This window comes from Aythya fuligula, chromosome 8, assembly GCF_009819795.1.
Source record: "Aythya fuligula isolate bAytFul2 chromosome 8, bAytFul2.pri, whole genome shotgun sequence".
Classification (NCBI taxonomy): Eukaryota; Metazoa; Chordata; class Aves; order Anseriformes; family Anatidae; genus Aythya; species Aythya fuligula.
The window spans coordinates 31,360,558-31,569,390 of record NC_045566.1 but is presented as its reverse complement, the minus strand read 5'-3'; the positions used below and the strand labels follow the sequence as shown (position 1 = coordinate 31,569,390).

Sequence of the window (208,833 nt, the reverse complement as noted above, 5' to 3'; positions counted from 1 at the left end):
GCCCCTCACGGCCTGTCACAGTGGTGCTAACGCCTGGCACCGCTGGCGCTTCGCCAGCCTTAACTCCCCTCACAGAAATGAGCCCTGATCACGTTATTACCCGAACAAGCAAACGTTCTTGTATTTCTACGGAGAACACGCAGGAATAGACTAATTTAAATCGTTTTGTGTTTGTTGGTTTTTTGTTGTTGTTGGTTGTTTTGTTGTTTTGTTTTTTTGTTTTTATTATTATTATTATAGTGCTATATGAGTTCAAGAAGTGCACTAAGAGTTCCAACAATGCCCCACTCTTGAAAATGCCAATTTGCAAACCCACAAAGATACATTGCCACCTACACTTAATTGTGATTTCTCCCCCATTTGGATGGGGTCGCACACAGCTCTGCATGTAGCTCAGTAAACAGCTTAGTCTTGGGAAGCGCCGGGCACCTCACAAAGACTGGGCCTCAAAACTTTTACATTATCTGTGCATAAGACCTTTAGCGAGTAAATCAATGGTTGCTATAACAAGCATTCAGTTTGCAATAAATATTTCAGTGAACAGGCTTATAAAACTTGCAGAAACAAGTACAATACAAGTTCAGGCTGCCCATTGGCAGCCTAAACCCACTTACACATTTTTTGATTTATTTTTAAGCATTTGAAAAGTTGGCATGTTGGAAACATATAATCCTCTCTTATCATTCTAAGTCTATATGTAGGATGCAAAATTTTTGCAAGGAGACTGTCAAGGTGGGGGAAGTCCCTTCAACAAAGAAGAAAATTAATATTCTACAGCACCAAAAGCAACACTTTTCAAGGCATATTGTGTCTGCTTTGCCTCTGCTACCTGCAAATTCCAGAGTGCTGATTAAAAATGGGACTGAAAACTTTTAAGTAGACCAGTGGTTTTTGTTATTTTAAAAACTCACTTGGGTCCCAATTCTGCAAAGATTAAATTAAACAGGTTACACTCATTCAAATGAGCAGCCATCAGAGCTGTTAAAGTGTATGAAATGCATGCACAAGTCTTGGAAAAATCAAGTTCTTTGTACACAGACAAATTTTTTTTCACCATTATCAGTGATGATGGTTAAGAACTGCTGATTAAGAAGCACTATCAATACACTGAAGTGACAACCAATCTAACTAACCAATCCTTTTTCAGGGACAGGCTTTATTAAAGTGGATACAATTCCATATTATTTTGTTTTGAATCTTTACAGTTCTAAGCTGCGTAGATACCCCCAGCCTTGGTCAGCCCAAACCCAAAGATCACAGTTATAATGTATAGATGCATCCCACATTACTCTGGATTTGCAGAAGCTAACAGCCTTGCCATCAGCCACATTCTTGAGTGCTTGACACATTGGCTACCCAGCAAGGAGCTCAGCTGTGCAAGACGCTTAGCACATTTGCCACTGATTCAGCAAATAATTTGAAGCACATAATTTTAAGCAGAAAACTATTGACAATCATAGTGTTATCTATAGTAAGCCAATGCTTATTTTTTTTGAACTAAAGCCACGCTGTTCAACTTCCTGTGAAATCAAATTTCACATAAACTAACATTTTTTATTACACTGGAGTTAACAACAGAATTAGAACTAGTTTTGTTCTCAAAATGTTGCCATACAAAATCGTTATTGCCTGGGTAATCTCCACAACTCTATGGAACTCAGAATCATATCTGGCTTCAGTAATGATGCTAGACTGGGGCTTTGGAACTAAACATAGAGCTAGAGACTACATGCTGTAGTTAGTACAACAATGAATATGGTTCCTGCTAATGAACATATTCTCATGATGAACCCATTGCCACAAGCAGAAGTATACTCGGAATAGTTACTGCAGTATGTAGGCATTTGATGATCTCTTGACACTATTTAACACAATCTTAGCACTATTTAAAAGTGCTTAACCCACCAAAAGAAATAAGAGGGTATACAGCCTTACAAAATGTTAATTTCCATATTGACTGGGATATTCTAATTCTGAAAGCAGAATTAATTCCATAAATGAGCAGCTTAGTATGAAAATATTTTCCTACCAAAGTATTTCAAGATCACAGAAATGATTCTTAGACATTAGTAAGGACTAACTCTTACTTACAGGTAGTTTTATGACTTTGTCTATACAACGTTTAATTTGAAGGTTCAATTACCAAAATTAAGCCATCAAAAGCCTCTTAGGAAATAACTCATTAATACAAATGAATGAGGTAAAATTCTGCATTCCTTACTGAATGATTCTGCATTCCTTGAACACCTGGAACTTTTGCCAAAGTTAAGTAAATGTTAGTGCTGAACTGTTAGGCCTGTCTACACTTGAAAGTTACTTTGGATTAAGACAGGGAAATAATTTCAAGTGCTGCAGCAAATCTGGAAAAATTCCAAGTATAATCAAGTCATATACAACCCTATTCTGGAAGGTACCATGGGTTTTGAGCTCAAAATTCATGCTACATATCTACATTTAATAACACAGTCCAAAGATTCCAGAATAAAAAAGGGAGAAAAAAAAAATCACAAACTCCAGCGTGACCTAACCATCCCCTTTGTGCCTCCTTCTCTTACCTGCATGCCTTGCACAAACTCCCCTATACCCAGCACTCCACTTTGACTGGATCTGATATGCCCCTTACGTTTTTCTGATAAGGTATTTATAGGCCCTCAACCTAACAAGTGCAAACACAACCGACCAGAAGAGGGAGGAAAGAAAGAGAATGTATGAGAGAAGGGAAAAAAAAAAAAAAAAAATCAACAAAAGATTCAAACAAGAAAAAATATGAAACTAGCATACCTTCACTGTTCAATCATTCTTCTGGCTGGATCCCACACAGCACGTTGTCTGTTTAGAGCCAAATCCAAAACCTAGTCAAATAGGCAGAAGTCAATAGGGACTTTAAACTTTTTAGTTCTGGACAATTCTCTTCAGATTTGATCATAAAACACCTAGAATTTAATAGAGGTTGTAAAAAAATATTAAATGACATACACAAACTTTCACATTAAAGCCCACATATTAAATAACTCATATTCACCTCTGTGAATACTTAAACTATGAAAGTATACATACGACTAAAATTGCACATGTGGTCTGCAGTATCAGGTCCCAAATTGCTGTATTCTGTTTTCAACTTTAAAAGCATACTGCATGTTTGTGGTTTTGGGACCGTATTATGGATGGAATTTTTTGCAGCCAAGATGTAAATACCACAAGCTAAGATCTTCTAATGTATACAAACGTCTAATTACTTTATTATTTTTTATTTATATAATATCCACATGGTGCCAAAGGTTATACTGAAAAACATCAAGACAAAGCTGTTGCCTAAAGAGCTAATAACTTATGTTAGCTAAGGTAAGAGAAAGAAAAAAATACACAAAATAATTGAACACTGAAGCTTGACACATTGTATTGGTTTTGTGGCCTGGATATTTTCTTTTAGCTCTTTCGATCTTTTGTTGATTTGTTTCAATTTTTTTTCTTGTCTTCCAAAACTGACTTGACTGCAAGTCACAGTCCACTGGGTCACAACACAGAAATGGAAGGAGATTCAAGTACAGACAGCCTCCCAAATGAAGCAGAGATAAATCAAGCAGGTACATATGCAGTCATGATCTTTTCTAAATTAAATTTCATCCAGCACAGTAAAGTACCTGAATAAGACTGCTTAAGCTGCAGCTCTGTTCTGAAATAAAACTGGCTAGATGTTCAGAATCTACCTATAAATCCCAATGAATTTAGAAAATATTTCATCTGAATTTAAAAATAAAACAAGTCCTTGTTTTATTAAATAAAGCTAACACTTCGTTATCAGTCTGTTTGCAAAGGGGCTTGAGGGCAAGGAGGTCATGAGATTGTTCGTTTAATGTATAACCTTATAAACGTCTTAAGATATTTTGGGGACCAAAATTGACATTTTTAAGTGGAACAAGCTAAGTATCTTTTCAGTATATGCTCTGCTTCCAAAACTGCTGCCCCATAAAGAAAAGTCACCTAATTAAACACGTTAGATAGGAACTTAAATACCAACCCATGGCAAGTTTTCTGGATTTGGGAATCAGAATAGTTTCTTATTTTTTGTTTGATCTCCAAAACTTCAAGGAAGGAATTCTGTGCTGCTGATTCCTGGTTAGTTTTAGAATTGCTCCTACAGAATACTACAAAATAAATGTGTAAAAATGCTTAATTTTACACTTTCCTATGTAGCTTTCAGCTTAAATCTAGCTAGAATTACGAATTAATGTAAAAGTTATTCTTTCACATATACTATACTTTTTTTTTTTTTTGAATATACTATTTCAGAGGACATATTCTTTTGTCTTTTTGTGTGCATATAAGAATTAGAGTCTTTTTCATAAGTATTGGGTCTCAATTTCTTCTCTCCAAGTGACCTGTAGTACGTTACATTCATTATTTTGCCTTAGACTGTTACTGATTAATGCCTTATGCTGGATATTTGTTTATTTTTTCCCATGTGCGAGTTCATCATCCTTGGGATAAGAATAACAAATGTGCCAGGGAATGTGACTTATCAATCTTAGCAGTCCTTCATAGAGTCTGAGAGGAGATGTAAGACAAGTACGTACATATAATATCCGAAGGATTTATACTTAGATTTGACACATGATTTTCTGCTGAAGACTTTCATGTCATACATTGATTCATAAAGTATCAATTATTTAGAGCAGATGCATGCAAGCTGCTATCAAAATCCACTCTTTGTTCCTATTCACACATTTAAAAAAGCCAAACACAAGCTTCTTTTTCCTTCTCAACACACAAAAGATCAAGAGATCTCAAGAAAGAAAGAGACAAAAAACAACCCAGCCCCCTTCCTATCTACATCTTTACTTTCCTCAAGAAGAAAAGAATGGTCTTACCAGAGCATTTAGATGCTTAGCAAAGCCAGACTAAGCAGACAGCAGGACAGGTTTCTGCACCTGCGATAAAGGCTGAGTTCTGGAGAAGAGAACCCTTGTGAGAAATTGGTGATCCAGGGCAATTGCGTGGGAATAAGCATCACTTCAAGCACATCTCTTGACGCACTAGTGACAGTGGTGCTTGTGGAGAAAGACAATCTTGCAACACAGAAGTCTGCAGAGATAAATTGAAAGCAACTGAAAACAAATTAGCCAATAACACCAATCACGGAACAGATCTGAAGACAAAGACATGAAGTATCAGTTCACAAACAGTCCCAAGTATTCTCAACTAGCTGTAGTTTCATTAGTATTCCTCACTAAGGGCCCAAACACAAGCCTTGGTAATTCTCACAGCTGCTTCCCGTAACCCACCAACATCCCCTGCCTTGCGCAAATTAACATTGACAACCGTGTGGTATATTTCTGAATTATCTGTTCCACTGAACTGGCAATGTCAAATATGAAGATAACAAGCTGAAGGAAGCTAAATACGTCAGAGCCAGAAGCCCCTCAGGAATCTTCCCAATGTTACCACATGGACATCGCTTAAAAGCGGGGAGAATCCAGGCCCAGCTCTATCACAGAGAGAACCTTTTGTACAAACAGGTTGCTTAGGGTCAGCATGTCTGAGCTGTGCATCTGTTGAATCATCTGAAGTTTATCTGAGAGAAAAAAAAAAAAAAAGAAAAAAAGAAAAAAAAAAAACACACATTGCTGTTGAAAGCCATGGTCAAAAAGAAAAAAATGGCAATCAAGGACAAGTTATACTTTTAGCAGAGATCATGAATTTATATATCTAGTAATTTTTCTATTCAAGCCTTTTGATTTTGCTGTTGCTTAAGGATTAGTTTCATTCTGAGAACTGGGAGCTCCATCTGCACCAAAATCTTTTTTCTGAGGTGGAATGGTAGGTGTCCGCCACTGCAGTATAGACCTGCAAGAGGCTTCTAAGTTCATACTGAAAAAATGTCTGCTTTTTTGAACTAATCAAAATGTATCTGAAATATTCAGCTTGAACAAGGTTTAAGATACCAAGATTGCTAAGCAACAACAAGTGCTTGCATTTTCTTTTCAATACTTCATTTCTTTCACTTGCTATTTGTAAAAAAAAATAAATAAATAAACAAAAAATAATTATATGCAATATACTTTTTTAAAGCATGGAAGGACAACATTTACCTACCCTAGAAAATATACTGATGTAGCCAAATACAGGAAATTCTATAAACTGATGAGGTCCTTGTTACACTGTCAGCAAAGAGAACACACTTTCACATGATGTTTAGATACCAGTATACCCAGATATCTATGTATATAACATCAAGAGTCAAAAGAAACAGAATAGTTAACTACACTGAAAGTTGTTCCTAATGAATGAGCCACAGAACTATTACTATGAGGGTGAGAAAGGCCTCATGCTAAAGAATATTGGCTGGCCTCCATCTGTCTCATCCTGTTTCTCACATGAAATAGACCAACCGCTTTGTTAATGAGCAGTAATTAATTCCAGAAGGAACATGAGATACAAGAACAAATTCCCATAATCATGTTTTTGTTTGTTATTTTTAAAGCAAGATGTGTTAATGAACAGACTACGGGTGTATCTTTATTAAAAACTAGTGCAATACAATAGAAAGGGCTCAACAGAACAAAATCTGTGTGTTGGGATCTGATATCTACACTATACACAGTTCAGGGAGACTTATTTCCATTCATTTCGAGTATGAACTGCACACCTGCTAGTTGCTGGAGCATGTTGCGTGCTCCTGGGTCACAGTTTAATTTCACACAGGAGTCATCCCATTTGTGTACTAAGACTTGCTCCATCGCATAAACCAAACCCCACGGGTGGGAACGACCAGAAAGTTCAATTCCAAAGCCTGCTCCTGGTCCTATCTGAAAATGCTTAAGTAGACATACCCCACATACCTCGTAGGACACAATTTCAGTCTAACTGTTCTACAGTCATCCAAATGCACCAGAGAAAATTTAGGACAAGATACTGCAGGACACTGGCAGCACTAATGTTTTCTGCCTGTCAGAAAGATGCTTCTAATACTGTTCCAAAATGTTCAAGTTCAGAGTGAATTCAAACTCACAAAACATTTTAACATCTCTGCTTCATAGGGGTGAAACAACATCCACGTACCGCTCTGCCTCTCTCTGTTCCTATTTTGACTCAACATGGTGTCTAGGCTTTGTACTGTCCTTCTGCAAGGGAGAACTGACTGTCCACCAAGAAACTGTAGGATCCCGTCTCTGCAGTCCTTTTTCTTCTCTTGAAAAAAAAAAAAACACTCTTTCAGTACACCTAGAGCCTTACATCTATACGCTTGTGTGTGATACAGGTATACCAGAGGAGACGACATCTTCCGTTTACATTTATTGCTAAAATGGTTTTAGTTCTTCAAGGTAAAAATATTCAACAGCACTCAGATTTTATTGTATGGAATGGAATTCTGATCCCTGAAAACAACTGAATTCTTTGTGTCCAAAACTTCAAAGGTAGAAATATAAAAGGTACCAAATTCTCTTTAATGTAGAAGGGATTACTAAGGTCATTTCTGAACAGTTGCATGATAAATACCACATACATTCATGATAAAACAGACTTATTCAGCATAGCTATTAGAACACTTAAGTCAAAACCAAGAGTGGTTTCTATGATACAATATATTTTGTTTTATAAAAAAGTGTGATGGCAACAAACTAAACCATCCTTACAGCAGAAAGGCTAACATAGTATCTGTTATTCCAAGTTAACAAAAGACAGACAAAAAATATGATTGGGCTGCTCTCTTTTCTAATTACAAGAAAAACAGTTAATGTTTAAGAGCAATTCCCATCCTGAGTAGTAAAACTAAAGCCTCTGTTGGTTTTTGTGTGTTTGTTCTATTCTGTGGCTAAAAAAGAAAAAAAAAAAAAAAAAAAAAAAAAAAAAAAAAAAAAGTCCCAACCAACATATTCAGCAGTTTAGTAGAATTACCTCTTCCAATTGTAGTTTTTGAAATACAGGTTTGTTGCACTATTCAAAACTCTGTCCTTGGTAACTATTAGCATTTTATTAACTACATCTATATGTAGATTTTTTACTATAACTATATACATTTCTCATAGAGGCATAAGTTGGGGAGCATTCTTAGCTCATACTTGTTTTCCCTGTGCAGCCACACATGTGGTGAACAGCTGTAGAAGCTGTAAAATTGTCTTTACACATTGCACATACTATTGAATATAACATGCATATACATGTAAAAGTCCTGAAGCAAAATAATGCACTGAATATTTAATTTTGCTTTTTTTTTTTTAATATCTTTAAATAAAGACAAATGCCTTCTGCTTAACTTCTGACAATAAAATAATAGCAGTTAATTATTCAGAATTGTAGGTTTACCAGTTCTTAACATGAGCAAGCCTTTCAGCCACCTCCACTATGGCAAAGAATCAAATGCTGTCAAAACTGAATCTGCAGAGTAACTGTTACTATGACATTGTGACCAGCCCCATTGCAATAAAATGTAGAAATGAAAATGTAAATTGCTACATGTATATACATTTTTCTCCAGGGTGCTATAAGCAAAAATTGAAAACAGCTGAAATTGAGTCACCCTTCTAGAAAGTAAATATTTTTAATATGAATCTGATGTGTTAAAGGGTGGGGGAAGCTCCAGAGACTAACACTTCCCTCGTTGATATTCTACCACCAAATTGAAAGAACGGTGGGGTGATTTCCCCATCTCTGGTGAAAGCTTAGTTGTCTGAATGCAGCTAGATCAATCCCCACAGAGATATCTTATCTGCAAGGCTCATGAAAAATATCTGAAGAGTAAATTGTTAGCATTTGGAATGGACCACACTGCATGAAGTAACAGTTATTTTGTAAGAGATTTCCCGTGGTAGATATTCCCAAACCCAACTATGAGGTCTTCACTCCCACGCCCACCACAAATGATATTAGTTGAAGGCTTGCTATACTATTAATACAGTCAGGGAAATTTTAAACAACAAAGTATATATAGCTAAGTACAGTAAAAGGATACCTTATTTCTTAGTTATTAAAAAAATGTCCATTTAAATGAGAAATACCTCTATCTGCTCCGATCTTTCATCTGCCAACAAATGCAGATACTGCACATGCAGAACTGCACATTTAATCATATTTTCATGAACTATGTGATGTAGAAATGTGTTATCACTTGGATTTTAATGTTAGTAGGTACAAAGAAAGACACAATCAATCGCACATAGAAATTGTCTGCAAGTCTTTCGCAGTCATCTACCACACATTTTCTGCATACACTAAAACTGGTCAGATTAAACTTTTCCATTCAATTTAATAAAATTAGCAAAAATCATTTTCATCTAATTTATGGGTCCGACAAGAGAGCTTGCAAAAAACTATCAGCTAATTTGAGAAATTTCACAAAATATTTTCATCGCAATATATTATGATTGCATTCTTCTCTCTCTTTTCTGTATGCACATCCAAAAAAATTACAAAGTGGCTTTACTTTCCTACTTTTAGTATTAACATGTTTGTTCTACATGCTAGAACAGTGCATGGATTATTCTGATGCTCTGGTTTAGGGTACCAACTTACCCATCTTTGCCTGTCAAGTTTTTAGGGAACTTAATCTACAGTGCATATCTTTGTCAAGACTCAATTCAACAAATTACTGATGTGTTTACCAGTATGTCTGTAAATTGTTCCACTCTGAGTTAATGAAATTGTTTGTATCGTGACTTTATTTGTGTTGACTAAAGCCCTAATGAGGTCATCTACCTGGAGAGATGCAAGTTGGAACCACTCACGATTTCAGTTTACACGAGCTCAGATCTCCTGTTGGTACTAGTAAACACATACTAGCCAAAGATCAACACTCAAAGATAAGAATCAAGCCAAAATCAGCAAAGACAAGAAGTACATACTTTGTTGTAGGATGCTGCCTTTTGTTTCTTGTAGGACTCCACATTACTCAGCTGAACACTCAGCCCTGTTAGCTCTACTCATTGGGACGATTTGTACATTATTTGACTTGAGTAAGAGTGGCTGAATCAGGTCACACCAGATTTAAAAGCCTGCAAACTTCAGCATTTAAACATATGTTCACTAAATAATTTTCTCTCACAAAAGTTGTTTTTATTTATTTATTTATTTTTCTCTCCCCTATTATTGCAGCAGTTGTCATGTAGATAAGCCACTGTTGATAGGAGAGAGATAAGACTTCTACCACCTGAGGATTATCCCTCTTAACTACTATAAGAGATATAGGAACATACAGGGGCTGGCTTTTTTTTCCAGCAGAGATATGGGAGGAGGGGAAAGCTGGAGAGATCCTCAGACCAGGAATGTAACTTCTAATAATGACTTACAGATGTCAGGGTAACATTCTAGGATCTTCCTATTAGTCCAAAGCTATTATTTGTAACATATGCAGAATAAAAGTCCCATGCATATGGCTGTGAACAAACTTCTCAACTAAACTAGTTGTGGCTCAGCCAACTTCAGCCCTGGAGGCAGGGAGGGGTGAAGGGTGTAAAAGGGGCCAAATTTTGCAGTACCACACTCCATTTTTCTTCTGATTTTACCATTATACTTTAGAGATGTCTTTATTTAGGTTCCAAATCACCACCACGCAACTATTGGAAATGCCAATGATAGAGCAAGTAAAAACACACCCAATATTATAAGAGATACTTGAATTCAGATATACAACAGTAATGTGAAAAGACAGGAATTTTTGTTTAGAATATATAAAATCACTGCCAAAAACAGAGAATGAAAATGCATCCAAGTTGGTCAGCTCATATACATCTAGGAGAGTTTAAGTGCATCCAGCTTTCACAGTAAATAGCATAATATATAATTAGTCATACTTCAGCAGTAAATACTAAGATGCTGAATGTCTTATTTACTGTAAAACACTTTCAAGGCTTCAGCTGCAGATAGTTTCATTCATAGAAGCTGTTAAATATAAATTATTTGTATAAATTAAAGTTATCATTTGATCTTCATGCTTGTTCTTAATTACCAGATAACTCTTAATAGTATCTTTGATGCAAGGGTACACTAGAGGTGACATATTTCCTATACAAATGAAAATAAATTGTTCACAGTGTGTGTCAACACAGAAAAGATCTGTCACCACATGTCACCAACAGGAGATAATTTGATTGCATCAGTTAGATTTTCATTAGGATGCCAGTCAGCATTTTTACCAGCAGAAAGACAGTAGACTGTGCCCAGAAACACCAATTTTGTCTTGTCATCAAGGTTTGCTGTAAGGGAGCAGATAAGCAAAAAAAAGACACACCTGGAGTCTCCCAGACACCCACAGAGGAGGCTAACAGAAGATGGTCCACTACTCCCTTTCTCCAGTCCCAAGCAACTATGCCAAGATCTACCTAGTAGTGCTCTCCTGGTTCCTTTACAAGCTAGGGCACTGTAGACAGTTGAACTGGACTTCTGTTACCTGGTACAAACTAGGAAAACGCCTTCTTCACACATGTCCATCCACAGATTCCTGGTGTCAAGGCACCCTAAGGACCATGGTCAACACCATGAGGGAATCATTGCCACGGGAATGGAGGAATAATAACTTGTACTGGACCAGACCTGTGGTTCAGCTGGTGCAGAGCTCTGTCCTTGGCCATAGCTGTTGCATAAAAAGTTCAAGGACCTTTGCAAGCAGTAGTTGGGTAACATCTACCCCAGATAAAGATTTTTCTAGTCTCCAAGAGTCTGAAGCAAAAGAATTTCTATCTTTTCTAAAATGCTTGATTATTTACTTAACAGTATGACAAATTTGATCGTTTGGTTTTGTTTCTTTTCATCACTGTTAACTCTTCTCTAGATCCCACTAAACTCTAGACAAACAGTATCCTGAAATAATGATTTGCCCAAGGAAAATATTCATATTATCAAAAAAAAAAAAAAAAAAAAAAAAAGCTTCCTTTCAATTTTGAATGCAAAACATTTCAGTTTCATGATTATCTTCACCATATTCTGCAAGAAAAAGCAAATAGCAAATGTGGATGAGTCAGAGCAGGAAGAGCTATTATTTTGTAAAAGAATAGTTGCATCATGGCTCAGCTTATTTAGCTAAGGTATGTAATTATCTCAATGAGAAATTTTCATCTCTCTCAATTTGAAAGCTTTCCTGTGCTTTTTCACTTTTCTGACTAAACTGATTATTCTGTAGCCTGCTGTAATTTTGGGTAAGAAAGATGTTGCAGCAGATCTTACTACCCTACGTGATAGTTACTCTGTCTTTTCCATTCCAGTTACTTTTACAGTACAGTGATGTGATGCAAGGAAAGCCACTTGCATGGATGGACATACAGGGAATTCAGGATGTCTAGCAAGTAACAGCTCTTGGGCTTTCTGTGTTTGGAGATGTCAAATAGACAAGTTAGCAATATCTCTATAACTCTACTTCAGGGCAAAACATTTTGCCAAACAGTTAGAGCGCCACTTCCTTCTGTAATAACGAGAAACAGCAATGCAGAGAATTGAAATGTTTCCAGCACAGTTAATAATTTCAGGACAAGTGCAATTGCCCTTCTTGAAAACTTTGCACATAAGAGGACTGGCGTTTGACAAAATTTTCAATCATAAGGGAACACTGAGAGAATTGAAAACTATTTTAAACTAACGCAAAGGGACGTGGCATGTTAAAAATTTAAAAGGATGTTTCTTCAAAAGAGCTTCAGCAGCACCATTCAATTTAGGTTTCCCATGAGTCTCCACAAAAAGAAAGTATTGAATAGGCCTTTATTCATATTTCATGAAATATTAGAATTATTTATGTTCCTACCTAATTTTTGCTGAAAACTACAGCTGAGTACCACCTGTGAAATTTACATATTCTGTGTAAAGTCATACAGACAAGACAGGATTTCTTCAGGCTGTAAAATCTGCTCAAGTCCTTAGACCATCATTACAGGACAATGTTACCTGAAGACAAGCAGATTTTGCATAAGAAACCAATCTGAGACTTCTCTCAGTGTTTCATTTTTCTTGATAGCACGGCTGATAAGCAGGTGCTTATTCTGCAATATTTCCTTGGTTTCAGCTTCTGTACACTGTCATAACCCTCATACCTACAAACTGCTGTGGCAACCCTAATTAAGTCCATCCCTGTTCACTGCTTCCATCAACACCTAAGACTTCTCAAAATTTATAATTAATGCAGGTAGTTCTGTCACAGAATATCTTTCGTATTCTGTGAGATTCCACTTCAACTCCTCAATCTATTCAACTGTCTATAAATTTGTTCACAATTATTACCACATTTTAATAGAATTTACAGCTACACTTTAAAATTAATGAGATGCAATATGAAAAATTAAATAAGATTTTCATTTATTCATTTTTCCTAGATAATAATTTCTAGTAAATAGTATCACAGAGGACAAGATAGGGACATAAGTTACAGTTTACAATACAAATACTTCTATCAAGATCAGCAATTACATGAACATTATACTTATAAATCAGTACATGCATAATACTTTTTCTTCATTCTAAACAGTGCAATGTCTCAGTTATGTTAGGAATATGCAAACACAAAGCAAGAATACTTGCCATACTACGGAAATAACTGCTGTCTCTGTTCTGTGGACATACAGGAAGAAAAATCTCTGAAAATGCAAAAGATTTATTTATTTCTAAGTTGTGCTGCAAAAGTTAGCAAAATATTATTCTAAAAGAGTAGTAGATTATTTATTATACTACTGTAAGTCTATTTACACTGTCAGCCTGAGATTTTAGCCCAATAATGATTGTTGCCTTCATCTCTGATTAGCTCTGTTTTCATTTTAGATGAAATTTTAAAACAGGTTTATATTCCTAAAACAACCTTTGACTCCACTTCATTACTTCTGTAAGAAGAAAAAGTATAGAGGACCTGCAATAATGTAAGGTATTTGGTTGATTAAAAAAGATCTAATAAGGCAAGTTTTACCACATTGAATCTACCCATAAGTTATTTTTTTATTTTTTTTAGTGAGTAGATATGGCTCATAATTATTCAATTTTAATTCTTGATTAGTGAAGTCAAGAGCTGTGGTGTCTCATAAGTAATGCAAGAAATCTTAGGTTTGATCCAAGTCTTATTAAGTGTAGTTGAAGTGGGCTCTATTTTCCTCTTGATATCTCCACTGTACTACAAGCAGACAATCATTTTTAATTTCTGTTCTTTTACCCTTTTCACAAGTAATGCAATTGTTTATAATGAAGTAAAAAATAAAATATTTTTTCCTGCTTAATACAGGGACATAATATCAAGGAGTGCTTGATAATATTATTTTCAACAATTTTTGAACAGTTGATTAACTGGATAAATCAAATACTTGAAGAAATACTGAGCAGTCAGACCTTCCATTGAATTATGGAGTTTTACATGTATATTAGGACTAAACTGTCCACACATAACATTATTCTACAATATGGCTGTCATTTACCTACCAGTCACGCAGCACAAGTACCTCCACAAACCACTGAAAAATATACAGAGTACCTGAATGTATATTTTTCCTCTGATACTGACATTGTACACATTGTGCTCTATGGAGGTATCACTGAATACAACAGAGCTTGTCACACTGCGTGCAGCAATTCTTGCCAATAGAGAAAGCCAAAAAGTCACCCTGTTAATGAGTCGCATCATTGTTCCACATTTAGAATATTCCAGTGCTAGATGGATACTACTGTGGATTTATGTTTACAGGAATCACCTGAGAAAGATATAGGAAGAAATGAAAATAAGTTACAGTTTTTGTTACTCAGAGGCAGAAAAGCTGTCCAGAACAATTTGTTCTTAATGGCTGTTTTAGCTCAAAAGAGGCCCTGAAGTAAAGAATAAACAAACTGTCACAGGAACAGAGAGTAAGTCTCTTACAATCAGGGTTAAGGTTCATTGGTACAATTGCTCTAAGGCAAAACATTACCACATCTTGGATTAATCTTGGCATTTAGATAAATATAAAGGTACAGCAGTAATGCACATATAGTGCCTTTTCTGTAACCATTACATATATACAGTACATCAAAATGCATAATACAAAATATAATGTCTTGTAAATGTGAAATATTTATATTTAAGTGAAATATAATTCTAAATATATTGAAACAGAGGTTTAGAAATTCAGAAGAATAGATAGGAATAAACAAAAACTAAATAAATACGCTCTGCTGTCCCAGTCTTGCACAAATAGTATTACCCTTTTTTAAGCCAAACACAGGCTCCAGCCAGCAATCCGTCTCAGAAAAACTGACAGTTTTTCCATCTACAACTGGCCTTCAGCTTCCTTCTCCCCCACAAAGCCTCAACATTTTATTTTTTTTTTTGTTTTAAAAGATTATTTTAACATATCTTGACCCCCCTCATGAAGAAAAACAGACATGCACAGTGCAATTCCATGCTGGAAGACCAACTGCAAGTTTCAGAGGACAATACAGAAGCCACTGCACACTCTCTGTGGAGGAGTTAGTCCATCCATATTTGTCTAAATGTTATTATATCACATTACTGAGCAAACATCTAACTTAACATCAGTTAAAAATTGTACCGAAGCCCTCTTCCCTTTTCTCTGCTTGGAATTCATTGTCCAAGCACCCTGAAGTCCAGGATTTAGCCACAACTCCCCCGCTCACAACCAGAAATATGCCTCTCCATGCATCCCCTGCCATTTCCAGCTACAGAAATTCCCTCTCAGAGCTGGATCAGAAATATCAGTACACAGGCTGCAGTCCCAGCCCAAGTACTCTGACCCCCTTTGCCACCTTTGAAGTTGGCACTGCCTTAGCTTCGGAGAGCAGCCAAGGACACACAGGAGTTTGGACAGTGTAGGGGCAGGAACAGGACTCACAGCAAGGACCTTTCTTCTCCTGCATGAGGTTCCACACACCCTCGCTTAGGTCTGTGGTTTCAGTTTACAGGGCACCTCACCCCATGCAGAAATCACATATCACCACACTGATACAGTGAAAAACATTTCTGGTCAGCCAAGGAATGTTACGAAGCAGCACGGATTATGAGAATAGGGCTGTGTACAGCTATACATCCATGCTGCTTATCCTTCCTCATTTATTTGCAGAGTGCAGCTAAGAGGGTGAAGTGGAACAACACATTCTGCTAGTAAGCATCTGCATCCCAGGTCAGCACTGTGTTATCATTTCTCCTCTAATAAATACTCTATAAAGCAAGAGCAGTAACAGTCTATCTGATTTCTGGAGAGGGCAATCTCACAAGGACTGCGCTGCTCACTTCACAGGCTCCTTGGCACAGGGAGGTGGAACATTCCCTCTGGCCTCAGATATTAGTTCCTGTTTTCCATTATGGTATTTTAGAAACAGTTATACTGTCCAGGCCTTCTCTGGCCTGAAGCAAAGTTAGAACCAGCACTGGTAACAGGCTCTCCTAGGCCAAATTCTAACGTTATTAAACTGCTGTTAATATAACGTGCCTGTAGACACCACTAGCAAGGGCTGCTGTTGAAATGCACAGAGGAAGGAATGTTCAATGAAGGAGGAAGTTCTGCCAAGCAAAAGGAAGAGCTCTGCAGATAGCCATTACTGATTTTAGATATTTTGAGCACATAAACATATAGATCATTTTAATTCATGCTGCACGGGAGTTATTTTACCTTTATATGTACATGCAGCTAGTGACTTTAAAAGGGCTTGGCTCTAACTGGTTAGTTAATAATTTGGTTTGCTTTTAAAATACATTGCTACCTGGATTCTGCACATGCAGAAAAGCCAATGAGCAGATTACTAAGCTTTATTAAAGGTGCACATATTGTGATCACATAAGACCTAAAGCCATAATAAGCTTACAAGACATATGGTCACTTAACACCTGAAAAATCTCACTAAGCTTATAATCCCATCAAGTCTGTAATAAATTAATTTATGGCTGTAAATTCTAATTTTAAAATGATCACATTTTTTCAAACCACAATAGCCTCCCTCAGAAATTCTAATCCTCTGTCACTAGTGTATGCAGGGCATCTCTTAGTTCTCCCACCTGCCTTGATCAAAGTCCCAGTAATGAAGGGAGAGTTTTTGGTTACCCACATCAGCTCTGTAAAAAAGCTGACTCCTTACCATACCCTGCAGGAAAACACCTCTGTACCTACAGGTGCAGATTTCTGTCAAGTCTCAATCTAATTCGTGATCCTGACCACACTGGTATCCAAATTGAATTGTTTAATTTTTTTTTTTCCAGCAAATAGGCACTTGGTCTCCTAAAAACATTGGTGCTGTGTGACTTTCCTCAATATAGTATACTGGTATTCACAAATGGACATTGAGCTAGGCCATAGTCTACAAAAATAAGGAACTCCCTTGGAAAAAATATAATAAAGCTCTCTTGGACCTGATATACTTTTCTTTTTAGAGGACCAAGTGGGAGCAGGTATACCATCTGTACGGTACTTACCAATTCAAAAGGTCTAATCTCTGAAAACAATCTATTATTTCTTATCTTCATGTCCCACTGTTGGTTCTGTGAAGCATATACAACAACATGGCTTCCGTCCGTCCACAAACTGCACACTAACTGCAGAACTCATCGCACCTGCTAAGTCTGTGACCTCATCCTCCATGTTCTGTACCTTCCACATAGCAGGAAAAAAAACTATTCTGAATGCCACTGATTTCACCAAACATCTGCTCCACAGCATAAGCAACTTGCCTGCAAGCAGGAGCAATCAATCCACTCATCAAACACAGATTTGAACAGACAAAGCTCAGGAAAACACAGAATAGGAAGAGCCTTAGTTAAATGTGACAACGGACTAAAATCACTGCCTCAAAGGGCACAGCAAGCTCTCTCCCAGTGTATGACAGATCAACTCTCAGCATAGCTCCGGTTGCTGAGGCACTAAGATCTCTGGGGTATGCTTTCAGAAATCCTCAGGAGAAATAGCTATAGCAGCATTAAAAGTGTGGGAATATACCATTGGTATGCCTCTATCCCCAAAGAAGGAGTTTCTGAATTTTAAGACTGACTGTCTTGTACATGCTGGTTCGCAAAACACAGGAACACACTGAACTTGTCCCAGAAGCACGGGAGTAAGTCTTTATGCATGGGAGGGCAAATGCTATAAGGCAAGCAGAGACAGCACTACAGCACCTGTCTCCACAATACAAAGAGAAATATAATTCTGCCTGTTCCAGCTTGTAGATGCACATACAGTGCCACACTACACCAAAGGTCAATTTTTTCCCCTCTCAGATGATATTCCAGAGACATATACAAGCTGCAAGTAGCCCTATAATTCCAAGGGGGAAAATACCAACAGAGTGGCATAGAACAAGCATATCACCCTTTCACATTTTCTCACATAAGTGCCCAGTTTCCTGGGGCAGAGACTACTAATGCCATGGTAAGTCTGTGTCTGGCAGCACAGAGGCTGTCACTAATTTCTCCCTCACTCTGCATCTCAGTGGTTCCTACTGTCCTGGCTATTAACTTCATCTAGAAGTCTGGTGATTTGGAACTAGAATCTGATTTTGAAAATCTTTCCTTAAAGTTCATTAACACACAGAGTAACTGATTTTCTTTTTTTAATCACACATTGTCTGAACTCTCTCTCTGTTGTTACAGATGTTACAAAGCATTCAAACATCACATTGGTCATATGCTGAATTTCTGAATACTGACATCTTGCCTTGCATGCTGAACAAGCAATGTGATGTAAAAAAAGTCAAGGTCCAAGCCAGTGAACCAGTACTTTTAATTACCTTGAAACAAATGGAATAAACTTTCACCAGTTCCGAGCTGACATCTACTGGTAGAATATAGCAACAGCGCAGGATACTGGGCACAATCGCGAAACGCACAGTTAGCAATTTGCTAGGGGTTTCTAAGGGGTACCTGGTGAAATGAGCTAGGACTGGAAAGGATAAGAGCTCAAAGACGTAAATATTTATCTTCCTCCCCACCTGTACAAACCAGTGTCTCAGCTATTGGGACATCCTACTGTGCAAGGAGGACAATAGAGAGGGTATACACCCCGTGCCACCCTATGTTTTTACCTACACAACCATGGAGAGGACATGAGAAAATGGAAAAATGGAAATGGTCAATAGAAAATCGACCTTGACACTAGAGGCACGGGTATGTGAGTTGAAAGAAGAAGAAGAAAAAAAAAAAAAAAAAAAAAAAAAAAAAAAAAAAAGGTGGAAAAAAGGGTTCTCTGAGAAAGTTGCTGCTCCAGCTTCCAACTTCTAGTGGGCAGTCCTCTGTCCCAGCACAGGATAGCCCCCAGATCCACATACAGATACACCCTCTGTGCAGCTTTCTGACACTATTGACAGAACAGAACCAAGACGGCCATTGGAAGTGAGGACCTGACCATGCAGAAATGATTGAGAATGTAAGTGTAACCAGTGAGGGGAACAAGGGAAAAGGCAGAACTAGGAAGATATAAGGAGCAAGCAGATATCCGTTACCAACCCAATGAACAGTAAAGCCAAATGAACAGCAAAACAAAGCAGCTGGATGACACAATTGTTTTGGGTGAGAAGATAAAATGCCAAAAGAAATCTCAAGGCAAAAGAGATTGCTCATCTGCAGGCTGGTAGAGAGAGACCAGCAGCAGGAGTACAAGGAGCATCTCACTGGCTGAGTGTCAGAAGCAATTGACTCACCTGTAATGAAAGAGTTTAGAAATTAATTTTCAGGGAGAGAAACAGAGAGTTGCCATCTCCATCAGCTCATAATAGATGATATGGTCCAAGTCAAGATCATTCTGCAATAACTCCTTGGTCAGACACTTGTTGAAGGCTGAGTTAATGAAGCGTGAGATGCCTGTAGCAAGTGAGACAACTCTAAATGGCAGGAAAGCAGTAAGTGGGAACAGGGTTGCTTTCTAGAATGGATGAATTCTTTTTTTACTGTAGTACAACTTTCATGGTATTGGGGTTTTGGCTAGGATAGAGTTAATTTTCTTCCTAGTGGCTCACACAATGCTGTGTTTTGGATTTTTGAAGAAAACAGTGGTGATAACACACCAGTGTTTTAGCTGTTGCAGAGCAGGTCTTGTACAGAGCCCAGGACTTTTCTGCTCTTCTTGCTGCCCTGCCAGCGAGGAGGCTGGAGGTGCACAAGAAGCCACAAGGGGACACAGCCAGAACAGCTGACCCCAAAGGACCAAAGAGGTATTCCCTACCACATGCATCATGCTCAGCAATAACAGCTGGGGTAAAGGAAGAGGAAAGAGGGATGTTTGGGGTGATGGCCTTTGTCTTCCCAAGAAAATGTTACACGTGATGAGCCCTGAATTCCTGGGAGTGGCTGCCTGCCGATGGAATATAGTGAAGGAGTTCCTGGTTTTGCTTGGCTAAGACATGTGGCTTTTGCTTTACCTAGTGAACTCTTTTAATCTCAACCCATGAGTTGTTTCACTTTTACCTTTCTGCTTCTCTCCCCCATCCCACCTGGGAAGAGCAAGCAGTGGCTGAGTGGTGCTGAGCTGCCTGCTGGGGTTAAACCACCCAACATGGGCATGCTGGCATAGACTCTTGGATGTATGCAGTTTTATAAATAAATGGCAAAAGTGATTCAATGAGAGAAATGAAGAGCATAGGGAAATGATCATTAGAGAAACCTCACCTTAGATATTGTGTGCAGTTCTGGGCTCCACAATATGAAAAGGATATTAAGATAAACACATCCAAATGAGGGCAACAAAGCTGGTGAAAGGGCTGGGGGACACAGTCTATGAGGGGAGGCTGAGGACATTTGGCTTGCCTCGTCTGAAGAGGAGGCTGAGAGGAAACCTCATTGCCCTCTATAGCTCCTGAGGAAGGGAAGTCCAGGGGGAGGTGCTGGCCTCTGCTCCCTGGGAACCAGTGACAGGACATGTGGGAACAGCACAAAGCTGCGCCAGGGGAGGTTCAGACTGGATATTAGGGAAAAATTCTTTTCCATGAGAGTGGTCAGACACTGGAAAAAGTTTCCTAGAGAGGTGGTAGATGCTCCCTGCCTCTCAGCGTTCAAGGGGCATTTGGACAGTGTCCTCAGTAGCATGCGTTACCTTTTGGTTAGCCCTGAAGCAGTCAGGCAGTCGAACTTTGATGTTTGCATGTCCCTTCCAACTGAACTATTCTATTCTAAATCTAAGACAGTTCTGTTGAAGTTAGCAGAGTTATTCCAAATTTACAGTAGTATCTGAGAGCCAAATTTGACCTATAAATTAAAGCACTAGTCATCAACTTCAGTGTTTATATCTTGCTATGATCCAGAGTTTACTATAATTACATTTAGACTGTAGGGAGCTTCAGTCCCCCTTTCTCCATTTCCCATGGTTTCTGAAATATTTGTTACTTGCATAATTATGTGTGTTGTCACAGCATTCACACTGTGGAGCACAGTGCTTTAAATATTCACTAAGACAACAAAATTAACATGCTCTAAGTGAGTACTTTGGGGAAATACCATTCAATTTTAATAAATTAAAATAAAGTGTTCATTCACAAGGTTTCAATTTTGCAGGTTACAAAGCTGATTCAACAGTCTCAGCGTAACAGCCAGAAACACAAAGCAAGCATATATCAATGCAGGTGGAGAGGAAGGGGGAGAGAGAGAAGGAATTAACAGTTAGGAATCTGATTTATAAGAGATCTTGTCTTAGTTATTCCCACAGCCCATGTAATTATGCAAAACACTTGCCCTTGTTCAACACTGTTCCAGAGACAATATTACTGAAATGCATTAAAATACAGCTTTTTTTTTTTTTTTTTTTTTTTTTGGGGGGGGGGTATTTTAATTCTACTGTAAAGAATAAGATCAAATTCTAAGAACTTAATTCTGACCAAGCGTATTACTTTCTTTATCAAAGGTTTCAGTGTTTTAAATTGTTGCATCACATTTTCACAGACTGCATAAAAACAAGATAAACTCCATGACTCAAAATAAGACTAGTTCTTAAACAAAAAACTTCATCCACATGCCATTACAATTGCTACCCTACATCCACAAAGGCTGATTTCTTGACACCTTCTTCCTATTAAACTCTTCTTCAGCCAGTGACCTTTCCTTTCTCAGTCTCAGGTTGGTTGCGGATTCAGTATCAAAACCATATAATGCATACACTCAATAAATGTTTTGCTTAGCCTTTTGCTGCTGGGTCTAGAAATAAGGAGCTGCGGCTATTTCCAAAGACAAGATTGCATTTATCTCTTCCAAGTGAAATATAGTAAAGGTGTATCAGTTACAGGTAAAGGTTTTCATAAAGGAGAGTTTCTACAAGAGGACATATACCATTGCAACTTCAGAAACGATACTTGAAGTATGATTTCACATGAAAGATATGGGTTAATCAATGAAATAATTGTGTGGTTACAGATGCTAAGGAGTAGGGGCTGAAAATCCATCTATTCTTAACACACACATTAAACTTTTTACAAGGAATATAGGACATAGTTCCTGGTGGCAAGAGGAGATTCAAGTCAGTGAGCCAAGATGTCCTTTCCAGTCACAGTTAATTTAAAAAATAAAAATTAAAATTAAAAAATTCCTTGTTAGCTCAAGCTGGGTGCATAAGTTTCTTTTTGGTCACACTCCATCCCCTCATTTCTGAACCTTGGTTGTCAAAACATAATGACCTATTATGCAATGAGTATTGCTTATCGCCGCTAAACAATTTTTACATAGATATTTAAAATTTGGAAGAGTTCATCTTGATTAAGGGATAAACGGCTATCCGTAATAGAAATTTCCACCAGAAGATACAGAATTTGTAAGATATCAACTAACATGATAAACAGAAATTGAAAAACATTCCCTTTAGTAAGATGCCATGTTTGATTTAAAGATTAGAAGAAATAATAGCTCCCTATTGCACTAGGTTAATTATCTCCAACAATGTTGTATCTCATCCCCTTAGCAAGGATTTAAAACTCCCTGTTCTACTCATTAGAACTTCAGATGTCCTTGATCAGATGAGTGGTCAGATCCCACTTATAACAGATATTCTGCATGTTTGTAGAAGTTTATGAATAATCAGTGAGACTTGATTTGATACTCTGATTAACTGAATCACTTCACATACAATACCCAATTTACAGTCACCAATCTGTTTCCCCCATGATACACACCAGGTCTACAGAGTCTCAGGCCACTAACTTAGACATTGTCTTGCAGTCTTCCAGACAGAAACAATTCGAAGTCTTTGCTGAATAACATATCTTCACAAAGATGCAGTCTAACCCACTGCAGAAAAGGAAAACTGTCAAGAAGCCTGCCATTGAAATACCACTCCATCTCAGCCATTCCATCAGCCCTATAAAAATTAATTGCCTGGAACAAGTTCAGGAATGTTATTCTAATCTCCCACCTGAACGGATAACACTGACTGTTTCAGAAATAATACATACTGAGGAAGGACAAAGGCAAGAAGGTGACCACCTCTTTCCACTCTTTTGTTGTCCTCTTCTCTCTACTTTTGGATGAATTGCTGAAAGCACTGTCAGCAGCCACCTACCAAACAGTTGCAAAAAGCCAGAATCAGAGCTTGTAGCAAGCACTAATACTAAAGAGCCAGCAAGGGATACTACAAGATTTTTGCACGTGGCTTTTTTTCCCCCCAAATATCATACTGAAACAAAAGTTATTATAATTCACTTTTTTTTTCAGCTTATTTTAACTTCAGATACACTTCAAAGACAGGAAGCTGAGTTTAAAAAAAAAAAACAACACTGAGATGATAACAAACCAAACCAACTTGGTTTTCAAGCAGTGTTTCCCCATTCACAGCACAGACTAACAAAGCCAACAGCCTACAATCTCTTATAGAACAGAGTCAAAGAAGATTAAGCAATGACAAGCTAAAAATTAAAGGGAAAAATTTAAGTAAGACAGCAAATAAGAACATTTAATGGGCAACAGATTCTCTTCTTTTACCACAACTGTGATTTTTGTCAGTATCCTCCCTGCCCAGCTCCATCAATAGTAAGAAAGCCTCACACTCCCCATAAAAGAATAAAGTCTTCCATTCAAATAAAAACATTGCTCAGTTCAACAAACCTAGAACATTACCTATACAGGACACCTCTTATTCCTTAGTTCCATTCATTGAGAAAGATTTCTACCAAACCTGCATAAAAGAAGTCTGCTTTGCTTTAAATACAGGATCATTTCCATCCCGGTAAAAATATCCCTTTCCTGTCACCTGTAAAGAATAAACTTCACATCACCTACTCCCAGCTCAGCAGAGGTGCCAGAAGCAGCAGCTGTTTTCTGCTTCCCCGACAACTTCATCCATCTGCTCCTAACAGATCGGGCTGCCTGAGTCAGAACTCTTAGCACTTGCTGGATCTACCTAGATATTTTAGATCCAACAGCAACACTTCAGACTTTTGCCAGAAACAAAAAGAAGTCTACCAAAGTTTATCCCAGTCACCAGGACATCTTGCTAGGGGAAAAAAAAATAATAATAATAATTAAAAAAAATAAAAAATAAATAAAAACATTTGCAGTTGACAAACACAACTGCATAAAGCAACATAGCCAATACAAATCTGGTTTTGCAGTGCAACTTTGTACTACAGCATGTCAGTGCTGAAGTTTTTAGGTGTATTGAGAGCAACAAAAGTTTAACAAATAACCAAAATTCAAGGTGGCTAAATTGCAGGTCTTTGTAGCTTTAAAGACAACAAGCTGAGTGTATTAGGGAACACCCTGATCCTTATTTCTATCCTACAGCAGCATTTACTAAATATATTTGTTTTCTAAATTAAGTAATGGAACTGAATAGCCAAAGAAGGAGTGAACGCTGTAGAATGTTTAACAAGATACAGTATTTATGCATCGCTTATACCATAACCCAGTATAATTCAGAATAACTGACATAAAACATTAGTGTTATGCATTATCTTTAAGCTTTAAACTTTAAAGCTAAGATTAGAAAATCAAACCAAAACCAGCCTAAGTAGAATCACTCATATTTTTACATCCTTCCACCTTGTTTTATTAATTAACTAGCAAGTGAGTAGGTCTGGCATAAATAGCCATCTGGTGTGTCTTAGGCCTTAACAGCTGTTCCCACCTTCTACTGACAGCCTCCCAATTATAACTGCTCATAGGGCAAATCTTAGGTAGAGTTGTAGGTATGCAGCTGTGTTAATGCTGAGGAGCAAAACAAGGTGAATAGATTATAAAGGCTTCTCTGTTCCTTCTTCTGAAGCTGCGTTCTTTCTTTTCCCCTTAGATGGAAAGGAAGTGAAGTTTGGTGTTCCTTAAAACCAAGGTAAAAAGGATGTCTGATCTCTTTTGAGGGTAGTTACTTAATTTTGAGTTATTTGAAGCTGGTAAAAATGGACTTGTTATGGTAGGAGCTGTGAATCAATGGTTTTTGTGGATCTAATATTTAAATGGCTTGTCTCTACAGTTAATGTTCCTTTGAAGTTTCCCAGGAGAGGTTCTAAAGGTAATGAAATAGTGCTTTATGGGCAGTTGTAAGAGGATAACTGTTTCTCTGAAAGAAGGTGTTATGGTACTTAAAGTAGGCTAGACTTGTCTCTGGGTGGCCTCAGTAAGTCAATATAGGAGGGTTTTTCCAATATTTGTTTTTTAAAAATGCAATGACTAATTATCAATTTAACAAAAAGCTGTTAAAAAAGCTCTCAAGGATGAAATGTTCCTAGCATATAGAACCTGATAATATCCTTTATAAAGAACGTAGACACAGTCTAGTGCTTCTTTGAGTTGCTATTCTTGATTATGTTGAGATATATAGGTTGAACTTGAGTAAATATAAGGCTGAACTTTAACAAAAGGGAGTAGTCTTTTTCAACAAGTTAGCTAATACTCAGAAAGCTATCAGAAAACAAATATCTTCTTCTTAAAAAGCATAGCATAGAAGTCTATTTAAAAAAAAAAAAATTCAAATTGCAGTATTTCCTTTTCTATCTCCAATTTCTAGCCTCTGTGCTTCAGGTGGGAGGGTGAACAACTTGCACTTTATATCATAAAATGTGCTTTTAGCAGAAAGTATCTGGAGAAAATGATAGTGTGGCCTAACAGATGAATATAGGGGACAACTGACTTGGCTGGGTTGTGGGGCTCTCAAAGCTGCCTCAGAACTTTTCCTAATTCTTCCAATAGACTGGTTAAATCTAGACCCTGTGTGCCTGGATTTTTATAAGCTGAGATATATAGATTGATGGAAAGGATAGTTATTTAGTATAATGCATGGGAGTACAAACTACATGTACGCTTATCTGGAGTTCAACTCAAGCCCTTCAGCTTGTTTTAAATTGTAAGCTCTTCCTTGTGGGAGAGGTGACATGGCAGTATAAATAGTTTATATTCAAAGCAGCTTTTTGGGGGTGGGATGCAGCCATACGTTTGGGGGAGTGTGTATATGTGCTTTACATGTGAAGTGTATATTGGGTTGTGAGGGGAGGACACCGCTTAGTTCTTTGTGCATGTTGGTGTAAAACCTCTCTATGTCTATAGTGCTGGAGTGGATGAGGATGTTACTGCTTCTGCAACTCTTATTCCCTTATTTTTTGTTCTTTCCCTCTTGCTAGAGTAAGAAAGACCTTGATTAGATGAAAGAACTTGGTATTTGGAATTTAATTGGCCTTCCAGACTAATTTGGAAGTTCTTCATAAAAACTGCCTATTAAGTTCTAACCCTCTCTTGTTTTGGATACTGTTACCTATTTTTATGTCTCCATCTGAAGAAGACATACAAGTTCCAAGACTGGGTAGTTGGTAATAAAAATGCCAATGTCACTTTTATCTATTCTGTGGATGTTGCTATTTTCTGAGGCACATGAACACTCAGTGTGTGTGCAGCAAATTCCAGAGAATGAATGAGTGTTGCTTGTGCAGAGTGAGAGTAGGATTGATGCCTTAAACTTGGAGCTGCATCTTTAGAAGGTATCATAGTGACCTTGCTACTGGTTTGTGCTGGGAGGGAGGGCTTAGCCCTAACTACAGGGACAATGCCAGTAAAGCTGTTCTTGATGCCTCACCTAGCTGGGTTCTCTCTGGGTAGCTAAGGGCATCTCCATTTGAAAGCATGCAATTAGTGGTCAGACCAGGTTAGTCTATCAGCCTCTCCTAAGAGAAAATAAGACTCTGCAGAACTGACAACTATAAAAGATGCTATGCTTTTGTGCTATATTGTCAGTGCCTCAGCACCAGTAGTTAGCAGATGAAAACTGAACTTCTATAAGGTAACTGGGACCTCAGTATTTAAAGGTAAGGTGTTGCAAGTTATGGTGTTTCTAAGTCTTTCAGGAAGAAATGAATGAGAACGGGGGGAAAAAAAGCAGGCTGTAAATCACACCTGAATTCAAAAGGAGACTTTCCCTAGTCCATCACACTCTAATATGTACTACTGTATCAACTAGACTTGCACAACCAAGCAGCATTGAAAAGCTTAACTTCGGAGTTAACATACTCTTAAGCACAAGGCGGGCAATCTTCATCTGTAGACTACAAACTCTTTTGCGTATACTTCAATATCTTATTCCATAAAAATAGGTTCCCCTTGGCTCTGTTGAAATCTGCTTTAGAGTTCTAGGTTTAGTCTCATCAGAACAGGCAGACTATGCAATGTGACTACTTTCAAACTTGAAATTAACATCATTTGTGATTTATGACTTGAAACTAAAACTTTAAGCCCAAACTAGTAAAGCTCTCTCAAGTGAAATTGTGTTCTGAAAAGTAACAGTCTTGAAACCTTCTGCATTGTGAACCTCAAAAAGAGGTGATCTTGTAGTAAATTTATTACTGTTGTCTACACAAGTGTATCTCACAGCCCAGAACTGTTCCTAGCTTTAAAGACTGGTTGTATATGCTCTCTTTATTTAAGGAAATCCTTTTACTTTGATAGCAGTACTGTTTGATGAAAGACATCTGTGTTAATGACTAGACTGAACATGTGTGTTGCGGGGGGGGGGGAACAAAGCTCTTTAGCTTTTAGGGCTTTGAAATAAGCTTGCTTTTGAATGCAGGAATAAGAACAAAAATGAAAATGTGTGATATGTAATGTCTCATGGGATCTTACAATTGTCAGAGTGGGACAAATACTGTTCTTGTAGCATGGTAGTTACAGTAACTATCCAGCTACTTATGACCTTTTCTAAAATTGTCATGAAATACTATGTATACTAACCAAAAGCAGGCTACTAGACTTTTTTTAAGGAAAAAGCAGGACAACTAGAGAATAAAGTTTGATCTGATGAATGCATAAAAAGCAACTGTTATGTGGGTAAAATGAGGAACTTATCATAGAATGGTTTGGGTTGGAAGAGGCCTTAAGGATTATCTTAATTCCAAACCCCCTTGCTGTGGGCAGGGACACCTCCTGCTAGACCAGGTTGCTCAAAGCCCCATCCAACCTGGTCTTAAAAAGTTCTAGGGATGGGGAAAATGTGAAAATGAGGAATGTGGCTTTTTCTCTCTTAATGGAGTGAAGGAAGTAGAACCATCATCTGAGTGTTTAGAACTCAATAATGACCTAAGAAGGTGGGTCAAGACAGGATATTCTGTAATTGTGCTTGGTGAAGGTCTTGCCTAGCTTAGTGCTGATGTTATACATTCCAAACCACAGTCTCTCTGCCATGCCAAAGTACCTATGTGTTCTACTCCAGTGCAGCAATATATGCTAGACAAATGCAAATTACCACAGCTTTTCCTTGAAGTACTCTTTAATTGATTCAAAATGGGATGGGGGAAAATGAACATTTCATGATTGTATGTAACAAAGCTGATGCACACTGGCAGAAAATGCAGTTGTGTGTTTGTGCAAACCTGAAAACCACTGTTAGAAAATGCACTTCTAAGCTAAAACATAGTGTTGGTGGCTGCATGACTTCTGTGAGGTGACTTTGTGGAGACACATGAGTAAGGAAGTACATAGCTGTAGCTGCTTTTTGCTAGGTGAGACAGTGCAGTGTAATGCTGTTTATTTTTAGGTCAAATGTCTTCCTATAAGACTATCTGTGGAGGTGGGGGAGGTAGAGAATATCTTTCTGGACTTCAGTAGATGAACCTGAATGAGGAAGTGTGTTTCTAGGGAGACCTTACGTGTCTCGTGTTTCTTCAAGCCTCTTCAAATATAGCTGTTTATAACCTAAAGAACTGAACTTAGTAGTTCAGCGCATCTAACTAAGCAATGTGAAAAAAAAAAGTGCCTTGGTTAAACTGAGGACATGCCTGTGACTACAGTACTGATACTTTGCTAAGAGAATTAGGTCTAGATATCTTTACTGAATAGTATTCTTTTTTTTCCACCCACAGGTTAGATGTATAATGAAGATCTTGAAACAAGTGGATATACATCCTTGCTGAAGATGTCTCTTCCAAGCCAGCAATGTTCCAAAATTGTTAACCCTCCTCCACCAGAATATATAAACAATAAAAATGGTGGTTGTCAAACAAATCAATTGCAGTACTTACAGAGAGTGGTCATGAAAGCCATGTGGAGACACAACTTTTCCTGGGCCATTTCATCAGCCCTGTAGATGCAGCAGCACTGAATCTTCCTGTAAGAACCAATTTGGAAATGTAATATTTCACATACTAATACTCCAAGACTTGTGAATTAGCTTAACTTTTTTCATGATACACCAGATTATGGAAGACTACTGTAACATGTGAACTGTTTTAATTACTCCAAGAACTTCCAGTAGAAAACTACTTTCTCTCTGATTCATACCAGATGCTGCATCTTTGCTCCTTTTCCCTTCTGAGACTGTTGCAAATCGGTATTTCTGTAAGAAACATGAACAGCACTTAAATGGATCTTTTGGAGCTTCTTAATAAAGTACTGGTTTAGTCATATTTCTTAATGCTGTTTATAATGAGTATTTTTCTTTCACTCTTTATTCTTAATGGAAGTGGCCAACCTCTTTACATGGTAAATACTTTTATGATGGAACAGCAGATCTGATTGATCCTAAGATAAACAGGCAAATTTAGATTCAGTTTGATGTGTAGAAGTAATTACAGTTCAAAGTGACTTGGAGATCTTGCCCTAAAGCTTCTAAAGGAATTAAATGACTGCAAAAATGGGGAAGAAAAAGGAGATATGGTATAATCATACTACAGTGGTAGAACATTCTTCTTGGAAATGTAAGGTCATGTTTAAATTCCTGTCCCTGTTCTGTATTGCCCTGTGACTTTGCCAGGTACAAAAGCAGGACTTAACACATTCCTGGACAGCACAGAATGTCTTGTGACAAGCTAGATATACTTAGACTCCATTTTTGGATCACCCCCATCTTTTTCTGTCAAATGAAGACAGTGAAATGCTACTGTGTCAATTATCAAATAGCCTGGAAGGTACTGCTTTTGCTAAATGAGTAGAAATTTATGAAATAAAACCATGGCATGGTTACTTCAATTCTTTATTTTCCAGCTTAATGAAATGTATTTACATCTCTCAAATCTCCAAGACTAATTCTACTAAATTATTGGTTCTGTTTAGGCAAACAAAAGCCTTTACCTGCAACTGTTTCTTATGAGAAACTAATTTGGTCAGTTTGTCTGAAAGCAAGGTGACTTTGTTATCTTACCTTTTTTCCTTCTTGGAAGGAACTGCCACTTATGGTTAGAGGTAATTCAATCAGAATTGTGGCAACAAATGCAGCTGGCCTCAGGCCTGTTCTGCCTCTCTGGATTTCTAAGCCAGAAGTTTGTGTTCTGAAAGTATGAATTAGTTCACTTGATACAACAAGCAAAACTCTGGCTTCATGGCAAGGATGGTGAAGGCATTTGACTCATTTGCCTTTATTCTTGTTAGAAAATGCAGAATTGATGATGGTTATTAGTTGCATTATTTAAGTTTTCCTGTCATTGCTTTGGTAAACTCCAAGTCTGTGCCACGATGTATTTAGCTTTCTAATTTCACTGAAACAAATTGTTAGAATACCTTCAGAAGCCTTGTTTAATAGTTGCTTTACACAACTGCCATATGTATGCATGTTTAGTGGTGATATTCCTATCCTGATTTCTTAAATACAGTGTTAAGAATTGGCTTCATAATCTTAACTACAGGCTTGTAGCAGTGCTGCTGACACAAACACATAGTTCACGTCCTATTGCATTTCAGTCTTCTTGCATCCTTGCAAGACTATACCTGAGAGCAGAAGAGGCAATATGACCCAGTAGATAGCATTTGATAAGCGACAGTGAAAACTTGGCTGCTTTTCCATTTTTGTCAGCAACCTAAGTCATTGTATGTCTTTTAGATTATTTTTTTTTCCCTACTCTGTAAGTTGGAGTGCTACTTCAAGTAAATGGCCTTAAGATATTGCGTATATACTTTTCATAAGTACTACTACTAAGGTATAGCTCTGGACCCTGTGGAAACCAATTCTTTGGAGTTTTGAACCTCTTGATCGTACATGAAAGAGTGAGGAGAAAATAGAAAGTGAAGAGTTCCTGAACACTTCTATGGTACCTATGACTACAGTGCAAAATTTCCATTCAATAAAATATTCCATCCAACACAATGAAGTTCTTCTCTTGTAATTTACCTTTCATAACTGTCAGATTCTTCATGTCCTAATACTTAAAAGATTTGATATGTGACTATCTCTTTCAAAAACTACAGGATTACTACAATATTATAAAGAAACCTATGGACCTGAGCACAATTAAAAAGCGTCTGGAACATAATTACTATGCAAAAGCAGCAGAATGCATTGAAGACTTCAAAACTATGTTCTTGAACTGCCATATATATAACAAGGTATGTGAAACATGACCATCTCTTACTAGTAACCAATGAGATTGAATACCAGCCAGTACTTACAACCTGCATGCTCCTTGTCAGTGTCTTTTTTTTTTTGATGCTAGTTGCTTTGAAAAGGGGGAGGGCTTTGCTCCTAGGTTTAACTGAAAGCATAAGTGAAGCCTAACCTGCTGTGACAACAACTGAATGCATAGTCTTTACTGCACAAGTATTCTGGCAAAATTTCTAGGCATTGTTTACACAGATCCTGAATGGCCCAATGTAAGAGCTAAACAAGTTCAAGGCCAGCTATACTGAGCTATGCTCCACTACTCCATTAAGTTTATCTAAACTAACCTACCTTGAAGTATGAGCATCTGCCTGAGCTTGGATATTTGTTGGCTGTGCCTTAGTATCATCTTTGAGCTTCAACATCTTCCTTCAGAACACAGGAATAAAAAGAGAGTTGCAGCTCTACCCCCTTTTCCCTTTGCTAAGGGAAGTATATGGACATATGGTAAGGAGCACCGTGCCCAGGGACAGTGAGGGAAAGGGTCTATTATTTCATCATGAAAGCAACTTCTATTAGTGCTAGAGGGCAGGGATGATAAGTACCTCTCTGGTACTGGTGGCTTGCTTCAGTCTGGTCAATACAGACTATGGTTAGTTGAAGAGGTAGCACTTTATTGCAACTTCTGCACTCAGAATGTTACCAACTGTATTTTGCAGCCAGGTGATGACGTTGTGTTTATGGCCCAAGAACTAGAGAAAGTGTTTATGCAGAAAATAGCACAAATGCCACCAGAAGAAAGACTACTGATTCCCAACAAAAGAAAGAGAAAAGGAAAGTCATCAGAAGGTAAGGGCTATATATTGAATTGTTAACATATTAAAAAAGCAAAGCTGGGAACAGGGATCCTCTAACTCCACATCTCAGCCCTGGAAGTAGTCATGATGCTTTCTACTCTCTCCCAGAAACATATCAGATGGAGAAACAGTGCTATGAAGCTTAGCAGATTCAGTGAAGGCATAATATTTTCATAGGTTCTTTTTTCTACTAATTAAATATATTTGAAAAGGGGAGAGAGAAGTCAGAATTGGCAACTTCACTGGTAGTGTAATAGCACAGTTTCACAGGTGAAATCTTCTTGCCCACAAGAAGAAAGATTCAGTCAAGGCATCTCAAACTTAGGAGAAAATTATGTAGTAGGTACTTCAAGCTATATTGGGAAGCTTAGTTAAGAGTCCAGGAGATCAGCTGCAACTACTCATCACTGACTGTCTTTAATTGCTCTTGTAATTTCCTTCACTACCCTGAAAAATATTTCACTTCTACAAAGTGATTGCTTCAACATCTAATTTTTAACACTGCTAGAAAAATATTACTAGAAGTAGGATGTCTCTACGATGTCTCTTTAATCTCTATTCTGAAGTTAATCCATGGTTTTCTTGAAGCCAAGTATCCATAACCTGGCACAATAATCTAGCTGATGGGGCAAGTAGAGAAGGACAACAATGTTGCTATACATAATGCCTTTGTATAGCTTGGGTGTAGTTCTATTGAAAACTGTCCACTATGATCATGAAAGAAATTAACTGTTGTATTTAAAGCATAACTTAAAACTTTGTTTTAAAATAACCAGAAATTCAGCAGCCCAACTCTAGAACCTCAACTAAAGAGAGCACAATGCAGAAACAAGCTGACAGTGGTGAGCAGCCTCCAGTGATGACTCAAGAGCTACAGCAGGTTACACTAACTCCTTTGTCTGCAGCTCAGCTGACTTCTTCAATGCCAGCTGCAGTCCCTATAACAAAAGTAAGTTGTCTCAAATAACCTTCAGAAAGGTATTGAAATTACTGCTCCAGGTAATAACAGCAAAACCAAAGTAGCCATGCTTATAGCATTGTCTTTTCAAAACTTCTACTGTGATAGAAGATATCTAGAGGACTTAAATTGCTTATTCCCTGATAAATAACAGGGCTAATACTAATTTTCAGAAATATGCAGAAACTGGGATAACTGCTTGCTAAGTCTTTTAAATATGGTTTAAAGACTGTTTCTTTCTTAGAAACAAAGTAAATTAAGATGTTCATTCTTGAAGTTCTTTCGTCCTTCTGCAGGTTTCATCTTGATTTAAAATTGTTCTTGTGGTCTAAATAAAGGCTTTAGTAATAAAATAAAGCTTTTTTCTAAGTTTTATTAACTTCCTTTTTTTTTTTTTTTTTTTTTCCAATTTAAACCAAATACTTGATTCCCCCAAATAGCATGTTTAACTAGCTGGGAGAGGTGTTTGTAGTCCACAAAAGCAAATTTTTATATGAATTGTATGTGAACAGCGACAATTTCAATCAAATAGGCTTGTAATGGATTAGCTTTATCCTCCTCCAATGAGGAACAGGCATGTGCACCAGGCTTTCCAAGAGGGTTTTTACACACTTACACTGAACAGTTTGACCATAATGGCAAAGTACATGCATTTCTTCTAAACCCAATACAACCCAGGGTACAAATAAATGACAATCTTGTACATAAATCCCTCTGCTAGGTTTAAAATAAAGTCACTTTCTCTTCCCATGGTATTCATCTTGTGGGTATCTTATAACTTACTGTCTTCTTGATAGGTTGTGGGTAGCTTTTAACCAACCTACTTTTCTTTCCCATACATTTCAGATTAAGCTTGGCATTGGCTTGTAATGCCTTGTAGACTCCATGTAAACTTGTGGATATACCAAGTTCTTCTAGTTTCATTACCTGTAGAAGTTTTGACAGTCTAGATTTTCTCGTGTAGTCTCAAAGCTGACCATTACTCTCACTGTTCTGGATGCAATGTATTTTAAACTACAAAATCTTACCTTTTTCTAGACAAAAAAAGGTCGTGAAGAGATAAGGCTTGATACCACAACTCCTATGACTTCAATATTCAAAGCAAGCAGTGAATCTTTGGCAACGTTTAATGAAAGTAAAGCTATTAAAGCATGTAGAGGTGATGAATGCATGATACCAAATAAGCTTCTGAAGAGGGACTTGCCAGATTCTCAACAGTCACATGGGTTTCTTAAAAAAAATCTGTTATCAGAACAGGTAAAACATTGTAATGAAATCCTTAAAGAAATGTTTTCAGAGAAACATTTGGCATATGCATGGCCCTTCTTAAAACCTGTAGATGTTGCATCCTTCTCACTTGATGAGGAGCAAGAGATCACCAAATGTCCTACAAACCTAGGAACAATTAAGGTAAGGGAACTGGGCAATTTGTCTGCTTAAATCCAGTGCCATTACTGTAGTTATTTTAAGTCTTAGTTGAAGAGGTGTCATGAAAGCAACTTCTGGTTTGAAAGAAATAATGGGCATAAAACCTATGTACAGTTCGTTCTTCCAGGAAGCCACAACTTACTACAGAAAGTCTGTCTCATTGTGACTATGTGCATGCTGACTAATCTACCTTGAAAAAGCTAATTAAAGATGTGGTGGGAATTACCCTTCTCCATGAAGTGTTTCCAAGCAGGCTGCTAACAAAACATATTAAATAGCCTTCAGTCTGTCTGCACAATGCTGTTGCTCTCGCTCTATAAAACTGCAGTTTCATAATGTTTGCACCTCAAAGTCCTTGGAGTGCCCTGGAGCCTCAAACACTGGATATCTGTGACACCTTCTTACTTTTTCTGTGAAAAGGATCCCTTCTAGAAGGAGATATTAGCGGCAGTAGCTTAAAAATACTGGGTAGATCCATTGGGGTTGAATTATTTACTACAGATCCACTGTTGCACAAAGGTACTTCTGAAGTTAACCTCTAAATGTGTTTAATTTCCTTTCCTTCAGAAAAAAATGGATAACTTTAAATATAGAGATATACAAGAATTTGCCACAGATGTTAGGTTAATGTTCATGGACTACTACAAACGTAATTCTCCAGACCATGAAGCAGTTGCTATGGCAAGAAAACTTCAGGTGAGTTATTGTTTAAGTCAGATTTGAAACAAAATAGGAGTAAAGATTCCCTTGGTCATCTTAAGTCCTGAAGTAGCATCTACTAATGTTACTAATTACTATGTTGTGTAGTTCTAGAAAACAAGCAGCAGCTTCACAATGCTTTGAGAAATGAGCTGTTTGTTTCTAAACTTAACTCTTTAGGATGTTTTTGAGATGCACTTTGCCAAAATTCCTGATGAACTTGCTGCAAGTGTTTCTTTCCCACTACACACAAGAGAAATGAGAAAAGTTTATTCTAGTGACAGCAGTAGTGATGACTCCTTGGAAGAGAAATCATCTGAAGACTCTGAAAAGGAGAGAAGAGCGCATCTTGCAAAGCTTCAGAAGCAAGTAAGCATTAGAACTCAGTGTGTGGTTGCTGAGTGTAATCTCTCTGATAGTGCTCTTACAATTGTCCATCCGAAGGCTTAGCATTATGAATCAGTATTTACAAAATTCTACGGTCATCTTGATTTCTTAATACTAAACTTTACCTGTGTTTGAAAACACTTGCAAAGATTTTTAATCTGGAAGTGAATAGTGCCTCAGCAAATACAAACTATTTTTACTAAAGCATGAGTCTAGTGTTCTTGCCTAGTGTCTTTTCAGATGAGATTTCTTTTGAACAAAAATAAGACTGTTGCCATGATACCATGGATGAGAGCATCCAGATACTCTGTATGCAGCTTAGTGGCATGTGATTCTAAATGTCATTTGCTTTGTGGTTGAAGAGCTCTGGTATTATGTTTAGTGTTTCAAGGTGTACTAGTTCCTTTAGGTAGTCATGAATATGCTTTTAAACCTCTTAAAAGCAAGTCATTAAATTCTACTTGAGAAAGCTCACTATGAAATAAAACAAAGGAATTTCATGCTGATGCCAATACCATAGCTTTGTTTCACTGGCTAATAGCGGTCTTGTTTTTGCATGAGCATATCACTCTAAACTACTGCTGTATCTACAATCCAGGGAGAAAATTAGCATTTGTCCTGCTAGTTAAGTTTTCATTATTTACCAGAGTAGTGCATATCCTATGAATTTGTGAAATGTAGGCCTGAAGGTAAATACTATTGAGAAGGCTCTCTTTTAGAATTTTATTTGAGTGGGATTAAATTCTAGTTCTCATTCTTTATTCATCTTTCTAATCCCTATAAGACTTAAACAAACTTGCTAGGTTTAGGTCTTTCTCTAAAGCTTAGTTATTTTGTGACATGATATGGCTAGCTGGAGCAATAGCTGATGTTTACAGATTGAAGAAGCCCAAGCCCAACTCAAGTTAGCAAATACAGGTATTTGGGAAACACATGAATGCTTAAATTAAAGAGAAGCTGCTGCATTACTCCTGCAGTGTTTCTTTTTTTTTCTTTTTTTTTTTTGCTCTTCTTCATAGTATACTGGAAGACATGCTCTTAGAAATGCGTCCATAAAATAAGTAGCTTCTTCTAAATACTTAGTCTGTGACTTTGTTTAAAGAGTAAGATGTTTGTGGGGGGGAAAAAACATTAGAAAGTAAATACAATTAATATCCATTTGGATGCCACAAGCCTCCTGTGATTTATAGGAACAGATAATAGTTTTCTACTATGTTACTTAAGACTCAACTTTTTATTTTGGTTTCGGTAGCTTAAAGCTATTCACCAGCAGCTACGGGCTTTGACCAGAGCATCCTTACCTGGACTGAAAAGGAAAAAAGGGAAAGCTAAAAGGGAAAAAAGGAAGAACAAGGCAAAATCTGAAATAAAAAGCCGCATTCAAAAGAAGAAAGACCTAAAACACAAGTGGAAGAAAAAGCAGTCTTTAAACATGTAAGTGTGGGGGACTTGTGTGGGTGTTAAATTATTTTAAACTGCTGTTACTGTGGTATACTTCTTGTTACAGACAACCAAAGAAAACCACGCAGCAGATCTTGTTGGCACATAAGTCAGAAGATGATGGTGCCAAGCCTATGAATTATGATGAAAAAAGGCAGCTGAGTTTGGACATAAATAAACTCCCTGGAGACAGACTGGGGAAAGTAGTCCATATAATACAGTCAAGAGAACCTTCTCTGAGGAACTCTAACCCTGATGAGATAGAAATAGACTTTGAAACTTTAAAAGCTTCAACACTCAGAGAACTAGAGAAATATGTGGCAACCTGTTTGAAGAAGAGACCAAGAAAGCAGCATGGTATGTAGCATAAATAATGCTTTAAAAATGTCTTATTAGACCAGTTCTCTGTTTTGCTGCAATGTTAACTTCTGTTTCATGTACAGCTAAAAAATCAGAGAAGTCAAAAGAACAATGTAATTCTGAGAGGAAACGAGAGCTGGAGAAGAGACTACTGGATGTCAATGGTCAGCTGAACCTGAAGAAAGGAAACTGCAAATGTAATGTGACTTTCATTCACAACAAATAGCTTAAAGTGTTGTGCCTGTGTACTCTTATGCTGTTGGGGATTTTCTCTTCAGAATATTTGGGTCTTAAGCTTCCCTTCGTCAGTCTGAAGATTGTTCCTAGGGTGTCACAGCAGCAAATTAGACAGGACAAGTAACTCATTGGAAATATCTGCCTTATTTCTTGTACCTAATCCTTTATTAAGGTAAAGATGGTAGATCTTGCTTCTGCAGTAGAAGACAAGATACAACAATGGGGCTGGTGAAGTTGATGTCAGGCATGCTATAGCTGATGGCCAATGGTAAACTGAGAAATCCAACTAAAGACTGTTATCTCTACCCCTAATCCTATTCTTCTGGATTAGATGGCCAAAGCCTAGCCCAGTGCATTCACGTGCCTTAAAAGGCTAGTATGGGTTGAATAAATTTAGTACCAGAGCTGTTTCTTTAAAGAAATAAGCAATACCTGTCACTCCAGTGCTTTGACATGAATCTTACAGTGGTCTGGTTTTGATCCCTTCACAGTGTAAGGAACACTGAACAAATCCTTTACCCTGACATATGAAAACAAAGAGGAGGAAAAAAGCCCTGCAATTTTACTTGTTTATAATTCACTTTGTCTTGCAGAGATCCAAGAATAACAAACTTATACTGGTTTGCCTGCAGACTCACTATTGCCATTGTGCTAGCAGAACTTCTGTATCGACAGCTGTCTTTAGGCCTACAGAATTGCCTTAGGAGACTCAATTCAGTTTTTCAGGCAATAATGCATTTCAATATCAAAAGCCAGACATTCAGTACATCCTTGACCATATTGACAGTAACTGATGGATCTCATGCAAGGAATGAGAACAAATCAATGTGGCCATTACTATTATAGATCAAGTTGCTCCTCATTAAACTAGTGAGTACTACTATTGCCCTTTATTGGATAGCTATTAAGCTCCTATGTGAAAACACTTTTCTGAAGTGATAGAAGCAGTCTTGCAAGGCATAGGCTTGTGTTCAACATAAGCTCAGGCAACGATTTTCCTGTCTGGTAATACACAATGGCTTGAAAACATCCTAGAAAGAACAACTGTAAGAAGCAGCTAAAATCAGTTGCTAAGACCCTTGGGAAAAGGGTGGAAACAGGCTAGATGATCTTTAAAAGTGACACTTGGCTTCTTTAAAAGGAAGAGCTTAAGCAGGCATTTAGCAAAGACATGTGTCCAAGGAAACAGGTATGTGGCTTCTTTTTGTTAAAACTTCTGTTGGAGCAACACACTTCTATAGTCAGAAATCTTTTTTTTTTTTTTTTTTTTTAAATATAAACTAAGTTAAATCAACCCTGCAGATGCAAAACAATTAGATGGTGGTGAGGTGGCAAAAGATACAATATGATGATTTGGGGGTACATATGGCTTGGGAAAGAAGAGTTATCTATTGATAAAGGCCTCAGTGTGCAAGTTTGGCAGTGGCAACAAACAGAAACAGACTTTCCAGCAGGAAAACTTCTGGGGAAAATTCTACTTGAACTGGCTTAGCAGAGGCTATAACCTAGGATTACAAGTTGTGTGGTTACAGCTCCTCAACTTAATCTCGTTGATATAACTAGCTTGCTGCTGGTAAATATCCCTCTTCTATAAAGATTTAAAATCTACTGCTAAGCTGACAGGGAAATGGTAGAAGACCAGTGGGAGCACAGACCTGCTAAGGTGGTTCCTAGTCTTGTATGTGAAGACTGATTGCAGGGTTCTGAATTCTTCCTTTTTGTCCTTCAGTTGAAAGCAATGCTGAGTCTGGTATTGGACCAAGCCGACTGAGTGACAGCAGCAACAGTAGCAGCTCCTTGGACTCTGGCAGCAGTACCAGCAGTGATACCAGCAGTGATTCTAGCTCCTCAGATAGCAGCAACTCTGAATTAGGTCAGAAAGATTCCTTTTGTTTCTGTTCAGGCAGAATATCTGCCTCTGGACTTAGTACCTACTGTTCCAAATGCTTACCAAGAATCTGTCATTCTTGTTTACTTGTTCCATGTTGAAGGCTTAATTCTAGTGCTATTAAATGAATGTCTTTAAACTGAGTTTAAAAAAAAAAATGAAACTTATCAATGAAGAATTCTAGATTAAAAATCAATGAAGAATTTTAGATTCTTTTGCTAGTAAGAGGTCTGTATATCTAACTCGGGCATCTGGCTATCAGGCTATAACTTGATTGTTATTTTACTCATTTTTGAAAGTGTGATTTATGTTCATTGTTCAGTATGCCACACAAAGAGAGCCTTACCTTGTTGGTGAAGTTTAGTCCTTAAGCCTAGGGACAAAAGTACTAATACTACCAACTGTAGAGCCAAACTCTACCCTGCTGCTTAAGTTGTCTCAAGCTTGTTCAAGGGATGCTAGCATTGCAGCATCAAAGCATTGCAGTGATGCTTCTAGGATGCTTTGTCTGTTTGGGACAGAATAGACTTCCTGAATGTGAGGTGTAGATACCTGTACGTGGTAACAGTCTAAGGCTGGATGAATCCCGTGCAGGCTTCTTCAGCATGGAGAAGCAAATGCAGTGTAACTGTTGTAGCAAAGATCTTGCTTAACTTTATCAAGTTCAAGTATTCAAGATAATGTTTCTTTCCATGTGAGGTTTGGCTCTCTGGGTACGATTGCAACTTATATCTTGTATGTGTGAATAATGCAATGTATGTGGATGACTGACTTTCTTTTCCTTCCCACTCTTTCTGCCCTCACTGTGTTTACTGTTACAGAAACATGCTCAAAACAGATTAAAACCAGGCAGAACTGTCCAATTTCTATGGAGCAACCTCAGGTAAACTGACTGAAATGTATATAATGTTTTTTCTCTAAGCAGTTACTTGTTACATACAATGTTATTGGAAATCACATTTCCCAAGCTCTACTCTTTATTTCCTGTTAAATTTATGAGTATAGCTTGAATACTACTTGTTACATAGGACTGACTGAAGTAGATTAAAAACTTGTTTGTTAAAAGTAGTTTATTTAGCTGTACAGAAGCTGAGGTACTGGGAGAACTTTTGTTTTACTCCTTACAAACACAAACATTGTGGTAGCTCACTGTTGGATGAAGGAGAAGGGAAAACATAAGGAGAAAATGCTTTGCCCCTACTTTCCCACCTACCAAAAAAAGCCTTTCCAGCTTAGTCTTTGAGTATAAAATTGACTACTGTGCAAACCTTGCTTATTTTTCCCTGCTTATTTTTTATATATGAATAACCTCACTTCTACACACCTTAATTGCATGAGTATCCTAGGTATTTTCTGCTATATTTCTGTGGTATCATTTTGAGCAACAGCAAAGTTGTATGAAGAAACACTTGATGCCTCTAAGATTGAATTGCTCTATTCCTGTATATGCAGTGGGTGTTAATTCCTGTCAGGGTTGTCTCTGCCTTTCACAGCTTCCTTTAAAACTTCCAGAGATGGAGACCTCAAATTTCAAAGCAAGAAGGATGAAGGCTTTGCAATGATCTTATGACAGACTTGCTTTCGTATAAAGTACTTAGTTTGATATAGGAATCCAGCCTGTGAATTTGCAAGGATGAAGAAGCATCAGCTGAATAATAGTCAAAGACTTGAGGGGAGGAATTATGCAACGCTTTTTTGTGCTATAAAGCTCAGTCTCTGCAAAAGCAAAATGACGACAAAAAAATGGAGAAAACAGGATACAGGAATTAAGTTGCAGTTTGGTCAGTTACAACAATGCCAAACTGACTTAGAATAACAGCAGACATAATACTTCACAACAAAACGCAGTGTGATCATTTGGTGATTTTCTGTATCTATCAAACAAAGGTAGGGCAGTTTATTTCATAGGGCTTTGTCACCTAAACTCCTTAGTAACACCGAACTACAAATACAAGGGCTATTAGATCCTATAAATAGTTGAAATGAGGAAAGGGGTCAAATAGTTACTAAAAATTAAGATTTGACTTAGTAATTACTTCAATCTCCTTCCAGAAAATACCACTGGGCTTACAGAAGATGCCCTGTGATGCTGTTCTGCAAGTACAGCCCTCATCTTCTACCAGTAGCTTGCAAACTTCTGGATCATCTGAATTGCACCAGCCATCTCCAAGTGTGCTACAGAGGCTTCAGACCTTACAGACTAGATCTCTTAAACCACCAGAACAAAATGCCCAGTCTCCCTCAGGTAATATCTTTATGCAAGAACCATGCTATTTGATTAAACCCTGAAGAAGCAAGGGGTGGCAGAACTGATGTTCTTACTGGCCAATAGGCTTATCTTAAAGTTTTGGAGGCATCAAGTGAGTAATAACACAAGTTCTTGCAGAGTGTAGATTATAAGGAGCATGATGTAAATAAAAGTATGATCAGATAGAATTTGACATTACTCTGGCACTTATGCTGGGGCAGAAGAGCATTAAAGCAGGGAGATGTGTTCCCTCCCTCAATAAAGAGAAGCAGCAATTGGAGACAAAATGGCAAATAATGCCTTAATGAATCTAAGGTTACAAAAAGTATTCAACTTCCTAGGGCAGGAATTAAATGCTTAAACCCACCACCACTGAAGTTAACGTCAAATTCAATATTAACCGAATTTGAGAGCCTCAGGTACTCTGAACTGGTTATTGCTTGCTATCCAGATATATCAAATGGAAGTTGCTTAAACTTGATTAAGTAGCTGTTCTTTTTCCCTCCATCACATCGAAAGGTCTACTAACTTTGACAGTTCTGAGGGTTTGAGTAAAAGACAGTTTGAGCTAGTTGCTGATAATTTGAAAAATGAATTTAAAAACTAAAAAAAAATAAATAAATAATAGAAATAACTGTCTTACAGTACAACTAGGATACACAGCTTCACAGCTAGTTAATCCATGACTGTAAACAGTGACCTAATTTTGAGATGTAGGATTATACTTTGCAAGATATGGGGAATCAGTCACCTTTATTTTCTTGGGTATTATCACAACTATGTGCTCTGCACGATGTTCCAGGCACCCAAATGTCCGAGTGCTCCTAGGACAAACTAGCCTTTTGTCACTCAATATACATCCTCTTCCAGAGGTGAATGTATCTCTCCATCACATTCACTTCAAATAGCTTTTTTTAAAGCACATACTTACTCCTTTAAATAAGATGTGATGTAACACTCTAGGCTTGAGCATGATGCAATGAGGTTGCTTTAGATCTATAACAAAGCCCTTACCTCTAAAAGACTACTAAATAAGTAGTTCTCATCCTGTAATAAGAACCTGAATTCATGGGCTGCAACATAAAGGGAAAGTTGGCACTATCAACTTCAAAATGTATCAACTTCAAAATATAAGGCTTCCTTTATTTCTCTTCAGTGCTACAGGCTAAACTCAAGTAGCCCTGGTAGACATAGTCAAAAACCTACCCTGTAAACCTGCAGTTGTGCAAAAGAAATGAGCAATTAATACTGTGTTCTCGCTCTCTAGAAATATCAATCCCTGTAAGTTCAACAAAACTCTGACTTAGGAGGATAGCTCCTGTGTAAATGTTGCTTTTCTTCCTGCTCCTAAAGGCATAGGAATTGGGGCTTTCAGGATTATAGATCAGATGGTGAAAAATTCAGTCGATGTCTGTCTCAATACATACTTGGAGAATATTCTGGTTAGAAGGCCTCTGCATGTGTTGGACTCTACATAAGGAAGCTATTGTTATTGTAGCAACATGATCTCTTCAATCTTTGGGTATTAAATTATTTCTCAATATGGTCTCAAACAAAGCTGCTTTAGCCAGGTTTTAATACCTTTATTTTTATTCCATGGGTTGAAATTAACTCTTCTCTTGGAGCTATGAGTACAAGAATGTTTTGTCCCTTCTTGCAAGAAACAACTACCCATTATAATTTGCATCCACTATCTAAGGTCTCAGTAATATTGCAGTTTCAATATCTTCTATTGTTCAATGGCTACTCTCCTATGCACTCCTGCACAGAGAAAAGGTACCACTGAACTAAAGTAATAGAGCTGTTCTCTATCCTGATTTGTAGAGGAGGGGCAAACAGCTTTACAAATGTAAGAGCTGCCTTCTGTCACCTCCTATCACATCATACCATGTTAAGGGTTAGGAGCTTATATCAGTTTATATTTTACTTTGTATGTTGCTTAGAATCTGAGCAGTTCATGTTATAAATCCAAAGTGTTAATTTAAGAACACACTTTGACTCCCATAACATGAATTAAATCTACTTCTACCCTAGTGTTTACAGAAGCTAGAGGGGCAACAGCTTACTGCTCTGATTCCCTATCCTTCATATTGTTACTGTATAATAACCCATATATTAAGCAATCCAGGGTATATTTTGAAGTCTAATTTCCTCTTCCAGGTATGCAATATAACTTCCCAGGTTGCCAATGCTGATTGAGTAAAGCTGAGAAAACAGCTACTATACACAAATCAAATAAACTTCAAAAAAAGGACAGTGAGAGAACCACTGATCTGCTATCCTTAAGTCAAGAGCAAAGTATGTACTATAATAACTAATTGATAACCAAGGCTATCACCTTAAATGTACAGAACCTGGCTTAAAGAAATAAAACTTCAAATGTCTGTACACCACTCTCTTTACAAAATAATGGGATGCTGTGCAGTTCTCACTTCTGTTGACTTGCTCCTTTTTAAAAGGAAGTTAAAGAGATGCTATGTTCTTGTTCTGTATTTGAAATATATAAAGCACTTGACTTTGATTAAAGGACTTAACTTTCTGACTTCAGTACAAGGGATAAGTAACTCAGTATTCCAGGAACTTTGAGAGCACTGATCCTCCTCTTGCTGCAGAAATCCGGCCTTTGAATTGTGTTCTGCAGAAGCTCTTTAGAGCTCTTTGCCCTGTGCCTTTGGATTGAGAGTAATGTGCTTAACTCTTCACCCTGGGACAAACTTGCACTTCTTACAAGAGAAGGGGTTCACTAAAAACTGCAAAAGACTGCATTGGGCTTTGTGCATATTTCATACTGAAGACTGAGCTGGACACTGAATCTCAAAGCTGAGAACCAACTGTTACAGACATTATTTTTGTTCCTTCTTCAGTCTTCCCTCTCCTAACAACTTGTATACCCTTGAACAGGGCAGGGAACAAGCTTCTGAAAACCTGATGAAAGTAAAAGGCACAGCCTTATCACTGAGCTCTTTAACCCTGGCCAAAGAATAGTTCTTGAGTTACATTTAACAAAAAAAATAAAAAAAATAAAAAACTTGATAGTCCCTGATCTACACATCATCCATATACATACTAATCCATTTTTTTAAACACTTGTAACAGCTCAAGCAAATAATCATTCCTTAAGTTTCTAGGCCTTCTAAGACTTGAATTCTACCATGAGACTATCAAGATCCTGCTTTTCTATTTTGTATGTAAAAGGACTGGGAAAACAAGCAGGAATAAAGCTTGTGGGAAGGGTAGGGGAACGTAAACATAGCCCAAAATTGACCTTTGCATACTTAACTGTTTATTGCTTAGTCTTTATTCCTCTTAATTTTTATTCCTAACCTTCACATAATTTCTCCTGCACCACTCTCTCTTTTTCCATTCCTTGCTATTTCAATTTTGCATGTGTATAGCTGTAGAGGGACTCCTGTGTTTAATATATAAGTACTCAATGAGGAGACTTTGCCTTTGAGTACATATGAAGTTCAGCATTTTGTTGCACAGCAGACCTTTTAACAGTGTTGAGTGAGTGGTTACGTGCTATCTACCCCTTCCATAACAGTGGTGCCTTCTATAATAGTGTTGGTTTGACTGTTCCTGCAATTATACATGCCCCAGATGTTCTCAGCTTTATCTAAGAAAAACCTTTCCATTATTAACACCTCGTAACAAAGACCAGAAGCACTGGGCGGGGAGGGGATGACACATTGAATTTTGGCTGGTATTTGTTTTTTAAACAACAAAAGCTTTGTCAATCTGGAACTGCGAATCTAATCTATTTTTCTATCTATTGATGCAAAGTGTAGAGTGCGCATAGGTCAAATAGATTTTTAGGATGGGTTACTTAAAACACTTACTGAATTTTGTAGATGATCCTACTGTCAAGCATTTCTGTAAGGCTACCTGCCTATGAAATGATCTCTTGAATTTAGACTTGTTATGATTCTGGTGCTGTGTATCACTGAATTCAGTGGTGGTTTATTAAAAAGATTTACTTGTGAAACTGTTATCTATAATCTTTCCTTAGATTAAGGGTTTGTCAGTGAGAGGTTCTGTAAAGGCTGGTATGGCTGTAAGCAGCTTCACAATGCTTCAAAATCCACGGTTGTAGATGCTTTGATGCAAAGCTTCAGATTCCTGCATTATTTCTAGAGCTTTAACAGACATGACTGTGAATTAAAATGCATTTTAAGTTTGCTTCAGGTAGGTCTTCGTGGTAGGTATAACAGCTCAACTGAAATTTGTTAGAACCAAGAGTTAATTTCATATCTGTAGTTGAACTGAATCGGTTGGACTCGATGATCTTGAGGTCTCTTCCAACCTAGAAAATTCTGTGAAATTCTGTGAAATTCTGTTCTTTTCTCTAATCCAAACTGGAGCAAAGTGGTCCAAGCCAACTTAAAGGCGAAGAAACATACCTGGATCTGGGAGCGTTTCTGTAATTTTGAACCAAATGGGAAGAAAAACCTACACTATGAATCAAGTCACTTTATAGAATGACTTAATGTATTATCTTTTAAATTTGAGGTAGCATAGTCTGTAAAATCAACATAAGTGAAAGCCCTTTTTTATTTTTTTCATCAGGTTATTGTAACACACATAATGGTCAAAATGTTCTAGAGACAAAATTCCAATTTTCTCCAGGAAAGGTAGGTGAAGTCTTGTGAATTCATGTTTTCTGGAATTAAAAAATGGAGAGGTGGGCTTAAGAGATTGGATAAGAATAGCTATAAATGCTTTAAATGATAAATGACTTTTGAAGTATTTTGCTACAAAATCTCAAAAATTGATGTGTAAATGTTTAGACTACTGTATTTACATAAACATTCTAGACAAGCAAGGATGTTTTGTTGCAGATGGTCCCAAATAAGTCCTTCAAAACAATATTGTGCTAATGTAAGATCTAAGCAGATAATGAACGACAGAGTAAAAATAAAAACACCCTAGTATCTGTATTATTGCTTCTTCTATATCTTCCTTTTCTGTTTATCTTGGTTTTCCTTTTAAATAACTTCAGGATACAGGAATTAGGAATATAGATTCCTGGGTAAGCTTATGTAAAACGAAGATGCTTCCAGCTCCAATAAAAACACCCGCTGAGAGTTTCAAACAATTCAGGAAAGTGGCATTAGAGAAAAAGGATGGGCAAGACCAGGAATTAAAAAGGCCTCTGGTGCAAGCTGAGAGGGAACTGCAAAACCTTCCTCAAGAAAAAGAGAGGTTTGTAACCACATGTTTAAAAGTTATTTTTTGCTTATGTGTTACCTATGCACAGGTTCTACCATCTGGATAGCTGAATAATTTTGTGGACTCTCTAAGAAACATAAATCCAGCCTCAGGCTGCTTAGTTGATGCAATATGTGTCTCGCATCATGAATAAAGATACAAAAGTGTTGAAGAACCAAAGCTTTATAAACGGTACCGTTATTTAAAATTCTATAATAAATACTGTTAGAGTGGGCGCTGTTACAGTTAAATAAACTGGCTAGTGACACTAACTAGTGGAGCATTGGCCTGATGCTCCACAATTGCACTTAGAATATAAGAAAATAAGTGTACTAATGCAGTTCAGCAATTCACTAATGACTGGTTAGAACCTTTATGGAATCCATTAGGTATTTATGTATTACTCGATTAGTCAGAGGAGAGAAAATTAGCAGCTTTTGAGTTAATAAAGGCCATAGGCATGTGTATCTTGCTGTCCAAAACTTTGATCCTGGGTGGCTTGGCTATTCAGGAGTAAGTGGTTCAGATTAGGCAGCTGCCAAGTGTCAGATAACCACCCAGTACTTCAGGTAGTTGTACCACTCTGAGCACAATGGCATGTCCAAAATGCACAAAGTTGTTTGTTTTTATTTTTCTCAAAACGTAGTCAAGAAGCTACTGTTGTAGTATTCAACACTAATTATTGGCAGCCACTGTTTTAGTGAGTGCCACGTAAGTATCCCAGCCTGTGGTCTATTATTAGGTCTATTATTAAGTTCAGGGGGATAAGTGACTGCCTACTAACTACGACATTGCAGTAATACTGTAAATAGCGATGTGCTATGTTATTGAAACTTGCTGTAGAACTTTCCTCTTTGGTACTCTTTTTTTTTTTCCTTGTCTGTTTTTCCCTGTTCTAGAGTCAGTGCCTCATGCTACTGTCCATCACTGGCTGTCTTAGGATCATTTGTTTAGAGTGTGTTGGATCTCGCTTGAAGTCCTCCTTCTCCTTACATTAGCACTACTGCTTTAGCAGGACTTGTTAGAGATAATAGTACAGCCTATACCTAACAGCTACAAGAGCAACTGTTTTAGTTGGCAGTGACGGTTCTTTCCCTCCTCACTGACATGTAGCATAACCATTGTCAGTTCCAGGTAGTTGCCAGAGCTACTGAATCTTTTCTTTTTCAATTTTTTTTTTTCCAAAGACCTGACAGTTCCTCTTTGCACTTTTTTGTACCTTCTATAAATAATTCTTTGCAAGTCTTTAGGATGATAAAGATTCCCTGGTGTATGATACTGCTTTTTGTCCAACTACACCATTTTTAATGCAAGAGAAGTATCTATGGAATGACATCAGAGATGCTTGCCTGAAGTTAGTGAAATCAAACTCAAATAGCTAGTTGAAAAGGAAGAAGTTGGAAGAATAACATCGCTGGCCAAGAAAGCAACAGAAAATTAAGTTTGTATGTTTTTCAAAGAATGTGACTTAAACTAAAGTTTTGTGTAGCATATATATTTAAATCCTGTGCACATATAGATGGGAAATGTACCATGGGCAGCCTTATCACACAGCATAAAAATTGTGTGTGCTGTGTATCTTGGGAAGAGAAATTATGAATTAACATGTAAAATGGAACCACACCAAATGCCATTCACTGATTTATGTGCAGATTCTGTTCAGTTGCACAGGCTTGTTATGACGAAAATAAGTGACTTCTAGCATATGTTTGTCCCTTCTCCTTTCTCTAAAGGAGCCATGAAGGCACAGGATTGAATGTCATAGCAATAAAAGACTGCGAGTCCCCAAAAGAAGAGGATAAGACCAAACAGCTGCCAGAAGCTCAACCATACACTCTCAGTCAAGACCGTAACTTGGCTAGAAAAATGGAACAAGAACGCAGAAGGAGAGAAGCAGTAAGTTGCTGACTCTTAAAAAATAAAATAAAATAAAATAAAGATAGATCAGGCCTTATTTTAAAGGACCTGGGCAATTGAAACTAACAGAACTATGCTACCTGAAGAGTTAGTCCAGAAAATGAAACTGAAGACTCAAATAAATCTTCAAGTGGCATTACGTGAAAAGCTTGGTCTTGTTACTCCTATAAGTTTACAATAATTAATTGCACAGTAACATCAAAATGCAAAGGGAAATCCCTGCCCTGTTAATAACTTCAAACCTCAGGTCTTGCAGGTTGTCAGTCCTTGTCAACATCAAACATACAACATGTCAACAAAAGCGCTAGCCGTTCTGTTCTCTGAAATATCAAAACTGAGCCTTTATTTAAACTGACTGCATTTACTGGTATAGGTAATGAATGGTTTTTATTTGCTATGTTTAATTTTTTTCATAGTGTTGTACCACTGAATTTAAGAACTACAGTGTGATGAAGATCATACTAGTTTCAGAAAAGGTCTTCTGAAGCTTTCATCCTGTTCAATGCTTTTCAGAGAGGACTTCAGCAATGTGCTTATGCAAACTTGTAGTAACAGGAAGCATACGCTTTTTTGGAAACAAGTTTTGTGGGTTGTTTTTAGATCTTTATATTTGGCCTGCATAGTATTCGTTACTAACTGGTCTGAAAAATACACCACTTTGCTTTCTTGCAGATGGCTTGCACAATTGATATGAACTTGCAGAGTGACGTTATGGCAAGTTTTGAAGAAAGTCTTGAATGAAAGCTGTAGTTAACGTAGAACTTAACTTTGACAATACTACCAACCACACAGCTTTGAAAATGTACTAGTCATGAGTTTAAACATTGTCTATTTTAAAGCGCTTTTAAGCTCTTGTAAAATGCTTAATATTAAAAGCTTGTTCATCGGCACAAGCATCATAAGATTTTTTTTTCTTGTTTACAATATACAGCAATCTAGCCCACTGTGTAATGGAATGTAGTTGTTTTTTTGATTAATGTTACATGTTTTGAGTGCATACATGAGAAAATATCAGCTTCTTGATTTTTTTCTCTTTTGCTTGAATCAATTTTTCAGAAACAATTGAGAATGTTACACTATGCATGGCCAAATTCTCATGTTTGTATTAAGTCAGTGTACTCAATATGCACCTACAGAAACTACTGTAAATCAGTCTTGTCAATTATGTGATTTCCATTAGAAGAATCACTTACTATGATGTATTTGCACAGAATCTGGGCTGTGACAAAAGACATAATGAAAATTTCTGCAGGGTGTGCAATGCTACTCATAATCATAAAACAATATTTCCTGGAAATCTGTAATTTCAGCAGCAAATCTAACTCACAAATCCTGTATATTCGCAGGATATGTATATGTATTCGCATGTATATGTATTGAGGCACAGACATGCTGATCTTTTGTTGAATGTATTTTATGCTAACATAACGTTTGGATAAGTGTGCAAGCATGTTTGCCAGGTGGTTCTGATTCTTCATGGGAAGAAATTAAAATACTCTACTTCTCTCTCCAGTTTGAAAGGCTTTCTGATTAATGCAAGATTCTAATAATGTTGGGATACTTATCTGAAGTGGGAACTAGTCTAAAAGACCTATTTTCTTCTTGGTTACGTATAGCTTTATCAGTAAACCAAGTATAGGGCTGACTTGAAGAATTAATACCAAAATATAATGTGTACTGTAGAAAAGCTGGGGAAGAAGAGCCCCCATCAAGATACTCTAGTTCAACAGTTTGCAAACTTTTTTGTTCATCAATAAAATAAATGAAAAAATAAAGCATGCATCAACCAGTATATGTATACTTTATTTATAAATTATATACATGCACTATTCTACAACTATATTACATACATTATAACACACAAATGATGTAAAGTAAATGATTAAATAGACACTACTTTTTTTGTTGTTTAATAACAATACAAAATATTATCTTCTTGTACCCCAGTGGATTGTCTTGTGCTCCACACATTCACATATGAGCTGTGTTGACATTGAGGCCTGGCTGAATCTCCACCTCAAATCTCCTGGGGAGAGCCCCAGGGAGACCTCTGGTCTATCACATTCCTGGATCAAAGCTGGAAGTGAAGGTAACGCTGGCAATGGTGTAATGTGGATCTGTCACAGACCACCCAAACAAATAACTGGATAAGAGTTTCTACAGACAGCTGAAAGCTGAATTTTCAGATACAGGAAATAAACTGCATTTAAATACATAAATGACAGTGAAGGTATGCATAAAAATGATAGCCTTATATTTCAGGCAGCTCGGTGAAAAGGTAGTGCTAGCTCCAAAATACATACATGTATTTCATCCTAAAAAGCTGCTTTGTATCTTCCGTTGCTATTGGTTGCACACTGGAACAGGCTCCCCAGGGACGTAGTCACTGCACAAAGCCTGTCTGAATTTAAGAAGCAGTTGGACTGTGCACTTGGTCATGTGGTCTAAACTTTTGGGTAGACCTGTGCAGTGCCAGGAGTTGGACTTGATGATCCTTATGGGTCCCTTCCAACTTGGGATATTCTATGATTCTATGATTGGAATAGTAGTAGTTGATTAATTTGTAGAAAGACTGTATATTGACAAATGCTCAGATTAGGGTATTGCTCCTTGAAGTATCTGAGGATGTCCTCATACATGAGCTCCATGTGGATGTACGCTCATGTCCGCTGTTTGGGAGATTTGAGCACTTGGCTAGGAAAGGGACTCTGGGTGACAAGATGGGTTATGACAGAGTGGTGCTCTTAAGATGTCTTGTTTGCTATTCGCATTAAAAGTGATTTACCCCTACCTTCATTTCTTAATACATTGTTAATAACTATTTGTCCTACTATAAAATATTACAGTTCGCATTCAGGACTCCCTGCCTTGCCGCTGTCTGGGTTAATGCAAGTTCAAACCATCCTGCTTTGGAAATAGGAAGTGATGGAAGGGGAGGTGAGAATTTATTCTTTGCATTTCATCCATTCTATATAGCCACATGTGTAATAGAAATGGTATGAGCTGGTACTTTTGCCTATTCAAAAAATAATTCTAGCTTCTATGACAGTTTCTCTGGTCACAGCATCACCTGCTCACCAAGAGCTATAAATGAAATTAGCCTTCTCTTATTGTGATGTACGGGGGGAAAAACACACTATTATTTTGTACTGCTTTAGATTGTCATGATGACTTGAAGTCATAACATCAGTGGTGCTATTAGTAATCTGATAAACCTTTTATCTGCATCCTACAAGTCACTTGAAAGATAATGGGTTCCTACCTACAGACAGGCTGAGTTCAGCAGAAAGGGAGATGGCCTCCAAATGTAAGCAGCAGACCTATAATGGCTGCATTTTCCCAGAGCTCTCACCACTCTTGATGCCAGCAAGTATCCCATTTGTGCAGATATAGCCTGTATCCAAATACTGCTTAAGCAGACATTGCTTAAAGTATACAAATTACCTAACTATTAAAATGTGAACAAAGTCCTGTTATTCCATTAAGTTACCTTGAACATTTGTGAAAATACCTGCACAAACACACCATTTTTATATTAGCCTCTACCCTAGTAGATAGTATCTACGCTTAAGTGAAAAGTAAGTTAAAAGCTTTGATGTTCTGTTGCTTTTCAATGGAACAAGTTAATTTTTTGTACTATCAGCTGGAGGGGAGGATGAGATTAGTTGAACTGACAGCAGATAAGTAGGTAGATGGCACATCATGGAGGGCAAAGCACACTGACAGAGCTTGTAAAACAATCTGCCCTTGGGTTTGTTTGGCTTGGAACCTGTTAGAAAAACAATTTAGAGCAGAAAACAGAAAACTCAAAATACAAGGACTCCAGAGAAATAATTGTGTTTCTCAATTTTGCTTATTCATCTTCGCCATTAGTTGGCATGAGATATACAGATGATTCTGCTATTCTGGAGAATGTGTGGAAGAGATTTGATGTGCAAACAGGCCTGCCACAGGTGTGTAGGCACCATGGTCTTGGAATACAAAGGAAGCATTCCTCAGTGGAAGAGGAATTCTACTGCTTTTTGGCAGAGGACAGCTAAAGCAGCTCAGCTGGAGGTCCCTGAAGACACTGAGCCCAGGGTGGCCTGAAGGCAGCAACAGTCTCACTGTACAGAAGCTGCTTTGAACTGCCAGGTCTCCAGTGGTATCATCTTCCCAACTCTGATACTGGATCTGTATCTGAAGATTGCATAGTTAAACTCTATAAGCTTTTGCAAAAGTTGTGTGTCATTTTAAAGTTTTAAAATAAAGCTACCTAGGTAGTTAGATGTATAAGCTAGAAATAGATTTGGTTCTATCCTTGTGGGGAGAAAAAAAAAGAAAAAAAAAAAAAAAAAAGCTGAGTTTTGTACAATAAATATGGCTTAGTTTGGCCAAGTATCTGCTTATAAGAATGCACATCACTGTTCCATTCTTAATCCCTCTTGTATTCAAGGTGCCTAATCTATGGGCTTTCATCAACCTTTCTTTGGAAGCAGGTGGAAGCTTGTGGTCAACTCCAGGATTTCCAACCTTGTTTCTCCAATTATTCTTAGGGGAGGTTTTCTGCTAATTCATTCTGGTGGCTTGTTTGTTAGGGAGCTCAATGACTACTGTGACACAAAAATATTGGCTGTTTTCCCTCTGCCAGACTTTCTAACTTATCTAACTGGATCGCCGGTCTACTCAGGTACACTATGGGAAAATCCTTAGTCTTAAAAAAAAAAAAAACCTGCAAAAACCTTCTTCCCTACAAAAAAGGTTATCAGCACAAAGGCTGATGTATAAAAAATCAGTTATGTGCTATTCCTGGGGTTCATGGTATGAGTAATTGGAGTATGAACGGAAGGCTCAGGCTTGGTAGGCACGATTCATATCATCCTGCTGGAGTCTGCAGAGGTTAGTTTCTTAATTGAATCATACCAGCTTCTGATGTTATTCCTTTTCTTCTTGCCTAAAACAAGGAAGGGAGCCTTAAATAGCCCAGCATTTTTTCCCCAGCAGCCTGATAAAGCTCCCAACCTCAAATCTGGGGGTCTTGCATGCAGCCAATAAGCACGGACAGTGAGCAGCGTGATTCACAGCATTTTCTACATACGTAAACCAACAACTGTTGTCAGCTGCTCTGGGCTACTGAGATTTCATTTCTTATTGATAAAAAGAAGTCAGGCAGTTTTTTACCACTGCTTGAAGATCTTATCTGTATCAGTAAAAGATTAATTTCAGATACCTGTTTTGTATTTTTTAAGATTAAAAATGCATGAAACTGGGCAATCATTTATAACGTGCCTTTCTGCTGCTTATCTGATTTAAAACAAACAAACAAAAAAATTGAACATGTTGAAATCAGCATTAATTCTGCCACAGTTTTCAAAGGGAAAGGTTTCAACATCAGTGTCTATATTTGTAAGTCTGAATTTAGAACAAGTAGGAGAAAGCATTTGGTATGTTAGAGACAAAAATTGTCTGCAAGCTGTGTTCTATGTGCAGTTTAAAATGGTATATATTCTTTCCGTATGTATGTATATCCATTTTTTTTAATAACTCATTAAATTACATGTGTTAGTTAACAAACACATGGTGTCTTTGCACCAGCTTCTACATGCACTGTTTGAAAGAGCATAAAACACCTTTTGGAAGATCTAATCCTCTGAACTCAGCTGGATCAAGCACGAATTCTGGTCTTGGTCAAATTCAAGTAAAATTTGGCTAAATCTCCAGAAGCCCTGCTGGCAATTGTGCACAGGTCTGCCTTATTGGCAGTGACTCTCCCACATGGCCTCTACAAGCCATGGACCAGCCTGTACCCTGAGAAACACCATGGAGCGGAGGTGAGCAGGCTCTGCAATGAGTTGGATCAGGACTTAACGTGCAAGCTCAGTGCTGCTTTTCTTGCACTCAGCAACTACTCAGCCCATGCTTCTTCATCTTGCAGAACTAACCAACTGCAGCATGTACCTGTATTTTGATAACCTGTAGGATCAATGGCTTAATATAGTCATGCTTTTTCTTGTAATTTTGGATTACATAAATTGTTCTAATCCTGAATAACTCTTTACCTATCAGTAGGTTCACACCTGATATGTGCTGACTGGGGCTGTTCTTTCTATCTCAGTATCTGCGGCCTCATATGTGACATCTGCAGTTAGTGGACGGGCATCGGCTTGGCTAATGTCCACCTTGTATGGCTGAGATCTCAGTAGCACGTTGATCTCTGCTGGAGCCGATCCAATTTCCTCTGCTAGCAAATTTCTTGATTAGAATAAATTGTATTTTTATAAATGCCCGTGCCGGAGCTCCATATCAGTGTGTTTTCCAGAAACGTGCACGCTGATGGCATGCACTTCAGGTTGCAATGTATTACAGGCTGACCTTTCAGAGGCCAACTGTTAAGGCCAGAAGGCAGCTTTACAACCAGGGGGCTGCAAGCGCGCAGCCACCTCCCCGAGCTTCACCCCCCGCGCAAGGGAGGTGAGCGCGCCCCAACCCTCCGGCGGAGCGGCGGCGCCCCGGCCCCTCGCGGGGCATGGCAGGCGAGGCGGCCCAGCGCCGGGGGGAAGCCGCTCGGCAGCGCCGGGGCCGGGCCGGGCCGCTACGGCCGGGGCGGCGGCGGGAGGGCGGCGCGGCGCTGTGCCCGGCGGCGGCAGGGCGAGGGCCGCGGGGGGCCGCGGGGCGGGCGCGCCGCTGCCGGTGCCTCAGCTCGGGCGGCTCCTGGCGGCGGCGGCGCTCGCAGCCCCTCCCGGGCGGCGGCGGCGGGGCCCGATGGCGAGACCCGGCGCTGCGTGCCCGCCGCCCGCCCGCCGGCTGCTGGCGGCCGCCCGGGCGCTGCTCTTCTGGGCGCTGGTGTACGGCTACTGCGGGCTGTGCGCCTGCATCGCCGGGCTGCGGCTGCTCTGGAGCATCGGCCGGCGGCCGGGCGAGACGTTCCGCCGGACGGTGCGGGAGAACCCCCCCGCCTGCCTCAACGACCCCTCGCTGGGCACCCACTGCTACGTCCGGATCAAGGTGAAGGCTCGGGGCAGGGCGGGAAAGGCCCGAGCGCGCCCCCGCGAGCGCGCCCCCGCCCCGTGCGCGCGGCTACCCTGCGCGCTCCCCGTGCCCGCGCGTCCCTGCCCCTGCCCCTGTCCCCCCGGCCCGTCATCGCGGGGTCCCCGCCGTGCGCCGCGGCCGCAGGGAGGAAGGGCCCCGGTCCGGGCCCCCCGGGAGCGGCGCCTCGCGGAGCCGGGGAGCTCCCGGGGCCGCAGAAGGCGTCGCGGATGTCCTAGAGCCGTGTTTGGGGTGAAACGAGTGGCGAGCCCTTAGTTCTGTGGGGTCCGGGCAGGTGCTTTTTGGCAGGTGGCACTGATCTGAACTACCGAGGCTCCCCGCTGCTCGTGATCCGCCTGCTTTCTTTTTCCAGCATCACCGGGAGGCGCGCACATGCTTCTTCAATCCTGTGCTGCATTCTTCTTCCCTACAGCGCCAAACTGCAAGTGGCTGGGTGCTGGGGAGTGGGGGCTGTGGCAGGACGGAGAGAGCTCTGGGGTCAAAGCGAACTCTGTCGATGTGACGGTCGGTCACTCTTTTCAGGCAATATGAAACCTGCTTGCCATTGGCTGCTGTATGGCTTTCCTACATGTATCGTACAGACCTGGACAGATTTCAGCAAAACAAAGACCAAAGCATGTTTCAGATAAGATGGCAATGTCCTACATGTGTCTTGGGGGACCGCAAGGACTGTTGCAATAACAGAAAAAAGGGAGCTGAAAGGAGCACCCGAAAAGGTAGAGGGTGGGCTTAGTTTGGGGTGTGTGACATTTAAACTGCTGCTGTGCAAGTGACGATCAAATCTGTATGGGTAAAGGCGATGTCCTTAAAAGCAATAACTAGATTAAAGTAAAAGCACTGAGGGCAAATCCCTAAAGGACACTAACTGAAAGAATCGGAATGGAGGAGGGAAAACCAACTACCTATGAAATGAAAATCTCTGGAAGAGAACTGAGAAACTTCTGTTATTTTAAAGGGGTCAAAGGCAGGGAGTGATCCAGGGAATGGTGAAGATGATGTACTGGACCTAAAACGTAGTGAGAAGGTATCAGCAAGTGCTTAGAAATGTACAGCCATTTGTACTTCTAGGGACTCCAAATTCACTGCCATCCCAGAAGAGAAAAATTGGTGTAACTTTGGGCAGAACTGAGCCAAAAGTTCCTACTATATCGATAGTGAATATGAAGATAAGAAAGCAATTATTTCCATTCCAGAGCTCTTTCCAAAACCAAGATGTAAGTTCATGTTTTTTTTAGTTGGTTGGTGAGTTAGCAGTGCCGAGGTATTTCAGAGAATCTGAAGCATCTCAGGCAAGAAAAACCTGTGCAGTTGCGATCCTCAACATGACATGAGATCTTGATCTACAGCAAAGGCAGGGATTTTTTCCCTTTTTAAAATAGCAGCGATGGTGCAGGCTCTGGCATTTGTTCAGCAGCTGTATGACCTTTCTTCCTGCAGTTTCTTTCACATGACTGCTAAACAGCACATTGTATTTTGTGAGTTAAGTCTTTGCTGACTTGTGTATCCACCCCGTGCCAGAATTCAGTAGCCTAGTAGGCTTAATTTCAGCTCAAGGACTTGACCTTGAGTTAGTGTAAGCTTGCATTTATTCACTTCAGTGGCATTTCAGTGTTCAGCAGCTGGACTGCTAACAGTAAGTTACTTGCCTGCTGGTAATTCTTGTAAGATCCATTTTCTTAAATGGTGCATCATAAATAGTGGCTAGGGTAGAAAGAAGATGATTACATTAAGGCTTTATTTTCTGAAGCAAGTCTGAAGCCTTGAACAGTAAAGGAAACAAGCAAAAAGTACTTGCTTTGTAGTTGCTTAACTTCGATTGCTTTATGTTTTTAAGAATGCATGGCATCCTTTATTGTGCCACACTGCAATGTGACGGTTTTAAATAGTTTTTAAATAGTTGCACAATCTTAGAAACTAAGTTAAAGTTTGAAAGTGCATTTAAAGTATACTGTGTCTTAAAGTCTTTCCACAAAGCACATGCCCTGTCTGTGTGAAGAAAGGTCCTAGCTCCTGCGATGATCTTCACTGCCTAGCGTCCATGCCAGGTGTGTGCTCTTTCAGACCCATGAGTGTGCTCATGGCTGAATTGACACGCAGTCAACACAGCTTGGCACGCAGCAAGGACACCCTGCCCAGGACTGTAGCAGCTGGGGTGTGGGTTGCTCAGCATTGGGGCAGTGGTACCTGATCTCAGGAACGCATTAGACTTCAGCTTTGAGAACGGACAATTTGATTTTTTTTTCAGGGACAATATGTTATTCCTTAGAGTATTGTCTAAAGCCATTTTCATTTGCAAATTCCAGTACAGCAGTTCTATGCCACACTAAAAACACAATACTTCTTCTTTCGTTCTAGGATTCAGGGTTAAGATTCCACTATGTGGCTGCTGGAGAAAGGGGTAAACCACTCATGCTGCTGCTTCATGGCTTTCCAGAATTCTGGTAAAACTCCCTACAAGCTTTTCTTTTACAAATGAGGCTGCTTAAGATACCTGAGAGTGATGATCAAGCTTAAATATCCTCAGAGTGAACTTTTTTGTATATCTATGAATACTAAAAGCATTAAGTTCTAGTAGGAAACAAGCCATTGAAATTTTTAACTGCAGCAACCACAAAAAAAAAAAATCCTGTAGTCTGACTTAATCCAACTATCTTTTTTTTACATTGCCTGTACACTTTCATTCAAATTTTGGGGAGGAACTACTCATTTTTAATGAACTTCCCACTTGGAAAACACATAACATTTACACTGACATGGCTAAACTTAGGAATTACAGTTAAAATTAGGAATTATAGTAGAGGGTGCTAAAATGAGGATTCAAGATATGTGTGCAGTATGGATGGCTTTGTTAAAAATACTACATGTAAGTTTTAACTAGGGGAGGGGGAGAAGAACTGTGAGCTCTATAGGCTACTTTGCAGCCTAATTTCAGAGTGCTACTCAGGGAAGGAGGCTCTATTTTTAGTTCATCATAAGATGAATGATGAATCACAACCAACCCAAAATGTTTGTTTGTAACAAAGAAAAGCAGTCATGTGTCCAGCATTTGAACAGAATTTCTTGAGCTGTCACTGGCAGATTTGCCTAGTGAGGCATGGCATGCAGAACTTACACCTAAAAACAGTAAGTGAATAGAGGAAGTGGTGATGCCTGTAATTCAGCAAGTTAAATGATCCTTTTCCTTCCTAAACTCAGATATGGAGCTAGGCTCCAGTGTTGGAATTGTGATCTTTCAAGCTGGACTCAGGTCATGCCATGATAAAGTGACCCAGATGAAACAGAGGTCAGTTGTCTTCCCTTAGAAATTTCCTGGAGATACTAAAGGCATTGAGGATGACGGTAGAAAGTCATATTTATTACTTTACAATACATTTTCAAAGAAGCAGATTACTCTAATAATAAATTTCTAATTAAAAGTCTAAAAGCTGTAAACGTTGATTAGAAAGTCAGTTAGACGGAGGGGAGTCGCATATTCTATGCAAGGATTATGCATATCTTGCATAATATGTATTTAATGTGTATTCTAACACAATAAGACAGCTGAGACTAGAGCTAATTTCCCCTACAGTGGGAATAATATGCAAAATTCAGCATTTTACATATTTATTCTATTGAGATCCAGTGTATTGTTTTCAAAATTCAGAGCTGTTTTCATGGTTTGCAATGGTAAATGATAATTAGTCTATAAATTAGTCACACTACAAATACTGATGTTGGTTTGTAAATTCAATTAGTGCAGAATTTTAATGCAAGAACAGAGATTGTTCTGAGACCATGTGATAAAATAATCACAAGAGATTTTAAAGCAGCATCAGCTTTGTACTGTTTGACTAGCAAAAAAAAAAAAAAAAAAAAAAAAAGGATAAGATTCACAGTTGCAATTCTTAATTGTAACAAATCCTCTGCCTTCAAATGTCTCAAGGTTATAAGTAGGACAACTATAACCAGACAACACTGGCCTTAGCAAGTGACTGAGTACGTCTGAAGATGATGAAAGATCACTAAAGAATATAATGCAGCAAAGCCATTAAGTGCTTTAGATGTACAGGAACTTGAAAATCAATACCAATTTTGTGGAAAGACAATATTCAAATATTTGAAAACGAGCATGATGTATTGAGACAGCTGAGTACCTATAAAGATACGTGCTAGCTCCTAAATTTTATGCAAGCTACCCTTCAGAAATAATGTGATCAGAAAGTCACAGAATAATTTCCATTATTCAGCCTTATGAAAATGAAGGCATCCACCAGCTTTTCCAAATTATGCCTGCAGAACAATTGTCCAGTAGTTACATTTCAGATAGGGTTAAAGGATTTCTTTGGATATAAAACCCAGTCAGCCAGACGTTTGGTGACTGATGGACTGTTGTGAAAACAGGAGATGAGGATAGCAACTAGACATGTTTCTAAAACAAACACAGTTTATTTATTTATTTATGGGCTTTGTTGATTCTTCTTACTCAAGGATATATGATAGCTACAACAGTTACCATGGCAAATTCAGCTTCCAAGTTATTGTATAATGCCTTTAAAAATTTAATTCCTAGAGATCTGTGCTAAGTATTGCATTTGCATTATACAGCACTGACATGAAAAGATTCTGACTGTTCTGTTTACATGAATACAAATTTCTATAATTAATGGGTATTATTGTAATATTACTTACGGTATGTTCAAAATCCCTACTGGGCTGGAGGCAAAGCTAAAGTGGAACAGCCAATGGACTGATACAGACGCTGTTTGAATTAAGGTAGAATTCTGTGCTTCTCTCATGATACCTGATGATTCAAATTCTTTGTATCATTTATCTGAGACTGTTGAAATGAGAGCAGAAATAAAAGCTAGATCCTAGCAAAGAAGGATTCAGCCATTGTTACATAGACCTAGAAGGATCATGTTTTTTGTGTACCTTTCTATTGCAATGTAAGATAAGGCCATGTGTTTCTTGGTAGTGGCTATTCTGAAATTTATTTGGTTTTAATTAACAATTGAAGGCAAGTAGTTCTTGTAGGATCAAGCCTTCCATTTTCTTATTGTTTTTGCTTTTATAATGCAGTCATCCACTCACTATGTACTAATACAGAATGAGGAATAGCCCAGGACTTATTAAGTTATTTACTTTGTATGTCTTTAAAGTACATAATGCTATCACTCTTTTCCATAGAAATGCAAACAATACAATACTTCATGCAGTACCAACACACTGTGAGATTGCTCTGGAACAATTCTGGTAGTATAGCAATACAGAGGTGTACATAATATAAATCATATGGAAGTCACCAAGTTTATTTGTTATTCATTGTATTTCTTTGGTTAATTTAGCATATGAATTATCTGACATTCCTTTTCTGAAGAGAAAAAAAAAATCTGTCTCTTGAGGCATATTTCCCTAGTCTTAACAAAATTTGCATGTGAACAAGCCAGGGAGGAAAGAAAGCTTGTCAGACCTTTCTTTTTGGATGATATTATGGTTACAAAGATAAAACAGAATACTTCTCTCTGTGCTCTGCTTGCCTGCTTTGCCAGCAACAAAGGGACCATGACAGACTCTAGACACTTGAAATATCCAGGCTCTGGCCATGCCCCCTCTCTAGCAGCTGCATTTCCTTACTGGAGAATTCAAGAAGGGAGCACAAAATTGCTATAGCCACAAACAACTATCAGCATACCACAGAAAGAAAAAAGAATCTCATTGCAAACAAAGCCATGATAACTTACGTTCAGCTATCTGGGAGCAAAAGCATTGACTGCATTTTGGTATCATACTGCTTGACCTTATAACTCTGACTTTTTTTTTTCTCCTTTGTTAGGTATTCTTGGCGCCATCAATTGCGGGAATTTAAAAGTGAATATCGAGTGGTGGCCCTGGATTTGAGAGGTTATGGAGAAACAGATGCTCCTTCTCACAAAGAAAATTACAAGTTAGATTGCCTGATAACAGATATAAAGGATATTTTGGAATCTCTGGGTGCGTTAAAAGAGAAACTTCTCAGATCATAGACAATTTAATTTTCTGGGGAAAGAAAACACATTAATATCTATAATTGATTTCAAAAAAATGCATTCTGTTTAATATATACACTTCATAGATGTGTATGGATATAAAGCTAAGGATACTCGTATTTTATGGACTATTATCAGTACTAGCAGAAAAAAATTGTTTTCCGATTGTGACATGTATGTCGGTGTAAACAATATGTAAAGATGATTTTCCATCATAGTTTAAAATGCTGTGAAATCCAGCAGGACAAACCTATGGTCTTTTCCCCTAACTAAACAGACTTTCACTTACTCCTCCTACCCATTGCACTCAATGGGTACTGTTGTAGATTAGTCTAATAGCACTTGCAGACAAGAGAACTGGTATCAGGTGAAATTCTTCTAGCACAAACAAGATAGAATAAATGTTGTGGGCTTTCCAAATATGGTGACAGTGCATCTGCTGTATTAAAAAAAAAAAATCCCAAAATACTACTCCTGCATGGTAGTCAGTGTACAAGAGCTGAATCACTGTGTCTTATGCAACAGTGAAAGCAACAGAACACGGAATACATTGCTCTCTGTGGCAAATACATGGTGTGATGATCTTGAACTAAAGCAAGTCTGCAAACTTTGTTCCTCCAGTTCAGCAGGAAATATAGCTGTTCTGGCAATAAACTAACACCTACTGAAGGGTATTTCTCCTCCATACCAATAAAAGGATGAGATTAGACCCATTCTCTGAACCATTAATTCCTTGGATACTCTAGGGATACAGTACTAGGGATAAGTACAACTTCCTGCATTTCACATGAAGAAATAGCAGAGCAGTGATGCCAGTCTTAAGGTTTGAATTTAGGATTTGTTTTGATTGTGATATTTGAATAGTGTCAAAAGATTGGGCAGGCTGTCCCCACACTGTGTTTACATTTTCCAACTTTCACTGGTTGTGTTAATCTTCATGGTAATGCCATGGTTATGCTTGTGAAGTACTCTCATCATAATGCAATTTCATAGGGATTTAAATTTTGTATGGGGGAAAAAAAAAAGTATTTCTGAGGCTTCCTATCATAGTTTGTTCTAACCCCAAGGTAAATTCTTTTGGAGAATAGCCATATTATATATATGGCTATTAAGTGTAATTCCCCCTTTTTGCATAATGGTGGTGTTTAATCCTTAGACAACCTCCCATATTCAAAGCAATTCATAAGGATTAATTTTGTTCAGGAAGGGCTCAGGACATCTCAGTCTTTCCGTTTGCGGTTTCAAACTCCAAACTCCCTAAACACAGTAACTGTACATGTATTATAACGACTGCAACTTAAATCATGTATTTGACCCTGAATTGGCTCATATGTGAACAGTGTGGCTATTTGGATGCCAAATTACTTCAGCTTCACATTTACACTTCAAGTGTGATTGAAGCTAAATTAAATAATTTTAATTATGTGCTAAATTTTTAGCTATAATAGTGCACTTTTTTTTTTGCCTTTAGTAATGGAAGCAATAATGTAACTATGAATATAGTTACATTAATACATGTGCTGGACCACCTATTTTACCCAGAAATTGCAATATTATTTATGGACACAAATTTCACTGAAATAAAAGCACAAATCTGTGTTTATGTGGTAGGATACAACAAGTGCGTGTTGATTGGCCACGACTGGGGAGGAATGATCGCTTGGTTAGTGGCTATATGTTACCCTGAAATGGTGACAAAGCTGATTGTGGTTAATTTCCCTCATCCTTCTGTGTTTACAGGTGAGTTTTATAATAGTTATAATGTTACATATGTATATGTGTTAACCCAGACTATTTGCATTTTCATTAAGATTGTGTTTGCTTTGAGGTTGCTTAAAGAAGAACCAACTGCTTGCTCTTTTAGATGTTCAGTGGTTAAGTTACCAGAACGCAGTCCTCCTCACAATCTGGACTGTATTTTACAAAGCAGTAAAGTATTAGGTATTTTACTTTGGGAAATAATTTACTGTAGGAAGTGGGAGTGTTTGCAAGCAAATTTACTGATCTTTTTTCTTAATCCTGGAAGGTTCACAAAAACATAATTTTCATGTACATGAACCTGGCAGGATAAAGTTCCCTGAACATGAAAGTGTATTGCATTATGCCTAGGTTAAGGTCTCACTGCATTATAAAAACTGTACAAAACAGCCTTTGTATAAGTGACAATCAGACTTTTAGTGTTTAATCCTGATTTAGGTGACAAATGAAACACTATGATCCTGTACAATATTCATTGCAACAAGACAACTTCTTCAGTCTGCATACGAGAGGAATGTGCTAGTTCAAAAAGAGTGCACTAGCAGAATTTGTTCTGTGATAGGCTTTGAGCTTGTCTGCTATCCAGAATGACAAAATATTTCATAGGTATTAGATCTGTGTTCAGTAGTTACAATGACAGTAGTATCTCACTGATTTTAACTTCTTAAATTGCAGGCTTTATACTATTTCCATTCTGTAATCACCCCACTTGCCCAGAAATAGTTGAGAAAACTCAGTGAAGCTTTAATTTTCATCTCAGAACCGTTCATACCTATTGTTCTCACAGTGTTCTTGGCCACCTTTCTATGGTATTAAAGAATGTTTTGCCAGGTAGTTAAGCTTCACTTACCCAATGAAATGTCTGTACCACCACTGGAGCAATCAGGAGTTTTTGCAGCATTTTCACTAAGATTGGGAGCCAGGCTGTACAGAAGCAAAATACATATTACTATAGCTTTTCTTAGTATTTGTTTGCATATTTTTAGAAGTACAAAGCATGTTATGTAGCTTGATAAAGTCTCCCTGGATCAAATTTGTTTGACTGTGGATTAAATGAAAATGGCTTATAAATGGAGTATTCTCCATTGCCTTTAATATCGTAATCTTTACTATGATAAAAGTCTGGGGATTAATTCTTTTTTTATTTACACAATTAATTCTGTAATAGCTGTTAACATCCTCCCAACCACTCCTAAGGGATTATTGTATTCATGCATTTGAAATCACTTGATCTTTGTTACATATCACTACTTTGGGCATACCTTAATGACTTAGTTACTTAATGCATGCCATTTCTCATTGCTAACTGATAGCAATTATGATACCAGATTTTTTGAGAGTTCCTTCCTTAGAATTTCCATCTCAGGATTTTTTGACTTACCACTACATTCACATATCCTAACATCAATGGACTGGTAACAGTGCTGTATTTGTTAGATTAAGCAATGAGGTGGGGAAGTCTCCCTATTAGAAAATGGTGATTTATCCTTTCCCAATATTGACAAAATCTCTATAATCCTCTTAGTAAAATTAAATATTTAAACAAAATATTTGTACGTCACTCAATAGTGGAAATATTTTAGTTTAATAACATATTTGGAAACATAACAGTAACATATTAGCACAGAAAAGTCAAGTAAGCATTATTGATGATGGTCCATTAATGGCAAAATGCAGTTTAGGAGTGTGTAAGATATGAGTGCTTAGAAGGTAGCTGAGGCTCCAATTTACTTTTTTTTTTTTTTTAAACCCATTTTTATTCACTACTAGAATGGGAGTGCAACTTTGCTTTTCTGAATTTGCATTTCTAAAGGGTAGGTTCTAGACCTCCTGGTATCGCATACATTCTGTGCTTGCTTTTAGAAGTTAGATACCTGAATGTGAGTGTTGGCTTTTGCAATTTATCAGAGACACAAAATTTCAGTTTCAAAAAGGAGACTGCAAATTTGGCTATATCACTCTTCCGTTATATATTCTTCAATGTCTTTCAAAAGTGGCAATGTAATCTTGATTGTGGTTCTTGAAATTGCCAAGAAAGAAGACTTAGAAAAATTCTGTCCTTTCATGACCAGGATTGATGCTCCCTTTATAATGTGAGTGGATTATCATCTACAGATTTCTGTACATTACATCTTTGATGACAGAAATACATTAAGACAGAAGTAATACTTGCATTTATGCCTCTTATTCTACACCTGAAAGAATGCCTTAGACTCGCTATACAAATAGATCTCTAAGTGAAAATCTTACCATGCAATTAAACTCTCAAATGTCAGTGCTCTCACCTAATCTGTGGCAGGCTTTGCTGTCTGTTTCTATTACCACTTATAAAACAAGAAGTATATTTTAATGGCCACATCATATACTTACTCCTGAAACAGTAATCATCTTATGTAACATAGCATACTTGAATGTAGTATTTTTAAAGCATTCCTTTAAGTTTAAAAAATAGTGATATTAACAGTAATTTGCTTTGAGTCATCAGTTTTCATTTTTAATTCATGGGCATTTTTGTTTCAGAATACATTCTACGACATCCATCACAATTGATTAAATCTGCTTACTACTTCTTTTTCCAAATGCCATGGTTTCCTGAATTCATGTTTACACTAAATGATTTCAAGGTGAGCAAACTGAGTGCTCTTCTTTATATATTTAACTGTCAGCAATGGAAGAATTGCCTACCTATGTTGGTGCCTTCTGATGTAATGATAATTACTGGAAAAAATACAGAGCTTTCTGATTTTTCTTTGGTTGTATATATTTATACAAAGTGGAATATAAGTATATACCATCTGTGGGATTCACAATTGCTTTTGCATTTCTGGCAGGTCCATACATCCTTTTAACCTCCATCTCTACAGTGTGTTGCTCCACCTCAGTAGTCAGCTGGTAATATTTTACTTGTGCCCATGCCATGGGACACATTTGGTGCCTGGAGAACTCCTGCTGGCTTAGGCAAGGCTTCCTGTGAGTGGTGGGCTATCCTCTCATCCCTCACTGCCTGCTTCAGGGCAAGCAGGCTGGGAGTCTGGCTAGCACATTCTTCCAGGTGATTAACTGTGCCCAAGAAAACAGTAAGGCCAACACCTTACATAACATTAAACAATCAATACAAACGTGTAGAAGTGGAAAAAGCAGCTGAAGGCATGCATCCTCCCAGACGCATGCAGCCCAGTACCGTGCTCCCGGTGCTGCATGTCTGTGGGACTGCGAGCTGGGGAGCTCCCATCTCCTCCCTCTCACCCTCTCAGCTGCTGGGGCCCATTCCTGAAAAAATTGTGTGCCTGCAGCCTGCCTCTGCCTCTCACGTCGCAGTGCAGAACTGAGTAAATTGGTGATACTCATGTTTGCCTATACTTTAATTATTCTGGAGTAAGTTACACCAGAAATAAGTTTAGTGTGTGCGTTACAGATAGCTCTCCAATAAAAACATTTGAACCATTAATTCTATTCCCAACAACGTATAAATAGATTTTAGAAAGATGTGTCCTCTTGAATGAGAAAAATAACATTTCTTAGATATCTTGGGCTTTTTATTCTTCCTTTGTAGGTTCTGAAAAGTTTATTTACCAGCCAAGCCACTGGAATTGGACGGAAAGGCTGCAGATTAACAGGAGAGGATATTGAAGCTTATCTGTATGTCTTTTCACAACCTGGAGCATTAACTGGACCCATCAACCACTACAGAAATATTTTCAGGTCAGTGTAACATTCCGCAACAAGGTAAAATATTCTAGAGACCTCTAGAGGCCAAAAACGTTATCGTGTCTTCTGCCACCAACATAGAAGAGAAAAAAGACAATTGTTTTTAAAGGTTCAACAAGTGATGAATGCGTTGAGTGTCAAGCAGCCTGATGCAAAGTTAATTTTATAATGTATCCACACAAAACAGTGAAACAACCAGAGTGCTGGTAAGGAAAATCTTTGTTCACAATCTGATAAAGTGAAGCCTCTTCCTCACTGACAGAACTCATGGTAATCACAAAAATTCATCTCTAAACAATACTTGTAAACAAATATTTGATGTTAATTTGTATTATAGCTCCAAGTAAGTTACCCTTACCTTTCCTTATAACTTTACAAAACTGTGTCTGGTTTCAATTTTATTGTGCTTGGGCTGTTTTTTATAAAAACATTAGTTAGTTTGTTTAGTAACTAACCCTTTTTGTTAACCCCTTTTTTTTTTGTTCTTACATAGATTTCATATTGCTCACTGGCACCAGTGAGCATGTATAGCAGGGAGCAGGCATAGACTAAGACTGAAAGCCAGCATCATAGGAAAGATTTTTGCAAGCTTAATATTTTCTCAAACAATTTTCTGATGGTTTTAACTTTTGTGGAAGTCACTGGCTTAGTGGCTGACACTCCGTGGTTATCTACCAAAAGCTTAACAGGGCCAGAGCATCTTTGATTCTGCTTATTCTCTATTTGTGACTTGCAGCCTCATAGCTAGCTACAAGGAATATACCAAGAGGAGTGGGTTTGAACTCTTTAGTCCCTTCCTGCCACCAGGCTTCAGCAGTGCTAAACCTCCTGCGTGCCTCTCTAGCTTCCCTAAACCCAGCAAAGTCTCTGCAGTAGATGAACCTTTCATTTTCCCTGGACCAAGCTTAGTGCCACCCTTACTGCTCTTCCTGTGCCTTCCATGCTGACCGTGGAACTACACAGCAGGGCCCCAGCATAGGGCTAACGAGGAGCTAGGGAGGCAGGAGCACCCTAAGCCTTGCTCATCATATTTGCTGTAGCACCTTGCACCTGTGAGCACACATGAACCAGCTGCTTCTCTGACAGTGACAGGGAAGGAGCTGTGGCAGCTGGCAGCTGGATTGCTGTGGGATTCTGATGGGATGAGAAGAGTTGCACATGTCAACTATTGTTTCAGGCTTTTTGCGGGCTCAAGAAAGAAAGCTTAGTATCAGTTATTAATCAGAATGGATTTTCACAGATATTAATTACTGTTGATCACTATTAATTACTGTTAATCACTACCAATTCCTGTGTATGTGTGTGCTTATGCACTGTTTGGTTTATTTTTTTGATGAAAGTGGGCTGGTACTGGTCACCTACATGTGAAAGGTTTCCAATCCATTGCTATTCATCTGGAGTTTCAGCTCTTCAGGGACTATTTTTTCTAGGAAGTTATTTCAAAAGAGATGATTGAAATTACCTAGTTCCATCCATCATGAGCACATTCTTGTATAAATAGCACAGCGGTCCTTCCATTCACTGTACTTTAGATACAGGCCCAGGAGAGTTTTCCCAAGGGAACAAATCTTGCAAGGCACTTGGCACAAAGGAATAATAATGAACTGTACAGTAGTGAAAAATATACATAAAAATAGTAAAGGTATCCAGAATAGTTTGAAACTTAAAGAGATTAATGTAAATGTACTGAACCAGATCATCAGATAAACAATTAAAAAAAATGATACTATGAATGAGCTATGGTTCAGTGGGTTGGGTCAGTTTGGTTTGAAAAATGAGACCTAAATCCACTGCTACAGAAGTCATTTTAAGAATTTTCCAAGTTCATCCATCAAAATGAAATTAAATAATTATGTGCAATTAAATAATAATGTGACATTTTATTAATAATTCTTGATGTTATATATAAGTAGAGAGGAGGAATGTCTTCAAAGTCTCCAGTTTTGTCTGACATTAAACTAATGCATGCCATCTTTGTTCTTTGTCTTTCCTTTCTTACAGAGTGTAGTTTCTTAACTAACTGCTAGGTTTCAACCTAGCACTCTATCTGTCATAACAATTCATTCAGAATATCATTTTTATACATTATTGGTTTAAAATTGTTGTTTGAGCATCAGCATTGTAATGATTTGTATCTGATCACAGAATCTATTCTAAATTGTTGTATATTATGTTGCACGTTGCTTGTTATATTCTAAATGTTGCAACCAGCAACAATATCAGACACATAACTTTAGCATCCTTAAAAACAGTTAGAGTACTTTGAGTCACATTAATATTTTATTGGTGTTGTAGAAGATAATACAGAACCTGGAAAGCTTGCAATAAGATTATATGTGTTTATTTCAAAAGCTAAGTTGATTGAAACCTGTCTTGGTGATTTCTATAAAACAAGACTAAACTAAGTGTATTTTATTTTTAAAGCTGCCTACCTCTGCAGCACCATGAAGTCACCATGCCAACCCTGCTGTTATGGGGAGAAAGAGATGCCTTTATGGAAGTTGATATGGCAGAAATTACACGGATTTATGTTAAAAATCATTTCAGATTAACTATTTTGTCTGAGGCCAGTCATTGGCTCCAACAGGATCAACCTGACATAGTGAACAAGTTGATATGGACCTTTCTAAAGGAAGAGACAAGAAAAAGAGAATGACTGTTTGTACATGTTTTAAGGAGTCTACATAAAAGTTCTTCAGATTTAAAAAGTAATTGTTATCAGGGCCATATTTCCAGCCTGCCTTCTATTTTGAGCTCTGTTAGAGAAAAGTGTTTTCAATGTACTGTACATTTGGACACCAACGTTACTGCTAAAAGAAGAAGCGAGTATGAGAATATCTGATACCAACATTGGTTTTACCTGTATACTTGTATTTTGCACATGAAAACACCTGCCTTAAGATATATGTGTTTGTACAGAAAGAAAATCACAGAAAGTTGCTTGGTTTTGTTTTCTCCCTTGCTTTACAGTCTCAATGTGTGGTGCCTTTTACAAATTTATAATGAAACAATGGAGCGGTGCCATACAGAGGGAAGTCATGGGTTGTCATTCTCAATTTGCCTGATTTTTTAATGTATTTTACCAGTAAACAGTTACTAACTCTTTTTATTATCTGTATTTTAGCATATTGAATGACTGAAAACTTTCTGGGCACATTTCTAGTCTTCAAGTGAATAATGACACGGATCTTGTTGTGTTGTTGGATGCAGCTGCTTTGTGTGATGCATTTTTTTCCTTTTGGACTGAAAAATGGGAACCTGTACACTCAACATACCTGACCAAGAAGAATGGAAAATTACGATCTAATGTGTATCGAGTCCACCTCTGTCCAATAAAATGCACCTGACCCTACTCCCTGTACCTGGCTTCCTGCGCAGCGCTTCCTCAGCGCAGCTTCCAGCTGGGGAGCCCGGGCGCGGAGCAGCCGCGCTCCCGCTACCGGCGAAGGGGCCGGGCTGCGAGGCCGCGCCCCCTCCCGCCCCGCCCGTGTGCCTTGCCACGCCCTTCTGTGCCCCGGGGAGGGCGGGGCCAGGCGGGCCCTGCGGCCTCCCATTGGCCGCGGGCTCCCCCCGCTCGCTGCGCGGCGGCCCCGGGTCTGGTTCCGCCTTCGCGAGTAGCGCGGGGCGCGCAGCCGAGGCACCGCGCGCCACCGCCCCGCCTGCGGCACAGCGGCACATGGCGCGCTGCGGCGGCGGCTCCGCGCCGAGGGGCCCCGGCCCGGGGGTGGCGGAGCGACAGCGGCTGCGGGAGGCGTTGGCCGAGCAGCTGCGGCGGGACGTCGGCAGGTGGGCGCGGGGCGAGGCGAGGCGAGGCGGCGGGGAGGCGGTAGCGGCGCCGGTAACGGTACGGGTGTGCTCCCGCAGGCTGCTGGCGGAGGGGACGCGCTGCGACGTGACGCTGCGGGCGGGAGGCGCGGAGCTGCGGGCGCACCGGGCCGTGCTGCTGGCCAGGGCGCCGCGGCTCTTCGCCCCGCTGGGCAGCCCCCGGGAGGCGCTGCGGCTGCGCGGCGTGGGACCGGCCGAGCTCCGGCGCTTCTTGCGGTGAGTGCGCGGCCGCGGCGGGCCGGGCTCCCCGCGCTGCCTGCTGCCCAGCAGCCTGCGGGTGCCCTCCCGGAGCTGCCCGCTTCGGCACGGGTCTGGAAAGTGCGGGCGGGCTTCGGAATGGGACCGGGGGGGAAATTGCACAAACCTGGAATGTGTCCTTTAAACCGACTGCGGCTGCTGGCACCGCCGAGAACAGCACTGCCTGCTGGAAACAGCGAAGGAAGCGCTGCCGAGGGGTGCCCGGCCCGGCACAGCGCGCTGGGACGCCAGAGCCGGGAGTACCGCGGCGGGCAGCTGCTGGTGCGAGGGCCGGTGTGCGGCCCTGTGCCAGCTGTTGGCAGCGATGGGGCATCTCACCGGGCTGCTAAACCCTGGGCAGGTAACTCTGGGGTGCTGGTGCTGCTGCACTGAGCACAGCCGTAGGCACTGTCAGACTGTAGAAGCCATCAGGATGTGCCTAGAAAATGCGCGTGCTTCTAGGCTTTAGAGAGTTGGAAGAGGAAGGGGAAAGTGTTGCAGTTGTAGAGTTTGGTCATCAAAAACGGCGTAGGCTGACCTCTCCCTGTGGGTGTCATCCATCCTTTCCTTAAAGGTGTAAAGGCAGCTAATGGCTAAAATATGTATTCAGGATATTAAAACTGCAGTAAGTATGAAAGAATGCTTTGCTTTCAACATTTGCTTTCAACTTTGTCTGCATTTGCTGAAAGGCATATAATGATCTCCAGAGTATTGCAGGTTCTCCAAATGTTCTCCATGGTTCTCCATGCTTTTAAGTCTTGAAAAACATATGTTGATTCAAAACAGTTCACCTAAATTTAAATGTTTTTTAGTTTTTTACAACTCTTCTTTTTTGAAAAGAGTTCTCAAACCTTTCAAGCCTTAAAGTCAACCTCCACACATATTCTGAAGGACATACAAAGTGCATTTTGCAAGATGGTTGATTTTTCTTCATCTTCAATGCTGTTTGACATTTCAGCTTTTGAAATCTCTAAGCTAGCACACTGTGGAAATGTGTGCCACAGAAAGCACTGAAGTTGGACGGACGTAAATGACTTTGGACTAAGGAAAAGAAGCAGCACTGGTTGAAAAGAGCCTAGCTTCATTGTTGGACTGATGACTTCTGCTTGTAGCGATGGTACTTACAGCTAAGATATAAATGACTTTGATCTCAGCAAATCCAAAATAGTGCCTTGATTTACAGCTTCAGGTTGAGAGGAATCTAGCCTACTTCATCCTTCATCTCCATGCTGAGTTGTAACAAAGACCTTCATAAAGACCCATTGTTGTGGTTGAGCTCCTGAGAGAAAGTTGTAGTCTACGAAAATTGTAGATTTTATGGTTATAAATAATGTTCTCCTATCAAACAGAAGTGGAAGGCTAGTGTAGTATTGAAGCATTCATCAAAGCTGTAGAAAAAATCTCATTCCCACTTCCTGTTTGCATTTATTTTTTTGTTGTTGTTGTTGTTGTTTTTTTGTTTTTTTTTTGGTTTTTTTAGCTTTCCTTTGGAATTTAGGGATATTTTTTTTTTCCCACAAGCTATATTTGGCTCGCATCTCAGCGTGACATACTTCTTTGGGCCCCTGTCCCTCTTAATCAGGAAGGACACAGCTTACAAGTTACTTGCGTGCTGAAGGCTGTGCAGCTCATATTGCCAAACTTCTGAGCACTTTTGAGCAGGGAGGAGGATGTGGTGAACTTCATGCTCTTTCTGCACAGCCTCAGCATGAAGTAGGTGAGCAGCTGAGCACTGTATTGTTTGCGTCCCTACGCTTCACTGTCTGAGGACACCAGGAAGAAACTGTTGATCACCAGAAGTACAGCATCTGTATTATAGACACTGCTCACCCCCCATTTTGTCAATATGACAGTAATGTAGTATTGACTCTGCCCTCCAATAGCTTTCTGTCCAATCTTCAAAAATGCAACCAGAAAAGGTCAACAACTGCAAGCACATCACTGTCAGGAGTTTACTGCTCCAGCAGGGTTCTGCAGTCTGCCTTGAGAGGCGAACAACTTAGCATACCTGAAGGACAGCAGTTTGTCACGTGTCATTAGATTATTAATATAATAATCTGTCATCTAAGAGGCAATCTGCTTTTTACCCTTTGTCCCATGAAGGGTAAAAAAGTACATGAAGTTACATAGAATCTGTATTTGAGTTGACTACTTGCTGTGGTAAAGATAATCTGTTGAACTAAAGTATGTTAGGGGAATTTGTTCCTTAAGATTGCTAAGGTATGAGAAAGGAAAGAATTCTTTATAGGTTTGGAACCTACATTTAATTACTTCATACCACTTAAAAATGCAGAAAAGCACAGGTATGCAAAATATGTATGTTACATGGTCAAATAGTAGCTAGATGAGAGATTAAATTCTATAGATCATCAAGCAGGTGTATGCAGAACATATACATGTATAGTATATACGCACACGTGTGTATGCACACACAAACATCTACCTATGTGCAAATTAACAGAATGTTTGGTCTTGGCTATGCAGTGCTTTTTTAGCAAGTCTTACAGCCTTAACTGAAAATCACCTCAACTCATTGTAATGCCACCATGCTTTTAGGTACTTTAACTAAAATACAGGTAGAATGGCTTCCAGTAGAGTTCTAGTGGGTAGTTGATTTTTTTTTTCTGTGTTTGTTACCAAGGCAAAATGAATACTTCTAATAAATAAAGGGGGGTATAAGTTGTATTTATGGACACGTGGGGGCTGGGGGCTGTTTTCTTAAATGTTTTTGTTTGTCTTAGTTTGTATTCTCCAGTAAATACTTTGGTGATCTGTGCAGATCTGTGGTGATCATGAGTACAGGTCTGAAACTGAGCATCAAGATGTTATTAATGTCAGGGCCTGCTGTCATCCAGCTGAGGAGAATCTGCCCAAATGTAGGTAAGATTCAAAATGAGCACCTCCTCGGCTGATAGACTAGGTAGAAGTTTAGGCTGTTTTGTGCCTGAGCTAGATGTTTTTCCCTGTAGTTGCAGTCTTGATTTGGTAAGTGTTTTAATTTTTAACTGCTGTATTTTTAAATATTCACCTGCATGCTGTTTTAAACCAGTATTAGAAACGTTATGGGTAGGAAAGGGGAGGGTAATTGTATATCATAACAAATATCCCTATTACACCATATAACCAAAGGAAAAGTTTCTTTACTGGTGTGTGTTACTTTAAAGTGTGCGATTTGTGTTTTTTTCCTTTCATACACTTATGTTTATTTGAAATTTTGAATGGCTTAGTAATGTCACAGTGTTTCAGTACTGGTTTAAATAAATAAATAAAAATGGCAATATGGCATTTCAGTATGGAAAAGATAGCTTTAGAAATCAAAGTCTAGTTAGTACTCTCATTATCTCCCAATATTTGTATTAAAGGAATGTGATTTAAGGAAGGCCAGAAGAGGACCTAACGACAGGATGATAAAGTTAAAAAGCAATAAATATGGATTAAATAAAAAGGAATACAGTTGTCATTGTGACATTTACAGCCACAGGGATCAATGCGCAGCACCAGCAGTTGATTCAGAGTAGACCAGCCAAGGCTTTGACCTTGTTATGTTTGTATAGTTGTGTATCAGGCAGTAGAAGGATGCTACATCTAGTATAAGTACAGAGAAAAACATTCTTGAAGGCAAGCTACCAGATGGCATGATGACAATAATCTTTCTGTAGACTCACCTTTCCTTTATAGAATAAATTTTAGGCTGTAACTACCTACAATTAGTACAACAAATGCCCAATAGCATTGTTCCAGTTTCATCCGTCTTGCAATCTCCCTGTTGTCATGTCTGTCAGAATCTTTCACGTGTGCAGGGAATGGCAAACAAGCCAGAAGGTTGGGGTACCTGCTAAAATTACATGACCTCAAGCCAACACCACAGAGGGTGATGGTTTAGCTCTATTTTTAGATTGACCTTCTCTTGCATGTGAGGTTTCCATAAAACAGTTGTACCAAATACAACACAATTTGTTTGTGCATATGTGTTCTTTAAATACAACTAATTCACAGTTAAAGTTTGTTTGCTGTAGTTATAAACAGGAGCTAAGCTAGTCACTAAGAATAATCACTTTGCTAAAGCAAGGAAGGTGGGAGGAAAGGAAATACCTAAGATACTACGTGAAGCTTGTAGACTTTATACTATATCTTGTTGTGTGAGTCTTGGGGGGGGGGGGAACCAGAAGAAAACGTTCACCATGCTGACATGCCTCTTTTACTTAAAAAGAGGCTTTCAATGCATGCCAGACAGTCATAATGATAATCTTATCTCCACCTACACAGAAACAATGAGTTTTATTATTTTTTTTTTGATCCATGTTTAAATGTAATCTCAACTTCTTAGGGAAATTTGAGAAGTTAAATTGTCAAGTAGCAGTATATTCAGTATATGTGACATTGATATCTTGCTTTGGAAAATAAAATATTTTAATGCCATGGATGTACACGTCACTCACTAGGGAAAAAAAATCAATTTATGAGAAATGGGCAGAAACCTTTCACTGGGACAATGCTTGCTTAAAGGCCATATTCTTCTTCTGCTAAAATTACTAGCTTTAATATAGAACTGCAAAATTGAAATGGCATCTGCACGAGGCACTGAAGCAGCAGATGTATCTCATGAGAAGAAAGTTACTGAAATACTTGTCACAATAAATCAATTCAATTAAAATAACCATCTTGGCTACAAAAAGCTGAGAGCTGTCAAGCAGATGGTTGTGGTTTTTTTGTTTCCCTTTAGATTTGCTAAGAATCTTGATGTGATTCAGGTAGGCTGAGGTTGCACACATGACATGCCTAACTTATGATCACAAGGACTCACCACTATAGTGGATTGCTGAAGTATTTTTGCAAGCCCTCCAAGGTTAAATGCAGTGCATGAAAATGTTTGCTGGAGATTTCAATACATTAAACCCTGGGTAGGAAACTGTTCAGAGATCTCCTACTTTTAGTGTTATTTTATTGAAAATAGGTAACAGATCTTGTTTATTTTGGCATTTCATTGTGATGATACATAGCTTTACTGTTTGAGTAAAACTGCATGATATAGTATTTTACACAGCTACAGAAGATATTTCGTGCTAATCTAGGTACTACTTGAAGTTCTAGTAGTATGTGCTATACCAAGTTCTACTGAAAATGGCACACAACATCTGTAAAAGTTGGAATAAAAGAAAAACATGCTTTGTTTTATCTGTGTCCATTTATTGCATTATCCCCCACATTAAAAGCAAGTATCCTGTTTGGGGCATCTACTTGTTTTGTCCCTTTATTCTAAAGTTACTGCAGTTTTTTTATTTTTTTATTTTTATTTTTTTTCCCTTCCCAGGACAATTAAACTGATGTGCTGCCAAACAGTAGAATTACCCCTTTTCATACAGGTCAGACTTGTGTGCTGACGGCTTCATGCTATCTTTAGTATTTCTGATCAAGAATTTTCTGATGGACTTTAGTATTAACAGTTTGTACTGCTAGCTGAACTTAAGATAAGAAAAAAAAAATCAAGATAGAAAAGTGACCCTCTCTCCTAGCGTTAATGACTTGTTCAAGCCTGCTTTGTCATCTCTTTACTAATGCTCTACAAATCTCAGCATATATACAACATGTACAAGATCCTGTCTGTTTAAACACTGATCATTTAAGAACTCGAAAAAAGCACTTATCTAGTGACATGGATGATGTGTATTCATATATAAATATGTATGCGTACATACATATGTACACATATATATAAATAAGGAGAATGTGGGTAAGGAGAAGAAGGCTGGTAACTGTTTTCCCAGATGGGCTTTAAGTGAAGGACTCTCTCTTAGAAAGTAGAACCTGCAGTAGGGAGGATTTAAAAGGCTGCTGCCTAACTAGTAGAGAATATGCTTTTAGATTTGGATAACATTTAAATCCAGTGTTCTTTCATGCTGGTTTACAACTAGGCTGGGACAGTAAGAGTGGCTGTCCTAGCAGGTTTCTATAAAGTGTGGTGGTGGTAGTATTAATTCCAGTGACTACATATTCTTGGAAATAAGAAAAATGTATTTCTCATAATTTTAACTATTGCATCTCTTTTAAAATAAAGCCTTTTCCCACCTCTCTGCTTTTTGGTGTTGTCTCCATGGTCATTAGTGGTTTGGAACGCGTCAGTTTGGGATTTTGTTATACAGTAAGGAAAGGTACTTAACTCAAAGGACCAAAGAAGTGGACTGTAGAATAATTTTTCAGATCTAGAAACCAGTTATTTGGTTTTGGTTTAACAGCATGTAGACTTCCTTGTTGTACTAACCGGTGCCATTTTTATCAATTTAAGCTTACTGGTAACAGAATCACATTTCTAAGGTTTCTTATGTATATTATCTGAAAATACTCTGAGGATTCCATAGAGGTTTTTGCTTTATTGCCTAGCTTATTATATTGCCTATGAGTGTGTTTTTGAGTTACTGGCAGAAAGAAAGCAAGAACATAACAACAATTATTGTAATGGCAAAGCAGTGTATCTATTATAACCAATTTTCTTTCTCCCTCAAAGTCAATTTGTACCATCCTTACATGGCAAGACATGGCAAGTATGCAACAGCAACAGAAAGGTGAAAAAAAATAAATTCTGGAACAAATTTAACCTAATATGTTAAGAACGAGAAGCTGTATCATGAAGAGAAAAAAAAAAAAAAGCCCCTCTACCTAACCCAATCCTTTACATACAGGAATTACAGAAGATGATTTCTTGATTTCTATTTATCTCTTCTCTGCCCTTTTACAGCAGTGTTCAAACAGCATCTTCAAATTACTGTTCCCAGTATAAACAATAAATCCTTTTTGCCATGGAATGAGTGACTAGAGGCAGATCTGCAAGTATATATCTACTGAATCCAAAGTAACTGTAGCCCTTTTGTTAAACTTTGCTAACTTCATCTGTCTGGTATAAAAACACTGATAAAACATGTTATCTGTTCACATTGACTTTTTAAAGCTCCATTAAGTTGCTGAAGAAGAGCATCTTTTCATAAATATGAGATCTCTGCAATCACAGACTGCAGGCTTTGTTAGCCGTTCCAGATCTTGAGCCTAAAATAAGCTGGTAAAACAGATGGGAAAGTGGGAAGCTGGAATTACTGTATGGGCAAAGTAAAATCCTTTGGGTAATCTTAACTGTTAACATTTTCATGCTTTCAAGCACTTCCTCTGAAATTAAAACATATATCTCTAAAACTTGCTATGGGTCTGTACTTGTAGCCTTGATGTTAGAAGATCTTTATATTTTGATTTTTTAAATTGATTTTAAAAGGACAACCAAATATCAAATGCCTTTTCTTAGTCATGCTAAGATTTATAAAATCAGTGATCTATTATTACTAACATAATTTGCTTCTGCTTTTGCTTGTAGTAGATGATTATAGTAGATGGGGTACGAAGAGCAGATGAAAATTTTGTTAATTGAAAAAGTTGATGGAGATAAACCTTTGTTCCCTGTAACCTGGCAATACATTTTATTTGTAATGTTTGTTTATGCTTTTTGAAGCATTACAGAAATGCATTTGTTTTCAGAGAGAGGTATTGTTGTGATGATTAAGTGCTGTACAATCCAGCTTTTTTCTGTTCCTGAACTTTGTTAGTTCATGAAATGAACTATGTGATTTTAGACTTTTTGTGTTGGTCAATTAAAACATTACATGAGTAAACTCAGTGTCATCTTTTAGGCTTGTATATTCATCTGATAAAAATCTTCAAGAATCAGAGGAACTGGCTATGATGAAAAAAGTACTGGAACCCAAATTAATAGAAGAAAACAACATCGCTGCTCTTCAGAACACTCAAACAGATGTAAATTGTCTTGGGGATGACGAAAGCACAGCAGCTGAACAGAATGCTCCAAGCGGAGCTGTGCAGGAAGAAGTGGCTTATGTATCTTTTATTGAAGAGGAAATTTCAGAAGTAGCCATTGATGCAGAAAGCAACAAAGCCATGGCAGGTAGGTTTGGTATATTTTTCTTAACTTTATTGTTGTTTTGTTTTTTTTTCCTTTGAAGTAATTATCCAAAGATTTATACGGATGTAAAAATGAGGGAAGAAGTTAAAGCTATTGTTGTAACGCAACCTACATGGATATTCTTTGCTATACCTCAGTCTCTCACACTTTGAAAAAATGAATTGCTGGAGAAGTTTGGCAGAAACAGTTCCCTACCAATATCTAGCAGAAATCTGAAAGGATGTGCCAGGCATTGGGCATGTATGTCGTCATTGCGTCCTGTCTTTTCTCTATAATGCAGCAAACTTGAGTCCTGAGCATGTGGGACTTGCACAGAACACAATCTCTCCATTCCTTTCCTTTTCTAACAAATTATACAAGTTCCACTGTGCTTTATTTCATGAGGAATATGGAATCTTTCAGAGCCTTTCCTACTACAACTGTGAACTAAGTCTGTAACTCCAGGAAACACGTGACTGTATCCCACTAAGAGTGTTGGCTGCTGCAGCTGTGACATTAGGGTAGGATCAAGCAACTAATCTGGTAGCACTACATGATCCTACCCTTCTTCAAAGTCAACTTTTCTTGAACACCAAGGTAACAGATCTTTGCAGAAGAAATGAACTGGGTACATAATCTTACAAAAGAGTCCCTGTAACACTCTTATGCTATAGATATCAAAGTGAAGCACCAGTTAATTTCCTGAATCTCTGCTCACAATGACAAGTAAAATGCATGTTCCTTTGCTGGGTATGAAAAACCTCGCAAGGAAAAATTCATCTACCTTGAATGTGTAGTGTTAGAATCTGACATCGTGTAAATTTCTTTCTCACTAATACTTCCAATTGTATCCTAAGAATCGTCTAGTATATACTGAACAAGTGAAAATAGCCACTTCTCCCCACCTCCAGGTGATTCCAAGCTAGAAGCTGCATCTGTATTAGGAGAAGACTTAATGAAGCTCTACAAGAAGCGTTGTTGTCCAGATATTAATATTTGTGTAGAAGGCCACAACTTCCAAGCTCACAGGTATATAAACAACTCTTCTTCTAAGATTGCCATTGTAAAGAGTATATTCTCTTGTATAAATACTAGGTAAGCTTTCTTTGCTAACTTTTTAAAAATCATCTGTACTCTAAAGAAAATGAAAAATCTATTCATAAACTTCAGCTATTTTATTCGGCTACTAGTGCTGAATAAAACTACCATACAGGTAGAAGTTTTCTGGAGTTGAAATTACTTCATTTTTTTCTGCTTTCCAGAATCTGTGCATCATAATCTGATTTTACTTTCATTACTTCAGTCATGTGGATGTAAAGACAGTTGAGCTGTCTTCAGGAAGTCAGCAGCCTTTATTGGGTGTAAAGTTCAAGACCATTTAACAACTTTGGCTCATTGGACTTCTGTAGGTTGGGAAAGCAAATTATAGGGGCAGTATCATTCTTGTCTTCCCTGTACATCTGGTATCAGTCTGTTTGCATTTACTGTTTGAATTTGAAGTAGCAAACTGGAGAGCCTGTATTTTGTTTACTTTATGTATATAAGTAACAGAGAAATGATCAAAAATCTCCACTATTTTTAGTATTTTCTCAACACAAAACCAGTGTGGGGTGTTGTATTACTGACATTATAAATATCTTTACAGAAGAAGTATCGTAACAGTGGTGGTGGAGTTACGTTTGTGTATTTTTAATAACAGAATCAGGATATATGTTAGACTCCCACAATAGAGTGTAGTTAGGCATGGTTTTAATTCTGGTCTATACTAATAAGAAGGCATGTTCTTAGAGCTGTAACTTTGAGAAACAAATACTCTATTGCAAAAGAAAACTCCACAAAGTATTCTGTTGTCAGAGCTTCTTTAATTTAGGCCACTTACTGCCTGGAGCAATGTACATGTATGTAGTCTAACTAGAAAAAAAATATGGCAGTAAATCGTAGAGGAAACAAGGAAGTTCTAAAACAGGCACAAAAGTTGCTTGTTTTAACGCCACAACACATGAATGGTAGGAGTGAATAACAAAAAGCTAATTTTGGATATAATTGTCGTGAAAGCACCAGTATGATCTATTTTGAAGTTGGTTGTTGTTGTTGTTTTGTTAGGTTGTTTTTTTTTGTTTGTTTTTTAATTCTCAGACTGGAGACAGTTTAAGCTCCCACCCTCCCCCACGCAGTCACCTCCATATTCCTTACTTTCTCATGAAGTCTGATGACCTTCCTGTAGACTTTGCACAGTGTAAGGAGCAGTGCTCTGAGAGAGGTGCCGAGTTTTGTCTTACTGGTGCTGCACTGTATCATTACAGTTCTGTGTAGCAACACAACTTGTTCAGTAATAAACTTGTGGCACAAACCACGACAGCAGGAAAGTACAGATAAATTTACTTCAAGTTCATGTGATATCTTGATATATTTTATAAGTTAAATTTTTATCAATACCATATATTTAGGTAATACACATTTGTCAATATTTTGATAAGTAGCCATCTAATTTAAAATAAATCCTGTAAATCACCACTTAACTATGTCTTTATAGTTGATTGAGCCCTGTTTATTACTAAAAATTATTTGGAATAGAATGACAAACATCCCTATGATACTGTATTGTAACTTTCAAAAACAAGATAGCATGGTATGTGTTTTTGAATTTCACATACTCAGAGCTGTGAGATAATACCCATTTAAGTGTGGCCATATTAAACCGTGATGTGAAGCATTCTGTAAAAGCTTCGTTATTATTATTTCTGGGTGAATCACTGGAGGAATGTGCAAGAAGTTCCTAATTTTAAATACTGAGAGACTCTAGAAGAGGAAGGAGTAGAAAGATACGAGAGATTCCAGAATATAGAACAACTAGAAAAGAGAGCATAAATAGCATCCTTCTTACTTCTTCCTATGCACATATAAAAGTGCTCTGAAACATTTCAAGAGCCAACAAATACGCATGAAAGAATGTATTCTCATGCCAAACAAAATACTTTGCTTTTTCTGCCACAGGAAATACATGACAAACAGTAATTTTAGCTTAGTAGATGTCAAGAAAAGAACTGTATGTATAAGGATATCATCTACAGCTAACATAGCCCAGATTAGATGTGTAAGAGCTAACACTGTAACTGGTGTATAAATCTGGAAGGCTGAAATCACAAAGCAGTTCTCATCTACTAGCTTTCTTTTGGCCCTTTCACTTCCACCTTAAGAAACTCTTGTTGCAAAGGTTTTCTCATCTGTTTTGTGAACGCTCTGATACTGGTAGAAATACTACTGATCAGGGTTTTTTTATTGTCTTTGAAGGAAGTAGAAGGAAATTGGATGAGCCCCTTTCTTATGAAGTTAGGCTTTTTGAATATAAAATACAAAACAGTAAGTCTGAACAGAACTGATAGCTCTTCTCAAATAGTGCTGGAAACGCACATCAAGTTGTTGGATTATTTTGTTATTAAGTTCGTTTGATTTTTTTAGTACGTGCTGGTAGGTAGCCAGCCAATTTTGAGTAAGAGAAGCTTTATACTTCTCTCTTCATTTTAATAAATAGACATTTTGCAGTATAAAGAGAAATTGATATGGAGGTTCAGGATATAACTATTTGGCCAAACTGGTGCTGTGAAAACACAGTAACTTACTGTTACTTGGTAAATAAAACAGAAGAAATACATCTGCAATTTCATGTTATATAAAAGGAAAATGCTTGTGACAATAGATTTACTTTATGTGAATGTCAAAGTCATACTAGAAAAAATCTGTAGCTGAGAAAAATTTGGAGTACTGCTTTTGTTTTTTCTTTAGTGTATTTTAAAATTTCAAACATACTGGAAGAAAAGGCATGCAGTATACAGATGACACCTTAATGCATAAAGGGCAAAGATTTAAGTCAATGTTATCAAAGAGTCTCATAATAAATATTTGTATCTAGTGGAATCGTGTTTACTTTTTCTCTCTCAGGGCTATTTTATGTGCCAGATCTAGTTACTTTGCTGCTATGCTGAGTGGAAGTTGGGCTGAAAGCTCTAAAAAGCACATCACTCTTCAAGGGTAAGTGTTGTCTTTTCAAGTTGTGCAGGAGCAAAGGTAGGCAATATGCAGCAAGTGTGCTGTGTATAGAGCACTGGAGATTAATCTGCCTTGACATTTTTGTTCAGCCTGATACATTTCCTGACTACCGTTTTGACTTCAGTATGAAACAGTGTATGTAATATGTTTGTTAATGCTGTCAGATGGCTCAGGGAAGAAGTCTGTATCATCAACAAAAGGGTACTAATCCTTTTTGTTTGTTTGATTGATTGTTTTTGGAGAGTATATCTTAGTATTCACAATCTATTTAATATCTCTTCTACTGACTTCAAGTTGTGGATGTCATGAAAAGCATCAGAAATGGATAAAGTGTAATACGTTTTCATAGTTATTTGCACAGTACTTTTATAATGTAAAGACAAACAATTGTATTTCCTATATAATGTTTAATAATGATAATTCAGGATCATACACTAAGATCATTTTGACTAGTGTGCTTGTTCACAATGGCTTTCTGTGTAAGTGCTGAAAATAACAGAGCTGTCAGCGCAGGATAAATAATTAAGACTTTGTAGATAACCTGGGGACTGCCATGTTATTTCTTTTTAGTATCAGAAAAAAAACATTTGCAATAGTTTAAACTGCCTTTAAAAGCAAACTAATAGTGCTACTTCTACATGTTAGCTTTTTTAATTTAAATGTGGTGTTGGCTGACTCAGCTTTCTTCAGAAAGAACTGTATACCTTACAGTGCCACAAAGTATAATTACTTTGTGTTAATATAAAATTGCTTCACCAAGTGATGCTTTCTTGTATTTTCATCATTTTAATTTTCTGTCTGTGCAATAATACTGCTGCAAAATCAGTGAGGTTTTCTGTTCGTTTGGTTATAACTTTAATGCTCATAAAAACAACACAGTTTTACTTAACTGTTTGGCTTTTATACTGTACTTAGAATGATGTAGAAGCTGATCGTCAACGATTGCTCTGGTACTTACAATTCTCTCCCTGCAATTGATATCTTTATATGTTAATTTCCTGTTAAGAAACTGTAACCCTCATTTTTTAGTAAAGAATTTCTCCTGAGAGGTACTTAATCTTTTTATTAGTATGTTCTCATTGCCCTTGTCTCTTAATTTCTGGTATTAAGAATCATGTGAATTTATTTTACCTTTTCTGATTCATTTTTCTGCTAGGTACAGATTTCTGTGCTGTCTTTTTAAACGTTTATAAATAAAGTACATATGGCATGTTCTGAAATAATGAAAAATCTGCATAAGATTGTAAGATATGTAAGTAGATTAATGTATTTTTCAGAATATTGTGTACACCACTTCAAATAGACATTCCATGCCTTTCCGCATAATGGTGCTGGGAAGATGGAAGGATGCAAATGCAACTCTGTGAAGGACTTCCAGATTTCTCTATCTGAATCTAGCCATAAAGAATTTTTCTAAATATTCTGAAATGCAACATTCCTACCTAGCATTGTCATAAAACTACTAAATCTATTTTTATTGCAGGAAAAGCTTAAATAGATTTGTAAAAGTAATGAATTCAAAATATTATAAAACAATTTTGAAATACATACTTAGTAATTGACTTACTAGTAGTAAAGGGCTTAGAGAAGATTTATTTTTTTAAATCCTTTCTGCATATTATCAGCATAAGTAATCTAGATACTTAGGTAATTATATCAAATCTTACTAGTAGATGGTAATAGTCTTCTTATGACTAATTTCAAAGATTTAAAGTACTGCAAAATTTCAGCAAGACAGCAAGAGTATCAAAGTTCAGCCAAAATGTTGATAGTTCAGATAATTTTACATTGCAGTGATCATTAGGATTAATAGGTCATTAGCTTCCATTGGTAAGGCTGGATGATGTTTTCTGATTAATGTATTTTGGCTAAGAAATGTGGTAGTTGTTCCGAACTTGTCTCTATTTGTATTTCTTTCTTACTTTTTTTTTCAGCATAAGCCATATAGAAATGAGTGTCATCTTGCATTTTATATATGGAGCTATTCTGGACTTCCCAGATGAAGTTGATGTTGGGTATATGTCAACTTTTATTACTTTTAATTGCAGTTTCTGCTTGTTCTATATTTTCTCAGTTAAGAGTCTAAGGGAAAAAATTTCTTGTAGAATATAAATAAGACAAAGATGTCAAATATAATGATCATTACACCTAATCATACTTGAGGAAAATCCAAAAATAGGGTTGTTGAAAAAATACTGTTTATTCAGCAGCTACTGGAAAAGATGGGGCAAAGGCTTTTGGAATATTATGAGGACAGTGAAAAACATGAGGGAGTTTTATACCATAATAATGTACATTTTGCTTGTACATTTCTTTTAGCTTTCAGAACAACATCCACAGCATGTAAAATGTGTAGGAGTTATTATTTGGAATGTATTTTGAAACAAGCATTTGATGCAAAGGCTAAGTAATTAGTCTTAGATCCATAAACGATAATATATATAGCAACTAATGTAATTGTTAGCATTTTATTCTGCTAAAGTTTTTAACCCCAGTTTTATGTTGCTATTGTACAATAATCCTGTATTAGTGAAATAAGATCTAAAATGTGTGAATTGTTTACTGAAATAATTTATATAGTAGCTTTTGGACTCTGGGGAAAAAAAAAAAAAAAAACTACATCTGAAAAACTACAACTTCTCGATGCTAGAAATTGTTGGTCAAAGTTTACATCTAAATTAAAAATGTAGAACTGTTCACAATATGCTCCCCAATGTCAACTTATTATATAATGAATTTATATAATAAACAATACCTTATTTTCTATATAAATTATTAATAGTTTATTCACTGTGCTTTCTAGTATATGGAAGGGGCACAATTCTTATACACTATGTCATTGCTAACATTTTACGTAACCCTTCGACAAATTACAGAACAACAAAACTCGCACAAATATCTTTTTCACTTGATACTCTTGAAGTAGAGGAACTGAGAGTCTTTTAAACTCAGCCTGTAGCTGAGCCTTACTTTTATATAGAAATGTGGTACCACTCTCAGTGTTGGGAGATTATTTTTTCTGTACATGCTTCTGTTTGAAGATTATTCTTTGGCAAGTTTCAAATTTAGTTATCAATTCATTTTCTGCAGTAGCTTCTGACTGAATAAAGAGGTGAAAATAGTGTGTAAATTGTAAGCAAAGTGTATATATCAAAATGATTTCTAATTTTTGTTTCTGCTTTCTCTTTAGTCGCATGTTGGGCATTGCAGATATGTATGGGCTAGATGGGTTGAAAGAAGTAGCTATCTACATTTTGAAGAGAGATTACTGCAATTTTTTCCAAAAGGTATGTCAGTTCTCATGCTACTTTGTGAATTGTAAAGCCTAGAGAAAGAATTTTGATTCTATTACTAACAGATCGTATTGATGAGATACTTAACGACCATGTGGTCCAAGGGTTACCTTAAGTCAGCAGAACCTGTTCATATGTGTAAATCTGTTAAATTCAGTAGCATTGATGATGGGAGTAAGGCCTTCAGTATCATCCACCTATTTATAGAAACTTGTAAACCACAACTGATGAAAAGCAGCATTCCATCCCATGAATTAAACATATTAAATTACATCAAGTATAATTTAATATGTTCCATGGCATATGTAATTGTTCTTAACAGAAGTAGGAATATGGAAATACTATATATGTGCATAACAGATTTCATGGGCATATAGTTCAAATTTATTTCTCTCCAATAAAAAATAGTTTAAAAACAAACAACAGCTTGGAGACAAGCATTTTTATGCATTAGGCTCATTAGGCTGAATGGTACTTTGTCGACCTGTGAAGAAACAGATGACTTCCCTATTCCATATTAAGGCAAACAAACTTAAATACTGTGGTGGCTAACAGTAGCTCTGTTTGAACTGTAGATTTTCTACTTCTGTACAGTTTCTCTATCTCAGAATGTGTAATAATTGTGGTGATTTTATAACAATTCCAGCCTATTCCTGGAAAACAACAAGCTGTACTAGAATGCATGGCTATTGCTCATTCACTGGGAGTGGAAAGCCTATATGCTGCCTGCATGAAGTAAGTAAAACAACTTAAGTTATGGTTTGTTTTTAATTTCTCTACTTTCTGTTGAAATGATTTTCCTTTGAGAGATTGGGTTTATTCTGACATTAAAAGTTCACGTTTAAAACATTTTTCCTCACAATACATTACAGGGATCACATAAACTAACAAGTGAAGATGGAACATTTTTCATCTTTCTTATTTAGGACTCTTTTTTTTTTTTTTTTTCCAACAGATGGGTGGGAAAGCATTTTGCAAAATGTTTGTCAGAGAGAAGCTTTGCCAGTTTACCTCCTGAACTTCAGAACAACTGTCTTGTTATGTTGATCAAGTCTTTGGTAAGTAGTATATAGTGTATTTTATATAAAAACAGTGGCATAAATTTTTTGCTTATTTAGCTGTAGAGTGCAATTTAAGAAATAATAATGGCAGTATTTTAGATCTGTAGTACATATATACTGCATAAAAGTTCCCATTAAAATAACAATTTAAGAAACAGATTTTGATGTGCAGATGTAGTTGCTTCATGGAAAACAGTCTAGTGAAAATCACAGCATAGTGAAAGTCCAGCATAATACAAAAGGAGTTTATGAAACACAGCTCTGACGACACAGCATTCATTACATATTCAAAGAGCGAGAAGCAGCAAATTACTGCATCAAATTTAATGTTAGGTAGCGGCGCGCGTTATTTGTGATTGTCTCCTCCTCTTTACATATGTTCTAATTTGGAAAATAATATCTTTCTTTTTCCCAGACTTCAGGTGATCACTGGCTATCAGTGAGCACAAACCATCCATTTAAATGCCCGCTATCTTTAAAAAGAAAGTAACAGTATTGTATACGTATCTTCAACTTCACAGATGACAGTACTGAATTGGTTCCGTCACAGTTCAGAATTCATTGTTTGTAGCATGTATTTACATTGTTCAAATTTTGATCTGCCTAAATGTAAATATTTTAATTTTCTTTGTGTATAAAACTATTGTCAGTGCTGATTTCATAGATCTAGCTCAGATCAGTTATTTTAACAGGAATTTGGCCCAGTAATTAGCCTAGAAATAGAGTGAATTGCTGTAGAAATAAAAAGATCAGGTAAAGGAGCTAAAGATATATCTGTACAGCTGTTGTCAGGCATGACTCTGTGTGTGTGTATATAAATACAACTAATGGATTGGCATGCACAAAGTTTAATCTAACTAGCTCAGCTAATGTTCACAGGACAATTTTCTAGCATACACTAGACAGCTGAGTATGTACGGTCTTCAGAATGATTGTGTATCTCATGCTGAAGTTGTTCTTGTGTCTTGTTACTCTTATCCAAGGTAACAAGCTTAGGTATGGCTACCAAACATACCCCTTAGCTCAACACTGTCAAATAATTCTGTCCAAGAACTGCCCCTTGCTGAAAGTGCTGTGAAGGCTTCTTGGGGCCTTTCTGGATGATTTATTGAGAGAGTACTTACCCCATCAAGTGCTGAGGCCAGTAGGTCAGCTGTAAGTGGTGGCTGCTAGTCTGTATTCAGGTGAAGGCCTGAAAAACAAGAGATTTCAGATCTATGTGGCTGTACCAGGAGAAGCTTGTGAGTATCCAAAGCTATAATAACCAGTCCTTCTACCAGCATGCATCAACTTTTAACAGAATGTAGTAGCTATGGCTTTTAAGATAGTAGGAGTGTTTTGCCATTGTATTAATTCAGTACACTCATTTGTTCCCAGAATGTGTGTGTAGCTTTGTGGTATTGATTTTGTGATGAAATATATGAGCTATCTTGAAGCTACCAGCTTTCACAGAACCTGTAGTACTTGGTACTGCTCCAGCTGTGTACCTAGCCTCTCCAGAACATTTTGGAGTGCAGACTAAAGTGTATTTTGGTTCCCACTTTACTGAGTTAGGATTTTTGTTCGTGGGTCTTTGCAAGACTCACCAATATTTTATAGACTGAAGCCTAGAAAACTTTTCTAATTGCAATTCTAAAAAGTAAAGCATAAACCTCATCTGCCCACAGAACAGTTTTGATGAGTAATCACTTAATTCCGAGCTCTTAAGACACCCAGTCCACTTGTGGAATTCTGTGGTGGTTTTACCGTGCTGGGCAGCTAAACCCCACAACCGCTCTCTCACTCCCCCTCCTTTAGATAAGGAGGGGGAGAAGTAAAGCAAAGAACAACTCACGGGTTGAGATAAGGATAATTTAATTAAAGGGAAATAATTATAATAATTAAATAAAGACTACCATGAACTAAACAATTTAACTAAGGGGAAATAAAAGGGAAAGGGGAAAAAGGGAGGAAAACAAACAAACAAAATAAATGAAAGCTATATGGAAGTGCAGAGGAAAGAAATTACTCTCTACTTCCCACAAATGAGCGATGATTGACCACGTCCTTGAAGCAAGGCCTCAACGCACGCAGCCGGTGTTCGAGAGGAGGACCAACGTCTTCTCAACGAGAGCCCACCCCTCCCCTCTTCTTCCTGTTTCCACCTTTTATTGCTGAGTGTGACACCACATGGTATGGAATATCCCTTTGATTGGTTTAGGTCAGCTGCCCTGGTGATGTTTCTCTCCTCACTTTTTTGCCCACCCCCTAGGAGGGTTAGAGAAAGGCCCAATGCTGTGCCACTGCTGCTCAGCAGTAAACACAACACTGGTGTGATAACACTGCTGTTCCAGCTACAAGTACAGAGTACGGCACTGAATGGGCTGCTGCCGGGAAAGTTAACATTCCAGCCAGACCCAGTACAAATTCCCACTGGAATTTTTAAAACTAAGAATCTGCAAAAATGCTTCAAGTTGCTTGACGGAGAAAGAAGAAAAGTGTAACATTCATTTTGCAGGAGCTGCCCAATGTTTTGCAATCCTTTAAGTTCTCTGTTGTAGAACTTTTTAACAGTTAAACAGTTTGACTCTTGAGTCTTAAACAGTATGACTCTTAAACAGAATGACTCTTGAGCCTGCTGTTTATCAATCTTGCAAATGTCGAAGCTTATAAATACAGGCAACCCTTAGAGGACAAAAAGGGACAAAGAAAAGGAGACTACTGACTAGAAAATCTCTGGGCAGCCACAGTGACAAGCACAGCAATGTTAAAAGGGGAGTGCAGCTTAAAACACCATCCAGGTACTACCCCGGAGTCTCAATGAGGTGTCAGAGATTTACACTTTTATAGGGGAGTAAAGTGGACATCATTTTAGAATGATTAGGAGAAACATTATAACAAGAGAAGTAAAACTCAGATAGGGCCCCTCCTGCCAAGGGCTGGTTTTAGCTAGATGTCAATGACAGCATTTTGTGTTTCACTGGACGTGTCTGAAGGGGGTTAATGCTTATTGCCTTACAAGCAGGGGTGACTCCTGGACAATTTCAAAAGCTTGCAAGTGAGTCCAGTGGGAGCAAGATCAAACCATAAGCACTTGCTTAATCTTTAGTTTACCTTAAATGCATATAAACAAACTTGTTTTACCTGCAGCTGAGTAAAATAATAAAACACAGTTGAACAGTGGCTGTTCAACAGCATAACAGATGTTATGCTTTAACTGCAATATGCATGAAGAAAATCCTCACTGATTTTTAATTGTATGGTCCAAACGTGGTTATAATATGAATTTACAGTGTTGTGTGTTTTTTTTTGTGTGTGTGTGTCAAATATTTATCTGAATTGCTTCTTTCTCCACTGTTACTGATCTTACCACATCATTTATTAGTGACCTGCTAGGTTATGTTGAGTAGAGCTGTCAATCCATCCTAATGTGGATCCATCCTAATAAATTGCAAGTTCATTGTAAGTCACATATCAGCCAGTAGAAGTTGTTCTTGGTTACTGGGTTGGTGAGACAATGCAAATGCTTAGCCAAGTATGAAAGAAGCAAAAGAATTGACCTGGGGGGTAGATATTAGGAATTTGGTTTTCTTTTCTTTCAAATTTACCTATAAACATAACAGTCATGCTTCTTAGAGAAATGTCAGTTAAAAAGAAGGTAAGTTCTCCATATATGAAGACAGATACTTGATGTTTCTATTAAATAAGGCAAAAGGATTCATAGCTATGAAAATACTTGGATATTTATGTATTCTAAATGCTGGACCATCCACAATCACCTAAAACATTCACTTACGCATTTTATTAAGTAATTTATTGTATCTTGCAGTGACCTAGAATGATTTTCTTTGTTCAGTAATATCGTATCAGATTAGATTCTGTTAAGGACTACAGTATGTATGTAATGACAGTTGGAAAATACAATAGAAGCTACTGAAAACTTTACTGCCTAACTTCAGTAGACAAAGCAGCAACAGATTTTTTTTTTTTCTCTTTTAGTTTCAAAGGTACCTATAATGTTCAGAATTATCAAAAGCCAAATTTATTTTTTAAAAGGGAAATGAATATATCGTTGGATCATTGGATCCTTGTATAAATACTCAGGAACTGAACAGAAGCTATTTTATAAGCAGCAATTCTTTAGGCAACAGCCTAATCTCTGTTTTTATTTTCTAAGAACCATAAGAATGCTGCTTTCCTTTTGATGGAAAGTGACCAGCTGATCAACAGTCTTCCCCAAGTGAAGTGGACGGAGGCAGCTGTGGCAGTGGCATCTAGGCTACAAGAAGAATGCATAACATTTATTGTGGCAAACTTCCTACATGTAGTACAGAGTGAAGCCTTCTATACTTTGTTGCAGGTAAAAGTGCCCTCAAGTTACTCTGTGTTTCCAAGTAAACTAAATCATATCAGGCTTTGGATAGTTCAGGCTGTTAAATAACTGCAATAGTTTCAACTTTTACTTTAAATTACAGTAATATGGGAAAAAAAAGGCAGCGCTAAATTTAAGTGTTATAAAGCATTATTAAGGTTTAATACCGCATTTGGGTATGTGCTTCAGCTAAGACAAGTGTTCACACAAGAATTTAGTGGGACAATTTCTACGTCGCAAAGAGATAGTAAGTATGTACATAAAATTCCAAAAAACTTTCCTATCTTTGGACCCGCAGATTACAACAGGTATTTAAAGGAACGTTTATAACTATTAACAGTATACTCAAATTTTCACTGATCTTTGTTGCAAGTTACTGGCAATGCTGCAAGTCCTAGTTAGAAAATACCTGTTTATAGAGGGAGTTCACTTCTCCCATAAAAAGCTTTGTTTGTTTAATGTGTAGAGGATTTTAAATATTGAGATTTTAGAACCTTTTGTCTTTGAACTTAGAGTTGCATGTGGCTGTAAATTCATGTTTATTCCTAAAATTTGGATTAGCAAGAGTTCTCAAGATTATTTGTTAGAGGCCTGGAGTGGGATGTGCGTGAAAGGAATACACAGGAATGGATACTCAGCTTTTGGAAGGCTTCCTGCACCAGCATGATAGCAGACCCTTTCTGTTCAGTAATACTTTTGTATAGTGCACGCTCTTTTATTTTAAATGGTTGCCTTTTGTTGTTTCCTCAGGCTCAGGCAATGAGCAGCAAACCTGACCTTCTTGAACTAATCTTTAATGCAATTGAAAAAAGTATTAATAACGAAAACAGCTGCTTTCTTCTTGTAGCTGTGGATACATTGCTGGACTCCACAAATGTGAAGGAGATGGTAGGTTTTGCCACGTGCAGTGTCTGTAGGACAAACTATTCTAGTCTTTTCACTTGAGTTCAAATCATGTGATGTACTTTGAGCTCAGGTTGGAAGTGCCCAAGACATTGGCATTTTTTACTGGATATTAACATTTTTCTTTTAAAGAGAAACCCCACATATGGCCATAAAAAAAAAAAAAAAAAAAAAAAAAGTATTACTGAGAATGTAAGTCCCATGGGCACCATTTGCTCTGTTGATCTTTACTATCACTTTAAATTTGTGATGAGGAAAAACTTACCAAAATGTTTAATTACCTGAAACCTAAAGGGGAAGAGCGTTTAATTCTCTATTTCTCTATATATCTAACCCCCTTCCACATTTTCTAAAAGTCACAGCTACATCTGGGTTTAAGACTCTCCTCTGAAGCAAGGGCTGCCCAATCTAGTGAGCGTGTGTTGGACTGGTGGGAAGTATCAGTCTGCGTGTATGTAACATGGCATGTATCCCACAGTCTAAATAATGAATAAAGATATTTAAGCTGTGGTTGACTGTAATGCTGGGGATAATTCATGAATAATATGACATACTGATTAAAATCTGGAATGATACTACAAGCAAAGAATGAAAAATAAATGCAAAATGAATTACTGCAATCTGGTGCTATTGTAGGTCTTCTTGGTAAAAGCAATGAAAATTTAATCAGATACATTATTTTTCCCTAGAGTATTTGACCTTGCTGTGACACAGCTGACAGTGAAGAGCTATTAAGGGGTTCATTTAAAAAAAAAAATAGGAAAAAGGAGGAGGAAAAAAAAAGGAATGCAGTGTTTTCTAGTGCTTTAGTATGCCTTGGAGTGATTTGATATCAAAGCATTATAAAAATTACCATGGTGGGCAATAATCTTTCAAAAACAGCATCCCCATCTACCAGGCCATTATAAAATATAAGTGATGACATCATTGATCTAGCTTAGGGAGTAAGTAGATTCTGCAAGGAATAATGACTGGTTGCTATGACAATCTGCCTCTCGCCAGCTGCTGATTTGTTACTTGAACACAGGGTTTTACGTGCAAGATCCAGGCTCTGCGTGATAAGCTCTGGGTCTTCCTGGTTCAGTCTTTTTATGCTGTTCGTCACACAGAAAGCTGGAAGCTGATGAGACCAGACCATCAACAGAAAATACAAGCAGGTATGCCTGGCATCAATTTTAGAATTAGAATTTAGCATTAGAATTTTTTAGCAATCTGTTTAGCAGATAAAATGTAGGTGGTACTGTAGAGCCAGATACAAATTAAAGCACAATTTGTAGGTTTCTGAAACAGTAGGTTTCTGAAATGGTATTTTAGAATAGATGCATGCTTAGCTAGTTTCAAACGTGGAAATCAGTAAGTCTTTTTCTACGAAGTCTCCCCTCCTTTTATTTTTAGGAGAGCATGTCACAGAAACCAGAGGTGGGTATGCTGATTCTCCCCTTGTTTACAGCTACTCTAAGTCATTTAAAATACTGCAGTAGGATTAATAGACCTTTTCTGTCTCATTTTTAAGGAGATAAGCACTGTGGAAATGTTAAATTTACATAAAGTAGATTACCCATTCTATGAATTCAGTTTCTATCCTTTATCATTTTCTACATAATGTATAAATAGTTTGTCTCTTGTGTAATGCTTATCTCAGGCTCCGTGAGTAAATGCAGCTAGCTTGACTTCACAGTTGATTGGTATTGTGATCCTGTGTATGCTACTGCAGAAAGCCCCTAAGGAGCTGCACTGTGCTCTAAAAATGTGGACAGGCAGCCCTTCCAACAAAAAGGAGTTTTTGTTCTGAGCCTTTCTTTGTGCTGAAGTACACAAGTATTCTGCGGCTGCGAACTGATGATGGAGTTGTGGCTGAATACTGGCTGTGACAGTACAGTGTAAGACTTGTATAAAATGAAAGCATTTTGATTCAAAGAAGGTAAACGTTTCAGTGTTCTTTTTGTTAAGGACATTTGGGGTTAGACCATGCTAGTTACAGAGCTGTTCATGCCTGTAGGCTGATGATAATTTTATTCTAGAATTGCACGCTGAGGTAAAGATGCGGTGTCAGTCTTTATAAGCATGATTTAAGGGTGTAGCCCACTAACATCTCGCTGCTAAATCTGCATGAAACAGGTTTGTGATTATTTTCTGGACCGTGAAGTTTTTCAGAGGCTAAGGAGCTGGCTTCAGAAACCAGAGGATTTTTGTTTGTTTGTTGGGGAGGTGTTTTTAGTATGCTTATCTCCTTATTGTACATAATGTTTGGGCTGTTTTGCACCAGTGCTTTCAATACAAAAATGAATACTTAAGACTGAGGTGTGCCTTAGTTGTCCAAACTGCATCATGACAGACATTGTTTTGTTTTTCTCTAAATTAAACCCTAAGTCAGAGTTAGTATACAGTTTATTTGTAAACAACCAATCTGAAATGTTCCCATGCATTATCTGTTTTTAATTACAGGCAAAGCAATCACACAATACTGGTAGACAAATTTTAATCTTCAGGTGAAATTTGTCTTAGATCATTTAAATCAACTTTCATCTTAAAAGATTTCGGGGGGGGGAAGGGGCATCTTTTAGAGATTTAGCCTATCTAGAATTGGAACACTGTAACAGAAGGAAGAGGAAAAATGCCAAAAGAAGAAATGATATGGTGTGGGTTTTTTTTTTTTTTTTTTTTTCAATCGCAGCATGTCATGTGTTTTTTTAGGCTCAAGTTTAAATGGCTTTTATCTTAATATGTACTATTGTGCAGAGTCATTGCTGCAAAAAGGGATAGGTCCCTGGTGTGCCATTTCCAGTATATCTTTTCTTGTTTGATTTTTACAGAAATATATTTAAGAAATCTTCAATAAGAATTCAGCAGATTTTTTGTTTCATTGTTATAAATAGATACATTTTTATATATGTACAAATACTGTCAGAACAAGAGGAACTGAATGCTTAATTTTAACTACATTTTTTATAAAACCTCTTTTTCAGTTGAAACATTAATTAAAAAAAAAAAAAGAAACCTTATTGATTCTATGTCTGTATAGTGTCTATACATATTTTTTTATATTCTACAAGCACAATTAATTCAAAAGCTTCATTGAAAAATGCTTCTCTACCAGAGTAGAACAGTCAAGAAAAAAAAAAAAAAAAAAAAAGAGGCATTCACTGCCTGAAAATTTCACATGACAATCACAGGGATAACTCTCATGATGTTAAGCTGCATGCTGTCTAAAGAGGCACTGTGCAGTACATTTAGATATTTTGGCTTTACCATGTTTGAAAACTAATTTAATTTACCTTTCTGTAATCAACCTCCTGTTTAAATATTATAAGAACTTAATCTATAAATTACAGTATGTCACATTAAAGTCATTAGTACTCTAAATCTGAAGGTCTGTCTTTTTTTGTAAATTTTTGTATACACTTTCCAAAGTCTCAGTGTATTTCAAGCTTTAAGTAAGGTAAGCTTGGATCAACAAAAGTGTCTTACTATGAAAATGGGGAAATGAGTTAAAGTAAGAGTTTAAAAAAAAAAAAAAAAAAAAAAAAAACTTGCTTGTGGCCATGTGACCTCATAACAAATATCACAATTTTTATTCCAAATATAAAGCTGTTTCTCCTCTTAACATTTGCCACATCACCAAAATTAGCCTTCTTAAAAAAATTAAAGGACTCAAAGAATCACTTCCTGATTTCAAAAGATGCTAATTGAGTAGGCTGACTTTTTTTTTCTGTCTCCCTTCTTATCTGCTAAATATTAAAGAAAGTGCTTTTCCTCTTTACAGCTGCATTTGACAAGGGTGATGACCGAAGACTTGGCAAAAAACCTGTATTCACTAGTTCTCAGGTAAACCTTCATATCTGAGCATTAAAAGTATTCGAAAGCTTGTGAACATAATTATTTTTGTCATTCGTCTTATATTCAATGTTAATTTGTCACATTAATTAATGCAACTTCCTTTTGAAAAATTTGTATTCTCTTGAACTCTTATTTCTGCAGAATCAGTGATGTCCCTTACTGGAAATATTTTAGGACTCATCCTATGCTCTACTACATTTTCAAACAGATGAGCTCAAATAAAAGATTGGAATTTGTGTTCAGAATCTCACATTCCCTTGTTGCTACGTAATGAAACAGATCTGTTTCCCAGAGCAAATGGTTTGCTACTGAGCTAACGAATCTCTACTATTATCACAAGCCATGGCAGTAGTGAGTCTGTTATGCTCCCTGCCATCAAAATTATGTTTTAATGCCCTGAACAGCAACACCTCTGTTGAAATTCATGCTCAAAATTAGGTTACTATTTAGTAGAAAACTAGTGTGGGTTTCATATGATTTGATGGTCATGGATACATTGCAATTACACAAAGATTCTATTTTATGTACTTAATTCTCCATATTTCAGAATATCTTTACCTAAGAGAGAGAATAGTTATCATCACTTATCTGATGGATATACTTTGGTAATGGCTTTAAAAAAACAACACATTTCAAATTAATTTTTATGTTTCTAATAATTCAGAGTCTTTATTTCTCATTGGAAAATAGGCATATGTAGCTCAAAAAAAAGTTTCCTTCCCTCAGCGGACACTAGCTATACATAACAGAAAAAAATGTCTAAAGTAAAAGTGTGACTCTGCTTGTATATTTCTATATCCTCTATATAGAGCAGCATTTTGCAAGACAAAAAAATAAACTGGGCACTCTAGATTTTTTTCTGGTACTTTTGTAAGCCAGCAATCTGAGCTGAAAATAAAATTTTTAAAAATTATATCAATGCTGAAACTTGATGTTTTAGATTCATGTACTACCTAATAAATAGCTGTGTTTCAGTAGTTACAGATTGTGTGTGTGTGTATATATATATATACACATACACATATACATGCACGTATACTATATATATGGTCTTCTGTTTTCTTTTTCTGATTTTCTTTTCTAGCTAAATAAATCTGGTACTGAATCTGTTGGTGTAAGGAATACTTCTTGGACAGAACACAGCAAGAAAGATTGTGGAAGAGATTCTTCCACTAATCAGGATAAAATGAAATCTGATGGATTAGGAGCATCTGGACATGCATCAAGCACCAACAGAAACACTGCCAACAAGACTTCAAAGCATGAGGATACAAAGGGAAAAGATAGCAAAAAAACTGTTTCCAAAATTACTAAAGATTCAAAAACTGGGGAAAAAACTGCTTCACCAAAGGCTAGAGCTGTCATCAAAACAAAAATAGAAAATAACGGAAATACAAAGGCTGAAAGCATGCCTACCAAGCAAGATGCTGAAAAGACATCTGCAAGTGGCAAAGGATTAAAGAACCACGAAGGAAAAATCACAGGTGCCAGGCCTAAAGTGCTGACTGTAACTGCAAGTGTGCAAATCAAAACTAAACCATTGAAAAAATACACAGGGAAGGAATCTCCATCCATAGTGACTGTGGCAGGAACATCCAGCAAGTTAACAAACTCGAGCACAGATATCCAGACTGCCAGCAAACAGGCAGAAGAACCCAAAGAGGATAAATTGGTAGAAGAAGGAAAAAAACGTGCTGGTAATTTACTTATTTATTTTTAAAAAGTCTATCATCAATGAGAGTCATATGTTAAAAATTTTTACATGTTTAGCAGCTATGCAGTATGCAGTTTTCATAGCTGACTGTCACGTAGTAGAATTTTTCAGTACTTTATATGCAATGCATTTTCCCTTATAATTAACTTTGAATTTATTTCACAGCAGTAATAACAAAGTCTTCTTTGAAGACCTCAGATGGAGTCACCAACAAAAAAAAAAAGACTGAGCTTGAGGCTAATGCCACAACAAGCAGGTATGTCAATAATATGCTTTTTTAGTTTCTACGGATGCATGCTTGCGAAATCTTTTTTTCAGTTTAACTATTAAATTTACCGTTAAACCAACATGTTACTTCTAACCTGAGTATCTTTCATAATGATTGTCTATTACATGTTATTCTAAAAAAAAAAAAAAAATTGTTACTGGAAACACTTTGGATTTCATGTTGGATTGTTTCATGCTAATCATTTGAACATTGTTGTCGGTCATTCAGAACGCTGCACGCTTGGAACGGTTAATGACTGCACAAGGTGTTGTAAACTTAGTATTTCTGGGATCGCTTAGAGTGAGCTGCAAAAACAATACACAGAAAGACAGTTGAAACCCTGTGAAAATATGACAGCGGTCACTTATATAGGGGTGTGTGTGCACCTATATACATACATAGGTGTATATTTTCTTTCCACAAAAGTACATGGTTTAGGTTGGATTTTCAATGTTTATATATATGTGTGTACATTAAAACAGATATATTTCTTGTTCAAATGTAATCAAATATTGCTAGGTCTTATGCTTGAAAATAATGCATATAATAATTTCTTTGCAGTCTAACAAAAAAGTCAACTGGAAAAGGGTGCAATGAACAAAATGCACAAGCTGTTCTAAAGAAAAAAGGGCATGTGAGTAGCCCTACACAGCAAAAGGCTCAGAACACACCTACCAATTCCCCCAAAAATCAAGGTAAAGTTTCCAGTGGTAATGAAACAGTCCTGCATTGTTTTTGCAAAAACTTGATGGGTGGGTTTTTTTGGTTTTGTTTGTTTGGCTGGTTGTTTTTTTGTTTGTGTGTTTTTTTTGATTTGTGCAAGCATTGGCAAAATCTTCTGAACAATTTTATTTTCCATATTTCACTATTGGTGACAACACTAAACTGTAAAATGTAAATGAATAGCTATTTCAAAATATTTAGAGATGGCCTTCTCCGCCAATTGGCGTTTTCTTCTGTTATCTGCTTCACCGACTCTTTTATTTGCTAATAGCTCACATTTCTGCACTTAAAACTATGACTGAGTTCAATAGAAATCCTGTAGGTCAAGCGCTTACAATATACATCAAAGATCCAGACTGCAGACTGTTTCAAGAACTTTCAAGAACAAAGCAAACTTTATGCCTTCCTTTTTTGTTGATTGCCTCCCTAGTAGTTGTTCTGCTGATGCTGACCTACCCCCATGAACTAATATTCAATTTTGACAGCTGTTCAGAGGAATTGTGGGAAATGACATCATAGAGCACAGAGAGGAAAAAGCTTTATGAAAATATGACATGTTAAGGATGGAGCTCTTTCTAATCCCTTTTGGATCTAGCACTTACTGAGGGTGGGGTGGGAAAGAACGTTCCAGTTGCTTTATCTTATATGCATTATGATACAGAAACCACTGGTCCTGTCAATTTATGGTCATTAGAGATCTTGCAGTATGATCAGACAGAGCAGTGATGTTCATTCTGGTATTCTAATCACATTACTAGTAATGCAATTAGTTTGTACCTCCTGTCATTTCCTCTACAATATAAATTGAATACAGTACCCATCGCTTCCTGTGCTAACTGCTGTGCGGTGTTTTTATGCACTACTACATAGCTGCTGCTTTCTACTCCACTGATGACTACTTTGGTGACAGGTCAAATTCCTTCAGGTATAGTCTACAAGGTGCTTTCGTTCCAAAGATGGTATGTAAATGCAGGATGGCATTTTCATCTTGTTTGTATTTAAGATCTCAACTTTTGATTCTTTAACAAGCTTTAAATCCCGTAGTTGAATGAAAAGTTGAGTAATCTGTTTCTCAATACAAATGCACACTAACCTAAATTCAGTGCATATACATAGACTAAAATCTATAGTCTTTATGTCTGTTTGTTCACTGTTTGTTAGGACCTATGGTGGAATCACCAAAGTCATTGAAATCAGGAATGTCTCCAAAACATAATGAAGAAAAAAATGTGGTACAGCACCTGGTTCAGACAGCACTCCCAGAAAAACTTCCTTCGGCCAAGAAGAAGAGTGTTAAGCAGTCTCAAACACCTGTAACAAAAGCTGCTGCAAAAACACTAACACCCAAAACTCAGACTCCATCAAAGCATGGTGAGATTATGAATAATAAAGACCCAAAACTGAAAACAGCTGGGCAATCTGTATTAAAATCTCAGTCCTCTACCCCAAAACATTCAAGGAGTGAATCTCCTGTTGTCCAGAAGAATATGCACGCCTCAGAGCACAGAAGTCCTGGACAGAAACTTGAAAAAAATATGGCCGATGCTGTGGCAGTTCAGCTTCATGAAAATAATGAATGCAGTTCTGCAAAGCAAAGTGAATTTCTAAAAGCTATGATGGAAGGTAGCAGAGAAGATCAATCCTGCCAACCTGATAAACAAAAACTATTGGATCCTCCTGAAAATGAGGAATACAAATCACAATCTAAATCTTTGCCTCTGATTATAGAAGAAACTCTTTCTAAATTGCATGTTTCAGTGCAAAATGAAATGGAAGTAAGACAAATCTGTGGAGATCAGGCTGCAATTCAACAGAATAAAGACAGAAAGACAGATGATAATACTGCTGAATTTCACTGTCAAGCGCAGTCTACCAGTGATGGATACTCAGACTTTTCCAAGGAAACCAATCAAAAGGCTACTGCTTCAGGAAAACTGGTAGAACATTCAAAAGAAACAACAGTCTGTATCAAACAAAGTGATAAATTAAGCAGCGATATGGGTCTCAACTGTGGTGAAAATACTTTACTGAGCTTTTCCGAAAGGATAACCAATAAAGATGTAACACCATCTCCTCAGGTTCATATGGAGGGATTTCTTTCAGCTGATGAGTTGTGTGATACACCAGCCCTGACTGAATACAAGTCAGTTACAGTAGCTTTAGATGATGTTTCCAAATGTTCCACAGAAGGAGTAAGGGACAAATGTGCACATCATTACACAGAAGGTATTGATCCAATGGAAATGCCGGAAAACCAAGAAAATGCAGAAATTCCCTTTGTGGACCACTGGAGTACTGGCGTGCTAGATCCAAAAGAGAGTCCCGAATCAGATACTGGCAGTGCCACCACATCCTCTGATGATATAAAACCAAGATCAGAAGATTATGATGCTGGAGGCTCTCAGGATGATGAAGGATCCAATGAAAGAGGGATTTCTAAATGCAGCACTATGTTATGCCACGATTTTCTTGGAAGAAGCAGCAGTGACACTAGCACACCTGAAGAATTAAAAATTTATGACAGCAGCCTAAGAATAGAAGTAAAAATGAAAAAAGAAGGTTCTGATCTCTTCCGTGTTAATTCAACAAGTGATGATGAAATACCAAGGAAAAAAAATGAAATTTGGTCCCATCAGGGAAGCACAAGGACCAATACTAAAGAAACTGAAAATTCTGCTTTTGGCAATGCACAGTTTACTCAGGAAGCAGACCAAGTTTCTTCTTCTGCTGATGAAACAGAAGATGACAGATCTGAAGCAGAAAATGCTGCAGAAAACATTCCTCCATCAAATGTTCCCACTCAACAGTTCCAAGGAATTGATAATTTAGCTTTTGAAGATGCAACAGAAAATGATAATGCAAGACAAGAGTTTTCTAAAACTAAAAATTTCAAGCGATCTGTTTTACTTTCAGTAGATGAATGTGAAGAACTGGGATCTGATGATAGAGCAGAAACTCATCCTTCACATCAGCATTCAATAGATTTTCTTACTCCTTCAGATGTATTTGACAGTGTTTCTCAAGAGCACCATGAAAAGACTTTTTATTCAAGATACTCATTGGAAATTGAAGATGGATTCCTGGATTGCAAACAGCCTAAGGATAGAGACAACAGACTGGAAAAAAGTGAAAGTTGTCTCCTACCTCTTCATGGCACTGAAGTGCCAGGAAAGGAGAATCAAGGTACATCAATGACTGAACAAAATTGCCCAGAGAAAGTATATTCAGAGGCTAGTCCATGTCCAGGGGAAAATAAAAAAATAAATATAAAGAATGAGGTGGCTATTGAGTTTCAGCAGTGCAATAAATACCTAGACAATGATGCAAAATCTCAAGAAAGACCATGTCATTTGGATCTTCATCAAAGAGAAACAAATGCTGATATGCAAAAGAGCAACTCTGCAAAACCTGTAGAAGCCAGTAAGAATCAGGTACTGACTCAGGAAGGTCAAGTGAGAGACAGTCAACCAGCACCTACTGAATTCGCTAATACTGATTTACTTCCAGGTAATGTACAGAAATAGAAACGTTCAGTCATTCAAGAGCAAATTACTAGGGAAAGCTTTGGCAATTTGCCTGGGATTGAATACTAAACTGAAGTAATTTTGGCGGAAATTATATTAAATTTAAGTATTTTTAAGTATTTCACTATGGTAAAGAATGATTGTCTGATATATCCATAAATACCATGCTGTTCAATGAGAAATTTAACTACTACAGGAAAAGATTTAAATGTAATGCTAGAATAAAGATTGGATGCAGTTTTTTGTACCTAAGTTATTTTTGATCCAATCTAACACTGACAGCATCAACTTTTGATGGAAACTTAGTATTTGTTTTGTCTGCTTGACAACATATAGTGTGTCTGAATGGGATGTGCAATAACTACAGTAATCACCTTAACTAAAGCACACTGAACCGTTTACCTGAACAGCTATATGTATTACCGTTGTTATTTATTTATTTATTTATTTATATATTATACACAAACTTGGGGCCTTCTCCTATTGAATATAACTGAATATTTGCCATATACGTCAGTGGGAGCAGGTTTGAACTCTGATTTAGAGGTTGTGAGATGTATAAAATTCTAAATTTTACCAGTAAAAACTTATTTCCTAAAAGAGAGATTATACTTAGAACTAATGCTTATTCACAGAAGAGTTCTAACTTCTTTGATGTGGCTAGATGAATACTTGTCTAGTTGTTTTGTGTTTTGTCTTTATACCAATAATTCAGTCTGTTTTTCCCATCAAAAATATACAATAGTGTTATCAACTATTGTGTATTCAAGAGCAATGAAATGCTGATGACGATCTATGTTCAACCAAACCATATAACACAAAGACAACAAAAGTTGTACTATTTTATTTTTTAAGTTTTGTTTGCCCTTGCCTGCAGCTGCCATTGCATGTGCAGTGTAGAAATAAGCCTGTGGATGAAGTATTTTGTCTTTAATTCTTTTCTAAGCTGTCATGGCTTAAGTCACCATACAGAAATCATTCTCTATTAATTCCCTCCATGCACCTCCTGCTCTAAATTTAATTTATGTAGTAAATGAGAAATTTCATGTGCATTAAATGTGTATTTACATTGTCATTTTCTGTATCAGAAACTTAATTATGGAGGTTATTGTTAATTACCAGTGGTGATTGCTGCTTTAACTTGATTTATAAACCATACTTCGTTTTTTATATAGGAAATAAATGCCTAAAATTTTGTCAATTTTGTATAACCCTCCATCATCCCCTTTTTAACCTGGTTGGATTATCCTTCCTGAATGATTTAAATTTGTTCTACACAGCCCTGAGGGGAGGATCACCTGCAATTTTTACATTGTACAGTATTGTGAATTATTTCAGGAGACATAGATGATTATGACACAATGGCACAAACCTGCGTGTTTGAGCACCGGCCTTCAAAAACCCTTTCTCCAATATATGAGATGGATGTTGGAGAAGCAATTGAGCAGAGGATGGATTCAGAAACAGCAGTTCTAGATGTGGATCTTGAAGATCAGCAGTTTGCAGAACAGGATTGGACTCTTCTCAGGCAACTGTTATCTGAGCAGGACTCAAATATAGGTTTCAAAAACTCTGTTCCTGAAGACCTTAACTTAGCACAATGTCTCATCAATCAGACACTGTTTCTGGCACGAGATGGTTCGAATCCTCAGGGTACATCACAAGTCGACACATTCAGTAGGTGGACTGAACTTATGTCTCCACTTGATGACTCTTCAGCAAGCATTACAGTGGCAAGCTTTTCATCTGAAGACTGTTCTTCCCCTCAAGGGGAATGGACAATTCTTGAACTGGAAACTCATCATTAAGGTGATCAAATGTTTGCAACTCACTCCAATCCATTCCCAAATCTATTTTTGATGCGTTGTTTCCATACAATAATGAAATACTGCATCAGTCAAGAACAAGCAATTCTTGGTACTGAGGCAATCTTTCTGATATAATGAGGTAAATATGTTAATTTATAATCTAGATTTAATTGCAAGTACAATTATTTTTCAAGACTTAAATGTATGTCTTTTCTAAAATGAATTTTGAGCATGTATTTTCTGGAACTGTTAGAAAAATTAGATGACCTGAAAGGAAGATCTCAGTTTCCTCTCTCCTTTTATCTTCCTTTTGCCATTTAATAGTCCCGTTGAGCAAGACTTTAAAGATGACTGCACAATTAGTAGAGTTATTCCCTCCTTTTTTTCTCTCTTTCTCTATATGGTGACTCAATTTTACAACAATAAAGATTCAGAATGGTTGTGTCGAAAGGTCATGTCTGCCCGAAATTTGTGTTCACAGGAAAGGTTCCAATCTGAATCCCCTTTGGGCTTTATTAATATGAGCAGCTTGTTTCATCTGTTTCATCCACATTTGATTTTTTTTTTGTATTTTTTTTGTTTACAAGTTTTCAATAAATTTTTTAAATATAAGTCTTAAGAGGCTCTGTGCTCTAGGAAGGGCATTGTTTCTTGAAAATGCACGTATTTAAGTAAATATTTTTAATGGCATAGTACGTTAATTCAGAAGAGTTAGGAGAATACTGTTCCTGTTTTAAAAGAGTATGTCTGATATTTCTAAAAGTGTATCTCAGTCTGAAGTCCTGGTAGAAATAATCTAGTCACTCATATCAGAAGTCTGACTTTGTCTAGAACTAGCTTTGTGTTTCACTTCCTTACAGTTGCACCCTGTAACTTCTGACACTACCTGAGGCATAGCTAGATTCTCAGAGATTCAGTTTTGTTTATTCTCATAAATACTACATTTGGGGGGGGGGGGGTAACAAAATTATTGTATCTCTCTACTGTAGCTTCTATCCAGAGACTAAATGCCAACATAACCATTCTTCTGTGAGCAGAATGAGATAGGACATCCTTCTCAGTACTGCTCATTCTGTTGCTTCTAGATGTGAATTTGGGCATAGAGGGGATGGTTTATTGTCTCTTCTGAATTGATAGGGGAAGAGGGGAGTGAGAAATTATTCATTGTTCTTACAAAGACAGAATTCTTCCTGAAGCACAGAGGGTTTTTTTCCCTGCAGGGGTTACCCCCTCTAAAATTCCTGCAGTAAGGAAATGATAGGGCTTGTCATTCACGCAGTTCAAAATCTAAAGAAGTATTCTACCTCCTCTTAGTCATTAACAGCCTTTTACTGCCATACAGCACTTATAACTTTTTCTTTTTTTTTTTTTTTTTTTTTTTTTTTAAATATAAAGCAGAACTTTAGCTGACTTTAACAATGATAATACAGTCAGTTTTGCAGACTTTTGCAGAACTCTGGCAGGGCACCTTAATTTTCTGTAGGAACTTCATTTATTTTTTATCAATAGTCAGAAACTCTCATTGTGTTGAAATATGAAGTTGCCCTAACACATTACTAAAGTTGTCATAAGGTCATAACTTGTGTTTGGACTTGACAAAATAAAGGGCTCTAAGGCAAAACATTTACTCAAGAAAGCCACTTTTTTGAACTTCTGTTACAGAAGTAAAAGTGACATTTTATTTTCCCCAAAGTAAATTGAGGAGGAATTGTATTACTTTCTTTAATATCAAGAAAGGGGGGAAAAAAAAATAAAACCCTCCTCTCTCTTCCTGTCAATGAAGGACTCAGAACCCATGCAAGAAAGGTATTCAATCTTATAGTAACTTTTCCTGTAGTCTTCTTAGCTTTTATCAGCATTAATATTCTGTGATATTAAAATTCATAGTATTTTAAATATAATATGTTGTATATAGCCAAGCCTTTATTATTGAAGGAGTTAGGAGAACCTTTAGATGTGCAAGTCATCAAGAAAACAGCTTTTACTTTCAAGGTCACAAGCAAGGGCATTAACTTCTGAATCAAAAAAAAAAAAAAAAACCTAGAAGTGTGTTTTTTTTTCTCAACTTCTGTGCAAAATGTGGTCATAAAAGATGATTAAAATACCATTTAATCAACTTTAAAATCCTGGTTGATGCCCCTGGTGGACATTCAAATGTTAAATGAAATGATGGAAAGAAGATAAAGGATTAGGAAAAGTGACAAAGTGAAAGAAAGGTTCCCCTTGTCTATTTTTTGCTTTACCCATATTTTTAACTTACGGAATTAAAAAAATAACTGAAAACCAGCACACAAAGTTTCACACTTTGCATATTGAGATATAATCATGTTACTGAGCTGTATTTTTATTTACTTTTCCAGCTGTTGTATAACAATTAAATCAGATTCTCTCTTCAAATACCCACTGATGTTATAATTCCTGTAATAGTTTTGCAGCAGACCAATGATTAGGATTTGGTGTATTGTTCAATTGATGCATATGTAACAATAGAATTCAGCTTCCCACAGCCACAGACTCTCTGTAGAAGTAGCAAGAACAAAAAGCGGTATTGTTTTTAATTCACATTACCAGACTGCCTGTGAGTCTTAATCAGACCAGCATCCCACTGGCTAGACACTGTACAAACACAGAACAAAAACGAAGGCTTCCCAGTGTGGCTATAATCCAAGTTAAGGCAAAAGATTTATTTATTTATTTTTTTTAAAAAAAGGATGCAAAAGTAAAATGAGAGTCAATATTAGTTCAGCCGATCAGCAATAGTTTCAGTGCACCATCAGTTTAAATGGTTGTGTTTTTTTTTTTTTTTTCTCTGTATGCATTATGGGAAGGGAAAATTGGAGGAAGCTGTAAGGATCTATATTCCTGACCAATCCTGCTTGTCTGCTTGTGCTCAATGTTGTTTAATAGTCCCTCCTCATTTAGGAGGCTGTGCAAGCTTTAGGCAGGTATAGGTGGCTATCTGTTTAATAGCATCAGTCACTTGAGTTCTCTGGAACCTGCTCGCATCTCCTGACAATCATTCTGCCAATGTACTGGCCTCTCTCCAAAGCATGAGAGAACGGACAAAGGTTTGTTTGAAAACTTAATATGCAGGTAGCCAAAGCTAGTATCATGGGCCCCGAATGAATAGGGCGTAAGAGGTCCTGAATGACCTCTGATGTAAAGACAAGGTATGTACACCCACTGAAACAAGACGGCATAGTCAAAGTAATGGTTAAGAATTTATCTTGGCAGTAGTATTTTGAATGAGTAACAGCAGTAAAATTGTTTTTGTCAGTCTAGAAGAGAAACTCGCAGTCAAAAGGTAATACTGACAGCTTCCATGAGATCTGCTTATGTGAATGGATAAAGTTGCCTGTATCCTACAGGGAACAAAGAATCAGAAATTTAGAAGGGAGGACTTGGAAATCAGACTTTAAGACGATGACCCTGTTTTGTTTATCCTGAATGACGTTTTATGGAAGTAAAAAACAGGAAGGATGTTTAACAGGTATAGATGTATTACGTTCAAAATAGGCTAGACCTCCAGATGGTGATGTCATATCAACATAATTAACTGTTTTTGTCTGGAAAGGAAGAGTCTGAATTGCACTGGAGAAGCGGCCTTGACAGTTTTTCACGTGCTAGCTAAAATTGTATTTGTGGAATAAATCACATATTGCAGACAAGAAAAGAGAAAGAACTTGAGGCCTGAACACTTGGACCCCTACAGGAAATTGAGGTTCTTTCAGAGGATTTGGTTGGAAAATAATCAGGGAAGCTAAGAAAATAAACAAAGGTGGAGACAGGAGTCAAATGAGGAAGGCAGAATATAAGAAAAGAAAAAAAAAAATTGAAAATGGACCCAGAGATAGATGATGTGAATAAAACAGCAATTTTGAGGCTGGTTAAGAAAATGTTCTTAGGTGCAATCAAAATGAGATTCTAGCTTCCTTCGAATGGAGGAGCTTGGAAGAATATGAGAGAAAGGTAGGAAGGAAACTGAAGCTAGCAAGTAAGAGAGAGGCATCAGTTAACAAAACACATCAGTTAATGTGTTTAATTTTGATTTTAAATGCATAAGATGCCATATTTATACAGCATAGCACAAGAAATCAGGAGACTAAGACCTAAAATGAAGATCAGGAGAGATGAGTAAGTATGCGTGAAATTAGATCAGCATACAGTCGGGGCTGTTACTGTAAGTGATCAGATGAGAGTGCAAGAGATGAATGTGTGCTTTTGTGGTATGGGTAGTGGAAAAGATGCATCATAAATATATCATTTTTCTCTTGGAAAAAAATTGCTATAGAATCATAGAATGAATAGAAACAGAAAAATCACAGAATTACAGAAGAATTCAGGCCTGAATGGACCTCTGAAGGTCTCTAGGCTAACCTCCGGCTAAAAGCAGGGGTAACTTCAAAGTTAGTTGAGGTTGCTGGGCTTTATGAAGGTCTGTAGCGTGTCAAATTGGAATAAAGTCAGTAGACAGGAACACAATGCACACTGGAAATAGTTACTTGAGATACAAATGTTCGCATTATAATAAAACTATTTGAAAATATTTTGAAAAAGATTAGTCAATAAGTGTAAGAAATACGCCTTGCTTGCAATATTTTTAATTTCTGGCTAATACATGATTTGACTGTATGTATTGAATAATCTTATTCCACATTTTACTTTTTAAGGTTTTAAATCTATTTCAAAACTACACTGAATTGTCAAACCTACAAATTTTAATATTGCTTCAGAGGAGCTAGTGGGCAAGAAATCATCCCATTTTCCTCACAAAAAGTTTATCCATAATAAGAATTCCCCTAACATCATCTATCTTACTTTCTTTCAGGGAATATACACACAAAAAATAACATACCTGTTCTAATCACAGATCACAGAAGACTATTTTAAAACTCTGAATATATATTACTGCCATCTGCAAAATAATTACTAGCATGTTCATACTACTTTGTTGCAGAAAAGCTAAACCTTTGCATGAAGGAATTAAGAACTGCTCATATGTTGATCATCTGTTGCTCAAATCCAAGACATTTAAGTAGGCATAATTTTGCTTCCACTAATATCAAAGGCAAAACTCCTGTTGACCTCTGCTAAAATAGGTTCAAGGCTTAGCTATATTAAATGCATGTACTAGAAATGCTATTTTTCCAATATCTGTATTTCTTACTATTCTAGTTTTATTCTAACCTATAATACTGTACAATTGGAACGGTGACAAATTGCAGCTAGAAAGACTTCAATTTAGGAGTCATAATTGTATGTATTCTGTTAATATTTCATGCCTGGAGTGATTTAACATTCATACTATGATAGATGACATTCTTGCCAGGACTACACAGGAACTAAAGACAAAAGAGAATCAGAAGCAGCAGCTTTGCTACAATAGATGGTTCCATGGAAAGAGGCTTTTACATTTGAAATCCAATATAATTAGAAGTTTTAATCTCTTGCAGAAAATCCATAGTGCTTTTCACCTGTATCTCTTGAACACTATAGCTATAAGCTATATATGCTGTTTTTCAAAAATAAGCTTTAATGTATATTGTTTTGGAAAAATTACAGCTCAAATTCATTCTTTGCTCATTTAACACCAAGCTTTCTATTGGCAACTACTACATGTGTTTAAGGAAACTAAACATGGAAGAAAATGATTTATATAAAACGCAGATATCAGTTGAGGAAAAATTGTGATTTCAGTGTGTGTATATATATATATATATATACACACATATTTTTTACCTTTGATAACTAATAGGTGAATAAGCTAAACAATGCGTGCATGCACACGCACACCTATTTATTTCTTGCATTTAACCTTTCTTTTTTACTTGCTATACATCATCTACACTGTACAGTGAATTAGGCTACAGTTCTGCAAACATGAGTAAATCTGCTCAAACATTTGCAGACTGGCTTTCAGGTTAACATTCACTTCTCAGAAAGGGTAATGGAACTGGCACTGGGGGCAAGCACTATGCATACTCGTGTTTTTAGATGGTACTCTCAACTTAATGAGATTCTAATCTTGATGAACCATCTGGATGAAGCTAAAGTATGTGATAATTAATAATGGAATTCCATTAGGTTGCTTCCCTAATCTCTTTGACTTATTACTGAAATTCCCAGCTCAGAAGACTGTTCCATTAGGGAAATCAAAATCCTGAGAAATGTAACTTTCTGCATTACGTGGAACAAATATTCTTTTGCTATTGCACTGTAAAATATGAATGCTGATCAGATCTCCAAAACCAGAAGCCTCAGTATCTGGGGGGAGGTGACTATACCTCAGTAATTAGATACAGTTAACAAGGACATCAATGGCCAAAATATTTTTTTCAAAATGTTAACTGAAGACAACTGAAATGGACAAAACTGAATGCTCTGGTGAATCTGAACACTTGCATGCACAAATGTGGGGACTGACCCTATTACCCAGACAATTCACCACATTTTATAATTATGTACTGGAGTAAAAGTGACTCTGACTTTTTCTCAGCTCCCTCTGAAGTTACTTTGAGTGGTATCAGATCCATATTTATAAAACTAGGGATATTTTAAAACATTTGAACAGAAGGATTGGTAACCTGAATAAAAATTTTAGCTTGTATAACCAAATTAAGACTGAGCTTAGTAAGGCTGTAACAAATTACTTAAATTGAAGAGCATCCTCATTTCTGCAACCCTTGTACCTTGGGTTTACTGTGATCAAACAAATGTGTGATTTTCTTAAACTTGTGTTTAGTGAGATCATTTTAATTTCTTGCTTCTTTTTTATAACCCTCCTTTGAATGCAGCATGGCATCCTGCCTTTCAGTAGAATTATATCAATATGCTTAGGACAAAACATACATACATGCCAGATTCAGTGTTGGTAGCATAAAAACTTTTAGTTACCTTCATAGAATGAGGTAATTTTAATGCTCGTGAACATAAGACCCACCTCTAAGTGAAATTTTGTACCTGTAACAAGAGGTCTGCCTGTATCTTTGTGGTAGAGCAAGAAACTTAAATCCCTATTTTCTGGATTGTCGTGCTCTAGTAATTGAGATTAATCCTAAATATGCATAATGGAGTGCATTTGGAGAAAAGTCTGAGTCACTAGCTGTAATCCATGCCTTAATGGATCCTATAATATTTTGACCATTCAGTCTTTGGGAGAGTAAGGAGCATGTTAAGCTCTCAAGCTGAATGCTTGCATGTTTTCAACCTACTTGTTTTCCAGACATTAATAATTAGAATCACAGCTGGGGTCTAAGTAACCATATTTCCAAATGATTCCTTGTGAACCTAGTCTTTTGCTTTCAGAATCACTGTATGGTTGCATAGTCCCACAAGCTTTTTTCCCCATGCTACATATTGAAGATTCTTTATTGATTTGTGTATGACAGATGGAAATAATAAATTCTATGTGTAACTTAAAAGCTGTGTCATTGTACTTCATTGAATGCGTGGACAGCTGCCATCAATTTTAATTTGTGTTCTGTAAATTGAAAAAAAGTGACTTTCTTTTTCCATTCATTTAGTGGACCTTCAGTCCAACTTTCTCTCCTCTAATGTGGAAAAAAGTACTTTTTATTGGATCATGTCGTCAGAGAACAGGACACGTGATGTGTGTGAAGATGAAAAATTAGTTTTCTCATAGGAATCCATAGAAAATATAAGTAGCTGTGGGACTGCCCTGCAAAATCAGATATCAAAGTAGGTGCTGATTCAGAACATTCAGGATATGATCCAGGAGAGCAGAGAAAAAATAATTTTGGGAGAGAGAATGTCTTGTCATAAATTAGTTATTAATCCAAATGTTTAAACCATTATCTTCATCATATGAAAGTTCTAATCCCAAGATCTTTCTATTCCTGCCTAAGAGGAGTTCTTCACTCTGTGCCCAGGCCTTACTTGGTATGCTGCCAGACACAGCCCTATTTCTCCTCTCTGCTGCAGCTTCACCCTGTCTTTTATCGTTAAAAAAAAAAAAAAAAAAAAAAAAAAAAAAAAAAAACTTTTCATTTAAAGCTCTTTTGCTTTCTTCTTGATTCATTATTAGAACTCTAACAATCAGTCTCTTGATGCACTGGTCAAATCCTCAAGACTGAAAGAGTCCAAACTTGTAGAAGAACTGAAGGTCATTCAGTAACATCAGTTGTACATCTATATACTTCCTTTCAACCTAACCCAAAACAATTCTTCCTACACATTTTTTACATTCTTGCAGAACACTTGAGTAGGTCTACAAAACTTAGTAATAATTGGATACTTAATCTCCATACATTTACAACTGAGTTTTTACTGTAGTCCCAAGTAGCAAAATGTTGCCTCCTATGTTGGCCTCAATTGCCTCTTAGGTCAAAATCACTGCAAATAACACAGGTTCCAGGAATTTTGTGTGGGGCTCTGTGTGCATGTCCCCAAAAGGACAAAGAACTGGGTTAACAGCTGTAAGAAGTCATAGACTTGAACCTTTGCTGAAAACTTAAATCTCAATGTTGCAAGGGTCAATTGTAGTCTCAAGGTTACAGCATTGATCCAAGTGGTTCAGTAGGGAAGCGGAAGGACGGACACTCACATCAAGCACAGAATTAGTGCAGATATGGTAGTGAAGTAGTACTTAGCTCTTAACATCAGTCAGCACAGGATCCCTCAAAGTCACTTTTTGAAAGGGAGAACACTTAGGGGGAAGAATACTCTAAAGAATACGTTACTGAAAAAGTATACATCTTTTTTTAGTCCAAGCTCTATTTAAATGGCCTTCTACTTAGATGGCAGGAACCAACTATAATTATAATTCGACATTATGCAAATACCTTATTTCAAAACTAAAACCTAGTCAGTCAGTATATAAATACTACTGTTTCTCATGTAAAAACAGTCTTAATAAAATATACTGACACACTTCTGAAGACTAGGAGGTTTAATAAAATCATTTTTAAAAGTCCTTCACTTTTTAGTATGTTGAATGACGACTTGAACATCTTTGCATTTCTTGAAACCATGCCTGTTTTTATATTCAAGCAGACTGGCTGGAAGCAAGATTCTTGTCGATGTCATAAAATGCACTGCTTCTACTACCCTACTGCATGAAGCAAATGAATATACTGCAAGTGCTGAGGACAGCCTTGATATTCCTAGCAATTCTCCACCTCGTCAGAAAACTTTCCAGATGTGGATTGAAAATTATTTTCAGTTTCAGATTCAACATGCTTCATTTGCCCACTTGACCTCCAAACAGTAACAAATACTATTTTAAAAATATATTTCAGAGATGGAGTCAGTAACAAGAAACCATACTGCTCAAAAGTGAGAGTAGGACTGTCTAATATGTATTTTTGCTTGCTCGTTTTTGTATAGTTACTGTACTAAGTTACCTTAAGCTAATGATGGATATCCTGGTGGTAAAATGTTAAAATTTCTTGAAATGATTAATTTTCAGTATGTGCAAACCTCATACAGCCCAGATACAGCATTAAGGTTAGAAATCCAGCTTGAAGAAAGGCACTGCTGAGACAGACAGACATTGAGAACAGACTCGTAAACTGTGAAGAGGCAACTCCTTCATATTTAGTAAATGGCTATAGCAGAAAAAGACATCTGCTGGTATCCCAGGAGCCTAAATCCAGTATTTATATTTTTCCATATTTTTTAAAATGTAGTAATTTATTCTTGTACTGTACATTTCTAACAATATTACACAGAATGAAACAAAATCTACTCACCTGTTAAGTATATTTATATTGTGAATTGTCATTTTATTCCAACCTATTCCATCAGAATTGATGTAATTCACTTAATGCTCATTCATATTAAACATATTCCAAAATACTAATTCAAAGGCACTATAGTGTTATAAAAACAAGTACAACTACTTCAGCAACAGTTCCTACTCCGTAGCCCAGAATTCCTCTGTACTGAAAGTACTGAAACACAAACTCATTCACAGTGTGCATGAATTCAAATATCACATCAGCAGATGTCAGTTGGATCATCAACCCTCATCATAAAACTGCCTTATTATTTTATAATTGTATTTTTAAAGAATTCCTTATGTTCTCAACACTCTGATTTTTGTATGCAGTCAGAGCAGTCAAAAAAGGTAATGGCTCCACTGTGTTACAGGAAATGGCTTCACAGTCCATTGGTCCTGTCACAGCCATCCAGAAAAACATTGGAGCCTGGATACCTCGTGGATTTATTTTTCTTTAATATACTGACTCCTACATTTACACTTCACAGAAATTTAAGAATTAGGAATTAGACGTATTTGACTTACTTTCAATAGTTGTGTGACATTTCCATACTCTTGCAGTGAGGGGTAACTCTAACTCTCTGGTGGATTTGACCAACAAAAGGTAAACATCAGGTGTGAATCTGCTTCTTACTCACCTGAAAGAAGAAGGTGGAAAGTCATTTTTAAATCACTAAGATGTCTAACTCTCTCTTCCTAAGCAAGCCAGACAACTTGCTATTTGATTTTGTTTTTTAAATATATACTTAAAGTCACTTTCTTCTATGTAAAAATGCTCTAAAAAGTTTTAAAAGGAAATGTTTTCACTATCATCTCAGATTTTCAGTAAAAATACAGTTTTCAATACATAACCACAAGTCTACATACAGATACAGTGCAACAAACAGAGATGGAAATCAATGTTCTATTTTTTACTACTTTTAATGGCTCTTTGCTGTATAAAAGAAACATTGTTTCCTCATATATAATGGAAAAAAGAAGCACCAGTACTCTGGAATTCCTCTTTCTCTCAGAGTGGTGCTGGGTTTACATTTGTATAGTAACTTCTATATTTAGAACACCAAAGAAAACAGCTGCATAATTAGCTGTCCGTTAAAAACATTCCCTCAAGATTTTTCCTATGCTGAAGTAAACTTACTGCCGTTATTGTTTATGGCACCTACTTGTTCTGCCTGGGATCTTCCCATGGTTTTTGTCTTTTCTGTCCTTTTTATCATGTAAATACGTCACACAATCATAATTGTATGGCAGCAGTCTCTCTCACTGACCTAGATGACTTTTAGTGGGACACTGACTAGGTGTCCGGGCTCCCACCTGTACCTCAGCAGAGGCCAATGGCCCTGCGGACTCCAGGGCAACACAGAGCCCGTGGCAGGAGCCAGAGGGCAGCAACCGGCTTCAGTGTTTCCTCAGTTGCCAAGAAGTTCCCTCTTTCCTAGTGGTAAGTGCTCGTCATCTGTTTGCTGGGAGATGTTGGTTACTTTCTCTTCATTCCTGAGAAGCTGTGAGGGAAAGCTGGTTGGGCGACTGCACGTCGCCAGCATGGAGCTGCCAAGGCTCCTCCCGAGGGCCACAGGAAGGAGTTGGGGCCCTGGGAGAGGCCGGGCCACCACCGGCCCCATGTTCTGCAGTGCCCCTTCATGTCAGAGGCCCCCGGTCCCCTTGCCCAGCTGCAAGGCCGAGAAGCGCCGTGCACAGGACTGCTGTGGGAGAGCAGGGAGCCCTCAAGGCAGGAAGCACGAGCCACAGCTCCCCCTGCCCCACCTTCCCTGCGGCCTCGCCGGGCCCGGGGCCTACATCACTGCCAAATACCCATTTTTTTCAAGCGAGGAGCAGCTCCGTTAGAATGTAAATTGGGAACCGAGTGGCAGAAGGGGTTGTGCAAACCAGCTTTCCTGGCGCCTAAGGTGGCGTGCCCCAGGTGGGAACATCAGGGGGGCCAGGCTCTGCATGGGGCTTGGGCTGCCTCAGGCGCGTCCCCACTGCCCCGAGCGCTCCTCAGCCAGGTAGAAAATGGGCTCCAACCTGGGCGTGGGGAGTGCTTGCAGAAGAGTGAAACGCAGCCACCCACGGAAAGAGCTGCTGAACCGAGCTGGGCAGGAGGCGTGGGGAAGACTGCCTAAAAATACTTTCCTGTAAAAGGAGCAGAGTAACAGCTGTGCCCTTTGAAAACAGAGCAAAAGTTCCTTAGACATCAAATAAGTTATAGAAATTTCTAGAAATGTATTCTTGAAGTCATTTATGGTGCTCACTCCCTGTTAACACCTCTAGATGCAAATTTTGTGAAAAGCCATTTAGATAGGTAACTGCCATTTTATATAGATCAGTTTGGTGGTGATGGGTACCTGTAAACATCTTGGAGAACTGGGTAGTGCCCTGGTTGTTAATCATACCTTCAATGGATCGCTGTGCCTTAAATACTGTATCTCTTTAATTAAGATATTTGTTATCTCTATTTTCTTGTTTTGTTTTGTTTTGTTTTTCAGAGAGGCAGCTGAGATTTCATTGCAAAGCCATTAAAAACACAAAAAATGACAGAGAGTGGTGGGCAGGAACAGTCAAGATGGATAACAACAGTTATTATGAGTACAGGCCTTCAGGTACAAAACTATTTGTCAAGAGCAGCATGTGACTCACTAAGAAGCAGTGAAAGAAGTATTTTCTACTTTATATACATGGAAATATATTTTTTCAATATCAATTAATATACCTTTTAGATGATTAAACAGCAACGTTATTTGAAGTTTGGACTGGCGCACGCTTCGTTGGGTTAGAAAACTGGCTGGATAGCTGGGCCCAAAGAGTCGCGGTGAATGGAGTCAAGTCCAGTTGGAGGCCAGTCACTAGTGGTGTCCCCCAGGGCTCGGTGCTGGGGCCGGTCCTCTTTAATATCTTCATCGATGATCTGGACGAGGGCATCGAGTGCACCCTCAGTAAGTTCGCAGATGACACCAAGTTAGGTGTGTGTGTCAATCTGCTCGAGGGTAGGAAAGCTCTGCAGGAGGATCTGGATAGGCTGCACCGATGGGCTGAGGTCAACTGCATGAAGTTTAACAAGGCCAAGTGCCGGGTCCTGCACCTGGGGCGCAATAACCCCAAGCAGAGCTACAGGCTGGGAGATGAGTGGTTGGAGAGCTGCCAGGCAGAGAAGGACCTGGGTGTGATGATGGATAGTCAGCTGAATATGAGCCAGCAGTGTGCTCAGGTGGCCAAGAAGGCCAACAGCATCCTGGCTTGTATCAGAAACAGTGTGACCAGCAGGGCTAGGGAGGTGATCGTCCCCCTGTACTCAGCTCTGGTGAGGCCGCACCTCGAGTACTGTGTTCAGTTTTGGGCCCCTCGCTACAAGAAAGACATCGAGGTGCTTGAGCGGGTGCAGAGAAGGGCGACGAAGCTGGTGAGGGGCCTGGAGAACAAGTCCTACGAGGAGCGGCTGAGGGAGCTGGGCTTGTTCAGCCTGGAGAAGAGGGGGTTCAGGGGCAACCTTATCGCTCTCTATAGGTACCTCAAAGGAGGCTGTAGCGAGGTGGGGGTTGGCCTGTTCTCCCACGTGCCTGGTGACAGGACGAGGGGAAATGGGCTTAAGTTGCGCCAGGGGAGTTTTAGGTTAGATGTTAGGAAGAACTTCCTTACCGAAAGGGTTGTTAGGCATTGGAACAGGCTGCCCAGGGAAGTGGTGGAGTCACCATCCCTGGAAGTCTTTAAAAGACGTTTAGATGTAGAGCTTAGGGATATGGTTTAGTGGGGACTGTTAGTGTTAGCTCGGAGGTTGGACTCGATGATCTTGAGGTCTCTTCCAACCTAGAAATTCTGTGATTCTGTGATTCTGTGAAGTTGCTTCCACCATAGCACTGGTCGTTGTCTTTTTTATTTTTATTTTTCCCTACCTACTTCTGTACATATTTAGTATTCTAGCCATCTGCTATTCTGAGTTGTACTGCTTTAGGCCTGTTCTCCTGACTCATCACTTCTGCACTGTGCTGATGCTGCTTTCAATTAGTCGTATAAATAATTCTTCCAGGAATGTTTTTAATTGTCTGAATTTCTCCCTAAACACTTTATTTTCTACTGTACAGTAACAACAATGGAGTAGGTTATTACTTAGTAAGTGTGCAATTAAGCTTAAAATAGTCGTACAGATAGTGATGTATATTTATAACTGTTAATATCAATTCCCCAGTAAAATGAAAGGGGCTGTCAAGGAGCTGATAATTAGTGCCTGCAGCTGAGGCCAATTTCATGCTAGCTTGAAAGAATTTAGAGGCTGAGGGCTTTAACTTACAATCAGGGATAGCTTACATTAGTTTTGCTAATGAGGTTATTGCTCTATCTTTGCTGTGCAAATAGGTGAATGGTTTTGAATTAATTTCTGAGTCATTTCACTTTAAAGCCTATTCTTATTTGTCTGCTTGCGCTGGGAGGATAGCTGGTAAACTGTTCCAGGTTGGTAAAAGTTTCAAGAGCAACTTAATCTGTAATATGGTGAGAGGTATCAGAGTGTGATGATTGCATCGGCTATACTTTTTAAGTATGTAAACAGGAAAAGGAAGACTAGGCATAACATGGGTCCCTTGCTGAATGAGAGGGGTGTCCTGGTAACGGGAGATGCCGAGAAGGCTAAGATACTGAATGCTTTCTTCGCTTCAGTCTTTGCTTCAAGGACTCCCCCTGGGGACTCCTTGCCCATGGTGGGAGGAGAAAGGGTCTGGGAAATGGAGGGCTCCCCCATGGTTGACAAGAGAGTGGTTCGGGAGCATCTGAGTGGGCTCAATGCATACAAATCCATGGGTCCCAATGGGATGCATCCACGTGTGCTGAGGGAGTTGGCAGAGGTGATTGCCAAACCGCTCTCTATCATCTTTGAAAGGTCCTGGAGAACAGGAGAGGTGCCTGAGGATTAGAGGATAGCCAATGTCACTCCGGTCTTCAAGAAGGGCAAGAAGGAGGATCCGGGAAACTACAGGCCAGTCAGTCTCACCTCTGTCCCTGGAAAGGTGTTGGAACAGCTTGTTCTGGATGTCATCTCCAAGCAATTAGAAGAGAAGAAGGTTATGAGTAGTCAGCATGGATTCACCAAGGGGAAGATGTGCTCGACCAACCTCATTGCCTTCTATGATGGCATCACCAGCTGGGTAGATGAGGGGACAGCAGTGGTAGATGTCATCTACCTTGACTTTAGCAAGGCTTTCGATACTGTCTCCCATGACATCCTGATAGCAATGCTGAGAAAGTGTGGGATAGAGGAGTAGACAGTAAGGTGGGTTGAGAACTGGCTGACTGGCCGAGCTCAGAGGGTGGTGATTGGCAGCGCAGAGTCCAGCTGGAGACCTGTGACTAGCGGTGTTTCCCAGGGGTCGGTGCTGGGTCCGGTCTTGTTCAACATCTTCATCGACAACCTTAACGAGGGAATAGTGTCTGCCCTCAGCAAGTATGCTGATGACACAAAGCTGGGAGGAGTGGCTGACATGCCAGAAGGCTGTGCTGCCATTCAGTGAGACCTGGACCGGCTGGAGAGATGGGCAGGAAGAAACCAGGTGAGGTTTAACAAGAGCAAGTGTAGAGTCCTGCACCTGGGAAGGAACAACCACATGTATCAGTACAGGCTGGGGGACGACCTGCTGGAGCGGAGCTCTGAGGAGAAGGACCTGGGGGTCCTGGTGGACGACAGGTTGACCATGAGCCATCAGTGTGCCCTGGTAGCTAGGAGGGCCAATGGGATCCTGGCATGCATGAAAAGGAGCATGGCCAGCAGGTCAAGGGAGGTGATCCTCCCCCTCTACTCTGCCATGGTCAGGCCTCACCTGGAGTACTGTGTCCAGTTCTGGGCTCCCCAGTACAAAAAAGACAGAGATCTGCTGGAAAGAGTCCAGCTGGTTGCTGTCTCCTTCAGGGTACACTTGCCATCTTGACTGTATTTTGTACTCTTTTATTAGGTCATGACACCTCCTTGCATGGCACGTTGGCTACATTTTAAAAGGGTAACCTAAAAAACATGTTAGTTAAAAAGGATTCAGTGGTCTAATCTTTAAAATGTGTGGGCTTGAGCAGCTTTTATGTACTGCAGAAATGCTTTTTGTAGGCTGAAAACTATATCCAAACCCACTCCATTCTGCAGATGATTATGTTGGATACTGCAGTGTGTTAGTTTGCCTGATTGGATTGCATACTGTCAAAAAGCTTTAATGAAAATCATTTCCCATACAGATTTTCTGATTTATCTTCCAAATGAAATGCTGATATCCATGAAAATAATAACAGTCTAATTAACTGGAGTCTTAGAAACACACAACTATATGTTCCTCACTTCTGCAAATCTTCTTTTAGTATATCTTACAAAAATAGGATATAAAATGTTTGAGCTTCTTTATGCTTTATGCAAGTTTCCTGTGGCAAACTGAATGTATGCATACAAAATTGCTGTTCAATGATTTCATATCTTTCAATATAAATATTCCAAAACTTAATTAACTGAAAAAGTTTAATTAATGCTTTACTACTTTTATTGCAAGTAGAATAAATATTTTTAAAGCAACAATGCTAAAGTTCCATCTAAAACCTTCAATGTTTTAAAAATCTTTGTATTTAATTTGTTGGCTGAAAACGTAAAAATAACATGTTACAATTTATTTAGAATCATGAAATCTCTACAGTTCTACAGAGGCAGCAACACCGAGTTCGATATTCAGAATCAGTGGAAATTGGATCTGTGATTTTTTCTCTTTCTGGTACGGTACTTTGAAGTTTGTTTTTAAATTCCTAATCTCTAATGATGCACCAAGTCAGGCTCTGTTGTAGGCTGCAGTGAACTGAATAAAAGCTTCTGTGTTGGGGTGTCATGCAGTCGTGCAAGGAGCTGTGATTTCGTAGCACTTTTAAGTCAGAGGATGGAATGTTTCCATCATCGGCTGGACTGTTTAGTATAGTTTTGTTAAAACTGAGTAACCTTGTCGAGTGCCATTTAAACCTAAGATAGCCATTGAGATTTTTAGTATACATGGCTGTAAATGTAAGAGTGAACTGAGATCTTTGGCTTTAATTATTCCAGTTGCATTTGCAGTCCTGGTGGTAACAAGGGGGTTAATGAGCGTATTTGTTGTTTGAACAGGTTTGATTAGGAAATCACTGAAACCGCAAACATGAAACACCTGTCCATCCTTCTTAGAGCAGTGGATGCTTTAGACAGGTAGACAAGATCTTTAGTCTAAAGCTTCCCTGAACTATAAGGATTAAAGGCATAGATTGGTCCAGTCTTTTGTATCTCCTTGTTAAACCTACTAAATTTACAACATAACTTTCCCTTTCAGAGTAACTTAGTTGATGGGGTTATAATTTCATTTTTCATGGTAGACATTTTAGCTTAATCTTAAAGTAAAGGGTATTTGTTTAGCAAATCTTATTTCTAAATAAGATAAACTCTTCAATCTGTCTTTGTACTAGTCCTAAATACATTCCATCTTAGCAATTTCTTGTTCCTGAAGCATTTGCATGCAAAGGCATTCAGATGTCTATACCTTGAGTGTACTGAATGCTTTTTTGATGTTATGGTAGAAAATAACCTCTGAGTTTTCTGTAGTTTTATCTTAAAATTACTAGCTAAATCTCATGATTGCATTTCACCATCAAGATTTGTGAATTCATTCACACATTTTGTTCCATTGACTTTTAAACTAATACTGGAATAACAATTCTACTTATTGATCTAGGTTTTTGTAGTGAGAAGGCTTAATCACGTTATTTCCATGACATATATTAATTTCTTCAATAGGTGTTGCATTTATACTGGCAGACACTCAAGACATAGTTATGAGAGGGGAAGAACAGTTTTTAGAAAGAATTCAGAAGTTCATAAACATACATCGGAATAGTTTTTTGGTTTTGTCAGCTGCTCTTCATGGACCACAAGAATGGAATATAATGTTTAGGATTCAGAGAAGGTATGATTTTGACATCAAACCAATCTTTTTATTACTAGGAAGAAATGAAATAACTGTTTACTCAGCAGTCCTAAACTCAGATGAATTTTATTTTCCCCCAGCAAAAAAAAAAAAAAAGTTTATTAATGGAAAATGAAAAAAATGCTGAGTGAATCAATCCAACATGTCATAGTTAACAAAAAGGGATCTTCCTCAAAACAGCAAATAATCTTCCTTTCAATCACTTTATGGCTTTGTAATCCTTTTTCAACTTTTTCTCTTGCACTGGAAAATTAGGCAATTTTCATAAACTTTTTTTTTTTTTAGTTCTGTCAGCATCTTTTCTTGGTCATTTTCAAAACAGAACAGGTAAGTTTTCTTCATGTGAAAAGGCTTTATTGTAAAGTACAGATTCTTTACCAGGTGTTAAAATCTGTTCACTTTGAACGGTGTCTACTATGCACAGCTAAACAATGGAAATAATGCTATTCTACGCTAGGAGTATAAAACTAGACATTAAAACTGGTGTATTTAAAATATTATCTGTGATTTCTAATGAAGCCTGAAAACTTACATATTTCAGTATGCACCTGCTGAGAACAGTTATAAGATTCTGTTCCATACATTTAATCAAAACTATTTTCAGGTAGGTACAGTAGTCTTAACTGCAGTTGATTTTCACTCTTGACATCAAAGAAGTAACTATTCCAATGGAGTCTTTGATCTTTACCTCCTTGAAACTAGCGCCACGTTCATTAAATCCAGGGCACGTTGCCAAAATGCTGATGAGTAGCAGAGTGTATGGGATGAAATGTAGGAATCCATTATCCTTGTATGAAAATTCCATAAATTTTCATGAGAGCTCTTAGAAGCTCTGCCACCATTCAGCAAGAACGTATTATTCAGCTGATGGCAATGCTAATTCTCAATCTACTTTTGTGCCTATTCGGAAGTGAGTTGATCACTAACAAATGTGACATTTTGAAAATATATTCCCTTTGGCAAGTCAGTAATTTTATTAAAATAAAAAAATAGTTTTCTCATTTCAGGCCACGCCAAATTGATAGTGACAAGACAATTGTATTTTAGATATTTATATTTTTAGATTAAATTATATTTTCTACAACAGAAAATGACAGCAATGCTAACTTTATTGTCACTGTTACAACATACTTAGGCTAAAAGTCTAAAGAGAGAAGCTCTGTGCTTGCCTAAGCTTTGATACCTCTCTTCTATGACTGCCTTGAATGACAACTGGCACTAGTTATTTTAATCTTCAGATTCCATTCTCAAGCATGAATGCATATGAATAACTTTATTTATATAGAGGGAATGAATTTCAGGTTAAATTATTGGAATAAAGTTAAATTATTGGTCCAAGTCTTTACGTGAAATTCTTAGAATTATCTCAAAATCTTAATCACATCTAATTAACATACGGATTGCTATATTTAGACAGCACACTACAAAGATATAGTTCAAGTTCTGAATTTTTTTTTAGCAGCTGAACAAATGGTTTAGAAATGGGACAGATACTTATACAAACAGCATGAATTTTCCTGTTACTGTTAAAGATAAAAGCAATCTCCTTCATCTAAAAATAAAAACTATTTGTGGTGCAGACATAGAAGTTGTTTAGATTGTGTGGGAGTGATTTCTGAGTTTTATGGCATAATAATTCAAGTGCATTCAGAAAATAACCTAAATTTATTTTGATGTGCAGATTCCTGGGCAGCAATTTACGTATAATACCAGTTCATAATACTGCTGAAACGGTTAAGTTAATGCTAACTATAGCTAAGGTAAGTCTAGTTACATATACTTAAAATTGTTAGCTTCTCAGAACTTCAAGTACTTCAGAAGTATATTAACCAGGAAAAATAAAATAAAATAAAATAAATAAATTAGAAAATACTTAGTTTTCCTTACTGGAACTTTGTGTCATATTGACCACAATCCATGTAATAACCTTGAGGTAAAACTGTTGCTCAGTTCTTTAAGCAAATATTTAAACTATTGTTAAAGGTAACTTTAAAAGCTTCTAATAGCATGTATGAAAAATGAGATACTTAAGAGCTAATTCAGCTCTTACTTACCACAGTTATGTTAGGGTGTCTTGATTTCATCAATTAGATCTAAGTATGTAATGGCTTCTTCAAGTAAAATCGCTATCTGAAAAATCTGGTTACCTGTAGATTTTTAAATGATGCACACAATAATGTTATTCTTATAGCTTAACAAGTGTAATTTGTCTGTAACAGCAACACATCCTGTACACATACACATTATTAGAGTATGTTCACTAATCTGGTTTTAAGAACATTTTTTTCCACAAGAATTTTAACTTGCACACTAACTATAACAATATGAGAAGCATCTCATGTACCAAAACTTAAAAAGTAGGTTCGATAGCATGTTAGAAATCAAATATGAATTTGTTTTATCCTTTCCTGAATTTATCTAAAAATAGTTAGTATTAACCTGTTTGGAGTATTCATCATTTTAAGTGTGTAACCTACATCTCATTTATTATATGTGAAGAGTTGCTAAACACTTATTACAAGGTTGAATGTTGTACTTTTCTAACTTTTTATGGACTCTATTGTGGTCTCATCTCTTAATGAAGCATTAATTTAAAAGCTTTTAAGATTACTGTTGATCCTATAAACTTGAATGTGCTTTTCTGCTTGTGCAGAATGAGTACGCCAGATTTCAACAGGACAGCCCTGTAAGAAGTGACATAGTACATACTACAAATTGTAGGGACATAGTACATATTACAAGTTGCCACTACATTATTTCTTGTGAATGCAGTATAGAGCCAACTTAATGACCTCTTGCATGAGAGTCACTAATTGTCATAGGACCTAAAAAATATGTTTTTTATTGTTCTAACATAGGCCAAGGGAACAATACCATCCAACTAGTCTAGTCCTGAGCTATCACATCAACTTCTCTTGAAATAGTATCAAGATAATCAGAAGCAATGCTGATGGAACCAGTTACTTCAGGACTGGTCCTGCAGCTAAAGGAATACATCCCATCACCTCTGCGTACATTATTTCTAAACATTTACTTCAGAAAACAGGATTAAAATTTCTTTATGATAAATACATTTGTACTATTTGAAAATTAAGATACTGAACATTTGTTTATCTAAAAAGAATTGTTACCTACTTGTAATATTTTTCTTTCCTCTAAGACGACTTCCAAGCCGTGTGCAGATGCTATTCGTTACAAAATGGCAATGACAAAAGCCCACATAATGGAAAACAGTCCAGTTTGGAAGATGCTTCAGGAATACCAGTTGCATTGTAATTAATTCACTGGTGTTTTTATTCATAAATATAGCAGCTACATTTTGAACAAAATATAGAATGTTCTTAAAATATACCATTGCATTTAAAAGACTGTATATAGAACTTATGCATTTGGAACAAAGAATTGTATTAAAATACCATACAGTGAAAAACAGCATATATTATACCCAATGTATGTTCTAACAAAAAATTTAAAATGCGGTTTAACTGCACTAATAGAAAAACCATCCTGATATTTGATTCAGTTCTGAACTTATACATTCATATTTTTATCATAACTTCCCAAAATATGTAATGTATCTTAAAGAAAACTTTATCATTAGAAACAATAATGATCAAAACAATTCCAAAATACATTTTCTTGTGCATAAATAGTTGTGTACGAAGCCTGAAGCCTTACAGAGTACATTTTTAAACACAAGTTATCTGTTCTGTTACCAAGTTTTAATGTCTTATTTGGCTCAAGGTTGATGTGTTTTTCTTTAAACCTTGTATAGTTTGCCATAGTCTATTATCTATAGCTTCCAGTTCAGTTTGTAAATATAGAAGCTTGTTTGTCAAAAAGTGCTAATAAAAATAGCTACTGCTTAAACAAGGTTTTTTAATTCACGTCTCTCCAAGTTAATTTATAAAAATCTTCATAATTCAGAACACCAGTCAGCAACTATTACCTAAAGTATTTCGAAAATGAACAGAACAAGAAATGCACAATCATACCTCCCTTTACACAGCATAACAACAACAACAAAAAACCCTTGTAGACGTACTTTCTAATCTTTGAAAAAAGCACCAAATTCTGAAGAGGAGTACTTTAACAAATAGGCCATCTCTGTGAATCACAGATAAAAATAGCTGAAGACTTTTTAATAAAAATAAAAAAAAAGCAACAAGACAAAGAGCAGGATTTACAATTTTTCTAGAGGCTACTCTACACTACTCCTTAAAGGTTGGTAGCCTCCTTTTCAACTAAAGTCTAATAGTCAACATTATCTTCCAAGAAGGATGCTAATTCAAGTCTTTCAGTTGACCTAAATGTTTTCAGCCATTACAGCTTTTACTTTCACTTCAATGAGTTCTTCTACTCGAGCTAGAACACTTTCTATTAAATCAAATGTGAAGAGTGCTGAGTGCAAAACCTGAAATGACAGAAGAGATTTAAGTTATTTTTATTACAACATAGATTTTCTTATCTACTGTACCTGTCCATTTGTCTCTAGATTGAAAACTATTCAATACTTCTGAACAGCTTGGTAAGAACTACCAACTCACCTGAAGCTGCATTTCAGTAGTCATGGCAGGCATCTTTTCCTCGCTGACAGTTAAAGAACAAACTGTGTTAGATTTATTTGCCTCTGTAGAAAAAAAGTACCAGAGATCAAGTTCCTGTTCCACATAACTTTTAGAATATTCAAAAAATACGTATTTAATATATTAGCATTTATAGGCAGCAGTTGTTAAAAGCAGACACCTAAAGACTGACAAAACAGTGAGGAGAGAAGGTACTGAACTTTAAGTGGACAGGTTGAGCTGGATGCTCTCTTTGCACTTACTATATGATTTATGACTACATTACTAAACAGGTAATATCTGTAACTTGAAACAATTTTCTATAGCTAAACTTTTCCTTAAAAGGAAAAAAAAAAATATATATATATATATATATATATATACAGAACCTGGTCAGTTTTTGGACACATTTTTAATACTTTCACATTCAGAGATAGCAGGAGATCCTTGAGCTTCAAGCAACAAATCCAGACATGAAATGCTTATTTAAATAAGAAAAGGCTTCAGGTGTCTGTTTCTGACAGACTACTTACCACTGATAAAACTACAAAGATAGTTTGAAAACTAAGTGGAAAATTCCAACATTCAAATCATGTACTTGAAATTTAATGTAATGCTTACAAAGATTATACACTGGGGAGAAAGACTAAATCGTTTATTTTTCATGAGTTAGATGTTCTCTTCTGAACTCAGATCTCATTGCTTTGTCAAAGGCTAGAGAAACGTAAGAGACAAAAATGAATTAGGAAGCTTCTTCTTTAAAAGAAAGGTTCTCTTTAGAAAGATATCCACAGGTTACCTTCAGAAAAAATCCCCTCACTCTGCCTTGTACTTATATAGTTTATAACAACACAAGAGGATAAGACTAGGGGCAAAAGACTGTACTGACTTTTCTGGCAGCAGAAGCAATTTCCTTAGGCTCTCTTAATTATACTGGAGACCACAAAGGAACAGAGGATCAGAATACACTGCAATGGCCTAAAGCAGCTATAGCTCTCATTCCCTGTGGGATGTATCTGCTTAACCCTGAACAGAATCTGATTCTGTGTGTCAGATTAAAAAAATAAAAATAAAAATCAGTGTAATCCTTCAGGCTTTAAGAGAGTACCTATTTGCTGTGTGAATTTCTGCTCTTGTTAGCCTCTCCACACCCAGTATGAAACCTAAGGGCTGTATATTCACAGAGAGACTTAGATGCTCCTGACTAACCTTAAAATCAAAAGTATAAATGCAGAACAAGGTTTGAATGTCTTCAAGTGACGTTTCTGTCAGGATTCCATAAGGTTTACAAATGTGATGAGAGAGAAACAAGTTCAGATTTTTCTGACTAACCATGAAAAGTATTAATATCACATATAGCAACTCCTGAATTATTAATTGAAACCTGGAATAGCATGAACAGTTAAATAAAAATGTAATCTATACATCAGTTACCAATTCTTTGTTTCCAACGGATTTCCAAAGGTTCTGAATATGAACAAAGCTGAGAAGAAAACAACTAACCTCTTCTGTTTTCTTTCTTATTCTTTATTTCTGCTTCATAGTGTGCTTTTGACATATTGAGTCCTACATGCAGTGGTTTTAAAAAATTTTTCTCAATCTTAGCAAGTATGGTCCATACACCAGTCTATTCAAAAAGAAAAGAACAGAGAAGATTGGAAATTATTTTTGAAGCATCACAATGCTAAGTTTTCAAGCAGAAATTTTGACTAGTCTTTATAACATACACTGCTGTGCTGGAAAGAAAGAAAAAGAATTTAGACTTAACCACTTATTCTTAAGGAAGAATAGCATGGTGACAGATATTTAAGCTCCTTTCTTTCTACTCTCCTGCATTTTCAAAATTATTTTTTGAAAATTAGAGGATGAAGAAGTCAAGAAAAGGGGTAAATGTAGTATGTACAAGAATAACTACAGCAATGGAAATGCACATTTTCAACTCATTCTTGTAAATAAAGCTGAAAGGAGCTTGATATGTTGGTACAGTGGCAAAATAGCACAAATATTTGAATTAACATTCCTAAATTGCCATTATATCGAGATAACAAATGAAAGCGGTGGTAAATGTCATGCTCCTCACATATAAGGTTCTTGTTGCAATTAGTTTAAGAAGCATTGGAGGAGCGTTACTGGATATGCTGCTACTTCAGCTTTTGTATTCTGAACTGTCATGGTGAATTACACTATGCCAGCATATAGGAACTATATGTACTTATTTTTAAGGTCTTTTTATCTATTGTTTTTAGAACATATACCAAACATGCATCATGTTCCAATCTACCTTAAAACATATACAAAAAATTAGATATTTGCTTACTGCAGAATCAAATTTTGCTTTAAGCTGTACCAGTGTTGCTACTATACACATACAACCACACTAGTAAGAGTTCAGACTTGTTACTGGTTCTGCTGCGCTGATAACTCTGAATTTGCCGGCAAGTAACATTGCCCCCCAAGCTTTACAATCTAGTTACACAGTTTTTCCTTGTTAACTTCACTATATACACCTATATATAGGTGTGTGTGTGTGTATATATATATATATATATATATATATATATATACACACACACACCTGTATATATATATATATATATATATATATATATATACACACAGGGGGGTGTGTGTGTATATATATATATATATACACACACACACACCCCTGTATATATATATACACATATATATACATATATATATATGTGTGTGTGTGTATATATATATATACACACACACACATATATATATATATGTATATATATATACACATATATACAGGTGTGTATATATGTGTAACTTCTTCACTGAAAGGGTTGTGAGGCATTGGAACAGGCTGCCCAGGGAAGTGGTGGAGTCACCATCCTTGGAAGTCTTCAAAAGACGTTTAGATGTAGAGCTTAGGGATATGGTTTAGTGGAGGGCTGTTAGCGTTAGGTTGGAGGTTGGACTCGATGACCTTGAGGTCTCTTCCAACCTAGAAAATTCTGTGATTCTGTGATTCTGTATATATATATATATATATATATATACACACCTGTATATATGTATATATATATACCTGTATATATATATATAGAGAGAGAGAGTGATATATATAGTGATATAGATATAGATACACACACACATAAAAAATTTGATATGAAGTGTGTATATACATAAAACCACAAAAAGCATTCAGTGTTCTACTACCGTTAAGATTTTAATAAAATCCCTAGTGAATCACACAAAAAATAAATACTATATCGTTATGCTCTGTATTCATTTATGCCCTTAGGCACTGTAGCCGAAATGACACACAAACCTCCTCCCCAGTTTGGGATGGGTGAAAGGAGTATATAAATGGTATTCATGAAGCAAGAGATGTGACAAAAAGATGCTCAAAAGCAAGGCTGTTCAAAGTTATATGCCATGAGAGGAAAACTACACTGTTTTGGCACCTTCTAAGCTTGTAGTTACAAAACTTCTGTAGAAAAAAAAAAACAAAAACAAAAACATAAAGCAGTCTTTGTGTCTTTAGATACAGGAGCTATTTATATGACTCCTTTCCTCAGGCAGTATCATCAAAGGGCAGGGTAAAGATGAAAAAAAAATAAGAATTCTTGATGTTAAATCAAGAATTGTTGATTACAGGGGATAATTCACCAAATTTGAATGCTAAGTGACACAAAGTTAACTAATCAAATAAGAAGACCAGTAATAACTTCCACATGAATGGTGCTGAAATGAAAAAATAACTATTCAGAAAAATCTCATTTTTATACTTGATTAGTGAAAGTGCTTGTTACGCAGCAATCAAAACATCCAAACTGACATGAAAGGAAGCATTTTCTTTGCATCCCACTTGTGCTGTATGAAGGGAGAGGGGGGTGGAAGTCAAGAAGAAGTGGCAGCACTTAGATTTATTTTAGGGAAAACTTCAGAAGCGGTGAAGTTTTTTTCTCCTCAAACTATAAGGATATTCCTTATGACAGACAATAGACATAAATGTTACAGCAATTGTGTGCTATTATATATAGATTTTTAATAAAAATAAAAGAGGAACGTTTTTTTCTTACAAAGCTATGCATTTACATGAAATAGAGTAGGCCATAATGAGTACTTAAATTGAAATTACACCATAAATCTGAGTCTACAGTCTATCAATGCTAACTAATAAAATAATAAATCAGAAATGCACCAATTGAAAGCTATTTTTACTGTTCATTTTTAAAACTGTTTTAGTAATCACTACCAATCATGATATTATCATTCTATTTAAATAACATCATTAGGCACTTAAGAAGCTGGTATTCATAGAACACACAAGTGCTCTAAAAGTGGATCAGAATTTTTTCTGTATTTTAAAAGCAGAAAAAGAGATGCCAAAGTCAATTACTCCAAACCATAAAGAAAGTAGAGGAACTGGGTGATAGACAACAAAATATCTTAGTATACATATCTGCTGGTTGGAATATTTGTCTGGCTATGATACTGCTTATTGATGTCAGGAAAGGCTTTACTGTACTTTAAAACTGAAAAGTAATTTATCTTTACACTGTCACTAATTTTAAGAAGTATTTTAATGCAAAATGAAAACATTTAGTACTAAGGAGATAGGTGATATACTGCAAGATATAGCAGATAAAAAGCTACTGAATTGCATAAGTTAGAGGAACATTGGAACATAATGATTTGAAAGGAGTCAAGAGAAGTTGCAATTATTATTAGAGTAAGTAGTCATTTGGTAACAGAATGTAATCAGAAAACTAAACCACACATAATTCCACTGGCTCTTCACTTCACTTCTACTGGCTGTAGTGACACAATGAAAGTCAGAGCATTTATAAATCATCTGCAGGAATATGAAGTCTGAATATCAACCCAGCTGTGAAAATTAAAATTTCTGACTACCCAGAAACACACGTGCCTCATCTGCAGATGAACAGGAGTGACTACACACACAAAAAAGACACAGATCCATCCTAATATACTACCTTGAAAAGCCAAACAGCACTTGAATAACAAACAGTTAGCACTGATTTACTAACAGATATAACTGACTGCTTCAGACAGAAAAGAGCTAAACAAAACAGAGAAGAAAGATGTAGGTATTACAAAGCAATAAAAGCCCAGTTAAAAGTGAGGCAGCATAACATTATATGGATAAAATACATAAGGGCAGTTTCATTTAAAATATACTGTGAAGTATATACAGAGTATTCCTAAAATATCTACATTCAAACATCCACACACAGGAGAAATGAAGGTAAAAAGATATAGGTATAATAAATACATAGGTAAACTGCATCGGTGGGCAGTTTAGCCTGGCAAGTTGCCTTTGCATAAAACAGGCTATATCTGATAAAGCAATGGAACAGAAACCTGGACAGGCCTATCAATTCCTTTCATTACTTCAGAAGATGGATCTCACAGACAAAACGTTTTTCTATGTTAATACCCAGAGAAGCTGTTAATATGTAAATACAGAATACATATTTGCACAGTTAAAAACTATTTAAATAAGATAATTAAATATTTTCTGAGAAATCTTAATGCTAATAACTTTAAGCATGTCGCACAGAAAACAAATTTTACCTAAAGATGAATAAATGGGATCTTTTGAATTGCAAAGGCTAGTAAAGAAATCCATTAAGATATTCACTTGGAGGCTTATCAGTGAATAAATAATCAAGACTAATTTTTTTTTTCTTATGGGAATCCTTGATAGGGACGTTATTTTATGGTGACATACTAGACAGTGATCAGATCTCATTAGGCAGAGTAAAAGAGTTAGCTTGTTTATGGTAACAGTTAAATATGAATGCAACCATATTTCATCGGGATAAAATAATACATTGTACATTTCTAAATACAGCCAAGTAAAATATCACTTCTGGGTTGCTGAGCATTTGGGAGAAAAATGCAAAAAACATGTTTTTGACTTGAGGAAACTCTCAGTCCTCTGCTAATCAGAAATCAATCAGTTTCAAATCAGTTACTACTTACTTGATTGTCACTTTCACAATCCTTAATGACTAAGTATCTCAGCAGATTTAGTGATGCCATAATCCTGTGAATAAGAAACACTACTGATCATTTAAAGTGCAGACACTTATTACAGGGCTGATAACTTAAATTGGCCATTAGCCAGGCATCCTAAAATCCCTTTGTACAACATGAAACCGCTTCTCTGTTGAGTAATATAGCTTAATCGAGAGCACCAGTGTGCACTTCCCTGTTACAACAGAAGCTGACACTTTACAAGTAAGATTAAAACCAGCAATAGATTAGACAAGGTCAGTGATTGCGAGGAAAAGAGTTTTCTGAAAAGAGAGAACTATATTACAGAATTTCTAATATATATCACTGCTGAGATCCACAGCTGATTTGAAACTAGTCTAGCAGTTTTCTTTTTTACTGTATTGATTTTTTACTTTTGTATGCTTTTTAAATGTGTATTTTGCTTTTGTTTTACTCTTTTTTTTTTCTTTTAGCAAAAAAAAAAAATTATTGTTTTTTTCCAGATAAACAGTAGCACTGTCTCCAAGTACGGATTTTACATCTGGGTTTTTAAGCAGTTGTGTCCATCTGGACACCATCATCCTGCGGATTTACAAGCTCAATTTTTATTCATCACATAGGAACCAACTTGTCCTGTACAGGAGATTTTCAGAGGCATTTCCAATTATTTTTATATTATTTAATGCAAGTATTGTTGAGATACCTCTGTATCTGAGCGGAAACTCATGACATACAGGGCTCTCAGCAGAAATCTGCGCAAGAACCTTGACAAGGCTGCGTGCTTTAAGTTACATCAGATAATTTTTATACCCCTGTATCAAGTAAGGCAACACACCACATTTCTTCTGTTCTGCCAATTGCTGAAGTTATTCTTCTGTTTCCACAGAAAAATGACAAACCATGCATTCCTGAAGGAATAATGCTTTACCAATTAGTTCTGTAGTCTGACATAAGGTCTTATATTTTTGAGGAATGCAGGAAGAATTCACTTATTGTTAACACTATAAGAGCACTGTAACATTCTTCTATGCACAGTTAGTTGAAATGATGATAAATGATCATTTGCACCTCTGTTTCAAAATAAATCTAAAATACATTAATGTTGTCACTTCATTAATTATGTAGTAAGGTAGTCTGACTTTTTTTTTAAGCAATTAAAAACAAACAAAAACAAACAAACAAACAAACCAAAAAAGAGAAAAGCCTCTAATTGTAACTACAACTCACCTATCTGAGTTTTGGAGAAGATCTGTCTCAGCGCCTTCAGGAAGGAAAAGCACTAAATCTAGAAGGGAGATCAGGTGATGTCCTGTAAACCAGACATTGTCATGTGCCTTCTGAAAAATGATAGAGAAAGTTTATCTGAGTACAAAAATTAAACCTTAAATAAAGATAATTAAATCTTAAATAATTTAACATAAACAATATAATGGCAAAGGGTCTAAAATGGAAGACATATGAGGAGCAGCTGAGGTCACTCAGTTTCGTCAGCTCACAGCAGAGGAAGCTGAGGGGAGGTCTTGTGGCAGCCTGCAGCTTCTTCACAAGGGGAGAAGAGAGGCAGGCGCTAAGCTCTGCTTTCTGGGGAGCTCTGCTCTCAGCAACAGGTCCCGAGCAAATGGCATGGAGCTGGGACAGGGGAGGGTCACGCTGGGTGTTAGGGTAAGGTTCTTCACTGAGAAGGTAGTTGGACACTACAGTGGGCTCCGCAGGAAAGCATCAAGCCTGGCGGAGTTCAAAAAGTATTTGGACTTCACCCTCAGAAATATGTTTCTTGGGTGGCCCTCTGTGGAGCCAGGAGCTGGACTCAATGATCCTTGTGGGTCCCTTCCAACTCAGGATATTTTATGATTAACAAGAATAATTTGGGGAAAACGGAAAGCTAATAAATACACAAATCAAATGCCAGAGGAAATATTTTCTAATTACTACATGTGATCAAAGTATATAAATTAGTCTTTTCATAATCTTCTCTATCTGTATACTGATGTTAGATGAGACAAGAAGGGTACCTGTCAGCATTAAGTTAGATCAGATGAGAAACCTAAAAAGATAAAGACTACCTAGGCAGTAAAAAATGTTATCCACTTATTTCATGATGTCTATAGCAGAATTATTTGCAACAAATATAGAATATTCAAATCCGTATGATAAAATTTTAAAGTTATTAGACTTTTAGACAGTTTGTTCTACACAGCAGTTCTGTATTGACAGAATTCTGAAGCTGCACCGTCAACAAATTCAGCAGTAAAAAAAATTCAGAATGTATTTTACCTATTCAATTTTAGTGCAAGCTTCTTTTGGGAGAATTTTCATAGTATTAATTTCTTCACCCCCTGCTGATTCCATATACAGGACAGACTATGATCTGATAAATAGTAATTCCCTGTTCTCCAACACAGTCCTGCCATTATATTATAATTGTGTTACATTTCATAAACACTAGCATGAAATATGTGCAAGTTTACTATGTTGTCCTATTTGACAAAATGAAGACCTTTCAGATGAAATCTGCTTTGAAAAAGGCCTTAAGAAGTAAAAAGGGGAGAAGACAGGAAAAGAAAAAAAAAAAAAAAACAAGGAAAAAAAGGGATAATCATTTATTTATTAAGTTTTCCAATTTCCTGGTATAAATTATCATAAAATATGAGATTTAAATGGCTTTGATCTGGCTCAACCCTTTCTGATGAGTATAACATTTGTGAAGCACTCATAATATAATGCTGACTGTCATAATAAAACCCAAGAGAAAAATCTATAGTCTAGACTGTAGTATTTGAATTATATTCAGGAAATGCGAGAATAAAAAAAAATACCAAGCAGCTCCCCCTTAAGGAATATGCTTTTCAAGCACAGCGAAGGTGGTAATAACCTGTAAAATACTGTAAATTGTGTAATTAAAACTGCACATATGTAAAATTATAATGTAAAAATACATACACAGAAAAAAGCCAAATCAGTATTTTTTAATTATTTCCCAATCTTATGTTTCTTTTCAACGTATAGTTGTTTGTTTCTGTTTTTGTTTTAAATGCATCACTCAAATCTTAAGTTACATGTATTTGCTCAACATTTGAGATGACAATTTGTTGTTTTTTTTTTTTTAAAGGCAATAGGCTTACCGTTAATGATAAGTGAATCTGATCTTTTATTTTTTGAATAATGTATCCCTGTACACCAGCGTGGTTGCTTGTCTTCAGTAAACACCTTCAAACAAAAATAAAGATATTATCATTTAAAAGCTGCCTATAGTTAGCTCAAGACTTGGATGATATTATGGCCTTATTAACTAAGTGGGACTTCTACCTCAGAAAAAGAAAATATCCAACTGTTATACACTGGGTTACATAAGACAGATGATTTTGTGAAAGGCAACTGAAATTCATTATTTATCCACAATTTAACATAGTGAACATAGTGTGGCTTACCAGATAGGTAAAAATGATTTCTGACTGAGTTTCTAAGCAATTAAGTTGCAACAAGGCTTATATTATGCAATCTACACTCATTTGAATGCATACCTGAATAACGTGTACTTTCCTTCTGCATCAAATTTGTCTATGAACAACTGCAACATATTTAAACTCTTCTTTCTCTAAAAATAATAATAAAAAGTTATCTGATAATTTTCTAATAAAAAAAAAAAAATCACATAATTCATTCTGTGTGTTCTGTTACATACCAGGTGCTCTATGGGACAAAGGGTCATAACTTTCACCAAATCCTGCAGTTGGACAAAAAAAAAAAAAAAAACAACATGAATTGTAATTACATGCAGATTATTAGACTACCTCACACTGAATAAAATCTGTTCAAGGTATTAACAAACAACCAACCAAAAACAACCAAAAAAACCTCAGCCCACTAACAACTGTGTCCAAATAAGAATGCGATCAAGCAACGCACTTCCAAGGAAGAAGCAAAAATTAGCAAGTGCTCTCTTTCAGCTAGGATCAGTGCCTAGCTGCCTCGGTGGCCTGTACACGCACTTAGTGTATTTTAGTTGTCACAGTAACTTCATACTGCTGCACACAGAAGACAAACAATTCTGTATAGCATGACACTACAGGTTTCAATTTGACAACACGATTGTATTCAAGTTCAGTAGTATATTCGCTCTCGAACACGTAGAAAACTGGTAGGTATTATTTATAATCAACTACAGAGACTTCTGTACATTGCTTCTTATTACCTGAGGCACGTTAATAAAATCTCTGAATTCTAAATACTGATGGCTAAGGCTATTATCTTCCATCCTCAATAAACAGCTCTCAAACAGGTCCTGTGAGTGAGAAAGAAAAAAAAAAAAAAAAAAAAAGAGGCAAACAAACAAAAAACAACTACCAACACCTTTTAAATTAATGTCATGTATATGTACATGTTTCACATTTAATGGCTACAACTGCCTTTACCATAAATCCTCTTTTGCATATCCAAAGCTCCTAGGAGCTACAAATTTAAGTTGTAATGGTAACTTAAAGGTATATGAATGTGTGTAATGTTCAATAAATTTAAATGTTTGTAAGACTGAAGAAAATATTATCTGAACTATTATTTGTATACCTTTCTAAGAAAGGGAAATGGAAGTTTTACTGTTTCTCAAATCAGAAAGAGTAAGCATTCTAATAATGAAAATTTGATTAAATGAAAAATAAACTTACAAGTCCTTTAGATAACATAGATTCTTCTGTTCTAGAAAGAAAAAGACATTAAAATTGTTGTAAGTTAAAGAGATGCTGATGATGTTTCAGATGAAATTGTAGAACAGATGTCAAAAAGAAACTTGGCCCTCAACAATTTTCATTCTGCTTTCCAAATATGATACCTTCATAACACCTCTCAAAGATTTTCAGAATATATTGGCTGATAAAAAGTAGCAAACTGGACACTTCTCTTTAGGGTCAACTTTTTCTCCCTCTCAATATCTGTAAATACTCAAAGGCAGTAGCTCATATTCCACAGGTATTAATCAATAAAAAAATGAAGCTTCACAGATGATTTCATATGCATAATCCTGCAAGCCAAAGAAAAATATGACAAATCCTAAGATTTTTCTTGGCCTTGGAAGAGGACAAGAAATTTCATTTAAATTTTACCACAAAATGATAACCAGTGATAATGAGAAACTTCCCTTCTACAGCAATGCTAGAAATTGTTTGGTCAACGCTGCTTCTTACGGAAGACAAAATAAACACAATATGCAGAAAGTCTGGTTTCCTCTAGAAAGCATAACTTCTAATTAGATTGAGTATCATACCGGAATACATTCAAGTAAGTACTATCATCATAGTCTCTGTTAGTAGTAAACTGTTACAGTTACAAATAAATATACATTCTAAATATTCTTCATGGGTATAAATGGCTTTAATGTTGCATTTTCAGAATAAAGTTTCTCAAAACAATAAATGAATGTTTTAGGCAACTTTTTATAACTCTGAGAAGACTATCTTATCATGGAGCTTGCCATTTTAACCTTGAGACTTAAAAACCTCTCTGAATTTATTTGGTTTTCATTTATATGAATTACAATAAAAGATCAGAAATAAACCATAGGACAAACACCTGACACACATTATCTAGAAATCCAAATGTCACATAACCTACCTATTCAGCAGCACTTCAATATGTGTCATATTGCACTGCAGAAGGTATGATGGACTAGAAGAGAAAGTTAGGTTTATATTAAACTGCATAAAGATACATACATTGTTACAGTTAATGTATTTGACTGATTTAGTCTCTTTTGAAAAATCTACAAAATTATCTTTACAAAATTTATAATTTTGAAATAGACATACAGCAGTAAGTCAAATTTCTGTTCATAATTTGCAGTTGACATCTGCCTATAAATAATTGAAGTTTTCATATATGTTCATTTTCAGAATGAGACAAATCCTATCGGTTTCTTTAAAAGGTCAGCTCATCTACAATTAAGCAGTAATAAAGTAATCTGAAAGACTGAAGTACGTTCTTAAGCTACATAAATGATAAATGTTAGCAAAAAAATAAATACTAGGGAAATCCACAGCTTTCATTAAAGCTATTAAAAATAAAATGTTTTCTTCTGCTCAGAAACAAACTTCAAAGTACAAACTTACAGTAAGTCCTCACTAAGAATAGCTCTTACCTAAATACCATTGGAAAGCAATTGATACCGAAATGCTGAACAAACATCAGATATGACAGACATGCCAAAGAATCTGCAGAATTCTTTCGCTCTATGTCCTCAAACTCCTGATTCTCCCAGTATGATCTTCTGCCTTTATGATGTAAAAATACTAGTGGCATCAATTCCCTTATATCCTGCAAAATGTCCTAAAAAAGAAAGTTAGATTTCATTCAGTTGCCTTTAGAAAACTGCATACCAAATACTTTCAAAAGTGTAAGCTGTATTTACAGTAAAATCTCTTATGTAGTATATGTATAAGTTACTAGACATATATTGTGAATATTTATGACACATACATACACAAAAATGCCTTCCAGGAAAAATAACCACTGTCAGAAGAATGTTACTAAGATAGCAAAGTCAAGCACTCAAAAGTTAGCAAAAGACAAAATTAAAGTCACCCTGCAAAACCCAATTTGGCTCCCTTATCCACAAAAGCTATGAATAATAGCTTCATGATCACATTATGCCACAGGACCCATGTGTTTTTCACTGAACATTCACTTAGTATTGCTTTTTGATCACTGGTCATATGCAATGCAATGTTTACCTACTAAAGGCAAGCCCTGTTTTAAAGTTAGAATCATTTTGTATGGCCTTTCTTTCCAGCAATTCACTACACAATGACACCTGAGTACTTCACAAATATTAAGTGCTTTTTTCCACACATTTTTGTAATTCTTATTGTATGGATTATGAAGAGGCAGAGAGATCAGGGTTAACTCATTCTTCCAGGGTTATCCATACCAAACATCCAGGATCTGACATTTTGGAGAATTAGGATTATACAAAATGTCACATAGTCAAAGTATGTCATTACTGACCTTAGCTGCAGCTCTCATTACCCAATTCCACAAACATCAGAAGTGAATTTCTTGAGAAAATGAAGAAAAGGTAATTCATAATTAGTGTAATAAACATGGTTTCAGACTGTGCCCAACAGGAGAGGCAGGGACAAAAGATCGTTTTTCAGAGTAGACTTCAACTATATTAACCATTAGATGATCTTCTGGTAATCCCTGCCTCCATCACTGCACATCTTAAAAGTTCTGCAATAAAAGAAGCAAAGATCTCACAGACAGATTCTCTTGCATTGCACAACCCTGACTGATCCGCATAGCAGTTCTATCCTATGGTGATCGAGACTTGCTGTGGAAAAAAGTTGATGTGATCACAATAGAAAACCCAGTTATGGTGGAAAACAACCAGAAGTTTTGCTAACTGCTTAGTGTGCTTCACTTTACAATCTTAATAAAATTTTGTGTGCTTAAATTTTTATTTTTAAAAACAAATTGGAGAAGAAACAATTGTATCACATGACAACTTCCCAACTTTCTTCATGTGCATGCAAACACATACATGTATTTATACATGCTTTCCTCATCCCAGTTGGCTCCCAGTCTTTAGAGATCTACCACACCTTCTCATGCCATTCCCTCCCCACAAAATGACAACCTGACCCAGTCTCTCCACTTTTCCAGGACTAGTTCCTCCCCGTATAAAAAGCTGCCTCTTTTCTAACTCCCTGGTTCATAGTTCACATAGTTTCAGCCTTCTTCCTCAGGTAGTTGGGTTTCCTCAGTTCCTCAGTCAGCTCTTATTCTACCTTTTGTAAAACTTCCATTTCCCTCCATGCATTCTTCAACTTTTTCTCTTCTGTATTTGACTTGTGAGTTTTCCTGGTCTAACCAAACAAGGTAGAAAAAATTCCAAAGCTCAAACTTAGTAACAATTCCATGAAATAATAGAGTTAAGATGAGAAACAAGTGTATCCATAGCTATTGAAACAACGTAATCTTGCTCTAATAAAACAGAGATGCTAGGCAAAACATTCAAAACCAGAATAACAGCATTGGTAGCATGGAGTGGGCATGTTCACACTGAATTTCCAGCTATAGCATCAGCAGCAGTCAAGAATCAACTTACATTTCTTAACAGGCAGCTGGCACTGCACCTTAGGCACATTAGAGATTTCTCTGTGTGCAAAACTTGGATTAATACTTGGATTTTTACTTTCATCTAATACTGCAACATAAACAATCCTTTAGATATTTCAAAAAATTAAAAACAATACATCATCAAGAAAAAGAATCAGTTACAACAAAGTAGCAACTGCTGATTCAGACAAATTGGCTTATCAAACAGTCCAAATTGGCTTATCAAGGAGCAAAACTGTGTCTGCAACATTTATAATTTCTAATACCTTTAACTATTCCAAACCTTTATCTACCTGCATTATCTTACAGGACCTGGTAAGCCATCACACACCAGTACCAGAAGCAAAATGAGCTCCACAACTAATTCTTGAGAATCCTGAACCATAACACTGCTTTTGCAAACACTGTAATTCATTTTGACTACACTTACTATAATTTCAGTTGCAAAATGCCTGAAGGGATGTTCTTCAATGCCTTCAAGCTGTTCGAGCTGAGCGGTCAATAATGGGTATTTCAGGCTTTTCATACAGCTGAAATAAGAAGGGGTGAAACATAAAATCACCAATAAGGTCACAAATAGAGACTATACTAATGTCATTAATGACCAAAAGCAAAGTCTACACTCATATTAGCTGCTGCTATTCCCAATATTCCAAGAATGAAAATAAGAATGTTTCTCAGAGAAGCATTCCTTAGAATTAGCCTCTAAAATATGATTATCCTCAGTTATACCTTTGAGTAGAAACACAGACCACCAAATTAGCTCTGTATCACAGAGCCTAACATTTCTTTACCATTTCCTTGTACTAAAAAATTTTTGCCTTTCTTCTCTCACTTCATAAAAACGTAAAGGACTTTTTTTCCATTTTTGAAATACAGCATTGGTTTATATGCTGACAGCACTATAAAAACACTAATAAGATGATTTATTGCCTATGCAATAAATGCCTACTGTTCATCTTGTTACTTTATAGAATACAATAAGTTGACAAAAAGTGCTCACAACTTTAATAATTCTTCTTTCAGCTCCATGTTATTGTATTCTGATGACTTTTCCATGTTTTTAACAACTTCATTCACAAAAGGTTTAGCAAAGTCCACCACTGCATTACAACATCGGCAGAGACCAAGTTTATCTTCCTGTATTTGTTGTTTTGTATAAGGCACAGGCAAAGGAGTAAGCTGATTCATAATCATAGCCAAAGATAAGCCCACCGAGTAGGCCTTTTTGTTCTGAAGTTTCAAAAGCACTGAAACAAAGAGAACATTTTGAGACATTAAGTTATTACTTGCAGGAAGAAAGTGTGAAGAAAAACAATGTGACTGCATAACAAAGCCTTTCATTTCAGGGGAGGAAAGAGACTAATACCTGAACTCATATGACTAAGTACAGCAAGACTAAACAATATCACCAGCTAGTCTAACACACTGTAGTTAACATGACCATATAGCTGAGAATGACGTAATAAAGCAATCCCACATTTCCACACATTCTTCCTTTCTCTGTAGCACAGACATGTTAACTATTTAGTTGGTATCCAAAACCAACGCTTTTCATCTTTTTATGCAAATCAGAAGAATGTGTCTTTCATCTCAAACATTTCAATTGCTTCAATTACAAATATAAGTTTTATACCATAAAAATATGGAAATGTATGTTTTAAAAGTTAATTACTGAAAAATTCCCCATTTATATTTTCCAGAATATAAAAAAAACTGTAAAGACTATCAGGACAGCAATATTCTGAAACTATTCTAGCAAAGGTTAAACTAATTTGATAAATAAGATTTTTTTTTTCTTCAGAAACCACATGAGCAAGTGAATGTTACCTGTCTGCAAAGGCTGAAGTAGTAGCATGACAGTTGGGCACACTTGCTCTCCCGATGTCTGCTCTATCTGTTCAAGTAAACCAAGAAAAAGTTCCTTTGGATTGCACAGCTGCAAGAGAGGAACAACATACATGTTTTAACCACTATGGTCATAAAATGTTAAAACAAACAAACAAACAAACAAAAAAAAACACACACACACCACAAACAAACTGCAATTCAGAAGTTCCTGAACATTAAGAAAGCAGATCATAACATCCAAAATAATCTTTAAGGAAATAAATATGAAACAATAAGTACTTCCCTAAAGTTAATGTCTTCTGTAACACGTATATGCAAGTACACTTTCATGTAAGCTAAAACATAGCAAATCTAATGGCACATAACTTGATTTCTACGTTCTATAAACACCTCACAGTACCATAACAAGAAATTCCTTCGGAGCAGAGAGAAAAGAAAAACTTCAGTGTGAATTCCACTCAATTTGCAAGTTGTTCTCTAAGTGGTGAATGAAAGGGAACTGGATTCCTATAGAATAAATGTTATTTCCCTGTTACTCCCCCAGAATCAGCAGATACTCACTGTCATACTGCAACTACTGAAGACAAGAGGCAGCACTGCTGTGGCTACACTGACTGCAGAAGCTGGCTATTAAAAACTTTGTATCAGATGGGGCCTAGCTACTTTTTCCTGAGTAATTCTCTGTCTCTATGCTTTGTCTAATTAATAAATTCTCCAAATTTGTTAAAAGGTTGAATACTTCTGCGAATGCTAATCCTTTGTCTACTTCAGGTAAAACTGGCCTGTGAGCTTAAAAGTTATGCGGAATGGGCAAAAGAACACAGAAGTATTCATGCCCCGTTTTTTTTTTGTAAATCAGAAGTAGAAAAGGACATCTCCCTTTCCCTTCCCTACAATTATTTTATTATAACTATGTATTTCAAAGCCATACCTGTACCAACTGATCTAGTATCTTCAGGCAGTGTTCTTGCTTATCATCTTCCTGTTTATATGCTAAAATGCACCTAACAAGAGGAGAAATGAGATTCCAACCCATATTCTTGATGATAACCTACAAAACAGATTTTCAGACAATAAACAAAAACCTGACATCTTCTAAACACAGAAAAATTGTATATATGAAGGTCAAAAAAAAGACAACAGATCAATGTCCTGGTTGCAACCAATACCATAATAATGTCATTGGAAACGTAACACCTATTACTATGAAGTTTTGTACTTGACATACATCGTATTCTCTCCCCATATCTATCATTATAGATTCATATTTTGTCTAGCTTTCTTTAATGTATTATTTCTAACACGTATATAGTTCCAAGAATTTACATGGCAATAAATGTCAAACAGGACTAGGTAGAGGGGTTTTGTTGGATTAAGCAAAGCAGAGAAAGAAAGTTTAGAAAAAATACGTTTAAAGTGAGGGGAGTGACGAGAGTGACGCGCTGGGTGGATGAGGGAAAGGCTGTGGATGTGGTCTACCTTGACTTCAGCAAGGCTTTTGACACCGTCTCCCACAGCATTCTCCTCAAGAACCTGGCTGCTCTTGGCTTGGACTGGCGCACGCTTCGTTGGGTTAGAAACTGGCTGGATAGCCGGGCCCAAAGAGTCGTGGTGAATGGAGCCAAGTCCAGTTGGAGGCCGGTCACTAGTGGCGTCCCCCAGGGCTCGGTGCTGGGGCCGGTCCTCTTTAATATCTTCATCGATGATCTGGACGAGGGCATCGAGTGCACCCTCAGTAAGTTCGCAGATGACACCAAGTTAGGTGTGTGTGTCGATCTGCTTGAGGGTAGGAAAGCTCTGCAGGAGGATCTGGATAGGCTGCACCGATGGGCTGAGGTCAACTGCATGAAGTTTAACAAGGCCAAGTGCCGGGTCCTGCACCTGGGGCGCAATAACCCCAAGCAGAGCTACAGGCTGGGAGAGGAATGGTTGGAAAGCTGCCAGGCAGAAAAGGACCTGGGAGTGATGGTGGATAGTTGGCTGAATATGAGCCAGCAGTGTGCTCAGGTGGCCAAGAAGGCCAACGGCATCCTGGCTTGTATCAGAAACAGTGTGACCAGCAGGGCTAGGGAGGTGATCGTCCCCCTGTACTCAGCTCTGGTGAGGCCACACCTCGAGTACTGTGTTCAGTTTTGGGCCCCTTGCTACAAGAAGGACATGGAGGTGCTCGAGCGGGTGCAGAGAAGGGCGACGAAGCTGGTGAGGGGCCTGGAGAACAAGTCCTACGAGGAGCGGCTGAGGGAGCTGGGCTTGTTCAGCCTGGAGAAGAGGAGGCTCAGGGGCGACCTTATCGCTCTTTTTAGGTACCTCAAGGGAGGCTGTAGCGAGGTGGGGGTTGGCCTGTTCTCCCACGTGCCTGGTGACAGGACGAGGGGGAATGGGCTTAAGTTGAGCCAGGGGAGTTTTAGGTTAGATGTTAGGAAGAACTTCTTCACTGAAAGGGTTGTGAGGCACTGGAACAGGCTGCCCAGGGAAGTGGTGGAGTCATCATCCCTGGAAGTCTTCAAAAGACGTTTAGATGTAGAGCTTAGGGATATGGTTTAGTGGAGGGCTGTTAGCGTTAGGTTGGAGGTTGGACTCGATGACCTTGAGGTCTCTTCCAACCTAGAAAATTCTGTGATTCTGTGATTCTGTGGATCAGGATTTCCAATTGTTACCCCAAACTCACAGAATTCATGACTAGATGGGGACCCCCAGTAACACTGGGCAAAAATTCCATCACCAATGCCCAACCAGTCTCTGAGCAACAGCTACCTTGGGAAGACTGCCCCCCCCTTTTCACTGAGGAGCATGATATTATCTGGTATGGAATACCAGATAATACCTTTGATCAAATAGGGTCAGCTGTCCCAGCTGCGTCCCCTTCCAATCTCTTGCAACCTCCCAGTCTGTTTGCCAAGGGGGCAGAGTGAAAAGTAGAAAAGGCCTTGATGCTGTGCATGCGCTGCTCAGTAACAGCTGTGACACCAGTGTGTTATCAACCCTGTCTTGGCCACAAAGCTAAAGCAGCACCATGCAGGCTGCCATGAAGAAAATGCCATTCAGTGCCTCATCTGAAATTCTGTCCTGCAACAGAGGGCCAAGGGCATTTTCTCGTAGTTATGTTTTCGGCATCTCTTTTCTATTTCCTTAACTCGCTAGAAAGTAGTTATCAATGGTTTTCTTAAATTACCGTGACTTGACTTCTGTAAACTACCTGAAGTTGCACAAGAATGTGCACTTAACGGACAGCAACTGATTAACTGTTCAAATGCTCCACAATGAAAGTAGCTTTCCCTTTTTAATAGTTTTATCTATAAGTGTGCTTAAACTAATATATAGTGCAAACTTCAACTCACCTTGTTTTTCTCATTTTGAATTACTTCTAACAACTGAGCAGCATATCCATCTTCTAAACATTTCTGACCTGCTACCTGAAACAGATTAAAATCTTCTCCTCTGAAATCAGATTCTTCCAGAATTTGCTAGAAAGAAAATATACATGCTTAACTCCATATTTATAAAAATCAAATGAAAAATAGGTAAATCCAAGTTTTAATTTCAAAATTAGATGTACTGTCACTGTAACTTATCATTTCTTACTAACATCCTTTACATATTAAAAGGAGTTACCAAGAGCTACCACAGAAGACAAAGCAGTATTTCAGTAGCGTTTTCTAACTCTAAACTACAGCACAATATATAAAAGATGTATTTTCTATAGCAGTCTGCTGGTGATTTTTTCCCTCAGACAGGTACCGTTGAGAGAAATAAGAACACTTCTTTCTCTGGGAGGCAGAACTTGGGATAAGCACCACGCAGAAGTCAATGAAACATGGAGACTGAACCTAGCTGCCCAATGAGTAAATCTGCTAATGAATGTCTCGTGTTTTGCAGTCATAAAGAAAAACTTGAACTGCTTACATTTGTCAGGTTTATGAAGAGAAAAGTACTTACACATCTTTGTATTATGGCTTGAAGTTCATCAACTGCCATTGTAGTTTGACTTTGTTCTTCTGGCATTGAAAACTATTATAAATTAAGGAGCGCAGTATTAAAACACATGAAGTAAACATAGAGACTGAAAAATAATCACATTATCAAAAACAATGCCCAGTAGCGAAATGAGAACAATCTATATTAATAGATCTTATGAAGATTACATGATTTTAAGAAAGGCAAAAATATATTTTTAAGAAGTGTATACTGTATTATTCTACTCCCCATATTTGCTGGATTTCATAGAAAATAACCTGCATTCTATGTACAGAGAAGCAATTTCCAAGTGCCATCAGGATCATCTTAGGAAGTCAGGAGGCCATAGCTATGACACAGACAATGAAAATTGCAACTAATACAGCCTGGGGTCATTGCACACCAACCCTGGACTTCCAAAATACACTACATTTTCTGTGCATATCTCCACCGGATAAGCTATCTGCTCAGCTATGACTAGAACACTCTAACCTGATGCCCAGGACACGCACAGCTGATTCAGCCACTGTGCCAGTTTGTGTTAACAGTGTTTTAGTCCAATCAAGACTACATATGCAATATCAATTCTTTCCTCCTATTGTCTAGGTTGGTTGTTCAGGGTCCTTTTACCTCTAGATGCAATTAAAAACTTCCTTGCTGAAAACTAAGTAAACATTTCAGTAAAGTTACCATGAGTAACACATAAAATCCAGCTCAATTATTGCATGATGTATCAGAGCAGCAGTCGTAATCTTTATAGTTTTGAGTAATTCCACATGCCTAAACCTGGTTATATAATCGCTGTGTCTGTCAATTACCTCTGCACTTCTATAATTGGCGAACTATTCATCCAAGCACCCAAGATTCATATTTATACAGATATTTCAATGTAACATCCTCAATCTTTCCTCCTAAGTTTGACCTCAGCTACCTAACACAGCATCTAGGTAACTAAGCTATTTGGACATTTATAAAAAGCAGTCAACTCACAGCAGCTTAAAAAGCACATTTGCAAATTTTATTACTCAAAGATCACATAATTTTCTATTCTCAAATGCCTAATTTAACACTAACTTGCACTTTAACTTGCAATTTAACACGTTAACCTGCAATCTAGCAATGTTTTGAACCTGATCTTTCTGATTTTGTGATTATCATATACTTTATTAACGCATATTGTACCACTTATTTTTGGAGGATGTCACTAAGACACCCAAAACAATTTAAATGTACTTTTGAACGCTCGTATTTTGGGGTTTTCAGCCCTCAGAAATTTTACAGTGTACTTACAGACTTGAAATATGCCCTGGCAGGGATTTGCCAGTTAACCTCACAGACGGTCTCAGGGCCTAATACTTAATCCTATTTCTAATAATATCTTTTCACTGGTTCCCGCGGCAAGCGTACAGCATCTAAACAGCAAAAAAAAATCCGCTTTTAACCCTCGGGAAGCTCCCTCCCCTACCAAACGCACCCCCAGCCCCCTCCCCGGGCAGGTACCACACGCAGGCCGCCCCCCAGGGCTGCTAACGAGCCCCTCGCACGCGGCGGGACCAAAGCCCCCGCCTCCGCTTCCTCACCCCTCGCCCCGCCGGCGGAGCCAGGCTCCCCCCGCAGCGCCTCAGCCCGCGGCCGGCCCCGCGCTCCGCTCAGCCGCCGCCGCTCCACCGCCTCCCGCCGGGCCGGGCCACACCGAGCCGGCTCCGCCTCCGGTGAGAGGTCAGGGGGAGGGAGCCGGCAGCCACCACCCCCACCGCGATGGCGGCCAGGAGGCCGCAAGGCAGCGCCAAGGGGAAGCCCGGCCGGCGGCGCGCAGGTAAGCTCCGAAAGCCGCTCCCCCCCGCCCCGCGCTGCGGACTCTCCCTTGCGCCCTCAGGCCAGCGCAGCGGCTCGCCCAACTCGCTGTTGGGGGATGCGGAGCGGCGGGGCGGCCGGCGCTGCGCTGCGGAGACGCGACCGCCAGCGCCGTGGGGCTGGGGCCGGGCCCCGGGCGCTCCGTCCGCCCCCTCAGGCCCCGGGGGCTGCAGCGCCGGGAACCCGCCCTCGGCCGTCCGGCTACGGGGGGAGCCGCGGCTCCGGTATTTGCTGCTGGGTAATGAAGAAAATAAACTCACGGATTTCCGTATTCTTGATTTCTAGGAAATAAACGTTCAGCTGCTCTGGAAAACGAAGATGTTGCTCAGAGGTATAGTTTCTGACTAACAATACGTGGTCGTCATGTTGTTTTGCTTCACTTTGCAACTGTATTATTTGCCTGGTATGGGCTTTTTTGGCTTTCTTAGAGATAGCCAGTACCCCCTTCAGGCAGACTTGTTTGGGACAACGCTATGTATCTTTCAATTGCGTTCCCACAGTAGTTACTGTAAAGATATCTCATCCAAACATTTACAAGAAAAAACACACATGCATTTCTCTATTCAAGGTAAAAGGGGCGACCGTGGGATGCTACCACAGTAGTGAGTGACACAAGTTTATGAATCTGAACTCCACAGTTGTATTTCCTTACTCTGTACTGCCTGTTTTTTGCCAGTTTAATTTCCTTGCATACTTTCTAGTCTTCTTTGTTCACTTTAAAAACCAAATCTGAAAGATTTGGCCATAACAGATTTTTTTTTTTGCCATGGGCAGTTACCTAAAAATCCATTTGACTGCATAGAAGACTTTCAGATGAATATCCTGAGATATATTCAGATGAATATCTTTTCAGTGATTTGCAGGGACAGGACAAGGGGTAATGGCCACAAGATAGAGCACAGGAAGTTCTACACCAACACGTGAATGAACTTCTTCATGGTGAGGGTGACAGAGCACTGGGACAGGCTGCCCAGGGAGGCTGTGGAGTCTCCTTCTCTGGAGGTATTCAAGGATGCCTACATGGGCAGCCTGCTCTAAGGAACCTGCTTTGGCAGGGGGGTTGGACCTGATGATCTTTCGAGGTCCCTTCCAACCCCTACAGTTCTGTGATTCTGTGGTATCATTGATACTTGGTAAAGATACAGCTGGAGAACTGTATATGGAAGCTACTCTCTGTGTCATTCAATATCCTTTATGTTACAGGAAAGCAGCCCTGGAGGCTGCTACTAGAAAGAAGATTGAATTTGAGAAAAAAGCACTGCATATTGTTGAACAGCTCTTGGAAGAGAACATTACTGAAGAGTTCCTTCTGAATTCTGTATGTGCTGCAAATTTTTACACTATTTTATATCTCAATGTTCAACTTTTTAAGTTCTTGGACTGATTTGCTGAAGTTTAAAGTAGACAATGTTATCCTCTCTCGTCAGCACTGATTGCCTTATTTTCAGGGGTTTTGTAGTGAAAATATGCTGTAGTTTTGTAGAACTATATGTATTTTTGAATCCTCACTTTATTACCTTTGTTTATATCCCCATGTTCTGGACTCAGAGGTGAAGTATAAAAAGTTAGGTCCATATCATGTCCTCTGTGAATTTAGACAACGTTACTCTTTACCCCACAGTTCATCCTGGCAGCACAGTTTTTGTAATACCACTGGTATGAGGATTGATATGAGGATTATTCCTGTTAAAGTTGTAAATGCACTGGTAGATAGGTTTATATAACATATAAAGAGAGGAAAATTGTGAGAATAGGTACCATACTAGAGGCAAAATGAGGCTTTTGTATATATAAGAAGTATCCGTGTCTTTCTTTTCCTATGAGTATTTATCTTGTTACTGATTTTAGTTTGGAGGTTCTGAATGCTGTTTATTAAACTTACTTGATACTATTATAAAATGAAATGTATTTATTTACTTATTAGAAGTTTTGAGCATGAAAAATGACCTTCCAATATCTGTTGTTGAACTGTTATCATTTCAGGGAAAAAATATTACTCCATCTCACTATAAAGACGTTGTTGATGAACGGTCTATCATCAAATTATGTGGTTATCCTATATGTCAAAATAAACTGGAAAATGTAAGTTGCTTTTTATTAATGCTGTTAACATAAGAACCTCTTAGTGGTTTTTATATTCTTGCATTTTCTTTTTCATATTAAAGTTAAAATATTAAACATAAATAAAAATACTGTTAAGTAATGGGCCAGATATCCTGTTGTTCCATTCCAGTTTAAGACTTCTGAAGTAAAAAGTTAAACCTGACCTGTTGACAATCATTGCTGAACCAGTTAGCATATTAAAATACGTGCATTAAGAATCAAGTTTTATGTAAAGACATGACAGAGGTGACAGTCTTGCTGATGAAAGTATATCGTTTCAGGTGCCAAAACAGAAGTACAGAATTTCAACAAAAACTAACAGAGTTTATGATATTACTGAAAGAAAGGTATGGTACCAAGCTATTTCTATACTGTATTTAATATTGTTTCTGCATTAGAAATGCATTTTGTAGAAGTATTCATATCGTGGCTTGATTCAGAACCAGCATGTTCGGATCTGCTCTTTGAACTTTTTTGATTATGTAGAACCCAACACAGGCTTGTTTCGGATAATGAAAGTGCAAAAAGGAGCAGGGGGGTGTGGAGGAAAAGAAAAAACTAAAAGTGATTTGTGGGGAATGGGATAGACCTGTTTGGTAGGTTTGGTTTCTCACATAAATTAAAAGCTTGATTATAAGCTGAAAAAGAAATATGAATTGGTACTTAAATTTCACGAGTATGAAAAACAATTGATTTTGTCGATTTCTTTGAGTATTAAAGATGTTTTTAGTCATATTTTACATACTGCTTTGTTTCCAGTGCTTCTGCAGCAACTTCTGCTACAGAGCATCTAAATATTTTGAAGCTCAAGTTTCCAGAAGTCCAGTATGGATGCGAGAAGAAGAAATGTAAGTGTAACCTTATATATTTGTAGTTCATTCTGAGGATGCTATTTTCTCTATCCAAACTGTGATGGTAATTAATTAGTTGCAATACATCCAAATGGTTAGGCTGAAGCAAAGGTAACTGATGTTAACATGTTAGCTGAGTGTGGTGTCAATTTCAGAAGTGTTGTTGCAGTATGGATTACTGCAATTGACATGACTCAGTTCTGCTCATGACTACTCAACAGACACAACTGTGTTAGTTTAGAGGGCAGGCTAGTCATATATAATAATGATGTCCTGGTAACTTTAAAATTTCTTGTGATTGGATTCTTAAAAGACACATAATATAATGTAAAGAATTAATTGATCTTATGTTGGTACAAAAGATTTTCTAATTCTAGCAGAGCATTTGCATTGGGCTTAAAGTTAGACTGTGAAGGCTTACACCTGAAAGCAGACTATAAATGAAGAGGTTCTTTATCCTGCATAAAACTATAATTTCAGATTGCTCATTTCCTGCTGTTAACTGCAATACATACTTTGGAAGACTGTAATGTGGTTCACGTTTTAATATGTTGACTGGTTCAAGAAACATAGGCTTGCAAATAATGAATTGAGCCACTGGGTGTCACTGTTCAACAATAAATACTTGCCTAGAGAACGTTCAGGTAAATTTATTCATTTTTTCATTCTCCAAGACACTACTTTTCATAGTACCCTGGTTTTCAACAGAAAAACCAAGCTGAAATTATATATCTGAGCTCAGTTTCACAGATCTGATCAATCATGTGAAATATCTGATCAATAAGAGTAGTGGTTTAGAACAGCCTGATACAGTAGGTAAAACTGTTTTCTTTGTGAAATATTTAAATAAACTTACCAGTATTATTGTGGTATTGTTATTTGCTCTCACTAAAGAAAGTGTTTATTGTTAACATTAAAAGCACACAGTTCTGATATGCCTGACATACTTAATTATTTATGCTGGGGTGGGTGTATTTTCCAAAACAAACAAGCAAAACAAAAATGCAAAAAACAGGTAGTGCATGGCTAGTTATGTCTGTTTGCATAATCACATACATTTGCACACATTGTATGTTTACACATGAGAATATCTGAAATTCTTGTGAAAGAAAAATCTAAAAACCTTAATTTTAAACTCTGAAGAGTAAGTATTTGGAATTAATAATTTAAATCATTTTATGGTATCATCTTTAGTTTCCAGACTCAGTTCACTCATGACTGGTGCAGCTTTCATCTTTTTTAAACCTATTGGTTTTTATATATATACTGACTGAGTTTAAGGTTTTATTGCATTGACTTTATTCAGTGCATGCTATAAAGGTATCCTTTCATTCATAATGCAGGTGAGGATTTCAACATTCAGTGTTAGATAAGATAAATAGCGTTATGATGTTACCTTATAACTGAATAGAAGAAGATGAACTGCAGTTAGAATTTTGGAAAGAAACCCATCATAATCTGTTTTGTAACAGGTCTTCGAGCTTCTGGAAATTTTTTGAACTCAATTTTCCTAAAGCAGTATAACTGTAATAGCCTAATTTTGAGTGAATAAAAATTCAAATTAAAAAAAAAAAAAAAAAAAAAAAAAAAGATATCCTGAATAATCGTATTTTTTTCATGAATTTGGAACATTTTTGTACAAACTGCACAGAACCCTTTTTACTACAGGGACTCTTGTGACCAGTCGAGGATATGAGTATGTTTAGCTTCATGAAGAAGAAACCAAGGGGTGATCTGAAAGCAGTCTACTTGGGCGGGGCGGCAGGGAATGCAAAGATTACAGACCCAAATTGTTCTTGGTTGGTATCAGAAATCTTAACAAGGGTGACTATTAAGCTTACTGTGCTTTGAACAGAGGATGTTAGACTAGAACACCCTTAGAGGTCCCTTCCAGCCTTAACTGTATCTTCTGTGTGTATGTGTATTTCAAGAGCATTGATTTAGCAGAAAACTCTTCATTCTTTTTCTTTTTGCAGACCACCAGATATAGAGCTGCTGAAGGAGGGGCAGAGGTACACTGAACAATACTTTATGTGCATTTATAGTTACAAGTATTAGCATCATATAAGATAAAGGGAGAATATTTGATTTCATGTGTTATAGAAAAGGCCTTATTAGAGACTACACAAAGGATTATTTGTCTCTTTTTTTTTCCTTTTTAATCTTTGTGATGCTAAGCCTGCATGTTTGACCTGTATGATTTAGTGTACAGCTGTTCTTGGCCTGTATGTTGTAATTGAGTCTGTTGAAATCTGAAACAAATACACTGTTTGTACTTTGCATATTTTATACCATCTATTCTTTAAAAAGAAAGTGGTACCAATTATATGTGATGAAAGCTTCTGTACTTCCTATTTTGAAACATTGATATCTGCTAGATTAAAATCATGTTACTCTGTCATCTCTCTGTACCTTGCTGTGTGTATTATCGTTTTGTTTGTTTTCTCTTGCCATTTCACGGCCATTAGATGGCAAACTTATATATGCTAAAAGAGCTCTGCTGGCCTACTGTGTTCATAGCTATGTTGAGATGCTGATCTTAATTTGGAATTGCAATTTTTTTTAAATTCATTATGCTAAGTTTAACCTCATTTTGTTGTCTTTAATAATAACTTACTATTCTAATTGCCAATGAGCAACTGGGAATTTATTTCTCTAAACAATGTCTGTACTTGCCATCTTGATTGCAGAATGTCAAAACTCCTTGCATTTAAAGACTTTTGGAAGATAAATGATTTATAGAGCAAGAAAGTACACTTACTCTATAAGGGAAAATGCTTTGTTTATCTTACATGAGAAAGAAAAGCTGTTATAGGTAACACCCATTTCTTACTTCATTGATGGCTTATGTTTTCTGTTACAGTGGCAAGTCTGGAGAAGAGGTGAAACTACGTGATGAAGCAATTAAAGCTTCTGACATTGAAAATCCTAGGCTATCTTCAAATCCATGTGAATCTACTTCTCATGACACAGCCAGCGACAGCAGTAGTGATACTGAACAAGAATTTGTTTCTTCTGTTCTACCAGGAAATCAGTCAAGTTCAGCTAATCTTGAACAGCAATTGCACAGCAACAGCATCCTCAAAAAGAAACATATTAAGAAAGCCAATTCCAGCCCTAAAGCTGAAGACTTGGATGTCGTAGAAGCCACTGAACAACTATCTAATTGTAAATTAGATGTTCAGGATGAAACGCATGCTTGCTCTGTTCAAAATAACGTAACTGCAACACCTTCAAAAAAAACTACTCCAGGAACATCAGATGCTTCAGAAAACTATGAAAACACCTATAGCGGATCACAGATAGTTTTCCTAGGTGTGAGCAAAAAAGGGGCAGAACGTCTTACAAGAATACTAGCTAACTCAAAACAATATAAAGAAACTGAACAGCGGGATCCAATTAATTCCTTGGCTGCTAAAGGCAGTTTATTAGAAGTCCTTAAGCAAACACTTACTGAATGGAGAACTGAGGAAACTTTAAAATTTCTCTATGGTCCGAACTACATGTCTTTATGCTCATCAGAATGCAAATCATCTGCCAACCGAGAAAGTGAAGAACTTGATGAGGATGACTTAGATGCAGCTGATGATGTTGACACTGTTGCAGCAGGGGAGTCTGAAAACAGTTTGAACTATTCCTTACCTTATACAGGCTCAGGTGGAGTAGCTAAGCCTGTGCCTAGTTACGAAAAGTTAAAAGAAGAAACGGAATTCCTAGAACTCCGAGTAAAAGAGTTCTATAAAGGGAAGTGCATCTTGGCTGAAGAGGCAGCGACACATGCACAAACAGAGGAACTTCCAAGCAAAGACAAAGTAAGTGCCCATGGGATAGTGTCCACGCTATTTAAAGCCTGCTTTCAAGCAGTTATTACAAGCTTTTTGTCTCTGTAAGTGGATATGGCCAAGGTACCATCAAACTATTAATGTGAACTAGTAAAAGGAAGGTTGACTAGACTCCAAACAATCCCATCAGGTTGAGGAAACATATTTTAGGTTGAAAAAGAATGACTTTGACTGTTTGGGATACATTCAGTTCTGACAGCAGCCTTTCAGTTTGTGAAGCCTGAGAGATTAATCCATTTGCTCAAGCAGAGTTTGAACATGGACTGAGGCAAGCAGAGGAGGTACTGGTAAGCTGGGATGGGAGAGGAGTTAACTATCTGAGCCCTGTGTAGTTTTTGCAAGAGAATGGGTCAAGGAGCTATAGCTGTTGTAATCTCAGCAGAAAGGTCAACTACAACTGCTGTCATCACTTCCAAGGCCTGTCCTTGCCAGCACCTCTACATCTTATAAAGACTGTACAATTGTTATGTTGCATAATTGCAGTGAGGTGAAGCTGTTAAAGAATCAATGTAAGAATAGTTTATTGGCAAGAAAAACTGGTGATTAAAGAGAAAGAAGGACTAGGGCTTTTAAGAGTTTTTATAGCGAAGGCTTTCTCTAAAACTGATGCCTTGGAGGGCAAGTAAGGAAGGTTTATGTAGAAGAAACAGATCTGTCATAAGACAGAATAGGCCTTGGCTGAAGGAAGAATGATATTTTTCTCTTCCCCTTTGATTCATTAGATAAAATTTATATCTATATTTTTGCCTTTAATTCACGACGAGGATTGGATTTCTTTCTTTTTAGACTAGATCTCTGGCATTATCTATTGTTAAAATTCTCTGAGTTGGAGCCTGCTGATTTGTTTACATATGTTGCTGTAACCTATACATTTTTATTTCTTTTTTTTGGGGGGGAGGGGGTCTGGAGGGTTGTAGACCTAAAGAAGTATAGACTCTATAGACCTATAGAAGTATAAACTCTGAGGTTTCTCTCTGACCCTTCCAGTTCAGGCAGGCCAGCTGTTAGCAATAAGGTGGTCTTGTCAGTACTGTAAAACACTGCACTAACTGTGCTAGGTACGTTGTACAGTTTGTAATAGCATCTGAAGCTGCTTTTGCCTTTAAATATATGCATCAGAGGGCTTTCACAATGCTGCTTCCTGTAAAATAAAACTATTGCATTGCTTCTTGTAAAAAGTTTAAACATATAATTTTGAAGGAATTTACCATTGAATTAAAGTATCTAGCATACTGCTTTGCAAGAAAAGAGGAAAAGTAGGCTAGCTGCAAACTGTATATGGGGTCAAGTCAACCAACGTTCTGTTGATAACTCATTGTTTTTTTTTCTCTTTCTTTGTTCAGAGATGAGTTTTCCTATGTTTAAACATTTATCGATAATCTGTAACTATTTTGATGCATAGCCTGTAATTAAGTATTAGGTTATAATTGTTAAAGGTTTTAATGTTGTAATACAGGATGATGAACAGCAAGATCTCACGTTTCCACTTGTTGATTCAAATGCACAAATGCAGATTAGAAAGCGAATCGTCCTTGAAAAACTAAGAAAAGCGTAAGTATTCTTTACTTCAGTAAATAATCAAACTGAAGTTGGTGCTCATTCATCGGCATTTTAAGTAATAAACACACTGTGCAAGGATATTCTGGCCTTTTTCTGAGTGGCATTACTCATAATTTATAATCATTATTGCCCTAAAGAACTTATTTCTAAAACATTTCTAAGTCATCTCTGATAAAGCAGCAGATGTCTGTTTGCACAGCCTTCTGAGGTGGATGTCAGAATCTCACTGCTAAGGTGTTGTCTAACAGAACCTTCTCTCTTCCTGCATGCACCAGAACTTGTAGTTGACAGCATTCATGGCTGGCAGGACAGCATGGTCCCAGTCTTTAGCACTTGGCAGAAGGCATGTTGTTGTGCTGTTACATGGGAAACTTCTGTGCTTTCTCAATCAAAATGTTGGTGCAATTCATGAAGCTTAAAATAAGAATGTGCTTTAAAAAAATAATAATCCACAGCACCCTTTTTTTATCAGTCTCTTTCTTTTCACATATCTGGAAACACCCAAACTATCTAATTTCTTGCAAGTTGTTTAGAAACAGATTCTGATGAACTTAAAATAGGAACTGTAAATCAATATTATCTGAACATATAAATATGGAATATGTATACATAAAGTAATAAATTATTTTAAAATAGCTGTGTATACTGTATGTAATTTTTGTATGCACTACACGTAATTTTCATTGTGGTAAAGCATTTATTTCTTGGCATGTTCAGATGAAGCCAGTGGGAATATGAACGTGCACAGCAGTTACTGTAAAACATGCAGTGATATAGAGGCAAATAGAAATCTTGATTCTTCCATCAGTGTCAACACACTACATGCACATGTAAATATTCAAATGCAAGAGGATATTAACTATTAAATAAGTAAATAGAGGCAAAAGTTTCATCTTAAATCCACCTCTGAAATGTGAAGAGTACATGTATAAAGTACATTTCCAGCACTTGTGGATATGGAGACCTAGTTAAACAGTGTGTGTGTTTTGTGATGTGCTATATCAAGTTTTACATGCAGTCAAGTAGAGAGGCAATCTGTTTTTGAAAATTTCTGATTGCCTGTTAACATCATGGTTCTAGTTATCAGGCTTACAATGGAGTGCTGTATCCTCTTTATGTAGTATAAGAGCCTACAGTTAGCAGATAGATTCTCTGTGTAAACCTCATTTAGGCGTGCAGTTTTTGTACTGTTATTTCTGTTATTTTTCAACCACATGAATATAAACATGGAAAGCATTTATGAGGCCTGGAATTGTAATCCTCATAACACAAAACTTTTTTTTTTTTTTTTTTTAAAGAATGTCATATCAGAACTGATACGGAAGTTAATAGAGTATGCATGTAAAATACAGTTAATTTCTAATTCACTTTCACACTAAACTTGTTATAAGCAAGCTGTTTTAAAGTGAAGGTATTGCCCAAACACCACTGAGAGAAATATGAAATATAAACATCATGCCAGATCTATTGCACAAAAATAACCCCTTTTTTTCTATTTACTTTAATAAGCTCTGGTAGAGAAGAAATTAAAAACTTGAGGAAAAAAATAAAAACTGGAAAACATATATTAACCAGTGTCTTTTGCCTTCTAGATTACCTGCAGTTTTGGGCCCTCTTCAGATTACTCTAGGGGATGTTTACACAGAGCTAAAAAATCTTGTGAAAACTTTCCAGTAAGTATTGGTTTTTAATTAGAGATTCTTCTTGATTGATTGATTAAATAATTCTGTTGAATGATTTGTGATTTGGTCTCAGAGAAGTTCCCCCTGCAGATTTTTCCCTTTTATGGCTGTGTGTTCATGTAGGTAATGCCACATTCCCTGTGGACTACTGAGCCCTTCCTTGTTCCTGACAGTGGCTGGGTCACCAGGAGTATTTGCAGATTTTTAAAAACTAGGCCAGTGGTCTCTGGAGGATGGTGGTGAGTCTTTTAAAGGTTCTGCTACCTCATCACTTCCTATTAAGCGTGAGTTTGTGAGATCTGTCACTTTCTTTTGCTCTGGCTCCTTGTAGCTGGACTAACTGGTTTTAATGTGATTAATAATTGTTGCCACTGACTTCTACAGCTGGGAAGGCCCAGCTTGAGCCATCTTGCCCATTTCAAGGGGAAGTAGACATAGTGTACACGCCATTACCACAATTAGCAGCACTGAAGAGGGTATTTGGAAACACTGGGACTAAAGAAAAGAGGGAAATCAGAATTGTGGTAACTTCTCTGAACGTTTTTAGGTTTTGTTTGGGCCACAACTCCTGCATCTTGACGCATTGTCAGGAAAAGGAGCAACAAGAGTTATTAACTCTGTGTATGCTATCACTCTTGGAACTTCCCCCCCACCCCCCCCACCCCCAGTAAACTGCATGATGTTTACATGTGAAATTACCAAAGCTCATTCTTATGTTATTTGCAACAAGAAATCTAGGCTTTGGTGAACAGAAACCCAACTCCACCTAATTCCTCATGATTTATCTGATATCTGGAAGAACGCCACAAAAACACAGATCTCTATATATGTTGGCTATTTTTTTTACTATGGAAGATAATAATTTCCTTTTCCTTTCTGGTGATTCTGTGCATGATCTCTTATTTAAGAGCTCCTAGTGTTTGAACTTGATTATACAATTGCAGTCATTTAATTGTGATTTTATTTTAACAACACTGAAACTGGGAAGGATATGTCTGGTTATACTGGAGCAGCATCTATATACTGTATATATACCAGTTCTTTGAATAAGGACTTTCTATCTTAAAACTTTGTGCATTTTACTTGCTCTGTGGTCTAAATGCTTAGTAGTGATAGAATTGGAAAAAACGATATTTGGTCTTTTTCAGTCTACTTCTTGTTTGTTTAAATTTAAAGGAGGAAGGTTACCTGGAGGTTCCCAAAAGCAGAACTTATATTTCAAATTACCTTTGAATAGCAAAAATAATGTGGCCTGATTATCAGGTTTTAAAAACAGTTTATAGCAAAGGAGCCTTGAAACCAAAACGGTCTTCTAAAAACATAGATATACACTTAAAAACATGTGGATTTACAAGATGGAGCCAAACCTAATTAATTTGGGTTTTGATCCAAAAATGTTATTGTTAGTATCTCTTAGTGGAAGTATGTGACCTGGCTAATGTAGCAATAATTTTGCTATTTTTTTTATTCTCCACAGATCTATTTCTGATTCTTCAGATAACACTGAATGAGTTGATTTTTCAGTCTCTTTTGTTAAAGAGTAAGTTGAAGGGAATGGTAGTGAGTTCTTGGAGTTCTTTTACTGTGAAGATTCCAGACAAATTGCTTAGAAATTCAGCTTTTTGGGAGAAGGGTTGCTGACAACAATTGTGAGCCCTACACAAGAATTTTTATGTGCCTTTATGTACATCTCACAATAATTGGAGTGCTATTGTTGCTGATAGTAAAATAATATGAAAATACAGGAAATAAGTAATAACTTTTGAGCCCTTTTTCATTCTTGCATTTGTGATACAGAAGAGTCTGCTGACAAAACAGGAAAAAAAAAGTTAGCTGTCTAGAAGAAGGCATAGGTTTGAATCTCCATTTCTATACTTAAATATAAATTTACTTAATGAGTGGTCTCTCTGATTTTAAGTTGAATGTATTAGCAGGGATTCTGAGATTTTTATTTTTTTTTTATTGATATTTGTTTGAAAGGTTTAGAAATTTAAAAGTTACTTTCTTTGTTAATATGGTTAAAATGCTTAATGACTATGGAGGCAGCCCTGACAAATGCTGGTGCTTTTCATACTAGAAATGTTTCAGGCTGAAGAGCTTGCTGAAGAGGGAAGGAGATAAAAACACATGGCAATAGTAGAGCTTAGCTGAAGAAGGGTAAAAGAGCATGTGGTGAACTAAGCAACAACAATTTTCAGCTCCATTGGTTTTTAAAGGAACACTTGCAGTTCAGCCTCCTTTGGGCAACATTTTAGTCAATCAGCACTGCTGGGAAACACACTAGAGGGATCTCAGGAGACATTTTAGAATGGTTAGAGCTCTTCCCAAACAGAGTCCCTCAGTGCCTGTAAGCTTTTGTTACGAAAACTGAGATGTCAAATAATTCTCCAGAGTGTATAAGGGCACTTTGTTAAAAGATCAAGACAAAATTAGCTAGGAATTGAGGCTAACTTACTATGTTTGTGAATGTGTGATTTATTTTATTTTTTAAAGCTTAATGTTGTATATTAAAAATAGAATTTCTGCTGTATCTTATGGTTGTAAATATTTTAATTTATTTTATGGAGCTTGTTATTGACAATGAACTCTCGCAATGCCAGTGATATAGCTGTTTCTTAAAGATGTGTTCATGATTTTCTATTACAGGTTTTGTCTTGTTTACAAGACAGTATTTTACCTTTTAAAATATGTATAATAAGTATATGTTATCTAGCCTATACTCACTAATAGGCTTTTGCTTATTACCCTTTATTAAGTGGAATTTAAATTCTGATTTTCAACTCAGCAATAGTTCATTGTAGTCAGGTTTTTCTGTGGAAATGTGGAAGTACCAGATGGTCGATGACCTTTTCTCTTCAACACAGCAGATTATGGGTTTCCACAGCTGAAGTGCCAGTGCAGCACACCATTATAGCCAGATAGGATGGGATGTAACAGTGTTTGTTAACACATCTAGAGTATTTATTCTGTGTTAACCTGAGCTAACTTGTGTTAAATCTTGATCAGTCAGAGTAATTAGTGCAGAGCTGTTTCTAAAGCGGCAGATAAAAATTAAATGGGCTTCTTTTAAAGAAAATTTAAACTTAAAATAGCAGGCCATTTTTGCTCAGGATCAACAAACTGAATTATGCTTCAGCATGGAAATATGCTGTTCTTTTTAAGGGGGTAGAGGAGAGCTGGTTTTTATGTTTAAATTTTTCTAGGTGAAGCTTGAAGCATAGATTATGTTTGTTTCATATTTGCCTGTGCTAACCTGAGTTAGTTAAATAACAACTTTGCCCATATTAGTGCAAGTTTTTGAAAAATTATAGGTAGCTGAGCTTCTCTAAAGTTACAACTTGAACATCTTCATCCATGAAGCCTGTCTCACAGAACAGGTAAATGGCCAAACTAGGAGGTCAGGTTCTTGAACTGACATTAATAATATATTCCTACATCTAGGAATATAGATATGTGAATGAAAAGGCTGCTTTGTTTGCAAAGATGCTGACAGCTTTACCTTGCTACAAAGTTCAGTTGTATAAACAAATGTTTAGAAAAGGAAAGAATACTCAGGATTAGTTTATAAATGGTTATAAAGAAAATACATTTAGCAAAGTTTATTTTATACATGTATTAACCAGTTGCTTTTTTTTTTTTTTTTTTCATCTTTTTTGTAATATCTGATGCTGTGGACCTCGTCAAGGGGAGGAGGGGAGGTGTTAATTACTCTGCACAATAATCTTTTTGTCTATCTGCCATTTCCTGTTGGACTGTGTTCCTGTTATCAAATTGTTTCCTAGAAGTCTCAGAAAATGTAATCCTGCTGAGGTGCTGAGCACCTGCATTGCTGAGAGTTTCCTTCCTATAAAGTCAAGTTTCTTGAAGTACCTGTCAAATTCTAGTGTTGGGCTTTTATGGATGTGTTTAAATTTGCTGCCACTGCAAGTACTGGTTACAGATCAGGCCATTGTTGCTAGTGGAGTTCTGCTAGCAAAATCAGCAGCTGACAGAAATTGAATGGGAAGCCAACCAAAGAAAAAGAAGTAGGACCAACTTGTGTGCTCTTTGTGTGTCATTTTTGGGTTTACTTTTTTGTTTACTGCTTACTTCAACCTTGGACTCCTCTGTACTCCCAAAGCTTCCATATCAGAGTTGACTTTCTTTGCAGGCTGGGTTCCAGTCAGGTTCTGGGAGGAGATTCGAAAGGGAATTTGTCTTCATCTTACTTTTTAGTCCTTTATTTGTCAATTCCTGCCTCTTTTTGATTCATCTGCTCAGTCTGAGCTTCTTCATACAGCATTAGAACTGCTTTGTGGGTCCTGTTGCCTAATGGATGAGGGAAGCAGTTAAGTTCAGCTATAGTGCATCTTCCGACAAGCAGTGCAGGGGCGAAATACAACACTCATAAACTACCCAAACAGCTATTTGGGAGCATCCAGGATTCTTGGCTTACCTGTCCATTACTACAAAGCCTAAGAAAGTAGAGATGTTCTCTTCTGAAAAGTTGTATATTGTTTTCTTTCTTCGGGTAGCTGTGGGAAAATTTTGTAGTGTTTTAACATTTCCATACTATGTGTATGACAGAAATCTAGTGACCTTTTTCTCCCGTCTTTCAAGGATCGTTCTGAAGTAACAATTTTGGCCAGAGGCAAGACAAAGAATTAATGAACCTTGCACTTTCCTGTTTTCTGAAAGCTTTGCTCTTCAGAGGCCTTGGTGTTGACACACAGCTTGTTCTTGAAAGTGACTGCCCTTCCTCTGCTCTGTATTATTTAAGGGTTCACACCTGTAGGTTGCCAGCTTTAGTCTGATCTGCCTAAAATCTGTTTGGTTTTTTTTGTTTTGTTTTGTGTTTTTTTTTTTTTTTTAAGTTGCACAAGACAGGTGTTGTATTGAAAGGCTGTGGAAGCCTCACTTCATCCAGTCCAGTGACAGGTGCATCAGCAGATCCGTACCACCACATGCTGCTGGCTATCTGTGTCTTAGGACTACCTCCTTCATAAATAGCATATTGATGGCAATGACTAGTGTTGAGACCTGGCCAATCAATACTAACATTGAATAAGAGTTAATTGACACAAATAGCTGCATCTCTCAGTTTGTGTACGAGAATGACACCTTCCAATGCGCTAATCAATAATAACTCCATGTAGAGCATTGAAATAAAGCTGCTTTCTCTATTTGACAGAGTTTTCCCTGGTGATTTGGATCTGTCTCTTCCATTGTGTCTTATCATAGCAGATTAACTGGAATGTTACATACGAATTGCCTGTCAAGATGATTCCATCAGGCATTTCTTGGTAGTGTTTATCACTGTCATCAATATTGAGTCAAGACCTTCAGCCTTTGTTTGTTTTCCTTTTCTATAACCAGAAAAATGAAACAACTTTGTTGCCAGCTACTGCCATTAGCTATTTCAAATAGTAATTGGTAAACATGCATCTTCTAATAGCAAAAATAATCTGTATTTGTCAAAATTATTGGTTCTAGTTTGACATGATAATTCCTATACATGTAGTATAATACATTGCTTTTCCTTTCATCATTTAACAAAACTAGGGCAGTTAAGGTACTATTTGAGTAATCGTTGCTTCAAAATCTTACTTTGGTTGGAAGGCTTGGAGATTTGAGGAGGAAAACAGGATAATATTGCTTTGTTCATTACTATTCTTAAAAATATTTTTTGAATATATTTCTGAAAAAAGGAAATGATCCTTTAAAACACCTTCATAACTATTTTTAATGATTATTTTGAATATAACTGGGTAGAATTTTTCAAAAAAAAAAAAGAAAAGAAAAGTTGAATTTTAACAATGACAAATCTTACTGAGGGAAGAATACCCTGGAATTGAATTTGTTGTGAGGTATTTCATTTTATAACTCGTGTTTGGAGTAAGGACTAAAAAAATAAATAAATAAAAAAAAAGACTTAAGTTCCTACTCTAGAAATCTAAATGTCTAAATGATCACCTTTGTCATTTCTGTGCTTTGGGATCCCTTGAGTACAGTAGCATTCTGGTCTGCTTCTGAAGCTGAATTTATCATACACCACCAGGAGAAGGAATGTGCTGACACTCTGAATGCAGCCGTGTCCTAGTAAGGAACTAGAGGCACAGTTAATGTTTGATTTTTTTTATTATTATTTTTTATTTTTGGAGCTAACATAAGCTGTGTCATGAGCATGTGTCTTGCTACCATAATGATCCCTGGTAAGGGATCTGGTGATAAAGCCCCTATGGCTAGGCTGCCACCTTTTACAGATAATGCTGCCACGTAGCTTTCCATATGTGACTTCTAAAAGCATGTATTTCTGCCAGTTGCCACAGTTTGCTTAAAACTTTAAGGAATCATGTCTTCCTTTGAAATGTCTAAAACAATGTCTCTTCTGCTAAACTGAACCTTGAACATCTTATAGAAACGTATTCTCCTACCTCTGCAGTGGGTTATGTTCTCAGCCCTCACTGTGTCGCCTCTCATAATGAACACTGGTAAACAGCCCCTGATGGAGCAGGTGAAATACCAATTTTTAGGAAAGTGGTTTACTCACAGACCTTTTAGCAGCCTCCCAGCTTCACCAGTGTCTGTAGACCTGTGTTAATGACAGGGCTGCTTCTTCCTGTGTCTGAATTTATGCAAGTCTATGGAGAGGAGAAGCGGAGAGCAAGAAGGAAGCAAACATATTGAGGCACTTACCCATCAGTATTTCTGCTATGTGGCAGCACCTGTCTGAATAAAATTAATGCTGCCAGCTTTTTTTGGATGCCTACATAGCCACAGCTTCTTTTTAAGATGTGACTTTTCCATAAATTGCTCATATCAAACACATGCCTAAATTCAGCTGTAACAATTGACACATTAATTGTTTTAAGTCAAATTAACATTTGAGTTAAAGAAAATGTCTTACTACGGAATTATACAATGTGAGTCAGTGGGTATGAAATGTAGTGGTCTTGTTGTTGAGCATCTCTGTGGTTCTTGATTCACACCTTTTCTTGCTCTTTTATCTCCCTGGCTCCCATTGCATAAGTTAGAATTCTAGATTTTCATTTTAATAACAAGGATCATCAGAGTACTGTCCCCCACTATCTTAAAATCCAGTCTATTTCCGCAACGCTAGCTTTTACAGCAAATCTGGATCTGAAACTAACAGGGGAAACAGTGTAGGAAGGCCCATCTTCACATAAAGTGTATGTGTGGTTCCTGAGAACATCCCTTTGGGTGTCAGGGACAGTTGAGCCCTCACAGCGGCCAAGACTGTGAATTCAAAGAACTAGCTTCTGTTCAATCTTCCCCATCCAGCTTTCACGTGGAACAAAGACAGATATTGGGACTTCTACAAATCTTTCGTTACAGGATATGAAGAAACATATCCTGAAAGTTGGTACCTTGATCAGATAGAGCTGTAATTTCCACATCTCTGCATACTAATTCTTTTCACAGATAGACTTCTAATTCAGCAATTAAAATTTGTTTACTTTCACTTTGAAATGTGCTGATTTTTTTTTTTTAATTATTACAGGTTAACAAACAGAAACATTATTCACAAAATGCCTGAATGGACTCTAATTGCTATCGTTCTGTTATCTGTGTAAGTATCTTTTAATGTCAAATATTCTTATACACAGCTGTCTTAACTGGCCTGTTAAGATGAGATTTAATTTTCAGATAAAAGAGAGAAAATATTTCTTGTAACTGACTGGGGGAATCAACAGAAATATTTTTTTTATGCAAATTAAATGAATTATCTGGAACACCAAGTTAACAGTGGACAAGCTTAATGTTACTTAAATATATATATGTATGTATATATACATATGTATATATGTGTTTTTAAAGAAGAAGGGTGGGAGGAAGGAAGAGGGTATTTCACTTTCTTCTATTCAATAATGCCGGACTTTCTTCCCTTGTCTGACAGTAGGATATAATGACACGCATTATTTGGATGTAGCATAGTTGTTATACTTTCTCATTTTACTTCTAATTCCTTAAAAGATTTCATTTTCATAATTAAAGTCCAATTACAAAGTCCAAGATATGGCATGCTTCTACTTGTGTTTATTTAAATAATCTAGCAAATTTGTTTAGCAGGGTAAAGCTTTTTAATCAGCTCTGACTTCCTGAAAGCAATGTTGGGGCACAGTATTTTATTTTATGTGGATTAGTTTTATTGCTTAAGATTATGATACTGAAGTTCCTAAAGTCCTCCTCAGCTTTGTTCTACTTGCTTTCCAAGGGTTAAATGCTTTCCAAAGGTTTTACTCACTGGAAGTTTGTTTTTATTATTGTGTATTTCAGTGAACTTGTATGCTCAGGCATGAATTATAAAAGCTGTAGTCATATGCTTCAAATATGTTTCTTAATTTCTGTTTTCCAAATTAATGTACCTTTCTGAGGTTAAAGATATAAACTCTGCAGTGTATAAAACAGTTATCTCAGAAATTCGTATTAAACATTTAACATTAGCTCACCTTTTAAGAAATCACTGGTGGTTTCACATAGTGTCAGGCCCTGCCTTTCAGTAGGGTTAAACCATCAAGCAAGCCTTGTATGTCTTTCAGCATGAATTACAAGATTGCAGAAATCTTATTTCAGAGACTGTTTATCACCGTGCTGCTGCTGCTTCTGGGTTTCCTGGGTCACTGGAGCCAGTAGGACACAGAAGTACTTAGAGACATTCAGAGGTCAAGAAGTGTTGTGGGCCAACCTCATAGCGTCCCCAGTACTGCACTTACTTTCTTTGATATTACTTCAGTCTGACACATTGTTCTGGCTTCACTGTCCCAAGGAAGGCTGTACCAGTAGGCATTAGAGTAGGCTTCAGCGAGCCTTACATCTGTGTCACCCAGCCAGATACTGCTCAAATGATTCATTAAATCAGAACACAGAAAGTAACTTTACTTGAATGCTTTGGCATAAATATTTTATCAACTATAAGAACAAATCTTTTGTCATTTTTACTATATATTCTTATGGTCGAATTGGTAATTTGTGAAACAGATCTTATGAATTTTTCAAGTAGTTTCTGTACATTTAAGGAAATTGTGATTCTTTTGCTAAGAAGGTAAAATACATTGCTGATCTCTGCTGCAGATGATGAGCTCTAAATGTTTACATACATAATGATTGTTTTACAATTGTTTTAAGATGTTCTACAAGTAGAATGCAGTCTTGGTTGTAGAAGCAGAGAACCGAGTCTTGTTTTACCTTGGCTTTCTAAGGGCCCACCCCTAAACAAATGGGTTATATTTGATCCCAAATTAGAGTGGATTTTATCTCTAATATTATTCTAGTTAAATTTCTAATACTATTCTAGTTAAATCACAAATAAAACTACATTTGATTTCAACTCACTGTAAGGTTCTTGCAAGGTCATATAATCTTCAGACTTCAAACCACTTCTCTTGGCCTCCTCTTAGGAGAGACTGGGAAAAATGTAGACAGGGTAGAATGAGCATTAGGTTTCTCTAAGATTAAATGTCCAGTTTGGACCTTTCCAGAAAGGATGCAACATACTTCATGACTTGGAAATGATAATCAAACTTCAGGATATAGTGGAAGATAAAAGTGTTAGGAGAAAAGCTACTGAGTACTTTTTCCAGAAACCTGGCCAAACTCCTCACAAACAGATCTTCAGATTGTGGCCCTTTGTCACCTCCTATAGTATGCTAGGGAATCAACCCTATTTTACGGATGGTGCTCATAAAAAGGATTATAGTCTGTTAAATCCTCTGCAGCCTCCCCATCGCTACACTGAATAATGATGCATGTTGCAACTGGTGTAATGTCACTTAGATTGAGGAGTTCTTTGGGGTCTGAGTCAGAGTGCCTCTTTACTAGCTTCTGTAGCTGGTGAGGAGAACCTTTGCAGGACACATGTTCATATGTCTTCATTGAGTCCCAGACACGGGATGGCCATTTTACTCTTAACGCTAAATAGTGGAGTAAATAAGCAAGACCCTGAAAGAAGGTAATACTTCCTCTTTCCATCAGGACAAAAGACCATATACGCGTACCCTGTGGTGCAGGATGTTTGAGAACACAGACCAAAAAAGGCAGAGTGAGCATGGGATTTCGTGGTCTACATCAAGAGAAACTATGAAGACCTCAAGTATTTTTGTTTGTTTGGAAGGGGCAGAGTTGTTTTGTTTCAAGTAGCAACTGTTGGACTTGCACCCCGTTCTGTGCATTGATATTGTGGCTCACCACTTCCTTCTCATGTATAGCCGAGGACTCGTATAGTGTACTTAACTTCATGGTGCAATTTCAGAGTGCCCTGACACTTTTCGTGGTATGCTACTGAGCAGAATCACTATTGTCATTACCATTGTAATTGACTTAAAGTGTCATCATGGCTTAGTACTTCGTATTATGTTATGATAGTGCTATCCTCTTTTCATTAAGAGCATGTGGATTAAATCTTTGTAGAATATGTAACAACATATCCTATAATATCCATGTGTAGGATTGTAACAACACCTAATTTCAGTGCTTAAATAAGACCTGGGCTCCCTTTAGAGTCTGCTGGCGTTCAAAATACCTTATTCTAAGTACTTGCACACCCTTGAGTCTATTGACTATTAAAAAAATCTGGGCTTCCAATTGTTCTAAAGGAAAGTACCTGAAACTAAACAGTGTGACTATATTTCTAAAATTATAAAATGATGGAGATCCCAACAGCAGTGCATTTATTCTTTCTACTGAACAGCTGGATTTATTCAGTCGAACTATGGTATAAAATATGAACAGCCAGTCTGAGCCTCTGTTGAAAATCTAACCTGAGGCACTACTGTCTTTGTGACCAGCACACTCAGCAATGCTGCATTGATTTTCCTAGAGTATACTTCCACAGCCAGAGAGTTATGTTCAAATAATTGCATTCATACCTACCATGGAGTGGGTGACTCTTTAAAAATGATCTGTAAAACAGATTTCTTATTTATTTGCCAGTTGGCAGTAGTAGATTCCTGTGTCTTCCTGTTGTAATATTTAGTATGTTAAACGAAATTTTATGTTATAGTAACAACTTTGAAATGTGAACTAGAATACAGAAATTATATCTTTTTTCCCCCAAAGAATTTTGCAAGATAATAAGTTGAAGCAGATAATAGGTACACATACAGTAGTCAAGAAAGAATGGAGAAAGCAGTGGGAAGATTGGTTGCTATACAAGCATGGGCACTTGCTGTTTTTAGTGTATACCCCTGGTACAGTCTAATGGAAAGCTTTCAAGATACTTTCAGGAAATGTCTGCTTTCATCTCACTTATCTGAACTGGCTGGTTCCAGTGAACTGTGGTCAGCTTCATCTACAAAGCCTATGCAAGAGGTTCCTCCTGCTAAAAGCTTTGAAACATTTCAGAACATTCTGGGATTAGTGTATATGCATTGGGCTGCAGTATTTAAAAAAACTCAAAATGAACATGATCACAAAACAAAAGCCATTGTTATATGTGTGCAGCCACTTTAGATAAATGTGTCATGTGGAGATGTACTCTAGAGGTTTACTCTCTTGGAGATAACAGTTCAGGAACTGGAGAATCTTGGGTTCAAGTACTCGTTTTTATTTCTTTGCCCACCAAGAGTATATGTATTGCTCAACACTGACATTTCTGCATTATTTTTAAGAGGAATTCAGATGTTTATGATATCTCTACTGTGTTCTCATCTGAATGTCTGAAATGTACTAACACATATCGGATATGAATCAGATTTGCGGAGTGACTGTAAAAAGTGCACTTATAGATAGGCTTTTTCCTACAGAGACCACATACAGATCAGCTGGATAATGCTTTATTTGGCAAGTCTGACGGTAGAAAATAGGTTCCAGCTGAAAAAAATCATTCCTCACTGAGCTAGAAATATAATTATTTCCCATTCTGAAACAGAGTTTGCAGGATCTGAAGTTCAAAAACCCTTTCTTTTTATAAAAGCATTTGAATTTTGTCCCAGACTTTGTCCCTACTCTTGGTCACAATCTGTAGAGTTATATTTCTGTGCGAAATAGAAAAAAGGCAAGTTTTTCTAACATGGTATAAATAAACAAATAACATTCTTCCCTTTTATTCTCTTTATAATTTTAGATTGTCATTTGGGTAAGTGTGAACTCAAATAGGTTTTCTGTTAAGCAGTTCTTACTTATCAGCACTTCCTAAGCAAACTCAATCTGCTTATTTGGCATGTTGTGCAGGAGATCAGTATTACTTTACTTCCTCCTAGCGTGTTGCAGTATTACTTGGGAAATATATATATAGAATGGTATTTTGAGGGATTTGCAGTGTTGCTCATTGGGATGTTAATAGTGCCAACATGAAAATTAATGAAATATCTTCTTCATTTGTAAGGGAGAAAATAGAAGAAGAAACATAAACAATTTGAAAGAGGTGTTTATCCCCATACAAAAAAGCATTGTGTTGCTAGCAGTGTTGTACAAGAAAGCAACCAGTTTTCTAAATTTCAGTGCAACATACATGTGCAACAACAGCTGCAGTCTTTTTCTGCTCTGGTATTTCTTGTGGTTAGCCTCTTGGATGGGATGTTTGGAAGTACTATACCCAGTGCAAACTGTCTGGGGTGAATCCAGTTCCAATTAGTTCCCCTTTACAGTTCTGGTCCTTGGTCTCATCAGCAGGAGTGGAGCCTTAGCATACCCTGTGTCCTAGACTTTTGCACGTCGCTAGCGGGTTTTAGAGCTTCTGCTTTAGTTACCCTTGGGAACTTTATATTCCAAATGTACTTGTGGTTTATAAATTAAAAGAATGATAGTAGGGAAAGTACTTTCTTCTGCCACTTCATTTTTGCCTTTTGTATGAGTAAACAAAAGATTTCTGTTGCAGCTTCTTTTTCAACCTTCTGACAGATAGCATGCCTGATTTTGGAAGACATTTTTATCGTGCTGACTCTTTGGGGAGCTACTCGGTCAGTGGAGTTCATGTCCTACTGAACTTCATGCCACAACTACGTGCTGATCAAGCAGATCAGAAAAAGTGTCCAGCCCTATTAGAGGCAGAACTGTCTTAAATTTGTTTCTTGAAAAGATATATATTCAGCAAATTTCTTTTGTAATGTCATATTTTCCCTCCTGTAATTGCTGCATACAGCTTTGTTTATTGGAAGTAATGTCATTGTAAATTATATAGTTACACTGTAATATAGGCAATTCTGAACAGATAATGCAAGTATGGCATTGTGAGTAATACAATACCATTAACAGCTGCCCTAAACTTAGTTTTAAACATATTTTAATTTCAATCACTGTGCAAACTGAGCTGTTAATTTTGCAACTGAGTCCTGAAGCTCTAGCCTTATGGAAATATACTTGCTTCCTTATTAATAATTAATCTTAATACATTCAATGCAAACACGTTTTTTTTAACTATGAAACATTACCCATCTGTTAGAAGAAAAACATGACTGACACACAAACACATCTTTTATTTTCAGAGTTTTAACTTTATCTTGGTAAACTTTCTGAAGTTACATTTGCTGGGGACATAATACACAGGTGATGTTTTTGACTTAGAAGAAACTTTGCATCATAAGATGCAAATCAATGTTTATTTGGCTTGCTGTTTCTGAACAACAAAGAAATAAATTTAGAGGTATACATCATTGAAAGGTTACTACTGCTTCTTAGAATGTGATCTCCTGTTACTCTGTACCAGCATAATTTCTAGTATGGGTTCTAGATTAATTTGTTTTGTGCTGTGCAGAGTGTCATAACAACACCACTGTTAGCCTAAGAGATGTGTCCTGTTGTTCTTTCAGGTCTGCAATAAATTGTGCCCAAAGTAGAAGTGTTGCATTACTTAACTCTTCTGGAACCACTGTAACAGAAAAACTTTGATTATAGGAAATCCCCAAACGAACAGTAGCTTTCAAAGATCTTACCAGTTTTCTCCTTATAGTACATGATGCAGATTATGAAATGTAAAACATTATAATGCAAGACAGAAAGATAAACTGTCCCTAAAAAGACAGTACTTCATTTTGGGGATGCTGGTTTCTGTTGTCATATTGCTGTTGAAAGTGTCAGACCTGACGTGGCAGACAGTGTTTTTGTAAATAACATTTTTTTAAGGAGAAGGAATCCTGCAAATAATGGAAAAAATGAAGAAGAAAAGTGGCTTTATGAATGAATTACGTCTTGGAAAACAAAACTAGTTGACTAACCGAGCAAAGTTACAATTTCTTTGGATCAGAGCAGTAGTCCAAGTAACTTCTCAAAGACCCATGCATCAAAGATCTATGTCAGCTGGGGGAAATGAACAGAGGTGCATTTCATTAGCTTTTATGTGGATAATGTTATGCTGGAGAATGTTGGTGTTTCTATAATACTCTATAGTAACCAGAGTGAAAGTGAAAATTACTTACAGGCATGAAAAATTTGGAGGGAGGAAGAGGTTACAACTAATTAATTCAGAAAGGAAAGAAATGCGTTTTGATACGATAAATGATAGTGAGTAGTACACTGATGAACTGAAGGCTTGCTTTCATTCCCTACTAATGTAGGAAACGAGTACAAAGAAAATTTGTACTTCTTCTTAGTTTGTTACTTCTTGACACATAAAAGCATTTTGGCACCAAGTGTGCTGATTCACTCTGGCAATAAAGTCCTGGTCCTGATATAGAATGTAAAGACAGAAAGTGAAAAATGTACAGTATTTTCTGAAATGTGTTCCTTTCATATTCATGAAAACAAGCAGGAAGTAGTCTCTTTGGGGAGTTCATTATGTTTAACTTTTGAAAGAAAAAAAAATGAACACAGTTGAAGCAAATCTATTCCTAGCATGTCTCTTTACTCAGCTGCATTATTCCAGGTGTTTGATTTGTATATTGGACTGAAAGGCAGATAATCAAGTTACAGTATAAGAAAGTTCTGAAACTAAACTATGGTCAATTTTATGATCATTGTTTCCATGGTAACAGAGTACAGGTGAGTACATTTTACAAAGTCAAGTATTGGCAAATTTTTTACCTAAGCACATTACGTTGTAGCTGTTCCAACTGTATGACAGTATATTTCTGATTTAATCTTTATTGAAGTGGTTTTTTTTGTTTTGGTTTGGTTTGTTGTTTTTTTTTTTTCATAGCATTGAGATAACGACTTGATGGGAATAGACTTCCAGTGTGTGGTAGCAACAAAAACACAGCAACTGCAAAAATGGCGGTACATAAAATAATACTGAATTCATAAAATGTGCCAGGTTGATACATTAATGCATCTTTTAGATATTAAATTGTCTCATTGTATGTTGTATGTGCCCAATAATATATACAAGAGTGTATATTTTACAAAGCACTTAAAAGGTTCAGGCTCTCTAAAGCTTAGGTCTTAGTATTTGCTAATTTCACTGTGACTTATACCTGTGCTTAATTTAATGTAGCTAAGTAACCCAAGGGCTGCAATGGCATAGATTGCAGTATGTGGGAGGTGTCAAAGGAAAACTTTGTGGAACATAAAATGTAAGGAACAGAAGACTGAAAAGGATGAAAGGATCAATTTTAAAATAAATTTTAAATGTTTAAATTTTTGGCTAAGTTGAAAAAGAGGGAAAAACGGGAGCAAATGCTAGGACTGAGAAGTACTTTTGACCTGTCAGCTGGTTAGCAGGAAACAGACTTCACATAAATGGAGCTCTTTAAACAAGGCCTGTCCTTGAAATGTGTACCTAAGAAACTTAGATTTGTTAGAGGGAAACAGCTGATAGTGATTTCTTTTCTTCTGGGCTTATATTGTGAACATTCTATTGCTGTGGATTTATGCAGCTAAGTAAGCTAAATTGAAACCTTTCGGAACAATTCCTTGTATGAATGGTCTTTAAACGGTATTACTAAGTTCTGATTCTTTGTTTCTGTGAACTAGCACTGTAGTAATAACTTGGAATGTGGTGATGCAAAGGTGGGTACAATACTGGTTTAGGTATTTAAATAATCGTTCTGCAGTCATATCTGCTAATACAAAATGGTGAAACAGTCATTGATCCAGCTAAACTGAAAAGTACTTAGGATAAGAAACCAAGATCTCTGAGACAGTTTTGGTGCTTCCCTTGTCTTCTTGTCTGGATAGAGGTTTTTCTAATCCACTGTTAAAGAAATTTTCTGGAAGGTCTGTCTTGTACAAGACTGCCCAAATAATTGTTGTGGTGTGTTTTTTTTTTGTTTTGTTTGTTTGTTTTCTGAACCTGATATGATATTTTGTGGTCGTAGTCACTTTAAAATAAGCAAACATTTGAAAATAGAGTTCCTAAAATCCTTAATACAGGATGCAAATAGAACCATTCTGTATTGTTATAGCTTTAAGGGAGTCCAGTCCTGTCCTTGATTTTTTGTCACTGGCATTGTATCATCAAAGTATTTCCAGAGCGGTGGTTGTCTTCTTTCCTGTTAGACAGGCTAAGCTTGGGTGTGAAAACCAGTGATCTCCTAGTACTTAATGAAGTCAACTACTTAATGTTCCAGGAACAGCATATATCTGGCAAATGCTGGCAGAGAACGTGACATCATTTTCCATCTGTTGAATATTCTGAGAAGTGTAGTTCCTTTCCAGGACACTTACCAAGGGAACTTTTTTTGTTTTGTTTGTGTATACATAGGGTCAGGAAACTTGTTCAGAAGGAACATTATAGGAGTGGATTCTGTGTTGATGCTTGCATTTCAAAGGTTAAAGTAATTGTCCAATGAGAAGACTTGTAAAGTTACTCTCATCTGCATAGAAATTGCTGTGGTCATGCTTATGTACTGCTGGTCACTCACACGGAATTAGAATATGGGAATAGTGAGAAATTCCACTTCCAAGTTGCTTTTGAGGACGAACCGTACTACACCATTACGTTGTGGCAGAATTGTATGTCCAAGCCAACCTGGTCCAAGTCCCCTGCTCAAGCTGGGCCACCCAGAGCAGGCTGCCCAGGACCATGTCCAGGCAGCTTCCGAATGTCTCCCAGGGGAGAGACCCCCCAGCCTCTCTGGGCAGTCCCTGCTGGTGCTCTGTCACCCGCACAGTAAAGGAGAGCTTCCTGTCTTCCAGTTTGTACCCACTGCCTCTTGTAGAAACTCCCATTACTGCAGGTATGCTTTCTGTTTGCTGTTAGTTGTATTCATTCTTCTGTGCCAGGAGTGACGTTTTGGTCCCACTCCCAGGGAATGGAAGTTGACTACTATTTGGTTACCAACTAAATGAAAAGTGTGTGGGAGGTGAACTTTGAAAGAAGAAAAATATAATTATTGTAAGTATATACATAAATATGGTTCAAAAAACAGTTTTGTAGAAGCTGCATATGAAAAAGTGAAGGTAGTGGAAACTGTGAACAAAGCTACCTCTTGAATGAACCCTAAGTTTTGTAGTATGTTTGGATTAAGTAGGAATTCCAGTCATTGATTTTGTTTGTAGCATTGATTTAAGTGTAGTGGACAAAAAAACAAACAAAAAAATGAATAATTTAGTTTCTGTTGCCATCAGAGGATTAAACTGTGCATGGATGCTGTGGACAAGTCAGTACACAGTAATGAAGGGAAAGTTAAATAATAAATAAAATATAAACTGCACTTTAGCTACAAAAGTCTTGTCTTTATGATGAGAATAGGATCTTTAGGCTATATTTAAAACTAGACCAGAAGTACCTTTTTTTTCCTGCAGTAAGAAAATTATCTATTTCTGTCAGTTGCTATCATTCAACATTGTGTGTTTTATCTTTCTTTGAAGAAAACAGAAAACACAAATAATAAATTTGTGGAGATGAAAGAAAAATACCTCTGAATACTGACTTTCCTCTTTGGCCAATAGGAAGTACTAACAAAGGGTCCCAAAGTAGGAGTTGCTTTTATTTCATAGTTGCAAATGATACTAACCATAATCGCATTTTTTCCCACTAGTATAATTATTTAATTAAAAGGAAGACAACATGAGAGATATTTTTAAATACCACTGCATTATGTTTGTAAGTTAGATTCTTCCAGTTCAAGATTGTCTGTCAAATATTAATGTGTTCTAATGGAAAATTCACTTTAGGACAGTCTTTTGCTTTTAACAAGGTTTTCTGATTTATTTATTTATTTATTTTTAATGTTGAGCTTTTTAAATCATGCTCAAACTGAAGTAGTAAGAAATCAGTGTGTTTTTTTTTTTTTTTTTAATGGAACTGAGCATAATGGCTAAATTAAATAATGGGGATGTAATGTTTATAATTTCTGCACGGTATGACTGTGAAACTATTTAAATATCCCAAAGATTATAATTTTTGTAAGTTCCATAGTATCGCAGCTTTAAGCTACAACTACACACACACTGTGCTTCAGATCGATTTTCTGGCTAATACTAACTTGCCTGATGGACATGTTTTGCCTCAATGTCTGTTGAAATCCCTGCTGTGATTTGAGATACTGCACTAACAAAATTGCTGTCCCTAGACAAGTATACTGTGTGTAGTGATACGCTGGTGAATGAAGGACTCTACCTCAAATTGAGCAAGTAGGCAGTGTGTTGGGTAGAACATCCAGAATGACAGTGATGTATTGACTTACACTGTCAAAATGCCCCAGCACCTTTCAGTAGGGATTTATGTAGTGGATAAATGCAGAAAGTTTTTCAGTTCATCCCATCAACAGAAGCACTAATATTAAGGGATTGATACATTGGCCACCGTCCAGTTACATGGAGAGGCAAATGGTCTACAGGCCACAATGCCTGTCTATTTCAGTGAGTTTTACTGCTGATCTGTAACACTTGTTGTATTGACTCAGTCTAGTCATTTGTCTTAAACAAAACAGAAACTTACCGTTTAATCAGTTGCATTAGAGACTTCCGCCATAGGAATATAATTAAAATGGAATCTAAGAGTATATTCTGGAAAACTCTGCTATATTAAAAGAATGTCATTTCTGATTAGTAATATTTTTATTGCATTGCTAAGCCCATCAAATCTGTAACACAGGTTGTACAAATATAAAGTATTTGTTAAGGCACAAAAAAAAGAGTTCCTTGTGTGTTGACGGAGTAGAACAGATTATAATGGAATGGTTGCACCAATTTAACATGGCTTTGTGCATTTCCAGAGGGTTTTTAACACGTTATGAGATGAACTATTACTGAAAATGACGTGCAGCATGACACTGCTATTCAGGTTTTATAAACCTGTTCAAAAGCTTATTTACATCTACGGACAAGGTTTTGTGCTATCTTTTTTGGTTCAGTGCAAGGAGTGGGAAATTTACTGTAGATTGGTGCTGAAGGAGTCTTGGGCTGTTGATGAAATTAAAGTGCCTTGTATTACTGAAACAACTTTAGGGGTGCCTGTCAAGGTGACAGCAGCCTCCTTGGCACTGTCCTATGACCCACTGTTGATCCCAGAAGTGGTTCAACATGCTCAGCTTGGCCATCAGCCTGCCTTCTGCAGAAGGACTTGCTCTGGGATCCCCAGTAGCTTCTGCTTTGACCAGCCTTCCATGGGGTTGGTCTGAAGACAACACCCTCTCCTAGCACTTGCCAACCAGCACTGCTGCATATGGCACATTTTGAGCCACTCAGCACTGTGCTGATCCTCTACACCCTATAGAAGCAATCCAAGCAGAGATGATTTCACCTCGGAATGGTACGTGGGAAAAGGTACTCTTCTTCTTAATGCTCCTTGTAACTCCCCAAAACAGAAGATATTTAGGTAATACTGTCCTAAACTGTATTTTTGACAAAAAGAATATGTAAGAAGAGAAAATCAGGAAATACTCTGTTCTTGTAACTTAGTTCCTCTAAGTATTAATTAATTATTCATAAAGATGATAACCGCTGTCCTACATTCATGACTTCATTTTTCTAGATATGTAAGTGACTTGTAAGAGTCTTGCACATGTGAGTTTTGAGTGGAAATTACCCAGACTTCCAAATTAACTCCGTTATTTGTGACTCGCACGATGGTAGTAATTCCTGCTTTTGATTTGAAGACTTATGGCCACATGACAACAAAAGTGGTTCACAGGCATGCAACTATTAAGGCATTAAACTATATCTGATGCAGTAAGAAAACCAGCCGATACCCAGTTGTTGAGAACGAGTTTGCTTGTTTCGTGCAATAGTGTAAACTCTCAAATGTATTCCTATGTCTGCGTAGCAAGGGTAACTCAGCCCAATGGGGAAGAGTAGAAGTGATTATGGCCAGGAAAACATGAAGTGCAGAGAAGACAAAATGGTGTAGTTAGCTTTTAGCAGCCTGCTCAATGAGTCCTCAGCTAAAAATTTACATCAGCTGCTCTGCTTTCACAGCCATTTGATCACAGGCACGAAAGGAGCCATGATCCCTCACCAGTCTGTGCCAAACCCCAGCAACATGCTTCAATGTAAAGTTGTCACTGAAATATTTGTCATTTGTATCCAAATATTGGTGATAACCTTGAAAACTTTTAGTATTCAAGGTTTTCCTGTTCAGACAGAGATCTGTTTGATGTTTTCTTGTAGCTGATGGGTAATGATAAATGGCACTCCGCAGTGTGGCACCTGCACAGTTACATTGCTTCATGTTTTTTAGCATCATGTCTCCTAAATCAGTCCTCGTTGACAATGTGATATGACTTTGTCATAGCGGTGGAGCAAATATGCGTTGGCTTTTTTAAGTGCTAATAGTACGTTGCTGGAATGGCTGCTTGATCTTTCAGGCCCTTTACTAGCTACATTAAATCACCTGAAGTGATGCTTGAGGCTTGCAAACATTTTTATTCTCTATCAGGTGTAAACTGTGTGTGATTCCAGACCATCAGCTAAAATGCTTGTGGGATAAGAGCTAGCCATGGTCCAGTTGGTGACTACCCAAAGACAGCAGAAAAATGCTTTGGACAGCAGAAAAATGCAGGTGGGGACCCTTAGTGAGAGTCTGCTGAAGGCACCTTAGTCAGAAGCTTGTTGGCACCTTCCCTGAAGCACATATGTGGCAGTCTGTGACTGTTTGCTGGGGAAGGAAAAAAAAAATGTGCTGCCGCTATTTGCCACCAGCTCTTGCTTCATTTCCATGTTCTGAAATGAGTGTTCAAGAAACTTTTGTGATCATTGTTGCAAGTCTGTCATCCTGGTTATGATGAGTGTAAAAAATATAAGTGCCTGAAACAAAAGCTAGAAGAAAAATGAGAGAATTAAAAGGAAAAGAACTATGTTGTGATGAATGTGTTAGTCATTCATAGTGCTCAAACACCTATAGTTGGCAAAAATGTTTATATCCTACTTTCCAAAGCTTTCTGCAGAAAGACAGGCGGCACGTGCCTGTTCCTTCATTCTGCTTTAGAATTCTGTTCTTGCTCTACTGAGCATGTGAAACAAGTTAAAGTTTAAATAAGTGCTTCCGCCACGCGACTTGCTTTTATTTTTTAAGATTCTGCCTTTAGAAATAGAAAGACTGGCAATACTTAGATTTCTCTAAGAGGGTGTAATTATTAGTTATATTGAGAATAAGCATATGGCTTTTGTTCATGAGTGTACAACTGCTGTGCATGGTATCAAGTACACTTCTGTGTACCCCTATTCTCTGCACTTTTTCTGTAAGTTTAAGTGGCCAATTTTAGAGACTGGAAAGGAAAACAACTCTTAGGTGGTTGTGTTCTGACCGTTTTCAGGTGCATGTTCAGAGATCTCCAACTTGGTGATATCATACAGGTGGCTTCGAAATTTTAGCTTTTTCAAAGGGGATTGCAGAGTTCATATTAAACAAGAAGTCCAGGAAGTTTTTCTTGAAGTCCAGTGTGTGCAGGGGAGATGGTTTTGTAAGTATTGTAAAGTTTATTTAGACAGACTTTTTGCATCTTTGTTTACAAAGTGCCAACTAGTGTTTTATCACTGTACAAAAATTGCCACTCTGCCATCGTCTTTTCTGAATGTATTCTGTTGTATTGGTTAAGGTAGGTGTAGAGCTGTGAACAAATCCTTCACACAACACTATCAATTTATTACGTTTACTCCATGAAATGTGACTGGCTTCTAGAAATGTTCTAATTTAGGTCAAACTTCAAAATGTACTTGTCAAATGTTTTTGTAAGGCGACTAATTCATAGAAAGCTTGGGGCTTGAGTAGAAGCACTGAAGCTATGTAAACATTCTGTAGTAGCCAGATGTCACTTAATGTAATACCTTGGTCTTCACGTGAATTTTTTTTGAACATGTAGCATATGTGGAATAGCCAGCAAATACAAATTTTATCACTCAGATATAGTTTGACATTCTTAACACTTTTTAAACTTTACAAAGACCTGTTTACCATATGGTGTAAGTGGGTGTGCAGGAAACGACACTGTTTCATGAAGCCTGATCTATACCGTACTACTTTTCCATGAAGTGAGCGTGAAAGTTTCCTCTTAACTGTGCTGAGGGCAATCCTTTGAAGCATAGGCATATAACTTTGGACAGTAACATCTGTGTGCACTTCTGTAGATGATAGTTGTTTGTTTTTAATCACTTAATCCTTTATACTCTCTTATTTGACTTTTTCACAACAGTTTGTTCCATGTTAATGTTGCAACATGTGAAAGAACTAACAGAAAAGCACCATTTATATTTTTCTTTTCGCTGCTGCAGTAACCAGTCATTATTGTCCAAGTATCTTCTGTCCTGTTTATATTCTGCCTTTTTTGAAGATGCTGAGAGTTTCAAGGCAATTCCACGATGCTTAAAGTTGAAATCCTATATATCATTTCATTGAATTATTCATGATAGTTTTTTTCAGAGCTATGGTCATTGTAGCTGGCAAGATAATGACTCCAAAGACTGTTCTGGTTTATTTGCATACTATTATGGTTTAATTCAGTTAGCATGCAAAGATGAGAGCACAGCCTTCAAGCTCTATTATGCAGTACCACAAATATACGTTGGACCAGTGTTACTAAGACCATGAAACTTATTACTCAGTGCAAACTGGCAAGTTGTGCTTGCTCAAAAGACAAAAGATTCTGCTTCTGTTCAAACAGCCATTTAAAAGCAGAACAGTACCTGAGAACCACTGCTTTTCAAATGACAAGTCAGAGCATCACTTAAATGCCAAAAGGACGCAGTTTCCAAGACTAAAGTGTTTTGTACAACGTATTCATAAATGTATAATCCATTGCTTCATCTAGATGCCTTTTATTTAATAATTGCTAGAAACTTCTGTGTGTCTCTGAACTTACTTCTTGATTTTGTCTCCTGCTTATCAGATGATTAATAGCTTAATGACTTTTTAAATGAAGGTCATGTAAGAAAAAAAAAAAAAAAACAACAGCTAAAACTTATTTTCATTTTTTAAGTTTGTTCCTCAATATTGAATGCCTGACAGTTTCTCTGACAATACGAATACTTTTTTCTTCCTTAGCATGGGCTATAATAGCTGCTCTGTATACAGGATGTCTTAAACAGGGTGCGGTAGTTAGGAAATATTTGTAATTTATGAAACTATGTAATTTCACAAACTGCAGTTCCAAAAATACATACATACAAATGTGCGCACACACACACACATGCATGTATATATATGGGGGGAAGAGAGAGAGAGACTGTTTAGCCTGTGAGCTTTGTGGCATAAAGGTTTTGGTATGTTAGTATATTGCTTAAAACTGCATAAGATTTCTGCTCTTTTAGAGAAATTACTCTCTTAACCACAAGGTAGGAGAAAGAAAATTAAGTTAAAATGTATGTAGATCTACAATACTGCAGAGAGTGTTTTGCAGCCTCCTGGCACCAGCACTCAGGAAGTCATGACACCAGTTTATGCCACCAGTCTCTTCTCGTATACAGCCTCTTAAATCTGGAGAAGAGTGACTTGAAGAGTAGGGACAATGCATCTCCAGGTCTTTGACCCACTCACCTCATCTCCAGACCAACAACCTGAAGTGGTCACTCTGATCTTCTATCAGCAATTTCTGTTTCCCTGCTGATAAAGCATTATGATGCAAAAATCAACCTCCAGATTGTCAGCCCTGGTCAGAGGCACTCTGTTTTACCAGATTAAACAGTAACTACTGTAATTCTCACCAGGAAGGAGACAACTCAGCCATGTCTGTCAAATTACAGGAAAAAAAAATAAAAAAAAAATAAGTAGCCTCAGTCAAAACATCACAAATCCCACTGTGAATATTTCACTTTTGTGGGAGGATTCATATAGCAGTGTTAGTGCATCAGTCTGTTTTGTGCCACACCGTGTCATTACTTTGAGCATCCCTTAAAATCCTACTCACCAAGTGTCAGTGCTAGGTAGTTATTTAGCATATGCATATTAGCATATACATATTGAAATAGAATCAAAAATAAATGAAAAAATTCTTAATTTTATTAATGAAAAAATTTTGGAAACTTTTTTGTGTTAAGGAACTGTTTTATTTAATTTAAGTCTTATTATCTTTTTTGTTAATAAGATTGTTTTTTATTATTTGTTATATTGTATGTTTGTTATTATTGATTATTATTTGTTATTATCTTAGTTGTTACTTGCAGGCTCTTTGAGCTGCGAAGTTTATAATAAGCTGTAGACTACCTTGAGCAACTTCTTAAAAGCATGTAATTTCCCAAACATTCTAAAATGTTCCTGTATGGTGTCTATTTATCTGTGGCACTAATCTGAATATAGTTTTTGTGACCACGTGACTTCATTTTGTGCCGACTGTGGGGGCAGTCCCCCACATAAACGGACCAGACCCTCATGTATCTTACAAATGTAATGGTATGAAGCCTGACAGTGTGTGACTCTGCAGTTATGTACAACGTCTGCCAAGGTGCCCTGCTTAGAATTTATGGTTAAAATATTCTTAGTTACTTTAAGGTGAATTTTATACCTCTTTTATATTTCATTCGTACAAGGAACCGTACAAGTTCTACGAGATTAACATTTAGGAGCTTTTTGGTAAAGATAAAAATATTGACATTTATATTTTTTCTTTTTTATATGTAATTTTGTATTTTGTTCTGAAATTTGCTTATGGTAGATAGCATCAGTATACAACCAATTAGAGGCATACAAACTACTAGCCCATTTATTTCTATTTAAACTTTATTTAGTTTCACTATATCTTAGTAAGATTAAATATTTCAGTACAGCTCATACATATTGTATATAATGTATACAGTCTTATGTATTGTACTGTAACAAACCAAGTGTGACATTATAAATCACCTTTCTTCAGCACAGTGCTTTGAACTTTTACAAGCCTTGCTTTTTTACATCTAATACTGCAAAGTCTCTTTAATGTATCAAAAAAATATATTTATTTATTTATTTATTTCCCAGATTGTCACAAATTAGTCCAGTTTTCAAGAACAGTCAGACAAGCCCAACGTACACACAGTTCCTGACCACGCTGCTAGAAGAACTGCATTTCAAAAATGAAGATCTGGAAAGTTTAACAAGAATATTTAGGAAGGACAGCCTACATGGATGGTCAGTCACTTCTAAGCTATTCTGCATTTCATAAAACTAAGCAAATTGATTATTTTAATTTCCAGCATTTTGTAAGTATGCATAGTAACTATAGATCGTATCAGCCTTAGTAGAAAATGTGTAAAGTACATTTTAAAGTATAGAAATATATATGGTATGGAAATGAGTGTCATGGTTCTGTCACTTACAGTAAATGCCAGCTGCTTATTACTTATCATTTTAATCTTTTGAGAATATATACTTGTTTTATATGTAGTTGGCTCACTGCAATTTTGGAGGGAATTTTTACTCAAGTTCTCTTAGGATTTACAAAAAAAAAAAAAAAAAAAGAAAAAGAGTGGCTACAATGGCTAAGTCTCAGCACAATGTAATTGTTTTATTTAGTCTGTGTGATACAAAGTTAAGCTAAAAGCTACGCATTTTTTGCAATAACGCTGAGACCACATTTTGCAGTCTGGATAGGTGGGGAAAAAATGAGAGCACATAGCTTATGTATGCTGACATTCAACAGATTCAATAAATCTAGCATCATAGTATTTAATGAAATAATTTGTGTGTTAATATTACTGATCTCAGTCCTTTGTTTCCCACAGAACAAAACAATCATCTTTACATCTCCCGCTATCTGAAATAAGGGCATGGAGAACAAAAACGCACTTTCAATTGTTGGATATTTTAAAATGAAAAATAAAATTAAGAATTCATTGTACTTCTTGCACTTTTGCTTTCTCATTTCTTTCTCATGAAGATCTTTGAAGTCATTTGCAGAAGCTGACTCAGTAACAGCAGTTCTTTAAGGTATTCATAAAAACTAGTTAAAATGTGGATGGTCTGAAGACTGTATTTAGAAGCAGTAGAAAGGAACCAGGATTTTTTTGGTTTGGATTTTTGTTTGGGAAATTTTGACTCAAATTTGCCTACAGTAATTGGGGAAAGAAAGAAAAAAATCTTGCAGGTTAAGAACACCACTGCCTTCTTTCCAGTTGACTGAGTGGAGGGAGCAGTATTCTTTAAGAATGATGGAGATGATACACATTGATGTTTGATCTATTGCCAGTTTATCTTGCTACTTCTAAAAAAAGGTGTGGTCCTTGAACTTGTGTAAAAGGTTTCTAAACATTCTCTAATCGTTACTAATTTTGACTTCAAAATAGGTTTATTTGAAATTTATTTTTTTAAGACTAATTTTTGTCTTTCTGTAGTAATTTCATTTAAGATAGCTGTGTTGTTTAGATTGAGTTCAAACTTGCTCCTATTATTAAGTGATTATGAAATGCAATTTAAGAGTAATCCACTGGTAACTCTTAATGATGCAATATACCATCTAAAGGCGTAGTGCTCAGTTCATAGGACGCTTTTTTGAGAGACTTGAAAATAAAGTTGTAACTTACTGTTTAGTCTGCAGCAAATGCAAGCAGTAGTTAAGACTGAAGCAAGACTTACCAGGACTACTGTATAGCAACTCTATTTAAAAAACAGAGTTTATTCCTTTGTCTGGCTTCCATAATTGGATGCTGAAAGTAAACTCTGCACCTCCTTTATTGCTTGGTAGTTACTTCACAATAATTGAGATAAATATGTTGATTCCCCCAACACACAGAAGCCCAGGCAGCTTTTTTCAGTGGCAGCTCAATTGTACAGTAGAGTTTATTTAGGTGATGCCTGAGTTTTGCTAACATACCTTGTAATGGGAAGTCTTGTTCAGTTTAGTTTGTAAAAGCACTGATTTAGAACGAAGTAAACCTTTAATGCAGAGTTATAGCTATGCATTTTTCTAAGTGTGCAATAGGAGGAAAAAATACCCATCATGATCAGAGCATCTGATGTTAAATTCATAAGAATGCATGCTGTAATTTAGTTAGAAGGTTTTTGTGTTTTGTTTTGTGTTTGTTTTTTTTTTTGTACTGTGATGGAAAACTTTTTACTAGATACTTATGCAATAAAGGGACAAGACATCATCAAAAGATAAGCTTTTAGAAGACTGAGTAATAGGTAAGCTACACTGAGCAAAACTTTAATCTTTAATTTAATTCTATTCAATTCTGATTTAGCAAGGTATTTATTTATAGGTGTATAGATCTACATCCCTAGAATCTATATCCCTATAGCCCAGCCAGCCACTGTTCTGATCTGTGGCTGTTTACCTTGGGACGTAGAGATTATAACTGCCCCATGACAATGCTGCTATTAGGTGTGAAAAATGTACATCAAACTGGGAATATAAACATGTTTCATCAGGCTTGCTGTCTTTTCATTTGAAAAGTTTTTACATTTCCTGTCATTTTAGTGGTTTGGGGTTTTTTGTTTGTTTGTTTGTTTTGCTATTTTTAGTCCTGATCTTCAGCACTTACTGCGTTGGAAACACATAAGTTTGTAATAAGACTGAAAAGGTCACGTGTCCAAAGATCTTTTTGTCAGGGTTCACTGTAACTGCTTTTACTTTCTGCCTTTGCAGCTCAAAAAAGTAAGCTACCAGGATTTTTGCATCTCCTCCCGAGCAGCTGGACAGTAAGCTCACTCATTCTTTTCTTTGTGTTAAGTGAACAGAATAACCTTTCTCCTTCCATGACCTTCTTACCCAGTCCAGAGGAAATACTTCTGTGATAAGCTGGAAATGCCCTGAAGGGATATTCTTCACTTACCTATAATGATCTTATCTCTCTTTAGTAAAACTTGTGTAAATAAATGCAGAAAGTGTGTATTATACCCATTACTTTCAGTAGTGGGAAAGCTGTAGACTCATTTCAAGAGGATCTTTCATACTACCAGCCTTAACCAGTTGTGCAAAGAGCACAAACTCAAGCACCAAAAATTAAGTTCATTTATGTAGTTTTCTTATGAGCATGTTTTGTAACAGTTTAACTGCTTAGAAATGTTCAAATCTAGACCTTGTGAGCTTAAAGCTAGTTTCTGCTACAACTATCTGTCATTTAGCTGATCTAACTTTTTCAGCTCACTTTTTTTTTCCTTCTCATTTTGGTTCTGTTTTTAGGCAGATGTTTTTTTTGTGGCCTGGTTGCTATGCTTAATGTTTTTTCTTCCTATGTTTGTTGAACAGGTGAGAACAAGTGAGACTAGGCAGAAATGGTGCTTTTTAGCCTCATCTCAGATTTACTAAATTTAGTGGCTCACTTGTAAAAGCCTCCATTTCTGAATGAGCTAGGCAAAGCCATCAGTTACTTAGATCATAAGGATCATGAAGTCCTGGTAGTTCATTACAATAGCTATGTAAATTATCCAATTCTGTGTGCCCTGGGACCTGTGGCAAGGCAAATACAGTATGTGTTTTTGTTGTTGTTGTTTGCTTGTTGTTTTTTTTTTAAGGGGGGGAGGTGTTTTACATCTCTTTATGTGACAAGTAATTTCTGAAAGAAAACAGTGTTAATATCCACATATTAAAGGAAACACATATACAAGGAAAATCAATGGTTGTTCAAGGTTACGCAACAGTCTTTGTGTTGATAAAAGAGGATGGAGGAAAAGCTTTTGTCACGCAGCTCAGGCCACGGCCTTGTAAATGCTGTCACTGTAACTACTGCACTCCATAACACTGCATTTCCTAGTACAGAGATCAATCCCTTCACTGCTACAGTTCAGTTCTTTGAGCCTTTTGACCAACCTTAGTGATTCTTCATGGGAAAAAAAGGGGACTCTGGTTATTTAGATAGTCTCAGATGAGATGCATTTGGGGCCTCAAGGCTGCATCACGCAGCACCTAGATGGTCACCTGGATTTTCACTCTTCACACTCAGTGAGTAGTGAGATGCAGCTGTAGGTGTGTGGGGTTTGTTCAGTGGTGGTGGTGAATTCTGTATATCGTAGTGCTGAACCTGCGTGCCCTATCCACTTCTCCCTGAGTTGACGGAATCTGAATTCCACAAAATACAAGAGGGGCTGAGCAGCTCAGCTTGGCAGTGAGGCTTAGCTGACCCTTAACCACTGGAGAGAAAAGAACTGACACGCATCAGGAGAAGAAGAAAGAGAGAAGCGGAAAGTGGTATTCACACCTTCTAAATTTAGTTATCCACCCGTAGCTACCTGCCACTCTACTTCAGAGAGAACTGATGCGCTTAATTTACGTTCTCTAAGTCATACCTTACTGCACTGTATGAAACAGGTGCCTCTCCCCCTATTTCCTGGTGGCAGAAAGAAAGCAGATAGAAGTCAGCAGAGAGCTTCAACCATAGCTGACTCTCACTGGAGCCATTTGTTTAGTAATTAAAGGCCTGCCACTGCCAAGCAGGGTTTCTGAGCAGCCTGATCCTGTTCGGTTATTGTGATGGCTACCATTTCACACAGAATTATTTTTCTTGTACTGTAAGAGTTAAAACAAAAAGAATTGAAGAAGTGAATGACAGTCTTTTGGAAAAAAAATTAATGTCACTGTGTTGAAAGTACATCCAGGAGGTAACAGTCTCGTTCTGCAACTTGCCTCTACGCTTTCCCCACTTTCTGTTCATTTCTGCAATTGCGTACGAACATCCACTACTGTGGGTGGCATTTAGCTTGATCTCACTGCTGTAACGGGTAACGCTGCTGTCATTTCCAATGAGCATTAAATATTGAAAACCCAGAACCAGCTTCTCTTTGGCAAGTCTTAAGTTTCCATAAGTGGCAGATGGTATATAAGGCAGGGCTAGGCACTTGTAAAGCTCTCTGTTTCTCAACTGCACCTCTACCACCTGACAGCCCGTCCTCTTCTGATTAGAGTCAGAGGAAGTAGGTGTGCCTGCCATTAGCAAAGACAAAGTAATAGTACTAGAGACGTTGCCTCCTGTGATCTTTCTTTTTGTGATACTTCATCTGAGAACCACTTCTCCACATAGACTGCAGGCAGCTTCAGGAGGTGGGCTGCCTGGAAGGTGCTCTAGGATGAACTGGGACATGTGTGGTGCTAGGCAGGATTTGGTTAGGTGGGGGGAGAGATCTGGAAACCTCAGCCTTCAAGCAGTCATCATTTAAGCACTCTGTCTTAAAAAAGCAAGTAAAAGCCTACACTGCCGCAGTAACTGATCTGGATGTATGTGATTCGTGTTAGTCATTCCCCCTTGGTTGCTAGAAACTACAGAGCAAGGCACAACAAAACAGAGCAAACTAGCACAAATGAGCAACAATTAGCAAGAAAAAAGGTGTGTGTAAGAAGCACAGGCCTTATCAATCAGAGGAATGCAATAATCATGGTCCTCACACCACTTGAGTTGTCCACTAACTGTTTTTTTGCTATGCTATCCTGCAGTTCACCCAAGAGAAGGGCTGCCTAACCAGTCGCCTTTCCAAGCATGAGCTTGAGCTGATACCTTGGTGCTCATAAGGCAGCCACATCCCACCACTCCAAAACCTCCTCCCTCCAAAGTCAGTCCCTGGGATGCTTTGGTTGCCTTTGTTTTATAGCGAAAGTCTTCAGGACATTTTGCAAGCTGAGATTACCTGCAGGAGCTGCATGCAGAGATCAGAGAACAATGCCCGTGCATTGGTACATCCTACACCATTGCAAACCACATCAAATCAGTGCCATTTCTGGTGCTTCTTAGCCTCTTAAGATTCCTGGTATGTGTAACTGAATTGAACACGGAGTGGGACAGCAGCAGCTTCCTGAGAAGTCCGATGATTTGGTTAGAATTAGTCATCGCCACAGCGAGGCTGATTGACTTTGGATACAGCTTTAATCAGCTACAAACACAACAGGATTTACATCATAAATCTTGCCTTTCTGTTTTACTCAAATGGGAGTGTCTACAAATCAGGTTAGTATTATTTAACAGTCAAGTAGTTAAGTAACAAACAACAAAAAAAAAGAAGATGGTAAGTGGTGGTATTATCTAAGAAGCCAGAACAACCTTGCTTACAGCTGCCAGCTAAGATCTGACTCATCTAAGCTATTTTATAGCAACCATATGTTAGGCATGTGTATCTCACCTATTATGCAAAAAAAATGATAACGTTTCCTAATCAGGCTTTGCCACTGAGCAGGATTTTCCGTGAACTTCTCGATATTGCAAGCACTATCCACAGCATGTTCCAGACACTCCTGATTTGTTAATTTAACAAATCGAATAAATGGCTATAAATCTGGGGCTAGTACTGACTCAGCGGGGTCATTTTAAAACATCATTCCATGTTAAAAGGTAACTTCAGAATACATGCACTTCTTGTACAGAAAACGTGGGTGTTTCAAGTTGGTCTGGAAGCAGGAGCTACCGCACGAGAAGTTAAAAAAAAACTATCCAAGGCAATGCAAGCAGTCATACAGCACAGTCACTTGCATAGCCAGAAAAGAGAGGGTGAAGAATAATCATGGCGTTTTAACAAAGGCAGAAAACATTATAAACACCCTTGTCCGTTACTTTTAGCCAGATTTACATACAGGTTACTTCTTCACAGAAAGCTGCCTCAGCCTATACAGCTCTGCAATTCCAACTTGCTCCATCTTGGCTGGATGTTTTGAGCACCGGTCAAACTTCCATCTGTCCTGACTATTCCCAGGCTCTTGCTGCAGCACCTGGGTACTCTAAAGGACGGGGGGATGAAGCCATGGTCCCAATGCTCCCTCCTGGTCTCTGAAGGGCAGTAATTTCACTGCTCAATGCCTTGACAACAAAGCTCCCATTGACACAAATGAGAGCGAGCTGTTGTCCTGGCAATTGTATCTCATTTAGAAATCATGATTTATTTATTTATTTATTTATTAAGAAAAGTCCTTCACTTAAAAGCTTGTTTGAATGCATTTTTTTTTTCTAAACTGCAGGCGGTCACTAAATAAAAAATAAAATAAAAAACAAAGTGGATATTCTTGATGCTTAAGATCCTTGGCTTATTATAAAATGTCACAACTATAACTGTAAACTGTTTCTTATTATGATAATTTTCCAGAGGGCATTTGAAAGCTTGACAAATAAGTAATTTTACAGATAGCATGTTAGCCCTCAACAGCTCTGGGTCAAATGAATGTCATCTCTGCTAACTGTTTGTTTCTGAGATCCTCCCAAGCTCTGCTTCTTTGTGCACTGAACATTTGATGCTTCTTGTTTTTCTTCTATAACCACAGATGTGCCCTCTTCAAAAAAACTCACAATCTCAAAAAGCTAAACTGACAAGCTGAGTGTCAAACCACACACCCCAAGCAGCAAGCAGTGCTGAAGAAAAACAGAATCACGCTTGAAGAAAAACAGAAGAAATCACACAAATTGTTTCCAAAGAATGAATCTGAAACATTTTTGACTTGGCACAAGCCCTGTTTTTTTATCTACACGAGGATTTCAAGCTTTTACATCCATTTACTGTATAAGCAGAGGCTGCTCTCTAAAAGAGGTGAAGCTGAACAACACTTTGCACTTTCCTGTTATGCTTAATTCTCTCTGAGCCAAACCGGGACCGAGATGGGGCTCCTGGTTTGCCAGCAAGCAGCCCGGGCACCTACAAGAGGCACAAGGCAAGCGAGGCCACGAGTGCGAGGTCCCTGTGCGCTGCGGAGGCTCTCTGCTTTGCTAGCACAAAGGTGACAAATATTTACAAGCTAGCTTGGCAGCAATACCTTCAGTCACCAACCAGGAGTCACAATGCTGCCACACAAAGGAGGACGTGGAGGAGCAGTGGGGAGATCATTTTCACACTGAAAAAATGCGTATGATCAGCTAGCTGGTTTCTTAATTATTCTGTCAAACAGATGTTGCAGCCTGCTGGCACCTCGTCTCTGCAGTTCAGAACTTGTCACAGCATTAAACACAATTTGAAAGCACAGCTACACGTGTGTACTTGGCTGCCTTGAAGGCCGTTAGTCTGCAACGGTAAGATGGCACTGCTGTGCAGGTTTCACTAGAAGCACCACCTTTTTTTTTTTTTTTTTTTTTTTTTTTCCTTTTTAAATCTGGTGATTCAAAGGTAAGACATCAATCTGCAGTTCTGGTATTTGACTGCTGATCTTCTGTAAGATCTGTAAAGCAAGAGCAATGCTGGATCCTGGGTTCCTTCAGATATATTTTAAGGGTCCGAATCAAAAGCACAGGATTTTTTCCTAGTTCATCTCTATCTGATAACCTTGCCTACAGAGGAGATGCCTGAAGCAAAGCTGATAAGGTCACCAGTACTAAGAAGTACAAGTGTCCGGGGGGCACAACAGCACAGATACATATCTTCACATTCCTGTTTCCTTTGCAAACAGGAGGAAGGAAGTTCCCTGCCTGAGAGCTAGCAAAATACAGTTTCCAAGAGCCACAGACTGTCAGAAGTACCAATTCCAGTATTTCACGAATGATGCACTTACTTCGTCAGGCTGTTCTATACCCAGCGCTACTGAAAGCCTTTTGCTAACAGTACACAACTACGTACTGCGGTGCTCAGAGCTGCACTCACCCCACCCCATTTCCTCTCTCAGCTTTGCTTGTCTCAGCCCTCCTCTTCCAAGCCTTCGGGGGTCTTCTCAACCCCGTGCCTCACCAGCCCTCTCCCTGTGGGCTGTATCAGCCTCCTGGACAGCTCACGCCCAGCACCTCACCTCCCAGCTCCTCGTCCTTGGGGCACAGCCAGGTGGGCTCATTCCCTCTGCCCCTGAGCACCTGCAAGACACCCACCGCAGTGCTCGCCATCCCAAAAAAGGGACAACCGCCCCCCTCTCTGCCTTTAGCCCTTACAGCAGACTTGCAAAGGCCATGTGCCCATCACACCCGTGGCCTCCAGCACCAGGAAGGCACTGCCACACTGCAGGTCACCTCCCCTCGGGCGTACGAGGGCTGCTGGACATGCAAAGAGGACTTCTGTAATGATTCGTACAGCAGCATCTATAGATTATTATGAAACTTGTTTATAAAACAGATATGAATCACCCAACAGCTAAAGCAGTGCTCCTGTGCGGGGCTGATTAAGATTTTTTTATGCAACTTCTTTAATCAGAAGAGGCCTACTTGGTTGAAAATGAAACTTCAGCAGGAAAAGGTTGGTTTTGATTAATTTCTCAACTTGAAAAAGTGTCGAAGTTGACAGTATGTTTCAGTTCAACATTTCTAAACACACGAAAAAGGGAAAAAAATAAAATCATGTTTAAAGTTACTTTTCATTTTAAGATGACATTAATTTCGCTATGATCAACTGGTTTCCAGCCATTTTAACAGATTTCACAGTATTTTTCCCCAAAATTCATATTTTCATTTCTCTAACCAAATTGTACAGGAAAAAATATTGTAAATACTTGTAGTAGGTTAGCCTCTATAAAGATTACATTTGAGTGTTTGCATAAATACAGTTTGTTCTTGTTTGGTTGGTTGTTTTTTGTTGTTTTTTTTTTTTTTGAAACTAACGTGATGAGAAGCAGCAATACCTTTGTTCAGAATTTAATTCCCATACCAGACTCCCCAAATAACACAGCCTTTATCCCTACAGGCTGCTGCCAACCATAAGCCATTCTCTTTCATAATGCAACCTCAGGGAAGATGTTATGCTCAAAGAAGAGATGCATTCCTACTTCTGTCTAATTGCTGTAAGAAGTTGTCAAGATGGATCAAATTGCAGGATTATGCTTATTTTTCGTTGCTTTTTTTTTTTGACAAAGTCGATTGTCTTACGACACATCTTTGTGCACTGGGGAGAGCTCTTTACCATCTGAGGCCTCACTTGTAAGGATTATCAATTAGCAGTTTCATCATCAATGTCAAGGCGCCTTCCAAAGATAGGTAACCCCTTTTCACAGAAAAGGAAAGTGAAAGGGGAGAGGAGTGACTCACCCAGGCACGTGGACTGCCAGACACAGAGCCAGAAATAGACTCGGGGCTCCTGGTACCCGCATGCATGGCCTGGGGACTAAGTCGGCCTTCACCGAAATCGATAGGAGGCATCCCACCATTCTGCAAAGGAAAAATCCCCTTCACACATATGCACATGCATCTGTAGTTCAAAATATATTTGTTTTTTTCTTGGTGATGTGTGCTGTAGTATTTCCCTTATGCTTCTGTCTAGCCGTACCCAGAGCTGAAAGAAAAATAAAGCTTAATTGAACACTTCTCTGTTACCTTGTCTTGATGTTGCTGATGCTATAAACTTGGCTCCATATCGAATAAAAAATTTACAGCCGAATTGGGTCAAATTTTCATAAGTATTCACCACCAGATGCGGGTCATATTTGTAGATATATCCACTGCAACCTTTAGACTCGATTTTCATGGTTAAATATGTTGAGGCCAGGCATGTCAAAATAAAAAGACACTAAGATCTTGTTATTTTGACGTGCCTGGCCTCAACATATTTAAACTAAAAACAGGCCATTTGCTCTGGCCTCAATTGTGAATGCCGAGGTTTTTGACAAATCTGGGCCACCTTGTCTGCCTTTTTGTCTATTTATAACCTTCCTGTCCATTGAAGAAGAAAGATGAGGCTACAGGCACAGGGGGGGCAGAGGGCTGGGACAGACCCGCATGGGAGGCACTTGGGCCCTGCAGAGTGCAGGACAGGAGTGTGCTGGGGATGGAGAGGTTGAGATCCTCTGCTCAGTACACTCAGTGGCCTAGCCCAGGGCCTTTAAACTGACCTCACGGAGAAGGTAGCATGGCTACTGCAGTACAGTGGGCTATTCTGGTCTATACAAGAAAGAAACCAGGATGACAGCGGCCTTTCCTGTCAGTCGGCACATGCACTAGACCAACTAATGTTAGGTTTTAGGAGTCTTGCAAAACTGGAGCAAGTTTGAAAGCAACACTGCATTTCAGTATGTTTCAAGTAGTAAAAGATGAAAGGGGATATGAGAGAGGCAATCCATGGAAGTCAGGTGGTACAACCCCAGTTCTGGGCTGATCTGGTGCTCCAGCGAAGGAACAGATGCATGGGGACTGGGCAAGGGGGGAGCTGCTCACGAGAGCACGTAGTTTTGACAAAATAACCCTGACTTTTTCCCCTCCCAGTAAGACTGGGAATCTTGAGTTACTTCTACCAGACAATAAACCCTTCCATCGGGGAGAAAAAATAAGAATGGCACGCATTAAGTGCACTGATAAGGAAGGGCCAGCACCAGGTGCTGTGTGGGAGCCTCAGCAGTGCAAGGGTAAGAGGACAGATAGCATCAGCAGAGGTTTGGAAAGAGAAAAAGGGCAACAACAGGGGCTTGGTAGACAAGGGAGCAGCAGATCAACTCCAGGTGAGGAAGAGAAAGGGCTGGAAGAAGCAGTAATGATGCCAGAATGTCCAAAAGGGGAGCTGGCAGAGGACATCAGAGCACGCAGAGCAGTAAGGTGATGAGGGGGTAGGTCAGTGCCCCTGAGCGACCTGAATCACATGGTCACAATGGGTTTTTAATACAACCAGATGCAAGGGGACCCACACGGGGGAAAAGAAATCAAGTGCATGCAGTAGGATGAGAATCTGCCTCTGAAAGCAATGGTGGAAACTGGGGTACAGAGTCACTCTGAGTAAACAGTTCCACTCAGCGCCCAGCATGAGGGCATAAATATGCTTTTAGCATCTGCATCTACATACCAGTGCTACATACCTCCTATCTCTGGACAGATGTTTCTTTCAGTGCAGCTGTAATAATAATAGGAGAATCACCAGGAAATCAGCGCAAGCATCGCAGCCCTGTGAAACTGTTGCGGATCCAAGCCACACTGCAGATGATGAAATACAGCGTTGCGTGGGAGTTACCTATTTCCACATGAACGTTATTCAATCACGGTGGCCCATTTTCACACAGCTCGCTGAACTTCAGAAAGTTTGCACAAAGGTTAAGGTTTGACATTTTGAGACATAATAGCTTAGACCTCTATCCTCTAGTGAGAGCTACAATAAATAATTAATAATACATGAGAAACATAGAACCTTACTTCATCCCTTTCCAGAGTGGAAGCACTAAAAACATGCTTTTTTTGACACAAAGGCTTATTCTGAGGCCTTCATTACCAGGATTTCCAGTAAAATAGCCATAGGCAAAAAAGCACTTCATCTGCCTGTTACATTAGGCTTCCTGAAACCACATGTATATGCAATTGTGAGTGCAGGCATAAGAACACATCCTCACTTCTCACAGCCTAACAGAACAATATTTCTATCAATACATAAGGTTGTGATGAGGTCCTGCACAAACGGTGGTCATTTCGTGTGTTAGGATTTATTTTAACTGCCATGGCTTCCCATGTTAGCTTATGCAAAGCATGCCTCTAAGAATGAAACAGGTTGAGACAGGGCCTTGTTCACAGCAGCGTAATTCACGACTGAACTCAGAAATCACTTCTCTATCTAGATTTAGGTATTACTTCAGGGATGCTTACTTCTAGAAACACTTGGTTCTGCGGATCCCTAGTTATATGTTTTGCTGATTTACTGCTGCGGTACTCCTTATTTCTGCAGTGCAGGATACATCTTCATGAGCATGCAGTACACGTCTCAACACCTGCAGCATTATTACCATCTTGGAAACACCACTGGCGCTGCTTGTTTGTAGCACAGCTGCTCTTTAAGCTTTTCCACATTGGTGCAGTGGCACCCCACAGTTTCCTGCCTTTCCCAATTGAACACCTCTCAACCTTTGCAGCCAACAGGTTGGGGTTCACACAGAAAGCCTCCCTGGTTCATTACCCAGTCATAAGTCCTCCCTAAGCAGGTCAGCCCAGCCTGTCCTCTGGATAAAGAGCAGCCTGTGGTCCTGGAGCCAGAGCTCACACAGTGACAGATGTGCAAGGCAGCAGCGAAAACACTGGTATTTCCACAAGACACCTGCCTTTACAACCAAGCATATCCATTTACCAAGTTTTGCCCAAGTTTTGGTTGGGGAGAAACCCCAAAGCCCATTAGTATAAAAGCTGTTGTGCTGCAGCAAAGCTCCTTTTACAGCCTGAGTTCCAAGTTCCAGCCCTCAGCCATGCACATGTGGTGTCCCTGCGCACCTCCACCTCCAGGGCCCTTGTCCAAATTCCAAAGTCTCCTCAATTTAACCTGCCCTTGCTCCCTCTGCTCCAGGACCCCTCCACCTGTACTGGGTGGTTTTCTCCCCCGGAGCAGTGTGTCCTCATGCCCTGGGAGTAGATGAGGGAACCCAGAGACAGCCAGCCTGCTCTCCCCTCTGCCTCCTGGCTGCAGGGAGCACTCCTCAGGGAATTCATCTGCAAAGAACTTGAGAGTCTTCACCAAGACTGTGTGAATTGTGGGGTCACAGCCTGTAGAAAGTCTTGCAGGTTGGACAGAGGTAGAATCCTAGTACTAAGCCCAGCTATGGCCTTGGTCCCCACGTCCTGGAGCAATGCAAGAGCAGTGGAGGTACCAAACCGGGGCTTGCCACCAGCACGGCAGGGGTCAGAGCACCCTGGGCTCTATGCCAGCCCCTCATCCCGACACAGGGGCACTGAGGAAAAATGGAAATGGGACCGTGCAGCCAAGGAGTGGGCAGGCATCCCACCCAGCATGTCCTGAGAGGGAACTGCAGCTTCATGCAGAGACGGGCATGGAGCCAGAGTGACATTTCCCCAAGACCTTGTTCTCAGAGCACTGAACCACAGTGACTGCCTGTAACCCAGGCAGAGAGCAACATGAAAGTTCAGCCAGCGACCTAACAGAGTTCAGCCTACTTTGTCAGTCCGACAGTTACAGGCAAATGAGAACAGGGACCATACCACCAACTGCTAGGCATCTTTTAAGCACATGGTGTTTCCTATACTCACAACATACAGCAACCACAAGGAATAACTCCTCTCGGCATGCAGTGACTACTAAGTCACCCACAAGAAGAAGAAAAAAAAACCTGCACTGAGCAATTCTGCTTTTCAAATGCAACAAAGAGATCCAAGCAAGATGTTTGAAGTAACACCTGCTACAAAACAGGAGAGGATCATCAAATGCTGCCATGTGTGTTGTGCTAATTGGACCAACCTGCTCCATGGAGCACCGAGGCACAGCATGACCCCACGCCAGGCAGGCTCCGGCCACAGTCGCCTCCCCGCTCCACTGAGGTTGGCTCCTGATTAGGAACGGGTTAACCATTCACCCTGGTTTCTGAGGACCAAGTATTCTGTGATAGCGTTGGGTACAGAATCACAGAATCAGTAGGGTTGGAAAAGACCTCCAGGATCATTTCGTCCAACCACCCCCCACCACCGATACCGACACCAGAGGCAGAGCAGGGTGAAAACCAGACACTGCCAAAAGCACAAACCCCAGCTGTGCTGAGCCATTCCGAACTGCAGTGGAAGTACTGTAGATAAGAGCAACACCTACTGACCTGGCATTTCCAGTAGCCAGCAGTGACCAGGAAACAACCATTTTTCCCCTGGTGGACTGATCTTTGCTGAGTTTTGCCTGCAGAAACACTCTGCCAGCATGAGGGAGATGCTTGCTATGGCAGTTAAATGTAGTCCACATATCACTGACCGGGCTACAGAGCTACAAGTCAGTTCAGTTCAGTTTAGAGCACAGTCCACTTCGGTTTACCCTAAATGTAATAGGTTAGATGTAGGTCATCCTACAGTCAAGCTCTTGCTGTTTGATTTCAGTTAGAGTAAGAAAAATCTGTTATAAGTGAGTCAGCTCCTGAATGCTCCCAAGGCAATGGGAGTTCGCCTAGATGCAATGCTATGTAAATACCAAAAAAGAAACTAAAGATTTGACCTTTATTTACCCAAGCAATTCTCTGTTGACCAAAAGGCAAGTCAGATTTTAATGTGATTTCTAGGGCTGATTCAACCCCGAATTAGGCCAACTTCCACAACTCAACTGCAAGCACAGCAAGTGTGTCGGCAGGAAGCCTACAGAGAGGCTGCAATAGCACCAAGAACCCGAAAGTCACATGCAGTAAACAGTTTGGTGCAAACAGCTGGTAGAGGAGCACAACCAGGAGGGTCAAATACAGCAATTTACCCACTGCCTCCATCACGCACAGCTCTGCCACATCTCATCTGCCCAGGGGAATGGCTGGAAAAGGAGCAGGAGCAGCAGCAGTGGTGAAGAGCCAACCTTGCCCTCACCAGCATGTGGCCATGAGGGGTGACCTGAAACTGTCAGCAGCAGCAGCAGATAAGCCTGGTGGCATCAGGGATGCCCCATCACAAAACACTGGGTCCCCTTGTGCACACGTTGGTCCAAGAGCAGCCTTCAGCTAGGGCATTCTTCCCTTGAGTCAGAATTTAATGACCATCTTTGTAGTACCTTGGGCAAATATTGACTCTGGGATCCAACAGACTGAAAGTATTTGGTTTGTACCAGATGCGTTGCGTATATACCTTTGAAACATTAGCTAAAGGAGTGATTTGGGAAAATACATGTTCTAGGTGGATGTGTTTACTTTGCAAGGTTGTTTGCATCATGCTCTGATCCCGAGAAGCGTGCCTGAAGCTCTTAACCACGGGAAGAAAGCCAACCGTAAGCACTCAGCACAACCATGTGCAGCCATGTGCATGTACACACGCATGTGCAGCCTGCCCGCAAGAGTGGGATGGCTGGGGATGGCTGGAAAGAAGCAAACCTACCCCACACAGACCCACACTCCTAGAGGAGCCTGTCGGGCCAAGAGCTCACCACCCAGCACTGGTCCTGCACAGAGTTCAGCACGGGGTGCTTTCTGCAAGGACTTGAGCGCTGGCTCCCCGGCTCCCAGATGACAGCAGCCATGTGGGAACAGCTTTTGGGATCACTGGCACTGCTCCTGCAGGAAGGCGAGGTGGCTGCCCCCTCGTCTCCCATTTATCTTGCTCCAGGTAGTTAGAAGCGGTCATGCAAGAAGCACGCGTGCAGGCAGAGAAACAGCTTGTGTCAGGAGGCTGAAGGTTAGGGGTGGTTTGTGTGGTTTAAGTTGCTTTTCAATTTTTAGGTTCACCACCACCACCACCCCCCAAGCATCAGTTCCCCAGGTGTCTACTCTCACCTGCTAAAAATCATCATTCAGGTGTGGTTTTGACAGTTATAGAGCTTATAGGACTTGGGGGAGGGAGGGAAAACAACATGGGAACTAAAGCAAACACCGCAGCAGCACTCAGTCACCTTCGGGTATTCTTTTTGTCTAATGGTTTCACCGGGGAGTGGTGGGCTGCTCATCTGGGGGCCTTATAGAGCATCAGGGGCATCAGAAAAAGATCTTTTGCATATTTGCCAAATCCACACAGAAGTGGGAAAGGGAAATAATTGTGTTTGGTATATTTTCTCAAGAATTTTTCTTGTGAAAACTCAGAAATGGAGTTATCTGGACAACCTGGGGCCACACTCACTAGCTAGATGTTTGTGCAGAACAGAGTTGTTTGAGACTGTAAATGCATAGCAATCCTTTTTGACCACTTCTCCTAAAATAATCCTACTTGATTACGTATGCACTGCAACTGGGGCAGCACTTGAGACATACAAGAGTAAGATTTTGCTGAGTCTTTTTCCCCAAGTGCATCTCTGCACCAGATGTACAACAACACACTGGCAACTGGGGCTCTCCCGCCCTCTGAACAACCATCAGACGTTGCCCAGAGCAGCAAAAATGGGCAAGCCACACACCAATCTCCTCAAACACCTACCTCAGATGGACTCCGTCCCAGCCTCACTGAAAGTTCAGGGGTTTTGGAGCCTTCCTGGTCACAAAACCCCACTGCACAGGGCCACAGCAGCTAACCCGTCCCTCCAGGCGGGATACCTAAAGGCTTGCTGCGAATCCCTGCAGGAAACCAACCCTGAAAACTTCACTCAGACACTAAGCTTGCACTGAAATCAGTCTGATAACCTTTGGGAGCTGCAGGAACATCACGCCCCTCAAAAGAGCAGTTACAGATTGGTTTAATTATGGTGATCAGCACTGAAAAAAGAGATTCACACTTTGGCTACATGTTGCCTTGAAAATATTCCCTTGTGCCACAGGCTCACTGCTGGAGGCCTGTCTTCGAGTACCGCAGCTCCCAGCCATATCCGGGTCGTCTTTCACTTCCAAGGCACCTGATGCCTTCCCGAGCAGGAATCAAATCCCTCCAGCACCACTTCGTGCAACCTAGCCCGAGCCTTCAGGCTACCACACACACACACACACACACGCATGCGCCTTCTCTCAACTACTCTTGTGGAGTTTCCTCCACCTCTTTGCCAATCCCTGTTACAACACAAAACCGACTGCTACCCTTAGCGAGATGTGCAATTACTCCCCTCAAAGTGTCTCTTCGGGTCTATAGGGCTGCAGACCCACATGGATTCCCAGCCTGGGGTCCTTGTGGGTCTCCTCACACCAAGGACTTGGGAGCCAAACATGATCTTGTGTGGCCACAGCTTTTTGGCCTTCTCCCCATCCCTAACCCTCACTAGCCTTTACACAAAGGGTCATTTTCAGCTTGTTTTCGCTTTACAGAAGTGAATTTCAGTCCTCAGGGCAACAAATGAAGCTGTTAAGTCAGATTCTCAGTCATAGGAAGGCTGCTTTGTACTGAGCTAACAAAACCCAGGGTCTTTGAAAAGCCCTTGGCTGCTGCTGGGCTAGGAGGTAAGTCCCTTTCCCACTTACTGGAGCTGACAAAACACTTTGTTATGCTGTTAACAACAAGAAACCTCCCAGAAGCATGGCTGGGACAACTGCGGTGTCAATGCCATTGGAGCTCATGCCACGTCCCCTGGACACCAGTGTCACGCCAAAGGGGGGCCTTAACTCCCTCCCGCAGCCTTCAGCCCGCTCTCCTGGTTTCAGCCAGCACCCTTCACTTGCAGCCAGCACAGGAACACCCCTTGGGGCAAAGGGGTGTCCAGCTCGCCCAGCTCCCACCTCCCAGAGGGGCAGCGAGGCCCTTTCTGGGTGGAGAACCACATCTCCTTATGTCTGTGTTTTGCAGAGCGCTCCTTGGGTCTCCAGCCACTGCTGAGACCTAAAACACCAGCAAAGAGAACGAGGCCATTCAGCTTGCCTGAGCATCAGCACGGAGGCTGCAGCAGCCTTCTCCATCCTGCACAGAGCCGCAAAAAATTGCTCAAACACGAGATTTCAGCAACTGAACATGCGGAGGAACAAAACGGACATCCAAATGGCAAGTGGAAAGAGACACAGTTAAAACCAAACCACAGCATTCGCAAAAGAGAGAAGTTAGAGTCGAGCATGTCCCCCTGCACAGCCACGCGATGCCCAGCAGTGATGCACTTCACACTTCAGCAGGCACATGCTGCCCTGTGCCCCATGCCCCTCTAAGTCCCGCTCGGAGCTGCATGGGAGGTTTCAGGCCAAGGTATTCAGAGCTCAGTGATGAACACAGAGGACGGAGGACATAAACCCCTTCCTCCCATAAATGCAACTGTTCTTTTCCATCCCCTGCAAGGGTCAGTGATGCAACCTTGGCTGGGGAAACCGGGAAGGAAGCGCAGGCGGGAACATTGCCCCCCCTGCCCGGGATCAGGGAGAGGTGGCAAACGGCCACAAAAATCAGTCCAGAGATTGCCAAACCCCCATTGGAAACAGCATCAGGGAGTGCACCAGAGCTGGGCCCAGCTTGAAAAACAGGCAGTGAGTGGGGCTGGGTGGCTCCTGGGGTACATGAACTCTCAAGGAAAGTAACTCAGGGGAAAAAAATAAAAATCACGCAGGAGGAGACTTCTCAATTAATGATAATTTAAACTACTGAAAACACAAATAATTCCAAGATCAATTGAACACAGAAAAGGTCAGGCCCTTGCAGTACAAAGCCTCACGTGAGCACACAGAAAACCCAGCTCCTCACACCAAGAGCATGAGGCCAGCAACATGACTTACCCTGTTGCTGTTCCCTACCTGCAGGAACATCCTGCTCTAGTGGGTCTGAGCTCCCGACTGCCCAGCCTGCAATACGTGGGACGTCCGCGCCAACTGCTGACATGGCAGCTCAAAGCTGGAACCGCTGTGTGAAGTGGATCGTGAGCCCTTCTCACCTATTCCCTTTTCCTTTCTGGAAGACGGTGGTCCTCCTGCACCTACATGTATCTCCATGTTGCCATGTTTCAGAGAGGTGAAGGCAAAAGCACAGGCAGAGATGACAGTTTGTGAAGCTGGGAATTTAGCCAGTTCGGCAGATATCTTTAGGTCCCCTGGCTTAAATCAGGGTTAACTAGAACCAGCTACTGCAAGCAATTTAGGCTAAGTGAACATCTAATCTGTTCTAGCTAATCACTTAATGAAATACAACAAATTTTTTGCAGCTCTTCACTGCAATACTTAACATTTCCAATATGAAACACTGAAAACATCTGTTTTGGCAGCCCTCTTGTCAGATGAGAGTACTCTCCAACAATCCCAGGAGTTCAGCTTCCTGTCTCTTGCACCAATACCTCTTTTTGCCTTTTGAACTCACCTGCTGAGTCTATCAGCAATGTTTGGGAATACATTATTCATAGGGGGGGGGGGGAAAGTGTAAATCATAAGCAGATACATCATACTGAAATGTCCATCACCTCCGAGGATTTTATTTTCTCTTCACTGCCAGGTGGCTACATTACAGTAACCAAATCAGTGGAACATATCAGCCACCCTGAACGCACATGGTGCTGCCTCCCTGTCAGTGCCCTACACTAACCAGTGACCCTCAGACCGCCTGCTGAGGCGGGGGCTGGCAGGAGGAGCCGGGGGCCAGGAGCTATTCCACAATGACTGCTGCCAGTGCCTCAGCCAGCGGGGCTAAAGAGAGCTGGGGTGCACCCCATGTGCGGTGGCATCCAGCTACCTGGGAGCTTGAACACATCAGGAAGTTGGCGGGATGGTGTTTAAGAGAAGGAAAACAGTCCTTTCATTAGCCATCAGATTATTTTCTATGTTTTTCTTATTCAGCATTGTTTTACCTAAAAGAAAAACATTGTATAGAGTAAGAAAGTTTAGAGTAAGTTTCTCTAAAAATGAAAACCAGGTATGTGAAGAAGCATCTTCTTTGGAACAAGCACACAAAAGTGATTTGCTTTCATCTTATTTGAGAGATTTATTATGCTCCTGTTTAATCTGTTAGGCAATATTATGCTAACAAGGTGTGGCCAGCATTTTTATAATGTATGAAGCATTTTATTCCAGATTTATATTCTCCCTCTATGTGTAGTCCATATATTGTATATATTACAAATTGTAGCGATAAAGACTCGAGATATTTTCTGTGACTTCTTTTTTGTTATCTTCCTCCCCCCTCCCCCAACTAAACTGACAGTCAAAGCCATGACTAGATACCCATGCCCAATGCATATTCAGATGTGTCTGCAGATTTAGATGCATAAATACATTTCCAAATCTGTTTCCATTACTTTAAATGCTTTATAATGCATTATAGACATGTATATGCCTTAAATCCATTTAACTGCTTTATTACGCAGAGCAGAAAGCACTGGAAATAACCATTATCCTACTGACAATTTAAAAAAAAAAAGTTGCCCTTGGTGTTCTCACAAGTCACCTCGACTGCAGGTGCAAACAAGCCAGCCGTCCAGGATGTGGGTTTGCACTGGACTGAGATCTAGGATTCAGCTGGAAAAATCTCTAGAATGTTTACTCCAAGCAGGCATCTCATAAGCCAGGGCCCTGCTAGAGAAGCACTTCATCAACTTACATGCATATTTCAGTGATTTTCTAAATCAGAATTCCCTTAAAGTGCTTCGCTATGAAGTTTAGAGTAAGACACGAATCATAAATAACAGCAAAATACACTCGTGATGTGAACTGGGGTTATGCTGGAGATGAATTTGATACAACTGACCTGTTTGGTTTTTCTCTCAAGGAAAAAAAATGCAGAGAACTGAGAACCAACACACAACAGCAGAACAGCTTGCAAATACAGTTGCACAAGTCTCGCAATCTTTCACTCTGAGCTTATTCTAGAAACCTCTTCCTCCTCCCCCTATGATCAGCTGCAACAAAAGTTTTGCTTGGGGAAGGTGCAAGACCCAGAAGAGCTGATCTCTCCCTCCTGTTGCAATATCCAATCTGAGTGTTACTACCTGGTTTTGGAAACTGTGTATAGAAATTACAGATGATTCTTGCATATTTTAATTTTAAACCTCTCTGCTCACTATAAGGATGGAACCTAATAAATTGCTTTGTTTCTGCCTCATGAATTAATTCAGCCTGCTAACTGATTTGGATAAAGCACTTTGATTTCAACTGATAAACTTCTTTTCTGGGAAGGCAAAACAATTTTTGGAGGATTAGTAACAAGTTCATTAGCTTGCCAGAAGTACTTTTATAGTATCTATAAGGAATAGACTTTTTAACTCACTTGTTCCACCCATGTCTTTTAAATCAATCAGATAAATTCACCTTGTTTTTCAATGCCCTGAATCCTGATAGCTCTGCACACTTGATAGGTAATTTAATCATCATTGGCGTGGATGAACACAAGCTCAAATTAGCTTCTGAAAGGCTTAGTCGCCCTGTAGATAGCTCTGCCTTTCTACTTTTATGCAGGAACTGAGCTTCACCAACTGGTTAGCTAGAGGTGTTATTAAAAATTTACAGAAAGAAACAAAGGTGTGCTCCAGTGTCTCTCCTTACCCTTTCTACTGTTACTCTGGCAGACAAAAGGTATGGAACCTGCTTCATGAATAATGAGTCATGTAATATGCATAATGTATTTTTAATGGCACGCAGTAATAACACAGAGAGATATTTCCAATCTTCAGACTCGCACCTCAGCCTCTCAGTAGCCTGTTCTGATTCTCCCCAGATAGATGGTTTTTCCACGTCTGTTCATTTCCACAAGCCCACCTCCAGCCATGGCTGCAGCCCAGGCCCGCTGCCTTTCACCCCCCTCAGCAGCCGCCCCAGCCCTGCGCCGCACCGCAGGCACAGCAACGTGTCTCAGGTTTGGGCCTGAGGCATGGCTCAGTGCTGGGGCCTGAGGTTCACCACTAAGTTACAAGACTCTCCAAAGGAAGACGTGCTTAAACCATTAAAAATACCCTCTGAGATTTCTTTCCTTGAAAGACAACCCAGGCACGCTGGCCATGTCAGCAACACCGCGACCTGCTTCCCTGACAGACCAACCTACACGTTTACACAAGGCTCAAACACCACAAGCTGTCCCATTTGAAAATGAGACACTTCTGGGGAACAAGGACACCTTGGTATCATATTAAGGGTAAGTGCTGGCAACTGAGGCTCCTCAGGCCCGCTGGATTTATACCTGCCTGCAGGTAGGGCCCAGGCTGGAAAACACGGTCCTGAGGGCAGAGCACCACAAGGCCAGCACTCCCTCCTTCCACAGCAGCAGCTTTCCCACAAAATTAAATATAAAACATTCCTCAGGGCAGCCCCAAACCTACCTGTGCCACCAATTGAGCAGCTCCACAGATCCTCCTGCAGCGTGCGCTGGGCCTGAGACACCACCAGGCCTTTCCAGGTAGCCACTTAGTCTCCTACGCCTATCTTCTGTGTTAATTAACCCAATATAATGGACCTAATGCAGTGCCAAGAGCACCTGGCAGCTCCATCAGAGCCTGCACCACACACAGCCCCTCATGGTGGCCGCGGCCATGGCGAGGGGTGGCCCTGTGGGTCCGGGTCCAGTGCTGCGAGTTGCGCCTGCAGAGGCAGCGGCAAAGAAAGCAGCTCCCGGAGGCACACCAGATTGTCACCCCCACAGCATAGCCCTGGGACCAAGGAGGGACCAGGGAGCTCAGGATTGAACCTCAGGAAACGCCAAGGCCCCTCACAGGAGCGGTCTCAAGCACCTGGCTGCCACTGAGGCCATGACAGGGCATTCCTGCTCACTGCTGTTTGAGCTGTTCTCCGTTCTTGTGTGACAGAGTTAAATATTCTTCGCGTTAAAGAGGGAGAAAGCAAGCAACGCTAACCCTGTAACCCACTGCTTCAGGCACTCATTAGCCTGCAGTCCTATCCATGTGTAACAAGTTTTTATCCAGAATAAAGGTATAAACAAAGCCAGAAACAGAGCCTGTGTTCATGTGGGTGCCCAAGGTTATATGCACACTTAAAAGCTCAGGCTGCCACGCTGTGCTCTGCTGGGAGAAGGACACAAGACTCCTACATCTTCCTCCTGTGTCTGCTTTGTATGGGCTGAAACTGCCAGCTGGAGCAAGCCCTGTTGATGCGACAGGCAGGCAAAAGGCCTTTCTGTAAGCCCACACAGGCTTCAGTATAAATGATGCACCTGACGTTCAGGGGTCCCTGCAAACTCCTGGCACAGCCATTCTATCTTAAGGAGGACATTCGAGTTCCTCCTGGGCTGAGCAGGGAATTCTGGCAGTCTGCGTTTCAAATGCAGACACTTAGAACTGCTTGCTGTTCCCCCTCTAAACCCTTTCATGGCAGTAGTCCTAAACATAACATACTCCAGTCAAGCGTTAAGTATTTAACTGAAATCAGTGGGAGCTGGACACATAAATAGGACGCTGGTGTTCTTTAATCACCAGAGCTCATCTGCATTCCCTCCTTGAATACCACCTCTGACCATCACCAGAAGTGGTTTAGCATCATAATGGTTGACATTCACAAACATGTTAAAGACGCGTATTAAATAAAAAAAATTGCACTTGATGATCCTCAATACTTTATTAATTTAAAACATTGTTCCAATAAATATGTACTAATAAACATAAGACACTCCATAAAACCTAAATAAAGACAATTACAAACCTGGCAATAAAGTAAAAACAGCATTTTTAACTGAGGTACATGCAGGGTCATTTAAGGCAAATTCAGTCAATTATACTTTTATAATGATTCCTGCCCACCTCAGGTGAGTTTTCCTTTAAAAACTAAAAAACAACAACAACAAAAAACAAATATACAAATGATGCTATTGAGTAGCTATTTTCCAGTTATTTATAACAAGCCCAGAGTGCAGAAGCCAACAATTGCTCTGGACAGAAAGTCTGTGCCTCACCTATGCTCCTGCTCTCTTAGTCAGGATCAGTTGCTGGGTGGTTTCTAGTTATAAGGCATAACTCTGTGCTTTGGTTTTTCCAGTTGTCTTTCACAAACTTCCTTTTCCCCAGTGGATGTAGCAAGACGTAACCCCCATACCTCAAACACACACTCACACAGCCAGGCCTTGCTTAGGCACAGATAGAGCTTTGGGAGGAATAAAAAGGGCCTCCTCCTGTCAGCACAACTCCTGATTTACACCAGAATAACTAAGAGCAGGATGAGGCCCAAGCTAGTGCCTTAGCTTAAAAAACAACCAGATGTCAAACTGCACACTTCAGTTCAGATCCTCCAGGCTTTCCTGACAGGAAACCAAGAGTGAAGCCATTCAGCACTGA

At 38.1% G+C, this 208,833-nt stretch overlaps 6 protein-coding genes across 12 annotated transcripts; 5 read left to right on the top strand and 1 right to left on the bottom strand.

Moving 5' to 3' along the window:
- Positions 1 to 29,234: 29,234 nt before the first annotated feature.
- On the top strand, positions 29,235 to 49,996 carry BRDT (bromodomain testis associated). The gene is given in 16 exon segments (XM_032192318.1): positions 29,235 to 29,387; positions 29,390 to 29,428; positions 31,499 to 31,636; positions 32,348 to 32,477; positions 33,262 to 33,434; positions 34,482 to 34,853; positions 35,439 to 35,567; positions 35,751 to 35,939; positions 37,210 to 37,379; positions 37,465 to 37,754; positions 37,841 to 37,954; positions 39,724 to 39,867; positions 46,697 to 46,761; positions 47,130 to 47,332; positions 49,072 to 49,234; positions 49,928 to 49,996. Coding segments are annotated over 16 exon segments (2,541 nt in total).
- A 6,000-nt stretch (positions 49,997 to 55,996) lies between these two features.
- On the top strand, positions 55,997 to 71,104 carry EPHX4 (epoxide hydrolase 4). The gene is made up of 7 exons (XM_032192700.1): positions 55,997 to 56,239; positions 58,637 to 58,722; positions 62,094 to 62,251; positions 63,898 to 64,026; positions 66,565 to 66,668; positions 67,598 to 67,746; positions 70,177 to 71,104. The coding sequence occupies exons 1-7, from the start codon at positions 55,997 to 55,999 to the stop codon at positions 70,406 to 70,408; spliced, it is 1,101 nt and encodes a 366-aa protein (XP_032048591.1). The 3' UTR covers positions 70,409 to 71,104.
- A 324-nt stretch (positions 71,105 to 71,428) lies between these two features.
- On the top strand, positions 71,429 to 112,691 carry BTBD8 (BTB domain containing 8). Of its 4 annotated transcripts, XR_004253532.1 has the most exons (19): positions 71,429 to 71,538; positions 71,617 to 71,793; positions 79,485 to 79,756; positions 80,665 to 80,782; positions 83,693 to 83,782; positions 85,735 to 85,815; positions 86,991 to 87,087; positions 87,740 to 87,828; positions 88,049 to 88,151; positions 92,311 to 92,493; positions 93,256 to 93,393; positions 94,436 to 94,565; positions 97,172 to 97,233; positions 98,330 to 98,942; positions 99,128 to 99,215; positions 99,789 to 99,922; positions 101,112 to 103,457; positions 104,813 to 105,421; positions 110,111 to 112,691. XR_004253532.1 is itself a non-coding variant. In XM_032192160.1 (18 exons), exons 1-18 carry the CDS (start codon positions 71,429 to 71,431, stop codon positions 105,280 to 105,282), a joined length of 5,301 nt encoding a protein of 1,766 aa, XP_032048051.1. In that variant the 3' UTR covers positions 105,283 to 105,732. The 4 variants fall into 4 exon arrangements, 3 of the variants coding, with proteins under 3 accessions (XP_032048051.1, XP_032048052.1, XP_032048053.1); XM_032192160.1 differs by lacking the exon at positions 110,111 to 112,691 and having other exon boundaries at positions 104,813 to 105,732; XM_032192161.1 differs by lacking the exons at positions 71,429 to 71,538; positions 110,111 to 112,691 and having other exon boundaries at positions 71,745 to 71,793; positions 99,125 to 99,215; positions 104,813 to 105,732.
- Positions 112,692 to 117,552: 4,861 nt separating this feature from the next.
- C8H1orf146 (chromosome 8 C1orf146 homolog) lies at positions 117,553 to 126,256 on the top strand. The gene is made up of 5 exons (XM_032192593.1): positions 117,553 to 117,621; positions 121,653 to 121,746; positions 122,787 to 122,955; positions 124,658 to 124,736; positions 126,137 to 126,256. Exons 1-5 carry the CDS (start codon positions 117,553 to 117,555, stop codon positions 126,254 to 126,256), a joined length of 531 nt encoding a protein of 176 aa, XP_032048484.1.
- GLMN (glomulin, FKBP associated protein) lies at positions 124,895 to 149,094 on the bottom strand. 4 transcript variants are annotated; one of them, XM_032192588.1, is made up of 21 exons: positions 149,036 to 149,094; positions 148,746 to 148,867; positions 147,438 to 147,509; positions 146,840 to 146,965; positions 144,433 to 144,552; positions 143,481 to 143,589; positions 142,654 to 142,900; positions 142,081 to 142,180; positions 139,672 to 139,859; positions 139,149 to 139,202; positions 138,206 to 138,236; positions 137,737 to 137,826; positions 137,227 to 137,268; positions 137,066 to 137,139; positions 136,667 to 136,751; positions 134,772 to 134,881; positions 133,530 to 133,593; positions 129,045 to 129,168; positions 127,524 to 127,606; positions 126,112 to 127,390; positions 124,896 to 125,123 (listed from the first exon to the last, which is right to left on the bottom strand). In XM_032192588.1, exons 3-20 carry the CDS (start codon positions 147,501 to 147,503, stop codon positions 127,283 to 127,285), a joined length of 1,821 nt encoding a protein of 606 aa, XP_032048479.1. In that variant the 5' UTR covers positions 147,504 to 147,509; positions 148,746 to 148,867; positions 149,036 to 149,094; the 3' UTR covers positions 124,896 to 125,123; positions 126,112 to 127,282. The 4 variants fall into 4 exon arrangements, with proteins under 4 accessions (XP_032048482.1, XP_032048479.1, XP_032048481.1 ...); XM_032192590.1 differs by lacking the exon at positions 137,737 to 137,826; XM_032192589.1 differs by lacking the exon at positions 148,746 to 148,867 and having other exon boundaries at positions 149,036 to 149,089.
- A 107-nt stretch (positions 149,095 to 149,201) lies between these two features.
- Positions 149,202 to 185,407, top strand: RPAP2 (RNA polymerase II associated protein 2). The gene is made up of 13 exons (XM_032192764.1): positions 149,202 to 149,271; positions 149,595 to 149,640; positions 150,513 to 150,627; positions 151,293 to 151,391; positions 151,694 to 151,759; positions 152,172 to 152,260; positions 154,240 to 154,275; positions 155,127 to 156,075; positions 157,562 to 157,656; positions 159,258 to 159,338; positions 166,849 to 166,917; positions 184,549 to 184,698; positions 185,292 to 185,407. Coding segments are annotated over exons 1-13 (1,854 nt in total). The 5' UTR covers positions 149,202 to 149,213; the 3' UTR covers positions 185,293 to 185,407.
- The last annotated feature ends 23,426 nt before the right edge of the window (positions 185,408 to 208,833 follow it).

Excerpts from the sequence above, each read along its gene's own strand:
- RPAP2 (XM_032192764.1), top strand. The coding sequence starts at position 149,214 with ATGGCGGCCAGGAGGCCGCAAGGCAGCGCCAAGGGGAAGCCCGGCCGG. Across the intron at positions 151,392-151,693 it reads GTCAAAATAAACTGGAAAAT|GTGCCAAAACAGAAGTACAG; the intron begins GTAAGTTGCTTT and ends ATATCGTTTCAG. Across the intron at positions 154,276-155,126 it reads CTGCTGAAGGAGGGGCAGAG|TGGCAAGTCTGGAGAAGAGG; the intron begins GTACACTGAACA and ends TTTCTGTTACAG.
- C8H1orf146 (XM_032192593.1), top strand. The coding sequence starts at position 117,553 with ATGACAGAGAGTGGTGGGCAGGAACAGTCAAGATGGATAACAACAGTT. Across the intron at positions 122,956-124,657 it reads ATGTTTAGGATTCAGAGAAG|ATTCCTGGGCAGCAATTTAC; the intron begins GTATGATTTTGA and ends TTTGATGTGCAG. Across the intron at positions 124,737-126,136 it reads TAATGCTAACTATAGCTAAG|ACGACTTCCAAGCCGTGTGC; the intron begins GTAAGTCTAGTT and ends CTTTCCTCTAAG.
- EPHX4 (XM_032192700.1), top strand. The coding sequence starts at position 55,997 with ATGGCGAGACCCGGCGCTGCGTGCCCGCCGCCCGCCCGCCGGCTGCTG. Across the intron at positions 64,027-66,564 it reads TCATCCTTCTGTGTTTACAG|AATACATTCTACGACATCCA; the intron begins GTGAGTTTTATA and ends TTTTTGTTTCAG. Across the intron at positions 66,669-67,597 it reads TTACACTAAATGATTTCAAG|GTTCTGAAAAGTTTATTTAC; the intron begins GTGAGCAAACTG and ends CTTCCTTTGTAG.
- BTBD8 (XM_032192160.1), top strand. The coding sequence starts at position 71,429 with ATGGCGCGCTGCGGCGGCGGCTCCGCGCCGAGGGGCCCCGGCCCGGGG. Across the intron at positions 71,794-79,484 it reads GAGCTCCGGCGCTTCTTGCG|GCTTGTATATTCATCTGATA; the intron begins GTGAGTGCGCGG and ends GTCATCTTTTAG. Across the intron at positions 93,394-94,435 it reads CCACAAATGTGAAGGAGATG|GGTTTTACGTGCAAGATCCA; the intron begins GTAGGTTTTGCC and ends ACTTGAACACAG.
- GLMN (XM_032192588.1), bottom strand. The coding sequence starts at position 147,503 with ATGCCAGAAGAACAAAGTCAAACTACAATGGCAGTTGATGAACTTCAA. Across the intron at positions 142,901-143,480 it reads ACTTCAGCCTTTGCAGACAG|TGCTTTTGAAACTTCAGAAC; the intron begins GTAACATTCACT and ends TCTTTGTTTCAG. Across the intron at positions 137,269-137,736 it reads ATTTTATTAACGTGCCTCAG|GATTTGGTGAAAGTTATGAC; the intron begins GTAATAAGAAGC and ends GTCCAACTGCAG.